This window comes from Acomys minous, assembly GCF_964271855.1.
Source record: "Acomys minous genome assembly, chromosome: 3".
NCBI classification, from domain to species: Eukaryota; Metazoa; Chordata; class Mammalia; order Rodentia; family Muridae; genus Acomys; species Acomys minous.
Window position 1 is genome coordinate 89,521,101 of NC_140485.1, and position 288,358 is coordinate 89,809,458.

Here is a 288,358-nt window from a genome sequence, read left to right on the forward strand (position 1 = left end):
AAAGTTATTTAACTCCTGTAAGTAATCTTTCACCTATATTACTGTCAATAACACCAATAAAACATATTGGTTCCATCATTTGTACTTTGGTCTGCTATGGATTTCTAACTGGGTCAATAAACATATATGTTGTGTATCCATAGGAAAATTATGTCCCACAACATGACTTTTTTCTGTGGGTTTATCTTGGTTTTGTATTTGCATATCATAGTGGATTTGGTAGGTGAAAGAAATGGTATTTCCACAATATATCCCAAAACCTAGCTATTAGCACAAAGGAGATTTATTTGTCTCAGAAAAAAAAAGTCAGGGAATATGAGACAAAGGAAAAAGGTAGAAGACAAGGCAGAAGAGTAAAAGAGGAACCAAAGAGAGTGGAAAAGGAAAATCATCCTGAAGGAGAAAGGACTGCTTACGAATAGAGAGAAGACATATATGGACCATAGGTAAATGATAGTTTATAAAAGTAAAAGGGGAAACCCTGTGTTAAGATGAGGTATTCAGTTTTAACTGTATATGTTTATGAGGTCAGCCAAAGGGGGTATTTAATTGCTGGACTTCAAGTCTTCGGTAGCTAGACTGAGGTAGTCAGACATAGGAAAAGAAAGTAGCCCAATATAGAAATAGTCCTTGGTGGATATATTTAGGAATATAACCTAATAGATTTTTAGCAAGGCAGAGGATATGGGAGAGAATGACGGCTGTTAGACTAGCAAGTTTATATTTCAGTGTTTGTGAAGATTAAGATATTAAAATGTACATTAGAAGAAAAAGAAAAAAGATAGGAAAAAGGGAGGGATAATTAATGGGATAGCAGAACAAAGTTGATATGAAAATTGAGGTGGGAAAAACTGGAATAGAAAGGGATAAATGCCTCTGAGGGTAGTGTCACAAAAGATAAAATAATATGTACCTGCAACTAAGGTTTGCTCTGTGTTCTCTGAAGACTTATTATTGTATAAGTCTTTTTGAAAAGGAAAGATGATAATAAATAGTTGTAAAATCATGGATTTTATAATTATCTTCCAAAAGATCCAAAATTATTAAAGGAAAGTTTCAGTTTCAGCTCCAGGATACTTTTACTTTGACATGTTCAAGTAAGCCACAGAAGTGACAAAAGCACTACCAGCTATTGCCAGTGACTTGGTGAACCAACAGAACTAGATCAATAAGGCTCTATTACTGTCCCAGTTAGGGTTTTATGGTTCTGACCACAGCAACTCTTATAAATGAAATCATTTAATCAGGGCTTGATTTCAGTTCAGAGACTTAGTTCATTAGAATCATATAGGGAATCATAATGTCATGCAGGTAGACATAATGCTGAAAAACAATCTCAGAGTTTGACATCTTCATCTGCAGGTATCTGGAAGATACTGAAACACATAGGTCAAGTTTGAGTTTGTGAGACCACAAAGCTCACCCTAGTAACAACTTTCCTCAAACAATGCCAAACCTACACCAACAGGGCCATTCTTCCTAATAGTCTCTGTGAGTCTATAAGGATTTTTTCATTCAGATTATCACATTCTACTTCCTGGTTCCAATAGCTTATAGTGTTATCATAATGCAAAAGGTATTTAATCCTACTCCCAATGTCCCCATAGTCTATAACAGTTTTAAATTGGTTTAAAAGTTCAAAATCTCTTCTAAGACTCATGCAATCTCTTAACTCTAGTCTCCTATATAATGAAAATGGAAAGGGAGATCACATACTACCAACATATAATATCATACTATATATATATATTAAAATTCCAAAATGAAGGTAAAGGAGCATAACAAGGACATACTAAATCAAAGCAATACTGAAAACCAGTGAGTCAAATTCTGAACCTTGCATCTCCATGCCTAATGTCAAAGGGCTCTTCAGAACTCCAGCGTTTTAAGTTTAATGACGGTAGAACACTTCTTTCACTTCACCTGGTTCCAAACTCTGCTCCTGGTTCTCCTCAATAGGTGTTCCATGGTGTTGGCATCTCTAAATTTTAGGCATCACCATGGCATTCAGGCTTCACCTTTCCAGCTTCACACAATGACTTCTCTATGACTTGATGCAGGGACAAGCCTTATATATTCCTTGCCTCAATGGCTTAATTTTGTAATGTAGGGGGATGCCATAATTTATTCCTTTTTCCTTTTACTCTAAAGCCAGAACCACATGTCCACAGCTGCCAAGTTTTGTTCCTTGCTGGTCCTCTAACATGGATCACTCCTTTAATTACATCTTTACCATTATATATATATATATTCCTTAACTGTATAAACTTGGCTGTCTTGAAATTGAATTTGTAGGTAAGGCTGGCTTCAAACTCAAAGAGCACCTCTCTCTGTACCTCTGGTTCTGAGATTAAAGATTTGTACCACTATACAAAGTCCAAAGATTTTCTTTAATTCCTTTTCACAAGTTGGAAGCATATCTAAGTGGGGTCTTTCCCTTAGGTCATCACTCTCTATATTCCATCTAACCTCATGCTTTTCTTTAATATTTTCAGATTCTTCAACCCATGATTTAGCTCCATTCTATTTCTTGAAGCACCATTCCTCCTTGAATTGTTAATTCTTTCATTTTTTCTTTCTCAGCTTGTTCCTTTTTATTGTTGATCTGTGTAAGAGTGAACACTAATAACAACACTATGAAGTCAACAGTTGGTTGTTTCTAAATTTCATTTGCCAATGCCATTAAATCAAAATTCTTCAATTTAGCCTCAGGCAGACTTTTAAAACAAGGACAAAAAGCAGTCACATTCTTCAACAAATATCAAAGAACAATCTATAGGCTACATATTAATATTTTTCTCACCTGAAACCACTTAACCCAGGCACCCTCACTCCAAACCCTGAGGACAACTGTCATTCATGCTTCTATTAGTATGCCCCATTAAGCTCCACTTCAAGAAGCCAAATGCTTTTCTAATTTAAAGTCCCAAAGTATATATTTCTCCAATCGTAAGCATAGTTAGACCTATCACAGCAACACTCTATTCCATGTAAACAACTTCTGTTTTACTTAGGGTTTTACAGCTTTGAAGAGGCACTATTACCACAGATATTCTTTAGAGGAAAGTCATTTAATTGAGGCTGGACTACAATTCAGATATTTAGTACATTTCCCTTTTGTCAAGGAACATGGTGTCATGCATGTAAACATGCTGTTGGAGAAGGATTTGAGAATTCTACATCTTGATCTTCAAGCAGCAAGAAGATACTGAAGCTACTGGGTCTAGCTTTAGCTTACGAGACCTTAAACCCTGCCCATAGTGAGTCCCTCCAACAATACCACACCTAATCCATAAGCCCACTCCTCCTAATAGCACAGATATCTATGAGGAGATGGAAGAATTTTCATTCTAACTACAATTACTAAAGCCTCTACTTAATTTTAAGGACACACTGAGACATAAATCTTTCCAAAAGTATTTTCATTCTACACATTGTAGAGTTATGGATATCTGTAATTTCCATGTATTGCAATAAGAAGTTCAGAGAATATTCTTTCAAAAAGTGTTCAGCATTTGATGACAGCTGGTCAAGTTGCAGAGAGTAAGTGACTGTTGAATATTCACTTTAAACAAAACAGCTATATCATATCTTCCAAGTCTCAGAGTGCATCAAGGAACATAAGGCAGAAATATTTTAAGAGTATGGAATAAGGAGTTGTAACAACAAAAACAAACAAAAGAGCAACAATAACAAAAAACTTCTCTAAATGACATGGCCTCTATACCAGTGAGCTCACTGCAGCTGTGGTTACCTGGATAGGACATTTATAATTTTCATCATGCTTGAGAGTTAATGTCATTAAATATACCTCATTAAGGAACTATAGGGAGTTTATAAATGTTGAGAAACAAAGTAGTATTTTTGTAGTATAGTTAATAAAATTTGTGCACAATTTAATAAGTATACTCCCACACATGGTAATACTCTGTTAGATAACAAAACAAAAACTAAAACAAAAACAAACAATCAAACAAACAACAACAACAAAACCAAAAAACCAAAAAACAACAACAACAACAAAAAACCTCACCAAATTAGTAGGGAACATTTTGAGAAGCATGGTTTCTAGAGAAGAGATTGAAAAATGAGAAATATAATGGGAAAGGTATAACTAGAATTTGGTACATACATTTAATAATCTGATAGAGAATTAACAAAAAATCAAAATGTCTTATATATTGGTTATGTATAGAACATATTCCAGAATAATTTATTATTTACTACAAACTTAGTTAATAATATTTATCCCAATTTCTATTCTAAACAAACATATGAAAACATAATGCTATGTATTATCAGTAAATAATTATTAATCATTTTTAATTTTTTGAGTTAGAAATAAAAATTATTTTCTTTTTTTTCTCCTTTATTAATTTATTCTTGTTACATCTCAATGGTTATCCCATCCCTTGTATCCTCCCATTCTTCCCTCCCTCCCAATTTCCCCTTATTCCCCTCCCCTATGACTGTTCCTGAGGGGGATTACTTCCCCCTCTATATGATCATAGGGTATCAAGTCTCTTCTTGGTAACCTGCTGTCCTTCCTCTGATTGCCACCAGGTCTCCCCGTCCAGGGTACATGGTCAAAGGTGAGGCACCAGAGTATGTGAGAAAGTAATATCCCACTCTCCACTCTACTGTGGAGAGTATTCTGTCCATTGGCTAGATCTGGGTAGGGGCCTAAGGTTTACCGCCTGTATTGTCCTTGGCTGGTGCCTTAGTTTGAGCGGGACCCCTGTGCCCAAATCTGCCTATCATAATGTTCTATTTGTAGGCTTCTAGGACCCTCTGGGTCCTTCTACTTTGCCTTTCTCCCATGATTCTCTCATCTAGAGTCCCACTAGAATGTCCTCTCCTCTGTCGCAGTTTCCTGGTAAGTGAAGGCTTTCGTGGGACATGTCCGTTGGGCTAATATGCAGATATGAGTGAGTATATACCATTTGAGTCTTTCTGCTTCTGGGTGAACTCACTCATTATGATCATTTCTAGCTCAATCCATTTATCCACAAATTTCGGGAATTCCTTGTTTTTAATAGCTGAATAGTATTCCATAGTGTATATGTACCACAGTTTCTTTATCCATTCTTCTATTGAGGGACACTTAGGCTGTTTCCATGTTCTGGCTATTGTGAATAAGGCTGCTATGAACATGGTTGAGCAAATTTTCTTGCTGTGTGCTGGAGCATCTTCTGGGTATATTCTAAGGAGTGGAATAACTGGGTCTTGAGGAAGCCTATTCCCAGTTTTCTGAGATAGCACCAGATAGATTTCCAAAGTGGTTGTACTAGTTTGCATTCCCACCAGCAATGAAGGAGTGTTCCTCTCTCCCCACATTCTCGCCAGCATGTGGTGTCGCTTGAATTTTTTATCTTAGCCATCCTGATGGGTGTAAGATGGAATCTCAGCACTGTTTTGATTTGCATTTCCCTGATGATTAAGGAGGTTGAGCATTTCTTTAAGTGTTTCTCAGCCATTTGATATTCCTCTGTTGAGAATTCTCTGTTTAGTTCCATGCCCCATTTCTCAATTGGGTTATTTGGTTTGGTGGTATTTAATTTCTTGAGTTCTTTATATATTTTGGATATTAGACATTTGTCAGATGTGGGGTTGGTGAAGATCTTTTCCCAGTCTGTAGCCTGTCGCTTTGTTCTCTTTACCGTGTCACCTGCCTTACAGAAGCTTCTCAGCCTCATGAGGTCCCATTTATTAATTGTTGACATTAATGCGTGGGCTGTTGGTGTTCTGTTCAGGAAGTTGTCTCCTGTGCCAATATGTTCCAGGCTCTTTCCCATTTTTTCTTCTAAGTGATTTAGTGTCTCTGGTTTTATGTTGAGGTCTTTAATCCACTTGGATTTGAGATTTGTACAAGGTGACAAATATGGGTCCAGTTGCATTTTTTTACACATAGACATCCAGTTAGACCAGCACGATTTGTTGAAGATGCTATCCCTTTTCCATCGAATGGATTTGGCTTCTTTGTCAAAAATCAAATGACCATATGTGTGTGGATTCATATCTGGGTCTTCGATTCGATTCCACTGATCAACCGGCCTAAAAATTATTTTCATTTAAAAAATATATATGCATTAATTTAGAAATGTTACATTATGTTATCATTAATTTGTTTTTAATTTTATCAGATATCTCGGCTACTTATGTATTATTTCAAGACATATTTCTTCTTATAAAAATCTTCTTTTATCATGTTTATATATAAAATGTACTATTTGAACTGAACAGAAAACTGTTGGTTTTGAGGTTAGTGATCATGTGCAGTCCTAAAATCAACATAGATTCCTGAAACACCCAGTAAAAAACAAATTAATTCATCAAAAATACAATGACTGAAATAAGATGGAAATGTTTTCAAGTGCCATATCATGGTTCATATAAAGAACAACCTAGTATTTCTTAATTTAAGTTTAATAACACAGAGACTATGTATCTATCATTATCTATTATCTATATATCTATCATCTATGTATGTATACATTACATATGTATTATCTATCTGTCTGTCTGTCTGTCTGTCTGTCTGGATATATAGTGGAAGGGATATCCATAAATCAGAAACAGTCTCCTGTGTAGAATTTTCCTCTGGCACTTGAGAAATACCTAGGGTGTTGCATGGCATTTCATAGGTCTCATCAATAAAAGCTTGCCTCTAAAAAGACTACTGATAGTTATTGATACTGTAACAATAAAATAATTAGAAATGCAAATACAAAGTAGCTCAAAATAATAGATACTTGTAAATTGAGAATGAAAGAAATACTTTATTACTCTTATGGAATACAAATGTAAAATGGTATGTCTTTTTGAAATAAACATTTAAAATTCTCATTAAATAGGTTTCTAAAATAAGGTGCATTTGATATTTAGAAAGAAAAAATATTTACTTATATTGATTGGGTACAATATGACATATAATTTGTTGAGTGATAGTGTCAAGGTAGTTGCTATACTCACTATTTATTTACTATTTTTTACAAAGAAATATCACTTAAGAGTCAATCTAATAACAATTTTTTAAAATAGAATATAAATATTAAATACGGCCTCAATTATCATCTTTAAACAAATATTAGTACTTAAATCATAAAGAGAAACTGTTACTAACAAACAGAAAATGCCTTTGTGTGTTTTCTACCATATAAGCCTGTTTCTACAAATGAAAAGATCATGTTTAAATACAAGGTGAGTCCTCTACTTATCTAAATACTCAAAGCAAATACATTATGCATCATATTAAGACCCAAAGTCTCTGCTGGGTCTGGCCATTTAGAAGACTAGGACAAAGTGTATTCACTTTCTTATCCTTAAGTATCCTTACTATTTGACAAATGTTTCTACTTCAATTTAAAGTTTGTATTTTGTGAAAAGATATTTGAATTTTAAAACTCCTATTAGGTATAATAGTCCTTTGCCAAAACTTAGAAACAGTTTTAAAATTATTTTTATTAACTGTATGAAATTAGTAAAAGTCTAAATCAGCAGGATGAGCATTAATTTTTAATGAGTTATGATTACTTGAATAGAATAATTAGATTTTCATAAGTTTTTATTATGAATTCCCGATGTCAATTAAAGAGTAAAGAAATATAATGTATTATGCCCTTTCTACCCAAAAGAGCTAAATTCATAATTTTTTATCAAAACAATTAAAACTGCAATGTAATTCTGCACCTAATTTAAATAGCATAGCATAAAAATAAATAGTAATTTAATAATCTATTTTTGTTTATGAAATTGTGTCTGACTATTATGAACTAAAATTATAATGTGCATTACCTAAAGACCCATCAAAATGATGCATATGTCAATATTTATACCAAAATATGCTAGTCTAACTAAAAGTATATAATGTGTTTAGATTCAATTACAATAATCATTTGAGAGGCATTTGCTATTGCATTTTAATTTTGCAAAGCACTTGTAAACCAATTCATTTGTACCCACAAGCCATTACCAAACACATAATATGTACTGAATCCTGTAATAATTACTAGTGAAATATAGAAGAAAAAGATTGCAAAATCAAGTGGTGAGTAACATTGTTGTAGGACAAGCAAGAGATAATTTCTGTACAATATTCAATAAGAAAGAGACAGATAAATAACATATGAAATAATTTCATGCTTCTGTAAATATAGTTTTAACATATGTTTTATATATATATATATATATATATATTTTTTTTTTTTTACTAACACTGGCAGGTTTTATTCATATATAATTTTACATCTCCATAAACAAGTTCACATTGTGCCTTTTTCTTATAGCAATTATCACCACCTGGAGATATATATCAAAAAATTTCAAGGCTCCTTAACCTTTACAGCTCTGGAGTCTATTTAATAGGAGATAATTTAAAAAGAAAGAAAGAAAACAAAAACAGAAACACTGTTTGCTTACCTAAATCATGCTCTTATATATTTTATATTTTCAATTGAGTTTTTAATCCATTTTATAGTGAACAGTATGTAGTATTATATTTGTTTATTAGGAAATAATAATCCCTAAAACTAAGGGATTTATGTATTATTCATGATGTATTAACGAAGTGGTAGAAATTTCTACCTCTGATGAAGTATGCTCATATTATTCAATTTTGCTGTTGGTGAGAATGAGATTTCATTTCAAAGGTACCCAGACTGACCTCAAATGCCCTGCGTAGATAAAAATAACTTTGAAATTCTGGTTCTCCTGCCTCTACCTTCTGAATGTTGGGATTATGGACATGTGACACCACACCATAGTTATGTGGTGCTTTGGATTAAACCCAGAGACTTATATATGATAGGCAAGTAGTCTTCCAAATGAATTATATCCATCAAAATTTGTTTTCTTAGAAGAAAAATTCAAAATTGTGAGTATGAACAGTCTCATAGTTATCACAGATGAAGTTGTAAATAGGAAGATAAGTTGTAAACTACCCCAAGCTACTTGGGGGGCACATGAAAAGTGGTCTGTGTGGGGGAATGGGTAGACAAGACACTTAGATGATAATGTTGGAATAATTCAGTAGAAATAATCTGTATCTAGTATTATTAGAATCACCTGTCCATGGTGGTGCCACACATACTGTGCTAGGTAATCTTCCATAAATTATTAACTGCAAACTATTCCACACACTTTTCTAAAGGCTGATTTAATGAAGCTATTTTCTCAATTGAAAGTCTTTTTCATAGATAACACTAACTTGTGTCTTTTGACAAAACAAACAAATACCAAACATGACTGGTTATGAAGTCCTTTGGATATACATTCAACAATGATAAAATAGACTTATGTGATAGCTCCATTTCTGGCTTTTTGATGATCAATACTTTTTATATATCCAGTATCAGCTTTGGTCATGAGAAGCCAAGGCTTAGGGAACATTTCAGAAGAAGCTATAAAAAGGTTATAAGAGCAGGAGAAAGCAGTGGAGAATAGTGGAATGCCTTCATCAAGGCATGGCATTTTATTGATTGTACTGCTAAATACTATTTACTTGTACTTGTGATTATCAGCACAAGACTTCATCTATCAACGTTCTGTCCTAGATGGCTTGAAAGGGATTTATGAAGCTCCATGCCTTCAGACATACAAGTGCAATTAAAGGTACGGGGAGGGGTACATTTCTGTCAGTGGTGTCATCACTGATACATTGCCCATGTGCCTATAAATATCCCTTCAATCCTGAAGTCTGCCCCAAATTCAATAGGTTACGAAGAAAAGGGTAAGGAAGGAAGAAAGAGAAAAAGGAAGGAAAGAAGGAAGGAAGGGAAGAAGGAAGGAAGGAAGGAAGGAAAAGACATGACAACAGACAATGGAATTGTGGGTTTCCTCTTCCTTCCGGGCCATTGACCACCAGGCTATGGGGGCATGAGGAGCATAGGTGGTGATAGGCCTCAGGAGGGCTGCGATCATGAGAGAATAATGGACTTCTGGAACCACGGGTGAGAGAAATACATATGAAAACATAAGCACCCACGAGGCAGTCTGATAGGTGATTTATTTGCATTAAACAGCTTGGTCCTATCACCTGTGAGGGCCATAGTACTTATTTATCATGTGGGCAGAGGGGAAAATTCTGCAGAAAGCTTGTCAGAGTTACTTCTATGATTAAGCAGGACATCTAGTTCAGGTAGATACAGATAAGATCAACAAGAGAATAGGAAGCCCTAGTACGGGAAGGGAGTCCTATATTTTGTACTGAGCTCAGAGAGCTATCCAGTCATGAGCACTGCATCCTCCAGAAGCAGAGCTCACCAACAGGGACTGACCGTTAATAATATAAGTATTGGTGAAGGGAGAGAGCAAATATATCAAGAAATAAATATAATCAAAGCAAACTATATGTGTGTATAAAAATATCACAATTAAACTCATGATTATATGTACTTACATGATAGCACAAAAGTAAAATGAAAAAAAGTAATGATGAGAAAAAAGAGGAATATTTATCTGCTATTGATGAAAGTATAAACTGTTTAGCGATAGTGAATGTCAGTGTAGAAGCTCCCAAAAAATAGAAATAGAGCTACCATGTGACCCATCTATATGACTATTGTGCACTCTCTCCAGGGATGATACATCTGATTTCAGAGACATCTGCACATTTATATTTATGGTTGATCTTTTTATAGTAGAAAATAAATGAACTAAACCTAGACATTTAATAACACATCTATGAATACAGAAAAAAAATTTCTGTGCATGATGGAATTTTATTCAGCAGTAAAAATAAATTATGAAATGTTCAAGAAAATTGATGGAACTAAAAGATATATGAATGAGGTTACTCTGGCTAAGCATACCAAAAATATCTATTCTTTTCCCATGCTTGAATACTAGCTTTTTAACCATTACATCTCCATATGCACGGGAAATAAAGATCAGTAAAGGCCATGAAAATAAACAGAAGCACACAAGATTTAGGGGTGAGTCAAGGAAGCCCTAAGAGCAGTGGACTGTGAAGACTAGAACAAACTCAAATAGAGGAATACTAGAACTTAATAGTACAGAGAGAAAGTGGGGCAAAATGATAAGGGAGATCAGGTGGTAGAAACAACCAAAGTGAAAGAAGTACCAAAACACCATAAGGAAAGTTGTTACTTTGTTAGCCAATTGAAAATAAACCTCTCCTTCAGTTTTGGTTCAGTAAATAAAAATTAGGCCATTAGAGAGTTTATCTTCTCTGAATCAGACCACCAAAGAAACTGTCCTACTGCACAGGTTTCTTTTTCATGTTTGTACTTGAACGGTTCTACTGCATTTTCAGTTTGCAATTTGTATTCATGCCACTACTATGTTAGTTGAAATGTGTTATATAACACATTATCTTATTCTCTGAACATAAGACAAGGTTCTTGCTCAGATCTAGCCAGACTCTGGGAACAAATTCAATATACTCTATAGCTGAGGTAAATTTTCTGTGTCAATGGTGGAAGTAATATTCAGTTCAAATGCTTTCATAACAATGTATTTATTGTTTTCCACATCAAGTATGACTATTTTTATTCAGATACATAATAACAATGATTCTATTATCTGGAATAATTTTCTCACTTGGATAACAATTTTTAATATGATTATGCTAGGAGTCCCTTTTCAACTCCTTTAGCACTCGTTATTTCTTTCGATTGACCTTTGATGATAGTTACTCATTATAATTATTTCATATTATTCTAAATATATTCTAAATACTATGAGAGAGAGAGAGAGAGAGAGAGAGAGAGAGAGAGAGAGAGAGAGAGAGAGAGAGAGAGATTTGTGGATGCTACTTTTGTGTGATAGCCAGTATCAAAGTGATATCACTGGCACTAATGAGTCAGAGACATAAATGAATGGAAGTTCAGGGGTATAGAGGTCCATTTTCTGTGTTCAACATGTTTATTAGTAACTAATAACTTTTACTAATTAATTTTAATAGATTTTACTTTAAAGAAAGGTATGAAGAAAAAAACAGATGGGGCATGGCAGAGAAAGACATGTGCAGGTCTTGAGGAGCCCTCTTCCCATACTGTAATTATGAATATGATTGTCCAAGAACTAGATTCCATAAACATGATGTTTCATTTCCTCATGGAATGTTAAAGTATTAGTAAATTTATTAAAGAAGCTCAGGCCAACTGTAGAGTTTAATAATCTATTGATAATTCAATATGCCATTTGATTTTAATTATTTTTTAATACAGATGTAATCCAAAAGGAAGGAAGAATTAGGAAAATGTCTATAAATAATGTAATAATTATTGAATGATTAATTTCACTTTAGATTGCTGGACACTATGGAAGGAATTAATTTAATTGTAAGAAGTAAGAAGTGAGAGACAAGTGACAAAACAGATGAAATTCACAGAGAACATGTTATGTTGCAGGAGCACCTTTTACATGAATCATTCTTATATGATGGCCTGAACAAAGTAGTGAGATTTTTTTTTTTTAGTTTATCTTGATGGAAAAGAAAGTTTTCATGGTGTTTATTTTAACATTTTTGATAGACAAAATATAACATATTGTGATGGTGAGGAAGATCTGTGGAAAAGAATGGATGCTGCGAAGTCTGAATGTGTTTGATTCCCAGAACCCACAACATGTAAAGGGAGAATGATTCTGTACAAAGCGTCCTTTGACTGCTCCACACACATGTCCACACACACATACAGAGAGAAAGAGAGAGAGAGAGAGAGAGAGAGAGAGAGAGAGAGAGAGAGAGAGAGAGAGAGAGAGACTTTTATTAGAAAATGAATGTTTATGATAATGATTTTGGAATATATTACATATCTATTATATGTGAATTGTGAAAATGTCTGGGTACACACCTGTTATTATACATTGAAATGTCAAGGACAGCTTTCAGGAGTCAGTTCTTTCTTTCTACCATGTGTATTTGTGGATGTTTGAGTGAATTTGGCCTTCACAGGCACATATATTTGAATACTTGATTCTCAGTGGAGCTATATGGAAAGAGTAGGAGGTATGGTATTACTGGATGAGGTATGACACTGGAGTCAAGCCCTAATATTTCAAATGTTCTTCACTTCTAATTAGATCTCTCTGCCTGATGTCAGATCAAGATGTGAACTCCCAGATGTTTTAGCTGTCATGACATTGCTCATCCATCATTCACACTAAACTTCTGGGACAGTCAACCCAATATAAAGTCTTTCTTCTATTAGTTGCCTCCACAACAATAGAATAGTAACTAAGACAGAAGTTGTCAACAGGAAGTAGGCTACCTCTGTGGCAGACCTGTTATTTTATTTTGAGAAATGTGAAGGACTGGAACCTTGAACTATAAAAGCAATTTAATAATAAAATAGAGGCTATTGGGTCTTACTGTTGGAAAACTTGTAAGACAGTAGTGTTGAGAACAATATGATCTACAAAGACCAAGCTCAGGAGGTTTAAGAGGGGAACAATAGCTACAACCTGGTTAATGACCATTCTTGTGATATTTTGGAATGGAGGTAAATGCTGCTTTCCACCCTTATCCTAGGAATTGTACTATCTCTAAGTGAAAACATATGGGTTTATTTCTTTGGCAGAGGAGATTTCAAGAAAGCCTAATATTGACTCTGATGCATGGTTATTAAGAGTCACTAAAGCAAGTATGACAAAATAGATTACAACATGTACAATTTTAAGAGAAAAATGTATCAAGAAATTTAATGCTAAAATCAAGGCTTGTGTTGAATGACATAATGAGAGTGATGCCATTTTGAGGAAGGAGAAAATCTACTGCTAAGTGGAAAAATTATTACAGAAAATATTAAGAAATTTTCTGATACTAGAAAGATGCTATAAATATGAATCAAGGAGGTGGGATTCATCCCACATGGGCAACAAAACATAACAGCATTTTATCAGTTTGATTTTGGCTTTAGACTCAGAAAGAATGCAAGAAGAAATGGCCCATGGAATCTTCCTCAGAGGTTTCTGAGAGCTGAAGAAGCTAGTCATGTGAATCAGTACATGGAGGTCTAGAAAAGCCACTGTGTTGGAACTGTGGAAAGCAAAACTTGATGTCAGTGTATATGTGAAGATATTGAAGATGCCAGAGCTAGGACATAATTGCCAACAAGAGCTGCATGCATAGAGTAGAACCACCTTGAAAAAATGTGTATTGCTTGCTTCGAAACTTGGGCAGGGGACATGTGGGTAGATCAATCTCAAACTTCTAACACTAAACATGGAGCTCCATGATTTGGAATATTTTCAGATAAGTATTGGTTTGCTTTAGTCTAGCTTTTCCTCATGATCCCTCCCTTCTGAGATGGTAACATATATTCTATGCTACTATATATTGGAAATGTGTAATTTTCTTTTTAGTTTACAAAGAGTTACAGCTAAAAAACTGTTTCAGAATAAACTTCAGACTTTTCAATTATGTTGATACTTTTTTTGGAGATTTTGAAGTTTTACTAAATGCATCTTGCATTATGTCATCACCATGTCCCTATAAGAGCCAAGGAGTAGAATGTGATCATTTCAATGACAACTACCCTTCATAGGCTTATATATTCAAATAATTGCTTCCACATTGTTGGCTAGTTCCAGTTACCACATTTTCCTCCTGCCACACAGACTTGTCATGATACCAATGTATTAAATCTCAAGAAATGCATGCCTCCAAATAAATTCTTTGTTTTTAAGTTGCCTTGGTAACATGGTTTTTATCAAAGAATTAGAAAGTAACAAATAAAATAGGCAATGCAAAACAGAAAAATAATTACAATTGCTCCTAAGTCCAGCTTGTACAAGCAAAATGTTTTCTTGGCATTATCAACAGAAGTATGAATAAAGGGTTACTTATAGGAACAAGAGTGGGTCAAAACCAGGTGCATCACTGAGAAGTGTAGCCCACCATGGGTGAACAGGAACTGAATTGCAGCGCTGGAGATCCTGTGAAATTTACAGGCAGATGAAAATATACCAGAAATTTCTGAGGAACACTTTTTTTCTATCACTCAGTGTCTGGGTACGGATCATTATGAATCCTGCAGGCTTTTGGCTTAGCCAAAAATGTGATGCATGTTTGCTTTCTAAGTCCCATAAGCATCCCCACTACCACTTGAAGCAAATGCATCAGTTCAGTAGAAACTGACATATAATGTCATCATAAATGTTATCAAAAAGTTTATTGAATAGTTTGATTTTATAATATTTTTTAAACCTGTTAAATACATGGAGATTGTTAAACAGGAAATACAAAATTAATTAATCATGTGGTCAACAATTCTTGATCTTAATATTTAAAATTAGTTTTGGAAATTATATTGTATCAACATTTTGCTCCAATAATACCTAAAGTATATGCAGATATCAAGAACTTCACAGAAAAATTTTCACATTTTACATTTTGTAGCAAAAATAAAATTTGAAAATTAAAATTTTATCAATATTGATAATGGAAATTAAATCAGAAATTGTGTTCCTCAGGTCCTCTAAGCACATTTTGACAGACACATATGTCAACAACACCTATGTCACAGAATGAATAAGGATTTGGAAAACCAACTATATTTTGATGCATTAGAAATATTTTCAACTTCCAATGAAGATTTTCCAAAATAGATATAATTTGTATCTTCCACAAGTATAAATTTGAAACTTCCATAGCCTTAGCACTTACCTATAGATACAGGTTTAGATATATGATTTTTATTCAAATCTAAATCTATAGCCTAAGATTCATAGTCTCTTTTAATTATAGTGTTTTAAATTTTCTTCCTACTTCTATGTATTGAAATATTACAAGCTTTGTCTACAGATTTTATTACAAGAAAATGTGATTGCTTAATGTTTGTGTGAAAAGCAATGTTAAATGAAAAAGAACTACCTATGTTGTTATCAATTTAAAAATGGAGAAAATGACAAAATAAGGGGAGATTACCTCTTAGAACTTGATCATTTACTGATTTTAAAAATGTAATAAAAGAAATGACAATCAAATGTCATTATATAAATTGACATACATTATTGTTTGATATATCATGACATTTTATTAGAAGCCAATGTTGCCTGAGTTTGTATGATTTTGTCTTTGCTGGAGATATGCCATTTATTAATAAAATACACATATTATATTCATTTCAAAGTTTTTTTCTTTTTCCTATTGTCTTTACAGCTTTGCAATTTACAAAGAAACATCTTCCTTACTAGATATCACACACACACACACACACACACACAACAACAACAACAACAACAACAAAACAAAACAAAACACTGCTCTTCCAAGTAAGAGAGCCACCCACAGCTAGGAGACTAAGAATTATTTGACATATCCTTATCTGTACTGACTGTCCCAGTCATAGTTATAAAACTTTTCATTTTTCTTCCTATTTGGCCACTCTTTAAAAAGAACAATTAAGAACAATAAAGGAATTAATTTTCCTCCTGTACTATCTGGCTTACTTCATGGTATCAGGGAGAAAAATAAAATAAAATAAATAGAGACCTTACTTCTCTCTCAGAATGATGAAACTGTGAGACGTTTAATATTCTTTTAAGGTTGATATTTCATCTAAAAACTGAGATATGCCACTTCAATAAATAGCATTTTTATTAGATATATTAATTCCTGCAATTTTCTATGTAAAAAAACTATACTGGTATTAAAACAAAAATGAGATTATTTATTTATTTATTTACTTATTTTGGTTTTTGAGACAGCCTCTCTCTATGTTAGCCTTGGCTGTCCTGGACTCACTTACTACACAAAGCTGGCCTTGAACTCACAGTGAACTGCCTGCCTCTGCCTCCTCAATGCTGGGATTAAAGATGTGCACCACCACATCCGGCTTTAAAAAATGAGATTTATATTTGTTCTGTGGATGGTGTGTTGTGTCCTGACATCCTACCTAAAAAACACAATCTTAAAATAGCTAGTTTTCTAGAAGGTATCTACAGATGAATGGCATGGCTTCATGTTGCTATTGAATTCCTGCTATATATTAACATTTCCCTGTCTTAATATGACATCAAGGCAAACATTTTTAGAGTCTCCTAGAGGAGAGAAAATATTTTGTGAAATTCTATTGTATCCTATAAATTATTTAAAATGACATTATGTATTTGGTTATGATTTCATAAAATAGTGTCTATTTATGGAATAGAGTGGTAATCCGATCAAATCATCGTTTTGTTCAATGTGTTGTTGGCATCTTAGAGCATGAGAACTCTCTGACATGAGATGTGTCTTCATTTGGAAGATAAGAGTGTTGGATCTGCAAGCTGAAAACCACTTTCCTAATGGCCTATCAATTGAGAGAAATAGTAGCCTTTGCAAAGGATCAGATGGATACCTTCCCTTGCTGTGCCTGAAGTAAGTGGGACCTATTATTAGTTAAACCATTCATTATAATTATCATCATTGTGATTAGTATTCAGATTTTACATTATATTCTTCCTTTTATTGAAAATAGATTTTGTTCTCACATAATATGTGCTAATTATGGTTTTTGTTCTCTCTATAACACCACATTATTTGTGCCTTGTTCTACTCTTTTTCTGCCTCTCATTAGAAAACAACATAATAGAAAGCATCAGATTTAGACCAAGATGCATAAACCCTATTAATCATTGTCACCAAATACCTGAGAAGATGCTACTTAGTGGAAGAAGAATATGTTGGCTCACGGTATGAGGGTAGAGCCACCTTGGAAGGAACAGCTAGAGAAGAATGAAGCTGTGATATGATAGCTTGGCTTCAACATAATTAGAACAAGAAAAAGACAGTTGAAATTGCCTATGTGTCATGACCCTTCCCATGGAGTCTGTGTAACAAATGATACTGTACAACCAGAGACTATGAACCCAGCCCATGCAGAGCCTCCTGGAATGCATCTGATATGCCTACCAGGAGTAATTGATTGCAATATTTTTTCCATCATTGCTTTGGCACATTCTGCCTTTGTTTTTACTTTCATATCAGAACTTTTCAAACATAAATCTGTTTCTAGGAGACGCCCTAACTTGGGACTGCAGCCAAGGGTCATTCAGGCTAGTTTACCAACAAGTTTCATTCCACTTGTTAACAGAAAAATGGCTAAGAATATAATAGCTTATATTATGACTTACAAATAAAGTGTTTAAGAAAGCTCCAGATAGTGACAAGAAGACCTAAGAAAAAACTGTCTTGACTCACAGATGTTTGACGTAATGAGAGAATGTTGACCTTTGATAAAGAGGGCACATGAATACTGATACCAAGCTTATGCCTTAAGAATGATGATTCAAGATTGATGACAACATTATTACTATGTATCCTGTATTTTGAATTGTATGAAAAAATGAACCACAAAACACTCCCTATTCGCAAAAAAAAAAAAAAAATGTATAAAAACCTAGCTTGCTTGCCTGCAAAAACCCCTGGTTTCTCTGTTCGTCACTTGCCTATCTTTGCCCACCAACACTTCAAGAACTCTCATTTGCAAGGACCTATACCTGACTGAGATGGGCTGTGGCACCTATGCTCAGTTGACTTCCTCCTACTTCATTTACATTCGGTCCAGGAACCTACTGCTGAGACAGTTCTTCCTGTATACAGCAAAGTGGATCTTCTGCTTTTTTGATGTATGTGCCTTATTGATGCATAAGGTTATATTCCTTAATCCAGTCAAACCAAAAAAATATTAATGGATATACTTTTAAGTTAATACAAGTTACCCACAATGTTTAAACAATTTTTGTCTGTTCATTTAAAAAATATGGAACAAACATAAATTACAGGAGAAGAAAGCTATGGTAAAAATATAATTCTGAAGAAAAATAATCAGTATCTATTGTATAGAATGGTCTGCTAAAATTAGTGTGCATTACTGTTTATCGTCATACACATTGTGCTTGTGTAAGTATACACAAAGATAATATAAACAAAGCATCATAATTTTAAAAGTAGAGAAACAGGAAGCAGCACATTACACCAAACAGATAATGGTAAAATATGAAATACATTCAGAAATCTTTGAAAAATATTTAACATCATCAAATATAGTTTGGTTACTGTATTTGATATCTATACCATCACAGTTTTTATATTTTTTCACATTTTGGGTTAAAGAAAATACTGGTATCATTATTCCCCTCCCTAAGTTAAAATTTGTTGTTGCAACTGATGTTTAGACTTACATTTATGAAGAAGGTGATATAGACAAGCTTAATTTCTTTAGCTACTCAATTAATTTTAATTAAGTGGCCACAATATGCTATTTAATTTTGTAGTTTTAAAGCCAGATGTTCAAAAGATTAAAATGTGATATCTCATCTGGTATTTAGTAGACTCAGTGGAATCTTTAAATAATACCTGAATTGTGAGGGCAAATAAAAAATTTTACTATAGTAAGCAAAATGGTCTATATTCACTTTTATGAAAAACTTGTCATAATACTTTGTATTTTATTTACATTTAATTCAGAAAATAGATGTATTTCCTTTGTTTCTTATTGAAAAGAATAATAGGTACTTTTACTTTAATTATATTTAATTGATGCACATTTCATTTAATAGCTAGTAATTAGAAAAGTAGTTCACAATATGCTGATGATCAAGTCTGAGTTGATGGTCTTACAAAAGAAGTGTATTTGTTTTATGTAATTTTCCACTTTAAGAAATAGTACAGAAATACCATTTTGCAAATTGTAAATAAAAGGAAGCATTCTTTTGTAGATTGAATAATTACTCAATTAATTATCTGAAATATGTTATTGACATAGAAATAGCCTAATAAATATGCAGTATAAAACAAAACCAGTTTAACCATTCTTAAAATACCATTCACAATTATCTATGATGCAAACATTAAAATATCATGAAATATGCTTATATAATTTATAAAGGTCATAGTACTCCTTTAAGAACTTTACATTATTTCAAAGCAAATATTTAAAACACCATCCAATCAAATTTCCATATATGTAGAATTATAGTCAGTCATACTTCATAACTTTACTTTTAATATAATTACTCCTTAGTGTAGTTAGTTTTATAATTTTTGTTATTTACATAACCTAATAATAAATTGACTGAAAAATGAATATTTAAGAATGGCTAATGAAAATTTTCATCATAGATATGTACAGTGTGCTACATTGTAACCCAGTAAACATTATTTTTGAGATTTCTCCTTTTTATTTCAAATAGCCTTTTATCACAAAATATATTCTGATTAAAATTCCTCTTCCTTAACTCCTCCCACTTTCTTACAATATCACCTCATCTGAATCCATTATTTTGCTGTCTCATTAGAAAAAGAAAAATTCCTTATAATTAAATAAAATAAGATAAAGCAAACTATAGTAACATTCAAAATGGACAAAACAAAAAGAAGAAAAGGGAAACAAGAGAATGCAAGAGAATCAGTAATTCAGCTATTTATATACACAGGAGTCCTATAAAAGTAATAAACTGGAAGCCATAATGTATACAAAGAGAACCTGTAGACCCTTAAAATGTTGCCTCAGTCTCTGTGAGCTCATACATGCTTTATTCACATTGATTTAGAGGGTCTTGTTTCTTGATGTTTCCCATTCTCTCTGTCTCTTACACTCTACCCTTGAGCCTGGAAAGGAGGGGTATAGGCTTTGAACTTTTTCAAACCTACTTCATTGAGGCTTCTTTAATGCTTATACCTCCTAACCTACTTACCATAGATAGGGGAAAAAAGAAGTTAACGGGAACTGCAGAAATAGAACTTTTTAGAATCAATTCCTTGGAGCAATTCCACTGGCATAATTGCAAGGATCGCAGCAGACTCATTAAACAGCAAACTAGCAATTCTGCAAAGGTGACTGCAATTGCAGTGGCCTCAACCTGAGCAGCAGCAGGAACCACAGCACATTCGTCAAAACAATTTTTTCAAGGAGTGTCTCGAAGCAGAGCACTGAACAACCAAAGAAAGCCCAGGTTCTTTCTTGTCTTGGGGCACACACACACACACACACACACACACACACACACACACACACACATATATATATATATATATATATATATATATATATATATAGAGAGAGAGAGAGAGAGAGAGAGAGCAAAGGGGGGGAGAGAGTCTGTTTATCAGTTGGCAAAGACCATGCCCCCACAAGATATATTTCCTCTTTTAGAGGACAAATATCACCTGTTCTCTCACAAGTCTGTTTCCAGAGGAAAGACACTGCATACCGTCACACAAGTGTGTTTCACATCCCACACTTTGAATCCAACAAAAACATAGTTACATTCATTAGCTATCTCCCTTTCTATTAAAACATACATTATATACAATAAGAATAATTACGAGAATTATCCAGTAAAAGTTACATTTACAAGGTCCAGTCCTTTTATATTTGACAATCTTGGAAAAAGTATTCCACTATCTATCCTATCCTAGTGAGTCGTATCCTAGTGTCCAAAGTCGTTTCATATCAAAACGTACATTCACCAACCTAAAAAAGGTCCATAATTTACATTTACCAACCTAAAAACATATCTTTCTCTTTTAAACAATTAAAGCTTAATTGTAGTAATACTATGATTATCTTGTCCTTAACCCCATCAGATACTTAAGAAGAAAATATCTAATATCTTAAAAGTGCAGGCAACAGCTTCCAAAAGTATAGACATTACTGAAACAAATGACAGCCTGGACAGTCAACAGAGGGTTTCCTGTATCATTGGGGCATCCAGGCTTCAGCCTATCAACCCTGAATATCTGACAAACTTTTCTGTAAATCAAGAAATTTGAAGTACTGTCTCACTCAGTCTCTGCAAAGTTGTAAAGTCAATTTCCCAGTGTCATGCTTGTTCAGAGTTGGACACAGAGTCGGCTATCAGCAGTACAGATAAGAACAGTTTTTTTTATCCAGTAACTATTTTGGCACATTTGTTTATTTGATGTCCATTATATTCTTTGAAGTAGAATGGAGTTGCAGATGTGTCTCTCTGTCACAAAAACAAAAACAAAAACAAAAAACAAAAAATTCTTTCTCATTAAATGTCATATTCTGTAGATCTATGAAGTGTTTTTAGATGTTCTATATATTTAGTATAGTGTGTAATCATATCTATCTATCTATCATCTATCTATCTATCTATCTATCTATCTATCTATCTATCTATCATCTATTTCAGCATATCTAAGTAGACAAACCCTGCTTGTTTCTAGCTATGTACTATCTACTTAACCTTGAAAACGTAAATAAGAGACCAAATAAAGGCTTTTTAAATTAGCTAAACTAGTATCTAACAAGATTACAAGTAAAATTTATAGGTGACTAACTATAGTCACCTATAAACTAACTAACTTGCATTGCCTACCACCATGAGCAGTTTGTAATCATTAGCTTTAATAAGACTAGAACTTTACATCAAATTTTCAAATGAATTGCATATGTACAATACAGAAAGAAAAAGTTGAGCAAAATAATCTTAAATTTCTATAAATATATGATATCAATGTAAAATATTTGAGGCTAGTAGATCCAATTACTTACTTTTTATCCTATAATTCTATATCCCCTTTACCTTTCCCCTATTCCCTCATTTCCCCTAACACTAGATAGGATAAAAAGATAAATTGGCCAGACGTGGTGGAGCACGCCTGTAATCCCAGCACTCGGGAGGCAGAGGCATGCGGATCACTGTGATTTCGAGGCCAGCCTGGTCTACAAAGTGACTCCAGGACAGCCAAGGCTAACACAGAGAGACCTTGTCTCAAAACAAAACAAAACAAAACAAAACAAAACAAAAAAAAACAAAAAAAAGATAAAAGAAAAAGAATGACAGAGGGGAGAAAAGAAAAAATCCCTAAATGTAAACTTTACTAACTTATAACCAACCCTCTAGAAAATAACAGACATTGATATCCAACCAAAATAATTCACTCCATCATTGGGAAAGGGGTCCCAATGTCCCTATTTGTTTGGGTGAGGATAAAAGCTTCTTTTGGATACCCTTGGAAAATCAGGATATTGGCAAAGGGCTAAAAAAGCTAGCTGTATCTTTTTCTGTTCCATCTATGTGCGATCAGTCCTTTGGTCTAGCCTTTTTTGAAGCTGATATGCATGCAAATTCTTCAATAAACAGTAGCTGAAACAGTTTGGGAGGATGAATCACCTGAACTTCTTGCTTTTTCTTCATTATTTTCTGGTATTTTCTCTTAAAATAAACAAACTATAAAAAGTATCAGTATGGATACATTTATACATTTATATATATGGAATATGCAAGGTGCATAAATCAGGTGAAGATAAATTTATGTCCTTTTTATGAGCAGGTGTAAAGTGTCAACTTCATACATTTGTGTGAGCTGTAATATCCATGCAGTATAAAAGAATGGCATGCCATGAAGACCAGCTGTAGCTAGAGATCTGATATATAAAATCACCTGGTGCATTAATTGTGGTGAATTTGGCCACATACAAAGAAATTGTAAGCTTACAAGTTCTTCTAGACCTCAAAATAAAAAGTGCACTAGCTTTGGAGAACATGGTATTCATAGAAGAAAACAAGGAGATTCTGGCTGTGATGATAATGATAGACCAAGACCTCCAGCGCACTTTACTCATTATGGAAAGGAAAAAGACTGTTCTAAGGATTTCCAATAAAGAGAGACATACGAGGTATCCTCTTGCCATTAGGAAAAGGAAAGAGGACTCTGTTAACTTGAGTTCCTACAAGAAACAATATGAGCCATCTATCTTCATTCAGTCAGAAGTTAATAAGCATGCAAGTAGAGTAAGACTACATATTGAAGATTTAATGTATGCTACTGAGGCAGCCAAGCTTTGGATCATGCTTCAGATAAATCTCTTATTTTCCCCACAAGTTGAATGTTACATAAAAACCACTGGTGTTTATGGCCATTTACCTTCAGGGACAGTAGGAGTCATCATCGGAGGAAGTGGATTAACTTCTCAAGGTTTCATCGTGAATCTAGGTATTATAGATGGAGATTGTAGGGAAGAAATTAAAATCATGGGATATATAAATAAGGAGTTGTAAATTAATGCAGGGGATAGAATTGCTCAGCTGTTACTCTTTCCTTACATCAAGGGCAAAGCACTCCAATAGAAATATCTGGTGCATTCAGGAGTACTTAAAGACATGTGTTATAGCAAACAATGATTAGTTTTAGGGGTACAAGAGCAGATGTCACAATCCTTTCTCAAAAGACATGGAAACCAAATTGGTCACTTCAGAAGCTTTATACACAGTTTATAGGAATTGGTAAATTATTTCAAATTAGAACAGTACATGGTGAATTAAATGTGTGCATCCAGAAGGATAAAATCCAACACCCTTTCATGTTAAAAGTAGAAGAGAGAATGGGGATACAATCCACATACCTAAACATAGTAAATGAAATATACAGCAAACCTAAAGGCAACATCAAGTTAAATGGGGAGAGACCTTAGTCAATCCCACTGAAATCAAGGACATGACAAGGCTGCCCATTTGTCTTCAATATAGTACTTGGTGATCTAGCTAGAGCAATAAAACAGCTAAAATAGATCAAGGGGAAATATATAGGAAAATAAGAAGTTAAAGTTTCACTATTTGAAGATGTGTTGATACTATAATTCAGCGATCCTCAAAATTCTATCAAAGAACTCATACAGTTGATAAACAACTTCAGCAAAGTTCCAAGATACAAAATTAATATGAAAATTTTAGTAACCTTCCTGTATACAGATGACAAAAGGGCAATGAGGGAAATTAGGGAAACCATTCCCTTCACAAATAGTCTCAAACAATATAATATATCTGGGTTAAATCTAACCAAGCAAGTGAAAGACCTATATGAAAAAAATTTGAAGTCTCTGCAGAAGAAAATTGAAGAAAATGTCAGAAAATGGGAAGATCTCCCATGCTCATGGATTGGGAGAATCAACACAATAAAAATGTCTATCCTACCAAAAGCAATCTAAAGATTCAATTCAATCCCTATCAATATACCAACACAACATTTTTCATAACTGGAAAGATCAATTCTCAAGTTCATATGAAAAACAAAAAACCCAGGATAGCTAACTCAATATTATGCAATAAAAGGTCTATGGGAGGAATCTCCATCCCTGATCTCAAGCTGTGTGATAGGGCAAAAGTAATAAAAAATGGCATGGTACTGGCATAGAATTAGGGCAGTTGACCAATGGAATTGAATTGAAGACCCAGATATACATCCACATACATATGGTCATTTGATTTTTGACAAAGCCAAAGCCATACAATGGAAAAAAGACATCATCTTCAACAAATGGTGCTGGTCCAACTGGATGGCTACATGTAAAAAAATGCAAATAGATCCATATTTATCACCCTGTAGGAAAATAAAGTCCAAGTGGTTTAAAGACCTCAACGTAAAACCAGACACACAGAATCTGTTAGAAGAACAAGTGAGTAAGATCCTAGAACTCACTGGCACAGGGAACAATTTGCTGAAGAGAACACCAACAGCTCAGCCTCTAAGATTAACAATTAATAAATGGGACCTCATGAGGCTGGGAAGCTTCTGCAAGTAAGAAGACACTGTGAGCATAACAAAGCAACAGCCCAAAGATTGGGAAAAGATCTTTACCAACCCTAAATCTGAAGGGCTACTATCTAAAATATATAAAAACTCAAGAAATTAAACACCAGCAAACCAAATAACCCAATTAAAAATGGGGTACAGAGCTAAACAGAGAATTCTCAATAAAGCAATATTGAATGGCTGGGAAATACTTAAAGAAATGCACAACATGCCTAATCATGAATGAAATGCAAATCAAAACTACCTTGAGATTCCATCCTATACCTATCTAAATGGTGAAGATCAATAACTCGAATTACAACACATGCTGGTGAGGATATGGTGAAAGGGGAACACTCTGCCAGTGCTCATGCAAGTGAAAACTTGTTCAACCACTCTGGAAAGGAATATGGTGCTTTCCCAGGAAATTTGGAATAGCTCTACCCCAAGACCCAGCTATACTAGTCCTGGGCATATAGCTGAAAGATGACCCACCATGCAACAAAGACATTTGCACAACTATGTTCATAGCAGCCTTATTCATTAGAGTCAGAACCTAGAAACAAATGAAATATCCCTCAACTTAAAAATAGATAAAGAAACTGTGGTACGGAGATCCAAGATGGTGGCGAGCAGTGTGGACCGTGTTTAGAAGCTTCAGCAAACAATTCAGGGAATTTCACAGAATTCTGAACCAGGAACACTGAGGTCCCCACACCACTGCAGCAGGAGTGCTCCACGGTACAAAGGGACCAGGGTGCAGAGGACCTGATTGCCCCTGCACATGGGAGGAGTGCGGATTTTCTCAAATTAGAGTGGCAGCAGTGGCAGTGGTGGCAGCTGAGGCTTGCACCTCATAGCCCTACAGCAGAGGTGATTGGTGTAGTGGCTGGTGGGAGTTGCTATGGAAGAGGGGACTCTGGGCAGGATTTGGGCCTCACGGTGCCCTGAGTCCCAAACTGTACTCAGCAGACAGTTCAGCCCCTGAGACTCAAGCTCAGCTCAGCACTCAGTTCTGCCATGGAGACACTAGCTCAGCTCAGGGTGCAGATTTGGCACAGAGTCCCTAGCAGGACTTGCGAGGCAATTTGGGTCCAGAGACTCTAGCTGAGCCTTGCGCACATCACGGCCCTGAGACTCTGGCTGGACTCTCTGCACAGTTTAACCCAGAGTCCCTCGTTGAATTCAGCACGCAGTGTGGGTCCAGACTCCCTGGCTGAGCTCTGTGTATAATTCCGCCCCTGAGACTCTGGTGGTGAATGGTTTGCAGTTTAGGGCCAGAGTCTCTAACTGTGCTTGGCAGGCAGGTTGGGTCCAGAGACTCTTGCTGAGCTTTTTGCATAGTCCTGGCCCTGAGACTCTGGTTGGACCTGTGTGCAGTTTGTGTCCAGAATTCCTGGCTGAGCTTAGTGGAAGGTTCAGGACGTGAGAATATAACTGAACATAGCACGCACTTTGGCCCCAAAGAACCTAGCTGAGCTTGGTGCGCAGTCTCAGCCATGAAACTCTGGCTAGACTCTGAATTCATTTTGGGCCTACAGGCCCTAGCTGATCTTGGTGCGTAGATTGGGCCCAGTCCCTAGCTGAGCTTAGCAGATGGTTCGGTCCCTGAGAATATAGTGGAGCTTGGCAAGTGGTTTGGGCCCAGTGTCCCTGGCTTGTCTTGGCAGGGGACCAAGAAGGCTGTGGACACTTTGAACTGACTCAACACACATCCAGAGACCCAGAACAATTGCAGGACCCACAGTACAGGGGAGCTGAGAATCACTGGCTGTGAGAGTCCAAAACGACAGGGCAAGGCTCCTGTCATCCACACAAGTGAAGCATCAGAGCTTCTGGCCTAGGGAAATCATGAGAAAACAGGTGAATCTATCATCAGACTCCCTCACCCAACTCTGGAAGCTAACACAATGGAAATACAAGAAAATGACCTCAAATCCTTAGAAATGAGGATGATAATGGATGAAACAAATAAAATTCATAATCAAATGCAGGAAGATGAAGCCAAACAGATGAGAGACATAAAAGAAGCCCATAGAATGGAATAGGAAAAATTTCAGGAAAATACAAAAAAAACAGATGAAAGAAATCAATAAAACTGCTCAAGTTCTGAAGACCTATAAAGAGGCAATGGGAGAAACTCAAGAATATACAAACAATCAGATGAAAGAAATAAAAATATCAATTCAAAATCTGAAGATGAAAATGGATTCAATGATAAACACAGACAGAAGAAAAACAAGAATGTGAGACCTCAGAGAAGAAGGCAAGCAATGCAGAGGCAAGCTTTTCTAACAGAATCTAAGAGATAGAAGAATGAATTTCAGGCCTAGAAAATACAATCACAGATCTTGAAGCAACCATTAAAGAAAATGCTAAATCTGGAAAAATTCTGACACAAAACATCCAAGAAATCAAGAACACCATGAAAAGAAGAAATCTGAGGATAATACGCATCAAAGAAAGAAAAGATGTCAGACTCCAAGGCCCAGAAACTATTCTCAACAAAATCATAGAAGAAAATTTCCCCAATCTAAAGAAAGAGATGCCTATAAACATACAAGAGGCGTACAGAACATCAAATAGAATTGACCAGAAAAGAAAAACTGCCTCTCACATAATAATCAAAACACAAAACATCCAGAACAAAGAAAAAAAATATTAAAAGCTGCAAGGCAAAAGGGTCAAATAACATTTAAGGGCAAACCTATCAGAATTACACACGACTTCTCAAAAGAGACCATAAAAGCCAGAAGAGCCTGGACAGAGATCCTGCAAATCCTAAAAGACCACAGAGGCCAGGCCATACTCCTTTACCTAGCAAACCTATCAATAACCATTGATGGAGAAAAAAAATTTTTCCATGACAAAAACAAATTCAAACAGTACCTATCCATAATCCAGCTTTACAGAAGGTACTAGAAGGAAAACCCCACCACAAAGGGACAGCTACCACCAAAACTACCAGGAAATAGATAACTATACCATGGCAAAATCACAACTACACAAACGCCCAACTGGAACCAACATCAAAATTAAGACTCTTAACATTCACTGGTCATTAATATCTCTCAACATCAGTGGTCTCAATTCTTCAATAAAAAGACTAACTGAATGGATGCATAAACAAGATCCAACATTGTTTTGCATGCAAGAAACACATCTTACCCATAATGATAAGCATTACCTCAGGGTAAAAGGTTGTAAAAAATATTTCAAGCAAATGGTCACAAGAAGCAAGCAGGCATAGCCATTTAAATATCAAACAAAATAGATTTTCAACCAAATTTAATCAAAAGGGATGAGGAAGGACACTTCATGCTCATCAAAAGTAAACTCATCCATGATGACATCACATTTCTGTACATCTATGCTCCCAATACAAGGGCACCACATTTGTAAAAGATTTATTAATGAAGCTTAAACCACACATTGATCTCCACACAATAATAGTGGGAGAATTCAACACCCCACTCTCAATGATGGATAGGTCATTGAAACAGAAAATAAGCGGAGAGATAACATCATTAACCAATGTAATTAATTAAATGGATCTAACAGATATCTATAGAACCTTTCGCCCAAACAAGAAGGAATATACTTTCTACTCTGCATTCCATGGAAACGTCTCCAAAATTAATCACATCGTAGGTCACAAAGCAAGCCTCAACAGATACAAGAGGATTGAAATAATACCTTGTATCCTATCAGATCACCATGGCCCTAGGCTGCAATTCAACAGCAACAGAAAAAACAAAAAGCCTACACACACGTGGAAACTAAACAACTCTCTGCTAAATGACACCTGGGTCAGGGAAGAAATAAAGAAAAAAAGAAAGAACTTCCTGAAATTCAATTAAAATTAAGGAACAATATACCCAAATTTATGGGATACATTGAAAGCAGTGCTAAGAGGAAAATTCATAGCACTAAGTGAGTTTTAAAAAATTGGAAACATCCCACATAAGCATCTTAATGACACAACTGGAAGCCCTAGAAAAAAAAAAAAAAGCAGAAACACCCAAAAGGAGTAGACGTCTGGAAATAATCAAACTCAGGGCTGAAATTAACAAATTAGAAATTAAGAAAACCATTCAAAGAATCATCAAAACCAAGAGCTGGTTCTTTGAGAAAATCTATAAGATAGACAGACCATTAGCCAAACTAACCAAAAGGCAGACAGGCAGTATCCAAATCAACAAAATCAGAAATGAAAAGGGAGACATACAACAGACACTGAAGAAATACAAAGAATCAAAATATCTTACTTGAAAGGTATATATGCCACAAAACTTGAAAATCAAAGGGGAATGGACAATTTTCTTCATCAATTTCACTTGTTAAAATTGAGTGAAGAACAGAGAAACAAGGTAAATAGTCCCATTTCCCCTACAGAAATAGAAGCAATCACTGATAGTCTCCCAACCAAAAAAAAAAAAAAAAAAAAAAAAAAAAAAAAAAAAAAAAAAAAAAAAAAAAAAACCCAGGGCCAGGGCCAGATGGTTTCAGTGCAGAATTCTACCAGACCATCAAGGGGTCACTAATTCTGAAACTCTTCAAGCTACTCCAAAAGATTGAAATGGATGGAACTTTACCACATCCCTGCATGCCTGGAATGAAGCCTACCTGGTCATGGTGAATGATATTTTTGATGTGTTCTTGTATTCGTTTTGCAAGTATTTTATTGAATAATTGTGCATCAATGTTCATAAAAGAAATTGGTCTGAAATTTTCTTTTTGTTACATCTTTGTGAGGTCAAGTATCAACAAGACTGTGGCCTTACAGAATGAATTCAGTAATGTTCCATCCATTTTTATCTTTTGAAATATCTTGAAGAGCATCACTATTAGCTCTTTTTAAAATATATTTTATTATTTTATTTATATTACATCTCAATTATTATCCTATCCCTTGTATCCTCCCATTCCTCTCTCCCTCCAATTTTCCCTTTACTCCCCTCCCATATGACTGTGACTGAGGGGGACCTCCTCCCCCTGTATATCCTCAATCATTGATAGTCTTCCAACCCCCACCCCCAAAAAAGCCCAGGGTCAGATGATTTCAGCATAGAATTCTACCAGACCTTCAAAGAGAGAGGCACTATTAGCTCTTCTTTGAAGGTCTGGTAAAAGTCTGTGCTGAAACCATCTGGCCCTGGGCTTTGTTGTTGTTGTTGTTGCTGTTGTTGTTGTTGTTTTTGCTGTTGCTGTTGGGACACTATCAATGATTGCTTCTATTTCTATAGGATTATTAAATTTGTTTATCTAATCTTGATTCAATTGTGACAAATGGAATAGATGAAGAAACTTTTCCATTTCCCTTAGATTTTTCAAATTTTGTTGCATATATGCCTTTAAAGTAGGATCTTATGGTTCTTATTCTTTCTTCAGTGTCTTTTGTTATGTTTCTTTTTTTCATTTTTGATTTTGCTGATTTGGATAATGTCTCTGCCTTTTAGTTAATTTGGCTAATGGTTTGTCTATCTTGTTGATTTTCTCAAAGAAACAGTTCCCAGTTTTGCTGGTTCTTTGAAATGTTCTCTCTGTTTCTAATTTATTGATTTCAGCCCTGAGTTTGATTATTTTGCAGATATCTATTCCTCTTGGGTGTTTCTGCTTCTTTTTTCTCTAGAGCTTCCAGATGACTCATTAAGTTGCTTGTGTGGGATGTTTCCAATTTATTTATAAAGGCATTTAGTGCTATGAATGTTCCTCTTAGCACTGCTTTCAATGTGTCCGACAAATTTGGGTATGTTATTCCTTCATTTCATTGAATTTCTGAAAGTTCTTAATTTTGTCCTTTATTTCTTCCCTGACCCAGGTGTGTATGTAGGCTTTTTGTTATTTCTGTTGTTGTTGAAATCCAGCCTTAGGCCATGGTGATCGGATAGGATAAAAAGTAGTATTTCAAACTTCTTGTATCTTTTGAAGCTTGCTTTGTGACCTCCTATGTAATAAATTTTTAAGAAGGTTTCATGGGGTGCTGAGAAGAAGGTATAATTCTTTGTATTTGGGAGAAATGTTCTGTAGGTCTTTATTAGATCCACTTGATGCATGATGTTGGTTAATGAGGTTTCTCAGCTTAATTTCTGTTTCAATGACTTACCCTTCAGTGAAAGTGAGGTGTTGAAGTCAACCACTATTAGTGTGTGGGGATCAATATGTGGCTTAAGCTTTTTAAAATAATTATTTTACAAATGGGTGTACCCTTGTATTTGAAGCAGAGATGTTCAGAATTGTGATGCCATCTTGGTTGACTTTATCTTTGATGAGAATGGAGTGTCCTTCCTCATCCTTTTGATTAATTTTGCTTTAAAGTTTATTTTATTATACATTACAATGGTTACACCAGCTTGGTTCTTGTGACCGTTTGTTTGGAATGCTTTTTCCAGCCTTTTACCTTAAGGTAATGTCTGTCCTTGTAGGTGAGATGTGTTTCTTTAATGCAGAATACTGGACCTTGTTTATGCATCCATTCAGTTAGTCTGTGGCATTTTATTGGAGAATTGAGACCTTTGATATTGAGCGATATTAATAACCAATGACTGTTAAGTCCCTTAATTTTTGAAGTTGGTTACAGTAGAGAGATTGTGTTGTGTTTTTGTGATGACATAGTTATCTATTTTCTGTATAGTTTTCATTGTGGCTTGTCCCTTTGGGATGGAGTTTTCCTTCTAGTAACTTCTGTAAACCAGATTGGTGGACGGGAACTGTTTGAATTTGCTTTTGTTATGGAATATTTTGTTTTCTCCATTCATGGTTATTGATAGTTTTGCTGGGTATAGTAGTCTTACCTGGCATCTATGGTCTCTTGGGGTTTGGAGGACCTCTGTCCAAAGATTTTCTGTCTTTTCTGGTCTTTGCTGACTAGTCAGGTATATTCTGATAGGTTTGCCATTGTATGTTACTTTATCTTTTTCTCCTGCCACTTTTAATATTTTTTTTTTGTTCTGTATATTTTGTGTTTTTATTATTATGTGGCAGGAAGATTTTCTTTTCTGCTATATTCTCTTTGGTGTTCTGTGGGCCTCTTGTATATTTATATGCATCTCCATTTTCAAATTGGGAAACTATTCTTCTATGATTTTTTTAAGATGTTTTCTGGGCCTTAGACTCGCCTGTCTTCTCCTTCCTCAATGCCTATTACTCTCACGTTTCATCTTTTCATGGTGTCTTTGATTCTTGGATGTTTTGTGTCAGGAAGCTTTCAGATTTAGCATTTTCTTTGATGGTTGTTTCGAGTTCTGTGATTGTATCTTCAAGTCCTGAGATTCGTTTCTTGATTTCTTGGATTCTGTTAGAGAAGGTCACCTCTGTATTGCTTGCTTTCTTCTCTAAGGCCTCTCCATCCTGTTTTTCTTTTGTCTTTATCACTGTTTCCATTTTCATCTTCAGATCTTGAGCTATTTTATTCATTTCCTTCATCTGGTTGTTTGTCTTTTCCTGAAAAATTTCCAGTGCTTCTCTATAGACCCCTTTTATGTCTTCCACCTGTTTGACTGTGTTTCCCTGATTTGGTATGTGTTTTATTCATTTCCTCCATTATCATCTTTGTTACTAAGGATTTGAGGTCATCTTATTGTATCTCGGTTGTGTTTGAGTTTTCAGAATTGCTTTCTTTTGGATAGCTGGGATCTGGAGATGCCAAATTGTTATGTTTTTTTGTTGTTGTTGTTGTTTATGTTCTTACACTGTCCTTCCATCATCTTGCTATCTCTGATGTTGGTTGGTAGCTTCTGGTGTCCTTTACTGGTAGTTTAGAGTCAAGAGTTGGTGAGTGATTATAGGTCACATGTACTTGCCTGTGAGATAAGAGAGTTCTTCCATGAAACTGGCAGGTGGCCTGATTTCTGCTCGAGAAAACTTTGCTCTTCACCTTAAGCTCCTGGCTGGGTCAGCAGAGGTAGGATTCTGACTGATCCTGTTCACAGTACTGAGGGGATTAAGACCAGCTGTGCTGAGGTCTGCTGTTTAATTTTCTGTCCTGACTCTTGGGATAGGATAGCCTCTCCTGAGGGTGTGTGAGACTCCACAGGGCCATGAGGACTGGCCAGGCCTAGTTTTAACTGCCAATTTGTCAATGCACAGACATTTGTTGCCCACAGTCAGATTCATGCCCAGAATAGTTTATATAGCAGACCAATCTTGATGTACACCTTTGGTGGTTTAGTCCCACTATGTTGTGGCAGCAATTTGAGGCCCTTCAGGGCAGTCCAGCTTCTCCCACGAGTGTGGGATTTCCTGCCTGGCAATGGGGACTTTCATGGCTGGGCTTTAGCTGCCTAATTGGCCAGGCTTGGAGCACCATGGGGTGTAGTCAGGTTCCTGCCTTGACCAGTCTAGATAGTAAGCCGAGAATGTCTTAATCTTAATAGTTCTCCTCCTCCTTCTCCTTCTTTTAACTCTCTCTTACCTAAGATTGATTACTGTACTATCACTAGATAGACTAAGATTTTTCTGAACTCAGACAGCCACCTTCCTCTGCTTCCTGAATACTCAATATTAGAATTAAAAGTCCATTCCTTCCCCTGCCTAGTGAAATCCATTTTAGTACACTGAAATACCAACTATTGGAAATAATAGAAAGCCAACCATTAATGTGAACAATTATAACTGTTTTTATCATGCACTCTCTTTTTCATGTGGGCAGAGTAAATGTGCTTTCTCTGAAGAATAAACAAGTTATCTTTAGAATGTACTTTACATGATTTGATGCAGTAGAAAAGCTTAATTATACTTATTATTCAATGTTGTTTGTAGGAAATTACTTCATAGAAGGCAACAAAATTATAACATAACTTATTTTGTTGTGTGTGTTTTGTTTCTTGGTGTCAAGGATAAGAAACTTCCAATGGCATATAACAGTTAAATATAAAGGGAAGAATATGATATTGAAATTATACAAATCACTTATAAAGGAAAATCCATTAAAATAATAAATGACTTTTCAATAGAAAAATAAAAGCAGAAGAGCCTAGAGTGATGTACATAAAATTTTAGAAGACCACACATGACAATGTAGGCTACTTTATCTAGTAAAACTATCTACTGTTAATTGAAGGATTTTAAAAAAGTCAAGCACATACTCATTCTAAAATACATCATGTTCTTTGAACCATCCCTCAAAGAATACTAAGATCAATATTTCAGAGCAAAGAGAGTATGGTGGTTTGAAGAAGAATGGCCTCCATAAATAAATGTGTTTTGTTGCTTGGCCCATAAAAAGTGTTGCTTTGTTGGAGTAGGTGTGACCTTGTTGGAAGAAATATTTAATTGTGAAGGTGGACTTTGATGTCTCATATAGTCCTAGCCAAGGCCAAGTGTGGCAATCTCTTTCTGCCTGCAGATCAAGAGATAGACCAGATCTTTCTCAAGTTCCATGTCTACTTACATTCTGCCTCACTTGTTGTCATAACAATAATGGACTTAACCTCTGAAACTTTTAGCCAGCCCAAAATAAATGTTTATATTTAAAAGAGGTGGCACATGTCTTTAATCTGAGCACTCAGGAGGGAGAGGCAAGCAGATTTCTATGAGTTCAAGGCTAGTCTGGTCTACAAAGCAACTCCAGGACAGTCAAGGATACACAGAGAAACCCTGTCTCTTCACTTCAAAGAAATAAAACCCTAATTAAGACATAGAGTAAAACTTTACACAATAGGCTACAGAAAGAAAACAAATGATCCTATAATCAGGTAAATGGTTAACAAGAATAACAAAAGCTGAAAGAAAACATATATGTCAGCATTCATATACATCTGTCAATAAGCATGTATTGTAGTGACCTCAAAAGAAAAAAATTAGTGGTTTAAATTAAAAGGCAAAAATCGAGAAAGTGGATTTATGCACCTGATTCTCTACTCTTCTATCACTTCTCTGTGTTACAGATTTCACATTGAAAACTTTGCTTAATTTGGATTTAACTGTTTTGTGGATGGAGAAAAATAAGGATTCTAATCTTATTCAATGCTACATAGTTATTCAGTATCACTATGATTATTTGTTGAGGACAATGTTTTCTCCAGTGTCATTTTATCACACAACACATACACACACACAAACACACACACACACACACACACACACACACACACACAGAGAATTACAAATATAATTATACAATAATAATAGAAGTTGTATCATCTAGTGAAAGAAGTCCAAATTAGACAATAGAAAAATGTAGGGATGTGTTTTTTTTTGTTTTTGTTTTTGTTTGTTTTGTTTTTATTTCTTTTTACAAAAGAAAGTCTCCAAGAAAGATAAAGAATAAGTGCTTAGTTTTAAAATAATGTGCATAACTTAATAAAATAGATAATAAAAACTTTCACACCAAAGAAATTACTGTATTCAAAAAGTTTCAAAATAATAAAAGGATATCTCAAACATGTGGGTAAGAGTCAGTTATCATTTACATTTTCCAAAAGCATTTTGAAAGCCAAAAATAAAGAAGGTTAAACCTTCTGAGGAACATGAGTTTGAAGTAAAAAATTATTTCTGGAATATATTTTTAAAGAGGATTGCTATGGAAAATACAAGATCTCAAATCATTATTTTTCTTCTCACTTAAAGAATCTAATGGATAATGAGTATTTCACAAAAAAATGTCATAAATATATGGAAGGGTAGGAAACTCAGAAGATGAATATGAGAGGAATATCCAGGTTAATGTTATAAGGAGACAAATATGCAAGTTAAGTAAAGATAATGTAGTCAGTCAGTCTGTTACTTTTTATTGAAAAAAAGGCATTGAATAAGATTTTTTCATATATAACAATGCATGAAACACAGCTCATGCATTGTTATATAGTATGAACAGCTATATAGTATGTTAGAAAAGTATATAAAATAATAAAGTGTTCCTGCTGAGACAGTATGATCAAAAGTAGAAAGACAGCCTGAACCAAAAGTAGTAAGTCTCCTTTCTAAATAAACGTACAAAACAAATAGCAACAACATGAGTATGAATGGGAAGAAATAAGAAAAGTAATAAATAATTTATGACTTGAGACATACATCAACTGTTAAGAAAAATGGCTGACCAGGATACAGAAGAAAATTGACAACCTTTGTTCTTAGTTGTGACATTATTATCATAGTTGTGTATATGGTTAAAGTATATATAAACCATACATTATAGTGAATAATTTATTCATATATATTATTCATGTAGCATACAGTATGTATACTATATGAATGTAAAATAAAGAAGTATATGTAATATTTATTTTATTTAATACTAGTGCTGTGGCTCAGCAAATGTATCTTTTCTTGATTTTACAACAATATTAATGTCTTCAATTTTATTTTCCCCAAGTCAATAGAGATGGAATTAAATACTTTAAGTAAATAATCTCTGGTGCCTTACCACTTTGTTAATTCTATAAATCTATGAATAATTGAAAAGGGGAAACTGTAAAATACAGCTATTACTATTAAAACTTTCATCTCATTTAAATATTCTATTGCTTCAAATATATTTCCTCTTCATTTAATACTAGGAAACTATTTTTCTAGATAAGCATAAAATTTATTTCATACAGAGAAAGCATTTATCAATAATACTCTAAATGTATGATTTATTTTAACAGTCATGCATATTTAGATTCAGTAATTAGAATTTCACTTATAGCCCTTAAAAACAAATGAAGCAAATTATCAAAAAGTAAAATGAGTACAGAAAACTTTTGATGAATGAATAAATCTTTTAAAAATGCAAACCTTCAAACAACACCTAATGTAATCTTATGGTTTTTATTATTTCTGTAGAAAACAAATAATATTATTCAAGTTTCTTATATTAAATGATCATTTAATCTCATAGATATGGTTTTAGCAACTGTTTTTTAATTATCATATTTCTGTTCTATTTTGACAGATCTAAATTAACAAGTGTATTTTAAACTCTTCCATAATTCCTTGTTTTGAACATAGATTAACACTGATTTTGAAAATTACCTTTTCTGGGCTGTTATAAAAATATTCTTATGATCACTGCTTTGTGTGGCCATGTATTCTTAATTATTTCTATTTCAGGATAGCCAAGCACTAATAAAAGCCTTTGCATAGCATTTAATATTTTTAAAATAATCTATATTACACAAGGGAATACCTAGAACACCTATCTTTAGCCAGTTAAGATATTAAGTGACACATACTCTTAATTACTTATGAAACTGTATTCAAAAAGTATTTATTTTTCCCAAAATTGACTCATCAGAACTAATCAATTATTGATAGCAATACAATGCAAAATTATATTCTAGTTTTATCGTTTAAAATGTAAGGTCCCAAATTACCTCTAATATGATATGATTCTCTGATTTAATTAACTTCTTGGCATACTTTAAGTACTATGTGTCTTGACTTATGACTCCAAGTAAGTCTTACTTTAAAACAATGTGAGAGCCTTTTGTAGTATCTCAGAGTATTCCCTATATTAACATGGCTGTGCTTCAGTTGAAGTAATCAAAGATGGAATTCCAAACAAACAAACAAACAAAAAAACAATAACAACAACAACAACAACAACAAAAGAAACATAAAATATGACTGAATTGAAAGAAAGTGAGAAAATTTCTCAAAATAATAAAAATACAACCACATATAGATAATTATGAATAGCTGGGCTCAGTGTAAAGAGGAAAGATGAAAACAAAAACAAAAAAAAATTGTCATATAAGTCCAAAGGATAATCAAGGTCTATAACACAAACAAACCGTTTTTTGAAAATATTAATTAAATGAATGAGTCTCAAAACTAAGTAAGAAGAAAAAAGAGAAGACACAATTTATCAATATCAAAAGAGACAGAAAAATACTACTGGATATTTTATCTTTAGTATAACGATACATTCAAAGAACATCATACTAACATTGATGAAACAGTCTAAAATATGAAAGACGAAACCAACCAAAATTCACATGAAAGAAAATAGAAAATATTAAAAAGCTATCATTTCTTCCAAAAATGTAATCATGAAAATATCTTATAACCCATAACATAAAACATTTTATAACAAAAAGCCACATTACATGAAGCAGAAACATTGAATGTTTGTTTCTGGAAAAATACATGTAAAATATTTCCAGAAGTATTGGCAAGTGTTTACCAGTGAATTTCCACAGACTCTAAACATTATAGAATAGTGCCAGTGTTATTGTTTGCTTTTCCAATTTTGATAGTAAGACTTCACTGATGAAGGCTTTTGTAGTGCTCTGGAAGTTTCAACCTAACTACCTAGCTTTTGTAGAGCTCAAATCTTCTATTAATGCTACTGAAATAGAAAAGTAAGAATCTGTGTTAGGCACCTTTGAACTCTAAGACCTACAATAATGGCTATTGGCCAAAGCATATTCATTGCTGCAACTGTGGTATGGAAGTAGCCAATCACTTTCTGATTACATTTGGTCCTGCTTCACCATATGAAATCCATACCTGGCACCATTCTTGGACCAAAAGTCTGTGGATAAACAGCTAATAGGCCCAATAAGAAAATATATTACTATTTATTTTTAACATTAAACCAGAAACTATTGATTGGCCCATATGCTCAAAGATTATATTTTGAGCTTCATCAAATGAGCTTCTCTTTTTATTAAAAAGAACTCTTTTCTCATACACTATATTGTGACCACAGTTTCCTCTCCTTCCACTTCTACAAGCTCCCCTCCCCATTTTCCCTTTCCCACAGATCCACTCCCCCTCTGTTTCCCTTCAGGAAATTGTAGGCTACGAAGAGAAAACAACTAAACACAACAAAACAAGATACAATAAGACAAGGAAAAAGCCTTCAGACTGAGGCTAGACAAGACAAACAAAAATGAGAAAAATAATCCAAAAGCAAGCAAAGTCAGACATATACCTGTTCCCACCATTAGGAGTCCCACAAAAACAGCAAGCTAACAGCCATAACATATATGCAGAGGACATGGTGTCTTCTGTTTGTCACTTTAGTATATGAGAGCTTGTCTGAGCTTTGCTTAGATTACTCAGTAGGTATATTTTCCTGGTGTCATGTTGAGGCTGCTGGATGAGTATAAAGATGAAGTAATCTCAACCCACAACGGTTCAGCTATTCATGTGAACTCATAGTGATTTTGACAATAAGCATAAGCCCTGTGCAAGCTCAAGCCATATTAAATACACCACCATGGTGTGCATGAAGTCCCATTCTTAGTTGAGGATCCTTGATAATTGATAGCTACTAGGGAAAGGGAGTAACTTTTCAATATGAAAACATGTCTTGATAGATCACACAAACTCTATTGGAATATTACATATCCAAGAGTACATAGACTGCACAAATTAAACTTAATATGCTAAACAAACAACAACACCACCCCCCCTCCCCCACAAAGTTAGGTCAGTAAAGTGAGGTGGATACAGAAATAGTTGAAGGATTGAGAGAAATATAACCCCACTGTGAAATTCTTAAAACTAATAAGTAAATGAAGATTGAATCAAGTATATATACCATAACTAAGCCAGGTATGTAACATAATTTTAAACTTGACTATCAGCTGAAAAGCTGCATCACATCCATAATCAATAATAAGAAAAATCACTAATATTTAATAGTAAAATGTTAATCATGTAAACGATTCTAGTCACTAAGCATTATATGTTGTGTTCATATTATATATCCATAATCATCAAATACAGTGAAAGCAAGTAAATTTGTATTTGTCAAGATCTACAACCAGGGGTAATGTGAAGTGAGTGTCATTTGGTATTGAATGTTTTGTTTTGTTTCATAGAGTAAAATTTTATAATAGTATAATATTTTTGATCACACTTCCCATAACAAAAATCCTCTATGATCTTACTTTATGTTCTTTGAAACAAACAAACAAACAAAAAAGACAAAATAAAAATCCCATAAAAAACATAGATTTCCATTTCTATTGAATAGCTCTTTTAAAAAATTAGATTTTATCTATATGCTGAAAATGTTAACTATGTTATAAATTTTATGGTGCTAATAAGTAATCCTTTATACCCAAGCACATGAATATTGTTTATGGAAAAATTATGAAAATTACACTGTCTAAAGAGGTATTAAATTAAAAATTAATAAACAAAACATTTGAATAGAATTTTAAAAACATACAAATTCATTATATGCTATCATGACAAGAATTGTATAATAGGAAAAAATGAGACTCTAAGAATATGATATGATCACTTATATATAGGGTACTAGAAGAAAGTTGGGAGAGAAAAATTTCTAGTGAAAGTGATGGCACCACATCTTTCAACTAATATATGGGAACTTTGGAGAGAAAGTGTCATTGATGCCCTGAGGTACTTGCTCCAGTAGTAGACCTATCAACTCAGATCTAAAATTGGCTCAAAACATAGTGTCATATTCATCAATCTTCCAGGAACTTAAGAATAACTCTACTGAAGTCTAACATAAGATACAAGCAGAAATGTGGATTTATTATAAGCTTAAAGTAGAGAATGTTTTAATATATGCAAACAAAAAGTAGGTAACCCTTGAAGTAACTCTTTAAATCAATATAAATTAAATAATTAATATGAACAAATGTGGTGATGTGTTGTATCCCTTAAAAAGAGCCAATTTGCTAGAAATTTTGAATTTTTCTTTTTTGATTCATATAATATAAAACATATTCTAAGGGAATATACATATATTATTAGGAATATACATATATACATATATGTTCTAAGAAAATAAGACTAATATGTTATTTACTTTTATTTTTTGTTTTAATTGTGCATTATGTATGTTAGTAAAATGTATTAGATATACAACTATTTTTAACATTTTTATTTGACATTGACTAAGATTCATGATTGATAAACAAAAAAGGAAAATATACATTTTAATATATTATAAGTCAATTATTGGGAAAACAAACATATATTTTAGATAGGTAGTTAAACTGTTAAAGGTTTATGTTAACTAGACAAAGAAAAACAGGATTTAGAAATAATGTACTATGCAAACAAGTACTGCTACTTTATGTAACAAAATAATAAGAGATAGTTGTATTTACTAAATAAGTTCTAACTGGATGAAAACATGTCTATTTTATGTGATAAATAATTTAAAAAATAAATATAAAACATCTGTCGCGCCCTCCCGCCGGCAGGAACGACGCTGACACCAGGATTCGTCTCAAACATGCTTTATTGGGAGCGCCCTTGAAACCGGTGCAAAAGACTCTGAATGCCCGGGAGCCCGTATTTAAGTACCATCTTTGTGTGGCATATCGATACCTCATGGGTTGCGGCTAGATACTTCACTAGCAAATAGGAGTAGATTGGTTAATAACTGCCATCCACGATAGCTCATTAGCATATCCCCGATCGGGAGGGGCATGCTGAGCTGGCTCTGGGTCTAGCGCATGTGCAGGAGCAATTATTTACGCACAGTGAGCTCTTGGCCGTCACCATTATTGGGTGCAGCCGCGCCTTACATCTCCCCCTTTTTCCTTATATAAGAAATGAACAGATGGACTTAGTCCGATCAAGGTTAGACCACTCTTATGCCTATCCGATCGAGTGGATGTGATGTTCAGGTGTGATGCTCAATGCCATTCCTCGTGCAATGGCCTGAATCCCTGCGGAGTGCAATGGCCATTGAGCTGTGGAGGGTTTTGCGTGCCTATTGGCGTGCGATGGCAACAAGGCTCAGCCAAGTGCAAAGGCCACGCAAAGGAAGGGTAAGGAAAAGCTCATTTTCTTAGGCTAGCTAGCCATACTTGGGGAGAGGCGCCCTGCTCAACTGCCAGCAAGGCCTGAACCATGAGCATTTTATCATGGGCGTGACTGTTTTTCATCTTGCACAACACCCAGAGGCAGAACACAAGGCCACAGACTGTGATGGCTCCAAAAATTCCCACCCCCACCCTCTCCTTAAAGTAGGAGAATGCAGAATGCAACCAGGAGGTGAATTCCCCAAGGGTCAAGGGTATGATACGAGTGCTGTTCAGGTGAGCAATACAGCTCAAGAGTTGTTGGGATAGCTCCTCAGCTTCCAGCGTCCAGTTTCCTGCAAGGTAATCTGATAGCAATTTACTTTGATTAAAAGAAGCAGTAAGGTTGTACTGAACTGGGGTAATGCACACATGTTTATGATGGGAAATACAACTTGTCTGAATGAGCTCATAGAGCCCCTTTATCTGTTCTTGTAGCAAATCCATCCTTTGATTAGCTATACACAGACCTGAAATAAGGTGTTGATTGGTCTTTTGCTGCATAGCTAGGGCTGCGGATGTCTGGTCTACAATCTCATTAATAGTGTCTGCAGTCTGTACCTGGGAGGTCATGGCAACTGTAGCAGTGACTGCTGCAGCTGCAGAAACAGTGACAGCCGTGATAATAGCTGCTGTAATACCAAAGTCACGTTTCTGACGGAGGCGGTTAATGATGGGAAAGGTGTCAGGATCTGCCTCCACCGGGATGGACACAAAGGTTGGCAACTGGACTACCAATGCCAGTGTCTTTGTGCTGTCCCAGCATTCAGTCAAGAGGCAAGGCTGAGACTGACAGTCAAGCTCCTCAGTGTGATAGCTGTCAGGCAGCAAAAAGAAAAAAGGCAGTCTGACACAAACTAGTGCTTGGTTATAAGTCTGGTTGTAAAGCTGTAGATGACAGGTTATATTCGTTAATTTATGGGTTTGATTTTGTGAACCGGCTATCTTAAGTGAAGCTATTACATTCTATAATTTATGTATGGTACTGCGAAGAAGAGAAAATGCAGAAAAATCAGTAGCTGCTTTGGCATCATTACTCAACACCCATTGATACCAGGGCCATCCATCTTTACCACTCTCTGTATTATTGGCTGATAGTCTGTACCTAGCAAGCAGTGGTGAAAATTGAAAGCCTGAGGATAACTGTTTTATTGGGCTTTCTCTGGATTGACAGTCTGTAAAAGAGGGAGGAAAATTATAATCCGGGTTGCACCAGGGTGCAGCCCAGAATCTATTGGCGGTCTGATTTATAACATTATTTCTAAGGGGTATGGTAATTTGACTAACAATCATAAAGGTAAAAAGAGTAGTTCTAGCTGTTAATTTTGGCATTATCTGTTTTCCCTTAGTGGTCCTTTGAATACTCTCGCTTGGAACAGCACTAGCGCCTGAGTTAAGGCTAAGACTAGGGCTAATGGCTTGTTGCGGTTCCAGCCAGGCACTTAAATTGGTGTGCTGGAGCCAAATGCAGGGCAAATCTCCGTTCATAGAGAAACAAAGAGTGCCTGTCAACTGAAATTTAGATTGGTTGAATGGTTTAGGAGCTTCCCCAAGAGCAGGAGCACATGGAACCTCTCCTTCACAAGAGGTGGAAAAAAATTGGGGAAGGACAGATGAATTGGCATGTACTGGCATGGGAAGTGGCCATGCTCTAGTAACAGCACAGAGCTTTAAGGCTTGGGCACTATCCGGGAGTGTCATGAACATCAGAAGGGTCAGGAGCGCAGGAATCACATTCCAAGGAGGCTTGTTCTTCTTCTCGCTGTACAACATCTCGTCCTTCTTCCTTGACAATCCTCGTCAATCTTTCGGGAACCCACACCGGGTCACTTTGTTCCTGTGGAAAAACACAAACAGCTACCCTGGATCTAGCTATTACTAGATCCGGGCCTCTCCATTGTTTTGTTAGTACATCCTTCCATTTTATGGAAGGGAAATTGGTAAAGGAGGTATCGCCATGATGCTCTGCTGCAGTCCGGTTGGCAGAATCAAGCGTCAAAAAATTTATAGTAAATAAGGCTAGTGATAGTTGACTCTTGAGGGTAAGCCCGGAACTTATTCCCACTTTTTGTTTTTGTAACAATTCTTTTAAGGTCCAATTTGTGCATTCTACAATGCCTTGCCCTTGAGGGTTGTATGGTAACCCAGTGATATGCTTGACTTGCATGGTGTCACAGAATGATTGAAAACCTTTAGAGGTATAGGCAGGGCCAATGTCTGTTTTTAATTCTTTGGGCTTGCCCCAAGCTGCCCAAGCTTCCAGGCAATGATGAATAGCATGAGCCATTTTTTTCTCCAGTAAAGAGGGATGTGAAAATTATCCCTGAGAAGGTATCAATGGACACATGCATATATTTGAGTTTCCCAAACTGTGGGACATGTGTCACGTCCACTTGCCAGAGGTCTCCAGGACGTAAACCACAGGGATTAATCCCTGTGTGAGGAGGGTGATGAAAAGGCACACAAGCTGTACAATTGGTAACTATATCTCTTGCCATGGCACGAGATATGTGGAATCTTTTCTTAAAGTTGCTGTGAGTACATGGTATAAGGAGTGAAACTCTTTGGCTGCTTTAACATTGTCTAGTACCGCAAAAGCTCTTGGTCTGGTAGCAGCATCTACCAGGCGATTGCCCTCAGCCATAGGACCAGGCAGCATCGAATGTGCTGTGATATGTTGTATAAAAAATGGATGACGCCGGGACCATATAATATTTTGAAGATCCCTTAGAAGGTGTGCCACTGGACTTTAGGGGCATATGTTTCCTGCCACTTCTAGCATGCGTACGGCATTAACTAAATAGCAAGAATCAGAAATCAGATTAAACGGTTCAGTGAATCATTGAAAGACTGCATAAACTGTTTGGCATTCCATCAGCTGTGGTGTATCAGGACTGAATTGCAGTGTAACTGGTTCTTGTCCTGACACCATATAAGCTCCCAATCCTGTCTTAGACCCATCTGTAAAGATATCAATAGCATTCAGAATAGGCGAACTAGCCGTTATCCGGGGGAAAATGATAGGATGGGTAGATACAAAATGCAGCAATGGGTCATTAGGGAGATGGTTGTCAATTTTACCAGGTAAGATTGTTCTCAAAATCGCCCAGTCATCAATGGTGGCTAACAACACTTGCAGTTGCTGAGTATTGTAGGGAGTAATAATGACATCAGGGTATGCCTTGCTGAGCTAATACAGCAACGCTTGATGGATAATGTTCCACAGTCCTGCCAGGAGAGAAGTGGCCATGTATCCAAAGCAGAATGCCCCTTTGCCATAATGCTGCAGTAGGGCTATAGGGAGTAGCCAAAATGCACAAGAAAATGAGCTCGCCAGGGGTTACACGGGTGAGCCAAGCTCCTTCTATAGCTTGTTCCACCTTAAGGAGGACTTCCCTAGCTTGGGGCGTCAATGCCCTGGGCAAGGAGATATGGGCGTCTCCTTCTAAAATTTGAAATAGGGGTTTTAAATCAGAAGTAGGTAACTTAAGGTAAGGTCGAATTCAGTTAATATCTCCCAAAAGCTTTTGAAAGTCATTTAAAGTTTTTAAGTTGTCCTTACGAATTTGTAATTTCTGGGGTGCAACTTGGCTTTTGGAGATGATGGCTCCTAAAAATGAGCCAACGTCTCCTTTTTGCACCTTTTCACTTGCAATGAACAGTCCCTTATCTTTTAAGTTTTACACCGTTTGGACATAGGCTGAGTCTAACATCTGATTGTCGGGTGCAGCTAGAAGTATGTCATCCATATAATGGCATATGCGTATTTTAGGATAGGTTTTTCTAATGGGTGCGAGTGCCTCGGCTACAAACAGTTGACACATAGTGGGGCTGTTGGCCATTCCCTGTGGGAGCACTCGCCATTGAAATCTACAGTCAGGCTGTTCATGATTGGTGCTTGGTAGGGTGAATGTAAACCGCTGGCAATCTTGGCTTGCCAAGGGAATGGAGAAAAAACAGTCTTTAATATCAATAATGAGAATTGGCCAGTCTTTAGGTAAACTAGACAGTAAGGGGAGCCCCTTTTGAATAGGCCCCATGACCTGCATTTGCTCATTTACAGCTCTCAAATCATGCAATAACCTCCATTTTCCAGATTTCTTTCTAATAATGAATATTGGAGTACTCCAAGGTGAATGGGATGGCTCCAAGTGGCCTGCTTGCAATTGCTCAGCAACCAGTTCATGAGCTGCTAACAGATTTTCAGAGGAGAGGGGCCACTGAGGAACCCATATTGGTTCCTCTGTTTTCCCAGGTATGGGAATGGTACTCCCAGTGGCCCCTAGGAATAACCCAGACCTTTAGTAGAGGAATGGCTTTTAGCTTGTATAGGTATTGACATCCCTTGTTAGTTTTTTCCCAATCCTAGGCCTGGAACATAGCCCATATCTTGTATTAGCTTGAGGCTTTGTGGAGAGTAATTAACTCCTAATTCATTAGTAAGGGTTAGTCCTAGCTGTTCCAACACTTCCCTTCCCCAGAGGCTGATTGGCAGTTGCATAACATAGGGAGAAAAATTTCCTTCTCGGCCCTCAGGGTTTCTCCAGGTCCACTCTCTAGCACTGATCGTGAGGGCCTTAGCATATCTGAGACCTTGTAAGGTCTGTGAAGAGGTTTGAGTAGGCCAATTCTTTGGCCAATCTTTGGTTGCTATGATACTGCGATCAGCCCCAGTATCTAATAGCCCTTTGATTTTCTTTTCCTCAATTGTTAATCAAAGAGTGGGCCTTTGGTCCAGTGCTAGCGACAAGTAACCAAAATCGGTTCCTGTGGATCCAAGGCCTTTGTTTCCTCTCTCCCCTGCCTTAGAGGGGAAATGACTATGCAAACTAGGTAACACCAACAACTGAGCTATTCTATCTCCAGGTTATATGGCTGTTACTCCTTGAGGTAAGGAGCATAGGACCTTAACTATATCAGTGTAGTCCTCATCTATTATTCCTGGAGTAACAATTAAACATTTTAAGGCCGAAGAAGATCTGACTAGCAAAAGCCCAACCATATCTTTGGGTAGGGGACCTTTGAGACCTGAATCTAGTGGTTGGACTCCCATTTGTGGTGTTAGTATGCATTGGGTGGTGGCACAGAGGTCCAAGCCGGCTGAACACGAAGTGGCTCTCCTTGGGACGTTGGTGGACGCAGTGATGGTGTCTGGATGGCCCCATATATTTGTGGGCCCTGAGGTCAGGGGCCCCGGTTCCCGTTTTTTGATTCTGCTTGCTGTAAAGGCATACCATTAAGATCTTTAACGGATCTACATCCATTGGCCCAATGCTTCCCCTTTTTGCATCTTGGACAAAGTCCTGGGCTTTTTTCCGCCCTAGGCTGAGTGGCCTGCATGGCATTCTGTACGAGGGGACAGTGTCTTTTTATGTGTCCCTGCTTGCCACACTTAAAGCAAGCACCTTTTGGTTTCTCATTTTTGTCAGTGGCTGCCAGGACAGTTGCAGCTAGTCCAGTATTAGATAGAGGCCCACTTATCTCTCTACAGGCCTTCATCCATGCCTGGAGTCCCTTGCCTTTCCAAGGCATAATGGCCCTTCAGCAGTCCTGTGTACATTGTTCATAAACTAACTGTTCAATCAATGGCATGGCTGTTTCATGATTTCCAAATATTTTTTCTGTGGCATCCATCATACGAGCCACAAATTCAGAGAACGGCTCCGTGGATCCTTGTATGATTTTTGTTAAGTTGCCTGTAACCTCCCCTTTATTGGGCAAGATCTTCCAGGCTTTTATAGCCATGGTGTTAATCTGAGTGTACACATCTAGGGGGTACTCTGTTTGATTTGCTGTCCATTGTCCCTGTCCTAAAAACATGTCCATATTCCAGAGTGGCTGGCCTACAGCTGTATTATCCCTAGTCTGTACTTGGGCTGCATCTGTATATATTGATTTCCAGTCTAAATATTGTCCCATAGTTAAGCAAGCCTTAGCAATGCTCATCCAATCCGTTGGCGTCATGGCTGTGTAACTAAATCTCTCAAGCAGAGCTTGGGTGAAAGCCGCATTAACCCCATAGGTGCGGGTTGCTTCTGCTAAATCTTTAATCTGCTTATATCCAACTGGCTCATGATATCAGGCCTGGGTGTTTTGGTCCTCAAAGACAGGGAAGGCAACAGCTATTCTTTTCCAAGTTTTGGGTTCTGCAAAACTAGATCAAAAGGCTTTCCTCTCATTGGCTTTGTGTTTATCAAGATACAGTGGATTGTAAAAAGGGGGTGCCAAAGGAGTCACCCTGATTGGCTCATACCTTTCTTGCTCATATTGAGCTGCTGCCTCCTCCAAATCTTGTTCTTCTTCAGTACTTAGCTCTTCCTCTCCACTATGATTCTCGGACTCTGATTCACTACTTAAATGCAAGTCAGTGAACTCATCGAGTACCAGGTACACCTTATTGTTAGTTTTCTTCTTCTTCTGTTTTTCCTTTTCTTTTGTCTGAGCTGCTCTTTGACTCTATTTATCCTTTTTCTTGCTATTCCTCTCCCTTTTCCTATGAATACCTTCTGTCTCTGACATGCTGTCCTGATGGTTGGCCAGTATTTGTTGGCTGTTTTTAATGACATCTTTGCAACGTTTAATTTTAAGGCAGGCATGCACCAGGCACCATAACGGTTTCGTCCCTGCTCACAGCTTTCAATCTTCCACTGCTTTATTTTATCGACCTCTTTTAAAAATCCTTGAATGGTCTGTTCTGATATTTTCAGTTTACGTTGTTTAAGAAGCTCCTGCAGTGGCTTGAGAAAGGTGGTAGAGTGCAGGTTTCCCATTTCTGCGCTTTTATTTACAAGCGGCTAAAAAAAAGGGAAGCGACCTGCCGAGTTATCTACCTCAGTCCTATGGCTTTTGATGAGCTTTCTATTCACAAGCAAATGCACTCTTTACTGGGGCGATGACAGTTCAAAAGGAAACAGCATAACAATTCCAGCACCGCAAGCAGCAAAATCAATCCTGCAGCCAGAAGGGGTCTATGCCAAATGGGGGCATGCCCTTGAAGGGAGACTTACTGGTACTGCCACTCCGCATGTTGAGTTCTGAATCCTCCCGGGGTCTCTTGATCACGAGGGTCCTCGCAAGTGTCTAGTGGTATGTGCGCTGTTTTTAAATTCCCTGGTTTCGGTACCACTTGTCACACTCTCCCGCTGGCAGGAACGACGCTGACACCAGGATTCTTCTCAAACATGCTTTATTGGGAGAGCCCTTGAAACTGGTGCAAAAGACTCTGAAAGCCAGGGAGCCCGTGTTTAAGTACCGTCTTTGTGTGGCGTATCGATACCTCATGGGTTGTGGCTAGATACTTTATTAGCAAATAAGAGTGGATTTGTTAATAACTGCTATCCACGATAGCTCATAAGCATATCCCCGTTCAGGAGGGGCATGCTGAGCTGGCTCTGGGTCTAACGCATGTGCAGGAGCAATTATTTACGCACAGTGAGCTCTTGGCCATCACCATTATTGGGTGCAGCCGCGCCTTACAAACATGTATAGTAGACTTTTCAGTACTGGAAAATTAAATGGCCAAATTTAGAGCTTGGAAATTTGAATATGAAAGGTAGGTGTGCCCTGACACTTCAGTTGCATTATCACACCTGGAAGTCTGCCTAACTTCCCAACAAGTCCAGCTGGGATCAAGAAACATTGAATGTAAATAAATAAAACAGTTCATGACCTGAAAATGGAAATAGAAACAAAAAAGAAAACACAAATTGAAGGAATCTGAGAAATGGAAAACCTAAGGAAAAGAACAGAACCTACAAACACAGCATCACCAAAATAATAAAAGAGATGGTTAGACAATCTGAGGTGTAGACAGTTTAATTGAAGAAATTGGTATATGGGTCAAAGAAAATATTAAATCTAAAAGGTTCCTGACACAAAACATAGAATCGGAGACACTATGAAAAAAAACCAAACCTATGAATAAAAATAAAATAAAGGGAAGACTCAGTTTCAAGGCCCAGAAAATGTTTTCAACAAATTATAGAAAACTTCAGCAACTTAAAGAAAGAAATAGCTATAAACACATAAGAAGGTTACAGATATCAAGAAGATTGGACCAGAAAAGAAGATCCTCCTGATACATAATAATTAAAACAATAAATATACAGAACAATGAAAAAAGAATATTAAAAGTATCAAGAGGAAAAGGCCAAGTAATATATAAAGGTAGCCCTAACAAAATTACACCCAGCTTCTCAACAGTGATTCTAAAAGCCAGATATCACAGATGTCATGTATAACCAGCAAAATTTTTAATCTTCCTACAGGGAGAAAACAAAATATTCTATCACAAAACCAAATTTAAGCAATGTTTATACATAAATCCAGCCTACAGAAGATATAAAAAGGAAAACACAAACTCACAGAGTTTAATTTCACCCAAGAAAACAAAGGAAATAATTCCACACCAGCAAAAGCAAAAGAATATAAACACAGACACACACACACACACAAACACACAAACACACACACACACACACACACACACACACACACACACACACCAGTATAAGCACCAGTATCAAACAACAGCAATTAACAAGCATTAGATATTAATATCTCTCAAAATCAATGGACTTAATTGCTCAGTAAAAAGATACAGGCCAAGAGAATAGATGCAAATCTCGGATACATAATTCTGCTACATATAAGAAACATATCTCAGCAATAACAATAAAAATGATATCAGAGTAAATGGATGAAAAAACATTTTCCAAGTAAATATACCAAAGAAACAAGCTGGAGTAGCCATTTTAGTATCTATCAAACAGTCCTGAAATGCATACTAATAAAAAACAATAGAGAAGGACAATTTATACTCATATAAGAAAAAAAATCCACCAAGGCATTTTCTTAATTCTGAACAATTCCCCAAATGCAAGGGCACCCACATTTCTAAAAGAGTTTCCCCTAGTTAGGATGCACTGTCTGGCCCCAGTGTGAGAAGATGTCCAGTTGTGACTTGAGGAGCCAGCATAGTTTGTTACAACTTAGAGCCTTCTTCTTTTCTGGTAAGAAAGAGAGGAAGGGATGGGAAGAAAGGGGCTGAGATCAGGCTGACAGTGACTAAATAAATAAAAAATTAAAAAAGAAATATTACTAAACTGTAAATCACACATTGAACCACACATATAATAGTGGGGACCATCAACATCTCATTCTTATCAATGGACAGATCATGGAGACAGAAACTAAACAGGTAAATGAAAATACGATAAAATAAATTCAAATAAAAAAGACATTGTGAATCAAGTGGACCTAATAGATATCCACAAAACTTGTCATTCAAACACACAAAAAAGAGTATATCTTTTTCTCAGTACCTCATAGAACTTTCTCTAAAATTGACCATATAGTCAATCACAAAACAAGCCTCAACACACATGAAAAATAAAGTAACTCTTTGTACATTGAGACAGTCATAGATTAAGAATGGACTTCAAGAACAATAGTAACTGCAGAAATCCTACAAAATCGAAGAACTAAAGAATTCTGTACTCAAGATCACGGTGTTAAGGAATAAATACAAAAAAAAAATTAAAGACTTTCCCAGGTTCAATGAAAATGAATGTGGAACACAAAGAAAGGAGTGATAAGAGGAAAGTTCAGAGAATTGAATATCTTCTAAAGAAATGAGTGTCCTCATACTAGCAAGTTAACAGAATATCTGAAAGCTCTACAACAAAAAGAAGTAAACACATCCAAGAGAACTAGACAGCAGGAAGCAAGCTGAGGGCTGAAATCAATAAATTAGAAATGCATAGAACAATACAACTAATCAACAAAACCCAGAGCTGTTTCTTTGTGAAAATCAGTATGATAGATAAGCTATCTTTAGTGAAACTGATAAAATGGCAGAAAGACAATATCAGACAATATCAGAAACAAAAGGGGGAACATAACAAGAGACATTGAGGAAATCAAAAAATAATTACATCTTGCTTCAATAGCCTATACTCCACGTAACTGGAAAATCTAAATGAAGTGGATGATTTTCTTGATAGATTTCACTTATTAAAGTTAAATGAAGATAAGGTAAATAAATTAAATAGTCCTTTAACTCTTAAGAAGCAATCATTAAAATCTACCAACCAAAGAAACTCAGGTTTTAGTAAAGAATTATACCTGATATTCAAAGATGACCCAATATCAGTACTCTCCCACTATTACACAAAATAGAAAAGAAGAAACATTATCAAACTCATTCTATGAGGCCACAGTAACCCTGTTGTCTAATCCTACCAGAGAACCAACAAAGAAAGATAATTTCAGAGCAATGTCCCTTATTAATGTTGATGTAAAAGTAGTCAATGGAATATTCACGAACCTGATCCAAGAACACATCAAAAACATTATCAACCATGAGATAGTAGGGTTTATCCAAAGAAGCTAAGTAACAAGGAGGGCCCATGGGGGTGAGGTGGTGTTGGGGTGCTTGGCTCTTACTCAGTAAAAAAAAATTAAAAAGACAGCAAAAGTAGATGGAGAGAGAGAGAGAGAGAGAGAGAGAGAGAGAGAGAGAGAGAGAGAGCTGAGTAGAAGGGAGTCTGAGTATGGAAACAAGTGTTTGGACTAGATGAGGAGAGAGTGGGTACAGGAGGTAAAAGGGCTGGGAGAGACAATTGAAACATACTAGGGCAGCAACTCTGAAACAAGCTGAAGACCATAGACCAGATAAGCTCCTGAGAGGATATGAGGTTGACTCCAGCTGAGACTCATAGCATCACGAGACATGGAGACTGAAGTGACCATCTTCTATTCAGGCAGGACTTCTAGTAGAGGTAGGGAAACACCAACCCACCCACAAAACCTTTCACCCAGACTTTAATCTGTCTACAAGATGTGCAGGGATAAAGATGGAGGAGAGATTGAGGTGTCCAACCAATGACTGATGCAAATTAAGACCCACCGCAAAGAGAGTGCTGACCTCTGACAATATTAATGATACTCTTCTATGTTTACAATCAGTTGCTTAGTATGACTGTCATTTGAAAGCCTTAACCCAGCAAATGTTGCAAGTTGATGCAGAGAGCCACAGCCAAACACTGAGTGGAACTTGTGGAATCTTGTGGAAAAGAGGAAAGAAGGATTGACAGAGCCAGAGAGGCCAAGGATAGGATGAAAAAAACCTACAGAAAAAAGTAACCTGGGCACATAGGTACTCATAGACTAAAACAGCAAAGTGAACGTGTGGGATAGGGCTAGCCTGCCCCCCCATATGTAAGATATGCAACTTGGTTTTCATGTTGGTCTCCTAATGATTATCGCAGGGTACATTTCTGATATTTTTTTTTTGCCAGACTTTGGATACCTTTCCCTTAACTAGGTTGCCTTGAAAAGTCTCATTAGAAGACTACATGCCTAGTCTTATTGTAACTTCATATACCAAGGTAGTAGATATCCATTGGAGGCCTCCCCTTTTCTGAGGAGAAAGAAAGGAGGGATGAGAAGAGAGATGATAAAGATGGGGGGCCCTGTGAGAATAAGAGGTAGGGGAAACCTGAGATCAGGATGTAAAGCAAATTAATTATTGAATGAAGAAATAAATTTGAATATTATTGTTTGAGAGTTTCTAGTGTTATTTATGTTATTTTCTCCTTATTAAATATATAGTAGAGGTGGAAACATAGCTTAAAAAATAATGTGCTTACCTGGCAAGGGTGAATATCAGAGTTTCATCTCTCAAATTAATATAAGATAGGAAGCAAAGTGTAGTGTGCACACTTACAATTCCAGCACTCTGGACTGAGAGCTAGGTGGATTCCTGGAGCCCATTGCCAAAAAGTAGATTAGCATCTTTAGTAAGTTATGTGTCAGTGAGTTGTCTAGCCTCTCAAAAAAAAATAACAACATACAAAACAGCCAGCTGAACATTAAAAGAAGATATAGAACACTAGAAAAATGACTACAGAGGTTGTCATCTGGCCTCTACATATATGTGTGCACATTTGCTTGTGTAAGCACAATAAAAACCTGAGCATATAGAAACATATTACAATATTGGGGACAATGTCCATCATCTGTTGATTTAATGTCACTGTAAATTGGCTAAAAGTCAATAAACATTACATTTCAAACTAAAATTTCAATTTAACAGATGAAAGTTTTAAAGATTTCTACCAACAAAAAAATTTAAAAGCAATCATGTTGTAATGTGAATAAATTATGACAAATAAAAAAATTGCAAAAAGAAAATAAAATGATCAATATCTGCCCTTAGGAAAAATACGGAATATCTCAAGAGTACATAGAGAAAACAAAGGATGAATTTAACAAAAATCTAACTTATTTTTAAAAAAGCAATGTAATGATATTTCTTGGTCAATTATTAACTATTAAACAGCTTTCTAATATCATTAACCTTCAATTAATAGATACAACCCAACAGGAAAGCAGAGTCTGAACTAATGTCAGTTTCATTTAGAAGGTAAATGATATTTTCCAATCTGTGATTATTCTCAATACACTATCATATAAGCTACAGGGATTATTTAAAGCTTAAAATATATTGTACTTTACCTCAAATAAGTTAAACATTTAAATTATGTTCAGATATTTTACCAGATAAAAATGATAAATTTTTTCATATATAAAATTATTAGAAAATCTCCATTGTTGAGTAAAATTATAATTAGTGCTGGTGGTAAATTCCTTTAATACAAATAATTAGAAGGCCAAGGCATGCCAAAATACAGGCTCAAAACAAACCTAGAAGAAGACATGTGATAGAGAAAAACAGGGTAACTTTATTCTACTAAAATGAAAATAAAATTAAAATCACATCAATTTGTACTGAAGGAGTTATATACTAAATAATTATAGATGCATTTAATCATTAATGCAAATCACAGAAAATGACCATTTCCCATTTGTATATCAAACATTAAATATCAGCCATATATTAAATATAATTTTTTTAGTGACAGAAGAAAGGGCAAAGAGAAGGAAAACATACATACTAAAATTTCAAATATTTCCATAACTCACATAAATCAGACCAGAAATCTTAAAATCCAATATGGAATTATAAGGAAAAATATTAGAAGCAATGTGAAAAGAATACAAGCAAATATAAGCAATTGAGTATAAAATACACAAAACATAAATGCATTAGAATTTATATTCCTCTGAACAATACAATAAGCATTAACTACAAATATTGGAATGTGTATCCATGTAAAATCAAGATATTTCCATGTTGAGATACAGTATTATTTAATTACCACATTGACTGGGAAAATGTACTAAGTGATAGCATATAAAGTAAAATTCATTTGATGAGAATGTTACTGGCTGAGTTTTGAGCCCCTGTGCCAGAGCAGTAGTATGAACCAGAGTAAAAATACAATCTTCATATTTCTATTGATTTTGAATCTGGGTAGTAATTATTTCCCATAGTAGAAGGAGGTTTTCTGGACTGTGGCTTATAACAGAAGCAAACAATAAACATAAATATAGGTATTTAGAAAACAATTCGACAGTATATTATTTTCAATTAATAAAAAGGTAGTAGCACCTTTTTCACTGGGGCCTAATTTTTCTTCAATGAAAGGTTTTCCCAGAACATACAGCAATACATATTGGATTTATAGGAACACACTTCTAGAAAAGGCCTCAACAAATCAGAACAATGATATTCACACTAATAATGGGACAGTAGGCACACTTAATTTGATATGCTGGTAGAATAACATGTAGAGTCCCTATGCATAATACTTTTTAGAGTAAAGAATGGAGTCACTAGGTGGAATACCTCTAACTCAATCCAGCCTGATTTCTGCATGCCCTTCAAACAAATTGTGTAGCTTGCTTCAGAAATAGGAATTTTGTACTTAAGACAAAATCCTCCAATGTTGATAGGCAAGATGTCTTCCCTTATGACACCTTCCATCAGTATTCTTATATATGGAGATAAATGTGCATGGGATATTTTCTTTAGCCAAATAAATGCTCATTTGTAGGAAAAACTTAATCTTTGCTATATGCATTGGTTTATTTCCATACACATGCACTGTTTCCCATTGCTCCAGTATTTTAGTAACTTGGTATGAATTAAGGTACATATAGCCTCAGAATCCATCAAAGCACAAAATAAGAGGGAAATAAAGCTCTTCTTTCACCACAGTCTTTACAGCTTGTTGTCAAGTGTTTTCTTGATATTAGTCCCTCTCAGTAGAGAAAACTGTAACTTCAATGTAGTTTTAGATTACATGTCCCCAATAGCTAAGAATGTTGACAAAAAAATAGATGAAGAAAATATTGAAAGCAATAAATATGTATGGATGGATATATAAATATAAAATGATAAATTAACAAGTATACCCTTTGATAACTACCTAATACCATGTCATGGGCTATGATGTTTCTTAATTCAAATGATAGCTTGTAGATAGATGGAATGAAGTAAACCTATAATCACAATATTTTAGTTCTGTGAAGTTAGAGTTAATTTAAGATTGAGGCCAGCCTGTGTTACATAGAAAATTGCAAATCATAGGAGAGAATGAGGCACTATGCCAAAATAAATATAAAAATAAAGTTTTATAAGAAAAAACCTGCTCAATTGGGTGGTAGTGGCATACACCTTTAATCCCAGGATGCATGAAGCAGAAGTAGTTGAATTTCTGTGAGTTTGAAGCAAACTTGGTCTATGGAGAGATTTCTGAGACAGCACAAATAAATAAATTTAAAAACAAATTACATGTTATATCGTGTCCCCTCTCCTCTATTGGAAATCCTACCCAACTTCAGGAGGTGGCAACTTCAGATTCATACCTCTGCTGCTAGGAGTCTCAGCAAGGATTACCCCCAGAGACTGCTCAAAAAACATCCCATAGATATCCTGTATCAATTTCTGTTCTGTGCCCTATCACTCCCTGCTCCCCACACTTGATCTCCATCCCCTCTCCCACCCAGTTTCATCCCTCCATGTACTTCATATGTCTATTTTATTTTTTCTTGAGTAAGAATCAAGCATCCTTTCTTGGGCTTTCCTTGGCTTCCTTGCTTCTGTGAATTGTAGCATGGTTATCTGGTATTTTATGGCTAATAACCAATTGGAAGTAAGTACATGCCATGTGTGTTATTCTGAGATTCTGGGTCAGGTTTAGCTCACTCACACTGACCTTTTCTCTTTCTATCCATTTGCCTGAGCATTGCATGATATCTCTGCTATTAATAGCTGAGTAATTTTCAACATATTCCATATCATTTCTTCATCTGAAGAAGTTATAGGTTGTGTCCAGTTTCTGGCTTTTATGAATATAGGTGCTATGAATGTATTTGAGCAAATGCCCATATATGGTGAAGTATCTTTTAGGTATATTCCCTAAAGTGTTATAAATGGATCTTGAGGTAGCTGTATTCTCAATTTTCTGAGATACTGCCAGATTGATTTACACAGAGTTTGTAAATGTTAGTACTCCCACAAGCAATGAAGGAATGCCATAATGTACTATTACTTGAGTTTTTTACTTTACCCATTCTGATAGGTATAAGGTGAAATCTCAGGGTCATTTTGATTTGAATTCCCTGGTGACTAAGGACACTAAGCCTTTCTTTAAGTTCTTCTCAGTCATTTGTGATTCATCATTTGAGAATATTCTATTTAGATCAGTACCCCATTTTATAATTCTGTTATTTGGTTTGTTGGTATTTAATTTATTTTTTATTTAAACTTTTTTATCTTTTACACATACACTTATGTTATTATACATATAAACAATAAACAACCAATAGCAAGAAGAACCATGATATAATTATACAAATGTAACATTTTCAGTGTTTTGGCTATTTGTATCTGACAGGTTTGAAAAAAACATCTTTCTTGGTGCATCTAAAATTCTCAATGTAAGTCAGTCTCCATCACATCTTGTTATTATCAACTTAAAACATCTATCTGGACCTAAAGACATCTTAACCCTTAAACAACTAAACTTCATTGCAAAATTAAGCTACCTGGTCCTCAACTCCATAAGAGAATTAAGAAGGAATAAAACTGATTGCCTGAATATTCTGGGAGTCCAGATTAGTAGCTTTATGGTATGTTCTCACAATTGAACACTAGCCAAAAAGGGATGTCCCATGAAAGTCTTCACTTACTAGGAGATTCGGGTAGACTCAGGGACTCTAGGTGAGAGAAATATGGGAGAATGGAGAAATAGAAGAATCCAGAGGGTCCTAGAAACCTACAAGAAGAAAATCATGATGGGTAGATCTGGACCTAGAAGGGTGTGCTCAAGCTACTGCACCAACCAAGGACAATACATGTAGTAAGCATTGAATTCCTATTCATATCTAGCCAATGGACAGGGCATTTACCACAATTGTATGGAGAATGGGGACTGACTCCAGTGGCTCATATTTGACCACTTCCCCTAGGTGAGGAGGCACTAAAGAAAGGATACTAGGATGAGACTTGATAGGCTGTGACCATATGGTGGGGGAGGGTGTCACCTTCTGTCATAGAACTAGGGGAGGAGAATAGAGTGAAAAAAGGGAGGTAGGAACTGGAGGATACAAATGAGAGGATAACAATTGATATGTAATCTAAATAAACCAATTAAAATAAAAATTAAAAAAAAACAAATGAGAAGATGACAGAGACAGTTTTCTACCTGAACAGTCACGCAAAACTCTGTATTATGTTGCAGCGTCTTCTTCAGCCATCTCACCTAATATCTGACATATATATTTGTGAGGCAGGAATTGTTGAGGACTTGCTTAACCTTTCTTGGCAGAGTTTGGGCATTGACTCTGCCTGCAACCAAGTTTTCCCTTTTTTAGGGAGAATTCTGTCTGTGGTAGACATGAGGACATTTTGTCCAGTGGCATATTTGCCACATTTGAAGCTATCTCCATATGGAGGTTATTTGATGCTCATTATTCTCTTTGAGGTAGGCTGGGTGTTGCCAGTAGTTAACCTGTCTCACTCACTATGAATCTTTAAAATAAAAAAAAACATTTTAAATCCCATATTATGCATGTCTCTGAGGTTTGCGAAGACCTTATTTAACAATCCTACCTGATCTCTCTATAAAAATATATCTATCTGCCACACCTAAGATGTGGATTCTTATGATGAAAGTAGGCTAGCAATTGGCATGTCCATGATCTGATCAGCTAATAATCAACTTGTATAATTTATTTATCCTAAACAGCGTGCAATACTGCTTTCAAAGTATTGGAAGTAAACTTTGTATTATAACTGAGTTATATGGGTAAAAATCCTCATATTAGAGGATATATATATATATTGTGTGTGTGTGTGTGAAGAATAAACTTAATTTTGAATTCTATACCACTGTATCTAGAATTAAATTTATTTTGCATCTATACACAAAATTCTATGCCAATGAATTAAAAGTAACCTTGTGAGTGACAATTGAGGCATTAAGTTGAGGAGTAAATTCACTAATCTACTTTTTGTTCTATCTTCCCTATATATTTATATATTCATCCTTTCTTTCTTTTCAACCCCTATCTCCAAACCTAAGAATGAAAGAAAAGGGAAAAGAGAGACATCGCTAATCTAATATTGTTTTTTCTCTAGATAAGACCAGTAATAACTTGTAATCAACTCCCATTAATAGTGTCTAGTGTCCAAAAAAGCAACCAACAGTCTCCCTGGCCCCTCTTAAAGGAACTGGGCATCATTCACTTAAGGTTTCTTCCAGCTGATTAGGGAGGAATACTACAGAGTAGGGGCCCAAGTAAAATTGGGAAAATGGTTAAACAATCTAGAAATAGCATTTCTGGTGGTCAAATTTCTAAATGTTGAAAAATTCCAGGCTTAATTAGAAACTTGTATGGCACAGTCTGAAATTTTGGAGCAATTGGAATTGGGAACTTTCTTTGGAAGTATGCTGGCATCTTTCTTATTCTGATGAGGAGAAGTAATTGAAGCACTTGGTGCTGGAACATGAAGTATACAGTATGTCAGTGACCAGCATGCTGAGAGGAATGCATCCTGTCAGGTCTGATCCAATGTCAGTGTCCAGTTCTTTTGTTCTGAAAGCATATAATTTCTCAGAAGCATTATACAGTCCTAAATTTATAATCTTATAAGGTATGTGTGATGCACAGAACAATTAAGGCTGGTTTTCTGCTCTTTGTATGAGCAGTAGAAAAGACATCTGTAAATCTTCATTCATTCCATAAGAAGAATGGCATTGAATAGTGATGCAAATGGGTTCTAAGGCCAAAAATAAGCATTGTCTATGCCTAGATATGCATGTCTCAGCTGGCCTCAGAGCTATTCCCATGTAGTGAGATTAGCAATATAAGTTACCTGCTTGTTCTTTAGTTTAAATTCTTCACTTCCTGATTGTATCTCCTCCCTCATTCCTTCCTCATTCTCCCCCCCCCATCTTGGTATTTAACTTCTTTAGTTCTTTATATTTTGGATATTAGTTGTCTGTCATTTGTAAGGTTGGTGAAGATCATTTCCTAATCGGTAGGCTGCCATTTTGTCCTCATGACAGTGTTCTTTACACTAAAGAAGTTATTCAGTTTTATAAGGTCTCATTTGTTAACTTTTTTTCTTAGTGCCTGAGCTGTTGGCGTTCTGTTCAGAAAGTTTTCTCTTGTGCCAATGAGCTCAAGACTATCCCCCCCACTTTCTCTTTTGTTACATTTAGTGTATCCCGTTTCACTTTGAGGTCCTGATTAACTTGGACTTGAGTTTTGTTAAGGGTGATGACTATGGATCTATTTCCCTTCTTCTAAGCCGACATCAGGTTATACCAGCAGCATTTGTTAAAGATATTTTCTTCTTACCATTGTATTGCTTTGGGAAATGTCTTGGTCTTCAATTTGATACCATTGATTTGCCTGTCTGTTTCTATCCCAATACCATGGTTTTTAAAATTGTTATTATTGTGCTGTAGTTCATCTTGAATCAGGGAGAATTTTGGAGATCCTAGGTATACTCTCATATCATCTGCAAATAGAGATAATTTGACTTCTTCCTTCACAATTCATATCCTGTTGATCACTTTAATTGTAACATGGCTCTAGCTAGAACTTTAAGTACTATCTTAAAATGATACAGAGATAATATTTTACATTTCATTTCATTCATGCTTTATAAATTTATTTATTCCAGAATATTATGATCTGCCCTCAACTCTCTATAAGATACTTTTCAAAGCAGATGTTAATATGTTATAGCCAAACACCCTACCTCTTCCTATTAATTTTTATTTTCTTTTCATTAGCTCTTCCACAATGTTATCTGTATGTTGAAGTGGATCATATTGATATTTGATAATTTTTCTATACATACTTATCAGTATCATGACACTATGTCATAGCAACTATCATATCATCAAGCCTGTCTACTACACTGATCATTGAAAACAATAGACCCACTGCCACCACACCTCAGTGACTTACCAAGACTGACAACAGAAATAACTAGTGGATGTAAAGTATAAATGCTTAGAAGGTAATTTAGAGGAATATCAATTCATTAAACAAACCAATCTCAGTGGCCTACACACTAGGGTTAATGAATTATTATACATGGGCTTGTGTCATAATTTTTCAGGACTAGGTGTAAGGCCCTTCTTGTAAAGCTGTCCATAAATCTAACTAGAAGAAAAATATTGCAACCATAGCAATCATGTCACTGTACAACTTGCCTCACATGTTTATATTGCAATATGCATCATTCAGAGCCAAAAGTGATTTTTTAAAAATATCATGCTCATCTTTTTAAAATATTTTGTGTTAAATATTTTTTTTAGCTGTTTACATGTAAACTACCTACAACAAGAAGAATCATGAAACAATGAGGAAGTATATAAATGTTACATTCTTAGTATTTTGGCAATTTGTATTTGGCCACTTAAAAAAAACATCTTTCCTATTTTGGTGTGTCTAAAATTCTGAGTGTAAATCAGTATCTATCATAACCCATCATTATCAAATTAAAACAACTATCTATACTTAATAACATCTTAACCCTTCAACAATTAAGCTTAATTATATAACAAAATTATGTGGTCTTCAAGCCCATTAGAGACTTGAGAAGGAATAAAATTAATTGTCTGAATATACAGGTGGGGCAAGTTAGCAGCTTCCCAAGTGTGAAGATATCAGAGATAGTTGATAACCTGAGCCATCACCAAAAACTCTCCATAGCATTGGAGCATGATCTTCAGAATTATGGCCCAATGACCAGAAATGCTATTCCTAGCTTGTTTAACCATTACTCCAATTTTATTTGGGTCCCTACAAAGCTATTATTTATCTCAAATCAGCCAGAATAAACCTTAAGAGAATGACCCTATTTCTTTTAATGGGGATCAGGTAGGTTTCTGGTTGCTTTCCTGGGCTATAGAGGGTTATTTTCAATGGGTGTTGGTAATAAGTTATTATTGGTCTTATATATAGAGAAAACAAGTTTGGACTCAGGCATGTCTCTCTTCTCCTTTTTCTTACATTCTTAAGTTTGAATATAGGGGTTGAAAGAAAAATGCCTTTTAATGACAATTCACCCCCAGCACTCTACATGGCACTTTCAACCATAGTGATCCTAAGTTAAAGTTAAGGATAGAGTTGGGTTTAGGATTAGAGTTAAGGCTAGGAACTTCAGTACAATTCCAGCTTGATACCTCCAGAATGTGAAACTGAAAGACCCCCGAAGGGAGACCCTCACTCAAGCCTTGGGATGGCGCGCACCCAAAGACACACAAACGACCGTCTTACTGTAAATACATGAGGCAGTTTATTGGCAGAGCTCCGGGTCAACACATATCTCACACAGGAGACAGGGGTCGACCCAGAAGCCCAGGGGTTAGGGGTTTATATGGGCAAGGGTTGGGGGGAGTGGAAAGTTTTGGCGCAGCCACACATGATTGGTTGTTTCAAACATTTGAACATCAGCAAATTTCATAGGCAGATCTGGGGTAAGCTCAGACTTAATCACATGGGAACAGTACTTGGTTCCTGTTTTTCTTGGAACCCGAGGGTAGATGTTTATCTGAGCTAATGACACATCTGGTTAAACTCAAACTTGAAACATTATGTGTGGGCCTCAAGGGGGGATTAAGCAGACACCATAAGATTGGATGAGGGGTCTTGGCTCATTACTCATTCGACCATGTCCGGTACCTGTTTCTCTCAGGAATTTGTCCTTGTGTATCTTCCCTATATTTTATGGCCAGCCGGTCCCTGGAACACTCAATAGGCCTTTGTCTTCTAGCTCCGCATTCTTTGTAACTTATCATCTGGGACCTTGGGCTAGCATACCTGTCGACCTGCACTTATGAGTTAGAGAGCTCTGCTGTTCTGTTTGCTTTAAAGCTAATTAAAACTTTTCCCTTTCAAAACCAGTGTCTTAAGAATAAATGGAGGATGGAACTAAGAGGAGAGGATCAAGGGGGCTAAGACCAAGGTGTAAAGTTATTAATTAATTAATTAATTTTAAAAGAAAGTAAAGCTAAGAAAAGAAATATCATACAATCAAAGGCAGTACCTTATCATTTAAATTGTCCCAAGTTCATAATGGCCAGAAACTTTTATAAAGTAGCTTCCTCTTGTTACTTGAATTTTCATTCAACAAACATTGTTTCTAAGATTTCCCTTTGCCTTTCACTGAATACCTTCCTTTAATAACTTATATGTTATTATTACTGTCCTTTCAAAGGTTTTTCAAATATGTAAAAAAATAACTGTTACTATTTTGTAATAAAATATTTTATAGAAATTTCTACATTCCCATCACCATCATATCACAAGTAAATGATAGTTGATCTTGGAGAGCTTAGGAAATATTAAAGCAGAAATAATATCAATATGCAGTAGAGTACAGAATGGTTTTATTACTTGTACTAATTGTTTCCTGGAAATACATTTTAGGTACAATTCTCATATAGCCCTTTGTAATCCATGGACATTTTTCATGGCCATCTGGTCTTCTCATCATGTTTTTATGTTGCTGCCACAGAACTACTGTGCCTCTTCTCCTCACAGATGGTCTCTGTGGGTCTTAGTCATGCCTCTCTGCCTGGCTAAGGTGCACAAGAAAAGAACAATGCGCTCTCCTCTGCGGTGTCTGCAATGGGAACCAGCTGTCTCGTTCATATAAGCACTGGTACAGTACTGTGTTCCTTGCTTATTCATGTACAAAAGTTAGCTTCTAAAAGGATTCAGAAAGCATCCCCTCTTCAAATATACTGTTTTTCAGGAGGAAAATTCAAGCCACCTGTCTTATGTTGATAATTTTCTACTGCTAAGACCCTTAATTTTATTCATACAGTTAAAATCATAAATTGTATTAAGGTTTTAATGCCTACCATACAGTCACTACCATGATATCTGGCTACTCACATTTTTCTTTTTCTAGAACTTTGGCTCTACACCAGTCTTGTGCAATTTTCCCCCGAATGGCCTGAATAGTCTCCATTGACAACTTTGTTTTACTCTGATCTTTCTGTATTCCTTTAGCCTTTACAAACTTAACTTTCCATTCTCTGTAATTCTGTTGTGATGCTTATTCTCTTTCATCCAGATTATGTACTACTATGCAGATCAGAAAAGCCACTATAACTGCATATCAATCTGAGATCCTTCTTAACTCTATTCCATGAATAATCTCATTTTTCCCAGTAAACTGGGCAAGAAGCACTGCCTCTTTCATGCTCCATTTCATCAATGAACCCTGGTCTTCCTCTTGTTTTTTTCCATTGTTATTCATAAATAGCTCAGCTTGTAAGAGTCAAGTGAAGCTAGTGGCCCTTTTGAGCCTGTCCATCAAGGACTTATTCATCTTATATTGTTGTGATTATTCATCTGTTTCTCAGTGGGAAAAGGTAATTATAACACACAGTTTCTCAACCTCCACATAACTGAGACTGATCTAGTCTGCTTTTGTATCCCACATTCTCAAAAGTCTAACACAGAGTGGCTCCTAAACTATGTATTTAAAAGACTTTCCCAATTCAATGAGAAGTGGTGATTGCATACCTATTATCAGTTTCTTGACTGTGTCATTATAAAGGTTGCTGAGTTTCCTTTTCTCTTTATGAAAAGTTAAAGTGTAGGGGTTCCTTCTATAATTTCAGCCTATTTTCATCATCTTCTTTCTACCAGTTTTCCCTTGAGTTCCATGTTTGGGAATTTTATCTTCACTTTTTTCTACATTTTCTAGCAAGTCAAAAGCTAAATCAGTATTATTGACCATAACAATGATGATATATCTGATGACACAGACTACTTATGCTCCTGTTCTATAATTGTTTTTACTAATTGCCCCATGTTCTCTATTTCATAAGTTGCATCTGAGGCATATCCATAGTATGACATGGGCCCACTCATCAAGGAGTCACATCATCTCGATAAATAGGATAACATAGCTACAGTGGACTTTCCCCAGGAATTGTCCACTATCAACTGTCTTGGTTTGGTAGCATGTCATATTACCAATTATATGGAATATGCAATTTAATTGACAATACATCAAAGAGAGTTACCACCCCATTACACATACACACACACACACACACACACACACACACACACACACACACACATCAATAACAATATTAACCTTATGACTGTTCCACACATAGATCAATCAGCCACAATTTCATGTTCCTATAACCACTTATGATTATGGTTCATATAACACTTGCATGTAAGAGTTTCCTCTTGATTCATCTTTTCTCAGTCAATCTGTCTTTGAGTGTGAGCTGTGTTGTTGGTTTTTTCCTCAGGAGATATGAACAAGCTTCTTTTTTTCTAGAGATTTCCACATTTACCACAGAAAAACTCCCACTAAAATCTACATTGAAGAGCAAGTAATTTAATTGGTTTTATTAATAAAAGCATAGATGAGGGTTTCACTTAAAGAAGTCTGAATGATTCAAACATGTCTGTATCTACTGAACACTCACTTTACATAGGTTGTGACTTAGGAAATATGAGTCACTGGAGTTCCTCCACACTGTTCAGACATCTCAGGGATGAGAGAGTTTCTTTCTCCAGCAATTTATAACTATTCATATAAACTTGGGAAGGGTCCTTGTGAATCTTGAAATGTCCAGAAGCTTTCCTGCCTTGTATCATTGGTTTTCTAGGCTTTGTATGTTTAAGTTGCTTCTTGGATCTTGTGAACATCCTTTATCCCAGCAGTAGGGAATGTTTCAGTTCAGGGAAATATTGATGCAACATATCTTCAACATGAAAGCATACCAATGGATCATAGAACATCCTCATAAGATACTATTGAGATTTTTAAAATTTCTGCTGCAGTAAATTGTACTGCAATGGATATGGGGAAGCAGAACTGTCAAAAGTTAGAAAGCAAGTGATAACTTGCAGGATAGTCAAGATTTCCATTGTTCTCTTAGGGAAGCATACAATGCTACTACCAAAGGATGGGAACATTAGACTTGTGGACAAGGATATCAAATGGAAACATAAAACACTTGCAGATACTTCACACTAGTCTAACTACAAATACCATGAAATCTTAATACCATTAATATAGATTAAGATAATTTTCTGAAAATAATTTTGGTGCACTGTGTTAATAGTAAAAACCTGTGCGGAGGTCTCTGTGATGTTCTTAAAAATTGAAAGTCAAGCAATATAATTCTTAACTACATAAACTGTATTGCATTTTGTATTGTATGCTATAACTAAAAAGTAACATATTTTTACATTTTGAGTAAAATAGAAAACTAACACTGAATGGTGTTTATATCACTTATTACATGGTGCAGGACATCAAGAGCATTTGTGTTATCACTTACATTAATTACAAAACCACATTTCAAATTGTATTACTAAAACTCACATGTCATTTAGAGAAATAAATTATAACTATACTGAGTACATAGAATTATCACATTTTATTATAGAATTTTTTCCTCAATAGCTGGAGCTGAAATTTTGAATGCCTGTCTAATGTGTTCCTGATTCTGAGTTCAATCTCAGAATAGTAAAATAAAAGAAATTGTTTACATGTATTTCTTTGTACCAAATATACATAAAAAATTGTATAAACCTCTGTGGATTTATGTATGCACAGCATAATATGGCTGAAATATCATGCATAGATGAGCAATTTATCTATTGATGTTATTGGAGAGAGTTATCACTTTTAGATTGAGTGAATCTTGAAAATATAAACAGAAAAAAATGTTAAATTCTGTAGGAAAAAATCTGTTAAATTGTTTAATTTTTATTTTTTACATATACATTTATATTATTACTCATATATACAATAAACTACCTATGGCAAGAAGAACCATGACACAATCACAAATAATATAAATGTTACATTCTTAGTCTTTTGGCTATTAGTATTTGACAGTATTGAAGAAATGCTGTCAAATTTCCTAGCTTGTTGAGTCTAAAATTCAGAATGTAAATCAATATCTATCATACCTCATCATTATCAACTTAAAACATATATCTAGATCTAAAAACATCTTGTCCCCTAAACAACCACGTTTCATGTAAAATTAAACTATCTGGCCTTCAACCACATCAAAGACTTGAGAAGGAATAACATTGATTACCTGAGTATACCAGGAGTATAGATTAGTAGCTTTCCAAATAGGAAGATGACAGAGACACTTTGCTACCTGAATCACCCAAAAGTCTCTATAATGTTGGAGCATCTTCTTCAGCTTTCTGGACCAAATTTCTGAGGCAGGAACTATTGAGGTCTTGCTTAGACTGTATTGGCAGTATTTGGCCGTTGACTCTGCCTGCATCTGCAAATTGTTTAATTTTTATGGGAAAATCTCAAATAAGAAAAAGGTTTAGAGAAAGTCAGATACATTTATCCATAACAATATTGTTGAAAACTGATCTCAAATCAATATCTGCTGTGACATTTAATATATATAAGCTTTTTTTTCTTACCAGATTATAAAACCATGACTTAAAAATAAAAGAATATTCCAACAAACAATCTTTTTCAAGCTAAGCAGGTCACAAAACAAACCTTAAAATCATGGGATAGAGAGATGAAGAGGTGATATGGATTGGACAGAAACAAATGGCATGAAAAGTGTAACTAATATATGTATAAAACTCTCAAAAACTAATAAAATAACAGTATATTTAGTGAATATATATATATACATTTGAAAATTGGGAAAAACAGAAATGTGAATTCCTCATAAATCTTTAGCAATAAATGTATTTGTTGTTCATAGTCAACTTTTATAATTTAAAATATATATGAACACCTAATTAATATTTTTTATAAACTAGGATTTTCTTAGAATATTAAAATACACCACTTTGGATGATCGAACTATTATGCAAAGATTACTAATATTCACAGAATATTACTGTTTGAATAAGTAAAAGTGATGTTACATTTGTATTGTAATCAATCTGAATTTAGTACATACTGTTTTTCTTCATCCTTTGAAAAGAGATCACTCAAATATTGTATATGTGAGCTCCTCCTTCGTTTTACTATCTTCCTACAGCATTAGAAGAGAATACTGAATACAAACCTTTTCTTGTTAATGTGATTATCTCCTTAGCAGAGCAAAACATTCTTAATCATTAAAATTTGGTCTACTTTTCAAAGTCTCACATTTACTGGTTAAAAATACTTCATTCCCTTACCATGATGTGTTGAATTATTCATCCACCATTAGACTCTCATAAGTTGTAAATGATATCGAAATGTTTGCTCTCTGCTCTTCAAAAAACAAATACAAAACTCATTTAACATTTATAAAATAGAGAAATTGAATGGCTGCTATAAATACTTAATTTTTAACTTTATATATTTCTTATCCAGATAATGTATATTATATACATGTCATCTTATGGATACCTCTTTATTTTAGGAGAGTGCTACGGGTGGTGTATTTTCTATAGTGCATTGTCTTCATTATTCCTAAGCACACAAGTGGCTTGACAAATTTACCTTAATTTTTAAAAATGAAAAGAAGTAAGAATTGTTTTACATGGTAACAATTCTGAGGTTGAATCCAATATGTATGTACTCATAGGCAAATTTCCACAAGATACATACTACTTAAAAAAAAAAAATAAAGAAATTACTTGGCTAGGTGAAGCCTGTGAGAAAACACTTTAAAAAGATAAGGTTAATGTCAACAACAGACAAAATGAATATCATGAATGTTCTGATAAGAAAACAAACATTTTTATTTTAAAAAACCACATAGTTTCAATATTATCAAGGTGGAATTAGTCACATCCAAACTGGCATACATTTTATTTGGTCCATGCTGCTCAAAACTGTTAGTGTCATAAACTCAAAGGAGAACAAAGAATGACAAAGGTAAAACATGAATTTGTACTATTTTATCATAGAATATTGCTACAAAAACTTTAGGGAACATAAAATATGTGAGCAAAATATTTAGAATTCATTCTGAAAGACCCATGGGAGAGAGATAAGAGCAAGTAGGGATGAGTACAGTCTGGTAGGGAACTGGAAATGAGGATCTTTGATAAATGTCTTTACTAGTGTTCACAAGGATCTCTATGAATAAAAGTCATAAAGGTATTGCACTGACTGTCACTAGGGAACATCACAGGAATATATTCATATATGTATACATACACACATGCAGAGAATAACCATTTCTTGCTGATATAACACTGAGATCTCATTTTGTGTATTTTCACTTTAGGGGGAATATTGAGATTTAGATATTAGGGACATGTGAACTTCCCAATTTTTACAATAGCCACACTTATTGCCAATTGGTCTAGAGACACTTTAAATTGCATATAAATTTTTCTAGCATTTGAAACTATAAGGTTCTCTAATATTTTACACTAGATATTATTTATGCAACATTCCATTTCTGGGAGTGTTTTTTCAAGAAAAGAAAAACCTGGGTTTTTATGTTTAACAGAAATTAACATAGCCCTATTTGTATCATGTCTTCACTTCTATCTATCTCAGAATAAGTATTTAATCTATCTATCTATCTCAGAATAAGTATTTAACAATAATGGACTTTTTAAATTTTTATTAAATATTTTTACATATATTTATATTATTGCATATATGTACAATAAACTACCTACAGCAAGAAGAAGCATGAAGCAATCAGGAATTATATATATATATATATATATATATATATATATATATATATATATATATATATATATATCACATTCATTGTGTTTGGGTTATTTGCATTTGGCAGCTTTGAAGATCATAGTGTTTTGGTTATTTGGATTTGGCAGCTTTGAAGAAAACATCTTTCCTGTCTTGGTCTGTCTAAAATTCTGAATGTAAATCAATATCTCTCATATCTCGTCATTATCGACTTAAAACATATATCTAGACCTAAAACTATCTTAACCCCTAAACAACTAAGCTTAATTGTAAAACTACACTGTCTTGTATTCAACGCCATCATATATTTGAGAAGAAATAAAATTGATTGCCTGAATATATGTGGAGTGCATTAAAGCAGCTTTCCAAAGAAAGGATGACAGAGACAGTTTGCTGCCTTAACAATCACCCAAAATGTTAGACTCAGGTATATCTTTGCTTTCCTTTATATTTCATTCTTAGATTTGGAGATAGGGGTTGAAAAGAAATGAGGATTTTAAAAGGAACTCATTATTGACAGTTATACTGTAGGTTCTGTTAGTAATACAAAGTGGTCCATTAAAATACATAAATAGTTTGGATTAAGGATATGTAAATGCCATTCTATTTCCTGTCTAGCAGGATTAGTTCAGATATTTTTCTGTTTTTTCTACAAGGACCTGCTGTCATAACAGATTTTCCTGCTTTCTTTTCCACCTCTTGGCACTACTTTTTTTCCTTTCTTCTTTCTTATTTATTACAATTTATTCACATTACATGCATATTTTTATCCCCTCAATCATATCTGCCAGTTCCCACCCTCCACCTCTCTTCTGCCCTATTCCCATCCCCTAGACCTCTGATAGGATGGCCATTCCTACCCAACTGTCTGGCCATAGCTAATTTGATCTCATCAGAATAAAAGGCATCCCCTTCCTCCGTGTGCCCCCTAGGACATATTGCCAAGGGGCAGTGACCAAATCATGGGCACCAGAGTACATGTCAGAAAAATATGGAATACTTCATGAATTTTTGTGTCATTTTTGCTCAAGGGTCATGCTAATCTTTTCTGTATCATTCCAATTTTAGTACATGTGCTGTTAAAGAAAACACCACTAAATTTTTTGTTAAAGAAATACTTTTTCATAAGGTCTTCAAATTTGTGTTCATGACTGTTCCTAAAGAAATAAAAAACCAAGACGTTCTATTGTTTTATTAATATTGGCAGAAGGGTAGCCTACAGTAATATTGATGATTTATTTTCAGGTTTTTATAAAATAAACTCTATTCAAAATTATAAGAATATAGTAATCAGATGATTAAAATTGTTTAGCCATTGAGATTTGTTTTATATATATCTAGGTTCAATTTAAATTATACTGTTTTCCAAAGGCATATTAATATATCAATATAAATGATTTATTCTATATTCACATTAATGACTATTTTCAAAGAAACTGAACTCTTACTTTTATTTTTCTCATTTTTAAGTTTTTCATTCCAACCGGTAAACATTAATGTACTTTCCATTATAGTTGAATATGTACTTACTGCTCTAGTTCTAGTACAATTTCTTTTGTGGAGATAATAAATAGAACAAAAACAATCTTCATGAGGAACTCATAAATATCTTTTATATGAAAGGAAAAGAGAAAATTAAAAATAAAGTATATTCTTAACTTTTTTGAGATCACCAGCAAAACACTCAAAATTTGTCTAAATTATATCATTTTGTTAGAATCTTAATACACACATGAATACACATATGAATGTGTAATGTATATTGAATCTAGTTCACAACATCTATTCTAAGTAAATACTGTAAAGTACAACAAATTTCGGGACACATGGTTACTCTATTAGACAAGGGTTTTACATAATAAGAGTTATACTGATATTTAAAATATCATGTATATAGCATGGTACTTGGAGAAAATATGAAAATATGCCTATTCTGAATGAGAGATTTCAGTTTGAATATATTTAAAGGTCTAATAAATATATATTAGAAATTATAATACATATTTAAATGAAAAAGAAATAATATAAACTGAGGCTTAGCGATTTAAAAAAACAATACATTTCTAGTGATTTGAACAATGCTAAGTTTTGTGCTTTTCATTGTAAAACATTGACAATAACAACATAAAATTTCATAAGATTGTTGTGAGGACTGACGTAGTATTTATAAATTGGTTACAAGCTATAATCAGTGTTTATACTTATCTATCTATTTATTTAACATTTATTAGATTATAGAAAAAGGGGAGAAACATAGCACTATTTTTTCCATGTGAGGTACACCTTAATTTTATTAAATATTGCTAATTCTCTTTCTTTTTAATTTATAGCAAAAACCTTTATAGTAACAAATTATGTTTCATGAAGACAAAACAATTACTTTGTAGGGACTCAGGGCATGTTGCTGTTGATCTTAATTATAACCCACATTTCAAATTCTAATCAAAGGTAGCTCATGATATCCCTACAAAATAAATTCAATAAGTGATCTAAGCATGCAAACTTGTCAGTAGCCATCAGAAAGTTTTCTTTAAAAGCTTAGTATGCACCTGAATTGTGGAGTGCTTGCCTACCATGTATAAAGTCCTGGCTTCTACCAGCAACATAAAAACAAAAAGACACTTGTATCCCATGGATTTGATATGTGAACATGTTTTGGAACTCTGTCCACTGAGAATACCTAGTGTTAATAGAACCTCTCTGTCACAGTTTACAGTTAATGATGTAAAGTGTTTTACTAACTAGCATCACCAATTAATGTCATTCTTTACAACAGTAATGGAGTTATTTAGAGCTACAACAAGGAAAATAAAGGGCTATTAAATACAATTTGTTGAAGCAGAAAATTAGAAAGTTATTTTAAAAAGACTAATGTCATAACACAAGATTCAAAGTACAATGTGTGTTCTATTTTGCATTGACTTTCTTGTTACTTCACCCAGGGTTCAACATGAATTTAATTTTAATTGCCAAATATTTGATCAATAAAATAAAAATATTTACCTTATAAACTATACAAGAAAATCTAGGAGACTATATCAATAATAATGGTCAGGCAATAAATCAATTAAGAAAGTTGAAAACTACCTAGTAGTTAGCACCACATTGATAATAATAAAGAAAACCACCAATGGCATGCACAATCCAATGTTATTCTTACTACTCTGTGCAATGTAACATTTAAATTATTCCATTTATTTTTCTGTAACTTAGCTAAGTGACTAATATTGTACCAATGTTCACTGTATAATTTTGTGTAATGGACCAAATTAATAAAGCCATGAAATATATACACATAGAAAATCCAGGGAATGAAATATATAAAAGCCATAATATTTTTCACATGTTTCTTACGATTGTAAATTAAAACACACAATAAATGTCCCACCCAGGAGATTTCATTCCAAACAGTGTTCAGCATTCTACACTGTTTCCAGACATAAGCATTTAAGTTGGGAGAAAAGAAAGGAACATGCTATTGAGTGCCTCCAAGTATGTTCTACCATGAAAAGCAGATTTCAATTGGGTAAATGAATTCTTGTTTTATTTAGAAACAGTACTTTCAAAGCATAAAGAAAACTTTCATAGATTTCTCTTGTTCAGGAACCACACATGAGATTCAGTAGAATTTAAATGACTAGGATTCAGAATGCAGAGTACTACAGAAGGGAGATTCCAAAGACTGCAATCGATAGCTGTTCAAGACAACTGTTCTACCCTGTAGCACAACACTTGGCACTGTACATGTTGCAACTACTTGAACCTGGGTAAAGAACTATAGGAAAAAATTAGAAAGATCAATGCTTGGAGATTGTATCAATCCATAATCAATGCATGAAAAATTTCATGGTTCATGAGGCAATAGATTGAAAATTCTAAAATGTCACATCTTATTGTCATTAAACAATTAGTTGCATTGACATTATTTTGCAGTTCTCTGGATAATTAGAAGATAAGAACTCAGAAAGAATAAGATATGATTATGAAACCTAACTGAATTCTAGAAGACTGACCCATAAGATTTATAAAATTAGTAAAATATCCTACACATAATGGAGATGATTTTGTAATATCTCATATTCAGAAATGAATAGTCCAAAATAAGAGATATATCAAATAAGAGTTATTAGAATTTGATGAAAAATCCTTAAGTAATGCAAAAAATTATCTGTTTTAAAGTTTAAAAAAACTAGAAATGAGAAGTTACTTAGGAATCATGTTATACATCACTACTCATAATTAACATTCAAATTAAATCATAAGGTAGAACAAGACTTGAGAGCACATCTTCTGCACACAGAATTGGGGGGAAAACATTGCCAAAACCACAATGGACCAATACACCTAACTTTTAAAAAAATGAGTATTATAATTGAATGTCAATTAAGCTGAGCTGGTTTATATGTGACAGGGATTCTTTGTGTTGATGAGAATCTTATTAAATTAACTCTTAAACTCATTTTTCAACTTCATCTTTTGAATTTATTCCTCGTTTACATATGCAAGACTCTTAAATATCTATATATTTATACATAACAATATATATCGTTTATATATATAACAATTTTATATACGTAACTGGGTACACATTCATTTAGAATTAATTATATTTATGTTATAATACTTATAAGTCTATGACAACAAGGAAGATACAGTATTATTTTACTTTCATTTTAAATATCATTATAGAGTTTCCTTAAAATAATATTTAGATTTCTATGCAAAATAATTTGAGAGCTCCATCAGAACTATCATTCAGCAAGAAATAACTAAATTTAGAGATGAGCCAGGGGCACCTCAGTACAAATTGGCCCAGCTTCTGCCATGTCCTTGTCAGTATGCTGAAATCCACATATGTATATTTTCTGGTTTTAGGCAGTAGTGAATGTCACATTCCAAGAGACGGTCCTTTGTTGCTTTATTATTGCATAATGTCCTGGATATATTTAATACAGATTATAGTTCCAATATACCTGTCATAGCACCTCACTGTTAATATGATGACAGCTCAGTAGTCACATGTTATCTATCAGTATAATGCAATGCTGTCTTTCTCTAGTCAGTTTGACTTAATGTCAACATTAAAAGCCATGGTCAGACTTATGCTTGATTAGCTTTCTCCACAGATGCACATCACTAAGAAGTTCAAGTTTAAGAAAGTGCAATGAGTACTGTTTGAAATTAGATGAGCGCCTAATTTTATAGTTGTGATTATAATAAGGGCATTGTGAAGTTGTATTATTTTCAATATTTACAAAGAAAAGATAGGAACACCTATAATGCCTTAACTTGATAAAACTTAGCTTCCTCACTGTTATAATAAAATAAAAATTACTGATTCTAGTGATTGTCAAAGTATTTAAAAAGAAACATATATACCAAAGTTATACTGCTACTAATCATCATAATTCTGTATTTCTGTGGGCATTTGAACTACTTCCCGGTACTTTATTTTTTAATAATTTCTTTATATTTAGTGCATTGGTGTTTTGCCTACATGTATATGTGTGTAAAGGTGTCATATCTTGGAGTTACAGACAATTGTGAACTGCCATCTGGGTGATGATGGGAATTGAACCCAGGTCCTCTGGAAAAGCAGTCAGTGCTCTTAACCACTGAGCCATCTCTCCAGTCCCCTGAGCCACTCTCCAGCCCCCTGAGCCATCTCTCCAGGCCCCTGAGTCATCTCTCCAGCCCCCTGAGCCATCTCTCCAGGCCCCTGAGCCATTTCTCCAGGCCTCTGAGCAATCTCTCCAGCACCTAGGAAAAACAATCTCTTTGAACTTGGGACAATCGAGTTCTGAAAGGTCCAGACTTCCTAGAAATGGTAGAAGTAAAAGGATGATATGTTCTGAACACATTAGATGTTTATATAACATTTTCTCTGAAAAAAAAATTATATAACACATTTAGTGAATAACTGACCTAAGAGCAGATTTGCCTTCATGAGTTAAAATATTCTTTAATTCAAATGTGTTGATAATGCTATTGTACCTCTGAAACGACATGTAGAGGTGTAATGAGATCTGAGACAATGCATGCTAAGTCCTATCTGTGCAGCTTCAGTAATCTAATCACCCAAAGGAAAATTCACAAAGGAGAATAGGGTTTTAAGATACATTTCCCAGCAGTCAGGCAAGATTATAGACAACAGGGAAGAATTTGTGGGAATCATTCCATCACACTTTATACCCTGTATCCACCTTTGTATCTTTTTCAACATCTGTTCTGTCTTTGCTTACTGACCAATAATATTTTAGCAGGACAGTTAAGCCACAGTCTGTTCTTGCCTTATAAGCCTTTTCATTTATATTGTCATTATTCTTTAATTCCATTTTTTCCTCTCCCAAAATCAGTACAGCCTGTTTTGCATAGTCTCTTTGTCTTGTTGTACATTACCTAAAAGTATATCTTTACCTCATTGCAATCTTTATTTATATTATTCCCCACTTTCTGACTCCTTGGACTAGTATATCAGACTCCTTGAACTAGTATATCAGACTTAATGAAAATAGTTTCTACTGATCACTGCAAACACGTCTACTTAAAAAATCTCAATAAATAACAAAAGTAAATTTATTCAGTAGTCTTAATCAAGCAAAAAAAAGGAATATTAAAAACCAAAGCAGATTATATACTTACAAAGCTCTCAATCCTGATGCAAGTAACCTAAAAAAAATTACAGACAAATACTCAAAGTAGTGATAAGTTTATTTTGAACTCATTAAAGAAATGAGTTTAAGAAAAAAAAAAAAAGAATTTAGACAGTTATATGAAACAAGGAATTCAATCCAGATTATGAAATGGAATTCAATGCAGGGATAGCAATATTAAGAAAAAAGTAAACAAAAGTGGAAGAGGATATAAAAAGTTCAAGAGTCCAATACAATAAAAATCTTCATGGAACAGTTCCCCAACAGGGAAAAAAAAAGACAGAAAACTCATAGATCAAAGGCTAGATTTGAATCTCATGTAGTAATAAACATTTCCCAATTTGCCAGGATCATTGGATAACTTTGCGAATTGCTGTTATCTAAGCTGGACTTGTATGTGGATATCCTTTAGTGGGACCAAGTCTAGATACCTTAGTGGGTCTACTTAGTGATGAGGAACAGATCATCTAGGTTCTTATATTTGCTGTGAAACTCTTTTCTTGCACTGAATAATTTTCTACTACACACTAACATATTTAGTTAACTAATTCTTAAAAATCATAGCTGAAAGGAAAATTTCAAAATAATCAGAAATATTCATATATTGTGATGTTATTATATAGTATTAATTTTGGTACCAAAACATTATATTGTAACATTTTTAGGAGAAATATGGATTTTTCTCTCTCCCTATCTCAGTAAATCTTTATTTTCTTACTTCCTTCTTTCCTTCCTTCCTTCTCTCCTGAATACCTTTGCTATCTTTTTTTTTTGTCCTCACTTTTTTCATTCCTCTCTTCCTTTTTTATAAACGAAAATAATTACGCAAAAATATATATTAGGATCCCATGATTTCAGACAAGTGTTAGAATGTTTCCTTAAAATTTGTTTAAATTATGTCTGCCAGAAATTATAAATTGATTAGATTAAAAAAAAGAATATAATAATATGGTTACTCTCCCTGGTCAACTTCTTTTATGTTTTGTAAGTCTGTAAGAATAAGTGGGTCTCAATGTGCACCAACATTCTTTGGATTCTGGAGATCTGAACTCTGGTCCTCTTGCTTTCTGGGCAAGAACTTTAGTGGTAGAATGATTGACCTAGGCCATTTGGGTTTTTGTTGCTGTTTGTTTTGGTTAATGGCAGTCATTTTAATTAGTTAGTGATGAAATTCCAGTATGATTTTTCCTTACACTCCCTAATAAGAACGTTGAACATTTTTATAAGCCATTCCTCAGAAATTGTTATTCTTGTTGTTAGTTTTTCTATTGATTAAGTGGTTGTTATGGTTTTCTAGGTTTTTTATTCTTCAGATATTATCCTCTGTCAGATATATAGCTAGCAAGGGTTTTCTTCCAATCCATAAATTGTTTCCTCAATTAATTGTTTTCATATGATGCAGAAGCTTTTTTCTTCTTGTGTCGCATTTATTATAATTTGGTTCTATTCTGGTTCTACAATGTTTTTTTGGAAATTCTTTCCTGTGTCTGTGTCTTCATTGTCTCCAATGTGTCGAGGTGTTCTAGATTTTCATCTATGATGTTAATGCAGTTTCATGAAATTGAGAGTAGATATACAAGTTTTTCAATAGAATATACTGAAAAGGAAAAGTAACCTTAATGAAACTTATTTGACTAAATATATATGCATATATTTCTTAGATTTCTGTTCTATTTAATTTTTTGATGTTTTCATATCATCCCAGTAGCTTATTATATCACTACCTTTTGGTTATATATATGATGTCAGGTAGCATATTCCTCCTGAGTATATTTAATTTTCAAAATGCTTTTGCTCTTCTATTGGTTTTATTAAGCATAATGATTTGCTTTTCTAAGTTTAATTCACATATGTGTATATGTATTGGTATATATATATATATATGCCCTTTGCTCATATCAGTCTACTGTGCCGTAATATAATCTCTGGTTATCCTTGTGACTGCTCCCTTTCTTTCCTATAATCCCACACTTCTGTTTCCATATGATATATAAGTACATATACAATGAGTTATAAATGCATATAAATTCCACATATAAAGGAAAACATACAATATTTGCTTGTCTGATTCACTTTTATTTTGCAATTTCACCTACCTCCTTGTAGATGATATAATTTTACTTTTTAGAAATGTATGTCTCCAGATACATATGCATATGTATTATATATGCATATGTATATATGTTATATATGTGTATATATCACCTATACATACATATACTTCATATAGTAAATTAAAGTAAGATTTAATGGTGTATTAATGGAAGTCATAGAATCTTCCATAGTTATACAGTAAATAAAACTCTGTAGGTATTCCTATTCATCATTTATGTACATATTAAGAGAAAAAATTGAAATCTTTATCGAGTCAAACTACTTGCCAATAGTAACTATAGAGCTCAAACTGTCAGAGGATTCTACTTTCTTCAGCTATTCACAATTAGGGTTTGCAAAGCCCTTGGTATTGCTTAATCTGTAATTTAGGGACTTTTAAAGCTGTCATGGGTGCCCTGTTATTATAGTATATATCTGTATGCCATGTTGACACTACACTCTATTTAAAAGCTTCTAAAAATGTGCTGTTGTCATGTTTTAGCTTTTACAGTTTTGATAGAACCATTTTGGTTGTCTTTTGGAAAACAGAAAATAGTAATTTCACAATGCTATAGAATTGGTGGTAGCAAAATCTGCATTTTATCATTCTCTTTGAAATGGTATTCAAAGTGAAAGTAAAGACAAGACCTGGGTGTACAACAACATCCAAAGTCAAATATGTAGAGTTTGAACTTCTAGAAGAATGAATAGAGAAAAGAGAATAAAGGAGTTATGGAATAGATTAGACCCTCCCCCTCCCTTTTTTAGTAATGGGAAGTAGAAATGGAGATAGCTAGAAAAGTTAAGCCTTATGCTGGATAAATTGACATGCTAATAATTCTGATTTATTAAGCAGCTATGTATTCAAGTGTATATAATAAGCTCTATTCTCTACCAAAAAAAAAAAAGCCTATATCAATGCAGTAAACTTTAGACCATTGCACTGAGCCAGCTCTTATCCTGTAAACAAATGTGGTGTCTCTCAACCTTAAAATGTATAGCCTCTTCTCCTTTAAACCTAGAACATATTGTCTGAACCAGTGTTTGCAGTAATCAGAAAGATGTGAACACAATCAGAATATTATTTATACATCTAACTTAAGGATCTGTAGTCTATGCAAATGTATAGTCTACTCCATATCACTCTTCTGTATAATTTGACATTCTTTTTTACTGTAAAATAAAAGCAAATTTTATTTTTTTCTTTTTTTTCTCCTTTATTACTTTATTCTTGTTACATCTCAATGGTTATCTCATCCCTTGTATCCTCCCATTCTTCCCTCCCTCCCATTTTCCCCTTATTCCCCTCCCCTATGACTGTTCCTGAGGGGGATTACCTCCCCCTGTATATGCTCATAGGGTATCAAACCTGATTTGGTGCAACTGAAAGCCCAAGTAACAGCAAATAAAATGGGATCTTCTTTTAAGTGCCTATGAGGGCTATTGTTCATTTTCAAATTGATAAAAGCTGATTACATACAGGATAATTCCCAAGCTCAGCCATGAAACATCTTCTAGCCTCTGAAAATGCCTGTGAAACGGTTGTGTTGGTTATATTAACTGCAGTGGGAAGACCAATCTTAAAATTCAATGATGCCATTCTCTGAGTAAGGAGGAGAAGTTAAGCTGGGCACACCATTTGTACTCTCTGTTTCCCACTTGCTGCTGTGACTTCCCCACCAAGGTGAACTACACCATTGAACTGTGAGCCCAAATCAATAGTTTTTTTCTGTAAAGATATTTTTGTCAGGTATTTTTTCACAACAGAAACATAACTAAGAAAACGTCCAAGAGTTTTGTGTGAGAGTGAGTAAGATAGATATATACAAACCACAATAATTTTGAAACTATGTATGTTTAAAGCTTCTGATGCCATACAAACTAATACACAAAATACAAGAAAAATAAATTTTACATACATAGATGGAAAATATATGCATGTGTAATTCAATGCAAGTATTTAATCATTTTAAAATTATAAAAATGGTCTGAGCTGTAAAACAATTTGAACAGCATTAATTTTAAAACTAGCAGAGAACTCAGTGGCTTGGCTTGCGTGTTGTGTGCTATGACCATGGAAGCAGAAAGAGGAAAGAGAATGCTATATCATCTGAAGCTGGAGTTACAAATTTGTATTCTACCTGACACTCTATAGACACAGACACAACACACACAAATATGCTGGGTATGGTAGTGCATGCCTTTAATCCCAGCACTTGGGAGGCAGAGGCAGGCGGATTACTGTGAGTTCGAGGCCAGCCTGGTCTACAAAGTGAGTCCAGGACAGCCAAGGCTACACAGAGACCCTGTCTTGAAAAATAAAAAACAAACAAACAAACAAACATACACAAATACACATACACACATACACACACACACAGCCATGCATGCATGCATGGACATAGACATGTGAGAAAGGGGAGAGAGAGAAAGAAATTTCTTTAAAATACCAAACACTATTTGAAGTGAACTACAAAGACTACCTCACTGAGCCTAAAGCCATACATAATCCAAGAGAAGAAATGAAGCAAATATCAACCTTAAACTCTAGCAGAACAGAAAGCAAATATACAATGTCATTATTCTAAACACACAATTTCTAGACACACAAACAAGGTACAAAGTAAATAAAGATAGAGTTGCAAGTTTGTCTATTTATGACTGGAGAAAAATAAAGGAATGAATGAAAATAGAAGTAAGAGAGGTTGAAGAACAGAAGTTGGATTTCTGAGTCTAAGAATATGTTTGATTTTCCTGCTATATTTGAAATCTTTAATACAAAAATGTTTGAAATGTTTCTCACTTAGATTATTTCCTGTTCCTTTGTTCAAATTGCATTTTTTTCAGTTTCTGCTACAAAACTGTCTTGTATCAAATATTTTCTCTGTCCTCCTTCCAAAGTGTAGACCCTTTCTCTTTCTCAGATGCAAATATTTATGAGCATTAGCACATTATAGTATATTATCTTTCTTTGTAATTTGCATTTTATAAAGAAAGATGACCTGACATATGATTAGTGATTGACATTCATTAATCTAATATTAAAATTTTAGAGCTAGGAGATTTTTGAAATTTCCAGGCCTATTCATGGAAAACTGTCTTCAGAATTTTTAAATGACAAATAAAGTTTAATATCGAAGCAGGGAATTAGAATTCTTGACACATTTAATGATTTGACAGTACTTAATGTATATTTAGTTTCAGAGATCTCTAGGGACTAGAGAATAAAAAAGGAAAAGCACCCAGTGATGGAAGGAAGACTGGAAATGGAAAATGTGACATTTGTGTGATTTTTAAACCTCTGATGTTTATATGCAATCACTATGTGTCTTCTTATGGAACTTTCAAAGCCATTGTAGTAAGGAGGTTCCCCATACAGACAACTGGCTACTAGGCAGCAGGATAACATGGCACTAGGTCTCACCATTTATTCCATATTCTGCCTAGGAACCCAAAGGCCATCTGTGAAACATACATTGCCAGGGGGGTAATTAAGCAATACCATCAACAGAAAAAAACATCGACAGCAAATTTGATACAAAGGTTTTGGTGGAAGCTTGGTTCATAAATATACAGAGTAAGAGGATTTATACATTGTAAGATAAGATGATTTCTAGAGTCTAATATCAAAACAAACAGCTAGTATTTTATTTGTTACACAGTATAATTACTCCACTATGCAAGTTAAAAAAAATACAAAAAAATCAATGAAATACTCATTAACAGTAGTCAATAGTCTTCTGCTGTCTTCTATGTGAAAGCTCTATGATAAAACTTTATAATCCTTATCTTGCAGACTTTATTTATTTACATTTAGATAAAAAATGAAGATTACAAGGATAAGAAAATCAGAGATCTGGGTCACTGGCAGGGTATCTTGCCAATAATTTTTAAAGATTTGTATTCAGATTCCTATGATGATTTTTCATTTAGTTTTTTTCATTTTATAACATTGACACTCTATTTGAACTGCAGTGTAATTCCTTGCTAGTAACAAGCATGCTGGACTGTATATTAAAAGGCTGTAAATATACCTAAAGCTTTTATTTTTAAATTTATTTATTTTAATTTTATGTGTGTGGTTTCTTACATGTATACATGCATACATGCAGCCATTTGTGTTCCTGATGCCACAAGAGGCCAAAGATGGTGTCAGATACTTAGAAATGAAGTTATCAACATTTTTGAAACTACCTCCATAACAACAGCAAATGTTCTTAATTGTGGACCATCTCTCTATCTTCTGGTTATAGCTCTTAGTGTGTGTGAGTGAAGGTTTTAATGTATGCTTGTATTCATGAGTTTATGTGCACTGACATTTATTATATATGTGTGTACAGATGCTAGAGAGCAATGTCCAATGCCTTCTTTGATTAGTCCCCTATTATTTGGTTTTATAAAGAACATTCAACTTTTATTGAAAAACAAGAAAAAAAATTACCCTCATGAACATTAACTTCAAATGACACAGTTTTAAAATCACCCTGAAACAGTCTCAATTTTCATACATACCTCTGACTAGCAAAGAACTTGATATTCAGACCAAGCATGTTTCTATCTCAAAGAGATATACCTGCTACCACCTCGTGTATTCTATGGCTAAATCTAATGATGTGTGTCATTTCACCAGAATATTGATTAAATTTTGTGTACCTCATATTTTGAGACTAGGTGTCTCAATGAACCTCATCTATTTGCCTAAAATGGATGACAAATGAATTTCAGGGCTCTGTCCATCTCTGATCAACAAGCTAGTAGATTATAGAGGTATGCTTCCACACCAGTTTTAAGTTCAGGCTGCATATCCAAGCTTATATCCTGGTCCTTGCATGCTAAACATATTACCTTCTAAGCCCTCTGTCCAGCCTCATGGCTATGGCCCCTTAATTAAGTAGGAATTCATTGTTTTTATCAGCCCATCATTTTATACTTTTAGAAGTGGCTAAAATTATATTGTATTCTTTATATTCAGTATATATGTGATAGGTTATATATTTAAATAGCTGTACCCTCACCTGGATATTTAAAAGTTATGAATTTGAAAGAGAAAATAAAAAGAATGAACACTAAATCAGCCTAATACATTACAACCATCTACTATTAAAAAACAAAAACACAAAACAAAACCCAAAGAACACCTAATTTATGTCCATCAAAATAATTCCTTAGTAACATTTATAGAAAAAAAGAGTTGTTGAATATGCATTATAAAAAGTCATTCTTGTGTAATAGAATGTAAATAATATTAGGCTAAGACTCATTTGTGAGAATATCTACAATTCTATTATCTTCTGAAAATTAAAGAGAAAAAATCTTATATGTGATTATATAGCATTTTTCTCCAAATTGAAACGTTTCCTCTAGGAAGGACAGGGGGGCTCATGAGACTTAAGAAAAGTGAAAATTGAATGAATAACTAGTGTTTCAGAAGAATGACTAGCAAGAGATTTCATATACCTGTCAGTCAAATCTTCAGAAAGCATCAGCTCCTGTGAATTGTGTGCATTTGGGTTGGGCAACTGCATCTGAGTTGACATGTTCCTGTCAGTAACCTCTCACCCTTACTTCTATTACCAAATCTAATTAAAACATAGAGGTTTACCAAGTTAGACTTTGGAAAAATAATTACTTTGGTCTGTTATAAGTTCCCTACCACCATTGAATAGTTCTGTGTGCTATGTCTATATATGAAGAGTCTTAAAAAACATGTGCTTTGAAGCAGCAATAACATAAGTCAAGGAGATTGGAAATGTGAATTTTATTTGAGAAAAAGTAACCAAAAAGTAAAATAACCTAGTATGCAACAAAGAAATCATTCCATCCTCTCAAAGAGATTTTAGAAAATGCAAAATACATTTAATTCTAAGTCTCACTGTGGGTTCTGTATAATTCTTCTTCCTCTACCACACTGTTAGTTGGATACCATGTGGTCCACAGGCTCCTAGTAAACTAAAGAAGAGGGTGGTTATAAAGACTATTTACAGACATACAGACACAGACAAACACACACACACACACACACACAAACACACACACACTCACTCATATTTAAAAATAAAAAGGCAAAAATATAGGAAAATCGATGTTAAAGCTAAACATGTCTTACTCAGTGCACTAATATATTTGATTAGAATATTAGAAGAGCAGTGGGAAAAGTCCAGGGAGTAGTCCCTTAAGGCATAACTACCAGCAAGAAGAACATGACTGCTAAGGCTGTCACCTAAAGAAAATATTGGATAAGTTATTGAGTTAAATATATTAATAAGCCTTATAATAATTTTGTCTTAATATAATATGCACCTTTAAAAACTCTAACCAGTTTCAAAATCTATTATTTCTTTTTATTTAAAAGAACACTTCTAAATTCATGTTTACTTCTTTTTAAAAATATACAAGAAACGCTCATTATTTCTTTGTAGCATCCTGGAGTTCAGTATAATCTGAGAAAATCATACTTTCCCTAACAATGGAATGAACAACTATTATTCTAATAAATTACCATAGCAGGAAAATAACTCCTAAAGACATTACTACACCTACAGATTAAGAGAGGTACCTTGCAATAAATGACAATTAATATAGAGTCAAACTGGAATATGGACAGTGAGAGACTGTAGCAGACTCATTTCTAAATAAGATATCTTTATCAAACCTTACCCTCAGTGCTCAGATATCTATCCATAAAAGGAAGTGGAAAGGGTAAAAGAACCAGAGATTCTGAGTGACACCACAAAAACTGTCTTCCAGAAGAAAGGGTTGATGTACATATGAACTTATAGAGACTGTGACATCACACACAAGACCTGCAAAAATTAAATCCTTAAAAAATAAATGCCAGTTTTATGTTTAATGTAAGATATAAGGCAATAAGATAATAGGGTAATAAGGTACCAGATGCCAGATATTATGTTACAGAGTTTATTAAATGAGCATGAGAAGAGAAGGAAAGTGGGTGTGGTACCCCAGACAAAGAGAAGGGCAGAGAAAGAGAGAGCAGAAGAAAGGAGAGAGCGAAAAAATAAGAGGGAGGGGAAAGATAGGACTGTCCTTTTATATAGCCCTGGGTAGGGCCACATCCACATGGCAGGTAAGCAATGACATCACAGGTAGGCAGACTGAAGAAGAATGCTAATACCCAGGACAAAGAAGAAGCAAGCAAAAGACAGTCTTATCACTAAGAAACTATTTGCAATTATTAGCCGCTGTGAAAAGAAAAGTCAGTTTTTTTTCATTGCAGGATGGTAAGTAGGTCAATCACACTCCATGACAGTTCTCATGCTCAGGAGTAGTTTACTAATACAAAGTGAACTCCATGTTGCTGTATATATAACATCTCTGTGTGTTTCTCTGTCTCCTTGACTCCCCACAGCCACTCTCTCTGTCTCTGCATCTGTCTGTCCCTCTGTCTCCATTTCTGTGTCTGTCTCTGGTCCCCCTTCTCTCTGTGTGTGTGTTTGTGTTTCTGTTGTGTGTGTGTATGTTGATGTGCTGATTTAGTGGGATGGTTGCTTTTATTCTTTTTGGATTTCACTTGTTTTCTTGAGATTGTTTGTTTTTGTCGTTTTTTGTTGTTGTTGTTTGGTTCGTTTGATTATTTGCTGCAAAAGAGAAAGAACATGAAGCTCTGTGGTTTACAAGGCAGTGAGTTAAGGAGAATTTGCGAGGACTTGAGAATATGTTTGAATGACGTTGCAAAAATTTGCCAATAAAATAAATATCTACTTGCACTTCTCTTTCTTATATCCAGTTTGTTGTTTTTTGTAAAGAATCAATCATAGCATTAATACTCTAATATACTGGCTAATAAAATAATAAAATTTTGTCTAAATATCTTAAATAGTACAATAAATTATCAACATGAATCAATCATCTTTCTTTTTTCAATATATATTTTATTAATTTATTCATATCACATCTCAATTCTTATCCCATCCCTTGTATCCTCCCATTCCTCCCCCTCTCCCATTTTTCCCTTATTCCCCTCCCCTATGATTATGACTATGGGGGAACTCCTCCCGCTGTATATAATAATAATCTTCACTTCTTAATTTTTCCATACTAAGGTGAGAATTGATGTTTTAAGGTCTATTAGAAATTGTGTAGGAATTTTTATGGGAATAGCATTGAATCTGTACATTGCTTTTGATAAGACTGCCATTTTTACAATGTTGATTCTCACAATTCTTGAGAATGGGAGATTTTTCCATCTTTTGCTATCTTCTTTAATTTTTTTCTTCAGAAATTTGAAGTTCTTTCTTTCAAGTTTTTAAGTTGCTTGTTTAGAGTTACACCAAGATACTTTATATTAATCATAGCTATTTTGAAGGGTATAGTTTCCATAATTTTTTTCACAACCTGTTTGTTATTTGTATACAGGGGGGCTACTGATTGTTTTTGAGATTATTTTGTATTCTTCTACTTTGCTGAATGTATTTTTCATCAATAGGAGTTCCTTAGTAAATTTTTTTGGTGATCTCTTATGTATACTATCACATCATCTGTGAATAGTGATAGTTTGACTTCTTCCTTTCTAATTTGTATGTTTTTGATCTCTTTTGGTTGCCTTATTGCTCTACCTAGGACTTCAAGTACTATATTGAAGAGCTATGGAGAGAGTGAAAAGCCTTGTCTTGTCTCTGATTTCAGTAGAATTGATTTAAGTTTCTCTTTATTTAGTTTGGTGTTAGCTATAGGCTTGCTGTATATTGCCTTTATTATGTTTAAGTATGAGCCTTCTATCCCTGATCTCTACAAGACTTAAGCATGAATAGTGGTTGGATTTTTCACATGCTATTTCAGCATCTAGGGAGATTAGATAATTTTAAAATTAATGGAAGAATATAATCACTTTAAAATCAGCCATGCACTAGATCTACATAAAATCCTACATATGCTATGCAGAGGACAATTATAACATACATTATCTAGTCCAAAAGTAATAAATTATGGTAAGGACTCAGAAAATTTTATGAAAAATTATAATAGTTATACATCACTGTAGACTAATGGGATACATATTAAGCCATTTTGACATTATTTATAATTTAATAAAGATACCCTTTTCTATTAACCTTTGTTTTTTTCTGTCTTGAGAATACACATCACTATATTGCCAAACTGACCTCAGATTTCTGGGTCCAGTGACTATGCTGTCTTAGTCTCCTGAATATCTGAAAACATGGGTATGTGCCACCATGCCCAGCTGAATTTAACGTCACATTGAATACATTTCAAGTTCATCCACTATCATAAATAATTGCTTTCTTAGTACAATTATGGTGAATATGAAAAAATCAATGATTGAAATATTTAACTAAATAAAAAGAGGTGATGATACCTACCATCTGTGAAATTTCCATGTAAGTAGTACATTTTACCTTTCTTAAAAGAAAAGTGGCAATTAAATTTTGAAAGGTAATTAATTGTGCATTTCTGGAAAAAAAAAACACAGATTAGTGTTGATGTAGAGGATTTTGCCCACACTAAAGTTCTTCCATCTACACTTCTCATTAGATGGAATGTTCTCTCTGGAATAGCAACAATTAAAACATTTCATTTTATAAATTCTTTATAAAAATTGTTTTTTGTGGTATGAAGGAGATAGAGAAATAAGCTTTTAATAATATAAATATAGTGATAGTAAGTAACAATATTGATTGATTAAGTCTTCAATTTTTCTTACTAGGCACAACTTAAAATTAATTATTGATGACAAATGGTTCTGTTTTCCAAAGGTATTATTTTATGACACAGCAGAACTATTAATATGTATATCAAATAGTCTACCTCACGTTATTGCTGCTAGTTTACACAAAAACTCAGTGATTTTGTTTGACTTTTTGTTATTTTTCATAAATATTTATATATAATATCATTTTCCTTGTAAACAGGATTTCTCCTGCCCAAAGGGAGTAAAAACAATTTGTGTGTTAATTTTATCTACTGGTTTTGTTCAGCTTCAGTGACTGTGTATATAAAGAAGAGATTAGATAAATGGGAATACAAGCAAACCCTGATGCTAATGTAAAGAATTTTAATTAGCCATGATACTTCTACATCAATGCAGGTATATTCCACTCCTTGCTTGTAGAACAAAGCAGCTGCTAAGTGGTTGATGTCAGTAAACTTCCAATATTTATTTGTTTATATTTTGCTGCCCTCTACAGAATAATCAAGGCATTCTTGAGATTAAGTGAAGGAACTCATTTGTTCTTAAAATTCTGATACAAATAATTTTCAGTAATAATGATTACTCACCACTCAATACATTTGCCATTCCATGTGACACTTAAGCTATGCATTCTTTTTTAAATGAAATATAATAATGATTTTGTTTCTAGTATCCCTCTTATTATGTTATACAGAGATTGAAATCTAGGAAAAGGTAAGCTAGTGTCTTCTTTTGTGTACCTGATGTTGACTGCACAAAACTTCAGTCTGCATGTCCAACCCATGGTCACAGTCATGGCCCCAATTAAACTCGATTGGTCATAAAAGAAAATAAATAGGAATGTGAGGAAGAGGTTTGTAGGAAAGAGGGGCATAAGCATAAATGAATAACAGGAGTAATCAGCATGTATTAGATGTATTTATTAAATTGTCAAATAACAAATTTAAAGAAATGTAAAATCTTTAAATACAAAAATTAATCAGAAAATTTAATAATGTTTAAAAATTCATATTGCAATATCAGTATATAACTATGGAATGTTTGTTATGCCCTATTTTCTCTTTAATGGAAGAAATCTATTTTGGTTTTTCTTTGTTTTGTTTTTGTCATAGTCCAGTAGGGACACACAGGACAAAACCTGGCACTAAGAGAGACAGAAATTCAATATTCTTTCCAATCCATGTTAAGAAAAGGAAAAGATTTGTCACTAATCCACAGAGGATTGTTCTTTCTGTGAAAATTGTGTTCTTGATTTATCAAGCATCTATTTCTCTAGGATTCTAACTGAAGAAATAGAATAATGTCAATTTGTTTTTAAATGAACAATTTATTTAATTTAGAGAAAATATTTTAGATAAAAGAACTGAAGCTAACTAAAAAGGGATTTGTCCGTGTGCTTTATCTTACTGCACTACTCATTCAACCTTTGTTTTATATAGTATTTTTACATCAGTTCCCCTCACTCATGAAGATAAAAATTACATTAGCAAACAAAGGTATTAGTACCTCCTCGTGAACAAATATGGTCACCATGGAATCACAGCAGCTGAAGAAATCTGAGGCTACTGTCTTCTTCATGTAAGCAGATGTTAGCACCACAAGTTCCTGTGATATCCTTCCCTAAAACAATGACAAGAACAATGCATTTAGAATTTAAAATATTATGTTTTATTTGGGTTTGGTTTGGTTTGGGTTGGTTTTTTTTTCTTCTTCTTCTTCTTCTTATTTTTATTACAATTTATTCATATTATATCCCGATTGTTATCCCTTCACTTTTATCTTGCATTTACCACTCTCCCTCCCCCTTTACCCTATTCCCTTCCCTTAGACCTCTGATGTGGGGGCATCCTCCCCCACTGCTTGGTTGAAGTCGATCAAGTCTCATCAGGGTAGCCTTCATTTCCTTCCTCTGTGTCGTCCACGCCTCCCTGGCAAGGGGCAGTTATCTAATCTCAGGCACTGACATTCACGTCAGAGGCAGTTTCCTCTCACCCCCTCCCTATACATTTGGAGCATGAACTCTCCATCAGATACTACTGAACAGGGGGTGAAGGTACTTGGCATGCTTTGTCATCAGTTGATGCTTCAGTTTGTGCAGGCCTCCTGGGTTCAGATCCAATGGCCTTGGTGATCTCCAGGTGGAACTCCTGACCATCTGCTGAGTCCTTCCACACAGCCTCCTCTTCCATACAACTCTCTTCATCTCCCTAGGTGTAGATACAAGTTGAAGTATCTATCACAAATCCCTGCTGATTGTAATTTCTCTGATGACTTCTATGTTGGGCAAATACCAACATATAAGTGAGTATATATCATTAGTTTCTTTCTGGGTCTGTTTTACTTCACTTATGATGATCTTTTCTAATTTCATCCATTTGCCTGAAAATTTCAAGATGTCCTTGTTTTGGATACCTGAATAATATCCCATTGTGTAAATGTACTTCAGTTTCTTTATCCATCCTTTGGCTGAGAGATGTCTAGGTTGTTTCCAGATTCTGGTTATTATGAATAATGATGCTATAAACATAGCTGAACAAATGTCTTTTTATGGTAGAGCATCTTTCAGGTATAGGCCAAGGAGTGGTATAAATGGGTCTTGATGTAGCACTATTTCTAATTTTCTGAGAAAGTGCCAGATTTATTTCCAAAGTGGTTGTACAAGATTGCACTCCCAAGAGCAATGGAGGAGAGCTCCCCTTTCTCCACATCCTTGCCAGCAGGTGATGTCACTTGAGTTTTTGGTGTTAGCCATTCTGAAAGGTATAAGATGGAATCTTAGCATCATTTTGATTTTCATTTTCCTGATGACTAAAGATGTTCAAAAATGAAATGGAATTGAAAACCCAGAAATAAATCCACACACCAATGGACACTTGATTTTTGACAAAAAAGCCACATCCATATGGTGGAAAAAAAGATAGCATCTTCAACAAATGGTACTGGACTAAGTGGATGTCTACATGTAGAAAAATAAAAATGAACCAATACTTATCACCCTGTAAAAAACTAAAGTCCAAGTGGATTAAATACCTCAACGTAAAACAAGACACACTAAATCTGTTAGAAGAAAAAGTGGAATAGAGCCTTGAACTTATTGCCATAGGAGACAATTTCTTGAACAGAACCCCAATGGCTCAGGCTCTAAGGTCAATAATTAATAAATGGAACCTCATGAAGCTAAAAAGTTTTTGTAAGGCAAAAGAGACTGTTAAGAGAAAAAAACAAAAACAAAAACAAAAAACAAAAAACAAAAAGCAAACAGCCTACAGACTGGGAAAGGATCTTCTCCAACCCTACATCTGACAAAAGGCTAATATTCAAGATATATATTAAAAAAACTCGAGAAATTAAACAGCACCAAAAAAGAAACCAATTAAAAAATAGAATAGAGAGCTAAACATGTTTTGTTTTTAAAGACACTGGTCAGCAAGGCTACCAAGAAGATAAGAAAGCCTTTTGCCATGTTTGATGACTTGAGTGTCACCTCTGATCCCCCAAGGAGGAAGCTGAGAACCATCTCCTCACAGTTGTCCTCTACCTTCAACACATGAAAGATGCTGTGTCCATGCCTCCCCCCACATAAATGAATGGATGAATGAATAAAAACAAAAAAGTCACTGTTTTGCTATGATGATCATTTTAAATTTATTTTTAATTAATATATGCAAGCAAATTCATGGTTTTCTTGAAGTTCTGAAATATTGTCTCTAATAATTACAAAAGGTACCATGCCACAAGACAGTCCCACACTGATTTGCACTTGAGCAGCACTAATTGGACTCAAGGAAGCTAATCATAATAACAATAAGCAAAGGAGCCATGCAATTAGGCTGAAGATAAAATGAAAGATCCTGGGGGTATTCGGAAGGTGATAATGTGGTGTAGGTATGGTAAAACTATGTTGTGTACATATATAAAAACAACAATTATTCATACTCTAATAAAGTAAGGTGCATTCTACTTAAAAACAAAACCAGACTTAAAATGTGAAGGTAAGAAATAATGTGTAAACATGAAAGGAATCTACAACTAACATGAGTGATTGGCTGCATTTTGCACCTCTATCTGAGAAATAGATTTGTTTATTTAAGGGCAAATGCATCCAAAGTTTCCTTAACTGGGACTTTTTATCTTCAATGTACATCAAGACTTTGCATGTTTACAGCTTCACAAAACATCCTTTTATCTCCTAATGCAGGGTTATCAGTGCTGAAAGCCTGGGAAGAAAATTGCTCCCCTCTATCTTAATTTGAAATGACATTTCCTTTTTAGAAAAGGGTGAAAAAATGCATAAGAAATGAATCCTGCATAACTCACACAAAAAAAAGTCCATGACTTATTTTTACCTTAAGTATTTCACTTCTAAGTTATTTATATTATAAATAATGTTTATAGTGAATAATAAAATATTTGTTATTAAAATGTTGCATATATTTCATAAAATATTTCGCCCTACTAAATAAGTGCTTCTTTGTAAATTTAAACATTTTTCAAAAGAAATCTTGTAATCTCAAAATTTATAGAAATGTTATAACAAGAATTTGTTTTTAATGTAATTATATTCTTTTAATAAAATATTAAATGTGATTATATTTTTACAAATAGAACAGGATTGTGATTTCTACTTGATAAAATGGCATTGTTTGAAAATACTTATTTAAATATTATACTATAATTTGACCACACTAAACATTTATTTATAAGTCACTATTCTCTTGGTAATAACTATAATTCATAAAATAATACTAAAAGGAAATATTTTTCTTTAGGTTTTGTGACTTTAGAAATATTTTATTTTTACTTATTTTTTATAGATATGCAAAAGTGGTTAGGGCAGTTATACATATGTATATGTGTATGGTGCCCACAAAGGTCATAAGTGGGTGTTCTGTCTGCTTTGGCTGGAATTATAGGTCATATAGACTGCCCAGTGATTATACTGGGAGATGAATGAAGGTTCTTATTAAGAGTAATATACTTTCATAATCACTAATCTATCTTTCAACCCATATGCTAATTTTTATTAAATGATCCATATTAGATCTTTCCTAAGAAACAGTACTTGCATAGGAGTAATTTCTTACAACATAAGAATATAGTTTTATACTTATTATTACAAATAATTGTATATTTTAAGTCAGTCAGTCAAAAATTGCATTTGTTGGTTATCGTTGCCTCTTGTTTTACCTTTTGAGACAAGACCTAACTTTTAGAATAAGGCAGTTTTGTTTAAAATTTCCTTTCTTCAACTTCCTAAGTTTTGAGAGTATGGGCATGTACTTGAGTCAAACATTTTAAATACAATGCTGAAGTAGCTACTGAATAACTTTAAGTGACACTTCTATTAAAATACTACATATTCTTACCCCCTTTAAAATTATTTTAAATTTCCTATGTGATAACTGTTAGGATTTCATTTCTACGGGATAATTTTTTCTTTTTGTAAACATTATACAAGTACCAATGTGTATTTCTGGCTGCCTTAGACTTTATTTATTTTTACTAATGTACTGATATTTGACATTTAAATATGTTGCAGCTGTGTGTCATGTACTCATTATTTTTAACAATTATATAATTTATGAAATGATATGTGTATATTATAATGGGCTTATTTATTTTTTATTGATGAGTTTTGAAAGTATCCCTCATCATTGTTATCTTTAAAATTACAGCTTTGATATATATATCTGTTAATCTATATGTACTTCCTTTTTTTATGATTGAAAATACAGTGTCAGATTCATATCATATCCAGAATATTCTTATATATTTTCCCAATGTGGTTGATTACATTAATATTGCTGATGAAAGAATAGTTGAGTTGTTCTTTTCTGAAAACTACTTATCTTTCTACTATCTAATCCTACATTTCTAAACTGGACCTTTGTGTCATGTAGTGGATGTAAAACGAAAACATGTTTACATCCACTATGATGTCAGGATCAGCAACTGATGCTTTTCATTAGTATGTCCCTAGAAGCCTATTTCCTAACCCTGAAATTATTATGTATCCTCTTTCCTACACTTTGAAATGTATTCCCGTTTCCATCAATTTGCTTGTCTTACATTAATGATTTACAGGAGACCTTTGAAAACTTTCTTTTGGTTGTCCTCCTCAAGTGCATGCACTGTGACTATTCCATACTGCATGGTGAGTTTGCACTTTGCTACTGTAAAGTCTTGATAGACAAAAATATGTTACTTATGAGGAAACTTAATAAAGCTTCAAAATTATACCTTTAAATAATTAAAAATTTTATATTTCAAATCTCATAAGGATATAGTTGTCAATAATATAGAAGCAAAAATAATGTGCTATTTTTTACTAATTTTCAAATTTTCTGTAACATTATCTGTTTTGAGTTTCACCCTTAATGTATGTGTGATATGTATATTTGAAATTAAATTTGCTTTCACTCACACATTGTTATTCACTTGTTCCAATAGCATTTGAGTATTTTTTCTATCTTAAGTTGTCCTTTTGTCTATGCTTATGATCAATCTACCACTTATGCAGAAATTTTTCATGAGAATTTGAATGGGCCCGCATCTGTTTATTTTTAAAACTAATTTTACAATAAGCTTCTCAAAGCAATAAAAGAGGCTATCTGGATATCCAATGAGGTGTATTAAATCTAATCCAATCAGTGTGTAAAGAATTAAGAATGAACAAGAATAGATTAATTTAGCATGGTGGTGCATGCCTTTGGCAAGTGGAATTTCTAAGAGTACAAGACCAGCCTGGTCTACAAAGTGAGTCTATGATAGCCAGGAGTGTTACACAGAGAAATTCCTTCTAAAAAGAAGAAGAAGAAGAAGAAGAAGAAGAAGAAGAAGAAGAAGAAGAAAAGGAGGAGGAGGAGGAAGAAGAGGAGGAGGAGGTGGAGGAGGATGAAAGATGATCTATATCAATTTAATTTAGAAATGATTTTAAGCTTTAAGTTTTAAGAATTTTACTTTATTTGATTTATATTTTAGAATTCATGTTAAAGTTTATTTCCCCACTTCTTTTAATTTGGCATATGGAAATTTATACCAATTTTTAAGGAACTTTCTGACATCTTTTCCACCATGTATATGTGTGCTGTGAACATATATTTGTGAGTGTATACAGAGACCAGAGTTTGAGACTGGGTGTCCTCCTCAATTGCTTGCTACTTTATTGATTTAAGGACTCTTCTCTCACTGGGTGCTGTTATTTGGGCCCCTGTGGTTAGCCATCTTGCAAGGGTTATCTGCTGGTTTTGTGCTGAACTTTGGGGTACCGGAAGGTCACCTGGCTCTGAGAATTCCGTGAATGAGAGCCTTACTCTTCACCTTGCATAACAGTAATTTATACAGAGAAGCATCATCTCATCTACTAAACTGTAATGTTTCTAAAGTCATTTTTCACTTATCACAGTTTTCATGAAAAAATCTTGAATATTTTCTATGTATTTTGTTGACAAAAAGAACTTCATACATTTATTTCAAATAGCATGCCTTTAGGTTTCTCCTTGTTTTGCCTTATTAGTAACCACTGTACTGGATGGTGGAAGCCATGGCTGAGGCTGTCCCCATGGTGCTTTACACCACCCAGGTAAACACTTTCATAATTTATAATTAAATAGCTTTCTAGGCAGCCTATTTCAGGTTTTGGAGATAGGCTATTTGTTAAATGAGAGTTTAATTATGTTTTGTAATGGTCAGCGTCAGGTGACTTCTCATTTTCCCACCTCCTTGTTTTTGGATTCACATTGTGATTGATTGTAAAATAAATTAGATTCCATGAGTAGAACTTACACAATGTACTTTAAAATATTATGGAGTAGGCATTCTCTTATTTATTAGAGTTTTGTTTCTATATACAAAATATGTTTTAATATGATTATGTTAAAATAAAATATGTTTCTTAGAAATATATATTATTTAGATTACTTAATATTTTTTAAATTTTTTCTTTATTTTAAATGTAGCCATTCATTATTATTTCAATATTAAAATTACAAAATGTTTAGGAAGGTAATATTTTCTGTATGTAATACATTCCATTTTAAAGATGGCTACTGTGGTCCTTTACATGATAATGCCCCTCATAGTCTCATATATTTAAATACTTGTTCTCCATTTGGAGGAACTATTTGGGATGGATACTGTGAGGCTTGCCTAATGTGATGTCTGAAAAGTTAATTCCATTTTAAGAGAAAATGACCTGTGCATGAACTCCAGTTTTGAAGAAGAAGAAGAAAAAGAAGAAGAAGAAGAAGAAGAAGAAGAAGAAGAAGAAGAAGAAGAAGAAGAAGAAGAAGGAGAAGAAGAAAAAGAAGAAGAAGAAGAAGAAGAAGAAGAAGAAGAAGAAGAAGAAGAAGAAGAAGAAGAACAACAACAACAACAACAACAAACATAAAAATGTGCTTAGACCACTCACCTCTGACAAAATTTAACCATCACCCCTAGCAACAGACTAATCAGTAAATACCAGGAGATTACCACATGGCTCATATGTTCTACCCAACAATTACTGGCCACGAACCTCTGATAATGTTTAACCATCACTCTTAGCAATAGGTAAACACTAAATACCTTATAGATTACCCAGGTGTTCTTTTTGATAGGTTGAGTAAAACAGTTATGGTTCTTCCCACTGGACACAAGCAATCAGGTTATATCACATGATAGTTGTTAAAATGTCAATCAATCACAGAAGTGACAAGCTGGAATTCTTCAGACCTCACTGTAAACCAAATAAAAACTCTGTTAATTTGGAGCTCAAGGCCCTCAATCCTGATCTGCTACATCGGTGACAGTTGTGAACCCATGCTCAAATTTAAATAATACCACCTTCAGGTGTTTGTATTGAAATAGCATCCTTGGTGGTTGTTTCAGATCCTTGCAATCTGGGCACAATATTTGAGGCCTTGTCTAGGATCCCCAATACCCCCAGGATCCCCATACTGGACTATAGATATTGGCCTGTAAATGCCTCTATAGCTCTATGTCCATGAAATTGCCTGTGAGAAATTCTGGGTCCCATTTTCTCAGCAGGTCAGCAGATGGTCTAAGTTGGATGTTCTGCTGGTGGGCCACCTCCGAGGACCTGCAAGGCATTCAATCCCTTCTGGAGGGGACAGAGTGCCCTGGAGGATGGTGTGGGTCACTTCCATGGGATAGCATGAGGCCATCATCCTAATTTCTGTTCCACCTCCTATTGAGCAGAGTTTTGTTCTGTTTTATTCTCTGTCTGTCCATTGTTTTTGGCTGTCTGACTGTACTGTTTGTCTTTTGACTTGGACTGAGACAATGGGACAGAATGCAACCATCCTATTGAATCTTATGACAGGACACTTTAAGGAAGTTTGGTAGCACACTCATAACCTAAGTTTAGAAGTTAAAAAGATTAAGTGCATCACTCTCTGTAGCTTGGAGTGGCCCACCTTTGATTTAGGAACTGTGGGGAGAGTCTGAGAAACCACCTTTCATCTTTGTATGGGACACCTTAACCAGGTACCTTGCATTGTCATCTGGGAAAATCTAATTTGCAGCTCTCTTACCTGGAGACCTTTCTGCTTCCATAGAAACAGTAGCCTGATTTAGTCTTGGCAGGGCTGAAGAGACTCCCAGAGAACACAGCAGGAAAATGCAAACCAAAACTAAGCCAACCATGACACTGTACTCAGTCTTCCAAGGAGAAACTGAAGAACTCATTTTTCCCTCTCCCTACCAATATTCCCCTATTCCCTCACAGCACTTGAGAGAGATTGGAGGCAGAGAATGGTGCAAGCTGAGGTGGGGGTGAGCTGATTGTCAGCAGCTCTTCCAGATTACCTTTACCACAGAAGAAGAGAGAATCCAGAATGAGGCCAGGAAATTGGTTCCTGAAGATAGTGGTCAATCTACTGCCAATCTTGATACCATCTTTTTCCTTCTGTCCTGACCTGATTGCAACTACAACATGGCACTAGGTAAAGAGTTGCTCCAGATTTATCACCACATTGTTTTGAGCCCTGAATACAGCTGATTGGAAGCACACTACTTTGGCAAAGGTAGGAGGTGTCCAACAGAGCATATGAAAGGCCTGCAGTCTTCCTAGAGAGAATTCAGGAAGCTTTTTGTAGAAATATTCCTATGGACCCCGAAATGACTGAGGCAAATGCAGTCATAATAATATACTTTATCAACCAGTAGCACAGGGTATTAGGAAAAATTATAGAAAATAGATTAGGAAAAAGAAAAAGAATATTCAGGACTTCATGACAGTAGCAGAGAGAGTATACAATAGCAGAGAAACAACAGAGGAAAAGCATGAACATGCTGAGAACCAGCAGACCCAAAACTTGTCTCAGATTATATTGTCCATCACTGTGGTAGAACCAGAGAAACATGAAGGTCAACTGAAAAAGAGGACGGTGGAGGGACAAGGTAAGTTTCAGTGATGGGACCACCCCTGGTTTGGGAAGAATTAATATGCTTACTGCAAAGTGGAGGACCACTTGGCTAAGGAATGCACAAAACCCAGCAGAGGCTGCCCAAAAGCCCCCATCCTGACTATGGATGAGATGAGAAATTAGAGGGGATAGGATATGGTGCGCCTTTCTGAGCCTAGGGTAGCTCTTAAAGTGGAGGGGAAGCTCATTGAGTTCTTGGTAGATAAATGAGCTCAGCACTTGCTTCTGCCTAAGCCACATGGTCATATATCTGACAAAACTTCCTGGGTCCACAGATATGGAAAAGTATTTAAGAACTAACAAAAGAGTGGTGGACCTGGGTATCCCACTCATTTATGGTCATTCCTGATTGTCCCTATCCATTGCTTGGAAGGGACATGCTTACTAACCTGGAAGCTCAAATTCATTTCCAACCAGGAGGCGATGAGTTCCTTAATCAAGAAAGAAAGCCCATTCAAGTACTAACTATGTGTCTATAGGATGAATACCAGCTACACCAAAAACTGGCCCTACCATGCCCTGCAATAGATAAATGGCTGAGTATGTCCCCATGGGCCCCAAAAGCATGGGCCGAAACTGGGGGTCTGGGGCTAACAAAACATAGGACTCCTGTGTTTGTCAAAATAAATCCAGAGGCAGATCCCATGTGGGTATGCCAGTACCCGATACCCTTAGATGCTTGCAAGGGGATAGCTTCACACATCAGGAGTTTGCTGGTTCAGAGAATTTTGAAGCCATGTCACTCTTCCTGGAATATCTCTTTTTTCCACTATGCCAGCACCACTCCAAGGACTGCTGACCAGTACATGAACTATCTGAGGTGAACAGAAGAGCTATGGACATCCACCTGATGATGCCTAATTCATATACTCTCCTGAGCTCACTGCCTCTAGATAGTCAATGGTACCTATACAGTCATGTATAGGTAGTGTCCCTACCACTCACCCACACCTTTGCAAACAAACTCACCAGTCTAATTTAAAAAATACCTCATAACTCCTCTCAAGATGCATGGTGGGCCTATTCCACTGGGCTTACCCCTTTTGCTTAAGAAAAGATAATCAACCAGGCTGGTAACTTTTGTGTATTAGTGCAATTGATTGCCAAACTGATTTATCACTCTGAACAAGAACTTTTTACTCATTTAGAGGGAACCTCAATCAGAGTTAGGAGAGCTGCTAACAGCCAACACTTTGTTGGTGCTCTTAGGTGTAGGCCTAGCCAGAACCGGACTTGGTTCATCTCCTTGGTCATGCAGAACAAGCACTACAATGACCTAAGAGCAGCCATAGATATAGACATTGAGAGGCTTGAGATTTTGATCTCTCACGTGCCAGAGTCACCACCCTCCTTGAGAGAAGTAGTATTTCAAAACATAAGGGGTTTAGATTTAATCTTCCTAGGACAGGGAGGGCTTTGTGCCACCCTCGAGGAGAAATGTTTTTTCTATATAGTCCATTCAGGAATGGTCTAAGAATTCCTGCCAAAAGTCAGAGAGGGCCCAACTAAGCAAAAGCATGAGTGAGAACAGGTCCAAGGATGGTTCAAATCCTTGTTAAACTCCTCTCCATGAATGACCATCCTGATCTCCACACTGTTATCTCCCCTGCCCATTTTACCACTCTTATTAACAATGGAGACTTGTATATTCAACAGGTTAGTCACATTTATCAGGGAAAGCATTGGTACCATACAACTGATGGTGCTTAGGTCTCAGTATAGCTGCATTCCTAAGGATCCAATGGAATTAACACCCCGATGCCCATGATTGAGCCTCAGTGGTTATATAAGAAAGGAGGTATGTGAGGCTGGTGTAACCCCATTTCTGATAAGGAAACTCCATTTTAAGAGAAAATGACCTCAGCCTAAACTCCAGTTTCCAAAAAGAAGAAGAAGAAGAAGAAGAAAAAGAAGAAGAAGAAGAAGAAGAAGAAGAAGAAGAAGAAGAAGAAGAAGAAGAAAGCACATACACACAAACACACACACAAGTGCACTGCGACAACTAAACTCTTATAATGTTTAACAATGACCCCTAACAATGAACTAATCAATAAATACCTGGAGATTACCACATGGCTCAGATGTTTTACTCAACAATTTCGATCTACGTACCTCTGGTAATATTTAAAAATCACCCTGAGCAATGGCTAAACAGTAAATACTTAGAGATTACTGAAATATTCTTGGTTGAGGAAAACAAGTATGGTTTGGTCCACTGGACACAATCAATTAGCTTCTACCACAAGATAGTTGCTAAAAGGTGAATCAATCAGAGTACTAACACTCTGGAATCAGCTCCTTGGTGGTGTGTTGGAGTCCTTGCAATGTGTCACAACAGATATGACCATGATGGAGAACATGTGAAACTGGGAAAGGGCTTTGAAATTTAAAAAGTAACATACCACTTCCTATGAGCCTTCTATGCTTCTGAAGGGCCAGAGTGACCCCCATTCTCAGATATGTAAACCATTTTGCTGAATGCCTTTTACCATAGATTCACCTTAGTTACAGGAAAAACCAGCCTCCCTCGGTGAATATAACTTTTTTCTCATTTACCTTAGACTCGGGTGGGCCTGCCCTTATTATTTGCAAGATCCCAGACCCCAAAACTTCCTACTTGTAGATGAAATTTTGAACTTTCAGCTACTGTACCAACACCATGCCTCATTGCCTGCCACTTTCTTTCTTGCCATGATGATCATGGGCCCATCTTCTAAAACTTTAAGACAAAAATAAACTCTTTCTTTTGTAACTTGCTTTGACTATTGGGTCTTATCACAACAAAAGAAAAGTAACTAAGGCAGTTATGTATCAAAATTAAATTGACAAATAATCTTTTAATAGTATTTTTAATCTTGCATATTTCCTATAGTTTTGTTCTTTTTATTTCAAATAGATTGTCTTATTAATCTTTGAAATTAAGTCACCGTTTTGTTTCTGATTGTTTGATGTTTTTGCAATTCTTTCATTTTGAGAGAGGTGAATTAGTTCTTTTAAAATTCATATTATTGAATTTTAGATCTATTCTTTTCTAATATACATAATTAAAATTTCTCTTTAGGAAATTTATGAGATGTATTCTGCAAATTTTTTCATGTTGCACTTTATTAATTTGGCTTCAATTTCTTTCTATGTTTTTTTTTTACAGGTTCAAAATTTGTTGCCGTGTTTGTTGTTTTTCAAACTTTATATAATTATTTAGTAAGACAAACTTGTCCTGCTTACAGACTTCCTCTATAGTAAAAGCCTTGTGGTTAGAACTAAGTGAGTTTTTGTGAGGCTCTGGCATTTTCTTGGTTTAGAGCCCTGGCTTTTAATTTTGTGCAGCCTCTGATGTACGTACTCAATTTCCATACCTGCATTAGAGGTTTATGATAGGCTGCACCAAGTCTCATTATTTCTCTTTATCATGCCCCAGGTTATGTCCTGTGGTTTCACTGAATCTCCATGCAGATATCTCTGCGGGGCTCCTTCATCCAGAATCCACCTTGGATAATGACCGTGTTTCAAAGCTCGCCACTGACTCCCAGCTTGCAGTCATAGAGACTATCAATCCTATGGAGAGCCATATGTTTTTCCCTGTTTTGGGATGTGTTCCCACTGAAAGGCTGAAATTGATTTAAAACTCACCTCTTAACTTTCCTTCTCTCAAGAGGATATGAGCAAGCTGTTTGTTACTCAGGGCTTCAGTTGTATCCTGGTTGATGACAGACTGCCAGTAAAGCTTTAAGTTCATAATTCAATGAGGAAGTCTCTCTTGTTTATTGAAGATATTAAAATTAAAATATATGACACTACTATATCAATCCAAAGGCATTTGGTGAGTGTAAATTGGTAGCGTTAAATTCCAGCCAATGGAAGCATGAAGCATGCATTCATTACAATATTTTGTTTTGCAAATCTTTCCTGAGCACAGGTAGCAATGTTTTCCATTTTGCATTAATTTCTTACCAATATTGCTGAGGGTTTCAGCAATAGTACATGACTTTAAATGTACTTTATCAGAAAATGGAAAGTAAAAAAATGAAATGCAAGATAATGGTAACAATTGAAATGATGCATAAAATATTTTCAGTATTATTTAAATGTTTACATGGAAACTCTTATAAAATTATGTGTCAACTTTAGAATTTTAACTTCTGCATCTATAATATAAAGGAAATCAACTTTCTGCCATCATATATATTTTTTAAGATCCTGGACACTCACAAAGCAATGAGTCAACAAACTGTATATTTCAATTATGTTAGTCTTGACAATGAATATTTTCCCCTTGAACTCACATTTTTAAAAAGTTAACATTATGTGCATTTTAAGACTATTTTATTATGAATGTTAACTTTTGAATATATTTAGAACTATGTTCTGTAAAAAATGATGTTCCTGAGTGATACATCTAAAATTATATTTAGATAGTAAGTGACCACAGCAGAACAAGTTATATGCCAGTATGAAATTCTCCTGAAGCCTACTGCTCTAGAAAAGCAACAAAGAGGATCAGAGACTATGAAAATCAATGTGGTTGATGCTCTTGAATGAAATTAGTGCTAACACTGAGTGTTTGCTGTTGAAAATGGACTGATCTTGCAAAATAGGAATTGTGCAATTTAGACTTGAGGAGCTTGTATTTCATTCCTATGCTTCTATGGTGGTTTCAATGGTTAGATCCTTGCAGACAAGGAAGAGGTCATGATAGATTTACATCCCTTAAGGAATTCCTAATCCAGAGTACTCTTACATTTAAAATATGATTCACTTTAAATATTAATTTTATTTCCATTTTAATGATGTAGCCAATTTACTGACAGTCCTAGAAGCATTGTCTCTCTCCAAAAAATTTGACAAAAATCATCAGTGTACTTGACTCTCATGGCATCCACTTGTTTCATATGACAGAATATTTAGAAGAGTGTTAGAAAGGAGGCTCAGAAAATTAAGAATTATTTCTGAGAGTATAGATAGGTGAGTAACTATGTAGACTTATAGACTGGCTAAGGGTGTCCTAAGAGGCCATTGCTCTCTCATTGCTGAGTTTGAGCTTGTATAAGCAGAAAGAAAAGGCTAGTGTAGGTTCTTAAACTACCAAAGTGGAATATGGAATATGGTAAAGGACAGGAATCTTAACTGATCAAAGCATCCAAGAAACTGACAATCAATAGATAAGTAACTAGATTGACTTTCAGTGGCTGCCAAAAACCTAAATATAAATAAATAATGTAAAGAACCAATACAAGAAACAAATCAAAACTAACAGAATAAGCAGCATCTGCAAAGCTTGAGTTTTAGAAACCATATTCCACACCCAGGCATAAATCTGACATTTACCTATAACATTTCTTAACTTTACAGCAAACCACAAGTTCTTTGGAAACCACAGGTTTATTATTCATGTTTGGACAAATCAAATAAATATACTGTAAGAGAAAAATAATTTCCAGGATGGAAGAATGTGCACCACAGTTAAAAAAAAAACATCACATTTTCTCAATTGATGGTCTTCAAATTAAATATATGTAATATGTACATGTTACTGAGAAAAAAGTTAAGCTTTATTCCTCCAATGAGTCATTATACCCCTCTGAATGTAACAAAAGATCAATTATAAACATGTACACAGTTGTACAAATAAAAAGTAACAATATCCCACCTTCTAAAAGTATCAAATTTCACAAGTAAACAGGACAACAGCCAGAATGACAGGTAGTCAAACTCAAGTGGAGACTTCTTGCTGGATCCGAAGCCACACCATCTTCCAGAACTCCAGGTAAGCTGTCAAGCCAAAGAATTCTCCACATTTCCCATCCCCAGTCAGTTCCCATAGATACAATCTACTTCCATTTTCTCCTGCCATACCTCTCTCCTTCATTGTCATGTTGTAGCCCCCAACTCAGACAGACATCTTCTATTCAAGAGTAAACCACACAAGCCAGATAATAGGTAGATGATTCAGCTGAATACTCTCTGATAGATCAGAGGCAAAGGCAGAAGCCAAAACTTCAATTAAATGACCTGCCCATTGTTTTTTTGCCACTCTTTCAGTGGTCCTAACTATCCCCAATCCTCTTCACATCATTATTGTCCCAGTGTCTCAGCCTCTAACTAGGGCAGTGATGCTTTATTAGAAAAAAGGTTATGTGAGCCTCCAGAAGTTTAGCTAGGCTCCCACTCTCTAGATGCCACAATCCACTAATCCCCTCCTCTTCTCGTTGACTAATCCCATTCCCAAACTGAAGTTAAGATTCTTTGCTGGTAATGGGATGGAGGGAAGAATGGGAGGATACAAGGGATGGGATAACCATTGAGATGTAGCAAGAATAAATTAATAAAAAAATAAAAAGTAAAAAAAAACAAAAAACAAAAAACAAACAAACAAAGCAAAAAAAATTATCTGCTGGACCAGACAGCTGAAACTTCAGGTAGGACACTATCCTCCATTCCTCCATTGACACACATTCCACATTTTCTCACTATACCCAATCTCTTTTCACATCCTTATCACCTTGTCCCAGGCCCAACTTGGGCTGAGACTTGTATATATCCGAATGTACTCCAACCAACAGAAGTCCATCTCCCAACTTTGACAAGAATACCTGTTCAACCATAGGCCAAACAGAAAAGAAGACCAGAGAGGAAACCAAGGGAATGTGTGGGGAGGAACTCTCCTCCAACAAAGACAAATGCATAAAGCCACACCAACGGCTATAATTACCCCAAATCCAGATCCCTAGAAGCTACCCTAAGAAAACAATCAACAATATACGGGTAATTTGTCACCACTATAGCTCAACTGTCCTACTATAGCAATTCCTGAGTATTACACACAGATGGAGTACAAGAAAAAGACATTAAAAACCAACATTTTGAAGATGATAGATTTCCTTAAAAAGTGAAAGTGAATAAAGAAATCAAGAAAAAGACAAGTAGTTGAAGAACATGAATAAAACTTTTTCAGTCATGGAATTGGAAATAGAAGCAACACACAGACACACACACAGAATTCTGGAAATGAAAAATCTAACAGACACATACATGAAATGCTAGAAATGAAAAACCTAGATAAGCAAACAAGAAATATAGAGGCAAGCTCCACCAACAGAATAAAAGAAATAAAAGAGAGAATCTCAGGCATTGAAGAAGATATAATAGAATAAATTTGATACATCAGTCAAAGAAAATGTTAAATATACGAAAATTATAACACAAGACATACAGGAAATCAGAGACAGTATGAAAAGATCAAACTCATGAATAATAGGAATAGAAGGAAAAGAATCCCAGATAAAATGGCCATAAATATTTAAAAAAAATATTGTAATCTAGAAAAGGGAATGCCTATTAAGTCGCAAGAAGCATACAAAACATCAAATAGATAACAGCAGGAAAGAAATTCCTCTCTCACATAATAATCAAAACACTAAACATATAGAACAAAGAACAACTATTAAAAACTCTAATGAAAAAAGGCGAAGTCAAATATAAAGACAGACCTATTAAAGTTACAATTGATTTTCAATGGAGACTCTACTATTAAATATTGTTTTTATTTTTTACATATAAGTTTATATTATCACACATATATACAGTAAACTACCTACACCAAGAAGAACCATGACAAAATTAGGAATTATGTAAATGTTACATTCATAGTGTTTTTGATATTTGTATTTGACATCCTTAAAGAAAACGTCATTCTTTTCTTGGTAGAACCAAAATTCTAAATGTAAATTAGTATCTATCATATATCATTATTATCAAGTTAAGACATCTATCTAGACTTATAAACATCTTAACTCCTAAGCAAGTAATATTAATTATAAAAGGAAACTATCTGATCTTCAACCCCATCAGAGACTTAAGAAAGAATAAAATTAATTACATAAGCATACAAGAATTGCAGGTTAGCAGCTTCCCAATTAAGAAGATGACAGAGGAATTTTGCTGCCTGAACAGTTTCAAACTCTCTATAATATTGTAACATCATCTTAAGACTTCTCGCTCAATATATCTGACAGACATATTTGTGAGACAGGAACTATTGAGGACTTACTTTCCCTGTCTTGACAGAGATTGGCTATCGACTCTACCTGTATCCAACCTTGCCCATTTTTAGATACAATTCTGTTAGTAGTAGAAATGAAGATATTTTGCCCAGTGGCTTGTTTGCCATATTTGAAGCCATCTCCATAAGGAGGTTCTTTGATGCTCATCACCTTCTTTGAGGTAGGCTGGGAGTTGCCAGGAGTTAACTCATCTCATCATCAATGAATTTTTAAAGTAAGAAAAAATTTTAATGCTATATTCTGTATTTCTCTGAAGTTTTTGAAGAACTTATCTAATTATTTTACCTTATATTTCTATAGAATCATATATATCCGTTACATCTAAGATGTATATTCTTGTGAAAAAATAGACCAGTAATTGATATGACCATGATTAAATCTAACAATTAACTTATATAACTTACTTCTCCAAAACAACCTGCAATAGCACCTTCAAAATATTGGAAGTAAACCTTATATTATAGTTGAGTTGTATTGGTACAATACTGAATATTAGAGTAGAAATATATATAATGTGTTTGAAGAGTAATCTTACATTTGACTTCTATACCAATGTATCTAAAATTAGCATACACCTTACATATTTATAATTTTAGGACTGTATAATGCTTATGAGAAATTATATGTCTTGAGAACAAAATAACTGTACACCTAGACTAGATCAGACCTAACAGGATTAATTCCTCTCAGCCTACTGGACATTGACATCCTACATCCTTCATGCTCCAGCACCAAGTGCTTCAGTTGCTATTTCTCATCAAAACAGAACAGGTCCCAGAACAGCTTCAAAGAAAACTTGCAATCCCAATTGGTCCAGGATTTCAGACTCTTCTACACAGGGATGTAATTAACCCTGGCATTTCTCAACATTTAGAAACAGGACAACAAATGCTATTCCTGTATTATTTAACCATTTTCTCCAATTTTATTTGCACCCCTATAAAGGTATTATTCATGCAAAATCAGCCAGATTTAACTGAATGGTGCCATATATCCTTCAAGGGGCCATAGATGTTTATTTTCAACACGAGTTGATTATAAGTTATTACTTGTTGTATTTAGCAAGAAAACAAGGTTGGACTCAGAATGTCTCTCTTTTCCTTTATCTCCAATTCTTAGGTTTGGAGACAGGGCTTGGAGAAAAAAAGAAAGAATTGTAGAAATATATAGGGAAGAGAGGACAAAAAGTAGAATAGTGAATCTACTCTTCAACATAATGCTTTAACTGTTACTCACAATGTTATTTTTAACTCACTGGTATAGACTTTTGTACATAGATTCAAAATAAGTTTAATTTAAATAGAGACTCTAAAAGCCCACAGTTCCTGGATAGATGTCCTGCAGACTCTAAGAAACCACAGGAACCAGGCCAATCAAAAACTAAACAGAGAAATAATGGGTAGAAATACTAGAGCTAATAGATACTATATAAAGCAAATAGACTTAACAAATATTTACAAAATATTTAACCTGAACCCAAAAGAATATACCTTCTTCTCAGCACCTCACAGAGAATTTTCAAAAATTGACTACATACAAAGTCACAAAGCAAGTCTCAACAGATAAAAGAAAACTGAAATAACCCTGTGAATACTCTCAAAAATCCTACAAAACCAAAGAAAAGCCTCTCTACTGAATAATAAATGGCGAAAGAAAGAAAGAAAGAAAGAAAACTGGGGAGATGGCTCAGTGGCTAAAAGTGTCACTGCCTCTTGCAAAGGTCCTGATTTCAATTCCCAGCAACCACGTGGTGGCTCACAACCATCTATAATGTGATCTTATACCCTCTTCTGGAATACAGGTGTACATGCAGACAGAAACTGTGTACATAATAAATACATAAATAATGAACGAAAGAAAGAAAGAAAGAAAGAAAGAAAGAAAGAAAGAAAGGTGAAAGAAGGAAGAATTTAAAGACTTTCTAGAATTTAAGGAGGAGGGAAATACCACATATGCAAACTTATGGAGCAAAATAAAAACAGTACTAAAAGGAAACTTTATAGCGCTCAATGCCCACATGGGAAAAAACTCATACCAGAAATTTTAAGCCATGCCTGAAAGCTGTATAATAAAAAGGGTAAGAATAACCAAAACAGTAAATGGTAGGAAATAGTCATATTTAGTGGTTAAATCAATAAAATAGAAACAAAGAGAGCAATTAAAAAATTTATTCAACCCAATTTGTTCTTTCTTTGTAAAAATCGCTAGGATAGAAAAAAAAAATCCTTATTCAGACTAACCAAAAGTCACAGAAAGAATATAGAAATTAAAAAAAAATCAGAGACAAAAAAGGAGACACAACAATAGATGCCAAGAAAACACAAAGAATCATTAGGTAATAATTTAAAAACCTATACTCCATAAAATTAGGTGATTTAAAATGATTGGAAATTTCTTGGGTTATCTTTAACCAAACAAGTGAAAGACATGAATGAAAAAAAAAACACTTAGGTCTTTGTTGAGAGAAATTGTAGGAGTTATTAGAAGATGGAAAGATTTCATATACTCACTCATCAGTAGGAAAACCATAGTAAAAATGGTCATTTTATAAAAAATAATCTACAGATTCAATTCAATCCCAAATGAAATTCTAGAACAATTTTTACAGATCTTGAAGGAACAATACTCAATTTCATATGGACAACTAAAAGCACAGAATAACTTAAACAATCCTGAATTATAGAAGAACATCCAGAGGTATCATCATACCCGATTTCACGCCGTACTAAATAGATATAGTAATAAAAACTGCATGGTATTGGCATACAAACAGACTTCTTGATTAATAGACTCCAATTGAATACCAAGACTTAAATCTACACACCTATTAACCAGTGATTATATATAATAACTGAAAGAAAACAACTTCAAAAATGGTGTTGTTAAACTGTATGTCTGTATATATAAAAAAAAAAAAAACTACACATATCACCCTTCATAAAACTTAAATTCAAGTCTAGCAAAGATCTTAACGTGAATCTAGATATGCTGAACTTGACAATAGAGAAAATGGGGAATAGTGTTGGCCAGAAAAAAACACTCTAAATGTTGAAAAATAACTTTGATAAAATAATTCATTTTTATTATAATTTATTCAGATTATACCCCAATTTTTTTTTTCACTTGTATCTTCCTATTCCCAACCTCCCTCCATCTTCACCCTATTTCCTTCTCCTAGACTTTTGACAGAGGGGTTCTCTTACCTCACAATATAACCACAGCCTTTCAAGTCTCATCTGGATAGCCGACTTCCCCTCTTCAGTGCCACCAGCCCTCCCCACCAATGGGAAGTGATCAGTTTGGAGGCACAAGAGTACATGTTAGAGGCTTAAGAGTAGTAGTAGAAGTGGTCCAGGGAATGGATGAGTTTATATTTCAAGAGAGTACTCACAAACACATGTGCAGGGAAGCGAATGAACTGATATATTGTTTGAAGCACTCACAGTTCTGAAGAAATGGAAACCAGGATCTGCCATATTAGCCCAATGGAAAGGAAATGTAAACACAATATATTTTCTCATAGGAAAATCCTTATAAATAAATAGAACAGGGGGCCAAGAATACATCTCAGTCATAGAGGACATGATAAATCTGGGTAGAATCAAAGATTTTTACTCAGTGCATGCTTAAGTGCACACACACACACACACACACACACACACACACACACACACACACACAGAAACAATGGTTGTACTCTAAGAGCAATATCGACAAAAACTTCCTCAGAAACTTACAATTTTACTTTTTTTATTATCAGTACATGAGATGTTAGCATCACATATTTTTTATTAGAGGGAAATTTGTTTTAATTAAACATTAAATTATAATTATTAAAATCTACTCATATTTTCATTTTTACCTACTTTTTAAAAAATCATCATATTTTTATCTTCTATAGTACACAGTGATTTACCTATGCAGTCTCCTTGTCCAGCTTTTGTTTGCAGATCTTGTCTAAGATGTTGGTGGTTTTAACAAACTTCAGAAAAAAAAATGAATGTGAAAATATTTTGTAGATTTATCTGTAGGGAAAAGCTCAATTTTTCAGAGTTAGATGGAAGTCATGAATTTGTGTAAGCAGATCAAGGACATAAGAAATTTTATCATATCATTTCAAAAGTGTCCACTAGCACAAGATTCTCCAGCTATCAATCTTTGCTAAAGAATTGGCTCAATAACTGTTGTCAAGTTTTCTTATTCTAAAATTACTCTTTTGACTTTTCCTTTTTACTCTTTAAACTTTTGGGGAAAGCCACACTACAAAACAAATGTCAAAAGGTGGAAAGTTGTGTTCCTCTCTGGCTGACATTAAACTGCACAAATAACTCATTTGTTCTGAAATACAGAAATGTCTTATCCAGTCAGTCAGCTACATGAATACTTTTATTTTCCCAGAGATTAATTTTTATTTTAAAAATTTCTCCTCTACTCTGTGTGAAACTCATCATTCTCTACTGTATCTCGTGTTTTTCCTCTTCTATTTAACTAGAAGCACTGGACACTCTCAATCTGTCTGGTAATCTGCAAGGTCAAGTCTACATATCTACTCAGGACTGTTGCTCATGTTATCCCAGAGGATAATATTGATTCTTTTCAAATAGAATCTCCAATTACTTTTTCTCTGATTTATTATGAATTCATTGCTGTCTTCCATCTTTAGTTTTTCATACATTTTAAATACATTTCTTCATACTATTCTCACTGATCTCAAAGGCTCCTTTTCTATGTGAGATCTTTGTTTTAGGAGGCAATTTTAATTTGGCAAATATTCTATTTTGACAAATTACTATAAAACTTATTGTCTTGTTTAAAATGATATTTCTTTGTTTTTCTGGAGTTTCTAGTCCCCACTCTAAGCAGCCACTGGTTCCTTTAAATGTTTTATGATTAGGTGCATTTAGCTTGGAAAGTGTCCATACTCTTCGTTCGCCTGGGATTGGAAGGCAACTACATTGCATATTTTCCCTTCATGATGTTATGAGGTTATCACCATCTCTGTTTTCTACTTGGAAAGTTTATCAAGGTAATTAAACTGTGACAAGGAAAGTTACTGGAGGCAGGCTGGCCTTTTTAGTGTTTAATCCAGGTATTGACACAACATAAAACATAAAAGTCATAGATGTCATGATAATAGGCACAAGAATCTGAGGATCTGCATTTCACTGAGGGTACTCATCACAACAGTCTTCAATGGAACCATCAGAGTAACCAGTAATGGAAAAGTCTAAAAAATACATATAATAACATCTGAAAACAATCATGTTTTTAAAAAATTTAGATTATGATATTATTTGGGAGACATATATGAATGAAAACTATCTACCACAAATTTCTTGCCAGTTAAAATATTGCTTCACATCACACAATCCTTTGTTAAAATGTTTTAAATAATAGAACTTGCTAAGTTTACCTCTACAAATCACATTTAAGAATTGACAATTACTTTCACAACAAAACCACTTTAGATGATAAACAATAATTTAGTGTTTTTTTATATTGCTGTAATGTGAACAGTTAATAACTAAAATAAAGAGAAGAAAATGAATTTAAATTGTTTAGAAAGTGTAAACAAGATTAATCACTGCATAAATCCACAGGAAATAATCAAGTCATGAAATTGACCTTGAAGATAGTAGTGGATAGAAATAAAATCAAAACAAACTGTGCATACTATAAATAAACACATTAGTGGCTGGCCTCAGAGTCAACAGGGGTAGGAAAAATAAATTGTACTACCTGATAATTTAGTAAAAATAAGACTATCCTCTCTCGGTACTTAAAACAGTGCAGGAGATTGGGGGACTGAATCTGACATGAACTCTGATGCCCCATATTTGACCACTTCCCCTTGGTGGGGAGGCCTGATGCCACTCAAAGAAAGAATAAGCAGACAACCAAGATGAGATTTGATAGCCTATGGCCATATAGTGGGGCAGGAGGTCCCCCTTGGTCTTAGGCCTAGGGGAAGGGAATACGATGAAAGTGGGAGGAGAGAGGAATGGGAAAATACTAGTGATGGGATAACAATTGAGTTCTAACCTGAGTAAATTAATTAAATTTTAAATAAGTAAATAAAATGCCAAAAAAATTTACAGTGCATTGCTGCAATATTAACAATATTTTCAAAGGACTCACCTAGGTATACAATTTCATAATTACACACCTGGATTGTATACTGCAACTTAAACACTTAGGATAATAGAAATAAAGTGGAAAAATCTACCATAAAACTAAAATACATGAATAAAATTACATGATGTTCCTAGTTATCCTTTTTTTTAATGCAGAAAATGTTCATTTTGTTTCTGAATGGGTTATCAGACAAAAATCTTGTATGTATTTTACTCAGACTTATTTCAGGTGGTCATAAGTACAGTGCTCAGATGCATTTACTCCAAAAGGGATGAAATGATTTTCACATCGCCATTTTAGCATTTACCTATGATATATGTCCAAAAATGAATTTCATTGTAGTGAATATTATAACAAAAATGTATTATCTATTTGAACATGATCTAAACTTACATAAAAATAATAATATAATACTTAATATTAAATTATTACTCCTTATGAAAGAGAACAATAAAATATTTTTTCATTCATGTTTAATGTAGAAATAAAATATTCCTAATATATATATATATATATATATATATATATATATATATATATATTAAGTAATATCTGAAAGTTATAAAACATATATTTCTGTTTAGTGGGAAGAAAGGCAGTTCTAATGATGGAATTGAGCTATCTTAGAGGCACAGCTAATAATGGTAAATTACCACAGTGCCATAATACATAGGAAACTGTAAGCAGAAAAAAAAAGTGACAATAGTGTAACATATCCAGGATTAATGACTTCTTTCTCAGGTGTCTCATGCATCTCCTGAGCAGTTAGGAGCACACCTCACTCTATGAAATTTATGTAATCTTATACAAAATAAGTAAGTGTGGCTTAATCATCCTAAATATTTTTCTTTTTCTTTCTTTTTTTTGATAATATTCATATTACATCTCAATTGTTATCCCATCACTTGTATCCTCCCATTCCTCCCTCCCTCCTGCTTTCACAGTATTGCCTTCCTTTATTTCTGTGACTGAGGGGGACCTCTCCCCCTGTATATGATCCTAGAGTATCAAGTCTCTTCTTGGTAGCCTGCTATCCTTCCTTTGAGCGCCACCAGACCCCCCATCCAGGGGACGTGGTCAAATATGGGGCACCAGAGTTTGTGTAAAAATTGGTCCCCACTTTCAGCTTAAATGTTCTTTCCATTGGCTGTATCTGGGTAGGGGTTTGATGCTACTCTACATATTGTCCTTGGTTGGTGCCATAGCTTGAGCAGGACCCTTGTGCCCAGATCCACAGATTATAGTGTTCTTCTTGTAGGTTTCTAGGACCCTGTGGATCCTTCTATTTCTCCAATCTTTCATATTTCTCTCACCTAAAGTCTAAATTGGATGTCCTCACCTCTATCCCAATTTTCTGGTAAGTGAAGACTTTCATGGGATATGCCCCTTGGGCTAGTGTCCAGATATAAGTAAGTATATAAGATTTGAGTCTTTCTGCTTCTGGGCTAACTCACTCATAATGATCATTCTAGTTCAATCCATTTCTCCACAAATTTCAGAAATTCCTTATTTTTGATAGCTGAGTAGTATTCCATTGTATAAATGTACCACAGTTTCTTTATCCATTCTTCTACTGAGAGACACTTAGGCTGTTTCCATGTTTTGGCTATTATAAATAAGGCCGCTGTGAACATGGTTGAGCATATGTCCTTGTTGTTTGTCAGAGCATCTCCAAGGAGTGGAATAGCTGGGTCTTGAGGAAGTCCTATTCCCAGTTTTATGAGACAGCACCAGATAGCTTTCCAAAGACGTTTTACCAGTTTGCATTCCCATCAGCAATTAATTCCTCTTTCTCCACATCCTCGCCAGCATGTGGTGTCAATTGAATTTTTTTATCTTAGCTGTTCTGATGGTTGTAAGATGGAATCTTAAGTTGATTTGATTTACATTCTTCTGATGACTAAAAACATTGAGATTTTTTGAAGTGTTTTTCAGCCATTCAATAATTCTTTGTTGAGAATTCTCTGTTTAATTCTCAGAATCATTTCTCAATTGGGTTATTTGGTTTGGTGGTGTTTAATTTCTTGAGTATTTTTTTTCTTTTATATATTTTGGATGTTAGTCCTTGGTGAAGATCTTTTCCCATTCTGTAACTTGTTGCTTTCTTCTGTTGACAGTGTCTCCTGTCTTACAGAATCTTCACTGCCTCATGAGGTGCCATTTATTATTTGCTGACCTTAAGGCTTAGGCTGTTGGTGTTCTGTTCAGGAAGTTGTCTCCTGTGCCAATGTGTTCCATGCTCTTTCCAATTTTTTTCTTCTAACCAATTTTATGACTCTTGTTTTATGTTGAGGTCTTAAATCCACTTGGACTTGAGTTTTGTGGATGGTGACAAATATGGGTCCAACTGGAATTTTCTACATGTAGAAATCCAGTTAGACCAGCTCCATTTGTTGAAGATGATATCATTTTTTCATTGAATAGATTTGGCTTCTTCGTCAAAAATCAGGTGACCGTATGTGTGTGGATTCATTTCTGGGTCTTCAATTCAATTCCATTGATCCACCAATCTATTGATGTGCCAGTACAATGCTGTTTTAATTACTGTTGCTCTATAGTACAATTTGATATCAGGTATGAGATTTATCCAGAGAATCTTTGTACAGGATTGTTTTTGCTATTCTGGTTTTTTGTTTGTCCATATAGACTTGAGAATTGATCTTTCATTTTCTTCAAAATATGGTGTAGGTACTTTCATAGGGATTGCATTGAATCTGTAAATTGCTTTTGGTAAGGTGGCCATTTTTACTATGCTAATTCTCCTGATCCATGAACAAAGCAGATCCCTCCATCTTCTGATGTCACCTTTAATCTCTTTCTTCAGAGATTTAAAGATTTTTCCAAACACATTCTTCACTTGCTTGACTAGAGTTACTCCTAGATCTTTTATATTGCTTGTGGCTATTGTGAATCATATAGTTTGCCCTATTTTTTCATCTGCATGTTAGTCATTTGCATATAGGAAAGCTACTCACATTTTGAGTTAATTTTGTATCCTGCCACTTTGCTGAAGGTGTTTATCAGCTGTAGGTGTTCATTCATGGAATTTTGGAGGTCACTTGTATATACTATCATATCATCTGCAAATACAGATAATTTGACATCCTTCATTCCCATTTGTATCCCATTGATCTCCTTTTGATGCCTTGCTGCACTGGCTAGAACTTCAAGAACTATATTGAAGAGATATGGAGAAAATGGGAAGCCTTGTCTGGTACCCGATTTTAGAGGAATTTACTTGAGTATCTCTCCATTTAATTTGATGTTGACTATTGACTTGCTGTATATAGCCTTTGTTATGTTTAGGTATGTGCCTTGTATTCCCAATCTCGCCAGAACTTTAAACATGAATGGGTGTTGGATTTTGTCAAATACTTTTTCTGCATCTAAGGAGATGATCATGTGGGTTTTTTTTTTCAGTTTGTTTATATGGTGGATTACATTGATGGATTTCCATATATTTAACCATCATTGCATGCCTGGAATGAAGCCTATCTAGTCATATGAGTGATATGTTCATGTATTCATTTTGCAAGTATTTTAATGAGTATTTTTGTGTCAATGTTCATAAGGGAAATTGGTCTGAAATTCTCCTTTTTTCCTGGGTCTTTGTGGGGTTTAGGTACCAACATGACTGTGTCCTTGTAGAATGAATTTGGTAATGTTCCATCTGTTTCTATCTTTTGGAGTGTCTTGAAGAGTATCGGTATTATCTCTTCTTTGAAGGTCTGGTAGAATTCTGCACTGAAACCATCTGGCCTTGGGCTTTTTTTGGCTGGGAGATTTTCAATGATTGCTTCTATATTTATAGGAGAAATAGGACTATTTAATTTGTTTATCTGATTTTGACTTAATTTTGGCAATTAAGAAAATTGTCTATTTCTCTTAGATTTTCAAATTTTGTGTCATATATTACTTTTAAAAAGGATCTTATGATATTTTGTACTTCTTTAGTGTCTGTTGTTATGCCTTTCTTTTCATTTCTGATTTTTGGTGATTTGGATAGTGATTCCCTGGCTTTTACTTAGTTTTGCTAATAGTTTGTCTATCTTGTTGATTTTCTCAAAGAACCAGCTCCTGGTTTTGTTGATTCTTTGAATTGTTCTCTTTGTTTCTAATTTACTGTTTCCAGCCTTGAGTTTGATTACTTCCAGACATCTACTCCACTTTGGTGCTTCTGATTCTTTTTTACCTAGGACTTCCAGTTGTGTGGTTAAGTTGGTTATGTGGATTGTTTCCAATTTCATTTTAAAGGCACTTAGTGCTATGAATTTTCCTCTTAGCACTGCCTTCAATGTTTCCCACAAATTTGGGTATGTTGTTCCTTCATTTCATTGAATTGCAGGACGTGTTCTATTTCTTTCTTTATTTCTTCCCTGATCTAGGTTTCATTAAGTAGAAAGTTGTTTATTTCCCATATTTGTGTAGCCTTTTTGTTATTTCTGTTTTTGTTGAAGTCCAACCTTAAATATTGGTGATCTCATAGGATACAAGGTATTATTTCAATCTTCTTGAGTTTGTTGAGTCTTGTTTTGTGACCTACTACATAATCAATTTGGAGAAGGTTCCTTGGGGTGCTTATAAGAAAGTATAATCCTTTGTGTTTGGGTGAAAAGTTATATAGAGATCTGTTAGGTCCACTTGATTCATGACATTGATTAATGTGGTAATTTTTGGCTTAGTTTCTGTTTGAATGACCTATCCTTCCATGAAACTGGGGTGTTGAAGTCACCCACTATTAGTTTGTGGGGATTTATATGTGGTTTAAGCTTTGTTAATAGGTCTTTTACAAATGTTGGTGCCCTTATATTGAGAGCATAGATATTCAGCATTGTGATGTCAGCTTCCTTGATTTTATCCTTGATGAGTATAAAGTGTCTTTAATTGTCTCTTTTGATTAGTTTTAGCATAAAGTCTACTTTGTTAGATATTAAAATGCCTAAACTGCTTGTTTCCTGTGTCCAATTGCCTGAAATACTTTTCCCCAGCCTTTTACCCTTAGGGAATGTTTATCCTTGAGGCTGAGATGTGTTTCTTGGATGTAGAAGAATGTTGGGTCTTGTTTATGCATCCATTCTATTAGTCTGTGTCTTTTTATTGGAGAATTGAGACCATTAATGTTGAGAGATATTAGTGACCAGTGGCTGTTAAGCCCCTTGAATTTGATGTTGGTTACAGTAGCATGCTTGTGTGATTGTGTTTTAGAGATGTTATTGTTATCAATTTCTCATGTAATTTCAGTTGTAGTTTGTTACTTTGGGTTGGAGGTTTGCTTCTATTAACTTATGTAAGGCTGGATTAGTGGTTAGGTAGTGTTTGAATTTGTTTTTAATCATGGATTATATTATTTTCTCCACAATGGCTATTGCAAATGTCACTGGATAGAGTAGTCTTGCCTGGCTTCTGTGGTCTCTTAGGGTTTGCAGGACCTCTGTCTAGGCACTTCTGGCTTTTATGGTCTCTGATGAGAAGTTGGGTGTAATTCTCATAGGTTTGCCATTAAATGTTAATTGGTTCTTTGCCTTGCTGCTTTAAATATTTTTCTTTATTTTGCATATTTTGAGTTTTGATTATTATGTGGCAGGAGGATTTTATTTTCTGGTCAATTCACATTGGTGTTCTATAGGCCTCTTGTATGTTTATATGCACCTCCTTCCTTAAATTGGGAAATTTTTCTTCTATGATTTTGTTGAAAATATTTTCTGGCCCTTGGAAGTGGGCATATTTTTCCTCTCAATTTCTATTATCCTCTGATTTCAGCTTTTCATGGTGTCATTTATTTCTTGAATGTTTTGTGACAGGAATTTTTTAGATTTAGTATTTTCTTGAATAGTTGTTTCAAATTCTACCATAGCATCTTCTACTGCCGAGATTTGTTCCTCCATCTCTTAAATTCTGTTAGAGAAGCTTTGGTCTATATTGCTTGTATGCTTCTTTGAGTTCTTTTATTCCTTTCTGTCATCTGTCTGTGTTTTTATCATTGTTTCTATTTTCATCTTCACATCTTGAACTGTTTTATTGATATCCTTCATCTGGTTGTTTGTATTTTCTTGAGTTTCTTCCAATGACTTTCAACGGTCCTTCAGATCTTGGACTGTTTTCTTGATTTTCTTCATTTGGTTTTTTGCCTTTTCCTGGATTTTTTTCCCTGTGCCTCTCTTTAGGCCTCTTCTTTTTTAAATTTTTTTATACTTTATTAATTTATTCTTGTTACATCTCAATGGTTATCCCATACCTTGTATCCTCCCATTCTTCCCTCCCTCCCATTTTCGCCTTATTCCCCTCCCCTATGACTGTTTCTGAGGGGGATTACATCCCCCTGTATATGTTAATAGGGTATCAAGTCTCTTCTTGGTAACCTTCTGTCCTTTCTCTGAGTGCCACCAGGTCTCCGCCTCCAGGGGACATGGTCAAAGGTGAGGCACTAGAGTATGTGAGAAAATAATATCCCACTCTCCACTCTACTGTGGAGAGTGTTCTGTCCATTGGCTAAATCTGGGTAGGGGTTTAAGGTTTACCGCCTGTATTGTCCTTGGCTGGTGCCTTAGTTTGAGTGGGACCCCTGGGCCCAAATCTGCCTATCATAATGTTCTACTTGTAGGCTTCTAGGACCTTCTGGATCCTTCTATTTTGCCATTCTCCCATGCTTCTCTCATCTAGAGTCCCACTAGAATGTCCTCCCCTCTGTCTCGGTTTCCTGGTAAGTGAAGGATTTTGTGGGACATGCCGCTTGGGCTAATATGCAGATATAAGTGAGTATATACCATTTGAGTCTTTCTGCTTCTAGGTTAACTCACTCATTATGATCATTTCTAGCTCAATCCATTTATCCACAAATTTCGGGAATTCCTTTTTTTTAATAGCTGTGTAGTATTCCATAGTGTATATGTACCACAGTTTCTTTATCCATTCTTCTATTGAGGGACACATAGGCTGTTTCCATGTTCTGGCTATTATGAATAAGGCTGCTATGAACATGGTTGAGCAAACTTTCTTGTTGTGTGCGGGAGCATCTTCTGGGTATATTCCAAGGAGTGGAATAGCTGGGTCTTGAGGAAGCCCTATTCCCATTTTTCAGAGATAGCACCAGATAGATTTCCAAAGTGGTTTTACTAGTTTGCATTCCCACCAGCAATGAAGGAGTGTTCCTCTCTGCCCACATCCTTGCCAGCATGTGGTATCGCTTGAATTTTTGATCTCAGCCATTCTGATGGGTGTAAGATAGAATCTCAGAGTTGTTTTGATTTGCATTTCCCTGATGATTAAGGAGGTTGAGCATTTCTTTAAGTGTTTCTCAGCCATTTGATATTTCTCTGTTGAGAATTCTCTGTTTAGTTCCAAGCCCCATTTCTCAATTGGGTTATTTGGTTTGGTGGTGTTTAATTTCTTGAGTTCTCTATATATTTTGGATATTAGATCTTTGTCAGATGTAGGGTTGGTGAAGATCTTTTCCCAGTTTGTAGGCTGTCGCTTTGTTCTCTTGACAGTGTCTCCTGCCTTACAGAAGCTTCTCAGCCTCATGAGGTCCCATTTATTTATTGTTGACATTAATGCCTGGGCTGTTGGTGTTCTGTTCAGGAAGTTGTCTCCTGTGCCAATACGTTCCAGGCTCTTCCCACTTTTTCTTCTAAGTGACTTAGTGTCTCTGGTTTTATGTTGAGGTCTTTAATCCACTTGGATTTGAGGTTTGTACAAGGTGACAAATATGGGTCCAGTTGCATTTTTTTACACATAGACATCCAGTTAGGCCAGCACCATATGTTGAAGATGCTATCCCTTTTCCATCGAATGGATTTGGCTTCTTTGTCGAAAATCAAATGACCATATGTGTGTGGATTCATAACTGGGTCTTCGATTCTATTCCACTGATCATCCAGCCTGTTGCTTTGCCAGTACCATGCTGTTTTAATTACTATTGCTTTATAGTACAGTTTGAGATCAGGTATGGAGATTGTTTTAGCTATTCTGGGTTTTTTGTTTTTCCATATGAAGTTCAGAATTGAACTTTCAATGTCTTTAAAAAATTGTGTAGGTATTTTGATAGGGATTGCATTGAATATGTAGATTGCTTTTGGTAGGATGGCCATTTTTATTATTTTAATTTTCCTTATCCATGAGCAAGGAAGATCATTCCATCTTCTCATGTCATCTTCAATCTCTTTCTTTAGAGTTTTGAAATTTTTTTCAAACAAGTCCTTCACTTGCTTAGTTAGAGTAACTCCTAAGTACTTTATATTGCTTGTGGCTAATGTGAAGGGTGTAGTTTTCCTAATTTCTTCCTCTGCAAGCTTGTCATTTGTGTATAGGAAGGCTACAGACTTTTTTGACTTAATTTTGTACCAGCCAATTTGCTGAAGGTGTTTATCAGCTGTAGGAGTTCTCTGGTGGAATTTTTAGGGTCACTTATATAGACTATCATATCATCTGCAAAGAGGGATAATTTGACTTCCTCCTTTCCCATTTGAATACCCTTGATCTCCTTTTGTTGTCTTATTGCTCTGGCTAGAACTTCGAGTACTATATTGAAGAGATATGGAGAGAGTGGGCAGCCTTGCCTTGTTCCTGACTTTAAAGGAATTTCCTTGAGTATCGCATCATTTAGTTTGGTTTTGGCTATTGGTTTCCTATATATAGTATTTATTATGTTGAGGAAAGTGCCTTATATCTCCGATCTCTCTGAAACTTTAAACATGAGTGGGTGTTGGATTTTATCAAATGCTTTCTCTGCATCTAAAGAGATGATTATGTGGTTTTTTATTTTCAGTTTGTTCATATGGTGGATTACATTGATGGATTTCCTTATATTAAACCATACCTGCATGCCTGGAATAAAGCCTACTTGGTCATGATGAATGATAGCTTTGATTTGTTCTTGTAATCAATTTGCGAGTATTTAATTAGTATTTTTGCATCGATGTTCATAAGAGAAAACGATATGAAATTCTCTTTCTTTGTTGAGTCTTTGTGAGGTTTAGGTATCAATGAGACTTTGACCACATAGAATGAATTTGGTAATGTTCCATCCATTTCTATCTTTTGGAGTAGCTTGAAGAGTATTGGTATTAGCTGGCCCTGGGAAGTTTGGTAGAATTCTGCACTGAAACCATCTGGCCCTGGGCTGTTTTGGTTGGGAGCCTATCAATGATTGCTTCTGTTTCTGTAGGGGAAATGGGACTATTTAGCTTGTTTATCTGTTCTTCACTCAACTTTGGCATGTGAAATTGATCAAGAAAATTGTCCATTTCCCTTAGATTTTCAAATTTTGTGGCATATATGCCTTCGAAGTAGGATCTTATGATTCTTTGTATTTCTTCAGTGTCTGTTGTTATGTCTCCCTTTTCATTTCTGATTTTGTTGATTTCAATACTGTCTCTCTGCTTTTTAGTTAGTTTGGTTAATGGTCTGTCTATCTTGTTGACTTTTTCAAAGAACCAGCTCTTGGTTTTGTTGATTCTTTGGACTGTTTTCTTAGTTTCTAATTTGTTAATTTCACCCCTGAGTTTGATTATTTCCAGACGTCTACTCCTTTTTAGTGTTTCTGCTTTTTTTTTTTTTCTAGGGCTTCCAGTTGAGTCGTTAAGGTGTTTATGTGCGATGCTTCCAATTTCTTTTTAAAGGCACTTAGTGCTATGAATTTTCCTTTTAGCACTGCTTTCAATGTATCCCACAAATTTGGGTATGTTGTTCCTTCATTTTCATTGAATTTCAGAAACTCCTTGATTTCTTTCTTTATTTCTTCCCTGACCCAGGTGTCATTTAGCAGACAGTTGTTTAGTTTCCACATACGTGTAGGCTTTTTGTTATTTCTGTTATTGTTGAATTGCAGCCTAAGCCCATGATGATCTGATAGGATACAAGGTATTATTTCAATCCTCTTGTATCTGTTGAGGCTTTCTTTGTGAACTACGATGTGATCAATTTTGGAGAAGGTTCCATGGGGTGCAAAGAAGAAGGTATATTTTTTCTTGTTTGATTGAAAGGTTCTATAGATATCTGTTAGATTCATTTGACCCATGGCATTGGTTAATGATGTTATTTCTCGGCTTAGTTTCTGTTTCAATGACTTGTCCTTCAGAGAAAGTGGGGTGTTGAAGTCTCCCACTATTGTTGTGTGGGGATCAATGTGTGGTTTAAGCCTTTTTAGCAGATCTTTTATAAATGTGGGTGCCCTTGTATTGGGAGCATAGATGTTCAGAATTGTGATGTCATCTTGATTGACTTTACCTTTGATGAGTATAAAGTGTCTATCCTCATCCCTTTTGATTAATCTTGGTTGAAAGTCTATTTTGTTCGATATTAAAATGGCTACGCCTGCTTGCTTCTTGTGACCAATTGCTTGAAATATTTTTTCCAACCTTTTATCCTGAGGTAATGCCTATCATTATGAATGAGATGTGTTTTTTGAATGCAGAAGAATGTTGGATCCTGTTTATGCACCCATTTAGTTAGTCTGTGTCTTTTTTTTTTTTTTTTTTTTTTTTTTGGAGAATTGAGACCATTGATGTTGAGAGATATTAATGACCAGTTACTATTAAGAGTCTTAATTTTGATATTGGTTCCAGTTGAGCATTTGTGTAGTTGTGTTTTTGCCATGGTATAGTTATCTATTTCCTGAGTAGTTTTGGTTGTAGCTTGACCCTTTGGGATGGAGTTTTCATTCTAGCACCTTCTGTAAAGCTGGATTTGTGGATAGGTACTGTTTGAATTTGGTTTTGTCCTGGAATATTTTGTTTTCTCCATCAATGTTTATTGATAGTTTTGCTGGGTAAAGTAGTCTGGCCTGGTATCTGTGGTCTCTTAGGGTTTGCAGGATCTCTGTCCAGGCCCTTCTAGCTTTGATGGTTTCTGCTGAGAAGTCGGGTGTAATTCTGATATGTTTTCCATTAAATGTTATTTGGCCCTTTTCCCTTGCAGCTTTTAATATTTTTTCTTTGTTTTGTATGTTTTGTGTTTTGATTATTATGTGACAGGCAGTTTTTCTTTTCTGGTCAATTCTATTTGGTATTCTGTATGCCTCTTGTATGTTTATAGGCATCTCTTTCTTTAGATTGGGGAAATTTTCTTATATGAATTTGTTGAGAATAGTTTCTGGGCCTTGGAGTCTGATATCTTCTCTTTCTTCAATGATTATTATCCTCAGATTTCTTCTTTTCATGGTGTCCTTAATTTCTTGGATGTTTTGTGTCAGGAGTTTTCCAGATTTGGCATTTTCTTTAATGGTTGCTTCAAGATCTGTTATTGTATCTTCTAGACTTGAGATTCGTTCTTCCATCTCTTGGATTCTGTTAGAAAAGCTCAGCACTGTGTCATTTGCCTTCTTCTCTGAGGCCTTACATTCTCGTTTTTCTTCTGTCTGTGTGTTTATCATAGAATCCATTTTCATCTTCATATCTTGAACGGATTTTTTTATTTCTTCCATCTGGTTGTTTATATTTTCCTGAAAATTTTCCAGTTCCACTCTATGTGCTTCTTTTATGTCTCGCACCTGCTTGGCTGCGTCTTCCTGCATCTGATTTCGAATTTTATTTGTTTCCTCCGTTATCATCCTCATTACCAAGGATTTGAGGTCATTTTCTTGTGTTTCCATTGTATTTGAGTTCTCAGGGTTGTTTTCTTTGGGAAAGCTGGGAACTGGAGATGCCATGTTGTTTTGGGGTTTTTTGCGTATGCTTTTATGCTGTCCCTTAGACATCTTTCCGTCTCTGTTTTTGTTGGGTAACTTCCAGAGTTGGGTGGAGGGAGTCTGATGATAGATTCACTTGTTTTCTCACAATTTCCATAGGCTGGAAGCCCTGATACTTCACTGGTATGGATGTCAGGAGGTTAGCCCTGTTGTTTTGGGCTCTCACAGCCAGTGATCCTCAGCTCCCCTTTGCTGTGGGTCCTGCAATTGTTCTGGGTCTCTGAATGAGGGTTGGATCAGGCCAAGGTATCCACAGCCTTTTGGGTTCCCTGCCAAGTCCAGCCAGGGATACTGGGCTATAGGCCTCTTCAATGTCTTCAATCTATGTGGCTGCATCTTCCTGCATTTGTTTTCAGATCTTTTTGTTTCCTCCATTATTATCTTTATCACTATGGATTAGAGGTCATTTTCTTGTGTTTCAATTGTGTTTGAGTTCTCAGGGTTCATTTCATTTGGATATCTGGGGTATGGAGATGCCATATTTTTTGATGTTTTGTTTATGGTTTTGCGCTGACCTCTAGTTATCTTGCTGTCTCTGATGTTGGGACCCTGATCCATACTCTCCATTCCACCTGGGCCAACGGGTCCACAGAGCAGCCAGAGAGGGAGACAGAGGGTGGGCAGAAATGGCAAGCACACAGGTATGCATGCTTGGTGGTGGGAAGATTTGAAGCTGTGGCTGGAGGTGTGTCTGCAGCTGCCTGGGCCCTTGTATAGGCCCTGTGTCTCTCTGAGGACTGGAAGGCTTGATCTATGCTCTTTGTTTCCCCTGGACCAGCGGGCCCCACAAGTGCTCAGATAGGAAGATAGGGTGCACAGTTGCTACAAACACTCTTGGCTCTGGGTTTTGCTTTCATGTTCCTACTCCTGCTCTCATGGCCTGTGGCCCCTAGGGCTTTCTCAGAACTTGCCAGTCATTCCAAGGTCAGAACCTCCCATTTTCCTTTGTTTTTCCTGGGCTAGCAGTTCCAACCTGGAGTTACACTGCCCACAGTTCAGTCTTAGATACCAATCTCCCAGTTATCGCTGGTGGAAACCTGTCCAGCTGTTGGATAATATGCATCCTTCCTCCATGTTCTTTGATTAGACCACCTGGGTGTGCTACTTTAGTGCTCTGTCTCGGGGTGTGTATGAAGCTGCCTTGTCCCTTTGAGGACCCTGGGTTTCTCTGCGGACTGGAGAGCTGCAAGATCACTGTTCCCCCTGGACCAAGTATTGTCCAGATCTTCTGGACTCCAAGCTAATCAACTCTGCAGGCAAGACCCTGTCTGCATTCCCAGTTGCCTATTTCCACAGCTGCAGCAGCTGCTGCTGCTGCTGCTCTCCAGGGAATCTGTGCTCTCTGTATGGGCTCTGGGTCTCTCTGTGGACCAGTGGTCTGAGAAACATATTCTTTGTTCCCTCTGGACCTAGTATTGTCCAGATCTTCTGGGCACCATGCCAATCACCTCTGCAGGCAGGATGCTGTCTGCATTCCCAGTTACCTGCTTCCATGGCTACTGCCCCTGCAGCTGTTCTCCAGAAGGGTTCATTCTCTCCACACGGGCTCCCAATCTATCCTAGAAACACACTCTCTGTTTTCCCTGGACCTAGTATTGTCCAGATCTTCTGGACACCACGCCAATTGTCTCTTCAGGCAGGACCCTGTCTGTGTTCCCAGCTACCTGCTTCTGCGGCTGCTATCGTTGTGGTTGCTCTCCAGAGAGATTAGTTCTCTCCACAAGTTCGTGGACCCCCAGATTTTCTGTAGATTATTTCTGATGAACAGTGGAGTTCTCTTGCTGTAGTGGAGCAGGAAACTTGGTGTTCTTGGATAGGAAAATAGTCCAAATTCCTGACTTGATTACTCTGGCTCCTAAACAACTCCAGCTGCCATCTTGGACTCTAGCCCTAAATATTTTTCTTAATGTTAGACATAACCTGGCCAATATTTTTCTCTTAATCTAACTTGGTGAGCATATATCTGTTTCAAAACAGCCACACCAGACTCACAAAGTTGGTAACTGGAAGGAACTAATACTTGAAATTTCAGGATAATATGTATCAACTGATGTTCTTCATCTACTTCTCTAGTGAGTATTACTGACACATTTATGGAACATTCATTTTGTTTTTCAGAAAATCACTTCTTTTATTTTGGTTTCAGAATATAAAATGATGGAAATTAATATAACTTATTTGTAATATGACCTGCAATATTTTATTAATTATTCTTGAGAAGAAAAAAAAACAGATATATATTTTTTCATTTCACTCTTAAAACGACATCCAAATAAGAAAGAAGGATTTGTTCTGTGATTGTCCATGCAAGCCTTCCTGGGTGGTTTGAAGGGTGTCATGTGTTGAAGAATGTCATTCTAGCTTTATGGACGTATAAAGACAAAAATGGGGAAAGTTTATTAAGTTATCCTTATTCTAATCCATCCATTTATCATATGATTTAACATTTATCAAGAATATAGAGAAAAATCATAAAAAAGGCCTCAAATAACACAAGTCTTACCGAGAACTGGATGGGAATAAAGCACAGCATTGCAGATCTTCCACTGCAGACTGAAACTCATTGACACAAAGGAATGCTGAATAGAACAGGAGCATGGTCTTTCAATTCCTCAATATTAATATCCCCATTTTAAACCTAACAGTTAACATTCGTCAATAATCACATGTCATGTGCCAAAAGCAGTTAGAGGAGATGGCTGTGAGAATGGACAGCATTTAACAGATGTAGTGAGACAGATGTTATTATAATAATAATAATAATAATAATAATAATAATAATAATAATAATAATAATAATAACAGATTGTTAAATAAATTGAAAAATATATTATCAAAGTTATCATAGAAGTATACCTCCTTGGCCTAACATGGTGGCTTATTGGGTACAAGTGCCTGCTTTACTAACCCCATGGCCTGGGTTTGATTCCTGGAATTCATAGTGAAAAGAAGCAACTTGAGGATATTGTCCTCAGATCTTCACACTCTCACTGTGACTCTTGTAAATACACACACACATATACATACACATACACACGCACACACACACACACACAATACTCACCATACATACTAGTAATAATGATTTAAACTTCAAATATATATATATATATATATGTTGTCCATATGAGTGTGTGTGTGTGTGTGTGTGTGTGTGTATGTGTGTGTGTGTGTGTGTACTATCATCTCTACCTTGTTAGATATTGCTTGGCTCATTTTAGCTTTCTGTATATTTATTAAATTTTTAGTAAACCTATCAATATCCAAGAAAAATACTGCTGAATTGCATTATTAGTTTTATATCTAGACCAGTCTAAGAAAATATTTTATTTTATATTTTTTTATGTTTTTATTTGTTTTAACATAAGATAAAGTTTCCATATGCAGACCAGGCATTTAAACTCAAGCATCCTGTTTCAGCTTCTTGAGTACTGGGATGAAAGACGTGGATCACCACACAAAGATTTTATCCATAAATTTCAAGTATTAGTTCCTTCCAGTTACCAACTTTGTGAACCTGGTCTGGTGTGGTTTTTCATATTACTATTGTTTTTACTTTGTTTTGTTTAAGGCAATCTCAGGTAGTCCGAAATGGCCTCAAAATGGACATGTAATGGAAAGTGACCCCGAACAACTCATGATTTTGTCTTTACCTCCCAAGTACCAGGATAACAGGTATATACCATCCTACTTGGATTCTAATATTATCCTTAATTCTTTGTTTCTGTATGTATGCTTTATAGTCTAAAGTTTTTATGGTATTTTATTTATGGGGGCAAGCATCATTGAATATATGCTGAAATCAGAAGTTAACTTTGTGGAGTCAAATCTCCTTTTCCATCATGTGAAAATTCAAATACATGTCATCAAGCTTAGCAGCAAGCACCTTTATCTACTGAGCCATCTCCATACCTTTACCATCCTTTAACTTTAATTTTTATTATATTTTATGCACATTACATCCTGATTGTTTTCCCTTCAAATTTATCACTCAGTTCCCACACTCCCTCACTCTCCTGCCCTATTCCTCTAACAAGAAAGGGGGTGCTATATGGGCAGAGTTCGTCTCCAAACAGCTGATCGCAGCCTATCAGGTCTCATCCTGGTAGCCTGCATTTCTTTCCTCTGTGTGCCCACTAGGTCTCCCTGCCAAGGAGAAGTGATCATGTCCCAAGAGTTCATGTCAGAGGCAGTTCCTGCTCCCTCCCTGGCACCCCCACCCCCTGCACCATGAAGCATGAGCTGTCATTGGCTATATCTGAACAGGGTGTCTTGCATGCATTGTCTTTAGTTGTTTCAGTTTGTATAGGTCCCTTTGGTTCAGATCTGCCACCCTTGATAATATCCCTGCCTGGCTCTTGAACTCTCTGCGTCCTTCTATCCCCCCCACAACTTCCATAAAATGTTCAGTGTTCACCTAGGTCTAGCAGCAAATCCTAGAATCTCTTTTGATTTCCTGCTGGGATGCGTCTCTAAGAGGACATCTACGGTTGGCTATTGTAGACTTATAAATGAATGTATTCCAAGCATGTCTTTCTGGGTCAGCGAAAGCCTTCATCTTTGTCTGCAAATGTTTTTGTGTTGATTTTGTTTCTGGTGAACTGTGGTCTATTACATAACTATATTTTTTATGACTGATAAAGTAGAAAATACAATTGTAGAAAATAGACACCTTAAAGTATCCAAATAGTTGGAGTTTTCTTGCATTTTACACATATTTCAAATCAAATAGGAATTGAATCAGAATTTGTAAAGCAAAAAAATGCAGTCAAGGCTCATAAAGTATGACGATTCCTGATCGTTTTATCAAATCACTTAAGGGAAAATCAAATAGGATAAAAATATGTATCCAATAATTTGGTGTTGCAATTCAAATACTTTATTGGAATTTGATATTGTTAGCAAACAGCTGTTTCTGCTGACATTTCATTACATTTTTATAAGACTGTGAAACTAAACATGAGAGGAATTTCTTCTTAGTTTGTTTTTCACATCCATGGTTAGATAAAATATACAGAAATAATTTCTTTATTATATGAACACATATTATTAAATAAAATATTATAGAATAAATATCTGTTTTATTAAATAATGAAACTGTTTGTATATCTTTACATATTCAATACTTATACTATATAAATGATACTTAAGCTTTCAAGGTAAATATGCACATAAGAAATATGTATAATAAAAATATAAATTATGTATTAATTTATGTTGAGATAAATCACATCAAATATCTATTTATGTATTTGTATATATGTGTATTGTTAAGTATTCATTATAAGTAATATCTATAAGTCTAAATATATAATTTGACAAAAGAAATAGCATACAGTTTTCTTAGATGATAAGGGTAATTAGTATGAATGTTCTGAAAAATATACAGAAATTATTGATTGTTGAAATGGCAGTTTATACTTTTACTCATATTTACATTCTGATTTCCATTGAAAAATGCCTGCTTAGTATCAGGGAGATGGAGTGACAATATCTTACGCAATGTATGCTAACAAAGAAGGTTATATTAAAACATATGAAAAATAAACATTCATAATGTACAATTAACCTAGTTTTGTTTCTTTTGTTGTGAGAAAATGGGAATCAAAGCTAATTTGAAAATAGAAGAATTAATTTGGCCTTAGTTTATACTCCACCATCAAGGGCAGTCAAGGCAGGAGCATGGAGTCAGAACTGATGCAGAGACAGGAAATGGATGCTGCTTTCTGGCCTACTTCCCCTATCTGACTGAGATAACTTTATTATACAGTTCAGGGTCAGCTGCTCAGAGAAAGTACTGCATACAGTGGGGTGGATTTTCCTACATTAATTATAAAACAAGAAAATGTCCTAAAGGTTTGACAACAAGCCAATCAGATAATGATTGTTATTCAATTAGGGTTTACTCTTCCCAGGTGACTTCAGTTTGTGTTAAGTTGAAAAAAATTACCCAGCAAAATAATACTATATAATTACTTGGGGGAAAGTGGTCGTGCTAATATTTATGATAATAAAATTACCCAATTATGTCTTGTGATAGAGTTATTATCATTTTTTCTAAGAAAGCACCAGATTGGTTTCCAAATTGGTTGTACAAATTTACACTCAAACCAGCAATTCAGGAGTGTTCCACTTTCACCAAATACTCTCAAACATTTACTGTCACTGTAATTTTTGATCTTAGCAATTCTGAAAAGTGTAAGGTGGAATCTCAGAGTCATTTTTATTTTTGTTTTCCTGATGACTTAGGACATTGAGCATTTCATTACGTACTTCTCAGCCATTTGAGTTTCCTCTATTGAGAATGCTCTATTTAGCTCTGTGTTCTATTTTTAAATGGGTTATTTTGGGAGTTAGTGTTTAATTTTTTGACTTCTTTAAATAGTTTGGATTTCAGCCCTTTGTCAGATAATGTATTAGTAAAGATATTTTCCCAATCTGTAGACTTGTGTTTCATTCTGTATTATTCCTGGTTATATACCCAAAAGCTGCTCCACCATACAAAAAGGGCATTTGCTCAGCTATATTCATAACAGTTCTATTTATATTAATAAAAATCTGGAAAAAAAATCTAGATGTCATTCAACTGAAGAATGAATAAAGAAATTGTGGTACATATACACAACGGAATACTACATTGACATAATAAACAAAGAAATCATGAAATTTGTAGGAAAATGGATAGAATTATAAAAGATAACCATCAGTGAGGTGACTCACACATAGAAAGACACATATGGTATGCACCCACCTGTAAGAGGATTTTAGCAATTTAGTACAGGGTAATCATTCTACAGTACACACACCCAAATGAAGATAAGTAACAAGGAAGACCCAAGAGAGAATGCTTAAATCTTACTCCTAAGTGGAAGTAGACTGGATATAAGTAGTGGTTGAAGAGGAGGAACAAGGTAGAAGAGGAAGCATAAATGAATAAGACAATTTTCTTGATAGATTCCTTTTACCAAAGTTAAATTTGGATCATGTAGACAGGTTAAATGATGCTATATCCCCTAAGGGAATAGAACCAGTCACTAAAAGTCTCCAATCCAAAAAAATCCCAGAGCCTGATGATTTTTACTGGAATATTCTACTGGATTCTCAAAGAAGAGCTAATACCAGTGCTCCTCAAACTAATACACAAAATAGGAAGAGAAGAAATATTGGCCAAGTCATTCTATGAGGCCACAGTCAACCTGATACATAATGCACACATAGACTGAACAAATAAAAAGAATTTCAGACAAATTTCTCTTATTTTTTGATAGGGATTTTCTATATAATATACCTTGGGCTTACTTTTTATACCAGGCAGGTCTCAAAGTCCCAGCTATCTGCCTGCCTCTGCCCCTACCCTAGAGTGATGAGATTAAAGATATGCAGCAGCAAGTCCAGCTTCAAATTTCCCTTATGGACCTTGGTAAAAAAAATATTCCACATAATACACACAAACTGAATCTAAGAACACATCAATTACATCATCCACCATCATTAATTTGGATTCATCCCAAACATGCAGGCGTGGTTCAATATGTAAAAATCTACCATATAAACGAACTGAAAGAAAAAAAAATCACATGGTTATCTCATTAAATGCCTAAAATGTATTTGACAAAATCCAATGCCCCTTCATGTTTAAGTAATGGAAAGATCAGGGATACAAAACATATGCATACATACCGCAAAGGCAATATATAGTAAGCAAATAGCTAACATCAAATTAAGTGGAGATAAATGTAAAGCAACCCCATAGAAATTAGAGACAAGACAAGGCTACTCATTCTCACTGTATCATTCCTATATAGTACTTGAAGTCCTTGCATGAGAAATAAAACAAATAAGATCAAGGGGATACAAATTGTAAAGGAAGAAGGAAAACTGTCACAATTAATACATGATATAATATTATACATAAAGGACCCCAAAAATTTCCCCTGAGAAATCCTATAGCTGATAAACATATTCAGCAAAGTGGTTGGATACAAGATTAATTCAAGAAATCTGTAGCCATTCTTTATCAAAAAACAAACAGGCTGAGAAAGAAATTAGGGAGATAACACCATTTACAATAGCCACAAATAATATAAGGTATCTTGCTGTAACTCTAAACAAGTAAATCAAATACTGGTATGACAAGAACTTCAAGGCTCCAACAAGATAAATTTAAGAATATATCAGAAGATAAAAAGATTTCCTATGTTCTTGAATTTGCAGGTTTAACAATAAAAAATGCCATCCTACCAAAAGCAATCTACAAATTCAATGCAATCCCCATCAAAAGTCCAATGCAATTTTTATAGACCTTAAAAGAATAATTCTAGTCCAAATTGTATGTAACACGGTTGGATCCAGCCTCTGGCCACCTGACAAAACCACAAAGTTCCCAATTCCCACAGAAATAGGCCCACATGCCAAAGACGAGTGCCATTAGCCTGGCTGGCAGATATCTCTTCAACTACTTGGGCCAAAGAATTAGCTAGGGACTGCAAAATTCACCAGCATCTGTGGGTTCTAGCACTGTGCAGACGCCACAGTCTGGATCACAAGTGGATCTGAACTCAGGTCACCCAAAAAAGTCACAGAGAGATCCTGAATTTCTAAACAGCCACTGTGTGTCCCCAGGACTGCCACACAGCTGGCTAGTGGGCAGGTCTTGAACTCCCTGGGGCACAGAGCTGGGGGAATAATGAAAAAAAAAAACACCAATGTCTGTAGGTTCTAGCACCTACCAGACACCGCAGTAGGAAATACTAGTGGATATGATGTCAGGTCACCTAGCAAATCCACAGAAAGCTCTGAGGTCCAAGCAGGCACTGAGCATACACTCCAACTAGAGACATCACAATGGGAAGAGGTCACACAAACAATGATCCCCAGGACCATTTGACACAGCCAGAGACCAGCAGTCCCACCACCACATCAAGTCATGGAGATACTATCATAGTTAACACACAAGAGAAGGATTTAAATGCTGAGGCTGTGAATATGAGTGAGGCCTTAAAGGAGGAAAATAAACCCCTCAAAATAGAGCAGGAATACATATGGAAAGAAATGAAAGAATTGAGCCAACCTCTTGAAGAAACTACAATTAAACAGGAGAAAGAAATGAATAAAAGTTTTAAAGATGTAAAAAGGGAGATAGAAGCTATAAAGAAACCACAATCTGCAATAGTCCAGGAAATAGAAACACAAGAGAAAAGGATAGGATCTACAGACACAAGTATTATCAACACAATTCAAGGAATTGAACAAAGAAAATCAGAGATAGAAGATATGAATGAAGAAGTGGATATAGCAGTCAAAGAAAATGTTAAATATAAAAAGATATTGACACAGAATATTCAAGAAATCTGGGATGCTATGAAAAGATCAAACCTAAGGATCATAGGGTGAGAAGAAAAAGAATACTCTGAACTATAAGGCCAAGAAGGTATTTTCAAGAAAATCATGGAAGAAAATTTCCCAAACCTAAAGAAAGAAATGTGCATAAATATACAAGAAGCCCACAAAACTTCAAATAGAATGGACTAGAAAAGAAAAATCCTCATGCTGCATAATAATCAAAACACTAATTGTACAGAACAAAGAAAGAATCTGAAAAACTGCAAAAGAAAATGGCCAAGTCACATGTAAAGGCAAACCTACCAGAATTACACCTGACTTCTCAACAGAGACAATGAAAACAAGAAAGGCCTGGGTGGAAGTCATGCACACACCAAGATTCCACAGATGCCAACCCAGATTACTGTACCCTGAAAACCCTTCAATCACAATAGTTGGAGAAAACAAGATATTCTATGAGAAAACCAAGTGCAAACAGTATCTAATCACAAATCTTGCTCTACAGAACATGATGAAAGGAAAACTCCAAGGCATGGATTATAATTTTACACATGATAACAAGGGAAATGAATAACCCCACATTCACAAAAACAAAAGAAAGAAAGCTCACACACACATACTCAAGCACTACCAACCTAAAAATAATAGGAACCATTAAACACTGGTCATTAATATCTCTCAACATAAATTGCCTCAACTACCAAATGAAGAGACACAAGGTCAAAGAATGTATGCAAAAATAGGACCCATCAATCTGTTGCATACAAAAAGCAGTCATCAGCAATAAAGATAAATATTTCCTTAGAGTAAAGTGCTACAAAAAGGTTTTCTAAGCCAATGGAGTGAAGGAACATGCTGGGGTAGCCATTCTAGTATCTAATAAAATAGAAATACAACCAAAAGTAATCAAAACAATTGAGGAAGGCAACTTCATACTCATAACAGGAAAAATACACCAAAAGGATGTCTCAATTATGAATATCAATGCCCTAATTACAGGATCACCCACCTTAATAAAAGAAACACTACTAAAGCTTAAATAGCACATTGAATCCCACATTTCAACATCTCACTCTCACCAAAACATAGATCATCATAGCAGAAACTTAATAGAGAAACAATAAAACTAAGAGACTTCATAAATCAAATGAACCTAAATGTTATAAACAGAACTTTTTACACAAATATAAAGGAATTCATCTTTTTCTCAGCACCTCAAGGAACCTTCTCCAATATTGTCCATGTACTTTGTCACAAAGCAAACCTCAACAGACACAAAAAGATCAAAATGATTCCTTGCCTTTTATCAGACCACCATGTATTAAAGCTAAAACTCAATAAAAACAAAATCAACAGAAAGCCTACAAATTCATGGAAACTGAACAACTCCCTACTCAGTGATATCTGTGTAAAGAGTTAAATTTATAAAAAGAAATTAAAAACTTCCTAGAATTCAATGAAAGTGAAGGCACAACATACCCAAACTTACAGGACACAATGAAAGCAGTGCTCAGAGTTAATAGTGCTAAGTGCGTTTACAAAGAAATTGAAGAAATCCCATAGTACCAACTTAGCAACACATCTGAAATCTCTAGAAGAAAATGAAGCAGAATCACCAAAGACGAGTAGATGGCTGGAAATCAGAAAACTCGGAGCTGAAATCAATACAATAGAAATAAAAAGAACAATTCAAAAAGTCAACAAAACCAAGAGCTGGTTTTTTGAGAAAATCAACAAGATGGACAAAACACTTAGCCAATCTAACTAAAAGGCAAAGGGAGAGTAATCAAATCAACAAAATCAGAAATGAAAATGGAGACATGACAACAGACAGTGAGGAAATCCAACAAATCATTATGTCATACTTCAAAAGACTATATGCTACAAAATTTGAAAACCTAAATGAAATGGAATTTTTCCTTGATAGATACCAACTACCAAAATTGAATAAAGATCAGGTCAAAAATAAACAGTCCTATATCTCCTATTGAAATTGAGGCAGTCTTCAAAAATCACTCAACTAAAAAAATAGTATGGGCCCTGATGGATTGAACACAGAATTCTACCATACCTTCAAAGAAAAGCTAATACCAATTTTCTTTAAACTATTCCACAAAATAGAAACAGAGAGAACATTACCAAACTTATTCTATGAGGGCACAATCATCTTAATATCTAAACAACAGATAGATTCTATTATCAAAGAGAATTTGGGGCCAATTTTTCTTATTAATATTGAAACTTCTTAAACCATTCCTCAATTATACATAAACCCTTTAAAGGTATTATTTGCCCAAGAATGGCTTGAAGAAACCTTAAGAGAGTGATGTACTTACACATTCTAATGTGAGGTATTGTACCCATCCAGATCAATTATAACACAAGGTTTATTTCCAATACCTTGAAAGTGGTATTGTAGGCAGTTTAGGATAATTAAATAATACAAGCTAATCGTTTGTTGATTAAATCATGGCCATGTCAATTACTAGTCTATTTATATTAAAAGAATATATATCTTAAGTTTAACAAATAGATATGATTCTATAGAAAGATAAGGTAAATATTTTGGTAAGGTATTAAAAACATCAGGTACCTACAAAATATGACATTTAAAGATTTTTTTTTTATTATTTTAAAGAAACATTTACAATTAGACATGTTAACCCTTGGCAACATACAGCCTACCTCAAAGAAGATGATGATCATCACAGAACCTTCTTATGGAAATGTCTTCAAATGTGGCAAACCAGCCACTGGGCAAAATGTTCTCATTTCTGTCACAGAAAGAATTCTGCATAAAAATTGACAAGCTTTATTCAGGTAGAGTCAATGATCAAACTCTGACAAGACAGGGTAAGTAAATCATCAATAGGTCCTGACTCACAAATATATCTGTCATATATATTGGGCCAGAAGGCTGAAGATGCAGCTCTTCAGAGAGAATTTTGAGTGATTGTTCAGGCACACTGTCTCTGTCATTTTTCATTTGGAAGTTGCTAAACTGCACTTCAAATTCATTCAGAAAATTTTTAATTTTTACAAGTCTATGATGAGGTCAAAGACTAGATAGTTTTGTCTTACAATTTAGCTTAAATGGTTAGGAGTTAGAATGTTTTTAGATAAGGATATATGTTTTAGATTAATAGAGATGACATATGATAGATATTGATTTTCATTCAGAATTTTAGACTCAACAAGATAGGAATGAAGTTTACTTCAAGTTTACCAACTACAAATCGCCAAATCACTATGAATGTCACATTTACATAATTCCTGATTGTTTCATGGTTCTTCCTGCTATATGTAGTTTATTTTATTTATGTGTAATAATATAAATTTATATGTTAATATAAGCATAATGAAAAAAAAAGAACAATTCTAAACTTTATATGGAAAAAAATAGCCCACAATAGGTAAAACAATTCTATACAATATCACAACTTCTGGAGGTATCTCCATCCAAGATTTCAAGCTACACTATAGAGCAGTCGTAATGAAAACTCCATGGTGCTGACATTGAAGTAGACTAGATGACCAATGGAATCAAATGAATGACCCATAAATAATCCCAAACTACTATAGACAGATGACATTTTCCAAATGCATCAAAACCATATAATGGAAAAAAAGAAAGCATCTTCAACAAACTGTGATAGACTAACTGGATGTATACATGGAAAAAAAAGAAGAAAATATATCCATATTTATCACCCAGCAAAAAATTAAGTCCATGTCTATCAAGGACCTCAACATAAAACCAGAAACACTAAGTCTGTTAGAAGAAAATATCAGAAAGAGCATTGAACTTATTGGCACAAATAACAACTCTCTGAAGAGAACACCAACAGCTCAGGCTCTACAATTAACAAATAATAACTGGGACTTCTTGAAACTGTAAGTCGAAGGATATTTTCAATAGAAAAAAATGGCAGTCTACAGATTGGGGAAAATCTTTACCCATCCTATCTTCAATAAAGGTCTAATAGCCAAAATGTATAAATAACTCTCAAAAAATTAAACACAAGCAAAACAAATTATCCAATTAATGAATGGGGTACAGAGCTAAACAGGCAATTCTCAATAGAGGTATCTCGAATGGCTGAGAAAAACTTAAAGAAATGCTCAATTTATCTATGTTGCTAAGGTTTTTCTTTGAAGCAGAAAAATGTTTGTTCCTGTTTATACAACCATTCTGGTAGCCTGTGTCTTTTTATTGGAAAGGTGAGTCCAGTGACATTAATAGATATTAGTGACCAATGATTATTAATTCATTTTATTATAATATTGGAGTTGGTAGTATGTTTATGTTTGTCTTCTTTTGGTTTTGCTGTTGTGAAGTTACCTATATCCTGTGTTTTCTTGGGTATAGTTGCCTTTATTGGGTTAGAGATTTTCTTCTAATATCTTCCTTAGAGCAGTGTTTGTGCATAGATACTGTTTAAATTTGCTTATGCCATGGAATATCTTGTTTTCTTCCTCTACAGTTATTGAAAGCATTGCTAGGGATATTATTCAGGGCTGACAACTGTAATCTCTTAGGATCTGAATGGCATCTGCTATGCTTGCAAACAAGAAGCTAACAGAGTTGTCCTCTCAGAGTCTATCATTGGGGGAAAAACTGCTGAAACTCACACCCAAACATTGAATGAGGAGTAGGCAATCTTGTCACATAATGGAGGGAGGAATAGAAGATCTTACAGGTGACAGAAGCTCTACAAGAAGACCATTAATGCCAATTAACCATGGTCCAGAGGGGCTTGTAGAGTCTGAAGCACCAAGGACCATGCACTAGATCTCCTACACAGATTTTGTCAATGGGCAACTCAGGCTTCATGTGAGTCCTCTAGTAAGAGGAGCTAGGTCTGTTTCTGACATGGACTCTATTGCCTGCTTTTTGATATCCCCCTCTCCCCAGCAAGCCTGCCTTGCAATATCACATGACAAGAAGACATCCTCAATGCTGTTTGGACTTGAGGAGCTGGGGGTACGTGAGTAGGGTGGGTCCACATTTTTGAGGAATAGGGATGGGTGGATGGGGGAAGGAGAGAAATTGGGATTGGGAGAAGCAGACAGAGGTGGATATTATTGGGATAAAAATTGAATAAAATAAAAAATAAATGTTAAGAAAAAGAAAGACAAGTCACTTCCTTTTGATCACATCTAAAATAAAATAGGATAGCAATGACATGTCTAAGTACAGTTAAACAATGATAGATCCTCACATGTGGATTTGAGTGATGGACAATCCAGTCGATGTCAGAAAAATTATCCACCGGAAAATAAAACAAACAAACAAATATATAATACAGGTACCAGGTTTCAAACTTACATTTAACTGAGCCAAAATTAGCTTCAAATGCCTTGTACAACATTGTAAATATTTGCTTTTTAAATTTTAATCTTATTAATTCATTCAGATTACAACTGAATTGCTCTCCCATTACTTGTAGCCTCCCATTCCTTCCTCCCTCCTGCTTTCACCCTATTTTCCTCCCCTAGGTCAATGATCTAGGGGAACCTCCTCCCCTACTATATGGTCATAGGCTATCAAGTCTTATCTTGGTAGTCTGCTTATTCTTTCTTTGACTGCCAGCAGGCCTCGCCCCCAATGGGAGGTGGTCAAATATGGAGCACCAGAGTTCATGTAAAAGTCAGTCCCTACTCTCCACACAACTGTGGAGAATGTCCTGTCCATTGAGTAGATCAGAGCAGGAGTTCAATGTTTACTATTCTATTGTCATTGGTTAGTACAATAGTTTGAGCAGACCACCCTGGCCCCCAATCCACCCATCCCGATCTTCTTCCTGTATTTTTCTAGAACCCTCTGGGTCCTTCTATTTCCTCATCTCCTATATTTCTCCTATCTATAGTCCCAGTAGGATGTCCTCACATCTATCCCAACCCCCTGGTAAGTGAATACTTTCATGGAATGTGCCATTTGGGCAAGTGCCCAATTATAAATGAGTATATACCATGTGAGTCTTTCTGCTTCTGTGTTAAATCACTCATTATGATAATTTTTAGTCCCATCCATTTGTCCACAAATTTCAGGATTTCCTTGTTTTTAACAGGTGAGTAGTATTCCATAGTGTAAATGTACCAGAGTTGCTTTACCCATTCTTCAACTGAGGGACATTTAGGCTGTTTAGTTGCTATTTCTTTATATGATATTAGCCTCATAACAGGTTTAAATTATCATTAATTCAGAAAATATATTTTGGAAATCATGATTTGTGGTTATATGGATTAAAACCTAATATTACAGTATCTAACTATTAAAGAAAAAGAGCAAATGTTGATAATAAGCAAAAAGAAACTGCATTCATCACATACAGCACACTGAAGGGAACTGGAACCTTGGATGTTTTTTCAGATTTGGACATGCAAGGGTGTCTCTATCTGTTGACATCTGTGTAAAGAGAGAGAGTGTATTGAAATGGGTTGCATAAGCAATATATTGCTTAAATAGAAACAATAAAAAGGGTTGATAGGGATATCAGATCTTCTCAGTGTATATGTTTTAATTTATAGCATTCTACTACAGTATTGATGTAATTTGTCTACTAGTAGTGATACTTCTGTTTTTTAGTCCAAATATAGATACTTTAAAATGTATCATGTCAACATTTGACTACTAATTAGATATTTGCTTGTTATCATTTCTTACAGAATGTAGGGAGAAATTGTTAGGGATGAAACTTGCAAAAGAAAAAGTGTTAGTAGAATGGTTGACATCAATAGGCATTCAGAAGTATGAATTACTTTTAGCTCTTATGAATGGCTATTTGGTATATCCTTAGAGACTCATACTATATAGCTGCCTACTTCTCTCATTTATTTTCTCCAGCATCAATTAGGTTTGATAAAGCATAAAAAACTAAATGTCACATTTGGTATGTTTCTGGATGACTGCTTTGATTTTTTTTGGCTTATGGATAAATTCAATTACATGCAGCATTCAGAGATTCCTGTAATTGTAATTTTGTTGGATCTCCTCACTCAATAACTTCCCAATTTCCTAATCTCCTGTAAGGTCGAAGGTGGCAGAATGTAGAGTAATTTTTTAAAGCAGTACATGAGTAAAATTCAATATGTAATAATAGGCAAAGAAAATGCCTTCATGCACACAGCATTCGGCCTTTAAAATTCATATTAATTGCAAAGTGCCATCTGCTCAAGTTCCATGGCTTTTTCGTACCAAAAAATTGGAAACATCATCTAGGAAGTAAAACCTACAAGTTTACTCAGATGAATGCTTTGAAATTTATACTTCTAAAACTTTGAGTAAATTATTAATTCTTATAAGTTCAGTTTAAATTATCATATTCAGAATATTTCAGATATCATTCACCAACCCAAAGTTGAGCAATGAAGGACTTACTTCTGGTTTAAGGATTGAGATGGAGGGACAAAAGATGAATAGTTAAAGGAAAGGAAGAACTGGAGATAGGTGCAAAGAATGGGATGGATGGATGGATGGACAGATGAGGAGAGAGAGGCAGAGAGGGACAGAGACAGAGATAGAGACAAATACATACATACATAGAGACAGACAGACAGAGACAGAGACAGTATGACAGAAAGAAACAGAAAGTTGTTATCAAGAATAGCTTACACACAGAATCCTATTATATAAAGTGGTATAAATGTATAACTTATTTTACCTTATATTCTATAATGCACTGCCAGGCTGATGTTCTATGCTTTGCTGTCATTACATATATGTGTCAATAATAATAATATATTTTGGGATACACTAAAAATAATACTGCTTTCAGCTTGTTAGTTTGTGGAAGAAAGAGGCCAGAGAAAGATTATTCTCTTTAAAACCAGAGACAAACATTTCTACAACATGTTATAGCTATCTAAGTATCGATCCAGAACTAGGTACAGGGAAGAGGTGATAAACTGCAATTAGAAGGCATCATATCCTGAAGTATATGGAGACTATCTAATATACGTAGGATATTCATTAATTCTATTATAATTGGTTTCTGAATGTAGTATTCATTCACTTGTTAGAATAACTAAAACTGTCTTTCTGAGATGGTGCAGAAAAAGGTAATAATAGAATCCAAGGGAATGACAAAGGAATTACTGGCTTGTGGATGAGAGACATAAAAGTCAAGGTCTCTGATGATGAGGTCTAGAACTGAGACTATAGGGTACTCAACTGAGGTTTACAAAGGTACTCAACAAAATAGTGGTGGTAAGAGTCAATTAAAAGCAAAAACCAGTGTTCTTATGGAGATATTGAGGTGCCCTTTACACAATTTTTTTTCAGATCTGGCACACACCCATTTCTTATGTGTGGCTTTAATTTGATATTTCTATCTTTATATTTGGGACTCAGTTGATACTTTTCTTAATCAAGCCCACATCTCATATAGAAGGTTGACTGTTGATTTTTAACTTTTTCGAACCTAATTAATTTGGGGTTCTTTAATGCTTATACCTTCCTTCCAACCCACTTACTCGAGATAAGAGAGAAAAGAGTTTGATGAGAAGAGAAGTAGATTTTTAGACTCAGTTCCTGGGAGTAATATCACACTTCCTAGGCAGGATTTCAGCAGACTCATTAAACAGCAAACCAGCAATTCAGCAAAGATGATGGAAACCACAGCATTTAGAATCCTGAGCATCAGTGAGCACCAGGAACCATGACGTGTTCTCTGGAGCATTTCTTTCTAGGAGCATCAGGAAGTGGTGTAATGAACAGCTAAATGATTGGAAGTGATGCTAAAACCAAAAAGACCAGCCTCTGGGTTTGAGCTCATATATGGACTGGCAAAGTACAAACTAGGATGCTTATCATATGGCAAAGACCAAGTCCCCATAAGAGGCAGTTCCTCTGCTAGTAGACAAACAACAAGTGTCCTCCTACAAATCTGTTTTAAATGGACAGACATTGTACAACAACACAAAAGTCTGGTTCACATGCCATACTTGGGATCAAAATAAAAAGATGTCTATATCCACTACAGTTGTACCACTTCAGCACCAAATTCATAATTGTCACCGAGTAGTAATATGAAACAGTAGTTAAGGGTTTATTAGCCCAGAGATAAGAGGCTTGTGAGTGCCTAGACATTTCTATCATGGTCTCTGCATTAGCTAGTACCTAGAGGAACTGAGGCTTGTATGATTAGGATAGCTGCTCTCAGGGAAATGCTTAGGTTTTCTAGTATTTTGTATTAGTTTATAGTTCATAGTTAGAATTTATAGTTCCTAAGAACTAGAATGTCTTCTGATGATCTTATGTGATACCAGTGTTCATAACAAGGCACCCAAATTCTACGTGTCCTCCAGCCAACTCTTCTCAACTTTTTTATCATTTTGGATATTCAATACCCTTAACTGTTGAGTGATCAATAAATTTCATGTTAACATTTAGTCTTTTAGAAAGTAATACCAAAAAAAATTCACAACTTATGTACAAAGTGATTTAAAAGTACTATAAAAGTTTTAAGAGAAGTTGTGAAACTTTTCTGAATATACATATTTTCAAAACTGAAAACAATAATTGGCAGTATATTAGAGATTTAAAATAGTAATGTACTCAACTTAATGAAGAATGATATATATATTTATTTTGCCTCTTCATATATCTGATTAATATGATGTTTTATTTAAAATAAGTAATCTGACTCCCCATGAATTTGTTAATTTTCTAGCAAATAAACTGTAGAAAAATCCATGGTACATACATGAGAGAATAACAGTATGTAAAGCAAAGAACTAGTAGTATAATATCAATGTTAATCTCCTGGTCTTTTAGATTAAGTTTTTAAATTTTCCTTTGCCTTCAAGGAAGATACACACACATACACACACACACACACACACACACACACACACACACACACACACACACACAATGGAGAAAAGAACAAGATAGTAAAAAGCTTAGCTCAGGAGGATGTGAGCAACTAAAACCATAAATAACATTTAGAGAGAATAAATTTTTGAAGTGCGAGTAGAAGGTATATTTGGTATATTTGCTAGAATATGTGAAGGTTGCACCCAAATAAATGGTCAAGTACTGCAGAACAGGAAATAGAAAGTTCAAAAAGAACCAACACTAGTGTTTTATTGTTTTCTATAACATAGTTTTCATATGAATAATAACATGTATTCTGAGAGACATGGTCAGAACACATGCCTACACAGTGGTCCTTTTTCAAATAACCTTGACAATTGTAAAAGAATGCTTTGATGTGCTGCAGTAAAGAATAAAGGATAAATACCCACAAATATTAATTCAGAACATGGACCATAAAGCAAGCATTAGATTGCTGGACATCTCAAATATAAGAAGATTTGAGACACAAAAATATGCTTCATCTGAGTCCTCAGTGTGTTAACAGTGAGCCATTCCCTTCCTCTAATGACAGATACGCTGGAAGTGATGAAATTTTTCAATATCATTTTCTTCTCATTGTTTCTGCTGTCACTTAAGTAGTACTCTTATCTTTTGGCTTAGCATCATCATCATAGCCTGTATATTTCTATTGTCCTTACCAATCAATCATCCTTGCTATTTCTAGAGTTATCACAAAATATAAGTCAAAAAAGATGGTGATTTTAAAGTCTCCTTCTAAATTATCTGTTTCTGTATTAAATGCCAGACTTCTTAATACATGCTCACTTTCTCCATTCATACATGCTCATGTTCACAGTTTTCAGAGACATTTTCTTAAAGGATTTTTAACTACTGAGCATAAATTCTTTCTCTTGCTCTCTCCCACATTCTTCCCCACCTTCTTCTCCTTCTACCTTACACATCTGTGTAGAGTAGAATAACCACCCTAAGGTACACTCACTTCAACTTCGGTGCTCTATCTTATGAAATGTGACCTGTCCAAATGGACAAAGCAATGACAAACCCTTTCATGGTGACAGAAAAAACTCTTTATATAAAATGTTTTCACTTAGGTAAAAAAAAAAAAGCAAAAACTGAAACAAGAACTCTTCACAGTTTTGTAAAACATCTGGCCTATTGGTGTACAGGAATGCACTTTAATGAGGAACAGTTTCAATAGGAATGCAGGAGAGAGGGAAGCCAGACAGATTCTTTCATATGCCATCTATTTGTTCCCACTTAAGAAATAACTTAATCAAATGACTAATAAATGAACAAACACTTTTATGTTGAGTGATAAAGAATATATTTACTTGCTTGAAAAATTATTCATTTTAGAAATATGATTATAAATTTTGTAATCCACTAGTGTGGACTGTAAAGAAAGGATAATACGGTGACTGAAAGAACATGCATTTAAGATGTCTGAGGATCCCAGAGCCCCAGGTTTCATTCATCATTTAAAGAAAAATTAGTTGTAATCTGGATAAATTAATAAAATTTTAAAAAGAAAAAATGATGAAGTAGGGCATAATTGTTAAAAAGAGAATGCTAATGATTATATCTAACAACAATATCAATAACTTTATTTTTGTGTATATTGTGCCATGAGGCACAGATTTGTATGTTTCTTCTTTGGGGGTGTATTTATGGTACATATGCATTCGTTTATGAGGTAATATATGTGTATAAATTTGTACAGAGAACAAATGAGGATGTAGGGACTTTTGCTCTAATATTCTCCATTTTATCCCCTTAAGACAGACTATCTCACTGAATTTTTTTTCAGCTTGGCAGCCAACAAGTCCCAGTAATTCTCCCATCTCCACAAGCCTGAACTATAGAGTTGAAAGCATATATGGCCACAATTTTAATATTCCTCTGGAACTGGGAATCTGAAAAACAGTCCTTATTCTTGAACAGCCGAAATGAATCTTCCCTACTGAAATGAATTTCTTCATCCACTCAGTAGATGGAGGGATACTAACTGTTCACTTCACTGCAAATATTTTTAAAATATATTGAGTAACAAAAAATAATAGTTACTTCTCTAAAACAATATTTACACTTATGTGTATAGAAACAGTTGCCTTCACAGTCAGAAGACATGTACATGGGGAGCCAAACTACAAGTGTAAAGAAATTGTAGGCATGAACATGGACCCAGAAGTGTTGAGGCACGTAGAGTTCCCTGCCAGCCTAGATTCTTGGAATTTCTTTTTAGTGGATAAAGATACTACTGGCTATGATGTTTTAATATACTTTAGAAATTTTCTATTCTTGAGAAGTTTCTATGATCACTGCTCATTCTACCTAGTCTCTTGCTTTGTGTATTTCTGACTGAAACTCTTCTTGTAGTTAATGACATACTACCTGTTGAAAGGAATCAAGTGTTTCAACATCAGCTCTTCTCTCCTATTTGCAACATATGTTAGATCTTATTTCTCAAAATAAATTGAATTCCTTCATGTCTATATCACTGAAAGACAACTATAACAAGAAAAATTTATCCTATTCACTGATTATTTGTCAGTCTCTTTACCATTTGAATTGTTTAACATTTCTCAAGAACATAAAAGAATAAATATTATTATACATTTATTGATGAGTAGTTCCTTAGTAAAAACGAAGTTGTGAAAACTCCGTTACCTTATGTAGACCACAGGTTTGGTTGATGCTAGCACACATAGACTGCTCTATCCTGATTTATTTTCTGGAAGATGATGATTGCAACTCTTTAAGACATGCTTGACTTCTAATAGACATATGTTTATATAAAATTCAATAAAATATTATATTTATAAATATTTCAAGTCACAATTAAATTTTAAATAATTAGAGAAAGTAAATCATTACAGATATGGTTGAATACTATTGAAAATATCGGGGCTATTTAGTCATATAACTGAAAAACACATTTTGTGTGTTCTCTAACATGAGAATATTGTTCCTGAAAACAGGGGTTTTTTTTGGGGGGGTTTTCTTTCTTTGTTTTTTTTTCCTTCAGTATCAGCAGTTTTGACTTTAAAAATGAAGGTTGACCCTGACGTTAGCAAGACAGAATTAATGTCAGTGGAGTTGGCAGGCTATGCATTCTCAGTCTGACAAAAGTTCAGCATACTTCTGCTGACAACTCATTTTGCCTAATCAACATCTTAATAACAGGTGAATAGATTAAGAGCAGTAAGAAGTCAAGTTTCTTATTGCTGATTGCTGTGATATTTAAAAGATTCAAATCAATAATTAAGATAATTAAGTCATTCAATGTCAACCTTATGCAGACATTTGAAACTATTTAAAAAATAGCTGGCAAGTATTCATGTGACATTTAGGTTATGCTTACAATATTTGCTTTATACATGAGTACTTTCAATGAGCATGAGAAGGAACATTTACAAATGCACTAAGGTCAAAAGAATGCACTGTAGGAGTTATCAGAATTAACCTCTAAAGAGATGAAAATGTGTTGTTTCATGTGGCTGCACACAGCTTCAGTGCTGCCATTTTCCTGAAGCATTTTTACTCATATTACCTTCTTTAGTATCTATCATCATTCAGAGAATTGTACACAGCTGATAGGACACCCAGTGGGCTACTAGGTCCATCTGTTCATCCATCAACCTTATGGTAAAAGTGCAAAATGAGATGTTTGCCTAGGTCACAAACCAAAGACAAAATTTATGCATGAATGTTTTTCATTAAAATGAAACATTCTTTTATTGGGGACAGATTTTTATGAAGTCCCCTGTTTATTTTATAAAAATATAATGCAACTATTATATAAATAACAGAATGCTATGTGAAATGTCTAACAGTTTATTTAATCCACACTGAAATTTAACCCGCCATTAAAGGCATATTATATGTAGCTTGAATTACCTGTGAATAGGAAAGACACTAATATGTTTAATTATGGCTAGTGTATAATATAAGGATTACTCAGACTGTAATGTTTGGATATACATTTGGTGTGTATGCGGTGTAGTTATTTAAATCAGCCCACCAGGCATGCTGCATCTGGTATCTCCTTACAACAGTGAAAAGCAATGGCATTTCCCCTTTAGCATTTAGTGTCATTGTATAAATATACTTGAAGTTTAGTTCCTATCAAATTTTGTAACAAAACTTATTTTGTTCATTTACTTAAAATATTATTCATATCAACATATATGTGTATATATAACTTATATATAGAGAGGAGAAATCAAGAGAGAGTGAGAAAGAAGGAGTAAGATATAGAAGGAGAAAGAAAATGTGAAGGGGTGGGAAGAAGGGGAAGAGAGGAGAGGGATAGAGCGGGAATGAGAAAGACAGAGCTAGAGGGAGCTGTCATGATGCCAGGCATGATTCTCAAACTGTTGAGACTATGGATCTGTGACATAATCTCCTTGGATTATTTTTTAATATTGAGAAATCTACCACTACCAAATGAAGTAGTGTAATAAAATTATAAAATGAAATTGGAAATAAATAAATATTGTAGGGAAATATGGATACATGAAAATAACAAAGGAGCAGGCTTGACACTTCCATTTTTTGAGAAGGCAGTGCTAAATTTCTGGGATAGATACAATAGCTAAATCACAGGTAAGGATGAATCACTTGCTGACAGTATAATATCCCACATATAGTTTCCAGGTAAAACAAGATCATCTCTTTGCAGACAGAAAATTTTAGGATAAATATAAAGAATATAGAGATATGGCCAATGCCTCATTACCAACAGAAAATTTCTATCAATGTAGATAAAGAAAACTTCCTTGAAACAAGAAAGCCAGATTCCAGTTAAAATCTAGTAATTAGCAAAACATATGAAAAATTATAATTAAAGGTGCACATTGAGCTGGAAAGATTTCTCTACAAGTGAGTAGGTGTGCTACCAAACCCTAAGAATAGTTTGTTAATGAAGCCCATTTGGTGAGCGAATAGACATCTGGAAGCTTTCCTATGACCTTCACATGTGCACACCCCTGGCACCTGCATGGCCACACATGCAAACAAAAGTTAGATGGAAATATTTTTAAAGTTGTTAAAAATATGTACCTTATCAGTTACCGTTTAATAAACTATCAGTGAAAAATTGAAGGCACTTAAAATGTACAGCACAATAAAATTCTGAGTGTGAGTGTGAATCTGAGGGATGGAACGCTTGACACATGCATACATATGATTGCTTTTGTGGATTCATCTGCCTGTGCCTGTGTTTTTTTCTTTGCAAGTGTGTGGAACTTGTAAAGGAGTAGCTCCAAAAGGAAGAAAACAAGTTGCCTTTATGCTCTATTATTCAAGGAGCTGACTTTTTCAGTGTGTGGCCTGAGATGATCTTATCTGTTAAGGGCCTGGAAGAGCTGGCAGGTGTAGAAGGAAGAAATGCTTCTTTGGCTTATTTAGAAAACAGATTTTTAGTTTAAAGAAAATTTCAAAACCTAGTATGACATGAAAAAAATAATTGTGAATAACAGTGACAAATGAGGTGCACAAAGGGACACTGAGACTGGCATTTGAGCATCTCAAAACTTGGGTGAACCTCAGAAAAAAAATGAGAAAGCCCAAAACATTCATATGTATATGTCTGTAGCAGTAGAAAAACTCATGCTCCTATTCAAAAATAATAATGACAATTTAATATACAATCACATATAAGGTTTTCTTTACATTTCTTTTTAAGAACAATTTACATAAAATTAAAAAGAATGATTTTAGGTGTTCTGTTTATTGAGCTTTGAAAATTATATAAATCATTGGAATTTTAACAATACGGCATCACTTCCCTTTCTGCTGTCAGGTTCCTAGAATAAATACCCATCATATAGGAAAACTAAGGAGGGATAAAGTTCATGTACTATTTGGCATATGGGATCCCCAAGCGTTTCTGATCTCCATAACAGCATTACATTAATCTGTAATGTTTGATGCTTGAGTGGAATTCTATTTTATGAACATGTCAGACTTCCCTCACCGTTTATTATTAATGTGTACTAGTATTCTTGTGAATATATGGAACATTTTGAAATAAATAGCAGTATCCATCCATAATTGTGCCACTTTACATTTAATTCTGAAATTTATAAATATGTGACTGCTCTAACTGGTCCAGGTCTTCACAATGTGATTTTGTACTTTCAACAATTTATTACCCTGAACCTTTCTATAACACTGCGTGTTTGTTTGTTTTTTACAGACAGACTTATTACTGCAGTTTTTTTTATCCTTTTAATGTTAGTTAACATATAAATAGTGAACATAATTCTTGGGATATTCTTTTGTGTACTATGTAAAAGTTGTCTTTGTATAATTCAAATACTGATTTCTGTCCAGCAAAGAACTGAGTAATATCTGCACTTTGGTATTGTTATATTTATGAAGCATTACCTGTCTCAGTTTTTATCAACACTCTTCTCTCACATTTACATTGGTTTAATAAAGAGATGAAGGTCTATAGCTAGGCAGGAGAGAAAAGGCACAAGTTCAAGACAGAGATAGGAACTGTGGGAAGAATAAGAGGTATAAGATTTGCCAGCCAAGCATGGAGGAAGTTGGACATACAGGGACTAAGGAGATTTAATGGACCATATGGCTAATACGGACTAGCATAGATTGGACTAATTAAGTTATAGGAGATAGTTGGGATGAAGCAAGATAAGACATTAGCATATTAAATAATAATAGTTTTCTGTATCTTCTTGGTAGCCTGCTATCCTTCCTCTGAGTGCCACCAGGTCTCCCCCTCCAGGGGATGTGGTCAAATATGAAGCACCAGAGTATGTGTGAAAGTCAGACCCCACTCTCCACTCAACTGTGGAGAATGTCCTGTCCATTGGCTAGATCTGGGTAGGGGTTTGAAGTTTACAGCCTGTATTGTCCTTGGCTGGAGCCATAGTTTGAGCGGGACCCCTGGGCCAAAATCTGCCTATCATAATATTCTTCTTGTAGGTTTCTAGGACCCTCTGGATCCTTCTACCTTGCTATTCTCCCATGCTTCATTCATCTAGAGTCCCAATAGGATGTCCTCCCCTCTGTCCCATAAAGGGGGAGAAAGTCCCCCTCAGTCACAGTCATAGGGGAGGGGAGTAAGGGGAAAATGGGAAGGACGGAGGAATGGGAGGATACAAAGGATGGGATAACCATTGAGATGTAATAAGAATGAATTAATAAAATAAAATAAATACTAATAATAAAAATAAAAAAATAAAATAAAATAAAATAAAGAATAATAGTTTTCTGTGTCATTAATGGGAACTGACAGGTCAAGACAGTCTGGCCATAAGTTTTAAGTGTAAATTTAAATAAATTTTGGAGTAAGTATAACTTATTTTATTTATTTTTGTAGTGTTTGAGACAATAATTTTTTGTTTTGCCCTGGCTGTCCTGAAACTGGCTCTGTAGATCAAGCTGGCCTCTGTCTCCCAAGTGTTGGGATTAAATACATGTACCACCATCACCTGGCTAAGTATAACTTTGATACTGAAATTCAAATAAAAACAGTGAACACCTCTCATTCCACAATTTTTTGCCATCTATAATTTCTCATTATGGTCCTTGTCTGCATATTATAAAGCAGTCACTTAGCATCAATCAAAATAAGTTTAGTAATCAATTTTATTTCAATAAAAGCATTCTATTTGATGGTTATCTTTGCATTATTATCTCATTTTTTAAAAAATTTTCTCATTCATTGTGTTGTGAACATCAATGGATAATTTGTTTTCATTATTGACAGTTCCCATTGTGTGAAAAAATAACTTTATCTCAGTTCCTAAAATCATTACAACATAATTTTCTGGTTTCTGGCATTTCATATCTATGCCTATATATTTTTAATTACATGAAGTACAGAGATAGTAACTGTGACTTTGTATAATAAGTGAAAAATCACTGTCATTTTGAAAGCTACTTTGATTTATCTTACATGTTCTGTGTATGTCCTTTACATGACAGTATTCTAATTAATTTCACATTTGCAGTACTGAATCTTTTGTGTATATACCTGTTATCCTGTAAATGTTCTTGGTCTCTGTTCAAAGGCCCTTTTTAAGTTATTTTCTGAGTTAGGTTGACTTCTGATCTAAATACTGATGTATGAAATTCTGCAAAGATATTCAAATAAACAATTACTTGAACATATTATCTTCAGGTAGAATTTTTCAGGACTACTTTGGACATATGTTTCTTAAATCCATCATTTGGAATAGTGACTTGTAACTCCTTAGACATGGGACATATAAACAGTGAAGATTTATAGGTATCCTGGAAGGGGATTGAAATTCCTCCTGATCTTAAGTGACCATTCAACAGTCATATACCCATTCTAGTTCCAACCTTTGGGTGGTTCTCTGTGTCACTCTCACATGTCCACTCTTTCCTTTCTGTCTGTGTGTCTCATAAAATACATTCAACTCTTTCTCCTGTAGTCCTCACCTCTCTTTACTGATATTAGGGATTATTGGTTTTCTCCTGGCTTTATGTGAATCAGTTTGTAAACTTTCTCTAGGTAATGAATGGATTTACCTAAATTGTTCATTGCTTCTTAGGAATTGTTTTCTAATTTCCAAATTTTAGTTTCAGAGGCTACATTTCTATCAAAGATACTTTATAACCATTAAGAAATTCAATCCTAATGCTTTGGAATATTAGTTAAACATTGCAAGAAGAAGGAGTGACCTTTTCTTCAGTGTTGTGGCCACTTACTGATGTCCTTCACTTAAAAGAAACATCCCCAATCAGTACTCACACAGAGAATTCCAATTGAACTCTGAGTCACACTCACACAAAAAGAAAACATGGAAACTGATAGTAGTACTTGCTGAAAAGAAAGGCTCTTGAGGAACTATGAGGGATGAGAAAACAGAAATGTGTGTGTGTGTGTATGTGTGTGTGTGTGTGTGTGTGTGTGTGTGGTATGAGTGTGTGTGTGAACATTACTAATTTTTGAAACAAAATAATTATTTAAAAATGCTCTCATTCCTTGATGCTGACTCTCAAGCACAAATGATGAATTCATTTTTGTATGTTTAGAATTATTATTGACATTGAGCTTAGTATACTTCCTTATATTTCAATGGCTTCTTGCTTAGCATGAAGTTAAAATTTTTCATCGATACTCATGACCACTGCCAGGTAATATTGCATTTATAGGTAAATGATTCATTTATTAACCATGTATTTCTCAGCCGATGCCTTTTATATTATTTCAGCTCTTGACAGAGTGCCTAACACTTAAAAAAAAAACATGTGTGCCACTGGTGATTTTCTTTCGGTTGGGAAAGTGTTTAGAAAATATTGCTTGGAACTGGAGAGATGGCTCAGAGGTTAAGAGCACTGGCTGCTCTTCCGAAGGTACTGAGTTCAATTCCCAGCAACCACATGGTGGCTCATGGCGCCTTCTCGTGGCAGGGAGTCCCACATGCAGGTAGGATGTTGAATACATAATAAATACGCAAATCTTTAAGAGAGAGAGAGAGAGAGAGAGAGAGAGAGAGAGAGAGAGAGAGAGAGAATATTGCTATTATTTTCTGTATTTTTAGATGAATATGCCAATGTTGCCTATGCATCTCAACATTTCCTTGTGGAAAGTTTTCAAATGACTAAATCAATCTTTGAAGTTATTAATATATGTTTGGGTTAAGTTTGCCTTGGTCTTGTATTTAGAACATTGTTTCATCTTGTTCCTCCTCGAAGCCTGGCTTTTGAAATTTCTTCATCCCATAATGCATAATGTCCCCTGATCCTTATGAGGAAAGGGGGGTGAGGTCCTGTTTGTGACTGAGTACTCCATACATATTTGCCTCCTGCATTTTGAGCAGTTATACACTTCAGAGTTGCCTACTATCTACATTGCAAAAGGTTGCTTCTAAAGAAGGTAAAGTGCTACACTAATCTATAAACATAGTGGTACATATTAAGGACAATTAGTAACTTTCAACTTAGCAATACAATAGTAATGACTACTTTTCTAGGGCCTATGAGAACTGCAGCCATGGTTACCTGGTCAAGCTTTCCAGGCATGAATTCCAATCTGCAGAGCAGCCTTAAGTACTATCAGAATGTAGTTGACTACTCTATTATCTTAGAGTTTTATTGCTGTGATGAGACATGAAAACCAAGGCAACTCTTAGAAAGAAAAACAGTTAATTTGGTGGTCACTCCTAAAACAGCAGAGTTTGGAAAGGAGCATGTGGTTTGGTGGGCTAGGTTTGTGGCTCTGTGGGCAGTCCTGATGAAAATCCAGGGGCCCCATATGGAAGCCTGTGTGTTGTTGATGTATGCCCTGTTGCACCACCGCTGTGTGGTTGAAGATCTAACTTCAGCACTATGTCCTGTAGCTCCTTATTTGTAAGACTAAAGAGATCACCCAGTTCCTGTTCTTACAGCCTACTGCTGCACCAAAAGGTTCCACTGCCTTCCCCTACAATTCAGACAGGCACTATAGCCTGATCAGAATAGGATTCAGCAGCTGCAGCTACCAAGTCTCCCCAGCCCAGCCCTACGAAGTATGTAGGGAAGTGTAAGCTGAGGCAGAACTGCATCAGGCTCAATTGAATATGTAAGTATATAGTGGCCACTGCATTATTTCTGAGGGGTTTTCTTTGAATATAGGAGCCTAATATGCTCAGTGTTTTAGAGTTGTGTTTTTTGCTGTTTCTGCTATAGCCAGCTGCCAAGTACGTAAGAGTAATCCATCATATAATATGCAAATAAACAATTGATGTATAAAAATTCAAGCTAATTCATTAACATTTACCAAAGCTGTGGCACTAAATTGAATAGTATATGTAATCATAGTTTTGCAACAAAACTCTTAGCTGCAGAAGTCCCAAATGAGTAGACTTGACTACCTATACCAGTTCTATAACTAAGAAGGTGATTTAAGAGACAAATAAGAATGGAGATCTAATAAAAGTATATGGAAAACAGGTCTAGTGATCCAAAGTATGTGTTTGTGTTACTGATGTGAGTTTAGGCATAAAAGAGACATATTTGAGATGAGAAGCATTTCTGGTAAAGGTGTGACCAGGCTTATCCTTAGTTCAGTTTTGGATTTGCAAGGTTATCTGAAGCAGTCTTCACTGAAGGCAGAAAAAAAATCTGGCTCTCATGAGGTAATTATTTCTACTCCAGGATATAGGTTTGTTGAGGGTTTGTCTGGAGCAATGTGTACTCAGATGCTTATTTTGGTGTCCCAAGATGTAATTATTGTCAGACATGGCATTGTAATTTCTATGAACAATCTTCTGTATCAGTGTTGTATAAATATTGTTCCCCAATTATTTCTGATTGGTTAATAAAGACACTGAGCAACCAAATGCTAGGTAGAAAATATAGGAAGGCTGGCCTTGTTCGCTGTCTTGGGATCTCAGGTAGGGTCAAGTAGATAGGAGGATAAAAAGAAGAAGAGATTTTTAAAAAGGGTGTGGCCATGAAGACTTACCGATGGCCAGAAGCAGCCCAAGTAGGACCAATATGGCAAGTAATTCAGAGTATGTGCCTGTAAAGCCCACAGACTAGTTTAGGAGGTGAGAATAGATCAATATCTTCCCAGTTATAGAGCCTAAAGCTTATTAATAAATCTAGTAGGTCTTTGTTTCATTATTTGAGAGTTAGAGTAGGTGAATAGAAAAGGCCCCCAATATTATAACATAATCTTTACATAGCCTCACCATCAAAGATAAGTGTCCTCATTTTACACGTATATATCCTGTAATGTAAGCTGCTGCTTAGAACACAGTGGCTAGGGGTAGTTTTAATCTCTTCACAGAAATGTTTATTAATCACACCTAGTCCTGGAGTCCAAGATGAGTACAAGTGATTCAAGGCAAAATCGAAAAGTGAAAACAATTGTACAGATAGGAGGAAAAAATGAAGTAAGCACAGGTATTGTCCACCTTCAAACCAAAATGCCACTCAGCAATGAATATACTGGTATACATGTATATGACCAAATACCCTAAGCAACCATTATATATTACACAAATTCAATTGTGTGGCTGTTGCAACCTTTAAATATATCTGCCTGTACTAAAGGAACAACTCTGAAAAGCAACATGTGCCCTAACTCTTTTCTCTAGCACCTACAAAAGGCCACATGAAGCAACCAGTTGGCAGAGAGATGGGAGGAGGAGATGTCCATGGGAAGACTGCTATATAATAAGATGACAGGTGCATCATGGTGGGGCCTTGCCAAGGTATAACCAACCCCCTGAGAAATTACTGTGAAACATGCCATGAAAATATCTGGTATAAAGGAGGTTTACTGTGGGAATGGGGGAGGACTGATGGCTGGGGGAAGAGGTAAAGACAGTGAGAGGGCCATGATGGCAGAGAGAGGGGGCACAGATGGAGAGAATGGGAAAGAGAAATAGTGGGAAGAGAGAGAAGCTGGATTAGAGGGAGAGAGAGCTGGTGTAACTAGTGGCAGCTGCAAGTGATGATGTAAGCAATTACTAGGACCCTGAAGACAGGCTAGATAAATTTCTTGTACACTAACAAACACAGCACTAGGGGAAAAGTGAGGAGCCATGTAAGTGGACACAACAGAATTGGGAATGTATGTATATGCCACAGCACACTCACAGCATTGCAAGATCCTGTACTCAGATCTCAAGTAATGAGAGATATGAGAGAGAGAGAATGGGACAAGGGAAAGATCTCTCTCTCTCTCTCTCTTTCTCTCTCTCTCTCTCTCTCTCTCTCTCTCTCTCTCTCTCACACACACACACACACACACACACACACACACAGAGAGAGAGAGAGAGAGAGAGAGAGAGAGAGAGAGAGGCAGAGAGACAGAGAGACAGAGAGACAGAGAAAGATTGAAAACTCTACGTAAAGTAAATATCACATCACTACAAGTAATTTAAAAATGTTTACAGAGCCAGTGTAGACTAGATTTCTTGCACTGATTTCACAGTCTAAGCATGTTCTTTGGTTGATGGTTTTGTCTCTATGGGTCCCCATGTACCCAGATTAGTTGGTTATGTAGGATTTCTTGTGGTGTCCTTGACTCCTATAGTGCCCTCAATCATTCTGCTATCTCTTCCCTAAGACTTCCTGAGTTCTGCCTAATGTTTGGCTGTGAGCCTCTGCATCTGTTTCCATTATTGGCTGTTAGAAGCCCCTCAGAAAACAGTTATGCTAGGTTCCTGTCTGCAAGGATAGCCGATCCACTTTGGCCATATCTGACTCCCCATGCCACCAGTACCAACCTAGCCTGGCACATCAAGTCGCATAAGAACTAAGTCCCTCCTCTTTCACTGAGGCAAGACAAGGCAGTCGTGCTAAGGAAAGGAGATCAAGAGGGAGGCAATAGAGTACAATTTAGAAACAGTCTCTACTCTAAAACAAAACAAAAAATAATAAGACTCCATAAATAAGAAAGAAAAGTTAAACAAAACCAACAAATAAATAAAAACTAGTTGAGAAATGGAGGTATCTATATTTCACACTAGTGCATATTAATACAAGTTGAGGTAATAAGGCTAAATTATATAAATTCTTATAATTTTTTCCAGATACTTCCAAATATTCATTCAAAAGCATCACAATTACCAGTGAGAGTGTTGGATGTTGCTAAAAGCCTGTGGCAGAAGTCAAGTACAGATGCTGTATGGTACCAGACAACCCCAGTTGGAGTCATGTAACAGGATTCTCCTGTTCCTGAAAAGACCATGTATAGGAAAGATTTGAGACTATCAACATATGCCTGCTGTGATCGCTCTATAGTCCACCAAATCAAATTAGAAGATAGTACACCCCTTAGAAATCACATATTACCCTATTAAAAGGTCTGCTTGCCTTTGACCATGGCCCTTGCCATTTTGTATGAGTAAAGATCCCCAGAATTTGGAAGAGATAAACATGTTTTTGTGTGGATCCAAGTGTGGTCTTGTGAACAGCCTAGTGAGAAAGCAGCATCTTTATGTCCTTAGAAGTCAAACCACTTCGTGGGGGAGCTTGGATGCTGCCAGCTAGATACAGCCTAGTAGAGACTCTGAAAGGACATACATACAAGAGCCTTGAGAGAGAGGACATGGGATTGTTTTGACTGTTAATCACTGCAGCTTGAGGGACTCTCCTAGAGAGAACTGTTCCAGGTAAGTGTGGGAAAGACTGTAAGCTTTGTCACAGGTAAAAGCAGTCTTGGCAGGCTTTACCCTTGGGCACCCCATGTATAAACACTTGTGATAGACAGAGTAGAGCCATCCTGGGCCTGGAATTCAGGAAGCAGACCTGGGGACTGGACCTGGACTATTGTTTTTCTAATTGACCCTCAATGGGAGAAGGAGACCACCCTTCACACCTGACACAGGCAGGCGTAGAGGAGAGAACAACAGGTTGAGACTAGGCTTGAGCGCACGTGGATCAGCAAACAGGCTGGACCAACACACAGGCCAGAGACACCTAAGGACCCATCCCATGGAATGGATACAGAAAGGTTCACTCTTTTTTCCCTTTAACATTTTTTCCTCTTGTGTAAGCTAGTTGGGTTGTAAAATAAAGTTTAATTGTTAAGAAACAGAGCCTACAGGGAAGGCTTCAAGGCTTTGGGATCCAGCTGAGGTTCACAACCTTGGTTGAATTGCAGGTTTGCTGAGATCTTGCAAACTATGCCAGAAGAATCGTTCCTCAGAACTGATATCCTTAAGGTATTTTTATTGTGTTCTTTAATCTCCTTTTCCTATTTTTTGGGGTTAGTCAGATTGTAAGTGAGGTATGCTCTGTTAGTGAATTCATAATAAAGTATATGTTAATAACATTGAGCAACACAGGAATGCTGGAATTATTTGCAGAATAAATGCCCTTTTTTGGTAGCTTACTACTTGAGTCTGGGAAGTTTTCTTCAGCAAGTTCTGAACACTAACACCAGTATTCTTTAGAAAGTAAAAAAGCAATGTGTTACATAAAAATGGATTTTGTAACGTATCTTAAGAAATTTCCAAGAAAAACAGTAAGTATATTGAACATTTCTTCAGATACCACATTATCTATCTTTGCTTGACATAGTATCCTAAAATATACTAGTTGGATCACAGTTTAAAATATTTCTGATTTCAAAAGACAAAATCAAATACATCAGAAGTTTGAGATTTGTAATTTAGTTTCTTTTTTTTGAAAATTAAAAATAATTCATATTACATCTCATTTTCTATCCCATCCCATGCATCCTCCCATTCCTCCCTCCCTCCCACTTTCACCCCAATCCCCCTTCCCTATGACTGTGGCTGCGGGAGACCTCCTTCCCCTCAATATGGTGCTAGGGTATCAAGTCTTTTCTAGGTAGTCCACTATCCTTCCTCCGAGTGCCATTGGGCCTCCCCAACAAAAGGACATGGCCAAATATGGGGCACCAGAGATCCTGTGAGAGTCAGACCCCAGTCTCCACTTAACTGTGGAGAATGTTCTGTCCCTTGTCTAGATCTGGGTAGGGGTTTGATGGTGACTGCACGTTTTCTCCATGGTTGGTGCCTTAGATCAAGCAGAACCCCTGGGCTCAGATCTACCCATCATAATGTTCTCCTTGTAGGTTTCTAGGACCCTCTGGATCCCCCTACTTGCCTGTTCCCTATATTTTCCTCATCTAGAGTCTCAATAGGATGTCCTCACCTCTATCCCCGTTTCTTGGTAGGTGCAGACTTTCATGGGACCTGTCCCTTGGGCTAGTATGCAGTAATAAGTGAGTATAACCATTTGAGTCTTTCTGCTTCTGGGTTAATTCACTCATTATGATCATTTCTAGTTCAATCCATTTGTCCACAAATTTTGGAAAATTCTTGTTTTTAATAGCTGAGTAGTATTCCATAGTGTATATGTACTACAGTTTCTTTATCCATTCTTCTACTGAGGGGCACTTAGGCTGTTTCCATGTTCTGGTGATTATGAATAAGGCTGCTATGAATGTGGTTGAGCAAATTTTCTTGTTGTGTGCTGGAGCATCTTCTGGGTATACTCCTAGGAGTGGAATAGCTGGGCCTTGAGGAAGCTATATTCCTATTTTTCTGATAGCACCAGATAGATTTCCAAAGTGGCTGTACTAGTTTGCATTCCCACCAGCAATGAAGGACTGTTCCTCTCTCTCCACATCCTTGCCAACATGTGTTGTCACTTGAATGTTTCATTTTAGTTATTCTGATGGGTGTAAGATGGAATCTCCGAGTTGTTTTGATTTGCATTTCTCTGATGACTAGAGATGTTGAGCATTTCTTTAAGTGTGTCTCAGCCATTTGATATTCCTCTGTTGAGAATTCTCTGTTTAATTCTGAGCCTTATTTCTCAATTGGGTTATTTGGTTTGGTGGCATTTAATTTCTTGGGTTCTTTATAAAGTTTGGATATTAGACCTTTGTCAGATGCAGGGTTGGTGAAGATCTTTTCCCAGTTTGTAGGCTGTCGCATTGTACTTTTGACAGTGTCTCTTGCCTTACAGAAGCTTCTCAGTCTCATAAGGTCCCATTTATTAATTGTTGACCTTAAGACCTGGGCTGTTGGTGTTCTGTTCAGGAAGTTGTCTCCTGTGCCAATGTGTTCCAGGCTCTTCCCCACTTTTTCTTCTAACTGATTTAGTGTCTCTGGTTTTATATTGAGGTCTTTAATCCATTTGGACTTGAGTTTTGTGCATGGTGACAAGTATGGGTCCAGTTGCATTTTTCTACATGTAGAAATCCAGTTAGACCAGCACCATTTGTTGAAGAAGCTATCCTTTTTCCATTGAATAGATTTGGCTTCTTTGTCAAAAATCAGGTGACTATATGTGAGTGGATTCATATCTGGGTCTTCAATTCGATTCCATTGATCAACCAGCCTATTGCTGTGCCAGTACCATGCTGTTTTAAGTACTATTTCTCTATAGTACAGCTTGAGATCAGGTATGGAGATTCCTCCTGAAGATCTTTTATTGTATAAGATTGTTTTAGCTATTCTAGGTTTTTTGTTTTTCCATGTGAAGTTCAGAATTGACCTTTCAATGTCTTTAAAAAATTGTGTAGGTATTTTGATAGGGATTGCATTGAATCTGTAAATTGCTTTTGGTAAAATGGCCATTTTTACTATGTTGATTCTCCGGATCCACAAACAGGGGAGATCCCTCCATCTTCTCAAGTCCCCTTCTATCTCTTTCTTTAGGGACTTAAAGTTTTTTTCAAACAAGTCTTTCACTTGCTTGGTTAGAGTTACTCCTAGATATTTTAACTTGTTTGTGGCTAATGTGAAGGGTGTAGTTTTCCTAATTTCTTCCTCTGTATGATTGTCATTTGTATATAGGAAGGCTACTGATTTTTTTTGAGTTAATTTTGTACCCAGCCAGTTTGCTGAACGTGCTTATCAACTGAAGGAGTTCTCTGGTGGAATTTTGGGGGGTCACTTATGTACACTATCATATCATCTGCAAATAGGGATAGTTTGACTTCTTCCTTTCCCATTTGGATGCCCCTGATCTCCTTGTGTTGTCTTATTGCTCTGGCTAGGACTTCAAGAACTATATTGAAGAGATATGGAGAAAGTGGGCACCCTTGTCTGGTCCCTGATTTTAGAGGAATTTCCTTGACTATCTCTCCATTTAATTTGATTCTGACTATTGGCTTGCTGTATATCACCTTTATTATGTTTAGGAATGTACCTTGTATCCCCAATCTCTCCAATATTTTAAACATGAATGGGTGTTGGATCTTGTCAAATGCTTTCTCTGCATCTAAGGAGAAGATCAAGTGGTTTTTTTTTCTTTAGTTTGTTTATATGGTGGATTACATTGATAGATTTCCATATATTAAACCATCCCTGCATTCCTGGAATGAAGCCTACCTGGTCATGTGAATGATATCTTTGATATGTTCTTGTATTCGTTTTGCGAGTATTTTATTGAGTATCTTTGCGTCTATGTTCCTTAGCGAAATTGGTCTGAAGTTCTCCTTTTTTGTTGGGTCTTTGTGAGGTTTAGGTATCAACGTGACTGTGGCCTCATAGAAAGAATTTGGTAATGTTCCATCCAATTCTATCTTTTGGAGTAGCTTTAAGAGTATCGGTATTAGCTCCTCTTTGAAGGTCTGATAGAATTCTGCACTGAATCCATCTGGCCCTGGGCTTTTTTTGGTTGGGAGACTATCAATGATTACTTCTATTTCTATAGGAGAAATAGACCTATTTAAGTTGTTTATCTGCTATTGATTCAATTTTGGCAAGTGGAATCTATCAAGAAAAATGTCCATTTCCCTTAGATTTTCAAATTTTGTGGCATATATGCCTTTAAAGTAGGATCTTATGATTCTATGTATTTCTTCAGTGTCTGTTGTTATGTCTCCCTTTTCATTTCTGATTTTGTTGATTTGGATCCTGTCCCTCTGCCTTTTAGTTAGTTTGGCTAACGGTTTGTCTATTTTGTTGATTTTCTCAAAAAACTAGCTCCTGGTTTTGTTGATTCTTTGAATTGTTCTTTTTGTTTCTAACTTATTGATTTCAGCCCTGAGTTTGATTATTTCCAGATGTCTACTCCTCTTGGGTGATTCTGCTTCTTTCTTTTCTAGAGCTTCCAGATGTGATGTTAAGCTGCTTATGTGGAATGTTTCCAATTTCTTTTTAAAGTCACTTAGCGCTATGAATTTTCCTCTTAGCACTGCTTTCAATGTATCCCATAAATTTAGGTATGTTGTTCCATCCTTTTCATTGAATTTCAGGAAGTCTTTTATTTCTTCCTTTATTTCTTCTATGACCCACATGTCATTAAGTAGAAAGTTGTTTAGTTTCCATGAGAGAGTAGGCTTTTTGTTATTTCTGTTGTTGTTGAAATCCAGCCTTAGACCATGGTGATCTGATAAGATACAAGGTATTATTTCAATATTCTTGTATCTATTGAGGCTTTCTTTGTGGCCTACAATGTGATCGATTTTGGAGAAGGTTCCATGGGGTGCTGAGAAGAAAGTATAGTCTTTTGTGTTTGGGTGAAAAGTTCTGTACACATCTGTTAGATCCATTTGATTCATGGTGTTGGTTAGTGATATTATTTCTCAGCTTAGTTTCTGTTTCCAAGACTTATCCTTCAGTGAGAGTGGAGTGTTGAAGTCTCCCACTATCAATGTTTTGGAATCAATGAGAGGTTTAAGCTTTGTTAATAGTTCTTTTACAAATGTGGGTGCCCTTGTATTTGGAGCATAAATGTTCAGCATTGTGATGTCATCTTGGTTGATTTTACCCTTGATGGGTATGAAGTTTCCTTCCTCATCTCTTTTGATTAATTTTGGTTGAAAGTCTATTTTGTTGGATATTAGGATGGCTACACCTGCTTGTTTCCTGTGGCCATTAGCTTGAAATATGTTTTCCCACCCTTTTACCCGAGGTAATGTCTGTCCTTGTGGGTGAGATGTGTTTCTTGGATGCAGAAGAATGTTGGGTTTTGTTTATGCACCCATTCTGTTAGTCTATGTCTCTTTATTGGAGAATTGAGACCATTGACATTCAGAGATATTAATGACCAGAGATTGTTAAGTCCTTTCATTTTGATGTTTGTTTAAGTTGAAAGTTTGTGAGGTTGTGATTTTGCGATGGTGTAGTTATCTATTTCCTGTGTAGTTTTGGTTGTAACTCATTCCTATGTGGTGGAGTTTTCCTTCTAGTAGCTTCTGTAATGCTGGATTTCTGGATAGGTATTGGTTGAATTTGTTCCTGTCATGGAATATTTTGTTTTCTCTATCTACCGTTATTGATAGTTTTGCTGGATACAGTAGTCTAGCCCAGCATCTGTGGTCTCTTAGGGTTTGCAGGACCTCTGTCCACGCCCTTCTGGCTTTCATGGACTCAGCTGAGAAGTCGGGTGTAATTCTGATAGGTTTGCCTTTGTATGTTACTCTGTCTTTTTCCCTTGCAGCTTTTAAAATTTTTTCTTTAGTCTGTATGTTTTGTGTTTTGATTATTATGTGGCAGGAAGATTTTCTGTTCTGATCTACTCTATTTGGTGTTCTATAGGCCTCTTGTATGTTCATATGCATCTCCTTCTTCAGATTGGGAAACTTTTCTTCTATAATGTGGTTGAAGATATTTTCTGGGCCATGGAGTCGGACGTCTTCTCTATCCACAATGCCTATTATTCTCAGGTTTCTTCTTTTCATGGTGTCCTTGATTTCTGGGATGTTCTGTGTTAGGAACTTTTCTGATTTAGCATTTTCTTTGATGGCTGATTCGAGTTCTACAATTATATCTTCAAGTCCCGAAATTCGTTCCTCTGTTTCCTGGATTCTGTTTGAGAAGGCCATCTCTTTGTTGGCTGCTTTCTTCTCTATGGTCTCTCGTTCACATTTTTCTTCTGTGTGTTCCTTTATCATAGTTTCCATATTTGTCCTCAGATCTTGAAGTGTTTTCTTTATTTTCTTCATCTGTCTGTTTGTATTTTCCTGAAATTCTTCCAGTGCCTTTCTATATGATTCTTTTATGTCCTTCACCTGCTTGGTTGCCTCCTCCTGCAATTGTTTACAGATTTCATTCCTTTCTTCCATAATCATCTTCCTTAGGACTTGAGGTCATTTTCTTGTATTTCAATTGTTTTTGGGTTCTCCGGGTTGCTTTCATTGGGATTGTTGGGATCTGGAGATTCCAAACTGTTTTGGGTTTTGTTTGCGTTCTTTCGTTGTCCTCTTGTCATTTTGGTGTCTCTGATGTTGGAAGGTAGCTTCTGGTGCCTTTCACTGGTTGAGAGTGGATAGTTGGTGAATGATTATTGGTTGCGTGCTCTTACTTGTAGGGATCAGGTAGTTTTCCTCCTGACACAGGCAGGTGACCTAGTTTCCACTCCTGGAGACTTTGTTCTACACCTTATTTTCTGGGATGGGTCAGGAGAAGTAGGCTTCTGATTGGTTCCTTTCACATTAGTGTTATGAATCAGGCCTGCTGTTGTGGGGTGTCAGATCGAGGCTGGCAAGCTCTGAATGGGCAAGCTGTTCTCAGTTGCCTGCACTACACAGGGACCTGTATCTCAGACCTTGCCCCGCTCAGATCCACTGAGCTAAATGCACCTTTTAAACCAGCATATACACACCTCTGGGGAGTCCAGCCTTTCCCGAGGGGGTGGGAGATCCTGTCTATGCTGTGTGTAGTGTTCACACTAGGTTCTGACAGCTGGGATCTGCAGGCTCAGGCCCTGTGCTCTTTTCCAGAATGGGCCCAATATGGGCACGCTGGCTACACGCTGCTATCTCTGAGCCAGCTGACCCAAACAGCTCAGTCTCTCGTGCACTGTTCCAAAGTGGGCAGCGTATATAGCCTCTAACTGGGCGCCGCTCTCTCCGAGCTAGGCGGATCCAAACAGGTCTGTTTCCTGCACACTCTTCCAAAGTGTACCTGCTTTGTCACCACGGGTTGTGGTCACTCTCTCTGAGTTAGGCTGATCCAAGCCGCTCAGACTCCCGCGCCCTGTTCCAAAGTGGGCAGGGTATGGCGCCTCTGGCTGGGTGCCACTCTCTCTGAGCTAGGCGGATCCAAACAGCTCTTTTCCCGCACACTGTTCCAAAGTGTGCCTGCTTTGGTGCCACGGGTTGTGGTCACTCTCTCTGAGTTAAGCTGATCCAAGCCGCTCAGACTCCCGCGCCCTGTTCCAAAGTGGGCAGGGTATGGTGCCTCTGGCTGGGCGCCGCTCTCTCTGAGTTAAATGGACTCAAGCCGCTCAGACTCCCGCGCTCTGTTCCAACGTGGACACAGTTTTGCGCTGCCGGCTGCGCGCTGCCCTCTCCTAGCTAGGTGTACCCCGTTGCCTGTGTTTCCACGCGGCGTGAGGTCCTCGGCAGATTTGCGTGTGGCAGATGTATGGGACCAAGGGCACCTTCCCCTGTTTCCCTGTAACTTCCACCGGCCAGGGGCTCCTGTACCGACCCGACCCGCACTCTGAATTCCGGCTTTATCTACCAGCTGCAGCCCGCAGGTGGGTTCTGTCAGATCGTACGGAGAGTGGGTTCAGGGCCTCTGTGGACTGGTACTTGACTCGGGGCCAGGCCCGCCGGTGGTCTGCACTGTGTGGGACCCAACTCACCTATAGATCTCTGGATTTAACAGTCTGTGGCTTCATTCAAGTCCCTGGTCTCCGTGCAGTTGATCAGATACAGTGCTTGCTGGGCGCCGCCATCTTGAGGATCGCCCGTAATTTAGTTTCTTAAGAAATTCTTTTTCCCAATGTCAAGAATTTAGGCAAAAGCCACCATTCTCTCGGGGGGCGGGGGGTTGAAACATGTTACCACTTGAAAAAAAAAAGCAGTTGTTCCCTCTTACCTCTGGAAAAAAATGGACTTGTGCCTCTTCTGGATAACTGTTGTGACTATTAATCTATAAAGTTCAATGATAGTTTCTCGGCTCACTCAGTCCCTGCATAGGAGCCCCAACCCAGCTCACAAGCCCTTTTTCTCTAATTCCCATTTAACTCTGAACAATCATTTCCCTGTCTCTTCTTGCTTTTCTGTGAGACAACCTTGGCAGTTTGGAATAAACTTTTCAATTTTCACCTTTAGAGCACTTATTTTGGTGCTTTTGATGTTCCCAGTTGAGATGCCTACTGACTCGATTTTGAAGGCAATATGCATTATGCTATATTGTTAAGAATAGGTTTTGGGGTGCCAGGCATGGTACTGCACACCTTTAATACCATCACTCAGAAAGCAGAGGCAGGCAGATCTCTGTGAGTTTGAGCAAGGCTAGTTGGTCTACAAAGAGAGTTGTAGAACAGCCAGATCTATTACACAGAGAAACCCTGTCTCCAAAAACAAGAAAAAAAAAAACAAGAAAAAAAAAAAAAAGAAAAAAAAAACAGAAAAGAAATAAAGTTTCTGTTTTATGTTAAGAGCTGAATTGTTTTTAAGTCTGTTTCCTGGAGCTTGACCTACATCAACATGTGACATTAACTAGTTTTGGGGAATACCCTTATCCTCCCTTACCCCTTGGCACTCTCTGACCATCCCCAATCACCTTCCTTATTCACATGGCAGTTGTTATGTTGTTGTTTTGTTTTTGTTTTGTTTTGTTTGAGACAGAATTTATCTGTGTAGTCCTGGCTGTCCTGGAACTCTCTTTGTACACAAGGCTGACTTCAAACTCACAGAGATCCACCTGCCTCTACCTCCTGATTGTTGGTATTAAAGGCATGTGCCACTTGACTGTTTTCACATGACAGCTTTTTAAAAGAGTTTTCTGTATTTTCTTATTGCACCATTCTCTCTTCCATAAACCTGTAACTACTTATGATTTTTATTCCTTAAAAGGGGCTTAAGTCAGGCCTGGTGGTAGACACCTTTAGTCCCAGCACTTGGGAGACAGAGGCAGGTGGATCACTGTGATTTGACACCAGCCTGGTCTTCAAAGGGAGTCCAGGACAGCCAAGACTAACACAAAGAGATCCTGTTTCAAGAAAGAAAGAAAGAAAGAAACATTAAAAAAATGGATTCAGGCTTGTTCGCTTTGAGTCGACTTAGGAGGCTGTCATTGGCCAGCTTTAATGTGTACCTCAATAAAATCAAAATTGCTTCAAATTTGGTCCAAATTAGGGAAGAAGTAGTCTTATTTTCATCCAGTAAAATTAATACACTTTCATTCAATTAACCATTTGTCTGTGAAGATGCTTAAATTAATATGATCTATGGCCTTCTCTTCTCTCCTTACTCCATCCATGGTGATACGGCTTCACAGTAAACCATCTGCTCTTACTTTCACTAGGCCTACCTCAGACATTTTTCCTCATTGAGACATTGTTTCATTGTACACATCAATCTTGACTGGAACTGGCAATATAACATCATGGATGGAATTCACAGGAGCTTTCTTGCCTCAATCTCTGGAGTGAGGAGATCACAAATGCTTGAATTGCTTTCTCTACTATATTGTTTTGTTTCCATTTTTTTTCACATTACATATTTTGATTATACTTCTTATTCCACAACTCCCCCCTGATCATCCTGAAACAAAGTTATGTTGTTTCTATCCCAACTTAGGTGCCCTTCAATTATTTTGATGAGATACAATTATCAAGGCAATTTATAAAAGAAAACACTTAATTTGGGCTTGTTTGCCTGTTCAGAGGTTGAGTCCCTGAATATCATGGTTGAAATCGTGGCAATAGCAAGGCAAACAGGACATGACAGCAGTAGCTAAGAACACATTTCTGATCCTAAAGTTAGAGGCAAAGAGTGAGAAACTGGTACTGGAAAGCATTTGAAACTTCAAAGCCTATCTGCACTGACATATCTTCTCCAAGAAGGACATAAATTCTAATCCTTCCTCCAGTCTGCCAAGTAATTACCAAACATTCAAATATATATGGGAACCCTCTCTTGCAAATATCATAGTCTCTTTCCCATGTGCTTTTTATCATACCGTAATGCAAAATGCATTTTAATATAATTTGAAAAGGGTTCATATTCCTTCACAATCTCAACATTATTTAGATCTCAACGCCCCTTCTGAGATTCAAGTGAAGCCCTTATAAAATTTGAAAAAGCAAAATGAGCACTTCCATTGTACAATAGCACAGAATATACAGTGAGAGGTTCAAGTATTGCTAGAAAGGCCCATGGTTAGAGTCACATAGCCTCCATTAGCACTGGCCAATCCTACTTATAGTCATGTAGCCACAGTTAGGAATCCACTAGAAGCTTTTAAAAGAAGCTGAGAGCTGCCTGTCAGGGTGAGTGCAATTTTGTATGGCTGGTTGTCTCCTGCATGCAGGCTGTTTCTGCAGAGTAAATGCTCTGTTTTTATATACGATTTGAGTTTGGGGTCTTCCTGCAGCAATTTTCTGAACCTTACATTTGCAGGCTTATCTAGAATCACTGGGGACCCCCAAACTCTATAGTTGAGCATTTCCGGAAAAGTGGTAACTTCTTCCATAATCTGTGGGCTAGAGTGTGCCCACAACACTTCTGTTTGGTCATTGTCTTTTTTCTCTGTGTCTAAATCTGGTGCCTAGACACAATCTGGAAGAAACTTTAGGATGGGCAAACATGGAAATTCTCCCGACCTGGGGTTCTGAGGAGGCTCTGGACCCCTGATAGGTAGAATTGGAAAGTTCCCCTCTGTCTCTGGTTTTGGTAATTATGAAAAGATAGAATTTAAAGCAAAGTTTCTTTAATGAGATTTTTACACTGAACCTTCAGCCTATTAACCTTAGGATATGTGTGTCTATATGTTTGTAACATCTATAGAATCACAGATTTTTTAAATAGCAACTCTGTGGATCACATGGTCTGCAGCTTGTCATGGTCTGAATCTGTCATCTTGAGATTGCCACATGGAATAGGGCAACAATTATAGAACCTCTTTGTCCTAGTTCACTCTCTACTTGTTATTTTATCACCTTTTGGACTAAGAAAACAATGTCTCATTTTAATTTAGTATAGAGTTTTACAAAAATTCAGTTATAGTCTTACAACACATTGAATATATGATTCTATCATGGTTCAAAATAATCTTTATATGATGGTAAAGTTTTAAAATTATAAAGGTTGATTCAGATTAATAGGTTATTTTATTATAGACTGTGGAAATGGGTGGTCTACAGCTACTTTTAAGTTGGATAGATATATATTAGTAAACTGGGTCCTGCTGTTGTATTCTATATTAATATGCCATGTGGTGGTCAGGGAAGCTCATAGCCCCTGTATTTAAAAATCTTGATTCTGGAGGAGTTTCTGTTCAATGGTTGTCATTTTATTATGGACTGTAAAAGATGACTGAGACATGTAGGTTGTTGGTTGCCTCAAGTATGGTTATAATCTTTAAAATACACATGACTGTATTTATGGTCATGATTTATTGCCAGGGTAGGGTTTATTTGGGCTCCTATATTTGTTTCCAAAATTAAACAAAGGTAAATAACTAAATTATTGCATATATTTAAGGATAATTAGAAGATACAAGTTGGTGGTCACCTATATCAGGCAATCAGTTGCCTGATGGTTAATGAAGCAATTTTAAGAGAACAATGTCCCATTTCTAAGGTTGGGTGGATGGTTTAGGGTTGTTCAACTTTTTGTATATTGATACAGAATTAAGGTTATAATTTGAGTACAGCATACTATGTATTAACTCTTTCAATACATAACTCAAAACCAGCAATTCATATATAGATGTGGTCCTCAAGCACTTATCAGCAGATTATAGATTATAACATTCTATTTTATGTTTGCAAGATGCAGTGTAGATCATATAATTAAAGACAAACAAAGATCAACTAGATATATTTACTCTCACACTTGTCAGATATCTGCCAAATATGGAATTAAATATATTTAAACTAAATATAACAGAGACTCCCACATCCTAGCAGCAACTCCCTAAGGTCTCCACGAAGATTTGGCATGACAGGTGGCTTCAGGGCAGGATTGTACCAATCTAACCATTGGGCAAGACAGTCACAACACCTTGCCAAATGGTAGACCTAGCCTGCAATGGAGGCAAACTGGACACCTGGAGAGTTCTTGCCTTATGTTGTTAAAAACGAGATGAGGTCAGTCTCTCATGTTATTATTCCACAGAAACAGCTTCTTGTCTTCTGTGCTTTATGTATAGACTGCCTCTACCTCTGGTGCCATGACAAGCAAAGGAGCCTGAGTCATCTCTGTCATTTTAATTGATACATAAATTCATCTAGGTTATATTTTATCTTTCTCCGGTATCTGATCACATTGATGGCTAAGACAATGGTAGTTTGACAGCTAGAGGACAATGATATTCACTGTTAGTTCATTAGTCAATCTATTAGCTAGTAAAAACTACTAGGTACTAGGTCTCTTCTCTTATTTAAAAAGGCAAATAGGTTTGCCTTGTTCATAGGCTTAAGGCTAAAAGGAAAACAGCCTTCAAACAACATTTTACTAGTAATGTATTTAAATGAATGCTCCTGGTACTCAACTGCCTATATCCCCTGGTGAATAACTGGGTAGAAAAAAAATGTAAAATTTATGTGAGGCCTGAGAAAATAAAAGTTTAAGTTATAGAGACCTAAGAAAATGTCTGATGATCTAAGAAATTGTTTTAATGTTGGTAAATGCAAGTTAGGAAGTTTGGAGGGTATAAGAAAATGATTAAGGTATGTAAATTCAAGTTGTAGAGCTATAATGATGTGATTTAAGGCATATTAAAATGTGAAATGTTAGAGATTTATTTCCCTCTTCAATGTTATTAAATTTTTATAAGATTTCAAAATTTTATCATTAGAATTCTGATAAGCTGTGGAGCACTACTTATTACTTAGTAGCAAGCTCATGATACTAATTTTCCTTTGGTTGTCTTCTGAATATAGACTTAAGGGTGCTTCTCATCATGCTAAACTATGTCTGTGCAATCTAGTCTTTTGGACTGAGAAAAGAATGTTTATACTTTTACTAGGTCTCAAAGGCATGAGCCTATTCCTTCTGTCATATAGGCACAATTTTAACATCTGACCCTAATCTAAAATTTGTCTTAGCAGATTTTTACCTTACTACAGGCTTCATCCAGGGATCACCTGTGACTTGCAAGCTGCTAAGGTATGAACTTGCTGAAAGCTGTTGTGATTGTTTCACGTTTCTTCAAATGGATCAGCTAATCAGATGCTTCTGATAAGTACACCATTGTCTAGCCTTTCAACCTTCCTATGCCCTGATATCAAAATCCTAATGTCAGCTGGAAGTAGTTACATAAGAGAGTGCATCATCAGTTGTCCCACTTAGAGGCTGAAATGCTAAGTCAGAAGAAACTCTCTGGCGACTTCATCAATTTTCAGACTCTTACAACAGAACCATTCCAAAAGTGAAGAAAGAATGCACTGTGAGAAAATACTGGACCAAAGCAAGACTGAAACCTACAAGGGAAAATTCCAAATTCTGTAACTCCTTGTCTCCTGTCAAAGGGCTTGGATTGTCCTTAGGACCACTCACTGAATAAAGCTTTGCTGACTGCAACAAACTTCTTTTTCTTTTCAAGTTCTGCTTCCTATTTACAGCTCTTTTAGGTAGACAAGTCATGGCTCTGGCACTTTTGATGAATCACTTGCCAGGAAATACATGTTGATGGACTAAAAATTTCTGTGTAATCTCCAATATTTGGGAATCTAGGTATCACTTTCAGCAGATTCACACAATGTCCTTAGCATCATCAATAGCCTCTCCAAGACTCTATTTAGGGCATCCTTTGACACATGCCTGGTCTCAAAAATTTTCTGTAAGCATGAAGGAAGATTTTTCAGCCTCTCTATTCCTTTATCCTCTTTGAAAAGACCAGAACTTACTGGCCAAAGCTGCCAAGTTCTGATCCCTGCTGGGCTTGAACTTGCCCCCTCCTTCAGTGACATTTGCATAAACTTTGACTTGTTGATGTGTTTTATGATGAGAAAATCCCTCAAGGCGTCTTGTCTTTCATTTCACAAGTTGCTTTATTAGTTAGTCCATGTCTAACCTTGAAAGTACCTCTTTCTTTAATTCATTTATCACCAAGCTTTTCTTGGCACAATTCTCATCTCCTGAGCATTGGACATGGCTCCATCTTCATATTTTCTGTTACTCTTTTTCTGCTGAAACTGTTTGTATGTATTTCTTTCCTCCCAGCTTGTTATTTTTCATTGTAAATCTTTATTCAGGTAACCACTAATAAACAGTGTAATATGGTCAAAGTTAGGTTGTCTTTAAATCACCAGTGCTAATGAAATTATCACAAAAGTCTTCAATTAGCCTCTGGCCACATCTTAAGACAAAGGCATAAAGCAGCCATATTCTTAGCTATAATGTCACAAGACCCCAGTATCTAGTATTGTTTCCCTTTCAAAGTACTTCATCTTGGTCTCCATGGTCCTCATTGCCCTTAACACTGACTTCTGTACTCCTATTAAGAGAGCTACTTATAACAGTCAACTACTTTCCTAATCCAAGATCCCAAAGTCCATATTATACCAAACAGCATGATCAGGTCTGACATAGTAATGGGCTATACCCTGCTACCAACTGCCTTCATTACTGTTGTATTACTGTGAAGAAACACCATATCCAAGGCACGTATAGAAGAAATTATTTAATTTATGCCCCCTTATAAACAGGTTCAGAGGTTGAAATCATGACCACCATGGTGAGAAGGCATAGCAGCCAGGCAGACACCACATGGAAACAATAGCTGAGATCCTACTTGTCAGTATTAAATTGGAGGCAGAAAGTGAGAATTTGGGCCTCACTTGGGCTTTTGAAACCTTTACCCAAGTCCATTGACACAGTTTCAAGAATACTATACTTCCTATTTACTCCTAAGCAATCTGCCAAATTGGAAACAAACATTAAAATACATGTGCCTATATAAACCATTTTCATTCAAATCATCATACCTCTCCAAAGGAATACCAAACCAAACCAAACAAAACAACAACAACAAAAAAGAACAAAGGGGAGCCGTGAAAACATATACATAAGAGTGATATTATCCAATTTCAGCAGGATATATTTAGGATACATGTAAGTATACGTGTGTGTATATATATACATAATACTATGCAATACCATATGCTACATATGTTATTGTTATGTGTGCCATACCAATAATGAAAAAACAGCTCATGAATCTTCAAGACAGCAATGATGGTTATATAGTAGGGTTTGGGGGCAGTAAATGATGTAATTATGATACAATTTAAAAAAATAAAAGAAAAATAGACCAAAAAAGTGAAAGAAAATAAACCACAAGGACAAAAGTACCAAAATAAGTGAGGAAAAATAATATGACTACTGTTACTACTACTCATCATCATCATCATCATCATCATCATCATCATCATCATAGTCATAATCATATTATCCACAAAATAAGCCAACGAATAAAGTTTTTGTGTTAGCCTAGTACTACTGGGCATATAGTCTACCTTGGAGTGTGGCTAATATACTCAAGTTACACTTCAGTATCAGTTGTAAATAGTTTTTGTCTAAGGATGGGATTTTGGATTCACTTTCACTTCTCTGCCCTAGTATATCTTCTGATTTGAAGATGTGCAGGTCTTGTGTGTGCTATTCCTGTCTCTGTGAGTTGCTATGAGTAACAAAACTGTTCTGTATGGAAGTCTTTGTAGTCATCTACAGCTCTGGCTCTTCCAATTTGACACTCAGGACTGAATGAGTGAAAGGGCCCACCTCATTTCCTCCACAGTCTGTTCATACTGTGTCTTTCCTGACACCTAAGTTTAACTCTACTTGTTTCTCTCCTCTCTTTATTAACAGGAATGTTATGCATTTCCTGGTTGCTATTTTACTTATAAATGTATCTAAATGACTTCTTTTTACCTTTGTTAAAATTATATTTTCCTTTTGATTAGTTTTAAGTATTTATTAATAAAAATTGTCTCATAAATTATTTTCTAAGTAGTTGTATTTGTCTTTTATAATGTCATTTATTTTGCTTCCTCTGTTTATCCTTTTTAGAACTTGGTTGTTACTAGTAACTAAGAGGGCCTCTAAAGTCCCCTCCTTGATAGTGGTTTTTATGTGTGTCTTTCAAATGCCATTCTCAGAGTCTTCTATTTTAAATAACTTGTATTTCTAAATATCTTTTCTGCTTCTTTGAGATGTAAATCTTTCTAAGAGCCTTTTCTCACTTTTACAAGGCAAAAAAATCCCTTTAAAGAACCTTCAGACTATATCTTTGAAATGTAATCCTGAAAGAAGATACAGTCCTATTTCCCAGCTTGGGTGGAAGAATTGAAACCTAAGATCTGCTAAAAATTTTACTTCATGTTATAAATTACCAAAAGCAGTTTACTTTTCCACTGAATAGGCTGATCATTAAAAACTTGTGACTCTGGTCCTCTCCAACTAGCAAGTAAGAACTTTCTTAGTACTTTGCCTGGGCTTGTGCTTCCCAGCATGTCAATACAGTCAGAATATAATAGACCCCTGTTTGCTCTTCCTGTCCTTCATGTTTTCTTCAACTAGTTTTACTTATTGCCCAGTGTTTTAAAATCCTCCCAATTAAATGAAAAATAGTTTAGTTTTTGTTTCATAGCATATACGTCACAGATTTAGTTTTTAAAAACCTATTTCTTTATTTGGATTAAGCATTTTGTTTGCATTTACTTCTGTGTTCCATGTGTGTGTTTGGTACCTGTAGAGGGCAGGAAGGGTACAAGATTCCCTGCAACCAGAGATATGGACTATGTTAAGGTATTGTGCATGACCTAGAAATTGAACATGGATTATCTACAACAGCAACACATCCTTTTAATGACTCAGGCATCTTTCTAACCTATGTCATTGGTATTAGGTCAGAAGTAGCAAACTTATTTAAAGAAGTGAAAAAATAAAGTTAATGTTTTCCTTAAATAATCACTAAACTGTTCATTTTCCACTTATAATATAAAGTAAGAATACTTATTTGTTTGTTTATTTATTTAGTATTTTTAATTTCTCTGAAAACTGGACTTAATTCTTAAGTAGAAGTATTTTATAAAACCAAGGAACATATCAATAAGAAAACTTGAGCAGTTAAGAGAACAGCTCAGGGAAATTCAGCAGACAGGTCCTAAATACATTATCCACAGTAAAAGCACACTAAGTCTTAGGAGACTATCATTGAGTATTGGCACTGATTTTCAAGGCTTAACATAAAAATGGTTATGGTTTTAATGGTTCAGGTATAGAAACATGAAAGAATGATGCATAGTAGATTTATTCAGAGACTCTTTTGTAGTTTAAAAGTAAAGATGAGTAAGCTGTCATTAGATGTATATTTTATCAATCTGTCTGTCCTTTCTATGCTTGTCTTTGTCTCTTTCTCTCTGTCTCTATATGTCTGTCTCTATCTCTCTTTCTCTTTGCCTCTCTCTCTTTTTTATCAGTCTCTGTCATTGTGTCTCGGTGTCTGTCTGTCTATCAGCATGTGTGACTTGAAATTGAATCCAGAACCTTAGGTATTTCAAATTCCATACAATTTTTCTAATTTTGCCTATCAATTCTAACAGTTTTTTGATAAAGTGTGTATCATTTTCTATGTACAAACTCATGCTATCCATAAACACAAGTAAGCTGCTATTTTAATTTCCAATTTGGATGCCTTTGTTTCTTTGTTTTTGTTTTGCTTGACTAATAGTTTCTGTTGATGCATAATATAATACCGGGTATGTATGCAAATGAGCATCCTTGTGATTTTGTAAGTGACCAGAAGAATTAAGTTTAAAAAACAGCCCTACAGGCCTGAGCAATAACCAGGCATGATGAGGCATATCTGGTCATCTGGAGGAAGGAACCAACCTTGCTGAATTCCTGAAGTCACATAGCTGCATTCCTTTCCTTTCTACCCACAGGAGATAGTTTTTCAAGGACGCCAGGCCAGAGCAAGAGAACAAAGAAAGGGAGAACCATTTGAAATTTTTGTATCCTCTCACAATCAATCACTTTAAAACACAATATCCCCTTTCGTATCTTAACCAGTAGACACTTGCCAACCTGAAACTCTCCTGATTTCTGCACCTTGGGAGGTAAAGGAACCTATAAATTTCCCTCAACACAGATACCATTGCTTTGGTGAAAGGTTGAAGCACAGCTAGAGCTGTGGATAAATATCTCTAGTGCTCACATCAATTTCATCTCCTGTGCTCTTTAGGGGGTCTCACAAAATGGGCAGTGCAGTTCTAGGTTTTGGAGGAAAAGCATGTAGAATTTCTTTTTTAGGTAAAATATTGGACAGGGAAATTTCAGGAGGACATTTTGAAGAATGTTCTTTTGATGGCTAAAATTCTTAAGAATTTTTTATCCTATAAAGATGTGTTCACTTAAATGTTCACTTGAATATTTCATACTTTACATGAATACTGTTTGTTTCATTGATATATTCATTCTTGGTATATTATATGTCCAGAAATTTACCCATCTTTCCATGTGTTACTTTTTAAAGTTTAATAGTTAATAGTTTAATAGATGCCAATCCAGACTACTGTACCCAGGAAATCTTTCAATAAACATGAATGGAGAAAACAAGATATTCCACACTAATAAAATAAAATAAAATAAAATGAAATAAAATAAAATAAAATAAAATTATACACTCTCTATCCGTAAAATACTAAAAGAAAACCTCCAACCCAAAGCGATTAAGTATACCCAGAAAAACACAGAAAATGGATAACTTCACTTTTGTAAAACCAAAAATATACAGGCACACAAACATACTACCACAAAAAAAAAAACAAAAAAAAAAACAAAATAAAGGACCTAACAGTCACTAGTCATTAATCTATCTCAACATCAATGGTCTTTATTCTCCAGTAAAAAGACACAGACTAACAGAATGGATGTGTACACAGGACACAACATTCTGCTGCATACAAGAAACATACCTCCACCACAAAGATAGACAGTACCTGAGGGTAAATTGCTAAAAGTAGGTCATCCAAACATATATAAGAAGCAAGTTGGATCATCCATTCTAATATGTAATAAAATATGCTTTCAACAAAAGTAAATTTAAAAAAAAGATGAGGAGGGACACTTTATACTCACCAAAGCAAAACTCAACCACACAGTGCAATATTACTCAGGTATTAAAAACAAGGAAAATTTCAAATCAGCAGGCATATTCATGCAACTAGAAAACATCATCTGGAATGAGCTAACACAGAAAAACATGCATGACATTTACTCACTTCTAAGTGATTATTAGCCCAATGTCGAAGTCTTCTGAGATACTCCATCTAGGACAGGATCTGAACAGATGCTGGGACTTGCAGCTGGACTCTGTGAAGAATGCTGAGAGTTGTACAAAAGAGTTGGACAATGGAAGGACCTGTACAATTCATGAACCCCATAGGGGGACCATCATGACAGCAAATCTTGACCTAGGGGAGCTACACAAATTGATGCAACAACCAAGAATAATGCATGCCAAGAACCTAAACCCCTGATCAGATATAGCCAATGGGCAACTCATTCTCCAAGACTGGGGGAGGGGAGGGGGGTGCCTTTTACATGATCTCTAATGCCCAAGATTTGATCACTTCCCCTTGGTGGAGAGGCCCTGAGGGCACAGAGGTGAAGAGGATACAAGCTATCTGGAGAAAAACTACTAGGTTATCATCAGACAATGGGGAAAAGGCCTCTCCATCAAATATCTAGGAGAGGGGAATAGGGCAGCTTAAAGGATTGATACCTGCCCAGTAACTGTGGCTTAAAGCTTATCATATATCTTTCAGTCTTGGCTATTTGACAACTAACTAGGGTAGAGATGCTCTCTAGCATCTAATAAATATTCCAAAGCAATGGAGAGAATATCCAAATTAACAATGTTAAAAGTGAATAGGGGTACATAATACACGCTGAGGAAATTCATAAGGACATTCTTTAATTCATAAGGACGTCCTGAACTCAAATACATTGGAAAATCTAACAGAAATAGATAATTTTCTCAAAACATAATGCAAACCAAATTTATAGCAATATCAGATAAGCAATTTAAGCAGTAAAATGAATAGTAAGCAAAAATCTCCCAAGCAAAAAGTATCTCAGGTTCAGATGAATTTTAGTACAGAATTCTACCAGACTTTCAAAGAAGGGTTAATTTTAGTACTTCTCAAATTATTCTAAAAAATAGATACAGAAAGAATACTGTCCAAATCATTTTATGAGGCCATTGTCACCCTGATGCACAAAACCTTATTTCCTATCACTTCACTGTTTTTTAAATTAATTTATTTAATCACCTCAAAGTCCCATACTCCCACCTTTTCTTCCATCTCTCTCCTCTATTTCTCAGAAAAAGGAGTCCCACTTACAGACCACCCCAACTCATCCAGTTGAATGAGGACTGAGCACATTCACATCTCCTGTGACTTGGCAAGGTAGTCCCACCAGAAGGAAGTAATCAAAAAGCTAGCAACAAAGTCCATATCAGAGAAAGTCTTTAGTCCTCCTTAATAGAGGACCCATGTGAAGCCTGAGCTACCCATTTTAGGAGGCTAAGGTCCACTCCATGCATGGTCCTTCATTGGTGCTTCCATCTCAGCAAGCTCTTCTGGGGCCTGGTTAGTTGTCTCTGTTGGTTTCTTGTGGATTTCATGTCTTCTCCACCTTTTTTATCCTTCTGCCCACTTTCTCTTAACAGTCCTTACACATTGCCCAATGATTGGCTGACTCTCAGAATCTTTTACGCTACTGTTGGGGTAGACCCTATCCGAAGACAAGGACGTCTGCTAAGCTCCTTTCTGTAAGCACAGCAGGCTATAATTAATAGGGTGAATCTCTTCCTTGGAGTGGGCCTTGGGTTGGGCCAGGCATCGGTTGGACATTCTCTTTTCTATCTCTTTCAATTTTTAACTTAGTTTTTAATTTACTTTTTATTTTTATTTTTTACATATACATTTATATTATTCCCAATATATACAATAAACTACTTATAGCAAGAATAACCATGACACAATCAGGAATTATATAAATGCTGCATTCTTAGTGTTCTGGCTATTTGCATTTAACAGCCTTGAAGAAAACATCTTTCCTATCTTGATGTGTCTAAATTTTTGAATATAAATCAATCTCCATCACATATCTGTTTTATTTTTAACCCTGAATAGCTTGTAAGTAGGGTGAGTTTTGGGCTGAAATTTTTGTCAGTGAGTTAGTGTTCATCTCTATTTACTAGAAGACTTGTCTAGTTACACAGGACTCTCTTCAGCCACTATGGCACCTACTACTCTCTTCTAGATTCCCCCTCATGTTCTCCTAAGAGCCTACATAGGCGTAGTCCTGTAGTTTATCACAGAGATGTTCCCACCCACAGTTTCTCTTTTTCTACAGGTCTTCTGTCCTTCTGCCACTGATTTCCCTAGGTCTGACCTCCACCCACATATATATGTGCACTTCCTCTCTTCCTTTTCTTCAGCCACTATCTCAGTCTCTTTTCACCTCTAGGTAAGGTTTAGGTTTCCTCCCTCAGATCCCCCTTGTTACTTATGTTCTTTCTGTCTGTGCATTGTAGTATGTTTATGCTATACTATATGACTAAAACCCACTTAGACATACATAGCATGTATGTCTTTCTGGATCTGGGTTTTCTTTCTCAGGATGATCTTTTCTCATGTCATCTGTTTACCCGATAATCTCATGATTTCTTTGTTTTTGATACATGAGTAGTACAACATTTTCTAAATGTGCCACACTTTCTTTAATAGTCTTTGGTTGAGGGGAATCTATGTTGTTTCCAGGTTCTGGCTATTACAAACAGAACTTCTATGAACATAATTGAAGAAATGTCCTTGTATGGTGAAGCATTTTTTGGATATATATCCAGGAGAGGTATAGCTGGGTCTTGTGGTAGAGCTATGCCTAGTTTTCTGAAAAACTGTCAGTCTCATTTCCATAGTGGTTGTACAAGTTACATTCCCACTAACAATGGAGGAGTATTACCCTCTCTTTCCACACTTCCTAGCAAGTTCTTGACATTTTGCTCTTAGCCTTCCGATTGGTATAAGATAAAATCTCAGAATAGCTTGATTTTCATTTCCCTGATGACAAAGATATTGAATATTTCTTGCAGTACTTCTTGTCCTTTTGAGATATCTTTGTTGAGAATTGTGTTTTGTGTTAGTCCTAGAACTGGGAGACAGCTGTGAGGGCCCTAGAGCTGTAGGTCCCCAGCTACCAAGATATCCTCTCTAACCCTGGAAACTCCAACTTCAGTATTTTGGAGTCAACGGTCAGGTTACTCTCCAAGTTCACAGTCTCTGATATTTCACTACTCAGATATGGTAAGCATTTACCACTGCCATCTTCCATTTCAGTGTTTTATTGTCTTTTTTTCTTTTTTTTTGTTCTGTGACTTGTGATCAATTATATAAATTGCATTTACATGAGTCAACTTTTAAAGTCTTTGTTTTAATTTCTTTTACATATGAAAATATTTTTGAAAAGCTAAGAGATTTTTGTTTGTACTAGTACACTTAGATGCTTCCATTTAATTTTTATTTCTTAATTAAAATTTAGGTACAATATGTCTGATTTTTTGTATCATTTACATTTCATTTTTATTTTGTGTCTTTTTAAAATTATTTTTCATAATTTACATATCCATCCATATTATTACTTATATAAACAATAAATTACCTAAAACAAGAATAACCATGAAACAATCAGGAATTATAAAAATGTTCCATTCATAGTGTTTCAGATATTTGTATTTGACAACTTTGAAGAAAACATCTTTCTTATCTTGGTGAGTCTACAAATCTGAATGTAAATCAATATCTATAATATATCCTCTTTATCAATGTAAAATATCTACCTAGACCTAAAAAACATCTTAACCCATGAACAACTAAGCTGAATTGTAAGACTTATCTATCTGTTCTTCAATCCCATCGGAGACTTGAGAAGGAATACAATTAAGAATTTGAGTAGACAGAAATGCAGGTAAGCAGCTTCTAAAATTAAAAGAAGACAGAGACAGTTTGTTGCCTGAACAGTTACCCAAAAATCTCTATAATGTTAGAGCATTATCCTCAGCTTTCTATCCCAATATATCTGACAGACATATTTGTGAGGCAGGAACGATTGAAGACTTGCTTATTGTGTCTTGGCAGAGTTTGGCCATCTGCTCTGGCTGCCTCCAACCTTGCCTATTTTTAGGTAGAATCTGTCTGTGGCAGAAACAAGGACATTTTGGCCAGTCCCTGGTTTGCCCTATTTCAAGTCATCTCCATGAGGAAGTTCATTGATACTCATCATCTTCTTTGAGGTAGGCTGAGTGTTGCCAGGAGTTAACCTGTCTTATTGTCAAAGAATCTTCAAAATAATAAATTTTTAAATGTTATATTATGTAAGTCTCTGAGACTGTTGAAGACCTTGTCTAACTATTTTACCTAATAAATCTGTTAAACCTAGGATGTATATTCTTGTGATAAAAATAGATTAGAAATTATCATGACCATGATCAACTAACAATTAACTTGTATTACCTAATCTTAAGCAGCATGCAATAGCACTTTCAATGTATTGGAAGTAAACCTTGTAATATAGTTGATTTTATGGATAAAATACCTCATAGTATGAAGATAAAATACTACACATACACACATATATGATGTGTGTGAAGAATGATCTTAAATTTGAATTCCATACCAATGTATCAAAATTATACTTATTTTACCTCAGTATATACAATTCTATACCAGTGAATTAAAAATAACCTTGTGAGTAAGACATTAAGTTGAGAAGTAGATTCAACAATCCACTATTTGTCCTATCATGCCTCTATATTTCTATATTCCCCCTTCTTTCTTTTCTACCCCTATCTCCAAACCCAAAAAAGAAAGGAAAAGAACATCCCTGAGTTCAACCTTGTTTCTACTCTGAATAAGACCAGCAGTAACTTATAACCAACTCCCTAAGAAAATAAACAAATATAGGCCTAGAAAGCAACCAAAAACCTACCCAACTCCCTTAAAGGAAATGGGACATAATTGTCTTAAGATTTCATCTGGCTAATTTGGACTGAATAATGCCTTTGTAGGGACCCAAATAAAATTGAGGAAAATAGCTAAACAAGTTAGGTATAGCATTTGTGGTCCAGTTTATAAATATTGAGACATTCCAGACTTAATTAAAGTGCTGTGTGGGACAATTTGAAATTCTAGAGAAATTGGGATTGTAAGCTTTATTTGAAGCCGTCCTGGAAATTTTCTTGTTCTGATGAGAAACAACAACTCAAGCAAACACTTGGTGCTGGAACATGAAGGATGCAGAATGTCAGTGTTCAGCATGCTGAGAGACATGAATCTAGTCAGGTCTGATCCATAGTCAGTGTCCAGTTCTTTTGCTGAATACATATACTTTCTCACAAGCATTATATAGTCCTAAAATTATAAATGAATGAAGTGTGAGGGATGCACAGAACAATTAAGGCTGGTTCTTTCATCTTTCTATGAGCAGAAGAAAGACATCTGTTAAATCTTCATTCATGCCATATGAAGAATGGCATCTAATAGTAATTCATAGGGGTTCTGTAGCCAACAAGAAGCATTGTCTATGCATAGCCATTCATGTTTCAGCCATTCCCAGAGCTATTCTCATATAGTGGGATTTGCAACATAAATTACCTGGTCATTGTGGTGGTAGAATTTTTCATATCCTGATCATGGCATCCTCCCTAATCACTTCCTGATCTCCTCTTCTCCCTCACGCCTCTCTCCCTCTGTTCTTTACCCTTATGAAAGTCCTGCCATCATACCCTAACATCTGACTTCACCTTATCAAATCTCACATGTACTACCTGTATCTTTTATCTCTGTGGCCTGACAGGGCTGTCCTGCAAAGGGGAAGTATTCAATATTGGGGGGCAGAGTCCATGTGAGAAGTAATCCCTACTCCCTATATGGTGGGACCCACAAGGAAACTCTCCTGCCTATTTACTACAATCTGAGCAGAAGATCTAGACCCACATTATACTAGGTCCTTGGTTGGTGCATCAGTCTCTATATTCAAGTGTGATTATTCTGTATTTTGTGGCTAATATCCATGTATGAGTGAGTATATACTCTGCATGTCTTTCTGGGTCTGTATTATCTTACTCAGTACTGTCTTTTCTAGCATTCAAATTTCAAGATTTCCTTGTTTTCAAAAGCTGCACAGTATTACATTATATAAATGTATCACAGTTTCTTTATCCATTCTTTAGTTGAAGGACAACTATGTTGTTTCCAGATTCTGGCTATTATGTATAAACTTGCTGTGAACATAGTTTAACAAATGCCTTTGTTGTATGGTGGCGCATCTTTCCGGTGTATGCCTAGGAGTGGTATATGGCTGGGTCTTGAGGTAGAAGTAGTCCCAATTTCCCAAGAAAGTATAACATTGATTTATTTTTAAAATAGTTTATTCTCATTCTGACTTGTTTTAATGATTATTTTATATTATTGTATTTTTATCTTTAAACATTTTTTACCTTTAAAACACAGGTCTAAAATCTTTTTCAAGCATTCCAAAGATTATCTACAAACTGAGAAAAATTGTATTCTTTTTGAGTTTATATTTCAATGCACTTTAAAAGGTTAAACGCACTTCTTGTATAGTAGTTATCACATCTAATTCTATGAAATAATTTTTGTATGAAAAGGATATTATCCGTATTTTTATTTTGGTTCATTTAGAGGAGATCAAGAATGTGACAGATTGCTATTATCTTGCCTTTCTTCTATAAGATCTCAAAAGCACAGGATTCACAGCTTTTTTTCTTCTATAATCTATTCTAGTTCTGCCTATTGCTGCAGCTTCAAACTCGTAGGATGTGGCAGTTCATGAAAGTGTGAAACTTTCAATAAATAAAAGAGTTTAAAGATGAATTTTCTCCAGCTGTGTACAGATAAACACTGATGGTTCTGAAGCTTGGTAATGGTGGCCATAGTCTTCCTGCTACAATATCTGAAGGGATTAATTTCAAAGGTGGCATTGGTAGTTGGCATGACAAAAGTTTTGTCCACAGTATTTTGTGACTGTGGAGAGAAGGTATCATCCAAATCATTTGTGACAATTGCACATGATGGTTAGCCTCATCAAAGGTATGAGATTATATTCACAACTCATGGAAAAGAAATGCCTAGGTCCCTGAAGATGAGCATTATTGTTGCTGTACACAGCATAAGTAATTATTACTTAATTATGATGAGCATAGTACTTATCAGTAATTACTCCATCCTAAACCTTCAAGCTAGTCTAGCTTCCTTCCAGCCAAATTTCCCATTAAAATTGCTTTTTAAACCATCTCCTAGATCTCATTCATTTCTCCTGAAGCTTCTTGGTCCTCTGTTCATGGTTTAATCTTATTCTTTGCTTCTGTCCTTCACTTTCCTAGACCCTGTTGTCCCACCCTCTTCCTTCTATCACTCAGCATTGGCTGGTTGGTGTTTTATTAGCAGAACTGAGAACAAAAATGGCCATATTTACACAAACTTGAGACAGAAGATAATTAGAATAAGCATACAATGCTATGTATGGATTGAAACCAGATAATAGGATAGAGAATTTAACATTTTAATGAACAAGAATAAACTTCAGAGTTCACAAAAACATTATACCAACTTGAATCTGTTTCTGTGTAGTTAAAAGTAGTTGGATTTGTCTTTGCCTATAAGTTCTTACTAGAATATTTGATATTTCAGTATGTGCTGAAAGAGATAACATTCCTCATTATTTCTAGGCATGAGATTTTTTCCTAGTGGAAGCATGCATTTTCTTGGTTGCTACTTTTGACATAATTGCTGCAGTATCTGTAATTTCTCTCAGTGAATCTACTTATCCACAGACTATACATATGTGCACTTAGGTTCTATCTTCCCTCATGTATGAAAATCTTCCTGATCTTAGTCATCTTTATCGCAAGTGTTATAGGACATGGAATGGATAATACTCTTTTTAGCCTTTTAGTTTCTCTTAATTACAATATGAAATATCATTATTATTTATAGGTTATTGAAGATCACTTACACTTGCAATTGTTTTTAATAATTTAACTGTAAAGTTATTTCCTCAAAGTTTATGTGATTTGCAAAGATAAATGGTGGCAACTGATTCTTTTTATAAAATGTCAGAATACAAGAAAATTGGATGATGAAATGTTGCTTCTGTATACAATAAAATTTAAATAAATGCCTATATTCTTACTAAGATTTTTATAAAGACATCATGGGGGAAACCAAGGTATGTGTTTGTGTATATTTGAAAAAGGACTTAACATAATACTGATTTCTAACAGTTCTGGAGATAGCCCATTTCAAGGAGCCAATAGACCTCAATGTAGAAATTTTATTAGTCACACACATTAACTTTTTGATATGCTTTCCTATGTTGGAAAAACAGACAACTTCATTTGTGATTTTAAATTTTATTTTTAAAATAAATTTATAATTTTTATATTTAACATATTTTAACTTTATATATATCCATACACACACATAATGGTTGATAATTTTCTATTGGCATATAGTAATTAATTTTTGGAACATATTAAGTATTTATCTACTCAAACATTTATTTCTCTCAAAACATGCTGATTTATGATGCTAGAAATACAGCTACTTTAAGTTGTTAAGATCACAATATGCTCTTCCAGAGGTCCCAAGTTCAATTCTCACTATCTATGCTGTGTGTCTTTTAAAAACATGTACATCCGTGATTTGCCTGCATATATGTTTGTATGAGGGTATCAGATCCCCTGGAACAGGAATTATAGACAACTGTGAGCTCCCATGTCAATGTTGGCAATTGAAGCTCATCCTCTGGAAAAGCAGTTTGTAATCTTAATTGTGAAGCCATCTCTCTTTCCCCATCTTGTGTGTTTCTTACCTCTTGTAACTCTAGTGCATTCATCTGGCCTCCATGTGGAACCTGCACTCATGTGCACACACACACACACACACACACACACACACACACACACACACACACATGATTTTAAAATAATGACATACAGGTTTTAAAAAGTAAATGGATAGTACATTATCTGTTGTCACCAAAGTATGTAGTAATTTACCTTAACTTATATTCCTATCTACATGTATCTTGGTACACATTAACCAGACTGCCTTTGTCCTTTTTATCCTGCCTCTGAATTCATCCTCACCTCTGATTACCACCATCTCCCTCTAAACTTCTCCATGATCACTGATAGAAGATTTTCATATAAGAGTGAGAGGATATGATATTTTGTTTCTTTCTGAATTTACTTAACATAATGACTTATAATTCCATCTATGTCACATCAGTGACATATTGTTCTTTTAATGGTAATGTTCTTTTTTGTAGATGTCTGATGCTTTCTTTATGTTGTTAGTTTTGGGATACCTAGCTTACTACCATTGCTTGGCTATTTAAATGGAGTTGCAGATAATATGTGATTACTGATGTCTTTTTAGTATATTTATTTCAATTCCTCTGGGAGTACAATGAATGGGATTCCTGGCTCACATATTGGAACTATTGCTAGTGTTTTGAAATTCAAGAACTTCTGTAATGACTTTATTTATTTACACTCTCACCAGCAACAACAAAATTGTCCATGGTGTTTAGTTCTTCACTTTCTCAAGTTGCAAGAACTTGTTTTCTTTATTTCTTCTGATATTATGTGTACTTGTTAGAGTGAAGTGACATTTGATTGTTTATTGATTATTATTTTTAATGAACTTTATTATAAAAAATACTAAACAGTTTGTCCCTAGTTAGCAAGATCCAAAGTCTCAACTACTTGATGAAATCAGATGGGCTTTAACAATGAACATGTCTATACTTTTTCTCAATGTATATCTTCTTAGATATTTGGGTATACTGAGCATTTGCATTGTATTTTGACTATTGGGAGCATTCTGATGCATTTTTGGAATTAATCCCTGATCAAATATATCATTTGGAAGGGTTTTCTTCTATTGTATGGGTTTTATGTTTAGTCTTCCTATTCTTTCCTTTGTTATACAGGACTAAAAATATGAATGAGTATTTTGAACTTCACAAAAAGATGTTTCAATCTAATCAAATATTAGATGCTAGCCTAGACAAGAGAAAATCAAGTATCAATATCATTTTTAAAATGTAGTGAAAAAGACAAATACAACACTGTATGTATATAATCATTTATTTTGATATTGTGGGGTAAAGATGCTATTGAGTGTATGATATTATATATTAAACTAACTTGTCTTGAATAAACAAGGTGTTGTGGTTTAAGAATAGCCACAATACTATTCAGATTCTGGTCTAAGTTAGATATGGATGGTTTATTGAATGAAAATTCCAAGTTCATCATGATCAGGTCCACAGAAAGGATTTAAGAGCTTAGCTATGAGGTAGGTCTGCTTTTTGAAAGCCTTTTTAAAAATAGGAAAACCAAGTATAGAATGCAAAGGGAGAGCAACATTATAATTGGACTATATAAATCAACTATATAAATCAATATAATATATTACTATATACTGTATATATATACAATATATGTATATGTATGTATATATGAATGTTTATATGTATACATATGTATACATACATGTGTATGTATATATGTATATATGCATGTACTATATACTGTATATATACAATATATGTATATATGTATGTACAATACATGTATATACACAATATATACAATATATGTATATGTATACTGTATGTATATATATACATATATATATATACAATAAACTATATAAATCAATAATACATTCTTGGCTAATAGACAAATTAGTATCAGCTCATCTTTAATCTGATTAGTTTTAAGTGAGGTCAGTGAGATGGTGGTTATGGTCTCCCAGAATACAACCAGAATGTTTCCTAGTGTGGGTATAATATGGAATGCAACCAGGGTGGAGGCAACTGTGGAGATAATGAAGCATGAGTTATGACACCATCGTGTCATAGAAAAATATAAGCTTTACTTGACCTTCTGTCAGAATTTGTTAGTGTTAGCTATGAGTAACTACTTCTAGGAAGTTAAAAAATGTTTAATTTAAATTCACCTTATGAACAAAAAAGAATACTGAATAGAAAATGGCTTCAGCTGTGTTACAAAGTGCAGGCCTCAGTACAAGGAAGGATTGCTATATAAGGGAAACAAAAAGCCAATCTCTGAGACACTTAGTTGAGACTCTTATTAAAAGAAGAAATAGGAGATAAAAACAAACAAATGAAGAACAGCAACATGGCTGTTCTGACAAGGAGTCATATCCAAAAATCTATGTTGGTATGATCTAGCTGGAGTACAGACAGATCTTTATTACACAATTTTAATCCCTCTGGCTGGACCACACTCTTTCTTTCTCTAGGTAGAATACAGACACACATATAGTACATACCTTTAATTCCAAACAAAAGTGTCTAATGAATTGGCAGATAAAATGAAGAATCAGAAAAAGATTGGGTACAATGAGTCAAAGATAGGATATGGTTAATACTCTTAAGAATATACAGCATAGAGGAGCTACTTCTGAGCAAACAGAGACAGAGCAGTAGACTTCATTCATGAAGACAGTACAATAGGGTTCTGGAGTGCAGTGCAATTCAGTTGGATGTAGTGGAGTTCTTGCAGTCCAGTTTGTGGAGTTCAGAAGGAGTTTTTGTTTGTTTGTTTGTTTTCCCAGAGCAATTCAATGAAAATCAGAGAGAAAACAGTTTATAGAGTTTTGAGCCAGAAGAGATAAGTTGAACCAGCCAGCTAGATTATAAAAAGAACTGGAAAGCATATATTTGTTCAGCTGTAAGTCTCAGAGGCTGGAAATATTCTAGGCTTAAATTAGTAAATGGAGGCTGGAAGCTGCAGCCTTCAAGGGTCTGGCTTTCATAAGATTAAATTGTAGGAAGGCTTGAAGCTTCTGGACCTAGGCCTTGGGATTCTTAGATACCAAATAATAGCAAGAGATTTGATAGTCCTGTGAAAGGTGTGCTGGAGGATTGAGTAAGCTGGAGGGTTGAAGGACAACACAAGAAGACCTACAGTCTAAACTAAAGTGGGCCCCTGGGTGCTCACAGAGACTGAAGCAGCAGTAAAGAACAAGCATCGGCTGGACATAGGTGGACTACACATATGTAGCAGATGTAGCAGAGGTTGGTCATCATGTGTGTCCTCTAAACATTTGAGTAGGGGATGTCTCTGACTCTTTTGCCTGCCTTTGTATACCTCTCCTATAGTTGAGCTTCATTTTCAGGCCACAGTGGAGAGGATGAACATAATTCTGCTATGACTTGATGTGTCAATGAAAATTGGTATCCATGGAGGACCTCCTTTTCTCTGAGAAGTGTTTGGGAAAGTGGAGGAAGGAGTGTGAGGGTAGGACAGAAAGGAGAGAATGGAATGGGGTGCAATCAGGCTGTAAAGTGATTAAATAAATTAATTAATAAAAAAAGAAGAAAAAAAAAGAGAAATGCTCTGGGGTCAGCCAAAGCCATGTATTCATAAAGCTTGAGTATAGCTCTCATTTCATTCTATCATCTGAGGAAATAAAAACATTTATAGTATTTGAGATATTTAAACATCATCTAAATGGTAAACGGTGAGCTCTGGGATTTTCTCATTTGTACTGAATTTGTGATTTTAATAGTTCTTAAAACCCTCTGGTTTCAAAGGCAGATATTTATTTTATTGGCAGCTCATCTAATGGTATATGGTGATTCATGGTCCAGATATTCATCAATCTATTAATACTTCTTTATCCTCAGCCCAAGGGAAGGATTCGGCTATTATGACTGATTTGATAGCTTATAAAATACATATATGCATGTGTAATCTTAAAAATAGGAATGATTATATAACTTTCATTTTATTTTTTCTGACATAAGTTGATAATTTAATGTGCTTATATGCATAAATTGATACATTTAATATGCTAAGAAGTATTTTCCTAAACAGAATCAATCATGTTAACATTTTATAAGTTTGTCCAAAATATTTTCAAAAACCATCCTCTTTTGATATTTTTAAAACATAGTTTTTTTTTTTCAGGCATTTCATCTTAGCTCTTACTATAGTTCAATTTCCTGTCCTTATTAAATGATTTTCACTGTCAACCTAGTTTATTCTACTGGAAGATTGATTATTATACTTCAGTGACTTAAGAGCAATTCTTGAGAACTAATTCACTGTAAAAAATCAGAAACCATAAATGGCATATCCTCATGGTTAAAGTGCACTAAAGATAAAGTAAAGTGATTATAGATAGTACTTAATGTAAACTACAGAAAAGGCATGAATTGCTTACAAGTTAGGGAAAACAAATATTCAGAAAGGAAAATATGATTATAGTAAAATTTTTTATTTAGATACAGGATCTAAAGGAAAAGTCCATGGCTCAAAATTTTATAACAGTATATCTCATTAGAGAATTTTTAAATTTTGGTTCAATCTCAGGCCAACAATTAAGGGAAGCCAGTGGAAATTATAGATTAGTTCCTTTTTGGAAAACCATTTAGGGCTGTCAAATCTCTTGTATATTTTTGAATATAGTGAACTTTAGGGTTTCCTCTATATGTCAGAATCCTTTTTATTTAGAGACATGGTCTAAAGGAAAAGTCTATAGCTCACAAGATCACAACAGTATATCTCTAGGCCAGAATATGGAAGGACTAACCACAAAATCCTAGACAGAATGTTGAGTTAAAAAATAAAATAGTAAAGAAGACAAAACATTAGAATTCATAGATAACATTGAAATAAACATACAAATCATTTGGAAATTTATGTCCTAGAAGTGGAACATTCATTTTATTTTTAAATATAGATTGCTCTATATACTAGAATAAAGAGTCATAAAATCTCCGTATGAAATGAACATTTGTGTCTGGGAGATGAATAATGAAAAAAAAATGTTATTAGGTATATTAAGAATTAATTTATGTGTTTAAATGCATGCTTTTATTTAAAAAGGTTCATTCAATCCCAATTAGAAACTGTGTAATTCTTCAAGATGATTCTCCTCAATCTTCATAGTATATACAGATTATATGAAAAAGCAAGAATGACAAAGACTTTAAGAAAACAGAAATGTCCAAAATAAATAAATAAGTAGATAAATAAATAAATAAATAAATAAATAAAAATTGCATCTAATATCTTGGGTTATTATAATGCTCTATTACACAAAGAATATGACATTGTCATAGGAATGTACTAATTAATCAATAAAATGTTGATGAGAGACCATGTTTTTATACCAGGGCTTGTATGCTGAAATGTCCTTTAGATTAGAGATTTAATTGCAGTGAGGTAGCATTGAGGCTGCGCTGATTTTAGAAATGTACCTGATTAACTGAAATTAGCTGAAAAGGCTGGGCATGGAGGTCCATAACTGGAAATTCAAAACAGAGGTAGAAAGGACATTATGTTAAAGGTTAACATGTGCTGCAGTAACATGAGGCACATGAAGTAAAGCCTGTGTATGTTTGAAAGGATGGTGATTAACAAGTATTTTCCTACTTCTTTTCTTTTCCTGAGCATGTTGTATACAATCATTTTATATGTATATACATGTCCATGCACAACTATACCATAGTATATTAGTAGAGGATAGAGGACAAGTTCAGGAATTTTTTCTCTTCTTCCATTATAGCATCCAGGAATTGAATTGAAGTTGCTCAGTTCACACAAATCATCTTATCTACTAAGCTGTGTCTCTGCTCCCTTCTTGATTTTATCTTCTACTAGAGATAATCTGCATTTAAAAAATGCAACCCACTGTTGTAGAATTTTGTATATAGATGCAAAATAGTTTAATTTTTGATACATTGGTATAGAATTCAAATTTAAGCTTATTCTTTAATATATATATATATATATGTATATATATATATATATATATATATATATATATATATATATATATTACACTCTATATATATGGTAGTTCCAGTACTCTCTCTGAAAGTGGTATTGCAGGCTACTTGGAATAAGTAAGTTATACAAGTTAATTGTTAGTTGATAATATTTAGGTCATATCAATACTAGTCTATTTTTAATCATAAGAATATACATCCTAAGTGTAACAGATAGATATGATTCTACAGAAATATAAGGTAAAATAGTTAGATTAAATCTTCACAAACCTCAGAGACATATAGAATATGACATTTAACAATATTTTTGTTATTTCAAAGATAGATTTACAATGAGAGAGGTTAACTCCTGACAGTACCCAGCTTACCTCAAAAAGATAATGAGCATCAAAGAACCACATTATGGAGATAGCTTCAAATGTGGCAAGCAAGCCACTGGGAAAACATCCTTGTTTATACTACAGACAGAATTCTGCATTAAATGGGCAAGCTTGGATGTAGGCAGAGTCGACAGCCAAACTCAGCCAAGACAGGGTAAGCAGGTCCTAAATAGTTCCTATTTCACAAATATGTCTATCAGATATATTGGGACAGAAGGCTGAAGATGATGCTCCAAAGGTATAAAGAATTTTGGGTGACTGTTCAGAGAGCAAACTGTCTCTGTCATTTTTTTTTCACTTTAGAAGTTGCTAACCTGCACTTCCTGTTTACTCAGTTACTTAATTTTATTCCTTCTCAAGTCTCTGATGTAGTTGATGAGCAGATAATCTAGTTTTACAAATAAGCTTAGTTGTTTTGAGGTTAAGTTGTTTTTAGATCTAGATAGATGTTTTAAGTTGAAAATGATGAGATATGATAGATATCGATTTAAATTCAGAATTTTAGATTCACCAAGTTAGGAAAGATATTTTCTTCAAGGCTAACATATACAAATAGCCAAAACATTATGAATGTAACATATATATTTATCAAAAAATATATATTAGATAGATAGATAGATAGATAGATAGATAGATAGAGATATAAAACAATCAGATTGTTTTGTGGTTCTTCTTGCTGTAGGGATTTTATTGTATATATGTTTAATAATATAAAGGTATATGTAAAATATGTAATAAAAATTAAAAAATAACTCATAATGTTTTGCTCCAAAAAATGACAAAGATAAATGGAATAATTGGAAGAAAACTGTACTTATTTTCAGCACAAGATATTGGGATAATTTTAATAGGGATTTTTATCATCACTCATATATGTGTTGTTTCTGTAGTAGTTCATATTTCTCTGCATGATTTTTTTTATCTGTTGATAGTCATGAAAGTGTTCGTATGAAAATGGAAGTATGGTTACTGGAGCTGAGATCCAAATGTTACTTTGTGATAACTAACTCCGAGATGTCAATTAAATACAATAGTCTATCCACTCAAGTCAAATGCATTTTTATGTGAATAAAGACATAAACACTCACACATGAAATGGAGTTATAACACACATAACAGCAATCCCATGGAAACATAAAAATTCCACTTTGAGGCATTGGGGTCCAAGGAACACACAAAAGTATATAGACTATTACCATTGTCCTTGTTTGCCTCCCAGAACATGAAGTTAAAACCTATGTTGCTGAAGACATCACATAGATTGCATGAGTGATCTGGAAGTTTCTTTCCTGACAACTTGCTGTCAAAATATATGAAAGTGATTGGCAAGGTGCCAGGAAAGAAAGGAGGTCAATAATTTAAACTGTTACAATAATAACAAAGTTATTTACTTTTGGAATAGTTGTACTTATAACTTGGGTACAATCAACAACGGTTAAGTTAGACTGAAGGCTTATTCAAGAGACAGGAACTCATTCTTGGTACTGTAAACCTGTCCAAGAGCCCATTTAGGGACCTGTCATAGACCTTAGAGAAGAGCCTACTACTGCTAGTTTCCTAAGCCAGTATAATTGCTAACTATGTCCTAAATGTTTATCCTTATACCCAAAGGTAAATGTTGCTCTCTTCCTTCAGAAAAAAAACAAAACAAAACCAAACCTGCTTTTTGTAGCAGAATGAGGCTATCACAAAGACACATAAATGTTTACTAATAGACATAGTAAATTCTGTCACAAGCACAGTTTTAATTGGTATATTTAGAATGAAAATCTTGTTTCTAAAGTTCAGAGGACAATATTAAAGAAGTTGGAAAGATTGTAAGAGCTGGAGGAAAATTATGTGAGAGAGTGTCTTCTAGACATTAAAGCAATGGACATGGCACTTATGAAATCTCAACAGTATGATGGACCTCCATAATGACAACATTATTTCATGTTCTAATTTAGCTATAAAACATTTCTAAGATTTCTACCCTTAGCTGAAGATTTATAACCAATCAATTGCTTCTTATTGGGATAATCTTTTCTTTTTAGGGATGTAACCTCTGATAGGTTGTTCATATGTGAACAACACTAAATATGTTAAGTAGGCTGTATTTATGTAAGTATAATATTATCAATATATAATTGTTATCATTAATGAAGTAATTATTTTGAGAGGAATTTGCCAGCCCTGAAAGAAGTTAAAGGGAGAAGGAGGACCTATGGAAATGATGTAAATGCAGAAATAATCTATGAAATTCCCCAAATTTAATTGAAAAGAAAGACTATAAAGTAATGGAACTGAAAAAAACCAAGTTGTGAATTAACATGGAGAAGAAAATATGAGAGAAATTTATTCATTATAGAAAAATCAATAAATTTTATTCAAATAACATATATCCTAAGCAGTTGCATAAAATCAAATCACTAGTAATGACTACTAGTAGAATACTTAAAAGGTGAAGAACAAGGTAACCTTAAAGATTGTAAAATCCTACTATTGATTGGCAGAACCATTAAAATTACATGAATATATGAAGCAAAATAAATATCAAATTTTGTAATAAAAAAAAACCAAAGTAAATATGTAAAATACACTCCAAATCATTTGAAGTAGAATTCATGAAGCTACCATCATGTAAGATATAAATTAATTTTAAAAAATAAGACAATTGAGGTCTTGAAATTTTAAAAAACTCATGTTCTTTTGTATAAGTGAGGAAGGCAGAATCTTACTGAACTACTAAAATCAAATTATATTAATTTGATTTGCTTGTGATATACAGTTAGACCATTTCTAGCAATGTTTTTCAAATTTATAGCTCTTGATTTTTATCCATTGCTATAAGTAAATTTTAAGCTATGTATTTTATAATATAATGAAGCAATAGTTCTGTTATGAGCAAGACCATCAAGGTTCAGGGATCTGGACCCAGGGGAGCCTACACAAACTGCTGTACAAACCAAGTACAATGCATATAGTAAACCCAGACCTCCTATTCAGATCTAGCCAATGGACAGCACATACTCCACAGTTGTGTGGAGAACAGGGTCTGCCTCTTACATGAAGTCGGGTGCTCCCCATTTGACCACTTTCCCTTGGTGAGGAAGCCTGATGGCACTCAGAGGAAGGGGAAGCAGGCTATCCAGATGACACCTGATTGGCTGTGATCATATGGTGGGGGAAGAGGTCCCCTTCTGTCACAGGCCTAGTGGAGGGGAATAGGGAGAAAGAGAGAGGGAAAGGGAAACAGGAAGGTACAAGTAAGGAGATAACAATTGAGATGTAATTTGAATAAACCATTTAAATGAATAAATAATTTTAAAAAGAAAAGAAGATTAAAATTATCACTAAACATTTTCTCAGTTTAAAGTACTGATTGATGGTTAGTAGCTAAACCTGTGCTTCAACTTTGAATAAAATGGCCAAGTAGTGTGGTTATAGTAAGGTAGAGTCAGGAAGGGAAATTATCATGTATACTTTACAGTGTAATAATAATTTTATGTAAAATACAAATTATTTTGAATTATCAGCTACTAAAATATTATGATCTATTCAGAGACTAGTTGAAGATACCATACTATGACTTGTACTGTAAGTATAGTCACATTTTTTTATTTAAGCTTTGATATATGTTATAAAGTATATTTTAAGGTATAATTAATACTGACACAATATTCTAAAATTAAATACTTGTATTAAATGAGAATTTTTAAATAAATCATAAATATTTCTTCAAGTAATCAAAATGCATAAAATAAGTTGTATAAATGAATGTAACATCTCTTGGCTTAAAAGAATTATTAGTTAAAAAGCATATTTCTGTATTGACAACTATGTCTTCTACTTAGAGTTGAAATATTAACAATCTCATTGCTTCTTTAGGAGTCACAGTACTGTTTGGTTTTCATAAAGTTACATACAGTACATTGTGATTAAGATATTTAGCATTCAGATACGTAAATATTTTATTGGTCACTGAATTTCAACTTTTAGAAGAGAGTAAATCATAGTTTCCTGGATTGCAATTGATGCTAAACATGATTACTTATCTAGAATAAATAACATGATTTGAAGAAGAAAGAACATTAGTGTGTAAGGAAAAATTGTGCTTTCATTTAAATCCAAGTTCTGTCAATGTAAAAGTGGAGATTTTAGGTATAATTCTGTTTCCTTTAATTTATGCAAGATATTTAGTTTTGTGTCAGTTACAATTTACATAAATTGAAACATTCAATATACATATTGCTCCTATAGACTCTAATATATAAGATTTATTTCATAAAATATACAAATACCAATTTTTGCTGTTTCTGCTGTTTTATTTTTACTGATATGATTTCCTCCTATCATCAGATTTTTTTTTGTAAATATTTACAGGTCAAACTTAACGCATTTCTACTTTCTGATTATGTTACTTGTCTTTTGTTGTCATCCATATTCAGGCAGCAAGTGTGGGTATGTGTCACATCCATATCTAATAGGAAGAGAGAAAGTCATAAAGCCAGCATAGCTGATTGAAAAGCTCCAGCAAAGATGAGCTGAATGATGCAGTCACTGTTGTATGGTCCAACACTTTTTGGTCTTTATCTTTATCCATTGCATGCTTAGAGGTTTTCAATATTTGTACAATTTGGGATATTTGATTGATGGAATTTTTTTTATGAATCATCTATGCCTTCTTCCAGAAGTGCTGTTTCTAAGCTTCACCAGGAATGAACTGACCATACCAGTCCTCCCATATTTAGGGAGCTATCTTTATCTGGCCCTACTTTAAGATCCTCCATGCACTGGAGGCTGTGAGTTAAATAATTATGCCAGAGACCTCCTTATGAGGCTCAGACTCAAAGATACCCTTTGGCACATCTGCCCCTTAACACTCCTTATTCGAACAAGATAATCAAAACAAAGTAAACTTATAAAGGAAAACAATATCCAGCAGTAGTCTAGAGAAGTTGGCAGCAGATCAAATTAAAAGCCTCTTACTTAGAATGATGGACAAGGAATGGTATGGGTAAATGATAAAGGAAAAATATATTAATTCCTTCCTTTCTTAAAATAAAGTTAACTCATACAGGGGAACTATAGTGTCGTATGACCAAGGAACAAAGAATACCAAGATTAGATATAATAGTAAATTTAATTACTATTGCTTTATAGTACAGTGTGAGATCAGGTATGGAGATTCCTCCGGAGCACCTTTTATTGTAGAAGAATGTTTTAGCTATTCTGGGTTTTTTGTTTTTCCATATGAAGTTCAGAATTGAACTTTCAATGTCTTTAAAAAATTGTGTAGGAATTTTGAAAGGGATGAGTATATACAGGTGGAGGTAATCCCTCTCAGGAGCAGTCATAGGGGAGGGGAATAAGGGGAAAATGGGAGGGAGGGAAGAATGGGAGGATACAAGGGATGGGATAACCATTAAGATGTAACAAGAATAAATTAATTAAGAAAAAAGAAAATGCAAGTGTGCAATTCTCAAACAATAAAAAGAGATTAAAGGCAAAAAAAAGTAAATTTAAAAAATATAAAAAGTAGAAACATTGTATTATGGCAGGAGTTGAATGATAATAACTGCAGCAACCGTGGCCTGAAGAATTTTTATGGCCTAATGACAATTTGATGACTATTAGAAGTTGATAATACACAGCTTGGGACATTACAATCTGTCCAGGCTGGCTTGGAGATTTTGTTTCTGTATAGTGCCCTTGAAATCACAGGAGTTACCAGTCTGAGAACAGGCTGTCATATTTTGATAAAATATGACCTTGAAATGTCAATTTGTTAAAAATTGGATTATGAGTTGATGAGGAAAAATGGTTGTAAAAGTTAACTCTGTTTTGTCATGGTTTATCAATGATGACTAAACTTTTGACCCAGCAGAAGTTAAAACACATGTTAGGCACAAAAATGATATGATCTATGTTTTGGAACAAGATGCATCTATCCCTGCCTTCTGTGTTCTGTATAAATAAAGAATCACTCTGAGTGCCAGTCAGTCAGGTTGTAAATGCCTTCTGATCCCCATGCCTGACTCATTCGACCCTTTCTTCCCTCACCATTCTTGCTTCCACCCTTCTTCAAGTCAGCCTCTTATTCTGAGGCAGAACCCTGGCAGGTGTGCCCACTCATGCTCTAACACCTGGAACTCTCTGCTCAACACTTCCTTCCTTTAAGTTGCTTATGTCTTTTCACATAGGTCACCATAGTGCAGTTTTCATTTGCTTCTCTCTTCATAACATATATTTCTTTTATAAATTGATATCATCCACTAAGAGAATCAACGTGTTATCATTAATGCAAATAATCACATGAACAATGATGTTTAACTGTTTTAAGGCATCATATAATTTGAAAAGCTACAATAATGGTCCTTGTTCAATTCAAGCAGACACTACAATATATGTACAAGTGTTCTAAACATCCCTTGCTTACAGAGTATAAGGTTCTCACATTGGAAATGTTGCCACTTCTGTATTGTGTGAAGCTGCCAATTCACTAAAGCTCTGTCTTCACACAGATATCTCATGGACTCACAGATTATATGAGTCAGCCAAGGCTATTTTACGAATGTTACTTATTGGAATAAATGTTGGACATATTATCCCATTCATTTTGGAAGTATGCTGTACTTTATAATAAATGATTTTTTCTTTCTTTTCTTATTTCACTCAATAACATGATTACAAATTTTCAACATATTTATGAAGTGTATTAATTATTTTTCTATTGTCATGATAAAACAGTTATGAAAGAAAGCATTTACTTAGGCTTATAGTACCAGAGGACACAATTCATGATGGCAGAGTGAATGAATGTCAGTAGGTACAGCTGGAAGGTCATATAATGATTCACAAGCAGGAGACAGAAAACACCTTGTGAAAAATATCAATCTTTTGAAAACTCAAAGCATGTGTCCTAGTGACATACTTACTTCAGTAAGCTCACACTGCTTAGTCTTTCACAAATAGCCATTAAGTGAAGACCAACTAATCAAAAGCCCAAGATTTTTTTGAGAGGGGTATAACTTTCAATCCACACATTAAGTAACAGTTTAGGATTAAAAAAATGATACTGTGGCTCAAGTTCGCAGCACCCACCTGACACTTCCCACACACCTAGAACCTTCCCCTGCACAGAACTCTCCACTTGCACCTGCTCAGGCCTCCCACCTTCCCAGTACTCCCCACCCATACCCTCCTAGTGCTTTCCACCCTCCTGACACTTCCAGTCCACCCACACCATATGCACATTCAAACATGAATCCACAGTTCCAGGGACCCTTGACCTCAGATTCTTCCACCTTCCCTGAGAGCAGTGCACCAACCTCCATTCTGCCATGCCACTGGTCTTCCAGGGAAGACTGACTGAACAATAGCAACATACAGGGTCCCAGGGTCTAAAATGGTGGATCACAGCTGAATTTGACTGCTGGGAACACAGCAACTGCTCAGCTATATGTGCTCCACTCCAAAACACCCCTGTCCCTTTTGGTGTTCCTCCCATCTTTCCCTGCTACCCTGAAGAGGACTCTGGACTCCATAGACATGCAAATCCAGTCTTCAGTACGTATCTACTAATGGTCTTGAGAAGACCAGTGGGACCTTGTGGAACATTAATGTTTGAGAAACCGAGTAGGTTCTGGGAGCAAACAGTCAACTCCATGGACAACCAGATGGCTAAGGCCAGCATAAGTACACGGTCAACAAAAGCCAGGGAATTAGGCTCCACTATAATCTCCAAGAACATGGAATATTTGAATGCAGCAGAAACAGAAAAATTACCTTCAATCCCTGAGTATGAAGATGTTTAAGGAGAAGTTCCAAGATGGTGTACCCAGCATGCACTGTATCTAGTCTACTGCATGGAGACCAGGAATTTGAATGGAGCCACAGACTGCTAGCTCTAGAGAACTTTAGGTGAGTGGGGTCCCACACAGTGCAGACCACTGGTAGGCCTGGCCGCTGGCCAAGCAACAGGGCATGGAGGTCCTGAACCCACTCTCCAGATGATCAAACAGGACCAACTTGAATGCTGCAGCTGGCATATAAAGCCTAAATTCAGTGTGTGGGACAGTGGTACACCAGAGCCTCTGGCCTGGGGAAGTCTTAGGTAAATGGGGGAATCTGGCCTTGGCTCCCTCCACCTGCCCCATGCCAAATAGTGGTGGGACCCAGGAGCATATGAAAACACAGGCAGCTGGGTCCAGAATGGGCCCAAATTGGAGCCAGATGCAGGGGATCAATCCAGCAGACTAAAGCAGTTAGATCTCAGCTTGGGCAGTTCCCACAGTCCCAGCAGGATCTCCCACACTTCTGGGAGAGGCTGGACACCCCTGAAGTGTCTATGCACTGGCCTAAAAGGCTACAACAGCTCAGAGGGTCTGACCTGGTGGAGTCTTGACTACAGGGCCATGGGAAGTGCAGGCAGCTTGGAGCAATCTGCCCATCTATAGAGCCCATCCCAGTCTCTGGCAGTGGGATACTGATCCTGCAGCCTCCAATAGATAGAACCTAGCTGGATCAGTTTCCACAGCCCCAACAGGATCTCCCATGCCCCTTGGAGAGGCTGGACACCATGAGGTGTCTATACACTGGTCTAAAATGTGCCCGTAGCTCAGTGGGTATGATTCAGGTGGGGTCTTGAATACAGGACCAGGCTGCGGGGAAATGCAGGCAACTGGGAACAACTTACCCAGCTAGAGCTTGCCACCCATGGTCTGAGTCCCAGCACTAACATGAAAGAGACCAAGCAGAAGCCTACCTCTACTGACTCAGCCTGGAGCCTAAAGTGTAGAGCAAAGTCTCCAGGAGTGGAAACGAGGTAACCTGCCTGTTCCAGGGAAGAATTCCCTGATCCCCACAGCCAAGGGCACAAAATCTATAATCATTCACCAGCTATCCACTCTCAACGACCAGTGAAGGACACCAGAAGCTACATCCCATCATCAGAAACAGCAAAATGATTAAAGGATGGTAAGAATGCAAACAACAAAAACCAAAACAGTTCAGCACTTCCAAATCCCAGTTATCCAAAAGAGTGCAACCCTGAGAACCAAAAATCAATCAACACACACATACACACACACACACACACACACACACAGAGAGAGAGAGAGAGAGAGAGAGAGAGAGAGAGAGAGAGAGAGAGAGAGAGACAAAGACCTCAAGTCCTTAGTAAGGAAGATGATAATGGAAGAAATGAAAATAATCTGTAAAGAATTGCAGGAGGATGCAACCAAACAGGTTGAAGACATAAAAGAGACATATAGAGAGGCACTGGAGGAATTTCAGAAAATACAAACAGACAGATGAAGGAAATCAACAAAACAGTTCAAGATCCGAAGATGAAAATGGAATAATGATAAAGAAACACACAGAAGAAAAACATGATTGAGAGGCCTTAGAGAAGAAAGCAAGCAAGAGAGATCACCTTCTCTAACAGAATCCAAGAACTGGAGGAATGAATCTTGGGACTTGAAGATACAATCATAGAACTTGAAACAGCCATCTAAGAAAATGCTACATCTGAAAAGTTCCTGACACAGAACATACAAGAAATCAAGGACATAATGAAAAGAAGGAACCCGAGAATAATAGGCATTGAGGAAAGAGAAAGTGCCCAACTCCACAGCCCAGAAAATATCTTCAATATAATCATAGAAGAAAATTTCCCCAATCTGAAGAAAGAGATGCATATGAACATATGAGATGCCTACAGAGCACCAAATAGAAAAGACCAGAAAAGAAAATCTTCCCGCCACTTAATAATAAAAACACAAAATATACAGAACAGGGAAAAATATTAAAAGTGGCAAGAGAAAATGACAAAGTATGATATAAAGACAAACCTAACATAATTACACTCGACTTCTCAGAAGAGACCATAAAAGCAAGAATGTCTTGGACAGAGGTCCTTCAAGCCCTATGAGACCAGAAATACGAGGTCAGACGACTATACCCAGAAAACCTGTCTATAACCATTGATAGGGAAAAGAAAATACTACATGACAGAAACAAATTCAAACAGTACCTATCCACAAATCCATCTTTATAGAAGTTACTAGAAGGAAAACTCAACTGCACAGGGAACAAATACAAACACAACTATACAGGAAATAGGTAACTACACCATTGCAAAATTGCAACCTCACAAACTCTCACCTGTAACAAACATCGAAAATGAAGAGACTTAACTGTCACTGGTCATTAATATTTTTCAACATCAATGGGCTTGATTCTCCAATAAAAAGAAACAGATTAATCAGATAGATGCATACACAAGACCCAACATTCTTAGCATACAAGGAAAACACCTCACCCACAAGAACAGACATTACCTCAGGGTAAGAGGTTGGGAAAAATATTCCAAGCAAATGGTCACAAGAAACAAACTGGTGTAGTCATTTTAATATCTAATAAAATAGACTTTTAACCATAATTAATCAAAGGGATGAAGAAGGATACTTCATATTCAACAAGGGTGAAATCAACCAAGTTGACATTACAATTCTGAACACCTATGTTCCAAATACAAGGGCACCCACATTTGTAAAAGAATTATTAACAAAGCTTAAGCCACTCATCAATCACCACACATTAAGAGTGAGAGACTTCAACACTCCACTTTCACTGAAAGATTGGTCACTGAAACAGAAACTAAGCCGAGAAATAAAATCATTAACCAATGTCATGAATCAAAGTGCTCTAAAAGACATATACAGAACTTTTCATCCAAACACAAAGGGTTATACCTTCTTCTTAGCACACCATGGAATCTTCTCCAAAATTGATCACTTAGCAGGTCACAAAACAAGCCTCAAAAGATATAAGATGATTAAAATAATACCTTGTATCTTATCAGATCACCATGGTCTAAGGCTAGACTTCAAAAACAACAGAAATAACAAAAAGCCTACTTACACATGGAAACTAAACATCTCTCTACTTAATGAGACCTGGATCAGGGAATAAATAAAGGAAGAAATAAAGGACTTCCTGAAATTCAATGAAAAGAAAGGAACAACATACCAAAGTTGAAAGTAGTGCTAAGAGGAACATTCATAGCACAAAGAAATTGGAAACATCCCACATAAGCAACGTAATGACGCATCTGGCAAGCCTAGAAAGAAAAGTAGCAGAAACACCCAAGAGGAATAGATAACTGGAAATAATCAAACTCACAGCTGAAATCAATATATTAGAAACAAAGAGAAAAATTCAAAGAATCAACAAAACCAGGAGCTGGTTCTTTGAGAAAATTAACAAGATAAATAAACCATTAACCAAACTAACTAAAAGACAGAAAGACACTATGCAAATCAACAAAATTGAAAATGTAAAAGAAGACATAATAACAGACATTGAAGAAATACAAAGAATCATAAGATCCTACTTCACAGGCATATATGCCACAATTGAAAATCTAAGGGAAATGGACAATTTTCTTGATCGATTCCACTTGCCAAAATTGAATCAAGATCAGATACACAAATTAAATACTCCTATTACTCCTATAGAAATAGAAGCAATCATTGATAGTCTCCCAACAACAACAACAACAACAAAACAAAAACAAAAAACAAACAAACAAACAAAAAACAGGGCCAGATGCCTTCAGCACAGAATTCTTCCAGACCTTCAAAGAATAGCTAATACCGATACTCTTCAAGCTACTCCAAAAGATAAAATTGGATGGAACATTATCAAATTCTTTCTATGAGGCCTCAGTCACATTGATACCTAAACCCTACAAAGACTCAATAAAAAAGAGAATTTCAGACCAATTTCTCTTATGAACATTGAGGCAAAAATACTAAAAAAATACTCACAAAATGACTGCAAGAACATATCAAAGATATCATTCACAGTGGTCAGGTAGGTTTCATTCCTGGCATGCTGGAAAGGTTTAATGTACAGAAATCCATCAGTGTAATCCACCATATAAACAAACTGAAAGAGAAACACCACATAATCATATCCTTAAATGCAGAAAAAGCATTTCACAGAATCCAACACACATTCGTGTTCAAAGTTTTGGCAAGACTGAGAATACGAGGCACATACCTAAACATAATAATGTCTATGTACAGCAAGCCAATAGCCAACATCAAACTAAATGGAGTAATATTCAAGGAAATTCCTCTAAAATCAGGGACCAGACAAGGCTGCCCACTTTCTCCATATCTCTTCAATATAGTTCTTGAAGTACTAGCCAGAGCAATAAAACAACAAAAGGAGGTCAAGGGGATTAAAATAGGAAAGTCTTCACTTACCAGGAAAGTAGGTCAGACATCATATTGGGACTTTAGGTGAGAGAAGCATGGGAGAATGGGGAAATAGAAGGATCTAGAGGGTCCTTGAAATCTACAAGATGATCATTATAATGCATGGGTCTGGGTCCAGAGGTCCTGTTCAAACTATGGCACCAGCCAAGGACAATATAGGCAGTAAACTTCGAACTCCTACCCAGATCTAGCTGATCGACAGGACATTCTACACCACTGAGTAGAGAGTGGGGTCTGACTTTCAGGTGAACCCTTAACCAAGTCCCCTTGATTGGGAGGCCTTGTGGCACTCAAAGGAAGGTTACCAAGAAGAGACCAGATACCTTATGGAAATATACAGGGAGAGGAGGTCCCCTTCAGTCACAGATATAGGGGAAGGGAATAGGGGGAAAATGGGAAGTAGGGAGGAATGGGAGGATATGAGTAAATTAATAAAATATTTTCTAAAAAGTAGCAAACATACTTGAGAGGAGTAGATGGCAGGAAATAATCAAACTCAGGGCTGAAATAATAAATTGGAAACAAAGAGAACAATTGCAAGAATTCAGAAAATATAGAGCTGGTTCTTTGAGAAAAATCAACAAGATTGAAAAACTACTAACCAAACTAACTAAAGCACAGGGAGACAGTATACAACTTACAAAAATCAGAAAGGAAAGGGGGGACATAAGAGACACTGAGGAAATCAAAACATTTTGAAGTCTTACTTCAAAGCCTATATTCAACAAAATTGGAAAATCTGAAGGTAATGTATGAATTTCTTGATAGAGTTCACCTACCAATGTTAAATCAGCATCAGGTAAACAATATAAACAGTCATTTAATCCCTATGGAAATAAAGCAGTCATCAAAAGTCTGCCAATCAAAAAAGCCCAGGGCCAGAAAACTCCCAGACATTAAAAAAAAGCTATTATTCAAACCATTCCATAAAAATAAAAACAGAAGGAATATTGCCATACTCACTCAGTGAGACCAGTTACCCTGATATCCAGTCCATACAAAGACTCAACAAAGAAAGAGAATTTCAGACCAATTTCATTCATGAACATTGATGTAAAAGTACTCAATAAAATACTAGCAAACTGAATCCAAGAACAAATCAAATTCATCACCCAACATTATTGAAGGCCAGTTTCATTATTACTTGACATAAATGAGTCAGAGCATAGATCAGATAGCTGGCTGGTGACCTTGCTGACTCTCTCTGAGGGAAACTTTCTAGGCCAGAAGTGATTGTTAAGACAATGCTAACAAGGATAGGGACAGATTGAGGGACAAGAATTAAATTTCTGGCTGCAGGCCAATGTTGATAACTTTCTGCAAGGGGCTTAGAGCTACCATATAAAGGGTAGCTAGGGCTTATGGTTCTTTGCGGGGGGCTAAGACTGATAGCTCCAAGCAGGGCTTTTCACTAATAGTGGCAAAGCATCTAAAAAATAAAGGGAAAGAAGGAGAGAAGAGAAAAGAAACACACACACACACACACACACACACACACACACACACACACTTACACTTGATGATAAAGGAAGACAGACTGCAGCACGTCAGTTGAGACAAGATGCTTCTCTCAAGTTTTTCTTACTTTACACAGTTACATAAATACATACATACATTCACATATTGGATGGACTGAAACAGATTCGAACAACTCTATGCACATACACACATCTTTGTGTCTGGACCAAACTCCAACAAATAAGATCCAAGCCAACCAGCTATTGCACATATGCACATATATACATTTGGTAAATGGAACAAACCCTGACCCAGCTATTGTACATATGTACATAAATACAAATATACTTTGGCAGATGGAACAAATGCCAAAGAGTGAGTTCTAACAACTTTATTATTTCTCTCACAACTTATATAGTCCAGCAAAATCTTTCAAACAGTACAAGAATCAATAGGGCTTCTTCAGGACCCAGCTATTCCACTCCTTGGAATATACCCAAAAGATGCTCCAACACACAACAGGGACATATTCTCAACCATGTTCATAGCAGCCTTATTCATAATAGCCAGAACCTGGAAACAGCTTAAGAGTGCCTCAGTTGAAGAATGGATAAAGAAACTGTGGTACATTTACACCATGATATACTACTCAGCTATTAAAAACAAGGATATCCCTAAATTTGTGGACAAATGGATGGATCTAGAAATTATTATACTGGGTGAGTTAACCCAGAAACAGAAAGACTCACATAGTATATACTCACTTATAATTGGACACTAACCAAAAAGGCATGTCCTATGAAACTCTTTACTTACCATGAGATTGGGATAGATGTACGGACATCCTATTGGGACTCTAGGTAAGAGAAATATAGGCGAATGGGGAAATAGAAGGATCCAGAGGGTCCTAGAAATCTACAAGAAGAGTATCATGACAGGTGAATCTGGGCCCCAGGGAGGGGTGTGCTCAATCTACTGCACCAACCAAGGACACTATAAGCCCCTACTCTGATCAAGCCACTAGACAGGACACCCTCCACAGTTGTGTGGAGAGCAGGGACTGACTCTGACCTGAACTCTGGTGGCCCATATTTGAGTACTTCGCCTTGGTGTAGAGGCTTGGTGGCACTCAGAGAAAGAAAAAGCAGGCTACCAAGATGAGACTTGATAGCCTATGACCATATACTGAGGAAGGAGTTCCCTCTTGGTCATAGACCTAGGCAAGGGGAATAGGGGGAAAGCGGGAGGGAGGGAGGAACTGGAAAATACAAGTAATGGGATAACAATGGAGATATAATCTCAATAAATTTTAAAAAAAGAATCGCAATGTAGTTACATTCTATTTTCTTTTAAGAGAATAATTACAATGAATATATGTAAGAAATACATATTCCTCATTATCTTCATATGATTGAATGTTTTACATATTATTGTTGAAAATCAATCATGAAAAACAAGTTATTTCCAAGAACCCACATACATTTGTAACTAAGCAACTTCTTATACATTAACAGAGTATAAGCCAGCAAAGTAATTTCTCAGTCTGCCTTTCTTTAGTGACAGACTGAAATTTTAGTTTACAAAGAAAGAATCAATTTTCTTAAAATGCAATCTCATAAAAATCAAAGAATCATGAAGCTAAACTTCTATATTTAAAAAAATCAACCATTTTTCCTTAAATGTTAATGGTCCTCATCTACACAATAATTTCTATTAAGTCATATCAGGAATCTGAGGGTAAAAATAAGTATAAGAAATCAGTCACCATCACATCCAGTGTCAGTGAATCATGTCAGCTCGTGCTAGTTGAGGTACTGTTTTTGGTCACCAACCTGAAAAAGTCCCTAGCTTTACCAGTAAGAGTGTACTTTTTCTTGACTTCAAATTGTTCCCTAAGATTTTCTGCATCAGAGCCAATAGCAAAAATATCTTTAACTAACTTTGCTAAAAAAAACTATTTTTCCCTAAGATTTCCTACACCAGAGCTACTAGTAAAAATATATTTAGGCTGGGTGATGGTGGCACATGCCTTTAATCTCAGCACTTGGGAAGCAGAGGCAAGCAGATCTCTGTGGGTTCGAGGCCAACCTGGCATACAAAGCAAGTCCAGGACAGTCAGAGCTGTTAAAATCTAGTTTTCCAAATTCTTTCTAAGGGCAGTGGTCATTGTTAGTAATCTACATATGCAGGTTCTTTTCAAGAGTGGTGGCTAAATCATTAATCTGCTCCAGAAGCAATACCTCAAAGAAATCAAACATTATTAGTGAGAGTGCCAATGATACTGCCAAGTGAGGGGCTGGAAACACCCCCTTTATAGCACTCACACACTTCATATTTTAGGAGGATTATGTAGACTGCCAGGGTAACAAGCAGAGCTGTGTTCCATAACAGCATGAAGCCATCAGGACACATAATTCTCAGGATTATGCCTTAGAGAGGCACTCCCATCATGTGTATGCTAACCTGTGAGCTGTATTCCATGAGTTCTAGAGCAGTTTTGCTGTTTCTTCGGCATGGCCTCCAACACACCATGATCAAGTAGGCTTCATCTCACAGATACAGATATAGGGATTGTTCAACATATGAAAAACTACCAATGTAATCCACCATATAATTAAAAACAAAAAGAAAAAAATCACATGATCATCCAATTAGGTGCAGAAAAATCCTTTGACCACCCTTCATGATAAAAGTCTGGGATAGATACGGAGTACAATGTTCATTCCTAAACAAAGTAAAGGCTGTATACAGCAAACCAATAGCCAACAACAAATTCAATGGAGACAAACTCAGAACAACTCCTGTAGAATCATAGAAATACATGGTTGTCCACTCTCTCCATATCTCTTCAATATAGTATTTGAAGTCCTAGCTATATAAATAAGACAACTAAAGGAGATCACGAGGGTATATATCAAAAAGGAAGAAGTGAAAGTAATGCTATTTTCAGACCATATGATCATATACATTAGCAACCCCAAACATTCCACCAGAGAATTCCTATAGTTGGTAGAAACCTTCAGTAAAGTTGCTGGGTAAAATATTAATACAAATGAAATCAGTAGCTATACTGTATACAAATGACAACCAGGCTGAAAAAAAAATTAGAAAGCTCACACCCTTCACAATAGCCACATATAATAAAATGTATCTTGCTGCAACTCTAACCAAGTGAGCCAAAGACCTATATGACAATAATTTAAAGTCTCTGAAGAAAGAAATTGAAAAAGACATCAAAAGATGGAAAGATTTCCCATGCTCATGAATTGGTAGGATTAATAGAGTAAAAAATGGACATCATACCAAAAGCAATCTACAGATTCAATGCAATTCGTATCAAAATACCAACACAAAATTTTACAGATCTCAAAAGATCAATTCTAAACTTCATTTAGAAAAGAAAAATCAAAACAAAACAAAAACAAACAACAACAAAACAGAATCGCTAAACCAATTACATACAATAAAAGAATTATTGGAGGCATCTCCCTCTGTGACTTCAAGGTGTTCTATAGAACAATAGTAATAAAAAAAAACACATGGTACTGACATAGAAATAGACTGGTTGATCAGTGGAATCAAATAAAAACCCCAGAAACAAAGCCAATACATAGGGACACTTGATTTTTCCAAAGAAGTCAAAACTGGACAATGGAAAGAAAAAGGCATCTGCAACAAATTGTATTGGTCTAATTAGATGTCTATATATTTGACGATATTTGTCATTCTCACAAAACTCAAATCCAAGTGAAGCAAAGACCTCAATATAAAACCATATACACTAAATCTACTACAAGAGAAAATGTGGAAGTGCCTTGAACTCATTTGTACAAAAGACAACTTCCTGAACAGAACACCAACGGCTCAGGCCCTAAGATCCATAATTAATAAATGTGACCTCGTAAAACTGAAATGCTTCTGTAACACAAAGGACACTGACATTAGAATGAAATGACAGTCTATAGATTGGGAAAATTTGATATATATATATATCAAAATGACCCAATTAAAAATGGGACACCTTACTAACCACAGAACTCTCAACAGAGGAGTCTCTGAGAAACACTTATAGAAATGCTCAACAACCTTAGACATGAAGAAAATGCAAATCAAAATGACACATAAAGTCCATCTTACACCTGTCATAATGGTTAAGATTGAAAACTTAAGTGACAGCACATATTGGCAAGGATGGGGAGAAATGGGAACACTCCTCCATTGCTGGTTGAAGTGAAAACTTGTACACCTATTTTGGAAATCACTCTGTTGCTTTCTCAGAAGATTAGGAATTGCTCTACCTCAAAACTCAGCTATACAACTTCCGGGTTTATACTCAAAAGTTACTCCACCATACAACAAGTATACTTGCTCAAATCAGTCCATAGCAGCTTTATTTGTAATGGCACAAATCTGGAAACAACCTAAATGTCCCCCAACTGAAGAATGGATAAAGAAACTGTTGTACATTTACAATGGAATACAATGAAACCATTAAAAACAAAGATATCATGAAACTTGCATGCAAATGGATGGATCTAGAAAACGTCATCCTGAGTCAGGTAATCTAGACCCAGAAAGACACCCATGGTATGCACTCACTTATTAGTGGATTATTGCTATATAATACAGGAATAACATACTACATTGGACAGACCCAAAGAAGAAATGAAACAAGGAGTATCCAAGTGAAAATGCTTAAATCTCACTGAGAAGGGGAAATAGATATGACAGAGGTAGGTATTGAAGAGAGGGAACAAGACAGAAGAGGGAGAAGGGAGAGATATGAGGGCATAGACAGACCTTGGGAGAGTGAGGGCTGGAGGACAAAATGCCTGTAGAGAAAAAATAAATTGTGGATGGGGTATCTCTGTGAAGAGCTGGAGACCTAACTCAAGATAGGCTCACGGGAGGATATGAGGAAGACTCTTGCAGAGACTTCTACTAGCAAGGGGCATAGATACTGAAGAGAACTAGGATTAACTAGTTAAGACTCCTAGTCAGGAGAAGGGAACACCAACTCATCTACAGAAACTTCAACTCAAAATTTGTCCTGCCTACAAGATGTGGAGGAATAAATATAAAACAAATAAAATACAGATTGTGGGTAGGTCCAACCAATTCCTGGCCCAATCTAAGACGCACCCCATGACAGGGAGCTAAACTATGATACAATTAATGATAATCTGCTATGCTCGCAGAACAATGCCAGATATATATTGTATATCTACAGCAGTGAGTTATTAGATAATCACGTTATGAGTGAGATAGGTAAACTATATAAGTTGTGTGTATTAGAAGACTCAAAACTGTAAACCTTTAGATACAATACATATTTGTATTTAGGCTATATGTTATCATAATGCCATGATGTGGGGGTTTTTAGATTATTTTTGTGCATATACAAAAAGAGACAGAAAACGTACAAGGCTCATGGAAAAAAGATGAAAATTTAATCTAATTATGAAAACATAATAACAACCTGTGTTGAAAATGTAATTTAACTTAAGTAGGACATTGTAGTTTTTTCAAAATGTACCTTGTTAACTATCCTTATTGCTTTCCATTTTTTGATATTTACATCATTGAAAGCCACTTTCTTAATATTTATGTCAGACACCTCAATATTTTTAATTATCAATTTTACTTAAATAGAATATCTACGAATGAGACACATTTCCTGGACTTATTTAGCCTTGAGTTATGAACCCTAGTCATATGTAAATCGTAAAAGTGTTCAACCAAAGAACATCTTTTCATATTTAAATATAATGACAAAGATTATATCTATGCAATGTAAGTGCTCTTAAAATTAGAAGCATAATAATTGTTCTAAGTTTCATGGACTCTACTTGAGACTTTCTAATACAGATAATAGCATTGACCATTTACAGCTTATTAAAGTACGTCTTGTATTATTCCTTCCTCCACAGAATGTCAGTACACATACATTATTCACAGGAGGCACAGTGAACTTTAAGTAGGAAGATTATAGTAAAGGGAAATGAGAAAGTCCTCATTCTTCATTCCAACCCATGCTGTTATTAAAGGCTACTGTGGACACTTTCTTTCTCTTCTCTTTCATGTTTATCTCCCTTTTTATTCTTTCTATCTCATTCCTTTTCATCTCCAAAAATATTCACATAATTCTTGTTTTCTATAGAATGTAAAGACACTGGCTGAGTTACTGTAATTGATTCACCAGTTGAGAACTGGGCCTTTAAATAACTCATAATAAAGAAGGCTTTGTTTGCCAAATCATTTCCTCCTCCTCTTTGTCTAGAATAATACTGGGATAGATTTATGTCAGTAAATAAAACAGCATTTGCCTGAATAACTCAAACCTCACATTCCAAGCTAGAGTAAATTAGGTCACTAAATAATGGCAATTGTACTGAAAAGGTTAGCAGACTTTAAAAGTCAATCACAAATTCTGACACTTCTCTGGCGATGGCACATGTATTTTCTAACAGCATATTTCTATGAGAGCACATTCACAATAAAGACCAGTATCATTAAGCCCCAATGTGATACAATAAATTGTTATTATTTAAATTTCAATTATGACTTGTGAAGAAATAAATTCTAAAAATGTAGTATTCTTGGTTATTGCTGCTTTAAAGTCTCTTGATAAACATAAATTATATTACTATAACTAGGATCCATTTTAATTATTAACATAAAATAGTCATTCTTATCAGTGATTTTTACCTTTATTTGTCATTGACAATCTTTAATATTTTTTCCTAGCTGTTCACAGTAAAAGTAAGAGAAAAATTTTGACATGACAATTGTTGATATATTTTTTTTTGAATCCCTATGTTGTAGAATATATTGTACATTATTGTATGGAACAACAGTTATTATAGATTTTCTTCTCCACTCTATATGTGTGAGCTGAGCAACCCCAAAATTCAACTTAACCTTTAATATAACAAGAAACAACAACATGTATTTTCTTCTTACAATGACATAATAGTGAGAACATAAATTCTTATCCTTAAAACTCACAACTTTCTGGGAAAACTGTCTCCACACAACTACCAATGTTGCTCCAAGTTCTAACACCACTGTTCTTATATTTTCATTATAAGTGTACTAAAGACGGCCCAATATTATTTTTTCAATAACCCTTTCATTTAAAATTCTCCAAAAGGAAACTTATTTTCTTGATCTGTCCAAATTTGAAGCTCTTTTGACAAAGGTATGGGTAGTGAATAGTGCTTTTGCTTTGCATACTGTATAATTATATTGCTTTTCAACATTATTTTTGCCTTGTTTTACAAATTTATAATCATGTGCAGTTTGGCATGAATATGGTTATTGCAATACTTTTCAATAATTAAGACAGGTGAATATCAGAATGGCTAAGATAAAAATTCAACTGAGAACTCTTGCTGGTAAGTATGAAGAGCAATAAGACCACTCTTATTTGTGAAACTTCAAACTTGCACAGCCATGACATGAGAAACTGAAATAGATATACCTCAAGACCCAGGTATACCAAATACATCGCCCCATACCACAGGACATTTGCTCATCTATGTACTTAGTATCTTTATTTGTAATATCCAGGAACTGGAAACAACCTGGATGCCCCTCAACTGGAGACAGATAAAGAAAATGAGGTTCAATTGCATAGCAGATTATTATTCAGCCATTAAAGACAAGGGCATCATGAAATGTGTAGGCAAGTAGATGGAACTAGAAAATATCATCCTGCACGAGGTAGCTCAGACCAAGAAAGACAAATATGGTATATCTTCAATTATAAGTGAATATTAGTCATAATATACACGATAAACATGCTACAATCCACAGACCCCCAAAAAGTAAGTTACAAAAAAGGCCCAAGGGGAGCATTTGAATCTCACTGAGAGGGGGAAATAAATTAGAAATCAGGGAGGGTGGGAGGAGGGGACAGGGTAGTGGAGAAGGTAGGGTTTGAAACAGAAGGGATCAGATGGCGGGGGGAGAAAGAGGGAGAGAAAACTGAAATTAAGAGAGTCATCTCTGAAACAAGCTGGAAACCTAGGACAATAGAAACCCCCAAGAATATATGAGGGTGATGCCTAGCAATGAACTATATGGAGCCTGAATCAGTTATCTCCTGTAACCAGACAAGATGTCAAATAGGAGTATTGGGACATGAATTCAGCCACAAAACCTTAGAAACAATTTGTCCTTCCTCAAAAATGTGCAGGGGTAAAAGAGGGAGCAGGAATTAAAGGAATGGGTAACTAATGGCAGGCCCAGCTTGAGACCCATAACATGACAAGAAGATCAACCCTGGTACTCTTAATGACATTCTTCTATAGTTCCAGACAGGCATCTAACATAACTATGGTCAGAGAGGCTCCACCTAGCAACTGATTGAAACAGATGTGGAGGCCCACAGCCAAATATTAGGCAGATCTTGAGGAACACTGTGAATGATGGGGAGGAAGGTATAAAGGAGGCAGACAGGTAAAGGATACCATAATAAACCTACATAATTAACTAATGTAGATCCACATAGGCTCACAGAGACTGAACCCCCAACCACAGAGCATGCATGGGATGGACCTAGGCCCTCTGCAGATATATAACGGCTTTGTAGCTGGGTCTTCATGTAGAACGTCTAACAGTGAGACCAGGGGCTGTCTCTCACTCTTTTGCCTGACTTTTTTTTCATTACCTCTAACTGGGCTGCCTTGTCTAGCCTCAACTGGAGGAGATTAACCTAGTCTTACTGCAACTTGATATGCCATGGCTGCTTGATATTCATAGGAGGCCTCCCCCTTTCTAGGAGAAAAGGAAGATGGATATACTGGGAGGAGAGGAGATTGAGGAAGCTGATATCGAGATGTGGAAAAAATCACCTAATCAGTAATAATAAAAAGAAGAAAAAGTAAAGATAAACAGTAGAAAACATTGAAAGAGAGAGACAGGAGGACAACATGTGGTTTTAGTAATTTAAGTTATTTATTGAATACATACATATTGTGGACCCATACACAAAATTTAATAAGATGAGATCAGCTCAAATACAGAAGAACTCATATATATAAAGAAAATGTCCATCTTATGTGAGGTAAAGACCTAACACATCCCTCCTAGCCTACAGCAATGCAATGTATGTAAAACTCCTTTCCAAAGGATGCTATCTGTGGAAAAGCACTGTTAATGCTCTGAGGACAAATAATGGCATTTATGTAAAGTGATGACTTGGTTAGTAGTTTGTGTCCTTATTCCTGTGAGATATAAGAGTCTTCTCAGTGATCTCTCCAAAATACACTTCCAGTCTAATTATGAAAAAGTAAGTAAATTCAAAGGTTTTCCAAGTGTTGTATAAAAGTATCAAGGTTATCAAGGAGGGAAATAGTTCCAATTTCCCAAGACTGAAGATCCTGTGGAACACAGTCACCAGTGACTAATCACAACTTGGTATCTGAGGTATATATATATTATTGTGAATAGAAAATCAGCACCATCTAATTACTATCTCTGTTTCTTTTTAGATTCTACCTCTATAAAAAATAAATATCACAAACTATTATATCAAAATGCTATATTTTTATTCCATAGTTCATTTGAGCTTGTATTTTGTTGCTCATTTTGTCATCAGCATTTTGAACTCTTTGAATCATCAATGCTAATTTATTTGTGTCAACAAGAGTTTTGTGGATAGAGAGCATTTGGCATTTATTTGACTTATCCACCTAGGATCTTGTTTTTGTTAGTAAACTAGACTGTTGTACTTTTTCAACTATTTAATACATTTGGAGATGTTAAAAATTTCACTTGGCATATTCACATTTATTGTAAGAAGAATATTTTTAAATACATGGTTAGTCATATGATCACAAATTAAACTAATCTGAAATTATAATAGATATTCCATATATTAAACATGTAAAACTCCATGGGAAGTTATATCTAGCATATTGATTCCCAGACTTATTTATCTTCACCATGGCTGTACTGCTGCACTTATATTCTCTGATATCTTGAGGATCAAGAACCAACTAGAACTATATTTACCTGATTAATCAAATGTCTGTATAGAATTTAAAAGCACATACCTGTTTATTTCCACATATTTTCATTTTGTATCAGATTACTACTTCTTTATAGAAAGAGGGTTTAATATTTTATCCTATTAGTTTGTTAATTTTATATCTAAGTATATATGCATTCTGTCTTTATTCAAAATAAAAATTATCTTGCTAGCTATTATCCTAATTTTGGACAAAATGTAAAAAATAGATTCATAAAGCTCAAGGTGATAATGAAAATTATTTTAGTAATGGGAGAAAATTCCAAGCTCCTCTTAGACTGTCCAAACTTTATACTACTAGGGAGAGAGCTGCAGCTGATCTGTGCATGGAGGCCAAAAAACTCTGCTTATGTGTAATTCCAGAAACTTGCATTTTGAAACAAGGTTTCTCTACATATACAGAACTGGTTAGAACTTCTTGTCCTCCTGTATTTGTCACTGGAGTGATGAAATTGCAAGTAGAAGGTGCTACCCATGGTTTAGATTGGTCTCTTTAATACACAAAATAAATTTTTATTTTAGAATGAGGAAGATACAGACTCTGAATAAGAATAAGAACATGAATGAGAATAAAGAAGAAGAGAATGAAGAAGAAGAAGAAGAAGAAGAAGAAGAAGAAGAAGAAGAAGAAGAAAAAGAACAACAACAACAACAGGAGGAGGAGGAAGAGGAAGAGGAAAAAGAAAGAGAAGGAGAAGAAAAAGAAGGAGAGAGAGAGACATGCCAACAGCCATGCTTTTAAAGGCGTTCATTAGGCGTGTGGTCTCTCTAGGAGATGATCCAGTATTTTGCAAGGTCTGTACTATGATGCACCCCCAGAATTGCTTCCATACTCTGACATGCTGTCAAAAAACATTGATTTAGGGAAGTAAAGTAGGTATGAGAGATCTGAAAGGGACCTGATATTTTGCAAGGTCTCTACATTGGCACACCCCATAATTGCTTCCAACTTCTCACAATCCCGTGAATTGTTCACGGATGCATTTCTCTAAAATCTGGCATTGTTGCTGGGCATGGTGCTGCATGCCTTTAATCCCAGCCTTCAAGGAGGCAGAGGCAGGTAGACTGCTCTAAGCCTAAGGCCAGCCTGGGTTACAAAGCGAGTACTCAAGAGCCAAGGCTACATTCAAGGCCAACCTGGATTACAAAGTAAGTCCAGGACATTCAAAATATACAGAGAAATCCTCTCTCGAAAACAAGAAAAAATATCTGGCATTGGTGTGACCTATCACATTCTGGATACTGATAAGCTCTAATTAAGCAAACATCCTACAGGATCTTGCTGACGATGGACTGTTGTTCAGATGAATTAATCCCTGATTATGGAAATCCTCATGTGATTCAAATAGTTTTAAAATTAAATTGTGCTGAGCATTTTGGCACATGCCTTTTAATCCCAGCACTTGGGAGGCAGAAGTGAGTGGATTGCTGTGAGTTCAAGGCCAGCTTGGTCTACAAAGTGAATCCAGGACAGCCAAGGCTACACAGAGAAACCCTATCTCTAAAAACCAAAAATGAAAAAAAAAAGTTAAATTGTTTTAGACCTTCTAAAATAATTGTAGAGTATTTATGGGTGCAATAAATACCTTTGTGGACCTCCAGATGCCTCACTAGGGGATAGTCTTGAAGCAGATTTGTGGCCTCAGATAAGCCTTCACTCCAGATGGCACTACAAATCCTGCCATACACCATAAATATAGATAAGTTGCACTAAATTTCCCATGAACCCAAGATATAATGGGGCTATCTAGAAATGTCTAAATTAAGCATTAACCTTAGTGTCTAAACATAAAAACTGTTCTAATTCTTTATAACTTATCACTTTGTGGCATCATATGCTGTCATTTTATATTTACTCTGTTTCCTAGAATGAAAGTCAGATAAAAATATTGTCCTGAAGTCATTATGAACTAAGAGATAGATGAAAAATATGTAGCTAGGTCATTCCTAATTGAAAATTCATATATTCTTGTAAGTTTTATTTGTTAGGTTTTTAGGTTTTGGTTTTGGATTGGGTTTGGGTTTGAGTTTTGGTTTTTGAGACCAGATTTCTTTGTGTAACAGCTCTGGCTATCATGTAACTCACTCTAATGACCAGGCTGACCTCTAACTCATGTTGACCTGCCTGCTTTTGCCTCCCAAGTGCCAGGATTAAAGACATGCTCCACTACCAGCCGGCTCTTGCAAGTTTTAGATCATGTAAACCTTTAGCCTTGTCAACCTTTGTCACTCTGAACTCACTGTGAACTTATGTAATGGAAACACAGATAATAAACGTTTAGTTCTAAAACATGTAATCTGTTGTATTTTATAATTAATCTGTTTTGTAATTAATTTCCTTTTTGACTATGAGATAATCTTCTCTTCCCAGAAGTATAAGTATGGTGACCTGCAATAAACAGAGATGAAATTGGGAAGCTTAACTTCATCCATTTAAAGATGGAAAACTTCATTCACCTTTTCTCAAAATGGTGTGTGTGTGTGTGTGTGTGTGTGTGTGTGTGTGTGTGTGTTATTTTTTTATGTCTCTCTTATTTCTTATTTCCCTGTAGATTCAGAAATAAGTAAACAGACTTTGTTCTCCCCTCATACAAGATGGAGATCTTTGCAAAAAGGCCGATCTACAGGTCAAAGAGCTTCCTTTTATGACCCCCTGCAGGTTTTGGCTAGAAACAACTTTTACAGCCCTGGCTGTAGTAAAATCGTGGTCAGTTTAAATTTTCCTCCTTAGCCACAGTACAGCCAGTCTCTAGAGAAGGAACTTTGGGCTCCCTTTCCTCCTTCTTCTTCTAATCCTGATCAGTCGCCTGAGCCACCAGAGATGAAGCAGAATGGGGGGGGGAATCTACATCCAGCCCCAGAGACCCCCACCTTGGACTTTCCCAGAGCTTTATACTGACAATAACAGAGAAGAGGAGGGAGATAGGAAAGCAAGGTTTAGGGACAATCAGTAAAATAGGCTGGAAAATGGTAGTTTGTGGGACTTGTGGACCATATCTCCAGAGGAACTGGGATGGAAATGCCAGATGTAACATTTATTCCCTGGAAATGTAATATCTCATATTGAGAAGGGAAGGTATGGTCACTTCAGGAGCAAGTGACACAACGCCAAAGTTGCTACAGGTGGTCAGTCACATGAGCTTGTCACCTGTTATCTTTCCCTGTGTAAATGGAGCATTGCCAGTGTTCTAAGTCCTAGCCTATGAGATGCTTTCATCCCCAAAATCCCTCCCCACTTCATAAGGTTCATAAGTACCTGCTTCACATGAAATAAAGTGGCAAGCATCATCTACTTAGACTGGCTGTTTATTCAGAGGGGCAAAGAGAGGCTCCTCTTCTCACTGCTGGAGCTTGTCCAGCAGTCATGAGCATCTGCTGTTCATTGGTGCTTCAGTGTAGATCACTTTTACCATCTTTAGTGCGATTCCATGTGCTGTAGTGCCCATATACAGGAGTGAGTTTTCAGCTTTTCCCAAAGCAGCCACTTTATTTGGTTGAGTCAGGTCGGGCCTCTGTTGCTGCTTGGCTCAGTTTTGCAAGCCTTGAGCTTGGCTACCACTTAGCTTAGTACCAGCAGCCCAGCTAAAAGAGCAATAATACTTACTGTGGAGAAAAATCTTCTTTTCTCACACCCCAGCTAGACTAAGATCTTGGGGCATAGACCTGGTTCTGCACCCACTGGGAACTTTAGGTTCCATCCTTTTCTGCCCAGAGACTGATGGCAGGGGAGCCTTCTGATGGAATGCACATATCAGGTGTGGGTGCATCCTACTTCCTGGAAGGCACCGAATCACAGTAGTGTTGAGAATTTTCCTGAGGCACTCGTGAATAAATATCTACACACCTTAGAAATGTGAGCACTGACAGACCAAGGAAATGATACCCCAAGATAATCTTGGAAAATACCCACACTAATATGTGTGACTTATAAGACTCTTAAACTTTATAACCCTTGTAAGCTATGCTAGTTTCCTGAGAATAAATACATATCTGTCACTAAACTTTTTCCGCAGTAGTTATAAAACATTGTGGAAATATGTAGAAGTTTGATAATTTGTGATTCTGATGGCTGCAAAGTGAGGACAAAAATAGTAAGATAAACAGATAATTTTCATAATATAGATAATAAAGACAATTTAATTTAATTGAGAAAATATTAAAAGAATGCATTTTTCTGCACTGATAAAACAACATATCAAAAATATGGTATAGAGGTAATAGTTTATTTTGATTTGTAGTTCCAAAAAGAGAGTCTATATGCTAGGGAAATCATGGCATCAGGCAGCCAGAGAAAATGGAAGATAATAGCGTCAACCAAAGCCAAAGCAGAGAGAATGCACTGAAAGTGGGCTGAGCCATGAACTCTCAAAAAGCTCCCCACAATACCTAACTTGCTTTATAAAGATTTTACCATCCTCCCAAACAGTGTCACTAAGTGAGGACTAAGTTTGCAAATGACCAAGCCTATTAAGAATATTTCTTATTTCAAAAAACCACAAACATGAAATTATTTGCATTATATTTGGTTCAGAGAGGATAATATTTTGCACACTGTCTAATAAGTCAGAAATTAAGAAGCAAATTATATATACTTTTAAATTGTGCTTTGTTACTCTGATAAAGTTGCATACTGAAAATTAGCCTATGAACCTTGTCATTAAATTTTTATAAAACTTCTTTTGACACTTGTTAGGTTTTAGATTTCATGTCATTCATTACCATCATTAAATATAAAGTCAAGTGTTTCCACCCTGTTTGTCAATTTAATTATGAATCATTTGCAATGCAATGGTCAGATCTAAAAACAATTACATTGTTCACAATGAAAATTATAATCTAAGATGTAAACATATGTCTGAGTTTTACAGTCAATTATAGAAAGTATGCATTTACTTGTATTTGTTATAAAAACTTGCAAAGAAATTAGTAAGTAATCCTCCATTTCAAAATTTTTCTGGCCTAATTTATTTCTAATCTTTTGAGCATCATCTGGAATAATTTTTTCAATATAACACAGTAACACTAATGAAAAAACTCAGATGTAGAGTTTTGTTGTTCTAAATAAAACATATCTTAAGTTCCAAGAAACACAGACTGTCATAGTTTCTTGTGTTAAATTAAGTTGCTTACAAAGTATATAGCTATTTCTAAAAGTAACTGGAATTTATAGCTAAAACTTCTCTGAAACTTTTAAGAGTAATCACAATTATAAAGAATATATTAAGAACCTGATGCATTGGAAAGTGCTCTTGAACACAGAAGAAAATATTAGTATAAATATTTGCCTTTAGTTTCTAAAAGCCTTCCACTTTAAGTGTACTTTAGACTTAAATTCCAAGAATACAAAATTGAAAGATAGTTAAGTAACCTAAACATAAATGTAGTAATCTCTAAAGATATAAAGCCCCAAGACTGCAGAGATGGCTTTGAAATGGTGACATTGCGCCTAAGCATGATCTATGTAGATTCACAGCAACTAGTTTGCGTGGTTTGTAGCCACTTGTAACCCCAGCTTTAGAGTATCCTGTGCCCTATGACTAGTACGCTAAAGTATGCACATACATTTCCAAATACAAACACGTTCATATAATAAAATTAACTTTGTTAAAGTTATTTTTTAAAATTGAGATAAGTACTCACTATATAATCCCAGTTTGTCTCTCATCCCAGACTTTGCTCTAACTGGCAGAGATCTGCCTGACTCTACCCTTTAGTGCTGGAATTAAAGGTATGTGCCACCACACATTCAAAAGGTTTTTATAAAAAAGAATATAGAATCCATATATATATTCTTTGTTAATGTGTTATTTATCCTGATGATACTTATCACCTTAACAACTCTGTCCAGAAAAGCTTCATTATTCCTGAAGGAAGCATTAGAATTAATCTGTAATAACATAGTATTTACAAACTAGATTGCCACAAAGAAATTTATTTAGGGTGGTGGGCATATTTACATGTCACTTATTATCACATAATATTTATTCTTAAAGCTATAAAAAACAATCAAGATAAATTTGGATACAGTAATAATGTTTGAGAATTTAAAGACACCATTGAAACCATAATTTATGATGAAAATAAAGTTTTCAGAAAATAAGCTCACCCTCTGATTATATATTTTATTGCTATCCAGGCATAGATTATTATCAAAAGGTCAATGATCTGCTCTGATGATGGCTAAACAAACACATAATTTTAATTGGTCATGGCTTATAAAATAATGTGTTTGTAAAAGTATTATATGCATCAGAATTATTAAAATTTTCCTCTAAAAATATTTTCATTTAAAATGCTTGTTAAAAATGTGCAAGTAAATGGATGGAGTTGGAAAAGATGTTGCTGAATAAAGTAACCCAGAACAGAAGGATATGCATGATATATACTCACTTATGAGTAGTTAGCCATATAATGCAGGATAATCATATCACAATCCACAGACCTAAAGAAGTAGCTGATCAGCAACTCAGTCGCCATAGGGTTCCCCTACTAAGGAAAGCAGAGACTGTTCCTGCTATGGACACTGTGGCCTGCACTTTGATCACTTCTTCTGATGGGAAGCCCTTCCATGCGACATAGGAAAAATAGGCAGTCAGCCCTGATGAGACTTGGCAGGCTGTGGTCAGTTGTTTGGAGAGAAAGGCTCACTGTCTCTCAGTATTAGGAGAGGGGAATATGGAGGAGGAGGGAGGGAGGGTGGATCCAGGAGGAAATGAGGGAAAGGGCTACAATTGGAATGTAAATTGAATAAATTTATAAAAACAAATTTAAATGAAAAAATAAAATATTTGTGGGACTCGATGAATTTGAAATAAGTTTTTGTGAGGACATAATTAATTTGTGACTTGGGCATGCAAACATTTGATGCTAATATTTCTCAAGAAAGGAATTTTGAATGCTAACAAAAGGGAGAAAAACCAGAAGGATCTGTGATCCTCCTCAATTTATAGAGAATATATAGGATAAATAATATTTTATGACACATACCTTTTTTCTGAAGATGAATAGCATCACTGTGCTTTCTATAACCTTGAACATGTTGCCCATAAAGTAGGCTTTTCTGTTGAATTCTTAACTTGCAACTAACTCTGTTTCAATGGAGATGTAATAATAAAAAGAGCCTTGCTCTGCAACGCATATTTGAGTACTTGACTACCTTGACTCCCTTGGTTTCCTGCTTCAGTTCATCTGACATTGATCAGATTTGGCCACTTGGCCCACCTATCACAGAATAAATGTGAAGTCTAATAATTCCTCTGTTAGGTATATAAGGAAAGGAAATTAGTGTGTCCTAAAAAGCAAGCTTTACTCACTCTTATTTCATCATTACTTAATTGGTCTAAATATCAACAGGCAAATATATAAAGAAGATGATTGCACACATGTATATATGATACAATTATGTCATAAAATAAGAATTCTAGTCATCTCTGGTAGTATAAATGAATTTGGAAGTTATTTTGTTGAGTGAAAAAATGGGTGGAAAATCAAACACTACAGTATCTCAGGCTGCAAAAATAAAAGAAATTCAATCTTTTTCTATTAAAAGTAAATTACTGTCAAAGAGGAAAAATATTTGGGGAGGTGGCCCAAGTTAAATGTAATGATAACTCAGGTTCTATGACTTAGGAATATGGATGGTATTAATAATTTCACATTTTCTGTATAGCTCAGAGAGAGCATCTTAATGAGCTCCATAAAAAGATGATAAAAGTTCAAGGTAAGGATCTGATCATTGTCCAGCAAATCAAAATTCCACACTCTACTCCATTATTTTCCTCTAGTTCAATATGAACATTTTATTTTACATAATTCTTTTTTGATTTTTACCACCACATAACAAATTTAATAAGTATTTCTTTATTTTACTAAGCCGTCTGTTCAACTCTCCCTTTAATAGTTCTTACTCTTGTACTGTCTCTGGTAATTTTTCATTCTATTTCATTTCCCTCAGGTGCTGAGAATTCCACCTAGGTCTTATTCTTATGAAGCAAGTGCTTCAGCAGTGAATTAGAATCACAGTTGTAGACTGCTGTTCTTTAAAATCATTTTGACTTCTTGCAATTATGCCACAGTTTAAATTATATTATTCTAACGCATGAAATGCCTTCTCTATGCTATTTTTATTACTATCTGTTTCTTATGGGAACATGTTATGAAAATTTAAACCTAGATTTTATCCCATCTTTATAGAGAATTAGTGTGATGGTTTGAATGAGAAGTGTAACTATAGCACACATCTTTAAATATTGATCCTTGACTAATGATACTCTTTTGAATGGTTATGAAGCCTTAAGGGGCATAGCTTTAGTGGGAAAGTGTATCACAGTGGACATATTTTGAGGATTTATAGCATTGCCTCTGTTGCTATTCAGTCTTTCTGGATGCTGTGTATGAAGTGAAATGTGCTTTGGACTCCTGCTGTTATTTCATTCCTGCCAGTATGGACTCAATCCATTAAACTATAAGCCAAAATAAACACTGTCCTCCATACGATACTTTTGGTGATAGAGTTTCCTTATGACAAACAAAAAGGAGTTAATAGAGTTAAGTAATTCATCTTAAGGGTCACTTATGTAGACTATCATATCATCTACAAATAGGGATAATTTGACTTCCTCCTTTCAAAAACCATTGAGATGTAACAAGAATAAATTAATAAAGGAGGAAAAAAAAGTAATTCATCTTAAAACTTCATTTTGCTAATGAGAAGGGTTTAAAAATATAGTTTAATTAAAATCTAACAAAAAATTGAATTATTTCAATCAAGCTTTCTTTCAAGCTCTTTTGTCTACTTGAAATTTTATAAAGGATCTACAACTTTAATATTTAATACTTTTAATGTATTTTAAGGACTAAAATATTTATTTATTTATTTATTTATTTATTTACATAATTCTCTGTAACATTTGAGCAAAAGGCAGGTCTCATGGAAAGATGTTTTTAGAAAGTGCTTTCATGGAACTGGTAAAAAAGATCATGGAGCAGAGCCATTTGTGTCTTCTTACTGTGTCTCTAATTCCTTTTTTCTCCATATGTATGCATATGTGCATATAAATGCATTTTTATAATCACTTTCTTTTCTTTCCTTCTCTATCTCACTCACTAAAAGAAGCTTATGTAGGGTTTTATAATCTAGTTCCTGCTGGTCTTAAATATAATATATGCTGGGACATGTATTAATATTGCCTCAGCTTCACACGTAATGAAAATACAGGTATGTACTGCTTTTAGAGCCCATAGAAGGAGTGTTTTTAAAAAATCTCTTCTGGTTGGTTTTAGTTTAAAATTTTCTTTTTCAGTTATTAGCATTACAGTGTTTGCTTGCTTTCTGACAGATTTAACTTGAGTAATTTTTCTGATCCTGTCACTTTAAACTCTTTCTGAATGTTAAAACTAAGATGAGTTTCTTGTATATAACAGATAGATTTTTCTTCATAATTCATTCAATCATCATATGTCTCTTTAGTAGAATATTAGAGTCCATTAATATTTAAGGATGGTATTGGAAGGTGTGTGTGTGATTACAATTGTGTTTGGTTGGCTTTGTTGTTTGTACTCTCAGCCATGCTTTCTTTCTACATTTTTTTGCTATACTAGTTTCTTTCTTCAGTCTGATGTATTGACCTCTCTGTTTTGTCTGCTGTTGGTCTGCTGTTGGTGAGTTCTTTTGTTTTTTTTCCCTTTTTATATTATAATTTATTCTGATTACTTTCTAATTTTTATCCCCTAACTTGTATCCTCCCATTCATTTTTTTGTTTGTTTGATTGGTTTTTGTTCTTTTCTTCTTTCTTTCTTTTTCCTTTTTTAATTGTTGAAATGTTCTTTCTCCTTCAGTTCTTGCAAATCATTATGGTTGGCACAGTGGTCTAGTTTGGTAAGCATGGTCTTTAGATTTCCTCTTCCCAGGCTTATCTTGCTTTCAGTGTTTTCCCTGATGCCTCTGCAGCTATTCTCATGGGGTGAGCTAATGTCTGTCTTGTGTTGTTTTTGACTTGTGAAACTTATCATATACTTTATTTTGTGCATTAAATTTTGAAATAAGATATGCCATTGTGGGCCTCTTTTCCAGACTTGTCATTTGGTGTTTGTGTTCTTCCTATATCTGTGTGGGTATTTTTTTTTTTTTTAATCTGGGGACTTTAACTCAGTGGTCTTATTTCAAATTTTGTCTTTTTCATTTATCTTGTTCTATGTTCCATGTTCATATCAGTTTGAACTCTCTTTGATGTATATATCTTTATTGAATTCCATTGCAAATCATGTCATTTTTTTGTCAGTTCCATCTTGGACATCATTCAGATGTTTGTCCTCTTCCTTTCATTGGGATGTTCTTTGTGTCTTCTTTAAACTCCTCTAATTCCTTCATAAAGTTGTTTATTATTATTTTAAATTCAGTAATCCTGGTTTCCTCTAGGTAATTCCATAAAAAACATTTTCTCGGACTGATGATGCATTTTTTGTGGGGGATGACTATATTATCTTTCATATCTTTTTGTATTTTTTGACACCTGGGTATATGAAGTGTGTTTGTTAGATCTATGTCTTACGTGGACACAGCAGCCTTAGACAGAGCATCACATGTGCTATCTGAGTTGGGCCTGAGGTTAGGAATGTCATGACTGGGATGAAGTAGGTGGTCACAATATGTGTATCCTGATCCAAGCCTGGATTTTAAGAAAAATGTGTGAAGTTGATCAGTCTACCCTTGGCACTATATGTGGCACAGAGAAGTGTGTGGAGGGGAGAATCTGGTGGACTCATTGAGGTGGATCCCAGTTAAATGTATATAGGCCTGAACTGGATTGGTGGAGCTAGTGTGGCTTGTTGGGAAGAAGACTGTGGGGATTCTCAGTCCCCTGCCTAGAAATAGGGACAAGCAAGAAATTTTGGTAGAGAAGATAGTAATAGTGTATGTTGATGCCCAGAGAATGAAAGAAGGCTTAGATGTCAGGAGAGTAGGGAAAAGGAAAGGTGGACTACTTGGTATTGATCCCTAGAGATCAATGGCAAACTTTTTATGACTTTCAAAAATTACTGGGAGATATTAACTGGTTAAGGCTTACAATCAGGTTGGCTACATACAAGTTAAGTAACTTGTTTCAAATATTACAACGGGATTCAGATTTAAACAGTCCAAGGTGTCTAACTGCTGAGGCAGAAAAGGAGTTAATTCTGGTGAAGCAAATAATTTCAAAAGGCATATGTGGATAGAATTGATCCGGAACGTGGTTACATTCTGGTTATTTTGCCTTCAAAACATTCTCCTGCTGGGCTTCTTAAGCAAAGGGAAGACAGAATCAATCATAGAATGGATATTCCTGGCAAATAAACAAAAAATAAATTGAAAACATACATAAAGAAAATTTCTGAATTGATTACAAAGGGAAGAATAAGGTTGCACCAACTGTCAGCGATGGACCTAGTGGAAATGGAAGTGCCTCTTAATGATTCTGAGATTATGTCATTATGGGTAATTAATGAAAACTGGTAAAAAGCTTGTAGTAACTATTTGGGAGACATTAACAATAGAAACCCAAAAAGCAAATGTATACACTTTATAAAAATAATTAATTGGATCCTTCCAAGTATTTTAAAGAGGTCACCAATCTCAGGGACACCCACCTTCTTCACTGATGCAAATAAATCAGGTATGGCTGGTTATAAGTCTGAAAAAGTGACTAAGGTGATTAAAAGCCCATTTATATCAGTTCAAAATTCAGAATTATATGCAATTCTTATGGTATTGTTAGATTTTCCTGAATCTCTTAATATAATTGCTGACTCTCAATATGCTGAAAACATTGTTTTGCATATAGAAACTGCTGAATTTACTCCTGATAACTCAGAATTGAGTACATTATTTATAGATTTGCAGATGATCATCAGAAGCAGAAATTATCCCTTGTATATTATTCATGTTTGATCCCATACAAGTTTACCAGGTCAATTGGCACAGGAAAATGAAAAAATTGACAAATTATTGATAAGTAATGTATTCGAAGCCTCAAAATTTCTTGAAAAACATCATGTCAATGGTCAGAGGTTCAAGAAAAGATTCTCTATCACTTGGCATCAAGCCAGATAAATAATTAATAAGTGCCCTATATGTTCCTTTTATAGTCAAATACTATTACCTATTGGAATTAACCCTAGAGGTAACAAAAGGAATGAAATTTGGCAGATGAGTGTGTTTCATTTTGCAGAATTTGGAAAAAGGAGGTATATGCATCATACCATGGAAACATATTCAGGTTTTCAATGGGCAACTGCCTTGTTCTGAAAGGGCAGATTGTGTGATTACTTATTTACTAGAAATAATAGCATTTATGGGAATACCTGCAGAAATTAAGACTGACAATTCTCCTGCATATGTGTCCCTTAAGATGAAAATTTTTTTATGTATTATAATATAAAACATGTTACCGGTATACCTCACAAGCCCACAGGACAAGCAGTTGTGAAAGAGCTAATTGTACCTTAAAAGAAATGCTTATGAAACAAAAGGGAAGGGTAAAGACACCCAGTGACTGATTAAATAATGCTTTCTTGACTCTAAATTTTCTTAATGTTAATGATGAAGGGACATCAGCTGCGGAGAGACACTGGGTGATAGAAAAAATTGCAGAGCTAGGACAACAAATGTTCTATAAGGATTTTTCCAGTATGAAATGGAAATCAGCAATAGTTTTGAGATGGGGTCGTGGGTATGCATATGTTTGCACAGGGAGTGAAAAAATATGGCTACCAACCAAACTTATATAGATTAGGTCTGACCATATAGCAAGTGAATCTTAAGAGCTACCTGGTTCTTACAACTTGACATTGTTTCATACAGCTTGGAAAACTAATACCGTCTTCTGGCTTGTTGGTGTACATGCAAGTAGAGCCCTGAATTATTTGCAAAAAACATGACAACGATGAAGATGAAGCAGGTAGCCTGAGTGATTTAACCCCAAAAGCATGCCTGCAGCACCACAAGGAAGGTGCCTCAAGTGTTGTTTCCTTGAAAAGTTATATATGTACTAACATACCTATACTAATGATTTCAAAAGTTTGCTTACTTTCAGAACAAAAAACAGGACAATGATGAAGATCAAACTTCTGCCTCTGGCGCTACTGCTTCCTCCAGAAATTGCATGTATATTAACAATAAAATGGCTACCCAAAATGATCGATCTCAAAAAGACTGGACAACAACAGATACAGCTAGCTGTTCCAGTGCTTGGCTAATATATTATTTTTCTAGTGTACCCAAAAACCATTTTCTCCTAAACGCATAAAGTAATTTTGAAAACATGATGCCCCTATTCCCAGTAGGTGGGGTGGGTGTTTTTGATGGGTTGCCAATGCTCATTTTTGCTTAAGTGGGTTAGTTACAATTAATAAAAGTTTCATTTGGGGATTTCTTTCTTCTATCTTTCTTTCTTTCTTTCTTTCTTTCTTTCTTTCTTTCTTTCTTTCTTTCTTATCTTTCTATCCCATCTAATATTAAGGAAAAGGGGGAAGGAAGGGAGGATATAGGTTTATAGAATAAAAGGTAGATTATTGAATCTACTAGCTTCAAAAATCTTACAATGATAATATAGATTGATGAAAATTTAAGACTTTTGATTGATAGAAATTTAAGACTATTCAAAGTTTGCTTCACATTGATAAAAACTTAAATTGTATATTGCTATTCATTTTTTGCCTTATGTATTATATGTTATATGTTGACAAAATATTATATATTGTATGTAGAAACATAGGATCATTTTGTTCAATGTTTATTTAATGTATTCATGTGCCACTCATGTAAAAAGGTAATGTCTTATAAAAACTATTAATAATCTGTTCAGGAAGATCAGGAATAAAAGTTGGTATTTACTTACCTATAATTCTTAGTAAATACTAACTTACTTTGTCATACACCAGGTTTGTTTACTTTCCTGCATACGCCTTCAAAGGAATAGATTGATAACTGCAAGAACAGATAGAGACTTGGTCTTCAAACTCTTCAGAGATTCACAGAATATGGTATTTGATGATAAGGGTTTTCCTGACAGAGAGAGACATCTGCTCCGGGCTGCATCTCCATACACATCATTGAAGATGAAGGCATCAAGAGACGAGGGTGACAAGAGACACCTAAGGACCCATCCCATGAAACAGATACTGGAATGAGGAACTACTCTTATCTCTACTGTTGGTGACAGGCTGACTGTCCACTATGATCAACAGTCATGCTGGAAAGTTGACTGTCCAGCTTTGAAGAGCCTAGGTGGAACAGACCATCGGAAAACCTGCTTCACAGAGCAGTTTGTTGGATGATTTGGGCCGATAAGGCTGAAGACTGATTGCTCCAATGATGGAGAGAACCCAGTGACTGTCCAAGCGGTCAGCTCTCTCTGTTCTATCCACACTTGGAAGTTGCCCACCAGCACTTCCTTTATTAGATAGAATTTCTTTCTTGGGTCTCTTATGGGATTCAAGACTAGATAGCCACAGTGTTACTAGAAACTTTGGTTTAAGAATTAAAAACATATTTATAGATTGATAATTGCAATTTCTCATGAAGGGAAAGGACTCTCTGGTAGGATAGTGGAATACTTCCTCTGAGGTTAACAACTATAACAAAAAACTTGGTTATGCACTTGATACCTGATGATTCTGTATATATGTATATTTGTGTATATAGTTCTTAATTATTTTTTTAAAAGAGAGGGGAGATGTGTGGGATGGATTGTAAGTTTAGTCACAGGTGAAAGCAGTCTTGACAGGCTTTGCCCTTGGACACACTATGGATACTCCCTGAGATTAACCTTGAGATATACTGGGTGGAGACATCCTGGGCCTGAAATTCAGGAAGTGGACCTGGGCACTTAACCTGGACTATTGTGTTTCTAATCAGCCCTCCATAGGAGGAAGAGACCTGCCCTTGTGCATGAGAGACAGACAGGGAGAGAGGTTGAGAGGAGGAGCAGCAGGTTCATACTGAGCTGAGCACAGGTGGATTGGGAAAAGGATCAGTGAACAAGCCGGACCAGCATGCAGAGCAAAGACACCTAAGGATACATCCCATGGAACAGATACCGAAAGGTTCACCCTTGTTTCCCTTTAACCATTTTCCCTCTCATGTAAGATATTTGGGTTGTATAATAAAGTTGAACTGTTAAGAAACAGAGCCAACAACAGGTAAAAATATTTTGAAATGTGTGACTTTATTATCATTCCAATAAACAAAAGTAGTTGAATCAGATAACTCTAAATATTTTCCTTTAATTTTATTCATTCAAATTTCCAGAAAAAAAATCATAAAACAATGTGATTATCATAACTTAATTTCAGTCATTTAAAGGAGAAATTGGAAAAAACTGAAAGTGAGAAGTAATTAAGATGTAACTGTAATATTTATCATTAACAACACTGTGGGCTGCAAGGATCAGGAGTTCAAAGTTCCACATTTTATTTATTTATATAATGAAGGGAAGGGAATTCCAAGACATCTGTTTTAGAATTTGCTCAAATAAGTTAAGTATTATTACATTTGTTTTCTATGCCTTCTGGGTGTGATATATATACTTGACTAGTGGATTCTGTTGTAATGTTCTGTGGTGATTTCTAGAACAGTACTCATTCTACCAAAATCATTAGTTCACCTGACATTTTCCTCTCAAACTCTCATTGTTAGAGTTTGCTGGAGTAGCAATACCATTTTCTCTAACAATGACTATCTCTGAATAGAATGTGTGAGAATCCAGTAGTTATTTTGTTATGTGACTGAATGTCTTAACTGGTGTTCAGTATATTCTGTATTCCCAAGGAAGTAGGTTTTAAGGCTTCTGTGGAAATGGATTTGTTGTTGAAGGCAGTAGCAAGAATGCAAAAACAATGTTTTCTTCTTCCATGACACACTAGTAAAAAGGGCCCAGATTTGAGGTGTATCTTACTATTGCAAAGATATGGATTAAAATGGAATCCTCTCACTTCAAGTGATTTAATAAAAATAATAATAATATCTCACTGGTATTCCTACCTATTACAGGTTTTAGTTAATTCCATATACAACATAATTGACAATAAAATTAGCTATAACACTGGACTTATAAAAGGAATTATTACATTGTATTAGCATGTAATAAAACATATTTCACCTAACAGACAATAATTAACCATTTTAATGAGTTGAATTTTTGTCAATTATATTAACCATTCTGAAACTTCTTTACTAAATTTTTATACCTTTCAACATATTTCTGATTTTACTATTCTGTGTCTTTTGTAGTCTTGAAAGATCTAATGACTGTAATTGTTGCAATATTTTTTTTTTAATTCAGCTATTCCACCTTGAAATTTTTTTAAGGGCTGCTTTCTAGACTTTCTTCTAAGATTTACTTTCAACTGTGTCTTTTATAGAGGCTGAATTTTTCAAACTTTCTGGTAAATTACTAGAAAGGACAAATGTGGAAATTTCACAGAAGCAGTCAACAAAGCCACAGTTCCAGGCACATAAACAAGAATACTTGCTTATGTCTCCATATTATAAAAACAGAATGAACAGACTTTCAACCTTATATCTCAAGAAACTGTATTTCAATTGTGAAATCTCAGTAGACCAGATGCTTTATTAATCCAAACAAACCTATGTGAAACACAATAATCATCCTGATTATGTGTAATGTTCAGTGATTGAATAATGTCTGTTGGCAAAACTTTTAACATAGCGCATTAACTTTTGAAAAATGTCTAGGTAAAATGGTTGCATTTATGCTTTGATGCACAAATATGTAAAAGTTTCATTGTAATGGAAAAAATGAGCAAGACAGTATGGTATATTTATTCCCTTTTCACTATTACTCTTTTTGTCCAGAATCTCCAGCCATCCAAGAAGATTTTCTCTTAGTTCCTGAATTTATTTCCATATGGACATACCACACATTCCTATTATTTCTTCTCCTTAACAATAAAAATTATGTTTACTTCATATCTATCACAGACATTTTAGATGTCAAAATTCCTATGACCAATTCTTACTAAAAATTAAAGTTTACTTTGATATAATATCTTGTAGCACTCTACTTGTCACGAAATTTTAATTTTAGAATTATAAACTGAGAGCAAAAATAGATGTGTTTCTTTAAATTAACTCAGGCACAGTATTTTTATAACACTTTCCTACCAGACTAATTGTTTAGTAACTACTGAAAAACAAATTTTCACATATATCAGCCAAGGGGCCTACTTGATTTTATGCACCCTGCTATGAAAATTTTTCTTGATAAATTTGACCTACTACTTACAATGTAAGTAAAGTTTGTGGAATATTTCCATTTTATTTGAATTTAGGTATTTTACATAATTTTAATATTTTTAAAAGATTTTAAAACACACTCAAGATACAGTGAGTGATTATAGGGTGGATAATAAGTTTTACAGTGCTTGACTAAAATACAATTGACATTGTGAAAGTTCTTTTTTAATAGATAGTGCAAAATATATGCTTTATAAATGTCATAATTAGATTATTCAAAATATATGAAATTAACATTTCAGCATGACTTAAATGTTAGATAATAAACAACTTGTTGGGCTTGACTTGTTTACAAATATAAATAATGTACATCATTTATTTTAAGTTTTAAAATAATGTAAAATTAGTTTTAGTATTTGAATGAAATTTTTTATTTTAGCTATGTTTTCCTTTTTTCTTTATAATCAGTGTTAATAGACCCTTAGTGAATACATAATATTTGAGTACTAATTTTGTTTCAGTAATTTTTGAAAGAGATACATGTACTAAATCATCACAATGTATTGCATACGAAATAATATTTTTATAATATTTTTTCCTAAAATAGCTACTAGATCATTTTACTCTGAGTTTGTAATAATGTTCTCTTAGGGTACAGATCTTACTGAAAGAAAAACTCCAGACTCAGATGGTAGGCAAACAGAAAAGAATGTTATACTTAGATCATAAAAGTCTATTCCTGTTTTTAATAGCTGAGTAGTATTCCATAGTGTAAATGTACCATAGTTTCTTTATCCATTCTTCTACTGAGGGACACTTAGGCTGTTTCCATGTTCTGGCTATTATGAATAAGGCTGCTTTGAACATAGTTGAACAAATGTTCTTGTTGTATGCTGGAGCATCTTCTGGGTATATTCCAAGGAGTGGAATAGGTGGGTCTTGAGGAAGCCTTATTCCCAATTTTCTGAGACAGTGCTAGATAGATTTCCAAAGTGGCTGTACTAGTTTCCATTCCCACCATCAATGAAGGAGTGTTCCTCTCTCCCCATATCCTCGCTAGCATGCTCATAGGGTATCAAGTATCTTCTTGGTAACCTGCTATCCTTCCTCTGTGTGCTAACAGGTCTCCCCCTACAGGGCACATGGTCAAATATGAGGCACCAGAGTATGTGTGAAAGTCTTACCACACTCTCCACTCAACTGTGGAGAATGTTCTGCCCACTAGCTAGATCTAGGTGGGGGTTAAAAGTTTACCACCTGTATTGTCCTTGGCTGGTGCCTTAGTTTGAGTGGGACCCCTGGGCCCAAATCTGCCTGTCATAATGTTCTACTTGTTGGTTTCTATTATGATGTCGCTTTTATTTTTTATCTTAGCCATTCTGATGGGTATAAGATGAAATCTCAGAGTTGTTTTGATTTGCATTTCCCTGGTGACTAAGGAGGCTGATCATTTCTTTAAGTGTTTCTCAGCCATTTGATATTCCTCTGTTGAGAATTCTCTTTTTAGTTCCAAGCCCCATTTCTCAATTGGGCTATTTGGTTTGGTGGTGTTTAATTTCTTGAGTTCTTTATATATTTTGGATATTAGACCTTTGTCAGATGTAGGGTTGGTGAAGATCTTTTCCCAGTCTGTAGGCTGTTGCTTTGTTCTCTTGACAGTGTCTCCTGCCTTACAGAAGCTTCTCAGCCTCATGAGGTCTCATTTATTAATTGTTGACATTAAGGCCTGGGCTGTTGTTGTTCTGTTCAGGAAGTTGTCTCCTGTGCCAATATGTTGCAGGCTCTTCCCCACTTTTTCTTGTAACTGACTTAGTGTCTCTGGTTTTATGTTGAGGTCTTTAATCCACTTGGATTTGAGTTTTGTGCAAGGTGACAAATATGGGTCCAGTTGCATTTTTTTACACATCGACATCCAGTTAGAACAGCACCATTTGTTGAAGATGCTATCCTTTTTCCTTCGAATGGATTTGGCTTCTTTGTCAAAAATCTAGTGACCATATGTGTGTGGATTCATATCTGGGTCTTTGATTCGATTCCACTGATCAACCAGCCTATTGCTGTGCTAGTACCATTCTGTTTTAATTGCTTTATAGTACAATTTGATATCAGGTATGGAGATTCCCTTGGAGCACCTTTTATTGTACAAGATTGTTTTAGCTATTCTGGGTGTTTTGTTTTTCCATATGAAGTTCAGAATTGAACTTTCAATGTCTTTAAAAAATTGTGTAGGTATTTTGATAGGAATTGCATTGGATCTGTAGATTGCTTTTGGTAGGATGACCATTTTTACTATGTTAATTCTCCCGATCCATGAGCAAGGAAGATCATTCCATCTTCTCATGTCATCTTCAATCTATTTCTTCAAAGTTTTGAAATTTTTTTTCAAACAAGTCCTTCACTTGCCTAGTTAGAGTAACTCCTAAGTACTTTATGTTGTTTGTGGCTAATGTGCAGGGTGTTTTTGTAGTTTCTTCCTCTGCAAGCTTGTCATTTGTGTATAGGAAGGCTAAAGACTTTTTTGAGTTAATTTTGTATCCGGCCAATTTGCTGAAGGTGTTTATCAGCTATAGGTGTTCTCTGGTGGAATTTTGAGGGTCACTTATGTACACTATGATATCATTGCAACTAGGGATAATTTGACTTCCTCCTTTCCCATTTGGATACCCTTGATCTCCTTTTGTTGTCTTATTGCTCTGGCTAAAACTTCGAGGACTATATTCAAGAGATATGAAGAGAGTGGGCAGCCTTGCCTTGTTCACGATTTTAGAGTAATTTCCCTGAGTATCTCACAATTTACTTTGATTTTGGCTATTGGCTTGCTGTAGATAGCCTTTATTATGTTGAATAAAGTGCCTTGTATCCCCGATCTCTCTAAATCTTTAAACGTGAATGAGTGTTGGATTTTATCAAATGCTTTCTCTGCATCTAAAGAGATGATCATGTGTTTTTTTTTTTATTTTCAGTTTGTTTATATGGTGGATTACATTGATGGATTTCCGTATATTAAACCATCACTACACTGGCATGGGATCCTTTCCCGTCTTGATCTCAGTTCTCAGGAGTTCTCTAGTCCTCCTGGTTTGATTTGAAAGTGATGTATCCAGGACTGGATTCATCCACCTAAATAACCAATGTAGTGGTCAGAATCACAATGTCATATCCTTTCCAGTGGGGTTCTACGATATTGTGGCTGTCGTGTTTGAAGCCGACTTTGTCATCTGGTTTGACGCAATGTGCATTTGCAGGGGTGCTTGTACATTTCTGTTTTTAAAGAATGGCCAGATACTTTCCTATATCCATTTGAGGCCCTGTTAGGGTTCTAGGAAATACTGATTGTATATTTCAGCAAGTAAATCAGACTACAAATTAGAAAATGATGTGAGTGTATCCCCTATAGGATTTTAAAAGGGGTGACCTCAAAAAGATAAGGAGGGTTTCTTGCCTTATATAAGGCATAGAGCAATAAGGGCAACCATTTTTCACCAGTTTCCAGAGATAATTTGGTTAAAGCATCTTTAAGTGTCTGAGTCATCCTTTCTACCTGTCCTGAAGTCTGGGGGAAAATATTCACAAAGTTGTTCCCAGTTGACCTGCAAAACATTAGCTAATCCCTGGGTGGCCTGAGAGATGAAGGCTGATCCATTGTCTGACTTGAGCAGTGAAGGAAGCCCTTACCTGGGCATCATATCCTCCAGCAAATTCTTGGGCAGTATAGTGGTTGGTAGGATTCTACCCAACCTGAAAAGGTATCTATAAAAACCAACAGTTATTTATCTCAGTGTAGTAAATTCCCAACTTGTGTCAGGGTGTTAGCTTTGAACCCCAGTACCAGTGATAAAGTTGTACTTGATGCATTAACAGTTTGGAGGTGGGGCAGTGGGAGAAAGTGTTACCAACCAGTGCTCCCATCTGGAAGATCTTAGAATTGGCCATTCTGAGTAATTCTTTTATTTTCCTTTTCCCAAGGTGGGTGGGTACTCTGATGGATTCAATGAATTAGCTTCTTTGCAAATTCTCAGTGAAGGACAATGTGGTCTTTGACCATATGCATCTATTCACCTTTCCTGTATATTCATTCCCTGACACTTAGCCGTATCTCATTTGTTATCTTCAGTGTATTGAGGTTCAGTGGCCAAATGGGGAGGCATATAACAATTAGGGCTGAGGACTCATGAATTGCATCACTTTTGTCAGCTGCACCTGCCCTCCTGTTTTCCTTGGCCTCCACCCTATGGCCCTTCTTGTAGCCTGGGAAGTAAATAATGGGCACATTTTGGGATGGAGGATGGTAATAAGGCTTCCAATCTTGCCAGAATTTCTTCTCTATTTTTGACTGTTTTCCATTCTGTTGTCATGAGGTCCCTTTCTTTGTAAATGGTGCCTGCCATACACCTGTACTGTGGCAGAAGCATATCTGCCATCAGAATAAATGTTGGCATTGTCACCAATTGCCAGTGTAAAGGCCTTGGTGAGAGATATTAGCTCATCTTGTTGGGCTGAGGTGCCTGGTGCCAAAGTCTATGCCTGAGAGTTTTGATAAAATTTATTACTTCTGCTCCCGCATACCTGGTGTAATCCAAAACAAAGTTGCTCCATTTGATGAAGAGCATCCATCCTGCACCAGGCCAAGGGACCGCTGTCAAATCCAGCTTCAGGCTCTGGATATGTCACAACATGATGTGACATTTATGTTAAATCATTGACTAAGGGAGAGTTTCCAGGTTGAGTGCTGATGTGGGACCATATTGTATGTGTGGTAGCGTAAGAAGCAAGGACTGATAGTGTGCTAACATGACATTTGGTAGCCAGTGGTCAGGTGGGTTCTTTAGAATTCCCTTAATAGCATGAGAGGTAGTGATAACCAGTTCTTGTCCCATAGTAATCTTATCTGCACCCTTAACCAATAAGGTGGTGGCAACCACAATGCTGAGACAGTGTGACCAGCCTTGGGTTACTGAGTCCAGTTTTGCTGATAAATAGTCCACTTTCCTTTTCCATGGGCCCAAGGTTTGGGAAGGATTTTTTAGCTATGTCCTCATTTTCATCCACATATAGATGGAATGGTTCATAAATTGAAGGTATTGCCAGGACTAGAGCCTCTAATCAGGTTAGTTTAAAGCTGTAGAAGGCACTCTTCAATTCCAAAGTACAATTTAAGATATTATTTTGGTCTCATACAGGGGCCTGGCAACTTCAGTGAATCCAGGTACCTAGAGTCTGCAAAATCCTGCTAACCCCAAGAATCCCTTTATTTGTCTACAGTTGGTAGGGGCAGGAATTTTCAGAGTAGTCTCTTTCTATGCAGAGAACAGATTGAATTCCCCAACGCACATGAGAATATAACTCTGATAAGTCACCTCTGATTGGCAGAGTTGTGCCTTCTTGGCCACACTCTATACCCCAGATAACTGAGTTTTTATAGCAGGTCTTAGGTAGCATCCTGCAAGCCTCTGATCTTGAGGCTGGAATGAGCAGAACATCTTAGTAATGAAGCAAGATTACATGGAAGTGGTTTCATCTGCACTCACCCAGGTCTTCATGCAGGTCCTTGTCGAAGATGGTTGTTAGGTTCCTGAATTATTGTGAAAGGCCAGTCCAAATGATGTGCCATTGAAGCCTCTGTCTGCATCATGCCATTCAAAGACAAAGAGAGGCTGGCTGACAGATGCCCCGGGGTAGGCTGACAAAAGTATCCTTCAGGTCTAAGATGCTATACTGTCTGTTCAGGAGGTAGGCTACTTAGCAAGGTGTAGGGAATTGGCATTGTGGGTTGTATGTCTTCTACATGTTTGTTGATTTCCTTGAGATCCTGCACCAGTCAATAATCATTTGAATGAGGCTTCTTCATGGGTAGGAAGGGAGTGTTTGAAGCCTACTGCCAAAAAAGCAGAATGCCTGCCTCTCAAAATCTATTGATGTGTGGGAAGGTTCCTGTTTTTGCCTCTCTGGGGTATTGGGTATTCTTTGACTCTGGCAGTAGTAGCCCCTACTTTTAGTTGTGCAATGATTGGAATGCTATGTTGGGGCAAACCTAATGAATTATTTTTTGCCCTGGCTTTGGGGATTGCATTCAGAAATTAATTTAAAATGGAGCACTCAGTGGAGTGAAAGGGCTGAGAATACATTTTATATTCTTCCTCTGGATAGGGCCAGTAGAGTCCTTAGCTTGAATTCCTGGACTGAAATAGATTTGAGTTCCATTTTGGCTAGAAGATCTCATCCCATTAGGAGATAAAAATCATCCTGGAATCACCATAAATGAATGGATTACCCATTCTTCTCCTAAGTCCACTGTTCTTAAGCTAGTTCATAGGTAAGGTTTAATTCCTGTAGCCTCTTGAGCCTAAATTTTTTATTAGATAGTAGCATTATTTATTGTTTTCTCTGATTTTTCTTGTAATTGAAGTTCTATTTCTGAGAAATATAAACTTAGGCCTATTCTGGCTTAGTGAGAAAATGAAGCCTCTCATGGAGTCAGTAAGGTTTATTTAACCAGGCTTCCTCTAAGTATAAATCAGGAAATTTCTAATAATGTTTGCAGCATTTACACATTGTAAAAGTCACCATGGGTGCTTATGGTTTCATGCTTGGGCTCTCAGCATGCTAATGAATAATCCAAGAAATGGAAACCAATTTAAATATAATAAGCAGAATGCTTATTATATAAAACATTAGTGAAAACCCACAAAGTTTAATCCTTCTCCAAGTTTTTGTTTTATACAATAATTTTAAAGAAACTTGATTGGAATCAAGTGGCAAACATCTTACTGGAATGAAGAGAAGGACTCATGTGGAATAATTTGCTTTCCTCTGAGTAAGCCATGCTAATTGAAGAATGTCGCTTTAGGGGTTAAGTATAACTGTTTTTAAGATTACCATTTCCCTGTTAACTAACTATTCAATTGAGTTCTGACTTAAAATAGTCACCCTTTACAAAGGCTTTTGTCCAATGTCATCAGATGCCAGAGTTCTCCTCTTTGTTTGTGCCCAGAATCTAGCTGACCAAATAGAACCATTATGAGTAGAACAATAAGTTGTTACTAAGTCCCTTTGAATTTGAATTACACACATAATGTTCCTGAACTGTGAATAAAATGTTAACGTTTCAAATAATAGAATACATTCTGGCATTCATTTATCTGAATCTAATGACAAAGAGTTATGAACCACAAAATAATAGCTAGTCTGTGAGACCATATAGAAAACCCACATGGCTAAAGATTGTATTCCTTTCATGAGGATGTTCTTCTGAGAGAAAGCTCCCTATCAGTCAGGTCCATGTTGTTTTATTAAATAGCCACCCAAGAGAAAATCATGTTCCTAGGAAGGTGTACAACAGGGTGACTGATCAAATTTCACATACTCAAACTTCATAGAAGACAGAAACTTTGGTGTATAATACCCAAAGAAAATGCTGCCATGCCCAGTAATGCTTATCATGAGTTATAAACTAAGAAAAGTGATACCATTGTTTTCCTAGGAATTCTAAAGTTGGGCTTTATGGGTCCACTCCTTTGTTATTCATTATATACCTATGGAGAACATAAAAGGGGGTATAGAAATGTATATTTTCACAAGCCAGACTTCACACAATAAAAAGTTAACAAAAGCATTATGCACTATTATAGTGAGATATTCAATTTTGAAGTGTTTATGAAAGTGAAAGCCTGTTGCTATTCTGTATGCAGTGATTCTTTCATAGTTGTTCCTGAAGGCCAGTGTTCAGTGGCATTTGGATGAGCTGACAGGAGTATAGCTGTTGAAGAGAACGTAGAGTCAGGTGTGGTGGTGCATGCCTTTCATCCCAACACTGGGAGGTAGAGGCAGGAAGATAACTTTGAGTTTGAGGCCAGCATCATCTACCAAGTGAGGCCAGGTCAGCCAAGTCTACACAGAAAAACCCTGTCAAGAGAGAGAGAGAGAGAGAGAGAGAGAGAGAGAGAGAGAGAGAGAGATCATGGGGAAAACACCTTTTCTATAGAAACCTGTTGCATTTACAAGGAGGAATGTGTCTTCCCAAATTCCATGCGAACAGCCAATGGAAACCAGAAATCTCTTTCCTTTTCCAACACAGCTTTTTGGCAGGTTTCCATTCAATCAACTTCCACTGAACCAGATACAAGTAATAGCGACCCTTAAAATTCATGTTTCTTGTTCCTGATATTCACCTTCATATATGATAACACAGACAATGGCCTCTTCCTGCCAAAAACAATAGATATTATTTTTATTGTGGTTTCTTAATCATCAAATTAATATAACCATACTACTGATAGCTTTTCCAGAGTAATACTTTATATTTCATTTGAAAACCAAACAAACAAAACTATCTTTTGGTCAGGCTTAAAAGACAAATAAATAGTAAACAAAAACAAATGAGAAAAAAGTTACATTAAAATTTTATGTTTGTCCTCTGTGTATTTTCTTGCCTTACTTTCTTTAATTTTCTTATAACCTCCTTGGAATACTGTATTCCCTTCATAAATTTTCCTGACACTCACCTGTTCTAGTTAGTTAGTTTTTTTTCATCCTGCCTTACTGTCTTCTATAGTTATGTAGAGATCATGAAACAATTACCATTCACAAATCTTGATTGGCTTCATTTTCTCATTTTTTCATTTTCTTTTCTTTTCTTTCTTTCTTTCTTTTTTTCCTTTTCTGTTTTGTTTTGCTTCATTTTTTGAGACAAGGTCTTTCTGTATAGCTTTGGCTGGGCTGTCCTGCACTCACTTTGGAGACCAGGCTGGCCTCAAACTCACAGTGATCCACCAGCCTCTGCTTCCTGAGTGCTGGGATTAAAGCTTGCACCACCATGCCTGGCTCCCCTTTTCTTTACTATTTATAAAACTAAAGTGTAATACAAGTGAAATTATCATTCAGTTTTAATTTATTCAGAAGTAATGAGTTGAATGTAAAGGAGAGTTGGTCCATATAAGCAAGTGAGGGTTTATTGAAAGCATCAAGCTGGACCATTCCATGGGTAGAAATAAAAGTATATGGACAGGAGCCCTCTAAAGTGGTGAACTACCTCTGAAAATAGAGAACAGCAACTTCAAAGAAAAGCAATCTGGTTTCATTTGGTGGTCAGCAGAATGGTTGTGTTTGAGCTGAGATAGGTGTAGAACAATTTTAATCCTGCAACATGGCTGTTCTGTCAAGGGATCACATCCAAAGACCTTCTATGTCTCTGTGATCCTACTAAAATGACACACCTTTAATCCCTCTTACTGGAATACAGACATATCATTACATACCTTTAATCCTAACAATGAAGGTAAAGTCAGTTTGTAGAAGAAGCAACCTTTTTTGAAAATTATGTCTAATTGAGAGCCAGACAAAGTGACACATTGGATAAAGATTTGTCAGAATAAGATATATCCAACTCTTGTAAGAACAGCACAAAAAAGAGAGGCTATATAAGAGAGCTCAGTGAGTGGCAATGGAATTCAGAGAATTGAATCAATTCAGTCAGTTCCAGGAAATTAAGCCATCAGTTTAGTTGAGCTCAGGGAGTTGGAAGTCAATTGAATGAAGTTGAGTAGAGTTGAGTACAGTAGAGTTCAGTGGAGTACAGTAGAGTTGAGTACAATATATGAGTACAAAAAGTTCAGTAGTTTAGTGCTGTTCAACTGAGTGAATACCATGCAATGGAATTGACTTCATTCCTGGGTTCTTGAAGAGGCACTTGAAGCTAGGGAATAACAAAGAGCCAGAATATTAGCACAAATTTTTAGACTTAAGTTGAGGCCAAGCAGAGCAATTCAGTGAGGAGCCAAGAGAAGCCAGATTGAGTCACTCATCATGGAGAGGAATTTGGGCCACATGAGTTGAGTTGAACCAGACACGCAGAATTCAGAAAGTGATAGAAATGGGATGCTTATTCTGCAGTAAGTCTCTGAGACACAGTCACAATCTTAGGAATAAAAGATATATTTACACACTGGCTATGTTGGTAAACCAGGAACTAGATGACCTTGCTCTGGATTGAATAATGGCGTAGTAATTTTCCTGGTTAGCAGAAAGCTGCCTTATAAAATTCTTGAGGAATTATGAATTTAGTCTTCTGCTTACCTACTAACAATCCTCTGCATACTTAGTTGGAGTCCTTCTGTTTAGGACATTGTCCCCAGCCCTACCATTTGGGGTACCAGATTTGGACCTAACAGTGAATATGAATCTTATACTCTTTGACCAGTCAACATCTCAATTAAAAGTTGTTAAGGAATAATCAATAGCCAATAATTTATACATGGCTTGTTCTATTAATACATATTTATTTCATTTAAGTATTTTAAGGGCTTTATACTTTCAGCTTTTGTGTTTATAGTTTTTTGCTAATATTCAAATGGGTTTAGTTTTAATTATTATTTATATCTAGATATGTTCATTATGTGGGTGTGAGTGTGCTGCTTGTACATGAGTCTGCAAATACACACATGAGGAGGCAGTGTAGTATACTAGGTGTCAATCTCTACTGTTCTTGCATTTATTTATATGAGACAATGGTAAAACCAAATATAGGAAATACCTTTCTACAAGTCAATCTCTGAAGAAGGCTCTAGAAAAAAAACCCTCCAATATAAAAAAAATAGTAACTACACCTTTGAAAATACAAGAAATAAGTAATCCCATACCAATACATCAAAAGAAGAGGAAGAGAAACATGTATAAAGAAGTTTGTTGTTTTAACTAAGGTGACTAGCTAGGAAAACTTGGAATCTCTAGTCTCTGCCATTAAATACTGACAAGTGTTCTAGACATTCAGACTTAAGTCCTAGTGTTTGTGGAACAATTACTCTTATTTACTGGGCCATTTTTCTCCCAAGAATTAGTTTTAGTGTTTATCTTTGGTTATGTCATAATATTCTTATTTCTAAAATTTAGATAAAGTCCCAATTACTTAATTTTTCCTTTTTTTAAATTGAAAATAGATTTTTCATTCACTGTATTCTGATGATCATTTTTCCTTCCCTAGCTCTTCTGAGATTCTCTCCACTTCCTTTCCCATTCTAATTTATACCTTTTGTAGATCACTTTTTAGAAAATAAACAAATATTTAAAGAACAGTAATAAAAATGAGATAGAATAAAAATAAAATGCAAAAGAACTAAACAAAACAAACAACAATAAAAACAGGATAAAAAGAACGAAAGGAATGCATTAAAAACACATATACATGCAGATACACAAATGTTTTTTCATACACAAATATAATAAAAACACAAAAGAGGAAAGGACTTGTGAGGTCAAAATGGTACCATGGCAAAGGGTTATTCAACAAAGAACTTCCAAAAACTTCACTGATTTTATTGTCTGATGATCATTTATCTATTGGTTATAGAGCCTGCCTTAAAAGTGGTTTGTATCTCCAGCGAAGCTCTGCTGAATAAAGCTAATTTTTCATTGGTAAGTAGTTATCAGTTGAATATAACTTCTGGGTAATGTTGGAGGTTTGTATCTATTTCCTCTCTCAGAGCTAGTATCCAATTATACAGGCTTTGCAGGCTGCCAGAATTTTTGTGAGTCCATGTGTGTCTTAATCCTACTGTTTTGAAAGCTTTCTTTCCCTGGTTTACTCATCATCTGTTGCTCCTATACTCTTTCTGCCTCCTCTTATGCAAAGATTCATTGCGTGTTGAGGGCAAGAATCTGATGGTAAAATGTTCCAAGGTCTCTCACTCTGTACATAGTCTGGCTGTTGGTCTATGTATTTGTTCTTATTTGCTTTAGGAGGAAGGTTCTCTGATGATGGCTGAGCAAGGCACTGTTCTTTTCATACAGCAGAATGTCATTAGTAGTCATTTTATGGCTTCAGTTTTTTAAAATTATTTTTAACATATACTTTTATATTATTACACATAAATAAAAACTACATACAGCAGGAAGAATCATGAAACAATAATAAATTATATATTTTTTTCATTCATAAAATTTTGGCTGTTTGTATTTGGTAGTCTTGAAGAATACATCTGTCCTATCTTGTTGAGTCTAAAATTCTGAATGTAAATAGATAAAATCAGAATAGATATTATATCTCATCTCTATCAACTTATGACATCTATGTAAACCTAAAATTATCTGAACCCCTAAACAATGAAGCTTAGTTGTAAGACTAATCTATCTAGTTTTCAACCCCATCAGTGCTTGTGTAAGAATAAAACTTAATTACCTGAGTAAACAGGAAGTGCATGTTAGCAGCTTCCAAAGTGAAAAAAATGACAGTTTGCTACCTCAACAGTCTCATAGAACTATATAACTCTAGAACATTGGAGAATCTTCTTCACCTTTCTGGCCCAGTATATCAGACATTCATATTTGTGAAGCAAGAGTTATTGAGGACTTGCTTACCCTGTCTTGGCAGAGTTTGGCAGTTAACTCTGCCTGCATCCAAGCTTCCCCATTTTTAGGCAGAATTCTGTCTGTGGTAAAAAAAAAAAAAAAAAAAAAAAAAAAAAAAAAAAAAAGGACATTTTGTCCAATGGCTTGATTGCCACATTTGAAGCCATGTCTATATGGAGGTTCTTTGATGCACATCATCTTCTTTGAGGTAGGCTGGGTATTACCAGTAGTTAACCTATCTTGTTGTCAAATAATCTTTAAAATAATAAAAATGTCTTTAAATGTCATAGTCTGTAGGTCTCTGAGGTTTTCAAAGAGCTTACCTAACTATTTTACCTAATATGTCTATAAAATCATATCTATTTCTTAAACTTAGGATGTATATTCCTGTGATAAATAAAGACTAGTAATTAATATGACCATAAATTGATCAAACACTAATTAGATTTTTTTAGTTAATTATCCTAAACAGCCTGCAATACCAATTTCAAAGTATTGAAAGTAAACCTTTTATTATAATTGAGTTGGATGTATACAATTTTAGAGTAGAAATATATATAATGTGTGAAGAATAATCTTAAATTTGAATTCTATACAAATGTATCAAAATTAAACTTACTTTGCATTAATATAAAAATTTTGTACTAATGTGTTAAAAATAACTTTATTTGTGAGTAACAATTAGAGCATTAAATTGAGTAGACTGAATAATCTACTACTTTTTGTTCTGTCATTCCTATGTATTTCTATCTACCCCCTTCTTTATTTTTGACCCCTATCTCCATACCTATGAATGAAAGCTAAAGGAAAAGAGAGACATCCCTGAGTCCAATCTTGTTTTCTCTCTAAGACCAATAATAAATTATAACCAACCCACAATTAAAATAAGCACCTGTAGCACAAGACAACAAACAAAAAAAATCCCTACTCCCAATACTGAGGAAGCCACAAGGAGGCCATAGTGCCTGTCTCCTACATATGAGCAAAGGGTCTAGCTCCACATTCATGGTCCTTTGTTGGTGCATCAGCCTCCATATTGTAATATGTTTATCCTGTCCTAAGCAGCTAATATCTGCTTATGAAGGATTATATACCATGTGTGTCTTTGTGGGTCTGGGTTAACTCACTTAAGACAATTGTCTGTAGTTCCATCCATTTGCCTCCAAATTTCAAAATTCCTTGTTTTTGATAGCTGAATAGTATTCCATCATGTAAATGTACCATAGTTTCTTTATATATTCTTTGGTGGAGGGATATCTAGGTTATTACTATATTCTGGTTATTATGAATAAGGCTACAATGTACATAGTTGATCTAATGTCCTTGCTGTATAGAGAAATATCTTCAGGGTATTCTCCAGGTGTGGTATGACTGGGACTTCAGGTAGAATTATTCCAAGTTTCCTCAGATTGCACCAGATTGATTTTCAAAGTTTTTGTATAAGTTTACATTCCATCCAGCAATGCAGGATTGTTCTTTCTCCACATGCTCATCATCATGTCCTGTCATTTGAATATATGATCTTAGCTATTCGGATAGGTGTAAGTTGGGATCTCAGAGTTGTTTTTATTTGCACTTTCCTGATGACTAGGGATGTTGAACATTTCTTTAAGTGTTTCTCAGCCATTCGATATTCCTCTGTTGTGATTTCTCTGTTTAGCCCTGTTCCCCATTTTTAATTACAATATTTGTCTTAGTTGTGCTTAATTTTTTCAGTTATTTGTAAATTTTAGATATTAGCCATTTGTTGGATGTAGTGTTGGTGAAGAAAATTTCCCAGTATGTAGGCTGTAATTTTTTTATATTGACTGTTTCTTTGCCTTTCAGTTTTCTGAGATCCCATTTATTAATTGTTGATCTTAGAGCTTAAGCTGTTGTTGTTCTGTTCAGTAAGTTGTCTCCTGTGCCAATGAGTTCAATGCTCTTCCACAGCTTTTCTTCAAACAGATTTATAGTGTCCAGTTTTAAGTTGAGATCTTCAATTATGGACTTTACCTTTGTGCATGTTAATAAAAATGTGTCTGCATTTTTCCACATGTAGTCATCCAGTTAGACCAGCACCATTTGTTGAAGATGCTATCTTTTTTTCCATTGTATGAATTTGACTTCTTTATTCAAAAATAAAATGCCAATAGGTGTGTGGATTTATTCCTGCATCTTCTATTCAATTCCATTGATTAAGAATAATATTTCCATGTCAGTGCCATGCTATTTTAATACTGTTCCTCTATCATAAAGCTTGAGACTCACAACGGGGATTCCTCCAGAAGAGCTTTATTGTACATGATTCTTTTATCTATTCTGGGACTTTTGTTTTTCTATATGAAGTTGAGAACTGATCTTGTAAGGTCTGTAAAGACATATCTTTGAATTTTGATGGGAGTTGCACTGAATCTATAAATTCTCTTTGGGAGATGGCCATTTTTACTATGTGAATTCTCCTGATCCGTGAACATGGGATATATTTCCATCTTCTGATGTCTTCTTCAATTGCTTTCTTTAGAGATTTAAATTTTTTTCATATAACTCTTTCACTTGCCTGGTTAGAGTTATACCAAGATACTTTATACCATTTGTGGCTTTTGTGAAGTGTGTAGTTTGTGTAATTTTTTTCTCAGCCCATTTGTCATTTGTGTACAGCAGGACTACATATTTTTTAGTTGATTTTTTTATCCAGCCACTTTGCTGAATGTGTTTATCAGGCTTCCGGCATTCTTTGGTAGAATTTTTAGGGCTACTTATATATTCTACTAAGTTCCCCACTAATAGTGATAGTATGACTTCTTCCTTTCCTATTTTAATCCCCTTGATCATATTGCACTAGCTAGGACTTTAAGTCCTATATTAAAGAGATATGGAGAGAGGGCACAGCCTTGTCTTGTCCCTGATTTCAGTGGAATTGATTTAAGTTCTCCCATTTAGTTTGATAATGGCTAAAGTCTTTCTGTATATTGTCTTTATTATAATGAGTTATGTGCCTTGTATCTCTGCTTTCTCCAAGACTTTCAACATACATGGATGTTGGATTTTGTAAAATACTCTATCAACATCAGAGAGATGATCATGTGGTATTTTTTCTTTTGATTTGCTTATATTATAGATTACATTGATGTATTTCTGTATATAGAACCACTCTTGCATTCCTAGAATGAAGCCTTTTTGGTCATGGTGAATGAATTTTTTTATCTGTTCTTGGATTGCACTTGCAAGTATTTTATTGAGTATTTTTGCATCAATGTTCATGTGATAAATATGTCTGAAATTCACTTTCTTTGTAGAACCATTCTGTGGTTTAGGTATTATGGTGACTGGACTCATAGAAAGAGTTTGGCAATGTTCCTTCTGTTTATATTTTGTGGCATATGTTAAAGAAAATTGATATTAGCTCTTTTTAAAGGTCTGGTAGAGTTTTGTGCTGAATCCATCATGCCCTGTGCTTTATTTGGTTGGACGACTTTTGATGAATGCCTCAATTTTTTTTTAGCAGATATAGGACTATTTAGTTTGTTTACCTGATTTAATTTATTTTTGGTAGTTGGTATCTATCAAGAAAATTGTCCATTTTGTTTAGGTTTTCAAATTTTATGGCATATAGGCTTTTGAAGTACAACCTAATGATTATTTAATTTTCCTCAATATCTATTATGTCTCTCTGTTCATTTCTGATTTTGTTGATTTGAATACGCTCCCTTTGCCTTTCTGTTAGTTTGGCTAATGGTTTGTGTATCTTGTTGATTTTCTCAAAGAACCAGTTCTTGGTTTTGTTGATTCTTTTTGTTGTTCTCTTCATTTCTAATTTATTGATTTCAGCCCTGAGTTTTATGATTTCCAGCCATCTACTCCTCTTTGTAGAGTCTGATCATTTTTGTTCTAGTGTTTCCAGGTGTGTTGTTAACTTCATAGTATGGGCTTTCTCCAGTTGCCTTATAAAAGTACTTAATGCTATGAATTTTCTTCTTACACTGTTTTTACTATGTCCCATGAGTTTGACTATATTGTGCCTTCACTTTCATTGAATTCTAAGAATTATTTATTTATTTATTTATTTATTTCATTTTTTTTTTACCCATATATCATTAAGTAAGAAGTTGTTCCATTTCCATGAGTTTGTAGGCTTTTTGTTGTTTCTGTTTTTATTGAATTCTAGCTTTAGTCCATGGAGGTCTGATATGATGCAAGGGAATTTCTCAATCTTTTTGTATCTGTTGGGTTTTTTGTGTGTGTGACAAAGTATATGGTCATTTTTATAGAGGGTTCCGTGAGGTATTCTTTCATTAGTTTTGTTGTTCCTTCCCTTAATTTCCACCATCATTGTTTATCTATTGGTGATAGTGGAGTTTTGAAGTCTCCCTCTATTAATGTATAGAGGTTGATTGTGATTTAAGTTTTAGGAATGTTTCTTTTATGAATGTGGGTGCTCCTGTATTTGGGGCACAGATGATCAGAACTAAGATGGCCTTGGAATATTTTACCTTTGATGAGTATGGAGTGTCCTTCCCCATCTCTTTTGATTAGTTTTGGTTGACAGCTTATTTTATTAGATACTACAATGGTTATTCCAGCTTGTTTGTTTGATATGTTTGTTTGGAATAATTTTTTTATAACTTTACATGAAGGTAATTTATTTATTTATTTATTTATTTACTTACTTATTTATTCTTGTTATATATCAATGGTTATATCATACCTTGCATCCTCCCATTCTTGCTTCCCTCCCATTTTCCGCTTATTCCCCTCCCCTATGACTGTTCCTGAGGGGGATTACCTCCCCCTGTATATTTTCATAGGGTATCAAGTCTCTTCTTGGTAACCTGCTATCCTGCCTCTGAGTGCCACCAGGTCTCCCCCTCACAGGGGACATGGTCAAATGTTAGTCAGCAGAGTATGTGAGAAAGTCATATCCCATTCTCCACTCAACTGTGGAGAATGTTCTGACGATTGGCTAGACCTGGGTAAAGGTGTATAGTTTACCACCTGTATTGTCCTTCACTGGCGCCTTAGTTTGAGTGGGACCCCTGGGACAACATCTGCCTATCATAATGTTCTACTTGTAGGTTTCTAGGACCCTCTGGATCCTTCTACTTTGCTATTCTCCCATGTAGAATCTAATTAGGATGTCCTCCCCTCTGTGCCAGTTTCCTGGGAAGTGAAGGCTTTCCTGGGACATGCCCCTTGGGCTAGTATGCAGACATAAGTGAGTATATACCATTTGAGTCTTTCTGCTTCTCTCTTAACTCACTCATTATGATCATTTCTTGCTCAAACCATTTATCCATAAATTTCGGGAATTCCTTGTTTTTTATAGCTGTGTAGTATTCCATAGTGTATACGTACAACAATTTCTTTATCCATTCTTCTACTGATGGACAATTAGGCTGGTTCCATGGTCTGGCTATTATAAATAGGGCTGCTATGAACATGGTTGAGCAAATTTTCTTGTTGTATGCTGGAGCATCTTCTGGGTATATTCCAAGGAGTGGAATAGCTGGGTCTTTAGGAAGCCCTATTCCCAGTTTTCAGAGATAGCAACAGATAGATTTCCAAAGTGGCTGTACTAGTTTGCATTCCCACCAGCGATGAAGCAGTGTTACTCTCTCCACATATCCTCACCAGCATGTGGTGTCGCTTGGATTTTTGATCTTAGCCATTCTGATGGGTATAATATAGAATCTCAGCATTCTTTTGATTTGCATTTCCTTGATAACTAAGGAGGTTGAGCATTTCTTTAAGTGTTTCTCAGCCATTTGATATTCCTCTGTTGAGAATTTTCGGTTTAGTTCCAAGCCCCATTTCTCAATTGGGCTATTTGGTTTGGTGGTATTTAATTTCTTGAGTTCTTTATATATTTTGGATATTAGACCTTTGTCAGATGTAGGGTTGGTGAAGATCTTTTCCCAGTCTGTAGGCTGTCACTTTGTCCTCTTGACAGTGTCTCCTGCCTTACAGAAGCTTCTCAGCCTCATGAGGTCCCATTTATTAATTGTTGACATTAAGGCCTGGGCTGTTGGTGTTCTGTTCAGGAAGTTGTCTCCTGTGCCAATATGTTCCAGGCTCTTCCCCACTTTGTCTTCTAACTGACTTAGTGTCTCTGGTTTTATGTTGAGGTCTTTAATCCACTTGGATTTGAGTTTTGTGCAAGGTGACAAATATGGGTCCAGTTGCATTTTTTTACACATAGACATCTAGTTACATCAGCACCATTTGTTGAAGGTGCTATCCTTTTTCCATTGAATGGATTTGGCTTCTTTGTCAAAAATCAAGTGACCATATGTGTGTGGATTCATATCTGGGTCTTTGATTCGATTCCACTGATCAACCAGCCTATTGCTGTGCTAGTACCATGCTGTTTTAATTACTATTGCTTTATAGTACAGTTTGAGATCAGGTATGGAGATTCCTCTGGAGCACCTTTTATTGTATAAGATTGTTTTATCAATTCTGGGTGTTTTGTTTTTCCATATGAAGTTCAGAATTGAACTTTCAATGTCTTTAAAAAATTGTGTGGGTATTTTGATAGGGATTGCATTGAATATGTAGATTGCTTTTGGTAGGATGGCCATTTTTATTATGTTAATACTCTTGGTCCATGAGCAAGGAAGATCATCCCATTTTCTCGTGTCATCTTCAATCTCTTTCTTCAGAGTTTTGAAATTTTTTCAAACAAATCCTTCACTTTCTTAGTTAGAGTAACTCCTAAATATTTTTATAATGCTTGTGGCTAATGTGAAGGTTGTGGTTTTGTAGTTTCTTCCTCTGCAAGTTTGTCATTTGTGTATAGGAAGGCTACAGACTTTTTTGAGTTAATTTTGTATCCAGCCAATTTGCTGAAGGTGTCTATCAGCTGTAGGAGTTCTCTGGTGGAATTTTGAGGGTCACTTACGTACACTATCATATCATCTGCAACTAGGGATAATTTGCCTTCCTCTTTTTCCATTTGGATACCCTTGATCTCCTTTTGTTGTCTTATTGCTCTGACTAGAACTTCGAGGACTATATTGAAGAGATATAGAGAGAGTGGACAGCCTTGCCTTGTTCCCAATTTTAGAAGAAATTTCCTTGAGTATCTCACCATTTACTTTTATTTTGGCTGTTGGCTTGCTGTATATAGCTTTTATTATGTTGAGGAAAGTGCCTTGTATCCTCGATATCTCTAAAACTTTAAACATGAATGGGTGTTGGATTTTATCAAATGCTTTCTCTGCATCTAAAGAGATGATCATGTGGTTTTTTTATTTTCAGTTTGTTTATATGGTGGATTACATTGATGGATTTCCGTATATTAAGCCATCCCTGCATGCCTGGAATGAAGCCTACTTGGTCATGATGAATGATATCTTTGATGTGTTCTTGTATTCGTTTTGTGAGTATTTAATTAGTATTTTTGCATCGATGTTCATAAGAGAAATCGATCTGAAATTCTCTTTCTTTATTGAGTCTTTGTAAGGTTTAGGTGTCAATGAGACTATGACCACATAGAATGAATTTGGTAATGTTCCATCCATTTCTATCTTTTGGAGTAGCTTGAAGAATATTGGTACTAGCTGGCCCTGGGAAGTCTGGTAGAATTCTGCACTAAAACCATCTGGCCCTGGGTTTTTTTTTTTTTTTTTTTTTTTTTTTTTTTTTTTTTGGTTGGGAGGCTATCAATGATTGCTTCTGTTTCTGTAGGGGAAATGGGACAATTTAGCTTGTTTATCTGTTCTTCACTCAACTTTGGCAATTGAAATTGATCAAGAAAATCGTCCATTTCCCTTAGATTTTCAAATTTTGTGGCATATATGCCTTCAAAGTAGGATCTTTTGATTCTTTGTATTTCTTCAGTGTCTGTTGTTATGTCTCCCTTCTCATTTCTGATTTTGTTGATTTCAATACTGTCTCTCTGTCTTTTGGTTAGTTTGGCTAATGGTCTATCTATTTTGTTGATTTACTCAAAGAACCAGCTCTAGGTTTTGTTGATTCTTTGGACTGTTTTCTTAGTTTCTAATTTGTTAATTTCACCCCTGAGTTTGATTATTTCCAGATGTCTACTCCTTTTGGGTGTTTCTGCTTCTTTTTTTTTTAGGGCTTCCAGTTGTGTTGTTAAGGTGCTTATGTGTGATCCTTCCAATTTCTTTTTAAAGGCACTTAGTGCTATGAATTTCCTCTTAGCACTGATTTCAATGTATCCTACACATTTGGATATTTTGTTCTTTCATTTTCATTGAATTTCAGAAATTCCTTGATTTCTTTCTTTATTTCTTCCCTGCCCCAGGTGTCATTCAGCAGAGAGTTATTTAGTTTCCACATATGTGTAGGCTTTTTGTTATTTCTGTTGTTGTTGAATTGCAGCCTAAGAGCATGGTGATCTGATAGGATACAAGGTATTATTTCAATCCTCTTGTATCTGTGGAGTTTTGCCTTGTGACCTACTATATGATAAATTTTGGAGAAGGTTCCATGGGGTGCAGAGAAGAAATTATATTCTTTCTTGTTTTGGTGAAAGGTTCTATAGATATCTGTTAAATCCATTTGACCCATGGCATTGGTTAATGATGTTATTCCTTGGCTTAGTTTCTGTTTCAATGATTTATCCTTCAGTGAGAGTGGGGTGTTGAAATATCCCACTATTATTGTACTGGGAACAATGTGTTGTTTAAACTTTTTTAGCAGATCTTTTACAATTGTGGGTGCCCTTGTATTGGGAGCACAGATGTCCAAAATTGTGATGGCATCTTGGTTGACTTTACCTTTGATGAGTATGAAGTGTCCTTCTGCGTCCCTTTTGATTAATTTTAATTGAACGTCTATTTTGCTTGATATTAAAATGGCTATACCTGCTTGCTTCTTGTGACCATTTGCTTGGAACACTTTTTCCAACCTTTTACCCTGAGGAAATGCCTATCCTTATGGGTAAGATGTGTTTCTTGAATGCAGAAGAATGTTAGATCATGTTTATGCACTCATTCAGTTAGTCTGTGTCTTTTTATTGGAGAATTGAGACCATTGATGTTGAGAGATATTAATGACCAGTGACTGTTAAGAGTCTTAATTTTGATGTTGGTTCCAGTCGAGCATTTGTATAGTTGTGTTTTTGCCATGGTATAGTTATCTATTTCCTGAGTAGTTTTGGTTGTAGCTTGACCCTTTGGAATGGAGTTTTCCTTCTAGTACTTTCTGTCAAGCTGGTTTTGTGGATAGGTACTGTTTTAGTTTGTTTTTGTCATGGAATATTTTGTTTTCTCCATCAATGGTTATTGATAGTTTTGCTGGGTAAAGTAGTCTGGCCTGGCATCTGTGGTCTCTTAGGGTTTGCAGGATCTCTGTCCAGGCCCTTCTGGCTTTGATGGTCTCTGCTGAGAAGTCGGGTGTAATTCTGATAGGTTTGCCATTAATTGTTATTTGGCCCTTTTCCCTTGCAGCTTTTAATATTTTTTATTTGTTCTGTATGTTTTGTGTTTTCATTATTATGTGACGGGCAGTTTTTCTTTTATGGTCAATTCTGTTTGATATTCTATAGGCCTCTTGTATGTTTATAGGCATCTCTTTCTTTAGATTGGGAAAGTTTTCTTTTATGAATTTGTTGAGAATTGTTTCTGGGCCTTGGAGTCTAATATCTTTCTTTCTTCAATGCCTATTATCCTCAGGTTTCTTCTTTTCATGGTGTCCTTAATTTCTTGGATGTTTTGTGTCAGGAGTTTTCCAGATTTGGCTTTTTCTTTAATGGTTGCTTCTAGACCTAATGTATCGTCTAGACCTGTGATTCGTTCTTCCATCTCTTGGATTCTGTTAGAAAAGCTCCCCTCTGTGTTTCTCGCCTTCTTCTCTGAGGTCTCACATTCTCGTTTTTCTTCTGTCTGTGTATTCATCATTGTATCCATTTTCATCTTCAGATCTTGAACTGATTTTTTTATTTTTTTTCATCTGATTGTTTGTATATTCCTGAATTTCTTCCATTGCCACTTTACAGGTCTTCTGAGCTTGAAACGTTTTTTTTTTTTCTTTCATCTGGTTGTTTGCATTTTCCTGTAAATTTTCCAGTTCCATTCTATGTTCTTCTTTTATGTCTCTTACCTGTTTGGCTGCAACTTCCTGCATTTGTTTATGAATTTTATTTGTTTCTCCATTATCATCCTCATTACCAAGTATTAGAGGTCATTTTCTTGTATTTCCATTGTATTTGAGTTCTCTGTGTTGTTTTCTTTGTTATAACTGGAAACTGGAGATGCCATGTTATTTTGGTTTTTTTTTGTGTGTGTGTGTATGCTTTTATGCTGACATTTACACATCTTGCCGTCTGTGTTTTTGTTGGGTAGCTTACAGAGTTGGATGGAGGGAGTCTGATGATATATTCACTTGTTTTCTCACGATTTCCGTAGGCTCGAAGCTCTGATGCTTCACTGGTTTGGATGGCCTCTGGTGGAACTGAGCGCTCTGCCCAGACTGTGTCACAGCAGGAGAACTGCGGCTGCACTGAGCTAGGCCTAGGGTGGAACTGAGCACTCTACCCAGCCTGTGTCACAGCAGGAGAGCTGTTTCTGCGCTGAGCTAGTGCCTCGGGCAGCATTGCTGAGCTGAGCTAGCATCTCCATGGCACAGCGCACTAAGCTGAACCCAGTACTCTGGGTCTGAACTGTCCGCCGAGTCAAGTTTGGGTCTCAAGGCACTACACAACCAAAATCCTGTCCAGAGTACCCTCTCCTGTAGCAACTCCCATCGGCCACCACACCAATCGCCTCCACCGGAAGGTTCTGAGCTGCAAACCTCAGCCACAACCGCTGGTGCCGCTGGTGCCACTGCTGCTGCTCCTGTCTCTGCCGCTGCTGCTCTGATCCACGAAAATCTGCGCTCCTCCCATGGGCTGGTCCTCTTCACCCTGGTCCCTCTGAACCATGGAGCACTCTTGCTGCCATGGTGTGGGGACCTTGGTGTTCCTGGCTCAGAAATCTGTGCAATTCGCTGAATTGTTCACTGGAGCTTCCAAACACTGTCCACACTGCTCACCGCCATCTTGGATCTCTCTAAGGTAATTTTTATCTTTATTGCTGAGCTGTGTTTTTTTTATGCAGCAGATTGATGTTGGTTTTGGTAGTGTGTGTATGTGTGTGTGTGTGTGTATATGTTTGTGTGTGTGTGTGAGTTTCCTTTCTTTTTTGTGGGTGTGGGGTTATAATTTTCTTTGTTTTCCTGGTTAAAATTGCCCTACTTCAGTTTGAGTTTGCCTTCTATTATTTTCTTTGTAGCTGGATTTATTATTAAGTACTGTTTGACCTTGCTTTTGTTGTGGAATATCTTGTTTTCTCCATCTATGGTGGTTGAAAATTTTGCTGGGTTATAGGATACTGCATTGCCATCTGTGGTCACTTAGTGTCTTCATGACATCTGTCCAGGACCTACTGGATTTCATAGTCTTTCTTGAGAAGTCAGGCGTAATTCTGATAAGATTGCCTTTATATGTGACTTGGTCTTTTTCTTTTGCAGCTTTCAATATTCTTTCTTTTTTCTGTATGTTTAGTGTTTTGATTATTATTTTCATAATGTTCCAGATTTCTCAGTTTCTATGACAGAAGCCTTTTAGATTTAACATTTTCTTTGACTGCTGCATGCATTTCTTCAGTCATATCTTCTATCCCTGATATTATTTCTCCCATCTCTTGAATTCTATTGATAATGTTTACATCTGTAGATCACATCCACTTCTCTAGGTTTTCAATTTCTGGGACTATCTCAGATTGTGTTTTCCTCATGCTTCTATCTCCATTTGTAGATCTTGAAACCCTTTATTTATTTCCTTCTCCTGTATGATTGTAGTTTCCTTAAGTGATCTGTTCAATTCTTTAACCTCTTTCTTTTGATATTTATGTTCTAGCTTGAAGGATTTATTTTTTGTGTTTTAAGGTCTCTATCATATTTCATATGAGCAGATTTGAAATCTTTCTCTTGTGTATTGGATGTAGTAGTATTTCCAAGGCTTGTTGTAGTGGTGAGACTCCGGGTTTCTGGTGGTATCAAATGGTCTTGGGGATTGTTGTTTGTGTTTTTATGCTTACTTCTTTACATTGTGATATCTCTGGTTGGAGAACATGCCCAGGGCATGCTTGGACCCCAAAACATTCTGTGTATTTGCTGTGTGACCTGAGATCAGATCCACTAGTGTTTCTGACTGTGGTGACTGATTGGTGCTACAACTTAGAGATGCTAGTGGTTTTTCAGGCCTTGTCTCTTTTCACCCCAGGGAGTTCATGAGCTGCCAGCCATCCAGAATTATGACACTAGCACAAATGACCAGCGGCTGCTTTGTCCTTTCCCTTGAGCTTTCTGTGCCATTACTGGGTGACCTGTATTCAAATTTGCTGAGCTGACACCACAGTCTGAAACATAAGCTGATGAAAGACAATGAATAGTAGATATGCTAAAGTGTACAGGAAAAGGCCCATGAGATCTCATCCTTACCATAAGAATTACAGACAATTGAGGATAGTGGGACATACAAAAAATATTTTTCCCAAAGGAAAAGTATGCCAGTTGGTTATACATCATAAAATGATCAGTCCTGAAACATATTCAGACAATTATACAGAGCATGTTATATATGAATCTGAAAGACAGCAATGAGAAATGTATGAGAGGTTTTGGAGTAGAAAAAAATGGAAGACAGAGGGTAAATTTAGAAAGCAAATCTGTTGGCACCTTAATCGTATGTGTCCTGTATCTGGGATTTGGGAAAATGGATCAGTTATTTATCTTCTAAAGCCATGGTGCTTTGTCAGTATCATCCTAGATCCTATTATCTAACAACTTCTATTAATCATGGTGCATTCCACCTCATATCCTTCATGTAGACATAAACGTCTTGATACACAAATCTATTGTTTTTATTATTGTTACATCTTGGGACTTAGCTGAGTCTAGTTTTCTTTACACACTGATTAAATATCTGTCATTATTAATCCATTAAAATTAATTTGTTAACCTCACTGCTGTTTTTGTCAAGATAGAATGGCTCAATATCTTATCTACTAATATTTTTTAAAGTTATTTATTCTTTATGGGTGTGAGGCTTAAAATTATTCTGAAAAATCGCCTGTTTTACAGAAGAACTTCATTTCCAGCTGCTTCACCCTTTAAAAATAAAATTGTGAGTCAAAGAATAGCTAAAATTTCCAGAGTGGTTTTCTAATAACTTTTAGGCTCATGCTGGCCTTGAGGTCATGATCTTGTTTTATTTTATTTTATTTTAATGTATTTTATTTTATGTTTTGGTTTTTGCAGACAGAGTTTCTCTGGGTAGCCTTGGATGTCCATGACTTGCTTTATAGAACAGGCTGGCCTCTAACTCACAGCAATAAACTTGCCTCTGCCTCCAGGGTGCTGGCAATAAAGCTCTGTGCCACCACACCCAGCTACCTTCTTGTTTTAGACTCTGCAATATCTGGGATTATAATCCTGAGCCATCAGTATCAGTTTTATTTTGTATTTTATTGCATACAATTTTAAATTACTGTTGTCTGGCCTATATTGTTATTAAGTTATATTTGTCATAGATTTGTACTCATATTTAAGAGATATATTTTACTTTTTTAAAGGCATCATATAATACCTACAAATACTGTGTATTTATAAATTAAATATTCTACTCTGCGATAAAATCAAGTAAGCATGTTAAATTCTAGAAACAGAATACTTTGACATCAAAAGAATAAACAACATTGTCACAAAAGAATGAAAAATTATTTTATTCTTCATATAAATGTCTTACTTGAGTTATGAGATAATTGGGATTAATAATTTATTTACTCATAATTAAAGAGAACACAAACCAGTGTTGAAGTCATTCAAGCCTCAGAAGGATGCTTTACTATTTAAGTATAGCTGTCAACAGTCTCTACAACTTCTATGACAGAAAATTTCTCTACAGGATACATACATCTGTGTTGCTATAATTAAGTCATTTTTTTGTGTGAAAATCGATCTATAGTCATCTGTACCTCAGATTCATACAACTAACCACATGTCTTCCAGGCCACTTCCTAGCCAGAAGCAACACCTTGCAGTTTAACAATGTCAATACCATTACTTAGGAAAAGATTTAGAACAAATTTCTACTCATTCCAACCTTCTTTGTCTTACCAAAGTTCCTCTTAATCCCACCTAAGCATTACTATCAAAGCCCTGGGGTAGTACTGGTTTATTCCCCCCCTTTTTTTTTTCTGAACCAAATACTCATTGAGATAACTCAGTCTGAATAATATTTCTATTTAAATATACTTGTCTTGTCTGTTCATGACCATTATCATTAAATACAACATGTTTCTACAGAAAGGATTAGTGTTCTCACAACCCTAAACTGACTTAAATTTTACTTTTGGCTATTTTTACCCATTTCAGATAAAAAGAAGAAGCACATAATTTTTAAGTGTATAAAATATGTATCTTTTGTGATATAATTAACATGCTTCAGTGGACTCTGATTATATGGACTCAGTTACAGATAGTATAGTGCCAAGAATATGCTCAGTGACTTCTTTTTTATTTTATGTACATTGGCCTTTTGACTCCATACATGTCTGTGTGAAGGTGTTAGATCTCTTGGAACTAGAGTTATAGACAATTGTGTGCTGCCATGTGGGTGCTGGGAATTGAACCAGTGTCCGCTAAGAGAGCAGTCAGTGCTCTGAAACACTGAACCATCTTTCCACACATTCACCCCCCTCAGTGATTTGTAAGTCAAATATCTGCTTCCTGGATCACTCCTCTCATGTTATCTCTAACATTTTATTGTATGTACTTATTTAATGCCTACCCATCAACCATAAATGTCATCTCATAATGACTTCTTTGATGACCATGTTTCCATTTGTGAAATCAGTAATGGTAACACTAGCTCTGTGGCTAGCTGCTTCTCCAATAACTTCCAGTGACCCTGATCTTTTATGTTCATGTCCTTCTTAAAGCATTCATTGTGTATCATTGATATAGTGGCTCATTTCTACAAACAGAATTTGACAAAATATTGTGATGACCCCATCATGGTGACGTTGCATTGGCACTTGCTTTGTCTTTAGCTTGTACGTTATCCGTTGTTCTCAAATGCTTCCTCTTATTCTAAAGGAGAAACATGTCACATGTCTTCTATCTTCTGGAATGCCTTTAGTAATAGCAATTATCAGGGAATATTTAGCTAGAGAAGTACTTCTGTAGATTTTATTAGTCCCTCTTCTTTCCCCATGAGATTCTTGCCTGTACAAGGTTTTCTAAAATCAGAGACATTTACTAATTTTACCTCTGTGGCATTTAAAAAATTCTTAAGAAATAAGTGGCAAATATTAACAGGACAAGTAAATATAGGCCTAAAATAAGCACACAAAAGGGGGAATTTCTTTATTTGTTTAAAGTTTTCTTTCTCTTCTTTACCATGGAACTGTTATGAATGTGATGTTAGAAACTAAGATATAATCATTTATAGTACATTTTGAAAACTGTAAAATATTGTGGATATAGGAAGCATTGGAATATGGAGGAAAAACTGCAGTTAGGATGAAAATATGAAAGAAGAATAAATGAAAAGAAAAAACAGATATCAAGTTGGAAGAAAAGTATCTACTATGTGCAGGTGATTACTGTCAAATATTTAATGTTCTCAGTTCAAGTTTTTCATTAAATATTAATATAAGTATTTTTAACTCACATTCATGTACTTAAGAATTTTGGTTTAATTTTGAAAATCCCTGGAGATAATATTAACCAAAATGTGACAGAGTTGAAGCATGTTGAACAAGATTCCTTCCAGATCTTTTCCTTCAGTTTCAGCTCAAGTAAGTAGTAATTATTTTATTCTTAGCCATTTCAATAATTCCAAGATAACTTATATGATAATAGCTTGTCATATTAGTTCTCACTAAAATTTTATATAGTTTTTCATTACAAAAGCAAAGGTCATTAGATTGATGAAATTGGCCTTTGGGTATATAACATAAAACATTATTGAAAGTTGATAGATTTGGTCACGTAGAAAACCATAGCAGTGAGCAATAAATCATAGACCGATCTTTTATAAATAACACATTTCAATTTAAGTGTGCCTTTAATATAATTTTTAAATCAAAATATTGGCATTTGCATTTTCTAAGATAAGATAAGTTAATCTTGAAGCCATGATGTCAAATTTATTTCTCTTTTATCTCAAGGAAATGTTATTTCAAATTGTTTAGACAGAAAGAATAAATCAGTAAATAAAATTAAAATATATTTTATTGCTTACAAATATCTTTTATTACAGATTCTACTCACTCCTTATATACCAAAGTTGTTTGCCTATAGTTCGACCCTATGAGCAGACATGTGGGTTTATACAAGTATAACACACACACACACACACACACACACACACACACACACACACACAGAGAGAGAGAGAGAGAGAGAGAGAGAGAGATGTTTTAAAATTATCTCTATATTGAGTACCTCATAATAACTGGATTTATTTTTTCTTCCCAATATTTTCAGTGAATAAACACATGGCCCATAGTGTAAAAGATTTGCTGATGATGAGCTTTGTTACTGAGACTAATTAACCATAGATGTCATATAGTACAAAGTTTGTCTGGTCCCAAATACCAGCCATAGTCCTGAATTTTCAGGAAAGAAAATATAATTCAAACAGCAATAACAATCGAAAAATAATTTTTGTGTGATTTTAATAGGTTTCTTCATTTTTATTATTGTATATTGCTATACTTTAAGTCAATGAGTAAGAACATAATATGTAGAATTTTCTGACCATTATTAAAGCAGGCATCATGCATATGAATACTTTCAACCCCTACACTTTGTTTATTTTTATTGTTTAGAAGAAATAAACATAATCCTACATAAAAGATGATAATCACTCTTAGAAATGTTTAAATGAATAGAAAAAGAATGGTAAAAATACTGCAGGAAACATTTAAAGATAATGAAAACTATTTGCTAAAATGATTGTAAACCCAAGAAACTCGGAGGCACCAAAAAGTATCCACTCAATTCAAAACAATGATGCTGGGCATTACAAAGAGAAAAGGTTGTCATATAAAAGACTTATTGTGCAAATGAAAAGGCTTTATAAATATAGCTAAAAACACTTTTTAATGTTAAAGCTAGTAACTCATAAGTAAAAATGGCATTTCAGAACCAAGTGAATGAATCGATGCATTGAAGTGTAATTGAAAACAGTTCTAAATATATATTGCAGCATTTTAGAAACTTCTTTGAATTATATATCAAAGGAATTATTACACTTGAAAATACACAAATTTAATTTTCAAATGAAGTGATTTGGAGAACATTTTTTCTAGTCTTTCATTCAATTCTTATAGAAAATTTAAAATGTAAGAATATATACAGCCAAGCAGAGGTGGCACACTCCTTTAATCCCAGCACCCAGGAGGCAGAGGCAGGTGGATCCCTGTGAGTTTGAGGCCAGCCAGATCTATAATGCGATTCCAGGATAGCTAAGGCTACATAGAGAAACTCTGCCTTAAAAAACCAAAAAGAAAAAAAAAAGAATATTTACATATCAATTTTGTAATTTCTTTCAAAAAGTTCCAAATTGTTTTAATAAAATATAAGAACAAATTTTCATAAAACATGCACAATTATTGAAAGGCAATTGAGGAGCTGTGAAGGAGAAAATATGGGATATCATAGTTAATTTTCTGCATTACATATTTGAATGAAGAAGGAAGGAAATTTGTGACATCAAGACAAAATGTTGGCATATTCATGATTTTGTTGCAGTTAAAATCTGAATGTTTCTTAATTTAAAGTAGCAAAATGCTCAGTAGTTCTTTTGTGGGAAGACATAACGTGAACCATCAGTATTGAGAAGAATACATCTAAGGCAAGTCAACTGCAACTGCCCAGAAAGATGATGAAATACACGCATTTTTGTAGCATCTGTCATATCTGATATGTAGTTCTTTTATCTATGCAAACTGATAGGGCTTTAAGTCCTATCACCATCCTACCAAGAACAAAGACACAAAGCATTCACTCATTTATTTTTACTGAGAATATACACATTTCAATAATGCAATAACATCTCCCAAAGAGTTTACCTAAGTCCAAACCCTGGACTTTTAGAACGTATTATATGGAGAAAAATATTTCTTAAAGATATGATTTAATAAAAGATAAGGTCAGATTTAAATTCACCCCTAAATCAAAAGATTTAAGTTATTTTAGAAAAAACTGATAAAGGAATTACACATACCCATATGGCCATGTGATGCTAAGAAGAGATTAGCATCTGGGGTCAGGGACTAAGTAAAACCAAAAACTCATAATAGAAAAACAGGAACCAGAATTTCTGGGATCCTTTGGAATGGGAGATATCTGCACATACCTCGATTTATGCCTTTCAGTTTCATAACTATGTGAGAACAGTTTTTATCGTTATTTTTATAATGTATTTAGGCAACCTAAGAAATTGGCACATGATCCCATTCTGTAAATAAATAAGGGTGAGGAAACACAGTGTCATTTATTGTTAACCATAATTAGAAACTCTTTTTTTACTGTGCAACAACAACTGGTGATATTCATACTCATTATTCCACTGATAATTAAAAAATGAAAATGTACAGCTAAAATTAAGTAATATTTTCATAAATAAGAACATTAGATTTTCTTTAAAATACATTTATGTTTACTTGTGAATAAATGGATTCATACATATATTATAAAACATTTCATACTTAGTAATGAGTTTGTTTCATATTAATCAGTGCCTTCAATTTTACTGTATTAATTTTTGTTAACTATTTCTTTACTTTCTACCTATAGAACTGATTTTAGTCCTTTATTGTCACTCAAGCTACAATCAGTTAGTTTCATTTTATATAGTGTTTCTAAAAAAGTTTAAAATGGCAGAGACGTTTCTTATGTCATTTCAGACCATGTTTGTCTTTAGGACATTTCGATTTTTTTCAACCCAAATTGTAAAACTTCAACTGAAATTGAATCCCCAATACAAAATTAATGAGAAATATTTTTCCTTTTATACATACTATTAATTTCTAACAAAACCATTGTTTTCTAATGGTTGCAGATAGGCTGACTGGCCTCTTATTTTACCCCTTTTATTTAATTTTATTCTGTTTGGCCAGTGTGGTGCAGCTTTATGGACATTCATATTAAATTTTTTTGATTTGTTCCAGATATCACATTAATGTAAAACTCATCAAGAAAAAAACTGTATGCAAATAATTTAATTAAGGATAGAATAATCATATTTTTATTCATGGAGGGTACATTGTAAGGTCCCAAATACTGCCAAAGGCTACATATACTTTGTTTTTTGCTTCACATGCATGGGTATAATAATGCTTTCTTTGTAAAGTAGACACTTTATGTCTGATACTGCTGGATGAGGTTGAAATTTGATTTCTCCAGATAGCCATTTTGCACTCAGTCTATGAAGGTGGTTTTCCTTTTCTTAGCAGGGTTCTCACTCCACCTTATCCAGTAACCCTAGATTTTCTAAGGAGTGTCACATAGCTCCCAAGGAAGATTAAAGGCCTGCCCCTTTCTTGATAAAGATCTTGTTCAACAAGCCCAGGGAATTCCTCGCAGTACCCAACCCTATCCTGAGGAGACCCTAGCCTCCAGCAAATGACAATTAATCTCACTTAGAAGTTATTCCCTCATCTGTAAGATAGATAAATACTATATCTTTCTTGTAATAGGAACCCTATATGACTGTATATAAATGAGGTACTGTACCACTATATGTAGATTAAGTATCCTGACACCCTTATCCTTGTTGAATCAGATACATTCACCCTCAAAATCCCTCCTCACTGTCCAAAGTTTATAAATAAAGGCTGATTGGCATGTTTGTGGTCCCTCTCATGCTCATCATTCCTCCACTGGGACCATGAGAAACTCCACTGACTTGGGAGAAAGAACCACCACTGGACACCCTGTGGTCAAGCAGTGATGGCAGAAATGCCTTTATAGCTGCTGGGGCCTGCTCCAACACTACCACTGGCTTGGTGCTTACCTTAAGCGAAGCACTCTCCAGGCCTGCTTTTCACTAGACCTGCCTGCCAGTGGGTTTCAGACGTCTGCCTGCTTTCTTTACCATGCTGAGGACAGCATCTCATACAAGGAGCTGTAACACTTTTGGTATCATCACAGGCTTGTGGGGCTTCAGAGAGGTGCAATGTCATTTTAAAAGAGCTGAACTGTAATAATACTCTGTGGAAAACTCACTTTCCAACTCTCCTAAAAAGAACCAAAACTTGGTTTAGTGCCCCAGGCCAGGAGCCTCACTCTGAGTGCTCTAATCTGACCCTTAGCAAGAAACTTGAACTTGTATCCTTTGATCTTGTTGTTTGTTTCACCATTCTCAACTGGAAGCAAGAAGCAACTGGACAGACCTACAAGACATGGAGGCTGAATGACAGCTCTTGCTTAACATGAGGCCTGAACCCACAACTCTGAGATTAAGATTCCCATGCTCGACCCACTGTTATAGCTAGATTTTATTCACGTTCTGATGCAAACATTGGCATTACTTCTGTTCTGCTTACCTTCCACCTCATAAATGGAAGGCATTTTTCATCTTAAGTAAATGCTAATTATGTACTAAGTCTGTACCATTGGCATTAGTATTTGTATACTTACATAAGTATTTGTATACTTATATAAAATATATATCCACAGTTTAGTTTGAGTAAGTATCTCTTTTTATCCCACATTTTATAATTGGGAAATTTATTTTTAATCTAATTCTTAGCAATTCCAAAGTACACTTTTCTTTTTCTCATGATTTCCACATAGCATGTTACTCTTAATCCCAAGGTTTTATGTTTGAGCTTCACATTAGGCATCAGATGTAAATGTAGCCTTTATTTCCTCAAATGAGGGCAAGGAATAAGAGCCATAACCAAGGTTTAAGTACATATGGCTTTGGCTGGACCCAGAGTATTTATATCTAAATATCTCTACGGCTAAGCCTGGAAGTTTCTAGTTTCCCTACAGCCTAATATTCTGCAAGCCTGGACCTTGAAGGCTTCAACTTCCAGCCTCTGTCTGCTAACATAAGCCTAAAACATTTCAGCCTTCAAGACTTACTGCTGAATAAGTTCATCCTTTTTAGTTTTTCTGAAACCTGGCTGGCCATTTAAATGCCAAGGGCCACCCTGTTAATGGAGCTCACAGGGCATATGGGCTGTCTAGGTGGTGATCTGGTATTTGCAAGGTCTTATACCATGAACGACACCCAAATTCCTTCCAGCCTCTGACATGCTGTCAGGAGCCATTAGACATGAGAGATTGTTGGAGGTGATCCAGTATTTGCAAGATCTGTATCATGATGTACCCCAGAATTGCTTCCAATCTCTGACTGCACTGTCAATTGTGTTTTGTTGTATCTCTCTAAAATTTGGTATTAGAGCCGGGCATGATGGCACATGAATTTAATCTCAGCACCTAGGAAGACAGAGGCAGGTGGATCACTATGAGTCTAAAGCTAGCTTGGTCTACAAAGAGAGTCCTGGAGATCCAGGATACACTCATGGCCAGCCCATCTACAAAGCACATCCAGTACAGCAAAGATTACAAAGAGAAACCCTGCCTCAAAAAAACCAAAAAGTAAAAACATCTGGCATTGGTGTGAACTGTTACTTTTTGGGTATTGACCATTTCTGATTGAGCAAACTTCCTACAGGATCTTGTTGAAGACGTACTGTTGGTTATTAAAATGAATTAATCCTTGATTATGGATTTCCTGGTTTAATTCAAATAAGTTTAAAAGTTAAAGTTAGTTTATGGCTATAATAAACACCTTTGTGGACCTCCAGACGCCTCACTAAGGATAGCCTTGCAGCAGATTTATGGCTTCAGATAAGCCTCCACTCCAGATGGCACCACAAATCCTGATATAGGCATAAATATAGGCAAGTTTGTTTATACTTACCATGGACCTAAGTGGAATAAAGCTACTAGAGATGTCTGAATTTACTCTGTTTCTTAGAATTAAAAACAGATAAAATTATTGTCTTGAACTCATTATGAACTAAGAGATACCTGAATAATGTATAGTTAGGTCAGTCCTAATTGATGTGTCATATATTCTTGTAAATTGTAGGCCTTGTCACTCTGAACTTACTGTGAACTTATGTAATGGATATTTAAATAAGAAATGTTTAGATTTAAAACATATATTAATCATAAACCAGAGACACTAGCCTGAACCTCTTCAGAGCCTCAGCCAGCCAATAAAAGATAAACTTAGCTGTTCTAGATGAAAACTGCTTTTAAAACTGACTGATTTAAATAGGCTTGTTTTAGCTTCTCACTGAATTCCTCTGATCTGAAAAACAATCTCTGAACTCCATGAGCTGAATTGCACTGACCTACTTTCACAGAACTCAACAGAACTGTATTGCATTGATGACATATACTCTACTGTATACCTGTATTATACTTTACACCCCTCTAATCTCTCTGTACCACTCTTAAGTAGCTCGTCTTTCCTGACTCTCCTCATGATATTTAGGTGTATCTTATTGTTGATTCATTACTGTAAATCTGATTCATTGTTTTGTAGGTCACTCTATTAGACATTATTAAAATATTCAATTGATAAAAATAAGGGAATGGCTAAAACATAATCCAAGAACTGAATGATCATTTTCAAAAATGTAGAAACTTTGATATCAGAAAAAAACATGTTAATACATATCTTCATTGTTATTTGACATTATCATCACAGTATTTAACCAGTGAACCATTCATTCTTTTGTCTCTGTCTGGATGTGGACTTCTGTTGAAAATATAGCATGTATCTATCTTGGGATTAAAAGCCAATTTATTGTAAAGACAAACTAGGTTCATTCCTATTTATAATTAAACCTCTGTGTTCCACCTATAATCTTTAATACAAATGATACTGTGCTGCCCATTTTAGGAATGACAGTCATGTCTTTGTTTTAGGAAGTTGTTACAACTAACTTCTTATGTTTATTTTCTGTTCCTATAACTCCACCTATTTTGCCTGCCAAATTCCCTATTTGGAAACCCCCTACCCCTGCACTATATAAAAACCTTTTTTCCTTAAATCCTGGCCTGTTCTCTCAAATATGACTTAGTATAAGAAAGCCTGCCCTGGGTTCAAGTGTAAAATGAAGTTTGCTTCAATTAGACAATTCAATATTGTTCTTTCCCCATGTAATTTTCAGTTTAATTGTGTCCTTTATTTATTTCTGTGATAGGAATTTAAGTTGTCTCTAGTAGAAAGTATTCACCTAGTGAGGTATAACCATAACCTACTTTCCATTTGTTCTCAAAACAAATTATCTGATAAATTAATGAGCTATTAAAATATAGCAACCTCAGGATCCAAGATGATAATGCCAGCCACACACTGTGTCTGATGGGCAGGACTGATCCTATGGAATGACTGGGAGCTACAGACCACAACAGCTGGAGTTCCCTGAATGATATGTGTCTACACTGTGTGAAATACAGATGTTTGGCCTCAGGCCATCCAAATGGTCCACTGAGGAGTAGCTGGTACCGTAAGAAGGTGCCCATTTCCCAGAGTCTGGATGCATACCCTTGTGACAGCTGTGTCTGTGCTCTACCTTTTGGACTCTGTGTCTCTGACTGATCTGTGGGATGCAGAGTACTAGCTACTGGGTCTGCTTTCCCAATGGGGAGCCCAGGGTACAGAGCATGGATAAATCTGACCTCCAATCCACAGAAGCCCCAGTGTACGAGTGGGCACAGACACATTCTCCAAAGTACAGTCAAATGCATGAACTGTACTGTCACTGTCTCTCAGACTGAAGTATGGGCTGCAGAGCACCAGCTTCTGCATCTGCTAGGCCAGGGAAGAACCCAGAGTGTGGAGCACAGCTGGTTTTGACCTTGGATCACAGAGCCAATCTACAGAATATTCCAGTGCCAAGGCTGGAATGGTCAGGGTAGCCAAAGTCTAATCACACACAGGCCTACCAGCTACAATGTCACTCTGTCTCAGTATAAATGGTGCAGTGCAGGGTCAGAGGCTACATGGGTGGATCTGACAGCAGGTCACCCAGCCAACTCAGGGAGAGATCCTGGGTCAAAGGATCACAGGTACAGGCTCCAAAGCCTAGCTAGCCACACTCCAAAGAGAGAGTAGCACCCATGCCTTATGTTTCAGACAGAACTGTGGGCTATAAATTATCAGTGTCTAGACCTTATAGCCTAGAAGAGACACCACTGTGTACTGAACGAGTAGATATGCCTTCAGTCTACTGAATCAACCCACAAAATATCCCTATATCTGACCCCAGGTTATCTGCTTGATCCATGGAAGGGTTCTCTGAACCCTGGAGGTAAGGACCTCAACCAATAGCCATTCACTTAAAAGCTGCTTTCAACAGCCAATGAAGGATATCAGAAACTACTACCCAATGCCAGAAACATCAGGATAAAAAAAAGTTAGCTTAAAAACACAAAAAACCTAAGCCAAAATAATATGGTGTCTTCAGAACTCAGTTATCCCAAAGCAATAAGCCCTAAAAACTCAAACACAACTGAAGCAAAAGAAAATGGCCTAAAATCCTTCATAATGAAGATGATAATAGAGGAAATGAATAAAATCAGTAAACAAATATAGGAAGATACAGCCAAAAAAATTGAGGCCTTAGAGAGGTCACAGCAGAGGCCTATAGAAAGGAAGGTAAGAAATTCAGAAAAGTGCAATTAGGTGGAGGAAATTAATAAAATCGATGAAGAGCTGAAGGTGAAAATTGAAACAATAATAAAAGCACAAACTGAGGAAAACCTAGAAAGAGAGAACTCAAAGATGAAAATAGTAACTGTAGAAGAAAGCATTACCAACAGAATAAAAGGGATAGAGGAAAGAATCTTGATTCCTCCAAGATGGCGGCGAGAAGTGTGGACCATGTTTGGAAGCTCCAGTGAACAATTCAGGGAATTGCACAGATTTCTGAGCCAGGAACACCGAAGTTCCCACACCATGGCAGGAGGAATGCTCCACGGTTCGGAGGGACCAGGTGTGGAGGACATGCGTGCCCCTGCACAAGGGAGGAGCATGGATTTTCTCAGATCAGAGCAGCAGCAGCAGAGGCAGCAGCAGCAGTGGCAGCGGTGGCTGAGGTTTGCAGCTCAGAGCCTTCTAATGAAGGCAATTGGTGTGGAGGCCAGTGGGAGGTGCTGCGGGAGAGGAAACTCTGGGCAGGATTTGGGTCGTGTGGTGCCTTGAGACCCAAACTGGACTCGGCGGATTGTTCAGTCCCAGAGTCCCAGGGTCAGCTCAGTGCGCAGTGCCATGGAGATGCTGGCTCAGTTCAGCAAGCAAATCTGCCTGAGGCACTAGCTCAGCTCAGCCACAGCTCCCCCACTGTGACGCAAGCTGGGCTCCATGCTCAGGTAAGCCCAAGGCAGCTCAGCTGAAGCTCCCCTGCTGTGACACAGGCTGGGCTCCGTGCTGGGTAAAGCACACAGCCCAGGCCTTAATGTCCACAATTAATAAATGGGATCTCATGAGGCTGAGAAGCTTCTGTAAGGCAGGAGACACTGTCAAGAGAACAAAGCAACAGCCTCCAGACTGGGAAAAGATCTTCACCAACCCTACATCTGACAAAAGCCTAATATCCAAAATATATAAAGAACTCAAGAAATTAAACACCACCAAACCAAATAACCCAATTGAGAAATGGGGCTCGGAACTAAAAAGAGAATTCTCAACAGAGGAATATCAAATGGCTGAGAAACACTTAAAGAAATGCTCAACCTCCTTAGTCATCAGGGAAGTGCAAATCAAAACAACTCTGAGATTCCATCTTACACCCATCAGAATGGCTAAGATCAAAAATACAAGGGACATCATATGCTGGCGAGGATGTGGGGAGAGAGGAACACTCCTTCATTGCTGGTGGGAATGCAAACCAGTACAGCCTGATGGGGGGGCTTTCAGAAAACATGGCCATTTGGACTCCTTGTGTTCTAACTGACAAAAACCTCTACTGCTCCTTCCCTTTCGGTGATCTTGGAGAACTCTCCAGGAGACCGCCTGTGTTTAGCGCCCTCAATAACCGGATATAGATCTGTTTCCTCTAGGTTAGCTCCATTCCATTTGCGCAGGGCTACCTGACCATGAAGGGAACATTACAGTATGCAGCAGTAGGGGGCTGAGCTCACTCTCATCCTATTTCCCCTCTGCCCCCACCCCACATTCTGCCTTGTGCTTATAAGCAGCCTGAGGAAAAAAAATGTCAGCTTGATCAGACCCTTTGACTTACTGTCCATTCCTTGTGTCTCTTGTCCCCACATTCTCTCCCTAGGGGTCCGTGAGTCTCTCATTTTTGAATGGTGAGGCACTCTCTGGGCGGCCAACCCACACTACGAATGCTTTTCCACTTTCACTTCGTAGCGGTATGACTATTCCTAGTGGCGGTGCAACACCTGCTCACCAGACATGAGGACATTCTCCCGAGGGCCGGAAGGAGAGTGAAGGAGAGGAAACTGACGAAGGAAAGGCCAAGGAGGGCACTGCGGGCGATCCAGACGCTCCTGATGGGCCCTCTACTTCACATGCTCGGATTGGAACGACCTCAGACCAACATCCATTATCCCTGGAATTGGACTTGGGTAGTTCTCTCCGAGAGGGGTGATTCTGTCTGGTCTTCCTCTCGGATTTCTCCTGTTACTTGTTATCCTGATTCACTGACCCCTGACTTATGTAAAATGGCGCTTGGCGCTGGAATACCTTGAGGTTTGGAATTTCAACTTACAGTCCATTCTGCCCCAGAGAGTGACCTGCCTGAAAAGCCCGCCCATTTTGCAACTCGGGATTCCTGCTCCTGTTGGGGTATCTCTGTCCCTTGCATCAGTGCGCAGAGTATCTGGGCCCAGTTGCAGTAACTCTCTCCGATGGACCCTCATGCAAGAGTCTGATTTCTATATCTGTCCTGGACCCCACCGCGATAGGGCCTGGCATCACAAATGCGGTGGCAAGTTAGATTATTATTGCGCAGCTTGGGGCTGTGAAACAATGGGAAGTACATATTGGAAACCGTCTTCCTCATGGGATTATATTACCTTAAAAGGGGGCTTTCCCAAACCCAATAATCCTCTTGAGGCCATTGATGCTTGCAAACCATCCAACCATAATACTCAGGGATGGTACCTGCCACTTCAGATTAATATTACTTCTCCAGGTTGTCTTATCAACTGGACTCGAGGATTTCATTGGGGACTTCGATTATACCAACAGGGCACAGATACTGGAATCACCTTCTCCATAAAGCTTCTAAAAGAGATCCCCCCCCCTCCAGCATTCGCCTCAGGCGGTTGGGCCTAATCCTGTGCTAGCCCCAAAACCTCGTAAACCCCTTGCTAAGCCTACTCAGGTTCCCATACCTAAGCTTTCTCAGACTCCCACACCTTCCATAGATATACCTTATTCCCCAAAATTGCCCACTACTACTCTCCCTTCAACAACCTCCTCACACCTTGTGTTTACCCTTGTACAACAAACCTTTTTGGACATTAATGCCTCTCATCCTAACCTTTTAGAAGAATGCTGGCTTTGCTATCATTCTCCCCCCCCCCCTTTTATGATGGCATTGCCGTCTCCTTGACTAACTATATGGTGGCTTCAAATCACTCCACCTGTCACTGGCATCAGCCCAGTCCTGAGGGTCTCTCCCTCGAATGGGTGTCGGGGACAGGAAGTTGCTTGTTGGGACCTGGAACTCTCATTCCCGCCTCCCTATCCTTCCTATGTAACAGTACCCTGACTTACCCCGATATTTCTACATCTACATATATTGTTCCCCCTTTAGATACTTGGTGGGCCTGCTCATCAGGTCTTACGCCCTGTATATTTGCTCCTAATCTTGTTGCACGTAAGGACTTTTGTGTTCTTGTACAAATTATCCCATGATTAACCTATTTCTCCCCCTGAATTCTTTCACTTGTGGAACCAAGAAGAGCATTCCCCTTCGGACAACTCCCCTGACAACTCCACCTCACTCCTCCGTAGATGACCCCGGGAACCCATAACAGCAATCACGGTTGCAGTCATCCTGGGACTCGACATGGTGGGCACAAGTAGTGGAATCTCGCCCCTGGTCCTTTCCAATCAATATTATTTTGAACTCAGTGCTACCATAGATCAGGATGTTCGGGAAATTCAACAAATCATTGAGGCATTCAGTGAGTCACTTTCCTCCCTAGCAGAGGTGGTTTTGCAAAACCGAGGAGGTCTTAATCTTCTGTTTTTATAACGGGGGGGGGGGGCTCTGTGCAGCTTTAAAAGAAGAATGCTGCACTTTTGCAGATAAATCCGGAGTGGGGAGGGATAGCATGCGTAGAGTATGAGAAGGACTAGAAAAACGACAAAGAGAGAGGGAGAAAAGCGAAAGCTGGTATAAAAACTGGTTCTCTACTTCTCAATGACTGTCCACTCTTCTTCCCCCTATTCTCGGACCACTTCTTGGTCTATTGCTCCTGGTCTATTTCGGTCCCTCGGCCTTTGCTCGACTGACCTCTCTAATAAAGAGGCAGTTTGAAGACCTCGCAGCAAAACCTTTACAGGTTCACTATCTGCACCTGCCTGAGGCTGACTCTGAGGATGAAGCACACCAAAGATCATCACTCCCCCAAAGACCATCGAGAGGATGCGAGGCTTAGCACTGCAGGGAGTTTTGCCCGCACTCCTTCCTTGGCAAACTCCTGAGAAGCATGCCTGATTGCATAAAGGTTTGGTGCAAAACCATGGCACCAGATGCCCCCCTTTCCTCCACAAAAGCACCCAGGAGGTTAAGGACATCATGCTCAGTCCAGAGAGAAATTAACGCAATGCCCATCTCTTCAGGGAGATCAGGCCTCTACTTCCCCCTCTCTGTTTTCGTTGTATATAAGAAAGGGGGAGATGATGGGGGCGCTATGGCCATTTGGACCCCTTGTGTTCTACCTGACAAAAACCTCTCCTGCTCCCTCCCTTTCGGTGACCTCTCAGAGAACTCTCCAGGAAACCTCCTGCTTTTAGCTTCCTCAATAACCAGATATAGATTTGTTTCACTTATGTTAGCTCTGGTCATACTGTCCTATCTTCAGCTTCCTCAATAACCAGATATAAATCTGTTTCGTCTAGGTTAGCGCCAGTCCGTTTGCGCAAGGCTACCTGACCATGAAGGGAACATTGTAGTATGCAGCAGTAGGGGGCTGACCTCACTCTCATCTTATTTCCCCTCTGCCCCCACCCCACATCCTGCCTTGTGCTTATAAGCAGCCTGAGAAAAATAAAATTTTTTCAGCTTGATGAGACTCTTTGACTTACTGTCTGTTCCTTGTGTCTCTTGTCCCCCCATTCTCTCCCTAGGGGTCTGTGAGTCTCAGGAAACTGTCCGGCGGATCTGAACAGAGCCACTTTGGAAATCTATCTGGTGCTATCTCAGAAAACTGGGAATACGGCTTCCTCAAGACCCAGCTATTCCACTCTTTGGAATATACCCAAAAGATGCTCCAGCACACAATAAGAAAATTTCCTCAACCATGTTCATAGCAGCCTTATTCATAATAGCCAGAACATGGAAATAGTCTAAGTGTCCTTCAGTAGAAGAATGGATAAAGAAATTGTGGTACATATACATTATGGAATACTACACAGCTATTAAAAACAAGGAATTCCCAAAATTTGTGGACAAATGGATTGAGCAAGAAATGATCGTAATAAGTAAGTTAATCCAGAAGCAGAAAGACTCAAATGGTATATACTCACTTATATCTGCATACTAGCCCAAGAGGCATGTCTCATGAAAGCCTTCACTTACCCAGAAACTGGGAAAGAGGGGAGGACATCCTATTGGGACTCTAGATGAGAGAAGCATGGGAGAATAGCAAAGTAGAAGGATCCAGAGGGCCCTAGAAGCCTACAAGTAGAATATTATGATAGGCAGTTTTGGGGCCTGGGGTCACACCCAAACTAAGGAACCAGCCAAGGACAATACAGGTGGTAAATTTTAAACCCCTACCCAGATCTAGCCAATGGGCAGAACACTCTCCACAGTTGAGTGGAGAGTGGGGTATGACTTTTACACATACCCTGGTGCCTCATATTTGACCATGTCCCCTGGATGGGGAGACTTGGTGGCACTCAGAGACAGGATAGCAGGTTACCAAGAAGAGACTTGATACCCTGTGAGCATATACAAGGGGAGGAAATCCCCCTCAGGAAGAGTCATAGGGGAGGGGAGTAAGGGGAAAATGGGAGAGAGGGAAGAATGGGAGGATACAAGGGATGGGATAACAGTTGAGATGTAACAAGAATAAATTAATAAAAAATTTTAAAAAAGAATCTCAGGTATAGAGATACAATGGAAGAATTTGATACAACCATCAAAAATATTTTAAATCAAAAAGTTTCTTACACAAAATATCCAAGAAATCAAGGACAACATGAAAAGATGAAACCTAAGGATAATAGGAATTGAGAAAAGAGAAGACATCAAGCTTCATGTTCCAGAAATATTTTAAAAAATCATAGAAGAAAATGTTCCCAGTTTAAAGAAAAAGATGTATATACACATAGAAGAGGCCTACAGAACACTAAATAGAGTAGACCAGCAATGAAAACCCTCCTGCCGCATAATAATCAAAACATGAGATGTACAGAGTAAAGAATAAATATTAAAAGCAGCAAGGGAAAAAGTAACATACAATGGCACACATATCAGAATCACACCTCACTTTTCAGCAGGCACCAAAAAAGGTGAAGGGCCTGGGCAGAGGTCTTGCAATCTCAAAGAGACCACAGATACAATACTACTATACCCAGGAAAACACTCAGTAAACACAATTGGAGAAAAAAAGATATTCCATGACAAAAAAAAAAAAAAAAAAGGTAAATAGTACCTATTCACAAATTCAAGCATACAGAAGACAGGAGAAGGAAAACTCCAACCAAAATAGCTTAACTATACCAAGGAAAACACAAGAAATAAATAACTTCATTTAACAAAACAAAAAGCAGACAAACACACTAGCACAACCAACACCAAATAAAAGGATGTAACAATCACTGTTCATGAATCTCTCTCAATATCAACTGTCTTGACTCTCAAATAAAAAGAAACAGATAGCAGAATGGATATATAAACAAGAACCAACACTCTTTGGCGTTCAGGAAACACATCTTAGCTACAAAAATAAATATTACCTTGGGGTAAAAGGCTAGAAAAAGGGCTTCCAAGCAAATGAACATAAGAAGCAAGCTGGTGGAGCCATTTTAATATATAATAAAATAGATTTTCAACCAAAATTAATCAAAAGAGATGAGCAAACTCAGTTCATATAATGAAAGTCATGAATATCCACACCTAAAATTTTTCAGTAAAATTAAATACTCCAGCAAAGCAGACTTTTTGGTAGTCATCCACAAATGCATGGTGAAGAAGGACATTGAATTTTTTTCAGTGCTTTCATTATACAACAATCACACAAACAACAACAAATACAGTTACAACAACACAACAAATAAAGTTTTATGAGCCAATCTCTAAGAATATAAAAGTTGGAATCCATGAAGTTTCTATTATCTTGTGAAGTCTCTGTGAACTTCTGAGAAGCCACACCTCTCTGTCTAGAGATGAGATGATATCCCTGCCTGAGCATGTGTTTTGCACAAGAAGACAAGAACTACATTATGAAGGGATCTGTGTACTATACTACTAGAGAGAGCCAAAGACAGGTGGTCAAGTATTTTTGTGGAGTGTATTGAAGACCAGGACCGTGTTACATGACTGAGTATACTGGCAGTTACTGTAGTCAAAAGGTCAAAGGCTTAGATTAAAAAATCTTGGTTCCAAGAATGATAAGGACTGGAGATATCAAAAGGTGAATAGGAAAAGAAAATGGAGAGAAAGACACAGTTCAAGAAGATATGAGAAGACATAAAGAAAAATTTGAAATTCCTAACTGTACTTAACTGTGTCTTTACCCTGTTGCATTTTGACAAGCACGTAAATTTGGGTAGTGAACATAGAGTATATTATGAAAAGCATAGCACTTCTAGACAACTTTGCTACAGATTACACAGTGAGCCAAAACAAAACACCCAGAGAGGAACTCAAACTAGCCCATTGTAGAGACCATGAAACAAAAAGCAAAGGTAAGCAAAAATTTACAAATCTTTCAAGGTCCTGGTAGTAATTCTTTTTAAAATTGTGTTTCTCTTTTCTGCCTCCTTAATTGTGCATCCCTATATACACTCCAAGCTAACTCTTTGCATCTATGGTAAATGAACAGTGATGGAGTACTGTGCAGCTATCTCTGACAAGATCCCTCAACTTGAGGGTAACGAGTTATCTCACATGAAAGAAGTAGATGAGAGAGAGTTCACACTGAGTCATATTTTCTGCATAGCTTCCTCCTGGTTTCTTCAACACATTTAGTAGCCCTGTCCAATTTGACTCCTTTTGCCAATATATACTGACTTCTTTTTCTTCTTCTCCTGTGTATTCAGGTCAGAAAATCCCTGCCCACAACTGACACCAGGATTGATTTCATTATATTATGTTTTTTTTTTGTTTTTTTAATTTGTACTTTAAAAACATACAAAAGAAATAAGATACAGTTTTATGGAGAGAGGTAAATGAAAATACCTATCACATTTAAGAACTGCTTTAAAGAACACAAGTGAAAACTGAAACATTCTTTACTCTACAAACCAAGGACAATACAATAGTAAACATTGAACCCATACTCTGATCTACCCAATGGACAGGACATTCTCCACAGTTATGTGGAGGGCGGGGACTGACTCTGACACAAACTCTGGTCCTCCATATTTGATGACCTCCCCTTGGTGGGGAGACCTGATGGCACTCAAAGAAAGAATTAGCAGGCTACCAAGATGAAACTTGATAACCTATGACCATATAGTGGGGGAGGAGGTTCCCAACTGTCATAGACCTAGGGGAAGGGAATAGGGTGAAATTGGGAGGGAGGGAGGAATGGGAGGATACAAGTGATGGGATAAGAATGGAGTTGTAATCTGAATAAATTAATAAAATTAAAATTAAAAATAATACTGAATGATTCTTGCTTAACCAAGAAAGCACATAAGTGATCTAAAACTATCCCAAGAAAAATCCTAGCTCTCTGGAGGAAGGTGCATAAATTCTGTTCAGTGAAACAACAACAAAATAATGAAAATATATAGTGAAGATATGACATATTTTTCCACTAATGAATATAATTTACTGTCACCAAATTCTTTATAGATTATTTAGCTTTTATTTATATTTATTAATCAACAGTTTTTTCATGCAAGAAATTCTGATTACAGTTTCCCTTTTTACCATCCCTGCTAGATCCACTCACTTTCTGTCTCTCATTAGAAAAAAAAAACAAGTTTCTAAGTTATGACAGCCAAACATTAAAAAACAATGTATAAGATAAAGTAAAAAACATCACATCAAGTCTAGACAAGACAACCCAACAGAATGAGATGTATCCCAAGGGCAGACACAGGACCTTCTTGTTCACAAATTCAGGTGTCCCACAAAAATAATAAGCTGCAAGCTGTAATATATATGCACAGCATCTGGTCCCAGACTCATGTAGGGCATGTGCTTGCTGATTCAGTCTCTATGAGTTCATATGGGCCTTGGTTTGTTAAGCGAGTGGCTATTAGTTTTCTTGATATCTTATATCCCGTTTAGCACTTAAATCCTTTCTGTCTCCTTTTCTGTTAAATTTCCTGAGGTATAAAAGGGTAGAATTTGATGGAAACCTTCCATTTAGAGATGTGTGTTCAAAGTGCTCTGTGTGTGTGTATGTGAGTGTGTGTGTGTGTGTGTGTGTGTGTGTGTGTGTGTGTGTATTGTCTGACTTTGGGTTTCTGCATCAGCTCTCTGCTGCAGAAGGAAGCTTCTCTGAAGAAGACTGAATAAAGTATTGATCTATGAGTATAACATAGATCAATGATCACGTAATATCATTAGAAGTCATTTTATTGATATACTTTTAAAACAGTGGTGTTCAGTTGTATGCTAGTTCTGTGGACCATCTATTCTCTGTTTCTTAGTCACTTAAGTAGAGTCAAGTATGGGTTCTACTTCATGGAGTGGGCCTTAAATCACATCAGACTCTGACTATGTCAACAACTTCTCTGCTACTATTGTGCTATCATATCTTGCAAGCAGTACACTTTGTAATTCAAAGGTTTTATGGATATAATGTTGTATTAAAAATATATTAATACTTTTAAAAAATTGAATGTTGATATTTATTAATATAAATTTATTTCACTGAAGATATATTAGCAAACATTTTTATAAATTATTGCATTTCTGATGTTGTGATTTACAAGTGCATAATTCAAAACAAAATATTGTATCAGTTATCCTTCATTAAAAAACTGTTAATTTAAAGTAGCATTTGTTTATTTGTCCCTCTATGCACTTTCTTAATGCAATGAACTCAATAAGTTAGCTAGTTTAATAAAACTATGCCACTCATTACAGTGTAAGTATTTTGAATATTTATTTACTTCGCAAAATAAATAAAAGAAAGCTGTTCACCTCTCCTATGATTGGTACTTATAGCACAATAACAATTTGATCTTCAAGACTTCTGAAACATTTCATAAGAGCAGAAAACTTTCTTATTTCAAATAGCATATGCAAGTTAAAATGAAAATTTTATTTCACCTTAATTATTTTCCATCCCTATAATTAGAAGCTAATCTTATCCACACATAGCTGCGGGCTGAGAACCAGTAAATGCTTGACTGTGGAAATGATTGAAGAACTTTACTTTCTGATAATTACAAGATATAATTACTTTGGAGCTTTCAAAGACCTTTCAGTGATTAGAGAAGCTTCTCTAATTCAGTCATAACATTTGTATTGCTAATAAACTAAGAAGTCCTATACTCTAATAGCTGACAAATTTGAAAGAAACACCATTTCACAAAATGGTATTGCAGGCTTCAGGGAAAATCATTTAAGTATTTAAAAGCATTACATTTTATGAAATCTAACTTCATAGGTTCATCTCTATAAATATTTGGTAAATTAAGTGGGTATTACATTAAGGATATTGTCATTTATTTGGTATGTATAAGTGAGAAATAGAATGCTTAAAAGGGAAACTCTCAAATCTTGGGAAGAAAATTATTGCCTTTTTTTTTTAACAGCACTTGATAGCCTAATCCAAGCCAAAGATGAGCATCAGGTAACCCAATTGCCAAGATAATTCATATAAGAATCTGTCACTAACAATTTCTGTTCTTTAAGAAAGTAGGAACGATTTTTTTTGTATGACAGTGAATATGACAGGAAAATTGTTCCTGAATTATAATCTGAATACAATAAAAAAAAAATAGGGGGAAATGGATTCTTTCAAATTCGAAGAAATTAATTTATTGAAATTATAACAAGTCTACTTTACATAGAAAGTAGTTTTTTGTGTCTTTCAAAAAATAGATCAATGTCACCATGAGGCATACTGAAAATGGGGTGACATTTCAACGCTAGTGAGACATGCTGCAAAGTAAGGAAGCAAAAAAATCTCTTTGAGAGAGCAGAATACATCCAGCAGAGAAGTATGATAAGTATTGCAATACCTGGTGATCATTCAGTGTGTGTATCAACTTGAGCATTTCTGTTTAACATTAATGGACAGGGAATAATGTATGCAATGTAATAACAAGACATATACAAAGATGTTAAAAATATGCCCAGGATAGCTTCAGTGAGGCCTTTTACCAAGCATCTTGCCATTAACTTCTTTGGGTCTAACTTTATATTTTGATGAATCCAAGATCATTTTTACAAGTTAACAGAAACATCTATTATAAGAGGAAAATCAGTTTCACAAACAGATATTGTCAAAAATACTTTGTGAAAAAAATTCATTTAGGATTTTGAGTCCCTGGCTCCTGTGTGTATGCAAGAGTTACAAAAATATGTCACCACTGCACATGTTCTTCATTAAAGCTGTGCATCTTCATGCCAGCCAATCAAAATATCTTGTACTTAACAAAGAATGAAAGTGAAATAGAGAAAATCTAAATAAAGTATTTAAAAATCACAAATTTAGCATTTTTCATGCTAGGATTCAAAGAGATTTCACTAATACCAAAGAACAATTCATTAAAATGCCTTTTTCTGTATCCTTTAATATCCTTTTAGTCTTTCAGGAGGTCAATGTCTTTCTATGCATAAGGAATTGCTCTATTTCATAAACACGTTATCCAGCTATTAGATTAATAAAAATCATTACAAAGTTTTTTTTTACTTTACGTATATTGGTGTTTTGACTGCTTTTATAGTCTATGTAAGATAAGTGTGCACTGCAGTACAGAGAACAGAAAAGGGCATCAGATCCCTGGAACTGTAGTTTTGAGTGTCTGTGAGACACCATCTGTCTCCTGGGAATTAAACCCAGGTCCCTCTTAAGAGCAGCTAACTAGTGAGCAATTTCACCAGCCCCTGGATGTGTCAAGATATTGAATAAATATGTCAAAAATTGCTGTTTCTTCTTCTTCATATTCTAAGCTACCTTAAGTATAAATGTAGTAAAAATACATTTCTCTTCTTCTTTGATGTCTGTTCAATTGACATGAACAAAGGCCACTTGGATAGAAAAGAAGTTTATTACATCTGATAGTTTATATATCATCAAGAAAGGAAGTGAGGTGAGAAATTCAAAGCAGAGTCAGGAACTAAAACACAGGCCATGGAGGAGTTCTGGTTACTGACTTGCTTCAAAGACTAATTTTCATCCTTTTTTATAGCCCCCAAAAGGGCATTATATGATGAACTTTGAGCATATCTTGCTCATACTCCATACACCCTCTCAAAATTTCTTTCTCTTTATTATTATCTAACTTGTTCCTCAGGTTGTTTTGCTTCTATGTTTATGCTTTCTGTTCTTATGGATTTATGAATCTATAAACTTATAACTAATAAATCGAAGACTCATATAATTCAATTAATAAAATTATATCAAATTACATTTATTGGTTATTCTGAAAACTCTTACTATGCTGTTGATTTAATTTGTTCAACTTCTATGGATGTGTTTTGCATCTGTGCTCATTAAGGACACGTCTTGTACCTTTCTTTTTGTTGTTTTCTACAATAAACTTATAGCAAGTACATCCTGGATTCAGAGAAGATCAGAAGAGTTCATATATCTTTATAGTTTTGAAATAATTTAAAAGTAAATATCTTTAAAAAGTAAAATATCTTTAAATGTTTGCTGACTTCAGTGGCATATCAATGTGACACTTTCTTTCATTAATGACAGTATTTGCTTGGAAAAATTGCTTCTGAACTCCACAAATTGAACTGCATGATCTCTCCTTCACTCAACTGACTGTACCAAACTGTATCAAAATCTACTGTACTGACTGTCCAAATTCTACTGTATTCCTATACTGTAATCCTCCCTTCTCTATCTGCCCTGCTCTTAAGTAGCATATACTATCTTCATTTTATCCCCAGTCTTTCTCTGATTCATCTGCCACTAGTTAAATGTCATGGCCTGGGATTAAAGGTATGCAGTAACTTCCAGCCAGAGGATTTTGTTCTGTTGACAGTATCCTTTGCCTTACAGAAGCTTTTTGGTCTCATGGGTCCAATTCATTAATTGTTGACCTTAGAGCCTGGGCTGTTGATGTTCTCTTCAGGAAGTTGGCTCCTGTTTCAATGAGTTCAAGGCTCTTAACTATGTTTTCTTCTAACAGATTTAGTGTGTGTCGTTTTATGTTGGGTCTTTAATCCACTTGGACTTGAGTTTTATGCATGGTGATGACTATGGATATACTTGTATTTTTCTACATATAGACACCCTGTTAGACCAGCACAATTTATTGAAAATGCTTTTTTTTTCTATTGTAAAGATTTGGTTTCTATTTCAAAAATCAAGTATCCATAGATGTGTGGATTAATTTCTAGGTCTTTAATTCCATTCCATTGATCAATCAGCTTATTTCCATGCCAGTACCATGCCAATTTTATTGCTGTTGCTCTATAGTATAGCTTGAGATCAGGGATGGAGATTTCTCCAGATGCTCTTTTATTATGCAGGATTGCTTTACCTATTTTTGAATTTTTGTTTTCCTGATGGCATTGAGAATTGATCATTCAAGGCCTATAAAAATTGTTCTGTTATTTTGATAGGGATTGCATTGAAATTGTAAAGTATTTTGGTCAGATGGCAATTTATACAATGTTGGTTCTCCTGATTCATGAACAAGGGAGAGCCTTCCATCTTCTGATATCTTCTTCATTTTCCCTCTTCAGACACTTAAAATTCTCATACGAGTCTTTTACTTGTTTGATTAGAATTATACCAAGCTACTTTATATAAACAATTGTGAAGAGTATAGTTTCCCTAATTTCTTTCTATGCAGGTTTGTCATTTGTAAACAAGATGGTTACTAACTTTTTTGAGATGATTTTGTATCCAGCCACTTTGATGAAGGTGTTTCTCTACTGTAAAAGTTCTCTGGCATAATTTTAGGAGTCGCTTTCATACACTATCATATCATCTGTGAATAATGATAAATTTACTTCATCCTTTCTGATATAAATACCTTTGATCTCCTGTTGTCTTACTGGTCTAGTGAGAACTTCAAGTACTATGTATAAGAGATATGGAAATAGTGCGCTGCCTTGTCTAGTATCCGACTTTAGTAGAAGTTTTTTGAGTTTCTCCCCATTTAATTTGATGTTGGCTTTTGACTGCTGTATATAGCCTTTTTATGTTTAGGTATATGTCTTCCATGCCTGATCTCTCCAAGACTTTAAACATAATAGGTGCTGGCATATAAAGAGATGATCATTTTTTCCTTTTAGTTTCTTTATATGCTTGATTACATTGATGGTTTTGAAGCATCCCTGCATGCTTGGGATGAAGCCTACTTGGTCATGGTGAATGATATCTTTGATATATTCTTAGATTCAGTTAGCAAGTATTTGATTGACTATTTTTGCATCAATGTTCAGAAGAGAAATTGGTCTGAAATTCTTTTTCTTTTTTGTTGGGTCTTGGCAAGGTTTAGATATCAAGGTTATTGTGGACTCATAGAATGAATTTGGCAAAGTTCTTTCTATTTCTATTTTGTGGAGTAATTTGAAAAGTATTGGTATTAGCTCTTTTTAAAGGTCTGGTAGAAGACTGCACTTAACCATCTGGAACTACACTAATTTTGGTTGGGAGATATTTTGATGACTGCTTCTATTTCTGTAGGAGAAATATGATTATTTAATTTATTTACCTGATCTTGATCAAACATTAGCTAGGGAAATAAACCAAGAAAAGTGTCCATTTTCTTTAGATTTTGAATTTTTGGAGGAAAATAGGCTTATTGATTCTTTGGATTCCTTCAGTGTCTGTTGTTATGTCTCCCTTTTATTTTGCTGATTTGTATACTTTCTCTCTGCTGTTTACTTAGTTTGGCCAATGGTTTGTCTATCTTCTTGATTTTTTTAAAGAACCAGCTTTTTTTTGTTGACCCCTTGGCTTGGTCACTTTGTTTCTATTTTATTTATTTCAGCCCTGAGATTGATTATATCCAGCCATCTATTACTCTTAGGTGTTTCTACTTCTTTTTTCCTAAGGCTACCATCATATGTGTCATTAAGTTGTTTATATAAGATGTTCCCAACCTCTTTATGAAGGCACTTAGTACTACAAACTTTCCTCTTAGGAAGCACTGCTCTCAATGTGTCCAATATATTTGGGTATTTTTTGCTTTTATTTTCATTGAATTTTAGGAAGTCCCTATTTTTTTCTTCATTTCTTCCCTGACTCAGTAGAAACTGCATAGAGAATTGGTCAGTTTCCATGTGTGTGTAAGTTTTTTTTTTAATTTCTCTTATTGTTTAAGTACAGTTTTAGTCCATGGCACTCTGATAGGATACACGGTATTATTTCAATCTTCATATATCTGTTGATGCTTGCTTTGTGAACTCCTATATGACCAATTCTGGAATGTCTCATGAGATGCTGAGAATAAGTTATAAGCTTCTCTATTTGGATGAAATGTTCTTTAGATATCTGATAGGTCCATTTGATTCGTGACATAGGTTAGTGTCATTATTTCTCAGTTTATCTTCTTTTTCATTGACTTATCCTTTGGTGAAAGTAGGCTGTTGGAGTCTTCCACTATTAATGTGTGGGGATCAGTGTGTGGTTTAAGCCTTAATGTTTCTTTTATAAAGCCTTGCATTTGAGTGACAAATATTCAGAATTGTGATGTCATCTTGATTGAATTTTCCTTTGATGAATATTAAATGTCCTTCTTCATCTATTTTGATTAATTTTGCTTGAAAGTCTTTTTCTATTAGATAGTAGAATAACTATACCATTTTCTTCTTTGTTTGTTTGCTTGGAATACCTTTTCTTTAGAGGAAATGTCTATCTCTGTTCCTGAGATGTGTTTATTAAAGGCAGAACAATGCTGGGTCTTGTTTATGCATTCACCATATTAGTCTGTATCTATGTATTGGAGAGTTGGGGTCCCTGATATTGAGGTTGATTAAACGAGCAGTGGCTTGTTAGATTTTCTTGTTTTGATGTTAGTAGTGTGTTTGCATGTTTGCCTGGCTTTGTTCTGTAAGGTGAAGTTATCTATTTCCTTTGTCATCCTGGTTGTAGTTTGCCATTTTCGATTGAAGTTTTCACACTAGTAACTTCTGAAGACCTGGATTTGTGGGGAGATACTGTTTGATTTTGTTTTTGTCATGCAATATCTTGTTTTCTTAATCTATCATTATTTCACTGGGTAATAGTCTGGACTGGCATCTGTGTTCTCTTAATGTTTACAAGACCTCTGCCCACAACCATTTGGACTTTATGATTTCTGCTGAAAAGTTGTATATAATTCTGATAGGACTGACATTATGTGTTACTTGGACTTTTTCTCTTGCTGCTTTTAATATTTCTCTTTTCCACACATTTTCTCTTTTGATTATTATGTGGCAGGAGGATTTTATTTTCTGTTCTACTTTATTTTGTGTTCTGCAAGTTTCTTGTATGTTCATATACATCACCTTCTTTAAATTGGGACTTTTTTCTAGGATTTTATTGAAAATATTTTCTGCACATTGGAGCGTCTTTTCATAGTGTCCTTTATTACTTCAATGTTTTTGTAAGGAATATTTTAGATTTAACATTTTCTTGATGGTTACATCAAATTCTTCCACCCTGTCTTCTACACCTGAGATTCTTTCCTCTATTTCTTCTATTCTGTTGGTGATGCTTACTTTTGCAATTCCTGTTTTATTCTCTAAGTTCTCATTTTCCAGGCTTTCTCCTGTTTGTGCTTTGTCATTGTTTATATTTTCATGTTCAGATCTTGAACCATTTTATTTATTTCCTTCATCTGATTGTATTTTCCTGAACTTACTCCAGTAATTTCTACATTTCCTCTCTATAAGTATCTGTCATGGCCTCTTTAAGGTCCTCAATCTGTTTGGCTGCATCTTCTTCTATTTGTTTATGTATTATTTTCATTTTCCCAGTATTGTCTTCATTACAAGAGACTTAAGGTACTTTTCTTTTGCTTCAGTTGTGTTTGAATTTCCAGGGCTGATTTCTTTGGAATGAGTAGGTTCTGAATATGCCCAATTATCTTGGCTTTTGTTGTTTGTGTTTTTAAGTTAACCTTTAGTTGTCTTGCTGTTTCTGTCATTGGTGGGTTATTTCTGGTGTCCTTCACTGGCTGTTGATAGGAGTTGTTGTTTGAGTGCTTGTAGGTTGACCCTTAACCTGTTTTGATCAGGGAATGCTTCTTTCAATTAGGCAGGTGACCTGAGTTCAGCTCCAGGGACCTTGCTCCACACCCTGGACTCCCCACTGTATCAGTAGACTCAGGTGCTCATGCTCAGTATCCCAGGGTTCAGTACTAGTGAGAGTGCTGGTATAGCATTTTGGCATGCATTTGTCTGGGCTTTAGTGACTATGTCTGGGCACTGGGGTCTTCTGTTTATTGGCAAGTAGTCCGAGGTCAAATCTACTTCTTCTTCTGGGTTCTTCCCTGGACCAGCAGATTCATACTCTAGTGTTTTACTGCCCACAGTTCATTCCAAGATTCAGAGTGAAAGATATGGAGAACAGGTGTAGCTCACAGGTGAGTAAGTGTCTAGAATCTGGGAACTGGCTACCCATCATCAGGTGGACCAGG